Raw genomic sequence first — 288,358 nt, 5'->3', positions numbered from 1 at the left:
ATAAATGATTTTATGTATTCCCCTCCAATATGTTACTACACAAAGTTTCTTATATGTGTTTTACCATAGTTATTATTGTTTTTTTTGCATATGTTTTTAGAATTTGGCTTTATTTCATTTAACATTAGATTAGAAGTGGTTGACCTTGCTTTACAATAACCTTCATTTTTATCAGTTTTCCAAATACTACTTAACAGTTCATCACCATCGTCCATTTAGAGAACTCCAGAAGTCACTATAAAGAGGTTTTCTCTCCTGTTTCTCCCATTCTCTCCTTCTCTCTCTCTCTCCCTTTCCATCTCCCTTGCTTTCCTCTCTTTTAACTCACGTTATTGTGTAGAGAAAATGTCTGTTGTTATGAGCATCTAGGACAGCTCAATTCAAGCTCAGACTCAAGACTAAGGAGCTCTGTGATTAAAAACATAAAAACTCATCAACTTTTCAATGATGTTGGAAAAATAAATATGGACAGCTACAATATTAAATCTTTATTTTAGCCCTGATGTCACAGTGAGGTGATGGATGTTATTTATGTTCACGCACAACACTCTAAAAAAGTTGATAGTATACTTTGTAGGGACACAGAGATAATCCTCTCCATGAAGTTTATCATTATTACTTTATGATGGAAATAATATTTCTCTCCTGAGTATTTTAACTAAACTCTGCTTTTAGCTCTCACACATTCATCTTATTCCATTTAGTTCTGCCATTATCTGGGTGTAAATATTTCCTCCAAAGGTAATAATGACTGTAAGTAAAGTCATTGATTCATCCATAAAAGTACGAGTACTGACTGTACCGACTTCACATGTCTAGTAAGAGTAAGCAACTAATAAATTTTCAAATAAATTGTCACTAAACAAATGTTCATTGGTTGTCTAATATATACCAGGTACTAGAATTATATCACATTTTATTCTTTCTCAGGAAAATATAGAATTGGCTCTTGCCAAATACAAGGTAACAGATTTTAGCTTAAAAATCCAGCAGGTATATTTTACACAGTAAGAAACACCTATTTCAATGCTTTCTCTAACTTGGTATCCATGTCTAATAGAGCCAATAAATTAAGCCCTGTTCATAAGGTAAAATACATTGAGCAAAATTCAGACTGGGGAGTTAATATTAAACAGTAAGCCATAAAATAACTGTAAACCTATTTATGAACTACCTTGAAAGTCATTTCAGGATAGTAGAGAAGGAACTGATTACCGGGAACAATAACTGCCAGGATCTTTTACACCAGTTCCTTATAAATGGGAGTCACCTTAGCAATCTTCACCAGCCTCCTACTGAGAAGAAAAGTAACTTGTATTTAAAGATTTATAATATCTACTTAAAGGTGACCTGGGATGGAATTTGCTACTTTTTTAACAGCCAACTTCTCTAGGTCCATAATCACTATTAAACAGTGGCTTCTACAAGCTAATGTTACATTGCCTTACAGGCTGTATCAATAAATGGCCTTTTAGTTCTCAAGGCCAGTTCTGGTCAAAATACCATTGGCCCCTGCCCTTGACTAACAAGAGGCTTAGAGGGTTTCTAAGACACACCCCCAGGCCCTAAGGATTTAATTAACCATTTCAACGTTATGATGTAGGTGTCTCAGTTGCCTATAAGCAATGCAGTGGGCCTGATGGCTAATTAATAGTCATGCTGGCCCTCCGTATGGTAGCAGGATGGCACTCTACTCAGGTGGCTTCTCCATAAGGGTAAGCTTTCTGTCAAAGTGAGCATGAGCAGCTCCTTCTCAATCTTCCTAACTACAGGGAGGGAGGAGGGCAAAGTCCTCCAGTGTCATCCATAACCACATTTCCAAAACTTCTCCAGATGGAAAAATATCCTCCAATAGTCAGCTGGTTTACAGCCAACAGTCCTTTACAACTAATTAGCATGTTTTCTCAGGATTCAATAAGATAGAGTTTTCAATTAGACACACTATTGATTGGATTTTCTTTTTATTTCTAATCATGGTGGAAAATCAAAAATGCCTATTTTGGAAATTATCTAAGATAAATACACTATGATCATGCTGCCATAGGGAACAAAACACTGATACTGCATCACCTATTCAAACGTCTGTGTTAAGGCAGACACAGCAGTTTTCTGAGAAAGATTCTAATACCAGTCATGGGTGCTCTGAGACCCATCTTTAAACCTGTGGAATATGAGCACCCATTCAGGTGCACATTTTAGATTCTTGTTTTGGGATTTATATCTCCGCTACAGGATCTTGACTCTGTCTGCTGCCCCATTGATTGCCCAAGCACATGGAGCTGCTCTACATAGTAATCGCTGTATCCAAGGTGTTTGGCAACACTGATGACCTTGAACTCTGTTCTTCCAACCTTCCCAAAAGCTCAGAAGCCCAAAGTTATGTTTGTGAAGGATCCTAAAGCACACTTGATGTACCCAAATATTCTTAAATGTCTCCAAAGTCAATAGTTCTCTATTTCATTAAAATGCATTTCAGAGTGATATCCTAAATAACTGTACAAAAGATTGGAAAGGAAAATTGGACAGAGCCTGTCACTTCTAATTATGAACAACTAGTGACTTTGACCTCTAGGGATCACTCCAGGCTACTCTGGCATTGCACAAACCCCAACTGACAGAAATTACCCTAGTGGATAAGCTGTAAAAACAACCAAAACAACACTTCAAATTGCCCTCCCACGCCACAACTTGATTTTATGGTAGCATAACTTGTTATGTTTAACTTCTTTGAGTCTTATATTCTACATGTGTAAAATGGATATAATAAAACCTTCATTGGTTTCTGATGAGAAAGAGAATGTTGAACAAGTGTGAAACTTCTTATTCCTGTATTATGTCTAAGCCTGCCTTGACCACTAATCTCTAGATTAGATTATTACCTGTAAACAGAACACATTTTTTTCTTATTACAATTTTAATTATGTATTAATTTGTTTGTATATTTATTTATTATCTGCCATGTCCCTTAGATTTTGAGCTCTGTAAGCTTTTGAGCTCTAGTGCCTATAATGACATCAATGATACTTAAATGACTGATCAAATAACTAAATAAACAAGTAAATGAAGGAGTTAGGGTATTAACATTTATCAAAAACATAAAATAATGATAGCTGCTTTTATTATTTTAGTATTACAAAAACATGAACATTTGATATATTGTCTTATGAAAATTCTACTGGTTTTGTTACTTGCTAAAGTATTAGGCAGATCATTTGGAACATGATCAAATTCACCTGTATATTAGTCATGAATTTCAGAATTCTTCAGACTGTCTTGGACTACTGTATTATTTTGCAAATAATAAAAAATAATTTATGTTTACAAGACAAACTTAAGTGACAAAATCAGGTTAAAAAAAATAGGTAAAGTAGCTCACTGATTTCATACATATGTGTATGCAATACATACATATGATTACTAGTTATTTATATATTATGTACATATATTAGTTACTTAAAACATCATATATCTACAACAAAATATTTCCAGTATTTATGTCATATAATCTTTGGATTCCCCGCCCCCCCATTTTATTTATCTTCACTGCCTTTTATTCTGTAGCTATGGATGATTACTTATGAATTTAAATTTCTAAAATTCTAAATAAAAGGCACCTGTTAATTTAATTTTAAAATTGTTCAAATGAATACATTTCAGTATGCATTTAAAACTCATAAAATACTTCTTTGTCAGCACATCTGTCTTTTAATTTACTTGGAAAATAGGGTTAACACAATCATAGAGTCTTGGGGCCATTTACTGTATTTTCTCCATCCTGTTCTCAGTATACTCTTTAAAAAGCAAAAACATATCCACTTAAAAACATTTCATTTTGATAAAGACACGAAATACACGTGAAAAGAGTCCTATTCTCTTGGATCTCAGGAGTATAGGACTTATTTTGCATGACTTTGTTTTACACAACAACTCAAGTCAGTGGTAATCAGTGGAGCTGGGGAAGACCAGTTGGATTTTTATATGAATCGCCTGGAGGCAAAGTTCATACCAAACATGTATCTAATGAAACTAATATACTAAATGTTAACTATACTTAAAAAAGAAAAGAAAAGTTCTGCTCCAACCATATCGTTCCTCTCAAATATACTTTTATGCAAATGTAAAAGTGCTTCCTTGCTTCCCAAGGATGAATCCAGCACACTGCCTAGAGATAACCATTAACTAGTGATGTAGTAGGGACAGTATTGGCAGATAAACTTTTATTGAGCTTACCACCTGTCAGAGATGTGGAATAACTCATTCAATCTTCATAAAATCCCTGTTAGGCAGATACAACCATTATCTCTATTTACAGATGAGGCAAACTGAGGCCCAGAAAAAGAAGTGACCTACCCAAATGTTACACAGTTAGTTGTGGAGTAAGAATAAGAACCTAAGAGATTGACTCCATAACTTGCACTTTTAACTGCTAGTCTCTCTCTACTGGCTCCCAACTTTACTGAAACCAATGTCTCTAAAAACAAAATTTATAAAATTACCAAAATTTCTATTTACCACTAAAATGTTTTCTTTTGCTTAGAAATGAGTGCTTTGTGTACACTAAACATAGTTATTCTGACTGGATAATATCATGAAATCTTAATGTTTGACTGTGTCTGTCTGGATTTTTCCCTTTCTCTTTCAAGTTGGTAAGTATCCTAGTTCCCTTCAGAAACTATAAAGGGTGTGAATTTTTCAAAGAGTAAGCCCTTAAAGGAGTTGCCAGATAAAATATAGAATGTCTAAAGGTGACTTTCAGATAAATGACATAGCATTTTTAGTATGAGCACATCCCATGCAAAATTTGGAAGACATACGTATTAAAAACTACTTGTTATTTGTCTAAAATTGAGCTTTAATTGAGAATCCTCTATTTTTATTTGCTAAACCTGGCAACCCTGTCCTTGGGAAAACTTGGATAGTTTATGGAGAAAATAAAAGACAAAAAAAAAAATCACACAACAGGCAGAACATCCGAGAAAAAGCAGATGGGAAGGTATCTAGGCAGATAAAACCACAAGCAGCCTAACAAAAGACTCCAGTGTCCAAGGGTAGCAAGGAAAGAGCATAAGGCTACCAGCCCCAAGGACAATTAGGTCAGATGACCCTTGGCACATCATTTCTCACTCTCCTGTTGATAAAGGAGCCATGTTACAACTCCAAGTTATAAAACTAAGATATAACTGAGAAGCCCAATTCAGAAAGCTAGGCCAAAATAAAGGCACTGTGGATAAAAAGGAAAGCTATTATATACGAAAAATATGGATGCCCATTGGTTTTTACTAAAAAGAATTAATACTAACCTCAACTTATGAGGACTTGGATAGCTTAAGAATTCTCTTCTTCAGACATCAGAAACTGAAGCAGAATTATATCTGCAGGTAAAGGCTGTTTTCACACCAAACTCTGAGCAATAAATTTGAAATGCTAATTGAGTGTCATGTGCCTGGCCTTATACAACAAGCCAGAAAAATTAAGATGAGAAACACACAACTCCTGATTTCAGGAATTTATAGTCTGATGGACAAAAGCTACAGGTAAAGAAGCAATTTCATCACTAGACTTTTCCATGCACAATGAAAATCAGCAGAGGAGGGCAGGATTAACTGTCTAGGAGGTGACAGGGAAAATTTCATGGAAGAAATTGCTCCAGAGAGAGATCTTTAAAGAATAAGCTGTATTTACCAGGACAGTGTTGAAAATCACAGTCTCTCTGAGGTACGTTTGATATTTCTGGAACATACAATGGCCAAGAGAAGAAAGGAAGAAAGGTCGGCTGAAGCCATATCATAAAAGACCTAGGACACACACGTGCTTCCCAAACTTTATTGTACACACCAGTAATCTAGGGATCTTGTTAAATGCAGGTTCTGGTCCAACAGGTATGAAGTAGAGCCTCTGAGATTTGTATTCTAACAAGCTGCCAGATGAGGCAAATGCAGCTCGTCTGAGAATTATACTTGGAGTAGTAAGTCTGCTTGCGATGCTTTAGATCTTAAATCTTTTCCTGCATACAATAGGGAGCCATCTTGTGGCTTCTCTAGTCTGAGAGTGACTAGAATTGAAAAAAGCTAGAAGCAGGTACAAGATTATTCCTATAGTACAGGAAAGAAATGCTTAAACTAAGACACTGAAGATAAAGGGAAGAGGATGAATTTAGTAATATCAAAGAGGTAAAACCAACATGAGTTGGTATTCAATGGGAGCATAGATAATACAAAGAGACAGAAGATGATAGCTAAGCTAATTTTATTTTTCGCAATTATATTTCACAATTAAATAAGGTGTGTAACACTCATTTAGCATATGGGGTGTCCCAACATAATTAACTGTAACACCCTTTTAACCATAAGACATGACCTTAAATAAGAAGTTTTAAATGCATTTTGTGGAATCAGTCATATCACTTTAAGTTCACTCCTGATATATGTCAGGTCTTTCCAGATAGAGTGTAAATTCCTCTCAGCCAAGAACTGGCTTCATTGTGTTCCCCCAGCACTGAGCATGTGCCTGGTACATGAGGTTTCCTCTCTGATTGCAGTTCTATTGCTATGCAGACATTCTATTCCTAATCAAACACTTTGCTTCACAAACATGAAAGCATGGGAAACTTCCAAAGCACCAGTCCCCACAGAGTTTCCTCATTTATTTTCCCTCTTCTCATTTTTAAAATCTGAAATAATAAGAGATTTTAATGCCAGCACTGAAACTAAGCGCTCATTCATTTCTCAAGTTCCGGAAAAACATCCTGAGGTACAGATCCCAGTGGTCCTTCTTAATGACTGATTAGAGTTCTTTTCTTTACCTCCTACTGATGATTACTTGTTTTGATATCACAGATTGCTTAGCACGTTGACTTAGCACCTGTGCTAATTGCGTTCTCCTGTTAAAATCCGATTTTCAATGTGTTGAAATGTTAACTTACGCCAGTTGTTTTCAGCCCCAGCTACATGTTAGAACTGCCTAGGCTTTTTTTTTTTTTTTTTTTTTTTTAATGCTCAAGCTGCACCCCCAGGGATTCAAAATTAACTGGACTGAAGTGGGTCCTAGGTATCAGTAGGGTTTAAAGCCTCCCAGGTGATTCTAATGCACACTGAGGATGGGAACCACTGCCTTAAGCAAATGTAAATGAGGATTTTGTTTCCCTAGTTCAGCATCCAAGGCTGCCTCCGTACACCACAATCCAGCCAAGAAAAAACTGCTGATATTTATCGAAGTCTATCTAAAGCATTCTCACCTATCAGGAGCACTAATAAGAAAAGGAAGGAGTCCAAACCACCAAATGAAGTGGTATGAAGTCTATATAAAAATGTGCTAAAAAAGAAAGAGCCGGATTTTAAAAAAAAAAAAAAAAGGCTCTATTATTCACTGATTACCTAATTTTTTAAAAAATCGCTTTCTGCATCTCAGTTTTCTCACCTATAGGTTTGTAGAAATCTTCCTCATGTTAAGTAGATTTAATAAAGACCCGAATGTTAATACGCTTACAAAACAATTTGCTCATGTTTCAATTCCTTTTGAGATTTTTACATCACTCCAGACATGCTATTTTTCTTTTTTGCCACATTCTTGGCATTTAAGGGATTATTTTAACCAGTTAATCTAAGAGCACTGGCAACTTAATTTAATATTTCTAATATTATACTATCAAATGAGTAGCACGACATGAATGGTGTATCCCAATCTCATGTACAGATTTTAAATACTTTTTTTGGCAAACAAGGAAGCACTAACCAACAAAATAATCTGGCACATTAACATCACTGCCTAATGTTATGGGCCATTGCACACCAAGAGTCATTGGACAGTGTAATCATTTGGCAAAATGGTCTGATCCCACAGTTTTATCCCTGAGGCAGCTGACACCTACCTAGACATCCACTCACCACAATGAGACAGGGGGCTAAGTGCTTGAACTTCAGAGGCTAACCACATAGGGACAGCTGTGTAGGTACAGCCCAATGTCTAAAGGCAATGGTCAGATCCAGGTTCTCAAGATGTCCAGCAGGGTTCTAATTGGGTGAGGCATCAATAATTCCTCACCAATAACAAAGATAACTAGGTTGAGAAATAGCATGGCTTTGTGTCTCTCTATAAAATCATTAAATCCCATTCTCTCAAAATTCCGTTCAGTCCTTTCACAAGAATATGAGGTGTGCATGATTTTCACAGACACAGCTCAGATCTTCAAGTATAGAACTTTTTTCTTTCTAACTGAAGTAATTTCTGTTCCAAACACTTCATGCTTCCTGATAGAAAATTGAATCTGGTCACTTCTGTAACCACTTCAGTATTTTCTAAGTTATTTCAGTATTACACTCTGTACAGTAACAGATTTTCCCCTTTCTTTCTTCTCTTAGGGCTGAATCTAACTCAAGTGTTTGCATAATAATGTAGTATCTATGAGGAAGTGTCTCTGTGGTTGTCCAGAGCTGACACCCACTGATATATGCAACCACAATATCTGATTCTTAGTGTTGTCACCCTATGAATGGGCTTCCACTCATCTGGTCTCAGACTGAATAACCTATGCCACCACTTAGAGTTGCATCCCCTTGTCATGACCTTGAGAATTCTTTGGCTATCCGGACCTCTCTCTGCAAAAATATGCATCTTTATTCGGGACATGAGGAAGGTTCAGTTGCTATCCCATGTTACTCCAGGACAATGGGACATTTAGGACCTGTCGTCAAGCCCTTTCTACCTCTGACAGCCCATGCAGTCTTCCCTATTCCACTGCCCCCATTATGAATGGCATGAGAACCTTTGTGACATCTTTCTCTTCTAGCCATCCAGACAAGAAACAAAAACACTTATCCTACTCAGGACAGGGAAGGTTATGCTGTAGTAATAAACCCAAAACATCAACAAAATTTCATTACTTACTCATATAAAGTTCACTTCAAGTCCAGGACACTCCACAACATGTCTTTTGTGTGTTAGCTCAGTCTTCCAAACTAGTAAAAGAAGAAGCCGGCTGGAAAATTAAGCTCTAGCAATTAGATGCTTCAATAAATAAATGACCCCTGTTACTTCCATTAACAATTTATTGGCTAAGCAAGTCACAGGACCATGCCCAACTTCAAGGAAGTGGGGAGGTAACAATGTCCCAGCTACCCAGGACAGTGGGGCCCAAATATTAGTATATTGTAGCAATGTCTTCTACAGCCCTGGTTCTTTCTGTCATGACATTTAATCTAAGGGTTTTATAGACTCTGCCTGTCTCTTGGCTCATTACTTGGGACTTGGCTCAAAATGGGGACTTGACCCTAAAACCAGCGATTGTTTCTCTTTTTCAGTTTCCAACCCCCTCTCTCTTCAGTTAGGAGGATTTTTATCTAGTGAGGGTGGGAGGACAGCAGGAGATTAAAAGGAAAAATATCAAAATAATGATTAAAGACTTTTAACTTTAAAAGTCAGAAATTTGACATTTATTTCCATGTCCTCTTGACAACCTCCACTGTCCTGTGTACTCCCTGCCACACCACGTAGAACGTCAGCCTCACATGTCTTCTGACATAATGAAATGGGACAGAGACACAGGATTAAAAGTGTGTAGAGGTAAGTACCAATGAACACTTCATGTTGTCTTTCCACCAAAACCACATATTGCTCTCTCCTTTCATAGATCATCTGAGTGGGTCTATGGAGGCTGAACAGAGAAATCAAATATATTTAACCTATTAATATGCATAGATCAGAGAATAGGTCTGCAAAAATGTGTCCTTTAGTGCTGTAAAAATTTGTGAAGAGGCCAGCAGTTACACAAGCATTTTTCTGGCATTCACTGAAAATGAAAGGAGTGAAGTGGGAGTAAAAATACATTTAATGTCAGACTAAGAAGCTCCATACAAAACTTTTAAAAGTGATGCATCCTGAATAGCATAGCACTTGTATGAGGTTCTGTCTTAGCAAACCACAATGCCCCAGTCATTTCTTCTTAACCGCTGAAAGTGATTCAAGAGATAGGGTCCCCTCCAGAGGAGGTTTTTCATACTGAAGATTCTGTGCATTTAAAATATATTTAATAGCATTTAAGTTTTTACTTCCCTAGACCTCTCCTAATTACGAAACTTCAGTTTTGCCTACAATAATACTTTCACAGGGTCATAAGCTCCGAGACTACTGTTCTTGAAGGCAGGGACTTGGACAGTTATGACACTTACTGTATCTGTTTTCCACTGCTACAAATAAAGTGTACAACAAACAACCATAAAACTTGATAACTATACAACAATAAATATCTGCACTCACATTCTTGGGGGCCAGTTAGGTGGCCCTACTGATTTTGGCAGGGGAGGCTGACATATCTGGGGCCAGCTGGTTGTTGGCTGATGTAAGCTGTCCTCATTCAGGGTGACTGGAACATTCCATTCTAGTCCACGTGTCCCTCTTCCTCTTCCTGAGACCAGCTGCTAACCTGGGCATGGTCACATGGCATTAACAAAGGCACAAGAGAGCAAGCTCAGTTATAAACACAATTTTCAAGGCTCTGCTTCCATCACATCAGCTAATACCCCATGAGCCAAAGCGAATCACAATGCTAAACCTAGAGTCAGGCAAAGAATGGATGCAAGGAGAGGTGAAGAATTGGAGACAAGTCATGCTATTTATCACATCTAGGATCCTGTCCACCACAAATGCCTGGGCAGGGCTGGAGTACTCATTGACCTGGGCACTAGAAAATGCCAAATGAAACAAAGTTAGGACCAGCTCCTGAGTACTCGAGGAAAGACAGAAAAAAAAAGAAATGAGATCTGGCACTGAGGCTTATGAGCAGAGACAGGAATTTTAAAGCCTTTAATTACAGAAGTTAAAGTATTAGAATTGATCAAGAATGATCAGAGTATATAATTCTTAACTCTACTTTGGCTGAATAAACACTACCTTCTGTTTTACAGGGCGCTTCACATAGTTCATCCCAATTGTTCCTAAAAACAAGGTAACTACTGCTCCCCCACTTTTTTCCTAAATGTGGGGATGTTGAAATATTCAGAAGTAAATTGAGGTGCCCAAGGTAACAAAACTAATCAGTGATCTAGTTAAGACTTAAACCCAAATCTAGTTCTTTTTTCACACTATATAATGAAAACTTTTGGAGAAAAAAAGAAGGCTTAGTAACAGTAACATTTAAAATTTTACACTATATAAGGAAAATTTTTTTAAAAAAGAAAAGGTTTAGGAACAGTAACATTTAAAACATTTTCTCTATAATTCTCCAGCATAAAGGCCAAAGTGACAAGTGTCATATAACCTTACAAAAGAATAAGCAAATTGGTGGTTGCTATGGAGCCACTTTAGCACTTCCTCGCTGGTGAAGTTGGGGTTGACACTGAAGGCTATTAAAAGGTAAAGGGAATCATAAGCCAACGCTTACATATTTTCTAAGTAATAACAAAAAAGCATGACATGATTCACATGAAACCAGGGGAAAATGGTTCAAAATGCTACTGAAGAAGGTCAGGGAAGATTCAATAGGGAAATCAGAACCAATCAGTAGATGGAGTCCCAATAGAAAAAGATCATTTTGAAAAGTAGGGTAAAATAAAAGCTATAAACCATGAACATAGAATCAAATAACACTTGTTGTTACCAGGGAGGGAAATCAGATATGACAAAATGTAGGTAGGGGACCCAAAAGATTAAAAATAGTGCAAAGACATAGACATAGATTATTACCAAACACATAGAAGATAAGAAATCAGTCTAAAGCTTGCAGAAGAATCTAAAGCCATTGATAATTTTTCTTTCAAAACTGAAAATATGTATTGTCAAAGGGATCCATTAATGTCTCTAGATGCAGACCATACTGCAGATTTGTTGAAAAATAAACAGAAGAACTTGACTCTATCTGTCCCACACTTAATATCAGAGTTCTATTTTTCTTTAAAGTGACCTGAAGACTGGGAAAGATAAATGGAGGAGTTATTCTCATTTCCGTGACCTGATAGCAAACATGGGCTGTGTTTCTCATAAACCATTGGGGGGTTAGCAGGGAGATAAGATGTGCTTCAAAAGAGTTAAGAAGAAAACAACTCCTGATTAACTAGAAGGCCTCTGATGGAAGGGCCCTTGGAACACTAATACACTAAAAATGCTGAGAGAGAAAAATGCCACGTTGAGAGGCAAAGCCTCATATAAAGAACATGAAGAATGCACTCTCTCAGAAATCTAGAATCACAGCGGCAGCTGGTCAAGGACAGATTATCTAGCCATCGACACTCTCTGAGCAACCCGAGGAGACAATGCAAAAGAGATGCAGTTTTTGCAAACCATTTTCATAGCCATTATCCTCCCCCTGGGTCAGCCCTCATTTTCGGCAATGATTTAAAGATCAAAAGAGAATGCTGAGCATATTATTTAAAGGAATAGCAAATATATTAACAGAGGCGCAGTAATGGAAAGAAGTGGTCTCGAAACAGATAGAACTACTAAGATGAAATTCAGCAGGGTAGGTGTTCTATGCTTAAAGTAGGTCAAAGGAAACCAGTTATGTGGTCGAGTGAAGATATTTAACAGCAATATATAGAAAAATGAATTTGGCATTTGAATGGGCTATAAGCTTAATGTCATTCTACCTTTAACACAGTGATTCTTAACCTATTTGGGGTCCAGGATTCCTTTGAGAACTTGAAAAAACTTAAGTGCATTTACCTTAGCAGCAACTACATTTTGTACTTAGTTTCCAAAAGCTCATGGAAAACCCAGGGGCATCAGTGTGTAGCTGGTGTTTTAGAACATGGTGCTTGCCCTAAACCATTCTAAAATCAATCCAAGATCCAATCGTGCCTCCACCACTCATTTTCTTATGTTTTTCCACAAGTAACATAACCTTCCTCTAAGTTTCCTAGTCTGTAAAGAGGAGGTAATAACAGCAATATCTAACCCCCTCCAATGTTAACTTTAAGAGAGTTATTAGCTAAAGCACCATGTGTTTTTGTTATTTTTTTATATTTACATTTTTATTATATTTTAAAAATATTAATATATTTTGTTATATGCAAGTTATTATATGTTTATTTTATTATACATGTATATTAGGCAATTGCAATAGAAAGGGAGGCATTAGATGGAGAACTAGGCAAGGCATACATCTGGCTTGAGGGAAACAGGCTGATGAAGGTGGCACTAGAGTTGAGATATAATGGATGAAGAAGAATAGTCAGGTGTCCAGGCATAAATAATAGGTGAGAAACAGCATGGTGTGTCCAAGGAGTGCTGGGCACAAAGGACAAGACAAAGGGCAGAGGGAGAGAACTTAGATATGATTCTATAAACTGAATGGAGCCATTAAAGCAGGAAAGTGACCTGGTCAGATCTGTGCTTTAGATATAGACATATCATCACTAAAATGTTTGAGATGAGACCTGGTGGCACAGATCCTATACTCATGGGTCATTTAGTCTTGGGTATTGGCATAACACTGAAAATTAAAGACAAACTATGAGACTGAGTTAAAAATCCAAGAGATATGGAGGTCTGAATTAGGTCTGCAAAGTTGTGAAAGGGTTAGGAGGCAAAAATGATTTTCTCAAGGACCTTTCCAAAGCTCAAACTCTGTGCAATTTTGCCTTGAAACCATCACAAAATACTATGATTATATGGAACAGCGAGACCATCTCACCCAACTTTTCCATTATAGAAACCAAACTCCAAGTAGAGAAAATAAGTTTCTCACTTCCCCACAGAATGAGCTGATGAAAGTTATCAACAGACACAAAATCCTGAAAAGTGCCACCTTCCAACCTGGATCCAGTGAGTCACCTTTTATTCGACCATATCACTCATTTCATTCCATCTTTTCCACAGCAAATATACTTTATTAATTAAGCCTACAGAAACAGGGTTCCAGGACATAAGCTCTTTATCATACAGAAATCAGCATAGAATAAATGTTGTCATGCATCACAGATTCCTTATGGAACAAGAAGAGTCTCTTTTTTAAACCCTTCAGGGTGATAGAAAGAGCACAGGCTGATTGAAAGCTGAGTTCAACACTTGCCAGCAGAGTGACACTGAAAAAGTCACTTAAACTCTGGAGCTCAGTTTTCTCATCTGAAGAGATAAGTCTTATCTTACAAGTTTTAGATATATAGTGTCTTCACAGTACTTGGAGCTCAACAAATGTTAGGTAGGTACTTTCTCTTTGTGTTCCCTTTCCTTCCCTCTCCCCATCAAGAACTGTAAGAAGTTATCTACCATCTTCTCCAGACCACCAGAGACAGTAAAGTGGTTAGAATACAGCCAGTGGTGTCAGGCTGACCAAGTGATGACTCTTGGCCCTGTGTGAACTTGGATACATTCCTTAACCTCTCTGAAACTACCAATAAATCCATGATAACTTGAAAATAATTATTCCTACCTAGTAGAGTTCTTGTAAGGATTAAATGTGCTAAATACATGAAAGGTATTCAGAACAGTGCTTGACTTACGGCAAACACGCTAACAACTGCTGTGATTGTGTTGAGTTTACACGTGAAGAACCGGGTTACACTATAACTTCCTTATCTCCTTATCCTCATAGTTAATGATCTTCTCTTTCATGCACAACTTCATCTTTTCAAGAAAATAGTCATATGCATTTCTCTTCAGACATGGAAGAAACTGAAAAGCCTCCTCTCGATAGTAATTGAGGTAAACGGGATTAATGGATCTGACTGTCAGAAATAGACCAGTGGAAACCTAATATCATCAATTCAAGATATTGGACACAACCTGTTAATTTGTTCCTTTTCTTTGATTAGAAGTCAATAGCTCCTTATCCCCCATTCTACAATCTAGAGGGGCATCAAAGCACTTTGTTAAGTGAGTGGTTTGATACGCTCCTGTGAAGATAGTCATGAGAGGGCGAGAATTACCCTTTGTTTGTACATCTTCAATGCCAAGCACAATATAGGTACTCAAAACATCTGCTGAACAAATCAATCAGTGAAATTCCCTCCACTGTGCCTTGGCACTACACGATTAATTCTGGAGGCACCTCACATTATATTCCACAGCACAGGACAGCAAAGATGGCAAAATGTAGTCAATAAGAGATTGGGCTCCTAGGTGCTGCTATTTGAATTCTGGCTTCATTACCTTTGTGACTTTGGCTATGTCACTTAAACTCTCAATTTTCTTGTCTATAAAATGAGGAGCATAATTGATGTACCTAACTAGTACATCATGAGATTAAGTGAGATAATGTTTGTAAAGCATTTAATACCAATCAAGTGTTCAGTAATGATGATGATGATAAAAATGCTGATGATTTCAATATAAAAATGAGCAAGTACCATGCAATGTTGTACTGCTTTAAAATGATGATCTTGAGATTATCAATCTAAGTGAAATAGGAAAAGTTGAGAATCATATCATTTCATTCATATGTGAGTTATAAAAACTGAAAGCAACAAATGAACAAGACAAACAGAGACTCATGAATGCAGACAATGGTTTAATGGTTACCAGAGGGAAAAGGGGATGAGGGTGGTAAATGTAAAGGGGGTCAAATGTATGGCGACGGAAGGAAATTTAACTTTGGGTGCTGAGCACACAATGCAATATACAGATGATGTATTATTGAATTGTACACTTGAAACCTATATAAGTTGATTAACTAATGTCACTTCAATAAATTTAATTTAAAAATAAAACACACAAATAAGAATTGACTAAAGGGGAGACTAGTGTGGCACTAGGCAGAACATGCATCTTAGCCTGCAGGTAGATATTTCTTAGAAAAGATAGGTTCTGAGCCTGACCTTAGAGTAAGGATGGATTTACATCTGCAAAGGGCACTTCCCATGAGCAAAGAGTCCCAAAGATATGATTAATGAACATAAAGAAGACACAGGAGTAAGGTAACAGCCAAAATTTTGAGTAAGTTCCCAGGGAGAGTATAAAAGGAGACATTTCAAAGTCTACTGTGGAAGTGGCAGGCAATTACAGAAGAGACTGGCTTATGAGGTAAGTAAACACAGGCTTTAGTGGTGGAGACACCTAGCTTTAACTTCTCAGACATTACTAAGCCTCACTAGTTTCATCTTTGCCATAGGAATACCTTTACCTAACTTATAGAATTCTGAGGAGGATAAAATGAGCTATTAAAGGTAAAAAAAAAAAAAAAAGAAAAAAATTACGTTAGCGTCAGCTAGCTCTAAGTCAGCTACTATGATTATCTAGTGATATTCTAAGAGAAATAAACACTAAAAGGAATTATATAAATTCACCTGGACAAACACCTAATTGTAGGAGAATCAAGAAAAGCTCTAATTCTCTTTACTGGTTTCTGTAGGTATTTCCATACCTACAATAAATGCCAGGTATCATCATCATGGGTGAGACAGAGCTACCATTATCTCATTTAATCCTCACACAATGCTAGGACAAAGATAATTTTATTTGTCCCAGTTTATAGATAATGAAGAAGAAGAAGAAGAAGAAGAAGGAGGAGGAGGAGGAGGAGGAGGAGGAGGAGGAGGAGGAGGAGAAGAAGAAGAAGAAGAAGAAGAAGAAGAAGAAGAAGAAGAAGAAGAAGAAGAAGAAGAAGAAGAAGAAGAAGAAGAAGAAGAAGAAGAAGTAGTAGTAGTAGTAGTAGTAGTAGTAGTAGTAGTAGTTGTTGTTGTTTAGGTTTAGAGAGATTAGTCACTTGTCCAAGCTCATAGGCAGTCAATGATAGAAGAAGGATTTGAAGCAAGGCAGTTTGCTCCTAAAGATCGTGTATTTTGTGTATCTCTACAGACCTGCCAGCAGACCACTCTGAGACCTTAGAACATTTTCCTCCTGACTTGGACCTGCTATGACAGTTTGGGCCCACTACATGGATTAGAAACAGAAAAACTGTACTGCAAGGAAAAGTGGACATGATTAGGTATGTGGTTGGACAGATAGTAGGCTCTGTAAGTTTTGTTTCAATCTTTCTCTATAATTTCATTCTCATATTAATTCATAGCCAACAAATCCTTAATGTAAGGGTGCTATGGATATGGCCCCTGCTGCAGGAAAAAAAAAAAGTGCTTATTGGAGCTATAGCTCTATAATGGCAGAGAGACAAGATGACTCCAAATAACAGAATCCTTAGAAATAAGTCTGGTTGTGCCAAGTGACATTAATTGCACAACCCAGACTAGCACTATCAATTACAATCTTATCTGTAAGAAGAAGAGCTTGTCCTCTCAGGTACTACTTAGAAACTATTTGCTCCTTCTCTGGACCAAAATAATTGAAAACAAAATTCGAGAATGTTACAGAAAATCTAAAGAGGATTCAATGAAGAGGGAAAAAATATTAAAATATTAAAGTTAATTCTCAATTTTCTTTTCTTCTCAACTTTCTCCATACATTTTTCTAATGTTTCACATAACCAATCTAATTTTGTCCCTAATTTCTCAAAAGGAAGGAAGGAAGAGGGAGGGAATGAGAAAGAGATTTAAAAAGTAAAATAAAATAAAGTAAAATAAAATAAAATGAAATGAAAAGGGTGAGAGCAGAAAGGGCACAGAGGAAGAAAGAAAAAAAATGAAACAGGTAAGTAGGTGTCTACAGATTTGTGGTCTTTGTGAGATCCGAAAACAAATAGCCAGGATCAAACAAGAAAGAAGGAAATATAGAAATTTCTCAGGATTTTGTCTGAGGAGTATTCTTGTATACTGACAAGGCCCAAGAGAATGAGTAGGTTTCAAGTGGGTTGAAATGAAAGACTCCTCACCTTATGATGTAGTTACATCCCAATAAACCTGTCATAAGTCAAAAATATCATAAGTCAAAAATGCATTTAATACAACAAACCTACTAAACATTGTAGCCGAGCCTAGCCTGTTTCTACTAAATATGTATGGCTTTTGCACCGTCGTAAAGTCAAAAAGTCATAAATTGAATCGTCCTAAATCAGGGACCATTGAATTAGAAACAAAGAGGTCAAAGAAATGTAGAGATGGAATAACCCACACATCACCCACGCTGTTAGTAGCTAAACACTCACCAAGAAACATTGTTGAAACTCTCCTGCACACCAGGCATCTCATCTTCTGGGCTCTCATGGTGTTTGTAATGGCATCGGATAAGGAGAAGGCAGATTCCCAGCATAGTACTGTGAAATGTATATGTATTTAGATGCTGAACCGAGAGCCTTTGTAGCAAAAACTATAGTCTGTTTGTATATGTCTATAGTTGGTGTCCAATGATTCTGGAAAGGAGGAAAGAAAAGACAGAGGAAGGGAGAAATAGGAAGAATGACAGGCAAAGAGACATTCAACAAACAATTTATCTCATCAGCAGGAGTAAATTCATCCTTTCAAATCTAGTATATTTGCCTTGAAAATTAGGAAAGAGAAAAAAAGACAAAGCAATTTACATTGTATCTTTTCAGTAGAAAGTTTGAAAATCAGCAGTAGCCAATATTGTGAATAATTAAAATTCAAGGACAGATATTATGACTTAATAAACCATTATCTCTAAAATAATTGTTCCAAATAAGCTTTTAAAAACAATTTTATGCCTTTTACGTCCCCACCTGTCCCATGCTAAAATACACTTAGCTCTTAATGTTTTGCCTTTGAAATCTTAACTAAGACATTCAGATTAATTACTAAGAAATAGAAAATGCAGGAGTAACGATACCTTATATTTTAGACATGTTCTTTTTATCTTAGATTTCTTTACATCATCATACAAGGTTCTGAGGTTGGTAAAGCAAGTACTATTATCTCCAGCCCTTAGATGTGGAAATTGAGGAAGGGAAAAAAGCAACATATAGTAGATTCATGTCTGAGCAAAAATCAATACCTAGGACACTCTGAGCCTGAGTTTAGCTCCCACCCCGCAGTGATGCTTAGAGTAGGGTCATTCTAAAATGTTCTTTGGGTGTGCATTCTGAAGCAGAGAAAGGAGCAAAACATTTCCCGATTTTTTACATATAGGACGTGTTCTTGAATATACTAATATCTTTATTCTATAAGATAGATTTTTATTGTTCTCATGAAGCTGTGGTTTTCAAACTCCTTTTAGCAGCAGAAACTTTTTATTAAAATTTCATGCCAAAGCCCTTTATGTGAAACAGAGAAAAGTGGAGTTTCACCTCTTTTCAGCTGAGAGACCTAAAAAAGGTTCAGTGATAGGGGCCGCTGACCTTAGTCTCAATACACATGAAAAACACCAGAATGCCAGTAAACATAGACTAAAAACCATGTTACAGATCATGTCTGACTTTTGGTGGAATGAGAAGAGCAAAGACTTCACAGTGCAACCAATTCCAATTTCAAGTCTACCTCTCTTGCTCCCTGGGTACACTGAAGAAATAATCAACCTTTCTGAGCCTTAGTTTGTTCATCTGTAAAAGAAGCATCATTAACACCTGTCAGGTGAGGCTGATGTGAGGAATAACTCAAGAACCCTAAGTGAATCACAGCTGCCAGTAGGTACTCAGGCGATTTCCCTCCAGAAGGTCCTTTCCAAACCTACATGCTTTTTTTCTGATAAAACAAACACGTTCTTGTTTCCTCGGAGAGTATAAATTCCATTTGCTTTCTTAAGTCCAGCTCATGCTTTTAGCACTGAGGGCTTATACTACTCCCTCCCAACATTTAACATTTTCTATTCAGTTAGCACAGCATCAAGACTTTAAAAGCAGCTTGAGAATAAACTTGATTCCAAATATGATTTATAATGTCCCAAGCAACAGCTCATTTACCCAAGAAAACTCCATCAATTATTGACAGATGTACCCTCAGAGGAGAAATAGCATTAAGACTAGAAGAGGAAGGGAAAAGCATGCTTCAACCCCTTAAGCCAATTATCCAAGGTGATTTTGAGCATTAAATCCTTAGATATGCTTAATTTACTATATTTGCCTACAGGCACAGAAAGAAGTGTGAGGAAGGGGGAAAAATGCTAAGCAATTTAGGACTGCTTTTAAAAACAAAGAGAAAGACTAGCACAGAGGAGGAAAATATACAGGAGGCAGCATGTGGGTGTTGGACACGTGCAGGTTTATAGATTGAGCATCCCTAGACCTCACGCACCTTGCCCTCTCATTGCAGAGTCAGCTACTCACCACGTGCCTTTGTTCAGTATGGAAATAATTGTGCTTACCTGCCTCTGACTGAATAATTATAGGAGTGCCTGATTTTATTCTCAGCATGTTTATTGTGGTAACATTTCCTTGGTTTTCAGTGCAAAGGCCTTACTGAGGACGGTAGCATTATTTGCTTTAACATCAAGCTAGTGACAAGGCTAGGTAAGGTTCAGTAAAAAGCTAAGAGGCCAGTGTGAATCTAGCCCATGGGGGCTTGTAATCTGCATTTGACATGCTGATATTAGAAAACCTTGGCAAGATTACAAGGTTTACATGCGAAGGAAGAAAGGGAATGCATGAGGCCAATAAATTCGAAGAGGATAATATATTTCCCCATAGATTTCTCAAAAGGAGAAAAATAAGGGAGAAAGGGTTTTTTCCCTAAAATTCAAATTATATAGCAAAAGGCAACCAATTATGCCTAATTAGCTTTAATTTGCATGTACTAAGAAGTGTGCGTGTGTGTGAACATGCACGCATATGTGCACTGCATATATCCTGTGGATGAGTGTGGGTAGATGGAAATAAAGAAACTCAGGGTATGGAGAAGAGCTCTCAGCTATATAAAAATTTTGCATGATGAACTGAATATTTGTATATTGAGAAAATAAATCTTGCCATAGGAGACCTGAAAAATTACTACCCTGACTTAATGCAATCCATGTTTTAAAGTGCAGTAATAGAGCATTCTAAAATTACCTGCTTTTACCTCATGACCCGGCAGAATAATTATAGCCTAGATTCTTTCATCTTTTTTGTACTTTCCTTTTTATTAAGAATTAAAGAGATCCACTGTGTGGGGTTATTAAAAGACTGACTCCTTATACCACATACTTTTACCCTATTATTAAACCGGTATATAAAATATAGTAAGCTTTGACTTTTAAAGCTTTTCTTCTAAATTTCAGATTCAAAATCAACATTCAAGTGCCAATTCTTTGCCAAATACTGTTCAAGTGATTTCAAAGGCACCACTTCATTTGATCAACACCCAGATTCCTAACCAGGTCTTCTGATTCAAATCTCCTATGCATCCCACCAAATCATGACCTTCTGTCGTTGCCTGTCATCAAATCTTTGAGGGATTTTAGACAGGGGATGGAAGTAGAGGAGCAGTGGCAGACTCATGGTGACACAGAATAGCAGATCACTGGCTTACTATTAGAGGGATATGTCTTTGTTCTTTTGGGACTCTCATTTCTCTGAATGGGAAACTGAAGCAAGAATACAAAATCCTTAGTCAGCTCACAAAAAATGCTGTCAAGGACCTGAAGTACTTTGAAGGACTCCTTCCCCTTTGAGATTTCCTCTATATTCAAGGTGTGACTCTGAGCAAGACAAACTATCAATGAACGTGTATCCTTGGCCAAGAGATGAACTTTTGAGGACTAGTTATATGAACAATGTTGCAATTGCTTTGAACCTTGCGTTAGGAAAAGAGGAGCAATTCGGGGTTAGGATTCTTCTGGAATTACCATCATCTTTGGAACACATTCCGAACATCCTCAAAGATCTATTCATTAAGGGACAGGAATTTTTTATCCTTTAGAAGAATATTTGAAATGGCCGAAAGTTATTCTAAGCCATGGTAATAAATAGAGTAAGATATCAAACTGAATAATATCATTTAGTATTGATATAAAGGCATGACTATAAAGTAATGTGTTATCTTGAGCAACTTGTAAGCCATTTTTGAATACAATTGCCTAAGAGAATTACAAATATTTTCGTTAACTGTATACACCTTCATAAGATTCCTCCCTCAAAATGCTTAGCTGTTTAAAACAGAGAGCAAATTTTAAGATCACATTTCTTCCATTAAATAGATGAGTCAATTAATTTAAAAAATGATTCATTGGCCTGGACTACATGTGCCCACATATGTGTGTACGTGCACATGTGTGTGCATGCATGCATATGTGTGTATGCTACACACAAATGGGAACTGCCCTGGTTTACACATCATTCTGTAAGAGCTGTTGCTTACCTAGTATGCTCACCTGAATCTTGAGTACAGCTGTCATGCCTCCCTAGAGTAGGTTTATATCTTCATATTCTGGGAAGAATGTTATTATTCCTGATTAAAAAAAAAAAATCTAAATGAATTATGTGACAACTTCTACTTTTTAATTAGACTATATACTTCCCCAAATAGTAAAGTATGAAAACGTACTATAAACTATGGATTAAATACAATACTCCTGATCTTAGCTTCCAAACAATGCTTACTAGATGAAAAAATATAGTTTTGAAATTTTTAGGAAATGGCATGAAGAAGTTGAAGCACCCTCTAGTTTGTGTATGGGAATACTTTTTGCAAAGGTTTTTCTCCCTTGAAAAAACAGAAGCCAAAAGTCATTAATACTAATGATCACCATTCACATAGTGAGTGTGATTTAGCATGAAATGTATTAAGGATTTTATAAATTTGTGAACTACAGTTAGTAAATTTGCTTCTCACAGAAATATGGGCTAGCAATTCTGAAACCACTTTATCTTTTACTAGGGTTGGACAAAATAAATACATTGTAGATAATAAGGACCAAGTATCTCATGCTCAGGAAAGAAGTTATGAACAGGAGAGAAGGAAGAACAATGACAGTCTAGTGGCAGTGAGCGCACTTATTGCTGAGACCTCAGGTTCTAAGTCATTCTCCATTAAAAGGAACCAGAGGATTTCTTTGAAGAAGTGTTTGATTCTAAGGCAGAGGCAGGGAAAATACAAGATGAGTCTGGAGCATCTTATCATTATAAAAAGTAAAGAAGTGCTCAAGAAGAATAGGTGGATGTGGAAAGGCCACAGGAGCCAACCTGAAATGGCCAAAAGCCAAACAATTTGAGCAACAAAATAAACAATGATAGCAATGCATTACAACTCATAGGCTAAAGTAAGTTAATTTATATGAGTCTATACTGATGCAAAGAAATGAATAAATAAGTAAATGGAGAAGAGAGCTCTTTCTTCAGATGAATTCTAATTAATAAATGTAGGGGGTGGTGAGGAAATAAAGAATCACTCTTGAAACACCACAAATTGTTGCAGGCAAGACCCAGAGATGCTCACTAAAACTTCTAGATGGTAGTCTGAGGAGAAAAAAAATCATTTGCCTAGTCTCAAAGTCTCTCTCCCCAATATACTGATTAATCACAAAAGGAGAAATAATAACACTAGAGATACCTGACAGTCACCACCCTAAACAAGTAATCAAGGTTCAGACTACCAGTATTAACATACTAACATCATGTACCTTCTGTTATCTTGCACTGAGAAGGGCTCATCATTCTGTGTTATTCTTCTCAATAATGCATGACCTCACTCTAGTCATGGGAAAACATCAGATAAAACCAAATTGAGGGAAATTCTTCAAAACAACAATAGACCAGTACTTTTCAAAAGTATCAAAGTATGAAAGACAAGGAAAGACAGAACAACTGTAGCAGATTAGAGGAGACTGTGGTGATATGACAACTGCATACAATATGAGACCTTGAGGACCCTGGAACAGAAAAAGAGCATTAATGGGAAAATCGGTAAAATCAAAATAAAGTCTGTATTTTAGTTAATATTATTGTGTCAATGTTAATTTCTTAGTTTTGATGATTTTACTATGATTATATAAGATATTAATCTTAGAAAAAAAATTAGATGAAGAGTCTATGAGAAATAGCTATACTATTTTTGCAACTTTTTGGAAGTCTAAAATTAAAAATAATTTTAAACTGATCAACACTATCTACTCAGAACACTATTATGGTTTAGGATTTATTAAACTTTACTTCCCTGTGATATAAAATAATGAGCTAATTATCATTAGAGAACTCTTGGTCTTAGGGAATATAATCCAATGATGTATATCATCTTCCTGCTTCTGATTCAAAAGCCATGAGGAAGAAGAACTAGGGAAAGATGGTTTTCATCTGACAAACAGGAGCACCCTAGAAACTCTGGTCATAGCACATATGCTAATGTAATGGCATTTAAGTGATATCCTAAGAATCTACCTTACTTCTATTTTTCATAGGTGGGAAAAAATGGGGCCTGTGAATCTGATCCACCTTTATAAGAAAGGAGGGGCTGGTGGTGATAAAAATATCACTTACTAAGAGCTTACCACAAGCCACACACTGTTCCAAACTCTTTACATGTATTGACTTATCTCTCACAACAACCCTATTAAGCATTATTATCCCCATTCTATAAATAAGAAAACTGGGGTGTGGAGAGGGGAAATGAGGCATAAAAAAGTATGTTGCTGGGAAAACTACAGAGAAAATCATGGCCTAGCTCTCCCTTCTAATAATGTATTTACCAATCCTGCACCAGTGTGTTTCACCTGCGTAACCCAGATACATTGAGACTAAAGACTCTCTTCACACTGGAATTAGATCAAGTAGAGGGAAGAGTCATATATGGGGAGACATTTCCTCTCGGCTAGACTTTGGTCCCAAAGCCCAAACCACCTGTCTCCTTCATTGAAAGAACTAGCACCACCTTCCTTATTACCAGTATTTTGGCAGAAAAAGTGTTAAGAAATGATACCTCCCCTTCGGCATGCAGGAGCCCTCTCTTGCTGGACTAGTCACCCAGACTGAGACTGAGACTGAGACTCCACACTCAGAAAATGAGTAATTATTTGTTGTCAAGCTGTATATTCATTTCCTGAGAGAATGGAAGTTCCCAGGTTCCTCTATGCCTATTCCAGTTATGATAATAACTATGCTTCACATTGTATAGTGCGTTTGATTTATAAACTTCACTCACATACTGTACCTGATCTTCAAACCATTTGTGATACTAGCTCATATGTCAGTCGACAAATACATATTAAGAGTTTGCTATGCGTCAAGCCCTAGGAATGAAAAAGAGAACAAAACCAATGTGATTTTTGCCCACCCACCTACAGCTGACATTACAGTAGAGAATACAAGCCAAAAAAAAAGGGGAGAGGGGTAGGGGAGGAAACATGTACATAAAATAAGTACCAAGTATGAAGTTGTAAATAAAAATAATACTATAAAGTAAAAAAATAACCAGGCATAATATGGAGAGACCTACTTTAGGGAGGTTATTAGTCAAAGCCTTTCTGAGGAGGTGACATTTGATGAGAAGCAGGCAACAAAGTTTAGGATAGCACCTCTCATTCAGAAGAATCAGCAAGTGCAAAGGTGGTGTATGCAAGGGAGCTGGGAGGGGTGTGAAAACAGCTTGGCACATTACAGAAACTATCAGAAAGAAAATTTCCCTGGAAAATTAAGAAGGATGGGGATGGGGGCCTGAAATGAGGTCACAGAGAAAAGCGGAGAGCAGATGCTGTCTAGGGCTGGAGCTATCAGGCTATGTATGAAGGGTTTTATTCTAAATGGAAGGAAAAGAGTCGACAAGGTCACTGTCGTTTTACAGGAGAGTAAAATTAAGCTCAGGGAGGCTACATGTCTTATCAGAGTTCTTATACCTGGCAAGCTTATGGCTCCATCCCAGATCTTTCTTTTCTACAAATACATGTTAAGTGCATTCTAGATGCCAAGCACATTACTACTTGCTAGATAAGATAGTCTTAATCTCAATTAGATTAAGTCTGGAAGTGAGAAATGGCAGTGTGAAAAAATGCAATAAAATACAACAGGCACTATGTCCAGAAGTCTCTACAGAATGTAGAGGAAACTTGAAGGAGGAAGGAGTCAGCTCTAGATGGGTGGGGCAGGGACGCTCAGAGAGTTAGCATTGAGCTGAGTCTAGAAGATAAATATTTATAGAGAAAATGAGGGTTGAGGAGGATAAGCAAAGCAGATTGAGTAAAGATACAGAGAACTTAAACAGCTAGGTAGATGCTGGAAATAGCACGCTGTTTCTGACACAGGGTGAAAGTGAGGAGCTTCAGGATAGGATTGAAAACTAGAGATGGCCAAAGGCCAGATCATGAGCCCTGGGCTTGACAAAGTTAGAAGTTTGGACTTCATTTTCTAAGCAAGAGAAGCCAGTAAGTTTTCAAGTAAGGGAGCAACCTGAATGGATTTGTTTCTAGTAGCACCCATCAACAGAACTGGAGAAGTGAATTGTTGGGGTAGTACAGGGGTACAAGCATGTAAACAGGGAGACCAGGCAGAAGACAGGCAAGCTCTAGAAGAGAAAATGTAGGCCTGAGGTAAGACCACAGTGTGGGTTGGAGAGATGAGAAAAAATTGAACAGACGGTAGGTGGAGAATTCACAACACTGAGTGTTTGGGGTGAGGGAGACGGGGCATTAGGGTAAATTCTGGGTTTTTATGACTTGACTCTAAGTTCAATACTTTTTAAATTAAAAGTTTTTCCACTTTATATAAAGGAATATCTTTTATTTGTTGCAAACAGTTTAATATCTCTGACAGCTAAGAAAAACTCACCTGAGATTATCCTATTTTGTTAATTTTAAAGAGAAAATAATGTGCTTTTCTGACAAACTATTATTCAGAAGACAATGACTTTTTTTTTAACCTAAAATGATCAACATAATGACCTCTGCCCAGATAAAGAACAAATTTCCACATTGCCACTGGTAGGACTGATACCTAACCAGAAAAAAAAGTTAGGTTTTGATGAAAACATTTTTTTTTTCTTTTGCAATTTAAATTTCTAGCAAAGGAAAATACTAGTACTCTACTTAAGAAGATAATTCTCTCTCTGGGAGCCTCAGGAAATGTGAAATAATGATCCCCTTTGTTCAGAACTGTCTTGACATGCCCTACTACCATCATAAACACAGCACACCGAAGTTCAATTTCTATTCTCAGATGCTTAAAAATTAACTTCAGATTCAAATCTGAGATTTGACTTAAGATGTACTAACATATCATAGATGGTATCTAAAAAAAAAAACAAAACATTTTAGAATTATATTTAAAGGCTTTTCAAACTAATTTGGCTCCAAGGAACAGCAACATTTATACATTAATTATTCCAAGAGCTTATATAGGATAGCTTTCATATGTCCTGCCCTCGTTTCAATTTCTTTCCGCATGTCCCCTTTCTCTTACTCATGTTGTCTCCTTATTCTATTTGAAAGATATAGGAAAACTTTGACCATGCCTAGGGGGAGAAATGATCTGAGACATCTATTACCTTCATGTTTTATACAAAATGCACCGTGTGTAGAGAACTCTCAAAGAAAAAGTATTAAGACCTCAAATTGTCTTGGTGAAAGAACAACCCTTAATGGTCACATGGGAGAACTGTTCCAAGTTCTTTAAAGATTCAAGACATACACCATTATCACTATGATAAAAATGAGAAATGAAGGGTAGAGAGGCTGAGTAACTCACTCTATAACACACAGCCAGTAAGTGATGAAATTGAGATTCAAACTCAGCTCTGTGACTCTGAAGCTGAGGGAATGTGCAGATATTACTAATTGTAGTAAATCTCCCAACACTAACGATTTTGGTGGAAATATTATAAATGCTCTCTAGGTTTTTTTTTACAACTACAAATGTGGAAAATAATTTTGATTTATATGCATGTACCCTTAATTGAGCATCCTCCTTATTTATTTCAGAATGCAAAAGCTCGTTCACTTATTAAACCTCTGGGTGTTTTCACAAATTGGCAAAAGAAACAGAAATAATAGACATAACATGCTTCTTGCTATAGCCAGCAATTAATGGAAAGTGCTCTCATAGCTATAGTTAACTCAGCTGTAAACTCATATTCTTCTCATCTAACTGCAGAAGCAGATTTCTGAGTAAACAAATGAGTTAATTTGCTCTCTGATCTAAAGTGGACCAAGGAGAGGCAATTCTCCATTGACTAAGTAGCGTTGGAGTTTGTTAACGACGACCTTGAAGTAGCCTAACATTATGGTCTCATATGATGAATTTTAGTTTTCTAAATCTAAATTGCAGACTACCAAAACACCAATTGCTTAGAGGGAAAGAGACTGTCAGCAGAAAGTATGAAGGTGGAAAGGAGACAGCATATTTTTAAGATGGATCTTTATATAAATTCATCATTTTCCAGAGATACAGGTTACTTGGATCAGATGAGTGATTTCCCGAGCCATGCTTCCTACCTCTGTAGACTCATTTTTATGTCTACATAGAAGTTATAGGCTATTATAGCATGTTACAGAAATCTTGTATGTAATGGAAGTTACAGGATGCTAATGGATGTTATTATGAGTAACAGGATGGTATAGGAAGTCAAAGGATGGGCCGGGAGTTAGGAGAATTGAATTTAAATGGTGAGGAATATAAGACCAGGGAAATAGATGGAATCTGACCAGCGGAAATATCAAAGCTACATCTGGGGGTCTGTCAGAGATGATCGCTGTATTAGTTTCCTATTGAACTTAGTGGCTTAAAACAACATAAATGTATTATTGCAGTTTCTAAAGGTCGAAAGTCTTGTAGGCTGGGTTGGGTCCTCTTCTTGGAGTCTCACAATACCCAAATCGAAGTGTCAGTAGGGTTGAATTCCTTATTTGAGCAGCTGGGGAAGAATCTGCTCCCAAACTAATTTAATTTGTTGGCCAAATTCAGTTCCTTGTGGTTGTAGAACTGAGGTCCCCATTTCTTTGCTGCTGTAAGCCTGGGGGTTGGGATGGGGGGACAATTATTGCTCCTAACAGCTGCCCACAGTCTTGCTTATGTTTTCCACATAGCCCCTCCAGCAATGGCAGTAGAGTCCCTATCATGCTTTAAATTTGTCTGACTTTTTCTGCCGTGTCTCTAACTCCAGCAAGTTCTCCAAAAAATTCTCTACTTTTCAGGGCATATGTGATTAGATTAAGGCCACCTGGATAATCAAGGATAACCTCCCTACCTTAAGGCACTAACCTTCTGCAAGGTCCCTTTTGCCCTTTAAGATAACCACAGCATGCCATTAGAGGGCAAAACTCCATGAAAGCACCATGTTTCCTGGCAGGATCTGATTCACAAATACTCTTAAACAATGAAGCCACCAAAAACATCAGTCTATCGTCCAACTTTTATGAGTCCAAGAACCTTATGCAGAAATGCTTCTACCTTTAGAAGGTAACCAAATCAACTTAGTTTATTCCAAAGTGTTCTGAACTCTGAAAGACAGAGTACTTAAAAGTAGTGTACAAGTTAACAGAAAATACATCCGTCTTATTTTTAAGGCAATGTCATCAGAAAACATAGATGGAAGGTTTAGTAATAATAGCTAATAGTTATCGTTTTCTTACTTCATGCCAGATATTACATAACCAATAAAATAGATGATCATGAACATTCCCTATCAGTTCTTTGATAGAATGAGATAAAATTATTCCTTCTGGATGATGGAGAAATATATTTCAATGCCATCAGTACTGTAATGAAAATGTAATGCCAACACAATAATCCCAGCCAATATGTCCTGTGCCCATGAAAGATTTCTACATATGACTATGTAAACTGAATTTACATGTGCAAAATGTAGAATGTGATTGTGCATGGCATGGTTCATTGCTGCCAATTGTTGTCACAAATCTCAAATCTGTTTTGACATCACAGTCTGCAAATTACAGTCCATCATCAGACACAGCTCACTGGTCTCTGCTCATTCATATTCTTAGGCAATAAAATCATTTCCCAGATAGAGTACAATTGCAGGAGAGTCACTTTACAGTGAGAACCATCCAACACAGCAGTTAAAGTCCAGGGGGTTATACAAATGCAAGTAAAGTCAGAATTTTGAAAAATATTTGAGTTGTTATTTAAAGAACCAGGGTATTTAACATGTTTGGGAATCAAGTAGCAACCTGATAAGTATAGATGTTCTTTACTTCTAAGTGTATTTAACATTGATCCTAATGACAATGATTTATATTTTAGATCTAAATCAATCCTAATGATAATGATTTAAATCATTAACAAATGTATGTATTCCCCTGTGGAAATAAATTCAAAGCATACTGAATTAACAGCAGGTATAACTAAAAGAGCGCAGGTTAGTGTGGCCTAGGTTTTGTGTGGCCTAGGTTTTATATTGAAGTTACTATTTAATTTTGGTATAGACATCACCCGCAACATAGTTTTCTACTTTCCTTTTAACTAAACTACTAGAGACTAGAAAATAGTAGCCATAATAGCCCATCCTGTATCTTTCTAAGCTTTTCTATTCCTTGAGATTGATAATTGCTTTTGGAGACTAATACTCACTGAACTTTAGGATGAATTTTGAATGACTGTAATTTTTATTAATATCCTTCAGAATATTTCCCTGTGCTGCATTGTTCTTTAAAAAAATAATTGATTAGAACATTTAGGAAATCAAATATTAACAAGGTAGACGGGGTAAAAGGGGTCAAATATTTGGTGACAGAAGGAAATCTAACTCTGACTAGTGAACACACAATGCAATATACATATGATTTACTGTTAATGGTACATTTGACACTTATTTGGTTTTGTTAATCAATGTCACATTTAGAAGATCTTTGTGCTTTGGTCTTTGTAGGCTAAAGCTCAAATTTTTTATAAATTAAAAAATGTATATTCTAAAAAAATATTAATGCAGCTTTCACTGTGATTAAAATCAAGAAAAAATAGGGAGTTTGTGATTTTTAGCATGTTACACTACAGATATAAACATTAGACAGCATATAAACTTAATAAACCTAGATTTAAACAGTGAATAAATCATGTTATTTTTGTCAATCTAAAATAAAAGAAATGTTTTAATCACTTTAAACTTAATCACTTTACTATCTGAGTAAAAAATGAATTCAGTAAAAAATGCAATCAACTTTTATAGAAAATCTACAAAATGGAAGTTCTCCAATGGAAAATTGTGTGACCTTTAAAATAGTTTAACAACCTACAATAAAATCTTATTTTCATTCTCTGTTCTATATTACTTCATGCGTTATCAACCTCAGAAAATTTTCGATGACAATAATTTCTTTGAAAGTGTCTTAATGCAACCTATATTCAAATTCATTTGAATGTCATGTATCACTTGTACAGCCTCTTTCTTGACATTATTTTCTAAATATTGCTTGCATCTGATCCTTTTCTGCACATACTCAAATTCATACTACGGTTGTTATAGAAGTAGCTAATTTACATATAGATTAAAAATTATTATGAAGTCCATTTACACCCTGATGAGTTAAATACAAAGTAACTCAAAACCGATATCTGGTTTCCATTATATCTAAGTATTATCACACATTAGACTAGTCAAAATACAGGCTTCAGATCTATGGCTAGGATCTAAAATGTCAGACAGGGTTATGGCAGCTCAGCAGGCACAGAGCTAAATTTAGATATTTTCTTCAGTATTATTGCAGATCATGAGATGCTATCCCTTGACTCACCTCTTTGTTTATTCTTTACATTTTGCCCAACACACTTTAATAGTAGTTGTTTTAAGCCAAATCAGTTAGCAGGCCATTGGCAATCTAGACAATTTTAATTAGACCTGAGGAAAAAATGTGCTTTCAAAATGATTGAGATGTCTGAAGTTTGACTATTGGCCTATATTGAGAGCCCTGGCCTACTGCCCTGCCTGCTTGTCCATCTACTAGACTTCAGGGAAGCATTAGATCACTGCCTAATAAAATTGGCTTTCTACCACTTCCGGTAAGCAGAAGTCCATTCATAGTGGACATATTCAATTGGCCTGCTATATCCAACTTTCCATTAAGCACTCCTGCCCATGGTCCCTATCTATTTATGTTTTTTATTTTTTTTATTTTTATTACAGTGACGTTGGTTAACAATGGTTCTTATTTAAAGAGGAAGGGCTGGGTGGCCAGATTAGAACTCTATGACTTTGTCCCCATCGTGTCTATTGTCCTGTTACCATTGGATATTCTCTCTCTCTCTCTCTCTCTCTTTCTCTCTCTCTCTCTCTCTCTCTCTCTCTCTCTCTCTCTCTCTCTCTCTCTCTCTCTCTCTCAGATTTAAACTCCTATCCACATAGGTTATTGTCAGGAAAAGCCAAAAGGCCATGTAGAATTGAGACCAGAGTTGGTGTCAAGGAAAGCCATGTTAATAAGGACCAAAGGCTACAGATAAGCAGGTTAAACCATCCAGCAGATAAGAGAATAGAGGAGACCTGCAGAAAGGGACACAGTTGAAAGAACATATTGTACTACAGAGGCACAGTGAAGGAGAAATACAGAGAGTGAGATTAAGAAAATAGCAGAGTTGGAAACAGGGGACTCCAGAGTTCCCACTGGCTTTCCATCTCCTAGCCCAGTTCCCATGAAGCTTGACCATATTTCCTACCCTTAGTTTAGTGACAATCTTATAACTTCTCCATGTACCACTTTTTTAGTTGAAATGATTTGAGCGATTGTTCCTTTTAAGAAAATGCTTATTGGAACATGTTAAAGGATGCTTTCAAGATATAGCAATAAATTGATTGGTTTATATCTGGATTTAAGAGAAGGAAAGAAAAAAATATACATGTGATTTGTAAAAAAAGGGAATAATTTCTGGGCATCCTGAAATGGAAGGATTCTCTAAGCTAATACCCAATACGATGTACTATTAAAAAACAAACATCTTCTATCCGCTTTATTTTCATGAGAAAGTACTATGTACCTAAAACTTTTCATCTCTGAGAGGCTCTAAAGAACCCAGGGTAAACTGACATGTTAGTATTTTAAAAGATGGAAAGGTCTTGAAGATGGACAATTTTGAAGTTTGTTCTGTGCTCAGCATTTACACGTAGGTGTTTTTTTCGAGAGTTTTAAGCCTCCTTTTTTTGTGTTCATCTTACTCCTCTGGTCTAACCCCATCTTTCCACCCAATTCATATGCTGACAATTCTGTCCCTTTGTTTCTAGTTCTTGCCTTTCCAAAGTTTACCACAAAGAGTATTTCATTTTTTTCTCCCTTATAAACTAAGACAAAATTTCAGTTTCCAGAAATATAGGCAACACTACAAAAGAAATTGCAGTAGATCTGGACTACTGCCAGTCTTTAACAAGTTAAACATCAACAAAAAGAAAATTAGACAATGGCTCCTTTCTACCAGAACTTTGATCAAATGGTTGTACTACAAATGAGGAGGTATTTATTGGGAGCTAAAATAGACCAAATCGCTAAACAAATAAAACAAATATAACAGAGAAATTTTAAAGGAAAACTTTTACCCAGCAATTCCACTTTTATACATTTACCTCCCCCCAAAATAAAAACATACGCCCATACAAATATTTGCATGAGAATATTCATGAAAGCTTTATTCATAATAGCCAAAAACTACCCTTTTCACTTTTTATAGCACAAGGATTTTTTTCCTGTATTTTATGAGTATGTTATTTGTCATTATTCTCAATTAATTTGTAATGTCAATGAAATGCTTTGGGAACACAGTATAATTATTGAATGATGGTGACAGGTATGAATGATGGTGTGCCACTGCTGGCTTCTGATTGGCCAAATTCACCTGTGAGTCAGTCACTGATGAGTCCAGATGTGATAAAGGCTCTTGCAGTTAAATAACATTGACCACATTTTATAAGGTACCTGATAGTTTTGAATTGTCCTAAGTGAATATCTAACAACATCCAGTTCAATGGGTGATGCTCCTCCAATACAAAAAAAAAAAAACCTTCCCTAAATTAAATGAAAATACATTCTTCTGTGCATAAAATGAGGTTCAAATATCTCCTGCTTTAATAGGTGTACTAGTATAATTGGAATTTAGCCTTTCTCTCAAACTGTCCCATTATTATTTCTAAGGGTTTCCAAAGAAGTCCTTCAAATGTACTCCAACAAAAAACACAGATCCCAGACTCTCCTTCCTTTTCCTTATCCAGCCCCCGCTGCCCATTTGGCCTTTTAGAGTAAGCCAGGAAAACCTCATCCCTCATCAGCCATCCTGAGAACAGCAGTGACCACAGAGGATGATGACTCTAGACACTCTGAGAGTTTCCAAACTAAGGCAGCCAGTATACAGAGTGGGGAGGCTTCCTTCCTGCCTGTGGTGTGGCACACTTTACCACTGAGCCCTGTAAGGCTTATCGCTCTGAGAATTTCACAAAGTGAGGTCCTGACATTATCTCCTTCTTTCATGGTATTTCAAAACCAGTTCAGAAGACCTGGTCCTGGAAAGGTACTACATGATCCTCCTAATGCTTCCACCTACTGCCACTTAGGGTGAGGTCTGAATGGTGGTGAGGGTGAGGGCATCTGCACTAGCAACAAGCTCCATTATAGCAACAGCACTTATGTAAGTGGGCATGGAATCAAGGAAGACTCAGTCTGTTTTTCTCAGTGTGTGGTCCCCTGAAGATCTGCAAAGAATGCTTGGGGTCTTGTTCTTCTGGATTCCATTCCTCAACCACTAAATCAATAATCTGGAAAGGTGAACAGATTCTGGATTTTTTAAACAAGATCATGAGATGATTTTTACAGTTTGGGCCTGAAAACCATTACTATAGAATAGAGTGCTTCTCAATAGAATGCTGCCAAATCAGTATTACTCATATATAGCTGAAATGGGGGTCACCCAAAGGTTGTAGAAGCCAAACAGTGGAGTCCAAGAAGAACACTCTCTAAATATTCGCAATCTTCATATGGATATTTCCCACGAAAGAAGTGAAAGTGCTGGGAAGTTTTTAATGATAATGAGGAGATTGAGTATTTAATTTTTGCTTTTAAGGAGAAATATAGAAATATCAGGGAAAATTAGATATGTTTATAATCATAATTTTTTAATCACTATTGATGTAAAGACAAGTTGGTTCATTTAGGAAGATGAAGAATATGTTATGTTTAATTTGTTTTGCTTTTAGAATTATCACATTTGTATCTTAAATTTAACAATACAGTTTATATAAAGAATAATTGTCAGTTTACTCACTAAATTTACCTTTACTGAGTGAACTGAGATAAATTTACCTTTATCTCAATTAATGAATAGCAGGCAACTATCTGAGGGACAATAAAAGGGGAACTAGTATTTACCGAGTAGTTATTACACATCAGCCCTTGTCTTAAGCAGCGTATATGTCCGAGAAAAAGGTGTATTTTTTTTAAATACAGTATACAAGAAAAGTTATGTTTTCAGAACTTAGTAGCACCATGATGTCAAGAGCTACAGAAACCATCTATGTTCTGAAGAGCAAATGAGGGGCGGGCGGGGGAGGGGGGAGGGCAGGTAGAGAAATCATTGAATCCAATGGTAGCTTAATCTGTAACTCAGTGGTTCTCAAACTTAAGACTTGATAAAACAGGATTGCAGGTCCTGATCCCTGGAGTTCCTGATACTGCAGGCCTGAGGTGAGGCTAGAGAATTTGCATTTCTAAGTTCCCAAGTGATGCTGACATGAGTTACAAATTGGTGGTCTAACTAGTTTCATTTCCTCAGCCGTGGCTGATCCTCAACTTGTCCCGATGTTGCAGAAACTATATCATGGGCATAATACCAGATGCACCCTGGAAATAATACCCAAATGTCTTTCTGGTTTTGCAATTGTTTTTGTCCATTTTTGATAAGGGGAAAGAGTCTAATTTCAAAAGTATATTTTGTGCAAGTTAGAAATATTGAAGAAAAATAGAAAGTGATCTTGTAACAACTGAAAATACCATTCCGAAACTAAGTTTTAACTTTATATCCAATTTTGTAATCCAATGAAATGCAGAGCTTGCTTTTCTGACACTTCTGTGCTTGAAATTTGACTATCAAAGATCAGCAGAATCACTACGGCCATGCCACCCTGAACGTGCCCGATCTTGCCTGATCTCAGAAGCTAAACAGGGTTGGGCCTAGTTAATACTTCGATGGGAGACCACCTCGGAATACCAGGTGCAATAGGTGTTAAAAAAAAAAAAAAAAAAAAGGATTAGTGGAATCATAAAAAAGCTAAATTTGCCTCTTTTTTTCCCACTTTCTTTTTTACTTTTCACAATGATGCACCTTGAATCTCAAACGTATTTTCCCCTTGGGCTGTTTCGTTAAAAATTATCTTATTCAGCTTCAGTGTCTCTTGAAGAAATTGGCTTTATAACCCACAAGGAGTTCTGCAGGATTCATTCACAGTCCTCACGTTTCTGGATATTTAAAGATCTCCAATGACTAATTTTCTTAAAGAGTTTCATTGTTTTCTAGTAAAAAATATATTACCATTTCACAAACATAGAATTTCAATGCAAACTTCATGTCAGTGTATTGTTTCTTGCATCCTTTTCTTCTGGAAGGCAGCTGCTATAACAAAAGTACTCATTATCTTTTCTAATTTTCCTTCTCTTCTCTAGATATTTTCAAGAGTGGTTAGCATGATTTCAAGAAGCAAATCTGAAACATGAAGTGAACAACTTATTAGAGCCATGGAATAGTTGTCTATCATAATTTCTCTTGTTGCATTCATTTTATTTATACCATTAATCAACAAACACATCAGCTCCTTAATATTTCAGGGATGTTATAATAAGATTGGTAGCTATTTTCACAAAGGAAAAAAAAAGTGTTACTTTGTAAGTGTTAGAGAATTGCATAAGAGGAATAAAAGCTTGATTACAAAACAAACACATACCTGACTGGAAGTGTCAGAGTCCAAGAAAAGCAAGGAAATTAGCACAGTGGTGTGGATTAGATCGAATTGTTGAAGCACAGGGGAGTTGAGGTGGATGTCCACAGCTGCGGGGAGAAGAGGCGTGTTCGGGGGTAACGGCAGATCAGCTAGGGATGTCAGAGACTGTGTAGAATAAGGAGAGTATCCCCATGGGAGACTGTAGCAGCAGTGGGAGATTGGTTACATACAGGGCAACTGATCTAGTAATATGGGAGCCAGGTTTCTCACTGCTGGAGAAGGGAGTTACAAATATGCAAAGGGAAAAAATGAGAATAAACTTTGTGGTATTGGATTGAAATCTGAGGTATAGAGGTGAACTCATAATTTTTAATAGAGATAGATATGGAAATACAGATGTAAATGTGAGGATGGACAGACAGACAGACAGACAAAAATATTCCCTAGTTCCGTCCACTAAGAGGACCTCAGAGCAGCAGAACTCCAACACCAAAGAGAACACCTCGTCTCCAGGTCTTGGCTTCTAAATATCTTTCTCCTCTGGTCCAGGGCTTGTTGGAGTAATTTCAGCACTGGGGCAAGGAAAGTACATTAGCCTAGTGTATATCATTGCTCCAGAAAGTAAAGAAGTGCTCAAAGAATGACAGAGATATGTCAAAAGCCATTTTGACACAGAAGCTATTTGGAAGGGGTTTCCAATGGATAAATCTGGGATAATTTGAGCACTGAAATAAATAATTATAGTAATGAATGAAATAGGAAATAATAAATTTACACTGAATTCATTATATAAATTGGTTAAAAGTGTGATAAGGAATGGGATATTTATATAGTTTTAAAGTACCTCTCCAGGAAACATCTATTTATTACAAAAGGGAAAAAAGTAACTTTATACTGGAAAAGCAGTAGCAGATATTGTTTAATTCAATTGATCAAAGTAAACATAAATAATGGGGCAAACTGAAATAATGAGCCACCAGATACGATGTAATGAGAACAATTCAATATTTGTCATATTTTGGGAAAATATTCTTAACTTGACTATAATTAATAGGAAATATCAGACAAACCCAAATTGAGGAACATTCTATATAAATCCCAATTGAGGCAGACAGATCATGAGGTGAACACCAATAATTTCTGCCCCTTGGTGTTTATACCTTTGTGTAATCCTATCCTTTGAGTTAGGGCAGGACTGAAAGGATATGGCAAAGGTGATGGGATGTCACTCCTATGATTATGTTAACAATACATATAATACTCCATTTTGACAGGAAAAGTGCTAGAGTCAGCCTCACTGTCCTTGAAGAAGTAAGCTGCCATGAAGCAAGTGGTAATATTTGGAGAAACCCACATGTCAAGGAACTGCAGGAGCTAAGGGTGGTATCCAGCAAAAATCTGAAGCCTCAGTCCTACAGAGCAAGGAAATGAATTCTGCCAACAATCCAAAGGAGCTAAGAAGCACATCTTTGCCCATTCAAGCCTCTGATGAGACCACAGGGCTGGCTGACACATGCATTGCAGCCTGGTGAGACCCCGAAGCAGAGAATGCAACTAAGCCATGTTTGAACTCCTGACCTCCAGAAACTGAAGTAATAAGTTTGAGTTGCTTCAAGCTGCTAAATGTGTGATAGTATTTTATGTAGCATAGAAAAGTAATAGCATCATTAAAGTCAATGGAAGACTGAGAAACTCATCCAGACTAACAGAGACAAAAGAATATGACAACCAAATGCAATGCATGATTCTGAACTGGATCATTTTGGACATTATTGAGACAACTGGAAAAACCTGAACATAGTCTGAGAATTAGATGATAGAAAGTATATCGATGTTATTTTCCTAATTTTGATGAATGTTTTACAGTTATATATATTACCTTTGTTAGTAGGAAATACTAAATAAATAGAAAGTAAATACTTTGAACATAAATCCTTTGAATAGTAAATACTTAATAAACAATTTTAATACTTAAATATTCAAAGATGATGCAGCATCCAGTTGGCAATATACAAATAGTTTAGAAAAAAAGTTCTTCGTTTTACATTTACAACTATTTTTGTAAATTTAAGATTCTTATTAAAAAATGTTTAAAATAAACAAAAAACTGTTCCTACCCTAGTCTTCTCCACCTCAACAAATAACATCTCCATTTCCCCAGTAGCTCGGGTCAAAAACCGAGACATCATCTTTGATTCCTCTATTTCCTGACACTATTCATACAATCATCATATAATACAAGCATTGATCATCACCTCCACTCTTACCTTTAATTGAAGCCAACATTTTCTTTGCCTGTCCTATTTCAATAGACACCTAACAGGCTTCTCTGTTCACTCTTGCTCTGCAACTCTCTTTCCCCCAGTCAATTCTCTACACAGTAGCCTGTTTTCCTTTCTTTCTTTCTTTTTAATTAATTCAGTTCCTGTTCAAAATCTCCACTGGCTGCCAATGGCACTCTTTTCTGTGGACCACTAGCCCCTGCTTACCTGTAAGACTCACCTGCTATCACTCTCCTTAATCAACTCCTTTTCAGTCCTTACAAACTTCTTGCTGCTTCTTGAGCTCAAGCTTTTGCATTTTCTGTTCTCTCTGTTTAGAGTTCCTTCAGACAGCAACATGGCTTACTCCTTCCCATCTGGTTTTTACCAAATGCCATATCCTCAGAGAACTCTTATCTGATCATCATCCTAAAAATGCACCCTTCTTCCCATCATAATCACATTTATCCCTCATACCACTTTATTTTTCTTTATGGTACCCATCGCCACCTGAGGTTAAGATATTTATCTGCTTGCTTACTTGCTTATTATCTGTCTCCTATATGAGGTCGAGGTCAACTAATCTCTAAATCTCTAGGACTAGAATGCTACCTGGTGAATGAATGAACACAGCAATATCAATATTCAGATGCTGAGTAGTTAGCCAGGTTTACAGACTGGTTACATACTTTTGCCCACCAGCCTTATGGCTAAAGTTTCTGTCTCAGAAAAGTAAACTACTACCTGTGCAGGAATTCTAGGGTCCCAGAAAATTAGCAGATCCATAATCTTTAAATTACAAGAGCCCATTGAACTTCACCTTTGCCTATCCTAGGAAATGCCATCTGTTTGACACTGATGCATTTTGCAGCAGGTCTGTCTCTCTTGTTTTATGTATCCATCAACAATTATGTCAGTAGGAAGTCCTGGACAAAAAGATCTATGCAATAGGAAGAGAAAAAGGCATCATTAAGTTAATAAATTAAGAAGATGTAGAACTTGAGGATGAGTCAAACATAATGGAAAAAGAGAGAAAAAACAAGGAGAGAAAATAGGACTGTAAAATTATTTGCATTCTTTTGACTACCACAGTAAGAGTAGCCAAAAACACATAAGGAATCTGGATAATGAAAGTTAAAAATCTTTGTCAAACAGAATAGTGGATACCAGAAGGAAAGGAAGGAGGGTGGGGGAGGATGAAGAGGGAAAAAGGAGCAAATATATGGTGATGGAAGGAGGCCAGGTAGGCTTTCAGTGGTGAGCACACAATAGAGTATACAGATGTCATATTATAAAGTCATACACCTGAAATTCACATAATGTTATTAACCAATGTTACCTCTAATAAATTTAAATAAAAAATAAGCAGGAAAAATATTTGTTAAAATTCCACTGCACTCATTTCATTCCTAGTTACCCTGGCAATGACCCCCACCCCATGGAAATGACATTATAATGAAGAAAAAATGTCATGCAAATAAAGTAAACAGTAATTAAAGAGGGCCATTCTAAGTCTGTTTAACTTTGCACATTCATAAGAGGGAGGCTGTCTGGATAAAAATTTGAAATGAGTGTGAGCCGTGAAGAATGATGCCATCAAGAGAAATAATATAAAGGTCATGAAAAGACTTCTTTGAGCATGAGCATTGGAGGGAGCCTCTAGGTACTGCTGACCCCCTGCTTCTTCAATCCACTCTGTTTAAGTCAGTGATAGATAATAAATCATATATTTGCAGTTCTATGTTATCCTACCTAGTCTACTCCTTATTGTCTGCTTGGAAGGAAACTCCAGATTAGAGTCACCAGAAAAAAGACAGGATACCCAATTAAATTTGGATTTCAGGTAAATAATAATATTTTTAGTGTAAATATGCCCCATGCTATATTTGGGACATACTCATGCTAAATATCTTTATTGTTTACCTGAAATTCAAATGGAATCAGGGCTCTGTGTTTGTAATTGCTATATTTGGTAACCCAATTCCACATCAGAACCCAGGGCTGAGAAAGGGTGGACCTTGACTTTTCTGGTGCCTCAGTTAGGGGGTTCAGCGCAATTAGAAGTCCCAGGGCTTGGACATCATCATGCCAGAGGGCTGGATCCTCCCAGGATAAGGAATTACACTAAAGTCAGTATGTTTTTCTGTATTCACTTTTGCCATCTATCTCTAAGCCTGCCAGGAGCTGCTATTCATCCATTTTTCCCTTCACTGAATCTTCTCCTATTCTGACTTATTCTGATTTTAAAAGCAGTCTGCTCAGAAAAGGACCCCTGGGGCTATGAGATGCTTGTCTTACACATTTTTAAATTTCCTATTATCATGCATTTCCATTACTGACAATAGTGTTACAGAAGAATTTTTCTTGCAAATGACGGCCAATTCTCTGAATACTAGGTGACCTCTTATCTTTAAATAAAGACATGGAAGGTTTGGGACTCTTTTTTTGCCATTAAATAATAATGTAGCCACAAAAAAGAAAAAAACACTAGAAATGAAGTTCCACTATTAATAACTTTGTAAAGAGGAAAACAGTCAACAATAGAAAGTTTGAGCGATGGTAACATTTGTGTCCCAACAGATGGGCAGAGCCCAGTCAAGGGGGATTTGGAGTGATAATTCTTCAGCTGTCCAGGCAGACAAGAAAGTGGTCAGCCTTTTGGAGATCTTTTACTCTGCTAATAAACATTAAGGTTTAGGGATAGGACATTGTAGGAACCGAGGCATGTGAAGGAAACAAGAATCCAGATATCACACCTGAAATGTGTGCTACTAGAATCTCAATAGCATCTACCCAAGTCTACAGCCACATCACCCTGAACGAGCCTGATCCCGTCTGATCTTGGAAGCAAAGATGAGTTGGGCCTGGTTAGTACTTGGATGGGAAACCACCTAGGAAGACCAGGTGCTAGAGATGTAAAAAATACTCTTAAGCTGACAAGGTCCTTGCAATCTGTGAGGTCAACCAAGGGTTGCCTTGCCTAAAAAAGTAAAAATTGAAAAATTAAGAAGAAAAAATAGCATCGGCCCCACCATAACTTGACACAGAGCCTTGGTGTTAGTCTATCTCAGTTTCCAAATCTTGACATTTTGGACATTTTACATTCTACTCACTGGACACCAGTAGCACCCTCCCAGTTGTGACAACCAAATAACGTCTCCAGAAATTGCCAAATGCCCCATGGAGGGCAAAATTACCCCTAGTTGAGAACTACTGGCCTAGAATAGAAAGAAGAGTGGTATTTAACCCTGATGGAAGATTGAAAGAACCTGCGGGTCTTGAGAAAACACTAATTCCCTGGTCTCACCCCCAAAGCATCTGATTTAACTGACCTGAGGTAAAGCTTAGGCACTGATATTTTGTAAAAGCTGTACTCGTACTTCACATGCAGCTAGGGCTGAGAACCAAGGCACTAGACATTGTTAAAAAAAAAAAAAAAAAAAAAGAGGAAAAGGAAAAAAAAGAATTCTGTCTTTGAACGGATCGCTGCTCTTAGAAACTGGGGGCAGGGCCCAGGGTTGTGTCCACAGATGTGGGTCAAATGGCCTCAGCTGTTGAAGAGCCAAGGTGACCAGGCTCCGCAAAGCCTAGGCTTGGCAGTTAGCATCTACTTATCCCAGTTTAACATGTTTTAACTGCATTAAAAAAAAAAATCTTAGAGTGTTAGGCTATGGTTATATGAATGAAGTTGCAAGACAGGAAAAGGAACAGGAACACAGAACCAAGAAATTGCAGAACTCTGATTTTTAAAAAATGTCCTTTTGTTAATAAAAAGAGGGAAGTTTCCATTCGCTGGTTCCTTTTTAATTTTTTAGAAGCCTTCTACTACACTTATGTCATGAGACTGCCGGTTATTGCTCGGGAACATGAGTAGTTATTAGGAACACCTTTGTGGTGCTCTTCAAATATTTGAAGATAGTATCATGACTGCCTTTTCTAAATCCCACACAGAGTGTGCAGTAAAGAGTTAATAGCCTGCCCGCTGCCGAGCTCTGGAGTTCCAGGGCAGGCAAGCCTTTGCTTCCGCAGGGCTCTTCTGGGGAAATCGACCTTGTGGCAGTCTAGAGAAGGGGTTTCCTTCACTTACTGAGACTGATCTTCCTAGAAACATTCTGCAAGGCACCAAACATCCCTCTTACTGTACAAAGTGGACATGAGGCCAGAGTACGCAAATTTAGTGTAGAGACAGGTAGCACCAAGAGGGTTTTTAAAATAAGTGATAACTTGCTAATTATTGAGCTGCAGCCACATTGCTATTTGGCCTACGATATCTGAATAACCCTCATATTTTATTTTTACAAATCACTAAATCTTGTTGAAATAAATGCTAGATAATAAAATATGACTTTATTATGAATGAGTGGTAATATGCTCACTGGTCTGCAAGGAGCAGCATTAGTGAATACACTTTGCTTGATCATTTACACTAAAACTCTCATGCAGACTCTTGCATACGGACAATACTTTCTTTTCTCTTTGGCTATAGAAACCTTTAACATCCACTTTCGTTCCACCACTGAGAGAGAACTCTACAATGAGTTCCCTTGCTTCTCAACTCAGAGAAAAGTACAATGTAATAAGGAAGTAAATCCTGTGAGGTGTGGGCCAGCTGACAAAGTGTGGGCAGCCTAGGGCACGGGGAGAAAGCCAGACCAACAGAGATGCTGCAGAGCACTGCAAATGCATGACATGCTACCTCAGGAGAGAATACAGACAGGAGAGAGAAAATAAAGAAGGAGAGTATTATGAAATCAGGAAGAAAGAAAATTCAATAGTAAGGATTTGGAGCCAAAAGGGCAAAGCCCAAATAATGCAATACTGGAGATTATCAGTAAAGTGAGTCGTGTTCACTGGTATGAGGAAATAAATTTTATTCGACACTTCCTCTCACTCTTTCTGGAGCTCAGCACCTCTAGAACTAAAGTAATTAAATGAGGATGTTTGTAATATAACTCAACCCTGAAAGAAACGCTCCTTTAGCACAATAAGCTGGAGATTACACTTCATGATCCGAAAGATCTGATGCTGTGTTAGATGTTTCAACTGCGCCTTGAGACAAGAGGCATCACTCCTCTGTACCTTGTGCCTTACAGGGCCTGGTGTATCACGGACTTACACAAATATATTTATCAAAGAACACACAGGGGCCTCTGTCACTTGGAATCCAGTGCTCCATACCAGCACTGAACACCCACAACCATAAACATCTGCTTTCACAACTCACCTCATTCAGGCCCCAGAGAAATGCTTCTCCACGTATCTAGCTCCATGACTTCAAAAGAAAAGGCAAACACACCTAAATTCTGTGAAAATTGTGGATTGTACCAATGTTGACATCAGAGACAAACTGATTTAGGTGGGGAGTGTTTCAGTGGCAGATGCTGCTAGGTAAAAGACAAATTAACTCGTCCCATCCTCTCAGACAGTATGAATGCAACAAATACTTGCATAATGAAATATCGTTTCCCAGGAGTGCCATGCATCTATTTTCTTGCTTCTCTTCAGGTTCCAAATCACAATTCCAGAGATGCTTATGAATTAAACCAGTTTTTGAATATTAAACATAGTTTTTAAGAACATTTTGCAAAAGTGAACATTTTATATTAGCCTTAAATTTGTGTATATGTAGGCTTAGACGTAATGTGATTGAAGTTTTGGCAATTAGATGAAAGTCGAATATGAGAAGTGCAAAAATTTATTATGAAAATATTTAAGGTTTTATTAAATTTATAAAAAATTAAAATAATTCAAAACTTTAAATAATTTTTAATTTTTTTACATTTATTATAACTTGTATGTTTTCTTTTAATTGTATAAATTTAATAATAAACATTTAATGCATTTGTTATTAGGTTTTTTGAAAGATACATAAAAATAATTTTATTTACAAATTTTTACATTTCTTTTCATTTAAATTTTAGGTGAAAATGTGTCTAAATGTAATTGTTTATTTGATCATTTAGTATATGTTTTCTATTGCTACTGTAACAAATTATCACAGGTCAGTGGCTTAAACCAATACAAATTCACTATCTTATTCTATAGGCCAGAAGTCTAACATGGCTACATTCAAGGCTGCATTCCTTTCTGGAGGCTCTAGCAGAGAATACATTCCTTGCCTTATCCAGCTTTTAGTGTTGTAGCCGCCAGTCCCTGAAAGACACATGGACCACCAGAACTCAGTGAGTTATAGGAAACACACTCTTTATTCAGCCAGCTGGGTCTGCCAGGGGTACACAGACCCCAAATTAAGCAGCCCCGAAACGTAGAGGTACAGGGTTTTTAAGCCCAAAATCCCATTCTTCATTCTGTCTAAACACAAAAGTCTATTTTTCTTTTATTCACTACCTGTCAACCCACAGGTCGGTTGTGCAAGCAAGGGCACAGAAGCAGAAAGCTCATTGTTAGAATGTTATGTTCCTATGGATGTTAGCCTATGTTCCCATGGCGATAGCCATGTTCCCATGGGCGATAGCCAAGCAGTAATTTCCTGCAAGTAATAAATTTCTAGCAGTCATTTTTCAGCCACCACATTAGAGGCTGCCTATGTTCCTTGATTCAAGGTGTCCTTCCCTCTATCTTCAAAGACAGCAACAGCAGATTGACTTCTCACATCACATCTTTCTGACCCTTACTTCATGGCCTCGTCTCTCTCTGACTGCATCTGAGAAAGGTTCTCCACTTTGAAGGACTCACGGTTAGATTGTCCTCACCTGGATAACATGGCATAATCAACCTATCTGAAGGTCTTTACCTTTAGTCACATATACAGTCCCTTTTGTCATGTAAAAGGGTCTGAGGTTTAGACTTGAGAGATCTTTAGGGGGTAATTATTCAACCTACCACAATCACTGAGAATGAACACAAGTCAAGATTATAACAGCAACTAAATATATGAATATGAAGCTCAAAAAGAAAAGAAAGAAAGGTAAAGATAAAAAGAAACTGAACACCTTTAAAGAGGACAGGTTGCTTAAATGTTTAAAAACTGAAAACAATGGGAGTGAACATATTTATGTATGAGTATTTCTTTAGTATGGGTTCTCAGAAGTGCAACTGCAAAGAGGTCAAAGGGTTTTAATATTTTTATTTTGTTAAGTGTGGTTGTAATTTTATAATGTACCAAAGGGTTGTGACAGTTTCCTCACACATCAACCATGTAAGAGTGTCTTTTTTACTGCTTCTTTACTCTCACTGGTTACAGTCAATACTTTTAATTAATGCCAATCTGAGGGATGAAAGATAATATCACAGTTTATTTAAATTTACATTTTCCCAATTACTAGTGAGGTCGAACATTCATTCTTTTGTTTTATGGATCATTGGCTTTTTTTTCTGTGACTTCTCTGTTCATAGACTCCAGTTTTCTGCTCTTGGGTTGTTATCTTTTTCTTTTTTATTTATATGAGCTCTTTATTTATTCAGAGTATTAATAATTTGTTTTTCGTGTATGTGGCAAATATTTTCTCCTAGACCAATACTTTTTAGCTTTGTTTATGGTATCCTTCATCCTCTGGATAGTTTACCTTTATGTTGCTCCTCTTTAATTATGTACATCTTAATCACTCCTAAGTTACTTGACTCTCCTTAAAGCCAAGTTCTACGTATGCATATATTTCACTTGCATTCCCAACAGGTCCCTGAAAAATACATTAAACAAAAATTGCAAAACTCTGTTTTGTCCTTTTTAGGTGATAATCAATTATTGGAGAATTTCACAAAATCATTTTAAAGGAATTCTTTGGGTTAGTAACTGGCTTAAAAGTATTTATTAGGTCAGAGCACATTTGGTTAACTTATTTAGGAGCAATGGACTGGGAGGATGTAGAGCCATACGTATGGGAAGAGACTTCAGTTAGTTATATAAATAGTTCCCAAAGATCATGAAGGTAGACACCTGAAGATTAACCAGGGGAAACACTAGTTTCGAGTCATCTGAGATGAGATGACAAAGTATCAAAAGAGTTGAGCCCAATACAGTGAATGCCATGGCAGTACTGACAATACCAGAAAAGAAGGTAGACAGGTGGACTGGCAGCCACCATCGAGATGGCATGTACCCGAGAGACAGGTTCAAGGTTCCAGGTAGTCACGAGAGTAGAAAGAGCAGGAGCTATGTTCTATACCAGCATTTCTCAAATATTAATGCATTCAAATCACCTGAGAATTCTGTCAAAATGCAGATTCTGATTAAGTGGGTCTGAGGTGGGCTTAAGATTCTACATATCCCAACAAGATCTCAGACGATGCTGACACTTGCTGGTTCCTGAACTATGCTTTGAGTAACAGGGTTCTAAAAGGCTTGTCTCACTAGGCACAGGGAAGCCCCACTTTTCAGATCAGTGGCAAAATGGGATAAGAATTAGAAAGTAATGTAATGCCAACATCAGAGTATGAGGCAGCCACTGTTCCTCTGGGTTATATTCTGAATGGCTTCCTAAAATGAGGGTAGGGCTGATCCTGTCCATGCAGCTTAGTCTACAGAAATAATAGAATTGCAGAGGCTGAGAGATAGGTAGGGACTGTGACATCTGCTGCTTTTAAATATTCACATGAAGAGCAGTAAACTGCGACACAATATCTGTGTTCTCAGCATCTCGAAGCATTTTCACATGTTGCTACTTCCATTAATGGGGCCCTTCAGTTGCTATTTTTACTTTTCCCTCCAGCTATCCACATTTCGGCTTTTCACACCTTCATCAGAAGGTGACCAGAGAAAATAAAATGTACTGAAAGGAAAACATGCTCATTTGTCTACTTGCTGCCAAGACTGGACAGGGAAAAAGCTGAATGTATTTTTATGGGAAAGATATTCAAACTTTTTTTTCCTTGTGGCTCATTTAGTAAACTAAAAGACCTAAGACACACCTACAATGTGGTCTCTCACTTTTTAAAAAAGGAAGAACTCAGTGACTTTAAGAAATAAAATTTAAAAAAATAAAAAAGGCAAACATGGAAGATGGTACAATGGAGCCAAGTTTTTGTACTCTTTAGTAACACACAATTAGATGACAATTAAGTTGTTTTTAGTGACATACAGGGAAGATTAAAATCTACAGAAATTTGCATTATTTTCATATGAAAATGATCACTTCCTAGCTCATCAGGAGGAAGCCCAGGGCCCCCAGGAACCCATGGATCACATGCTCTGAGGATCACTGGTCTGAGCTAGAGGTTTCAGAACTTTGTTCTGAGAAGCCTTGGGACTCCTTGGAGGTTCCTTGTGACCTAGAGAAGTATTTCCAGCTTCCAACTCTTGTTTTAATCGAAGCCACTCCATTTTCATGAGGCTAATGTGCAACATCGGGGTTGAAGAACACGAGGTTTGAAAATCACTGACCAAAGCTAAATTTCTGTGTATTATCTTTGAATTTGACTTATTCACATTATATCACCACCCATAAATACAGATAATACAGAGTTAACTATTTAAGTTACAGAGGGGATATTCTCAAATTATTTTATGAGGCAAATGAGCTGCAAATTACTTGAATCAAAAACTAATACATAAATGCTAAGAACAGTGTAATGAGAATAATATATACACACTAATGAAGCATCTTGAAAGGCAAGAGCCTCAGGTATTCTGGAAGGTTAGGCATCAAGTGTAATGCTCTTGGCTTCGATTGTTATTTTTAAATACGATTTCATTGCAGTGCATCTATAAATCAGTGCCCAGGAGTATGAAGGGTTTCTATAGTACGAATGAGATGTTATAGATAATGAGACTAAATAAGACACTACAGGTATTGACATAGACTTTCACATCTGATGTTGTTCATGGAAAAACATCAATAATGCATGGCATAATATACTAGAGCAATGAGAATTATTGAATGTTTTCCAGTCTTACTTATCTAATCAGCCACAATATCAAACAAAGAAAGGTTCTAACTGTAAAATGATCAAAGTGCAGTAATTGCAAAGGTGAACCTTGAAAAGATTCTCTGTCTCCTCTTTTTTCTGCCATAGAACAACCTAAAGTCACTTGTAGCAGGAAGCTAGTGCGTATGAGGTTTTTCTTAAGGTATCATTTTCCAATTAAAATTTATTTCACAAAAGACCTACATCCTTACCAGCCTTCAGGTAGAACAGTTGATTCAGCCCCTGTTCCAGTAGCAACAATAAGTGAGGTTCTCACTCCCAGAATTGGCTGTTCGTGAGATTATTTTATTTTGGCTTTACTTGCTGATTATTTGATTCATGCCCATCCTCCCATCAGACTGTAAGTTTGAAGAGAACTGGATCAAATCTGTCTTCACTTTTGTACACTAATTTCCAACACAGGGCCTGGTACATGGTCACTGAATAAATATTTGTTGAGAGAATAGATGTACTTACCAAGAGAACATCTGAACTTAAGGCCAGGTTCAAGACCCTTAATTGCTTCACCTGCAAAGGATCTTTCTTCTCTTAGAATTCTATTATACATTTCCTTGGTCTGTGTTGTCTCTCCCTTCCCCCTACCCCCAATTTTGTTTGAGATCGGGGCTCTTTTTATGTGCCTGTATATGCTTTAAAATACCTAAGAAGATACTTTGTACATAATAGAGCCTCTGTAAATATCCATAAGCAAATGAAAGAGATTATAAGTTTTTCTAAGGTATTACAGCTGTTCTGAAGATATTTAATACATTATTTGATAATAAAACTAGTTAATTATGGAGTCCTGTATAGAAACAGTTGTATTTTTGTTATTCTTAATAATAATAAGCATGCATGTGTGTTATCAGTGTGTACAAGTGGTGGTATGAGTGTTTTGCTTCCCTGCACAAAGACCATGGAAATCCTGAAAAACAAACTGCCATTCCAAAGCTAGTGCCTAACACAGCCATTTTTAATCCTTGAGGTTTTTCAACAGCTAGGCAATGTTTTTTCAAATGCAATAACACTGATATGCAAACATACTTATTGTCCATTCACAAAGCCATTCCTCAATATGATTACAATATGCCTTCCTGGATGTCATTAAAAACTACAGCCTTATTTTTCTAGGGTAGTTTAGCTGAAGTTCTTCATGAGGGTAGGTAATTTAAAATGTGATTTCTCAAGCCCCCTTTAGCTTTTGATTCTGTGCTGTAACCTTGCCAGTCCACTTTCAAAGTCAACATACGCTTCTTGCAAAACCACAAAATATTTTGAGTAACTCATGTTATTCTTAATACATGTTCCCAAGAGCTTAATAAATATTATTTTTGCAACTTGTTCAATGGCAAAATAATATGTCCTTGGTGTATTCTTATCCTCTTCTTTGCTATTAGAGAAGATAGATTCAGCCTATTTTAAACAAAACTCAATTCAAGGGCAGAAAACAGTCCTAATAGCTGTTAAAATTCAAATATTTGATAACCGTATGTACAGCATGTGCATTCTAGAAGGGACTATTATTTTAAAAGGGAAATTGCACCTTATTGAGAAATTTCAAATATCTGAACATATTAATAACCAAAATGCGCCCAAGTTTACAACGAGCTCTCAATGAAATCACGACCTTGTATAAACAAATACTCATGGAGGAACAATTTTAAAATGATCTCTCTTTTTTTTAATTCTTCATGGATCTCCAACAATGCTAGTGCTTTAAAGCTGATGAATAGATAGATCATAGTGCAGCTTTCCCAGCCTTTCTTCCTTTTCATTTGTCTATATACCAAGCTTCATGGAAATGACAGATTTTATGCTTTACCTCATCATTCTCTGATTGTTTCCCTTGGTTCCTCCTTTGCCTAGTGAATCTTTGTTTTACTGGTGGAAAAAGCTACATCTTTGTACCCTGGTATTTTAATTTCACATATGTCACAGATTTTATTTCAAGTTACTATAAAGTTATCGATTATCATTTTTAACAATTACATTATAATTTATCATTTGAGTGTATCACCAATTATTTAACCATTCATCTGCTATTGGACACTGACTGGGTCATTAAAAAATTGTTCCTATTCTGAATAATGGTTTAATGAACAGTTTTATATATATAACTTTTTTTTGTTATTTCCTAGGGATACATCCCAGGAGCATAATTATTTAAAAGAGTAATTACTCAGAAGGGTAATAACGCAGAACATAATCCTAATAAGAGAAAACAATTTTAAGTGGCCAATCTTCTTAACCCAATAAAAAGTTTATATTTACATTTGGATTTACACACCATTTGGTGTCTGTATCTTTACCTAACTTTTAGAGATCCTACTTTTCATTAGCTAACTCATCTATTTTCACTGGAGTTTGTATTGGACAAGATTGGATTGTCTGTTCCAGCTCTTCAGACTTAGACACAAACCACCACACTAGAAAAGTAAATTCACCGAGGCCTATTACTGTTATGTGTGGAAGGTTAATTCCCCTTCAAGTGACCTCACGTATGCAGCGATAAGAGACCAACCTTGATTAACTGATTAAAGCACAACACATACTGTTAAGTACAATCGAAATATCAGGAGCACCTGCCTCTGGATAAGAGTATTAATGGGGAAAAAAGTTTACTGACAGCGTATTGAAATACCTAATTACCTGGTGTCTGTTCAAATACTGAATCAGCAGTCAAGATTTATAAAGGAAATGATGGCCTTGGGAGGGGGTGACCTATTAACCTCTGAATTACTGGAAACAAATGGGCTCAAGAAAGTAGTAGGATGCAGTTAAGATTCAGATTTTTGGTCTAAAGTAAATAACTCACGGGAATAATTAAGAGTAAAAATGAGGGTGTATTAAAGAGAATTAACATAAATCTGAGGAAAATTAGTATGTAAGAAGCCTTACAGGAAACTAATATATATACCCAATTCAAGGGCATCATACTATAAGGCAAAACATTCTTGTCCTGGTCTCTCCTTTTCTCCTATTTTTTAGTTTTTGGGGCCTCAGATTCAATGTTAATCTTAAAATATGAGGCACCTAAAAAAATGGAATAGTTGGAGATATTCAAAGCCTAATAAATACACTGGTGGTACTATATATCATAAAATACAACACAGAGACGAAGATTCCTACCATCCCCCAGCCAAACTTTCTTGAAGACTTTATTACAGGAGACAGAATGTAATACTGTTGATGAGCCAGGATAGAACTTCAAGGAGATTGGGGAAGATAATGTGTGAAATCATCAGGAAGATCTTTGCATAAGATACTTTGGTTCAGGTTTAAGATAAAGTGTGGCTTGCTCTGCACTGTCACCAGGCATCACAAAGTCAATAAAATCTTCAAAGATTCTTCAAGCCAGATAGACCTCTGGCATTCTTCTCTCTACTATTCTGGGATCCCAAATTCTTCCACCTTTCATACTAGTATTTTATCACATACAGTACTACACTCTTTATATTTCAAGTGTGATAGATAACTCATTTCCCAAAGATATTGCAAAATTCATTACTTCAGGTTTGGGGATTAATTTATGTGATTTAATTAGATTTTAGAGCATTAGTCTCCCTGATTTCTCTTAGAATACTGCTTGTCCTTTCATATATTAAGGAATCTTTCTCTACCTAGGACAGTAGGAGGTAGATCAGAAGAGAACTTGATGTCAAAATATCTGGAATGTCGAATATCTTCAGCAGCATGTGGCATCCCCATAGGAGGTGACCAATATATACCTATTATTTGAAGTACTGATGATATATTTCATAATATGAAATCTAATGGCTTCACTTAACCATTTACTCTTTTGTAATGGCAAATTAAGAGCAGTACACTCTTTGTAGACTCCTTATTTCTATTATTGAAATAAGCTTGTACTTGCTTAAACCATGTATCTTCAGTGGTCTTATTTCCTACTACCTCAGAGGAAATAAAACTGCTTAAAAGATTAACACAGATTATACTTTAAAATTCTGTGGCAAAGACAATTCACCAAACCATTTTTCTTCCTGGAAAATAAGGATTATTCTTATCCCTTTCAGCACCAATAACAATGCATTGAACACAAAATACACTTTACGTTCAATAAAAGCTTGTAGAATGGTAAATCTGTTAATAGATGCAGGGGCTAGCCTCAGGCAAACTAATGAGGGCAGCCATGTTTTTCGTTCAAACAATTACTGCCCTGCTTTATTCCCTCTGGTGTCCGGGGCTCTGTGTTTCCTTTTCCCTATCAAAATCTACTCTCAGGGGGGAAAAAAATTTCTTCCCTATGCACTAAGGAAAAAAATTAGTGTTTCTCAAACTATGACAAAGGACCCACTGAAGATCGGTACTTTTGCAAAATGCTGTAAGAAAGAATTATCAGAAAATGAAATTTATAAATCAAAGACATAAAATACAAGTCCTAATTTATTATTATTGTCTTTCAACGAATTAAAATTTCATTCCAACAAATAAAATCACAGCAAACACGAAATGGGGAAAAAGCAGCATCATGAACTGACCCAATCTGCAGACTACACTTTGCCAAACACTGGCATGAATTACTAAGAAGCAAAATCTATCCCCTTGGGCATTTCCATTTCAATTGACAAAATATAAGCGAAAGGAGAGCTGCTTTTGTTTTAGAATGTTAGGCATCAGCTAGCTAGTGGCAAGTACATGTTGAGACAGGGGAACTTCCCAGGCTCTTCAGAAGTCAGCATGCACATCACACGTCCAGGCCTGTGCTCAGGATCTGAGAGTTGCCAGGGATGGGCAGCATGCAAGGGCCAGGGAGAAAAATGTCAGCAGCAGAAGTTTGACAGAATTGTCATACTTCAGTCTCAGAAAACTCCCAAGCTTCTCATTTAAAGCAATGTGGGTACTGATTTGTATACCTTTGCTTCCATTGAACTGGCTGGGGCATTAAGACCCAATTTACATGTTCGCCAGCAAAATAAGTAAATGGAAAAAGACAAGAACCATATGATTTCACTCATGTGTGGGATATGAAGCAGAAAGCAACAAACAAACAAACAAAAACAATGTCATAGACATAGACAACAGTATGGTGGTTACCAGAGGGGAAAGGGATGAGGGGAGAATGCAGATGGTAAAGGGGGTCAAATATATGGTAATGAAGGGAGACTAGACTTTGGGTGGTGGGCCCACAATGCAATATACAAATGATACATTATAGAATTGTATACTTGAACCTTATATAATGTTAGTAACCAATGTCACCCAATAAATTTAATAATAAAAGACCCTGTTGTCAAAATGCTATTAACACATAAGGGTAACAGTTTTAAAATGTGGAAATTTTTTTAATGTAAAATTAAGCCAAGGTAAGCTAAGCAATTCTATTCAGTAGCAGATGAACTTGCTATCACATAGGGAAAAAGTTAACAGAGAACTAAGATTAATATTACCAATAAGAAACAGAAAAGACACTTTAAAATTAAATAAATGGGTCATTTAGGGACCAATTGAGAGATTCTTAATAAAGATTTTAAGATATGTTAAACATTAGACTGTATGAAGATAACATTTGTAACTTTAATGTGACAATTTTACATGATGAGAAAAATCATATACTTTGATTTATTGTTTATTGGCACAGTTTCAGAATTATAACTCCAGCATTCTGACTTTGAGACCTTTGCCTTGAATTGAAGAGAGCTAGAAATTGTGCACATCAGTACATTGTTCATAAAATTGTGAAATAGGTATTCTCTTCTTGCTTCCTCCACCCCTAACAGACTGGAACCCTCCTCAGTCTGTCCTGTACTTCAGGCCCCTCTTCTGTCTCTGTGCGCTCTAGAGTTTCCATCTCTTCCATACAACCTTCCCTCCCTGAAATCCTATGAGCTATTTCTATCCCCACGATTTGGTTTCAGCCTGTAAAACTCTTGTCTTTGCCATTATGTAGTCAAACTGAAGAGCCTCTGCTTCATAATTGGGTCCTGTGACCAGGAGACGCCTGTGAGTCTTTTGGCCAGCCTCTGGTAGGAAAACAAAAAGGAACAATGAAGGTTATTATTCCATTTATTTCAGCTATAAATCCTATTTTGCCTAAGTTGTCTGAATGATGAGTATTCTGTGAAAATGCTGCTCTCTAGTGCAAAAGAACTGCAAATAATGCACATCTACTTCTTAGAATCCCATCCAACATACCCCCAAAGGTTCAAATCTAACCCAACACATGTAACAGGATAATTGAATCATAATGTAAGTATGAGGAAGAGGAGGGAAATTTCCAGCATGAGGATGTTGTAGTGGGAGTAAGTAAGCTTAAGTAATATACTTAAACAGGGGTCACCAATAACAATAATATTACCAATCTATCACTAGTTAATTATTAACAGAAGACAGAAGAAATATAAAATGTGGCCTCCAATTCCAAGGAATTGTTTGCAATTTGGTCCAAGTGAAAAGATATGAAATTAGAAAGTACACGATTGAGAGCTAGAGAAAGTGGTACAGATTCTAAATCTACACCATTCAATATAGTAGTTGCTAGCTACACTGAGCACCTGAAAAGCGATTAGTTCAAAGTGAGATGTGCTATGAGAGTAAAATATAAACCAGTTTTCTAAGGTTTAGAAAAAGATGAAAATAGTCATCAATAATTTTAAATTGAGTATATGTAGAAATGAAAATATTTTTGAAATATTAGAATAAATAAAACATGTTAAAATTCATTATACCTTTTTCTAGAAAATGTAAAACTACATACATGGCTTGTATTTTATTTCTATTTGGTAACGTGGCTTTAAAAATTGTATTTCAGAGGAATGAGAGCTCAGCAGAAAATGGAGTAATTTGGATCCCCTAGAAGAAACAGAACTTGGAGAGGCAGAGAGAGTAAAAGGAAAATCGAATCTGGGAAATGTGCTGATGAAGTGAAAGTGGGGAGAGAAGGTAATAAAAGGAACAGAGGGAGCAGAAGATGCAGCTTGGGATAGATTAAAGAACAGACTGACAAGGATTGAGGAGTAAGACAGAGGGCGTGCAAGGAGGTTCAAACTTTGAAGCCAGGCAGAGGTTGGGGATTCCGCAGAAGGAAGGCAGTGCTTGAAAGAGTTTGACTGAGGGAAAGTTTGGATGAAAGCTGAAGTTAAGGAAGAAAATTCTAGTACTGAGTTATTTAAACTTCTCATCATATTAGAAAGTTCTAATACAATCATTAAATTCAGATTTCCAAATAACACCACAAAACTGTTCAGCTCAGCCACCCAATTCAGTAAGAAACAACAGCACATTCTCACATATCCAATTAACCTTGGCCTTTAGTCGAAGCTGGGTTTTTATTTTGTTTTGTTTTGTTTGTCATTTTCAAATGTTATTGTACGGAGGTGCTGTAATTTCTAATAGGAAGGGAAATAAGAGAATGGAAAATAAAGTAGAAAGGAGACTAAAAGCTTTGATGATGCTATTTCAATTAATAGTTCCCTTCGTTGTCTATATGCCTTTTCTTGAAAGTCCTTTGAAATGATGACATGCTCATTGATAAACATCAATTCCTTTTAAATCATAATGTTTACCAGTTTATCTTCCTCTGTCTCATCCTTTATGTTGGTCCAGAATGTGATTGTCACCAAGTATCTGGGTGAACAAGATTGTGAAATGTGGTCATAAAATAAGTGATTATTTCTAAACTCATCTTTGTCGCATTGTAATGCTTCACAAAGCACCTTTCCTTGGGCTACATTTCATTTTAATTGATCCCATCAGCATCATATCTATATCCTGAGTGACTTCACAATACCCTCTATTCAAGAGAAGCCAATCAGATTACGGGTTTCTTAGTAACAAAAATTACTAAACAGCAGTTTGTGTGTGATAAGAGCAATACAAATTCTAAAGAGAAGTAATAAGAAAAATAATGAGCATCCTCCTCACTTCTTGGAATTGAACAATTCCAAGCTCCCTGAAGCAACACTTAACCTATCATATTAAATGGTAATCGACAAATATTAGAAATGTTGATGTCAGCTTTTAAACTCCATTGGTATCAAAGTGTCATTTAAAACTTAAGTTCTCCCAAATATTCTTTATCAAGTCTCTTTCCACAGTATTCTTTTCCTACTAGGACAAAGCCTTACATCTCAGAATAATTTTGCTCTTGTTTTAATTGTTTATTGGTTCATCCCAGAGTATAAGCTAGAAAAAGGGGAAGTGTCATAGACAGACTTTTATGCCCCATGATTTTCCACTGTGTCACTATTGGTAGCACTTCTCATTGCCAAAACTATTTGCAGAGTCTAATAAATGAGCATTTGGCAAGCTGCCATGGAGACTTCAGCACTAACTGAAACACAGGCCTCACATAGTTCTCCTTCACCCCAGACTCCTTGGGCATGTACCTGCTGAACTTTTATGACACATCACAGAGTGAGGAAAGAAACAGAACAGCAGCTGTAATTACATGGGCAGCTCTCCTCTATTTAAACAAGAAGAATTTGTTGAACTGGAAGGTGGGTTCTTTGGGCAGAGTGAGAAAAAGGTGATAGAATTGGAAAAGCCTGAGAGGGCTTCCTTTTAGGAAACTTTTAGGAAAGAAAATAGACTTAATGAGTATGATTTACTTGAAATTTACTTGATGTGACTTTGGGTGGCGGGTTGGCAGGGAGCGGCGCTCTTTTGAGGAAGAAGTCCATATTAAACTGGAGATACCTTGCAAGATGCAGACTCTGGCAAGCTAAAAGGGCGCGGTGAAGGAGAGGCAGGAACTAAATGTTGTCAAATATGAAAGACCAGCCTTCTTCTCTCCCAGCTTGAAGCAGACAAACAGCTTACACAATCACAGCTTTGTTATCACAACCCTTCTCAGTAAAGGGATCCATGTACTACTACTGATAAAAAGGCATTTGAGCTTGTGAACTACATTTGCCACACTTGCTTAACTTTAGGCTTAAAAGTAAAAGGTCCTACCCACTGATTTATCCAATGACACTCAGAAGGGAAAAGTGGAGGGATGGAGGGGGAGGGAGAAAAAGGGAGGAAAGAGAAAGAGGGAGAGATGAAGAGGGAGAAAGAAAAAAAAAAAGAAAAGAAAGGCAAAGCTTCAAAAGAGAAGCAAAGGTAAACAAGTTGCTACACTAATGTTATAGACAGCATTCTAGAAAATAGTTGTCAGCCTCTGAGTCCCTACACATAAAATGTGCCAGGTATTTTAAGTGTTGTTTCTAATCCCTATGATAACCCTTTGTGGTGGGGACTGTCATCATTTCCCTTTTTGTTGTTGTGCTGTTGAGGAGACTGGGATTCAGAGAAGTTAAGTGATTTTTCTCAAAGCAGAGAGCTTTTAAGCAGCAGAGCTGAAATGAGAATTCTGGTTCTCTGATTCTAAATCCCAAATTCACTCTTCCAATCTATTCCCCAAAGTGGGAGATGGTTCTAAAGGTATGTATTTATTTAATATATATCTTTTATTTATGGGAAGTGATAGTGGTTTTCTATTTATAGAAGTGATATAAAATCTTCCTTTAAAATTAATTACATTTCAAAAACTAACACTGATTTTAAGGAAGTAATAGCTCAGATATTTACAAGGATATGGCAAATGACATTACATTCAATACATCCGTTTATTGGTAAGTCAAAGTGAAACGGCTTGAAATAAATGATTTTTACTGACCACTCCTTAAAGTTCATGCAAAAGAGGTAGTACTCAAATTGAGACATACAAGGTGAAGAAGTAGCTTTTTAGGCCAGCCACTGAGCTTCCTCTTCTACAGTCTGAGGAAATCCCCTCTGTGTTAATCAAGTACTCACAGGCCTTAGAGGAAGTTTTCTATTCTCTGTAAACTGAGATTTTAGTTGGGAGATTAAGATGTATCTGTCCTGCACTTCATTACCTCAAGGTCAGAATCCATGCTTCTAATAGTGACAATTATCCAACGTATACAATTAGGCCATGCAAATGAACTAAGAGAAAGCTAGAGGAGAAACCCAGGAGGCAGTTACCTTTCCCAGACATCTTATAAGAACAGTACTCAAAGACTAACTCAGTGGTGAGGTTGTTAAAGTGGTAGGAAGAAAGAGGAGATAATGAGGCAAATATCTGAAGACAAGTGGAGTTTCTGTAGAACCCCTGAAATACATGATACATAAATATCCCCATTAACTCTAAAGTAGCTTTTCCTACCTCCAGCGACCACTGATGGACAGCAATATTAATTTATGAAGTGATTTTTTTTTTTAGAGTAAATTCTATCATCATCAAACCACTTCTAGCCAATATCATCTGCTGATATCATCAGCAAATAACACGAATGTGATTCTTGAATTCTAAGATACATATTTCCGCCCCCCACCAGCACACGTCCTGCAACTGAATTTTACACCTGACTGTATATTCAATGTGGTCTTTCTTTATCCTTCGCTGCATCTCACACCTGATTTCTCCTTAGAATTGAGTAATTATAATGTTCATATGTGTTCATGGGAATTAAAGTCAAACATAATTTTAGAAGTATGTCTTCAAATACGAGCCTATCTATATATTATTGGCTTTGAAGTTATTTCTTCTTTAAACTATTAAATACTAAAACAGTTTGTTAGGGAAAATGCATTTGAACAAGAGACCAAGCTGGTAGAAAGAAAAAAAATTAAAAATAATCAAAATAATGCTACTATGTCCCAAAAGTTAGCATCATCTTACTATCAAGAGAGAAAGACTAGAGCAAGGAGAGCCAGATAATTCATAATTGAGTAGCCCAATGCTCATTTATCTTTATTTTTAATAATTCCATTTGTGTGCTTGTATTGGATCACAAGGTCATGATGTTGCTCTTCATGCTGACTTCTCATATAAATTATAAGTAAGTTTTTATGATAATGATTTATGGGGTTAGCTATTTATCTTCCCCACAGAGAGTTACATACAAAGAAACAATTATTCTACTTCTGAGATGGGATGTCATGAAAAGAATGGTTTTCAGATGCTTTGCTTTAAAAAGGATTAAAGAATATACGCAACATAAAATTCCAAAGTAGGCAAAACTAATCCTGTTAGCAGCCAAGATAGTGGCTATTTTTGGTGATAAGGGAGCAGAGAGTGATAGAGAAGGGGCTCCAAGGTCCTTCCTGGGGAGGGGTAGGCTGGCGGTGTCCTTGTTGTTGACCTGGACAGTGATTACACAGGTCAGTGTTTGATAATTTAGTGTGCTGTGCACCTATGACCTGAGCATTCTTCTGTATGTGCTCTATTCTTCAATTTAAAAATAATTTTACAAAATAAATGCAATAGATATAAGACTTCTTACAATAAATTATTTGTTGAAAAAAATGGAGGAATTTACTCTCCCTTTGGGTAAACTGTACTACCGGCTTTAATAGTACATTGGCTAATGGGCAAATGTTGACTCTAGGAACATTGATCTTGATGGTCTCCCAAGTCATTATCTGTTGTCAAGCATTATCAGAATAGAATGTATCTTTATATACATGACAATTTCTGGTCTTTCTTAAAGAATAACACTAAGCATGAAAATCAGAAATATTGATCTTGTGTTGTATAATGATGTTTCTATTGATGTGAAATAGTTTCTCTAAAATTGCAGACTTGCTGTACTAATACACATAACTGGTCCCAAAACTGCACTATTTTGTAGACACCCATAACTGGAAATGACTTCCTTCAGTAAGCAGATTCCAATAGGATAGCTTAGGGGTATGGATGCTATATTCCTTCATCTCAAGTTACCCAAATTACTGGAGCCCAGAAGATGCCCAATAAGTACTACCCTCTTTCTGCTCCAACACAGGACATGGAGGATTCAGTGAATGGGACTCTGAACAGGGGTGATGAGAAAGGATGGAACAGAAGGGGACTTATGTCCCTGGGAACCATTCAAAATGGAAGCAAAGACATGTAAGCCCTCATATCTCTTCCCACTCTCAGAGTGAATAGATTCACATCGGTGGGTAAGGGCTGGTAATCCCCAAGATGTTTTGTACTACTGGTAAATAATGCCCAACTCCCAGATATATCCATGTCCAAATCCCTGGAAATTTATGAACATTATTTGGAAAAAAAAAATAGGGGGTCTTTGCAGATGTGAATAAGGATCTTGAGACGAGATTATCTTGGACTACTCATGTGGGCCCTAAATTCAATGACAAATATCCTTATAAAAGATAAAAGAGGAGACATGCAAAAGTCAAGTGGTAGACATTGGAGAGATGTGGTCACAGAAAGGAAGCCAAGAAATGCCTACAGCATTCCAAACTTGATCTGTATCTGGGTCATACATAATTTTTCTACTTGTATTCTCCCTCTATCTACCCCCTAAAAATATAGAGAATTATCCTGATATGTCTCAAAAACATAATGTTGATATGGGAAAAAGCTACTGGCCAAAGGATGCTACCGATGTAAATTTAAACAATCTTACATCAACTTCAAGCGGAAGTGACTGGCTCCACACCTATAGACTCTGCAAAACCATGCTGTTCTCAGATTTAACTTCCTAAAACATTTGAAAGAACCTGCCTTCTTGAGGAGCAGTGTCTGTATCTTTTACTCAAGGTCTTACTTTCATTCTTTTGGCTGCTTGGTTAGGTTGCTCACTGGATGCCTCTCCCACTAGGCCTGGCTAAGACCTCTGCCCTCCTTCCAAGTGTGGCTGTTTGTTCACTGCCACAGATGCCCTTATCCTTGGCCCACTAAAGCTTAATGAGGGGCTCCAGAGACTTTGAGAATTAACAGATAATTTTGAAAATATGCAGTTTTATTTAGGCTTATGCTAAAGTATAGTTTTACGCATTATGGAAATGCATGAACAATTCAACCATCAAAGAAAGAATCAAATAACACACTGAAACAAAGACACAAAAAGTCTTTTTTTTTATGTCAACACCCTAAGGAAATTCCAATAAATACCATTCTTTGAACTTAAGTCTAAAAACTACATTATTTGTGATCTACTTCCACATAATTTCTTTTGTACTCCTTTATACTTTAAGCATAATAAAACAAGTTATCTAGTCAGTATTAATATTATTTTATTTAATAGTCACCTTCAAGTCAGCCAACATATGACTTAGATTACTCACTTATGGTGATGAAAAATTATTTCACTTTTGTATAGATTAGATCTTCAGTTTTAATGAAGTAATATCAAGTAATCTGACCCAAAAATTGAGCAGAAGGCCTAAAAGATATATAAAAGCTTAAATACTATTGCTCTTTACAGGTGCACCTAAGAAATATTGTGGATTTGGTTTTAGACCAGTACTACTATCACAAAAAGGTCACATGAATTTTTTGGTTTTCCAGTATATATAAAAGTTATACTTTTAATACACTGTAGTTTGTTAAGTGTACGATAGCATTATATATTTAAAAAAAATGTACATACCTTAATTTAAAAATACTTTAGTGCTAAAAAATGCTAACCATGTTTTTTTTCCTAGTGGAGTCACTTTTGCTGATGGAGGGTCTTACCATCAATTTGAAAAAAAAAATGCAACATCTGTGAGGCGCAATAAATCAAATAGCAATTGAACAAGGTATGCCTGTACTTGTCTGAATAAGTAAATTAATTTTTGTAAGAAAATATAGTGCCCTCTGTAAATGGGCATTTTTGTTTACAATATAACTACATGAATACAATAGCTTTGGTAAGCAGAAGCAAGGCTGATTGTGGTTTTGCATGTGTCTAACTAATTAAATATCATTTTTCTAACAGGTGTACTTATTTCCCTTGCATATATCTCAGACAATGTAGCTCACTGTCTTCTGAAAATATAAAGACCTTTGACTTTGTAACCTCTTACTGGATGCAAAACTCTGCTCTGACATATTCTAGTAATGAGATCTACGCAAATCACTTTACTTCTCTGAGGCTCAGATTCTCAGGGGTATGATGAGGTTAATAAAATCTGCCAGACATGGAACTGGGTAAATTAGAGGTAACACACGTAAAGCACCTAGTGCAATGCCAGGCATATCATAGTTATAACCAAGATTTAACAGACTCTTTTTAAAAAACAATTTCATGAAGATCAAATAGAGGTTAAGAATAACTACGAAGAATCTGTTGATTTGATTTTTGTTGGTTTTGTGCTTTATTTGTTGGTTTGTTTCTCATTTTGCCAGTTATATCACTTGTTTCTCTAAATTAACCAAATCAATCTACTCATTTAAATATTAATAAGGTCATAGCTATTTACAATCAATCCATATTTATGGATTACCACTGGGTGACTTTCTGAGAAAAAAGGATGACGTTGAATTCCCCACTTCACACTATACACCAGGATAAACTCCAAATGGATCAAAGAATTAAAATCAAACATAAAATAATTACAAGGAATATGAAGGATTTTTTAAAACCTTGGAGTAGAAAAGGCCGGTCCAATTATGACTCATAATTCAGATGTCATAAAGCAAAAAAAAATTAATCAATTCAACTACATAAAAACAATACTTAAAAAGACAAAAATTAAAAGAAATGCGAAATACTGAAAATTATTGCTCGTTGTACAGACAAAGGACTAATCTCCTTAATAGGTAGTAAGTTCCTGGAAATATTTTAAAAAAAGAGAGACCAAAGATCCAAAAGAAAAAAATGGGCAAAATATAAAATGGGAAAAAAGGAAAATGCAAATGATTCTTACTTAAACATATGAAAATATTTCAATTGTAGTCATAATATAAGCAATGCAAAAATAATATCAAACTAAGTTATAATATCTCACCTATCAAATTTGCAAATATCCAAAAGTTTTATTAAACATTTGGTTGGCAGATTCATAGAAAAATCTGGACTCTTCATGTACTCCTGGGGGAAGTGAAAATGGTACAACTATTGAGGAAAATTTGGGAATATCTTTAAAAATTATAAATACATTTATCCTAGCAATCTTATCCCAGGGGTTTATCTTAAGGATATACCTGCACACTCAGAAAATACGGTATGAATCAGGTCATTCATCACAGGACTGTTTATAACAGCAACAACCTGGAAGCAACTCACATGTTGATGTAAAGGAGACTGGTCCTACAATTTTGTTTCAGCCACAGACTGGAATATTCTGCAGCCCTTAAAAAGAATAAAAACATCTTCTATGCATTGACATATAAGGAAGACAGATGGCTGAGTGAAAAAAAAAAAAACACAAAACTGGCTGCAGAATGTGAGACTTTTCTGTCTAAGAAAAGAAAGTGACATGAATACATATTTATATTGGCTTGCAATTACATTAAGAGATACTAGAAAGGCACAAAAATTGAATAGAAGAAAGTGATTTCCTGGAAAGGTTTGAAGGTATAGAATGAATGAAGACTGGGGTGAGAGCTAGACTTCCCAATGTATTCATTTAAATATCATTTGAATTTTTTAATATGAAAATATATTATCTAGTAATAAAGATAAATTAAACTTAAGATATATTTATTTGATTATCTGCTATGTAGAAAACCCTGTGTCCCACACTACAGTAATACTTTTAAACCAGCTACAATGAGTATTTATGAGCATCTATGTGGTTGGGTGGGGGTGGGGAAGGAAGAGAATCCATGGTTTATAAAGTTATATTAAAGGTCCCAGCTTTGACTTTGTACCTCCCTCCCTCAGAACCTAACCTGAATATGATCTTAGGGGAGACAGAACACATATGGATAAAAAGATAAATTTCAATAGTGCAGAATAATGCTGAATAAATGACAAAGAAAAATGCTCTAGATCAGAAAAAGAAAACATCCAGAAAAGCTTCAGAGGAAGTAAAACTTAAAATGGGTCTTGGGTATCACATAAATTAAAACTTTTTTAGCAAAAGTTCTTCTACAGAACCTTTTCTGTAGAAAAAGATGTTTTTAGAACCTTCCTGATTATATTGATTTTCTAACGGGGGTGAGAGGGTGGGAAGGATACGCCCCATCATCCCTATTTATCAAAAAGTGAATAACCTTGCAAAATTAGTTTGTCTTGGTCATCTTAGTCTTTCCTTAAAACATGTAGTACACGGAGTAAAAGTTGGATTGAAACTCACAATTTAAAAAAGTCTCACTTCTTTATTTTATTCTTTTCTAATTTAAAACTTTATGTCATTTCAGGAAGCTTTCTCTTTGACAGCTTTCACATACAGTTTCTGTGCATGGGTTGGCCAGAATGAGGAGAGGAATTGTAAGTTTCCGTTCTTGTTCTACAGTTTCAAAGAGGTCTCACTTTGTAAATGCTTTCTGGACCCTAGTAATGAAAAGAGGGAACACACGCTTCCCCTCATTTGTCTCAATTCTCAGGACTGCAGTGGCATCTCTACTACCTGGACAGCCTCTTGGGCACATCTAGCCCAACCTTGACCACTTACCCACAGGAACTCACCACTACTGTCATCCTGATGCAGCTATAACTGACAAGAAGTTCTTGTGTTGAGATGGAAAATCTATCTTCAACCCACTGTTTCTAATGCTAACCTCAGAACCCTACAGACAACACAAATTCATCTCATAAAAGTTAAACTAGTCACTTTAGTGGAACCATTCTGCCTTATATTAGTTTGGAGTTAGGATGTGGGGATGGGATGGGGAAGGGGAGTGAATAATGTTTTCTTCTTCTTGTTATTGTTAGTATGGTTCTTAACACACCTTTATGATTTTTGCACTTAAAACAATTAGATAACAATATTTAGATTAAATGCAAAATACGGTATTACAAAATATATTAACTTTACTATTTAATCATCATCTAGTTGACGAAACTGTTGAAAAATAATATTCTCGAGAGTACTACTTAAACATTTAAAATGATACGTAGAACAATAATTGTCTTCTAGGTGCGCACTGAAGTATTTCAGTAGCCCCCATTGTTGTAAAACTGAAGTGTTCAAAGAAACAATATTTAGTAGTATAGTGATTAGATACAAGCCTAATTCTATTCCCCCAGAGTTAGAGCTTCAAACAAATAAGGTGTTTGAACACTTTTCCCAGAGGAAAAAAAATTGTTTTGAATAAAGTGCTGTCACCTAAGTTAGTAATGCCCCAGGCAAGTTTTTTGGCTCTGTAAGGAAAGAATTAGCCTACTCATTTGGGAATTTAGTGGTGTTTGGGATGCAGAAAATGACAATGAGGTTAGAAATGGACTGGCTTTGGGGCTTGTTCTGCTTTATAAATAATAATGAACCTTTCCCAAGTAAAGTAATGTGAAAAAAAAAATCTATCCCCTGACTATAAAATTACCTCATAACCTAATTTGCATTTCTCCACTCCAAGCATATTTTCTGTGAGTTCTACTTAGAGAGTGAAAGCTGCTGAATAATAATTAATTTTAACAAGCACTTGGCAGACTGAGCTGGACACTATACAAGCTGCCCAAGACCAAGTATGGATTTGAACTGTACTTTTTATGGTGTTTTTTCACAATGATGTTATTTAGGCATTTAAAGGCATCTGGCCTACAACTTTGCTTGTTCTTTCTTTTTATTCCTCATTTGGATTTTTTTTCTTTAATTCTACTTGAATATACAAGCAGTTTGTAAAAACTGTTAAGAAATGAGGAAGATAATTGGATCTTGGTATAGCAAAACTAAAAGGGTATTAGGTATTCGCTATTCATCAAAGAGACATGTTTTTCTTTTTCCCTGGTGTTCAGGAAAGAAATGTGCACATCTCCTGATTTATAATATAGAGTTCATTAGTGGAAAAAATGCTGTAGAAGTAGATCCTATGCTATTTCCCATGCAGCATTTTCATTCTTTTCTTAAAGCACTCTTTGGCAAAAGCAAGCAATCGTCCTGAGATGTGATCAGCAATGTTCAAGCACTATTTCTCTTTTATATTTCTACACATGGAATATGGGCAAGCAAATAACAAGTCATTTCTGAGCAGGAAAATAAGTTTTGAAAGAATACTATGATTTGATAGTAATAACTTACCTTTCATCTATCCATCTAGTTTATTGTTCTATACTAAATTATTTATGCACATTTCTATGTTATAACATATGAAAAATTGCAAAATCTTAATTATGGCACAAAAAAATACATTCTGTAATTTCCCAAGCAAGCTACTAAAAAGATGAATAGCTCTCTACATATTTTAAGATGAGAAATAATGACACAAGTCACCCCTTTTTGCATTTTTGAAAACAGACTTACTGCCTGTGACTCATTTGCTTGCTCTCACAAAGAATCCTAATTAACTTTCATGATAACAACTCATCAAATTCTATTACTTCTATATAGGCAATACTTTCTAATTTTTCATAATCAAATTTTAAACTGATAATTAAGGCCATGGGTACAATTAACAGGTTAAAAATAATGTGTCTGAATTTCAAATCTTTTTGGGAGTATATGAAATGTTTACTGTCTGGAAATCTTGATGCTTAAGTGGCCTATTGCTTGTGTCACCTAAAATACAATAACGTTCAAATTATGCTTTTCTTTTTTAATGTTACCTGATCGTGTGTCATATTCAGAGCTTGGTAAAATTCTGCAAAGTCAAATCTATGCACACCTTAAAGGAATTTTCTTAATTTATTCTTGTTTCTGAAGGGAACTTATTTAAGTTCACATTTCTTTGTTGGGTTAAAGAAATAGTGTGGAGAAGGAAGCTGGGAAAGATGACACCTCAATGACAACAAAGAGATGAACTCCCCCAAAGCGACTCACCTACTCTAAATCAGAGTGACCCTGATCTTTAAACAGAGTGACCGAGCTCTTAAATAGAGACAAGAATGATTTTCAAAAGAATAAGTTGTACCACAGAAGCCTGTCCTAAGAATAATAATTCTTAGTAGTCAGAGTGAAGTTTCAACCAGCCACCTGGCATTTGCCAATGGTTTGATATGTGCTAAAAACATAGGAGTCATAAGATGAAATTATAAGCACACTATCTTGGGTCTCAAATAGCCTGTGACAAAATTGGGAGGCAGAAGTCACACATGAAATAATGAAAAAATCTATTTACAAAGCATCATACAAATATAAATGCAAAAAACTACTGAGAGTTAAAAGTTAGAAGGGTAACCATAGGCAGATGTGCTCAGGGAGATATTCTAAGGTGGATCTGGAATATGAAACCAAAACTAATATCTCTGGGCTAATCTCAGGTCACTAAGTTTTAAAATGTTTTGACACCTGGGAGGTTTTGATATCTACCCTTTTTCTTCAAAATTTTCTTGACAAACTTGGCCTTTTCTCTTTTATGTGAAAAATGGAGTGACTGGCCTGTAAAATGACCTTTGTGAGTTATTCTGAGGTATATGCCTTGGAGAGTCACTGTCATGGAGAGCACTGCCACTCTTCTGCCATTGGTCCATCATGACTCAGGCATATAGAAGAGCAGCACCAAAACCATCGAGGTGCACTGCTGACTGCATCTAAATTCTGTCAAATCATGACCAACTTATCGAGGCACAAGTTCAAAAATCTGTCTTCCTCTGTGAGAAATTAGCTAATTATCCTGTTAAGGTTTAAGAAAATGGTAGGTTGTCTACTTCTTGTTCTCTTTCTTGTTTTATGAAGCTCTAAGAGCTAGGAATTTCTTCCCCTGGGGACTCTTTATTTTGGGCCTTAGATCACTCACAACTGTAGCTTTCAAGGTGCAGGACACCAACATGGAAGGAACACAGATTAATACCTGATGGGGGACAATTCCTCTCTTTGAGAAGTATATTGGCTTACGTTTTATACAATCATACATCCCAGGAGGACATAAAAGAAAATACATATTGTATTCTAATGATGTTCTCTTGCAGGATCATTGCCTACACTGTGCATCATTAAAACTATAGACTGTTAGTGTCAGGCATTGGCCCACTAGAGCTTTCTAAACCATTTATTCACACTAGCTCACAGAACTAACTTTATATATCAGGAACCAAGATTCCAACTGGAAATATGAGTTGGGTGTTGGCTCATCTATATTTCAACCAAAAAGCAATGTACCATAAAGTGCATATTAATAAATCTGCAATGATTAAGACAACATAAAATCTCATTACTTAAAAGAAAGTAAACTCACTGTGGTTTATATAGTAATATTTCTCATCCATGTCTGACATCAACTGTTCACATGCCAGTCACAGTTAAATATAATTTTCCATAATTTTGGTAAATGGGAGGTAATCAAGAAGTCCTCAGGTCTAGCTCCAAAGCAGCACGTAATACATTTCTGACTTTAATAAAGAGAAGATGGGGGAAAGGCCTCCTGACAATAACTGCCACTTGCAATGCAGCAAGGTTCCCTGAGTTCTGATATTATATTGATTGGAATTATACATAGGTACATAGTTTAAGAGGTTCTTAAGTCATTTGCTATTACTTCTGCTGTCCCTGCAGTTACTAAAATTGTGATTAGAGCTACTATTTCTTGAATGAGCTCTTCTAAATTCTTAGCTTGTTTGATCTCGGGTGAGCCTCACTACAACCCTATGAGAAATTATCCTGCTTGCCATTTTGCAGATGAGGAAACTTACACAAGGGGAAGTTAAGTACCGCACAGTCTTACAGACAGAGACAATACTTAACCAGTTTTGATTCCAGAGCCCAAGCTCTTAACCATTGCCTCGTCTGCTTTCCTAGTTGTAGAGCCTTTTTGTATGATTGATCATTAGTTTTATGTGGGTAGGTGGATAGCTCAAAAATTTCTAAATAAGATCTTAGTGGAATCATTCTAGTTGAAAATAGGGGACTAGGGCTCTCACTTGAAGAGATATTTCAATAGCAAAACCAATTTTAACTTAGATGCTACAGTTATTTGGGATGGTTTATTTGGGCTAATTAATAGTTTGCAGGGAAGAAGGGTTAAAGCAGTCCAAGCCATCCTTTGGTACCACTAATATGAATCACATTACTACATAATGTCATTTTCTCTTTGGTCCCCTTTAGAAGGGATGTGTGCTAGGATTTATCCTCCTTTTACATCTTCAAGCTTATCTGTACTATGGACCACGGTAATAAATTATAATTACCTTTTCCTTTCTGATTTTTTAAAATCCAATCCACTGAAAAGACACACAAGCTACTGTCACACAATGCCTAGATAATTGTTCAATTAGATGTGGGGGAAAATATTCACATTCATTAGCTACAAAGCATCATGCATACAGAGCCACTTTATCTTTTTTCTCCTAGTCATACATAATTTAGACCTTGGTGTTCCGTTATTTCTCTCTTAGGAAGTATAGTTGTTCTGGGTTGATGTTGAAAGGAAAACAGAAACCTATTGAAGACAAAAGAATATTTTGCCTCTAGGTAAAATTTTGAAGCAGGAAAAACTGTTCTTAGTGTTGTAGTCCGCTCCAAAGCAATTCATTTGAGTCCCAATCTTACTCTGAACTACAAGGTATTAGTATTATTCCTCACATGTGCTATCTGAGAAAGGCCGTTATCAACTCAGTACCAGCCTAGTGTCTTCAGGACTCAGTGGACTCTGGAACAGTACAAAACTAGCCTGAATCAGACAGCTAGGTATTCGTGGGTAAATAGTCTCTCTGGACCTCAGTTATAGCCTCCGTAAAATAGGGATGACAATAAGTATATCCTAAATGTCAGGAAGATTAAGCATATTCTTTACATAGACTGAGGAGCACAGTACCGAATACAGTAGGAAACAGATAAATAGTAGCTATTTGGTGTTATAAACATAGAGCCGTGGGAAAAGCATACAGGTTTGAAGGAGTCATTTGTGTAGTTATTCCTCCCTTCCTCTGTGAGTGATAAAGATGTGAATGGTTTTTAAAAATAAAACATAAAAAAATGTTAAGTGCCATTCATCTGTAGTGAATAACCTGAATATACACTCGCAGACCAAAGACGGATTTAACTTGTTTTAAGTCTTATAGCACATCAAACAGAATGGTAAAATACCTTTCCAAAAATGAGAAACAAACAAACAAACAACTCGTTTTGGTCAAGTAACAAAAACTGACATTTAAAGGTGTGAAAATCATGGCTGAGAAAATGTTTATATGAAATTAAAGAAGACAAAACTGTGGCAATTACGTATTGTGGCAAAAGGAAATTACTTAACCAAACTTCAGGTGAAGTGACAGTGTATTTAATTGTCATAAGTAAAAATGTAAGTACATTAATTAATTCATCATATATTCGTTGAATGCCCACTGCTTGCCAAGCACAAACAAAACCATTCACAACCACTAACTCTCGGAACCCAGCAGCCTTCCCCAGAAGGAATAGCACTATCTCCGATAACACCTCGTGCCAATTTTGCCTCCGAGTGCTTCACTTAGCTAAAGGAGTAAGTCGGCCACGCCCTCTTTCATAGGCCTCGTGCGTTCACGTCACCGCAAATAGAAAACGCCAAGACGTTACTTACGGTGTCCCACGAGGAAATGGGAGCCGTTTCAAGCATCCACTTGTTCCGCCCATGTAAAAGATGGCGCTTAACGCGTCAGCCACTCCTGCTGCCCGGTTCCTTCTCTTCAGGGGCGGGGTCTAGAGAGAGCAGGAGGTGTGTGTTTCTTTGGTGTGATTTTGTTTTTCCCGCCCTTTTTCTCCTTTCTTTGCTCTCACTTTATCTGCCGAGAGCGAACGAGGAAAGGGTCGACAAAACTTTAACCAGAAGAACACAAAGCAGGAAACAGGCAAATCGTGAAGCGGATTCCGGGCGGGAGTGCGACCGACGGCCCCGGCAGGGCCTGGGGGCGTGGCCGGGGGCGGGGCGGGGCTGCGGTTGCGGTTCCTGCGCCTGCGGCGGCGACCGACGCGCAGCCGGTGGCGAGTGGGTGAGTGAGAAGCCAGCCTGCTCGCGACTGTTTAGGGTCGGGGTACCTGGACGGCGCGGGGGCGGCGGCGGGCGCTCTCCCCTTGGTTCTCGTTCTCTGTTTTCTTTTCCGTGGCCGAAACCGGGCATCGGGTTTCGCAGACTGGCGACTAGTGGCGGTGCCTGTATCCGGGCCCCGGGCTTCCCAGCCGCGACGGCACAGAGACAAGGCGATTGGGATCGAGTCTCTTATCCGCTTTCCCTCCCGCAGTCTCCGAGCCGGCTCTTTCCCGAGCACCCGAAGTGAGACCCAGAGGGACCCGTCGGATCCGCTGTGCCGCGGGCTCCGTGGCATAGAGCCTTGGGCACCGCGGCATAGAGCCTTGAGCACCGAGAGGCCTGGCTCAGGGAAGGCCAGAGGGCGAGCGGCGAGCGGCGCGCGGCTGCCCCTGACCAAGTTAGGGTCAGAGAAGAGATAATGCGGGTTGGGGTGGTGGTGTGGACGTACGTCTGCAGAATTGTAATTTCTGAGGACTGGTGATGCCTTATAAATTTGGTCAGCAAGTCTAGACTGGGTTGTGCGCCCGTTTTATGGAACATGACCTACTTACTTCACAGCTCCGTGGTTACACGGACTTAACCCAAAGGAAGTGACCATTGTGACTTGGGCATAACTTGACTGATGCTATCAGTTGCAGAAGTGCACTGATTACCGGTCTGCCATTCCCACACGGGTTCTGACTGGCTCCAGTTAGCTCTTGCAAGCACTGTATTTAGAAGACAGAGGGAGGTCATGCACTTGCCAGAGAGATGGCCCTTTCAGAAACAATGTAAATTGTTAGGCTTTAGCAAAGTAGCAGACTGGTTGTGGTCAGTGGATAAATTCCGTTTCAAACTGTTTCCATCTCTCACCTATAATGCAAAGCAAGAGGACACAATATGTCTGGCATTACTTTGTACAAAAGGGACTGTTAGACATGACCTTTCACAGACTTTAGAAAACTTTTAACATAATGAGAACATTACAGAAGCAAAAATATAATTTATGGGAGGTTAATATAGAGTCAGAATACTTGAAATATGATGCTATTATTTGACATACATACCTTTACTAGAACCACAGCCAAACTCAGCTACTCTCTAGGAAAGGAAATCAGTTGGGTCCACTTCATGATGACTGCTGTTTAAACTTGTGAAACAAAAATGAGGGCCATTATAGACTACATTACAGATTGTGCAGTAAGCTAGCACTAACATGCTTCAGGAAACATAGGAGCTAAAGATCTTTTTTTTTGTTTTTTTGTTTTTTGTTTTGTAAAGTTTGTCTCTATTAGCAGCCCAAAAATGTCCTTTCTGAGAAAGTAGAAAACCTATATTGACTTCCAATCTTTGAAGCCTGCCCTTGGGCTCTGTGTTAAGTAGTTCAAAGGAGTGGTAGTTTATAGCCTGCCTATTTGAGAAATTTGAAGCTATGAGAGATAGCCTGATAGTGATATCTTGAACATCTCCTGACTCTTGCCTGATAAAAATTTTGAAAGTGTTGCAAACTGTCTGGTGTTACAAACGGTTCACTGTCAGTAAAGTTGGTCTGAGGACGTGATTCCATAGTGTAGTGGTTAGCCCGTCTGCTTTACATGGGTTCATGCCCCAGTAGAGTCATGGTCTACCCTGAACAAGCCCTATATCTGATCTTGTGAAGCTAAGAAGGGTCAGGCCTGGTTAGTACTTGGATGGGAGACCACCAGGAAGACCAGGCGCTATAGGCATAAATAATTAAAAAAAAAAAAAAAAAAAAAGTTGGTCTGGGGAGTCTCTGATAAGTAAGATGTGGGCTTATTTAGGACCCTGCTTCTCTTAGGGCTGGGAGAAAATAAACAGCATGACTACAAAAATTGTGGGCTTTAATGATAGTTGACTTCCGATACAGAACAGCAGTGTACCAACTCACTTTTAAATGCCAGTTGGTGGCTGATTTTTAGCAAACGGTTAAAAGGCAAAGCTTCAGACCTGCTAGTCTAACAGTTTTAACAGGTAATAATAAATATAATCTGCATATGTTGGATTACTTTCAGGACATATGTTGGGTACATCTTATGAACTCTATTCTTTGTTTACAGGAGTGACAAGCCACTGTGTCACCCAATTTGGATCCTGGCTTCCCTCAAAAGACTCTTAAGGCAAATGTTTGATGACCCTCTGGAGAAGCCAACACTACATGTAAATAAGATATATAGACTTAAAAAAAAATACTGCTAGTTTTGAACAGATTTTTTTTCAGCCACATTTGTATATATTATATGGATTTTCCTCACCAAAATGATGACTTTAAGTGTTAGTAAAATCATTTTTTACATCTCTACTAATTGTAATTCTCTCTGACATTTCATTTCTCAAATTACTACTTTTAGCAAGATTTAAAACTAAACAATTCAACATGATCCTTGTCCTTCATTTTCTGTCTAATAATATTAGCAGTGAGACAATGTAATTAGTGGTCTAAAATGGTTTAGTTTTCATTATCATGTAAAAAGTTTTTTCATAATCCAAATTTTGCTCTAGCGCTGAATTTAGTTTTAGGAAATTCTCTTTATTTTCAATGTAATGATAAAATACTTGAGTTGCAATATTGCCTTTATAATTCACCTTTTTCATCCAAATATATATATATATATATTATAATATATGGCTGTGTGTTTACTTAATTCATTTCTTTGGCCTCCAGTTTGCTGCTGTTAGTGGTCACAATAGCATCATTACAGTTTCAATTCAAATAATATTTCTATCATTGTAAACTGTTTAAATTGTATCCAAAACAGTGGATATTTTAAAGAAGCTATATACAGCTTATATCCATTTGTAATGTAATATGACACATTAAAAAATAAACTTCTCCTAAATGAATTGCTGAAATAAAAAATACACACATAAGCACTGTCTTTGTGTTAAACCATTTCTGCACATACTTACTGTAAAGCATTTTGCCAAGCTGTGTGTCCTTGTTCTTGACATCGTGTTAAAAGTGTGCATCTAATATTCTAACAACAGAAGTTACTGCTTCTCCTCAGTCTCAACTCTCTTGACAAGATATAATAATCCCTTAATTAAAATGGTTTACTTTGACATGAATTTTTAGATCAAATGTGTTTTTCCAAAGCAATCATACAGGCAAAGATAGGAATGCCATATTTCAGCTAATAACTGCTATCCTTTACAATTTCGATGATGATTAGATTCCTCAATTTCAGACTTGCTGAAATGAAATTATCATTTTTTTTCATTTTTAGTCTTTAAATACAAATATTTGATTTTAATATTGAGCAAAAATGATTCACTTTACATTAATATCACATAGACTGTGCAACCTCAGAGTGATATATTCGAGTAAGTTAAGGTGTATGAGAGCAGTTTGTTAATTTCTGTCTTGAATAGCATACCAAATGTTTTATCTCTATCTTGGTGTTTGTGTCATTTTAAACACAGTAATGGGCTTTAGTACCCTGATAGCCAGAAAGTTCATTGAGAATAACAGGAGTGTTTGCTCATGTTTTGTTATTGTTCCACATTATTGAATTTTTGCAGTTTTTTTGTCCCCCTTCCCAACTTTTAGCAGCTTTTAAGGTATTTTTATCGTCAACTGTTTCCTAGGACTACCATAACAAAGTGTCACAGCACAAACTGAGTGATGTAAAACAGCAAAAATTTATTCAAAGTTCTGGAAGCTAGAATCTGAAATAAAGTGTCAGCAGGGACATGCTCCTCTAAAGGCTTGAGGGAAGAATTCTTTCTTACCTCTTCTTAGCTTCTTATGGTTACTAGCAATCCTTGGCATTCCTTGGTTTGTAGCTGGATCACTTTAATTTCTGCTTCCACCTTTGTATGGCCCCATTCCCTCTGTGTCTATATCTCTAGGTCTTTACTTATAAGGACACCAGACATTGGATTAGGACTCACCCTCATCTAGGATGACCCCATTTTAACTTGATAACCTATTTCCTAGTAAGGTCACATTCACAGATACCAGGGGTAAGGGCATGAACATATCTTTGGGGAGACACGGTTAAACCCACAACCTTTGAGCCCTCACCTTTCTTATGTATCCCTCTTTAGTTGAGATGGCTTAGGAACCAAATATTCAATTATATTAGAATTGCACATAGACTGGATATTGGGAACTGAGGATCTATTCTATGAGCTTTAGTTTGTAATAATTCATATGAATGTTCAGAAGCCTTTTTTTTCTAGTTTATTATTTGTGTTTCTAAGTAAATTTCTGAATATAAATGATAAGTTACTATATATTGCAAAATTAGAGCAGCAAATGGTTAATGTGCACCTGCCATACTAGTTAAATGTCTCTGTTCTGAAGGGAGGCATGCTTCCAAATCTTTTTTGCCTCAAGGAGAAAGCCACATATGCCTAAATTATTTGGGGTTTTGATGGATGACTTTAAAATTGTTTAACCTAATCATTGATTTTATGTGTCCTTGTTTAGCTATCCTTGGAGCATGTGGATAATGTAACAGTTGGGATGCAGTGATGTCGACTCTGTGTCCACCACCATCTCCAGCTGTTGCCAAGACAGAGATCGCTTTAAGTGGTGAATCACCTTTATTAGCAGCTACCTTTGCTTACTGGGACAATATTCTTGGTCCTAGAGTAAGACACATTTGGGCTCCAAAGACAGAACAGGTACTTCTCAGCGATGGAGAAATAACTTTCCTTGCCAACCACACCCTAAATGGAGAAATCCTTCGAAATGCAGAGAGTGGAGCTATAGATGTAAAGTTTTTTGTGTTGTCTGAAAAGGGAGTAATTATTGTTTCATTAATCTTTGATGGAAACTGGAATGGGGATAGGAGCACATATGGACTATCAATTATACTTCCACAGACTGAACTTAGCTTCTACCTCCCACTTCACAGAGTGTGTGTTGATAGATTAACACACATTATCCGGAAAGGAAGGATATGGATGCATAAGGTAAGTGGTCTTTGAGCTTATTAATCATGCTAACTTAACCACTGAAAGCTTATCTTCTGATACATTTATACCTAATTTTTAGAAATGATATGCAATTAACTTGAAACAGCTATTATTCCCATCTATCTTATTAGATACAGGTAGATGCAGTCTGATATCCATGATATTCATAATAACGCTGAAAGATAGGAGATGGTAGCTCCACATTACAAATAAAAAGCTAAACTTAGAGTAATTTGGAGAAATAATAAGTTTTATAGTCTAATTATCTTGAGATCCTTTGACTCTAAAGCTTTTTCTTTTTTTTTGGTGGAGGGAGGATTGTATGACTATTTCAGTTACTACGGTGTGTGGGTATAAGCATTTCAAAACGTTTGTTTCCTAAGCAGTTGGCCATGGAGCCTTTGCTCCTTTTAACTTCTTTGCCAAGTTCCCATATTTGTAAAATGAGGAGATTAGGTCACATGGTTTCTAGGAGAGAGTTTCATTTTCATATCAAGTGATATTTCTATTAATTTTGTTCCTTTTGCAGATTGAGCTAGAGGAAAATATTGTTATCCCCTAAGTCCTATAGCTTACTCTATAGTAATGTTTATATTTTTATATACTTTTAGCAGATCTGAATAACAATTTAATTCTCCTTTCTACTTTGCAGTTTGATGCTAACATGAAAATCCATTAAAGCATTGGTTTTATGAGGCTTTTACCAGATAGTGAGGAAAAGTAGTATCTTTTAAAAGAATAGCTTCTTACTATGTTTGCAGGCTTGCTCCTTATTTTTCACATGTATATGAAAATCATTTAATATCAGGAAACTATATTCTCCAGATTCAGCTTGATTTTATTTAATTTGAAAAGTACAGATCATTACCTTTGTGAAACTATGAAGATGTTACATTGACATATCTGCTAAATTTTCTCTTTTTAACTGCAACAAAGTGGTTTTATTTTGTTTTATTTTGTATTTTCTAGGAGAGCATGGATTTGTTTAGAAACTTTTCAACCCCCTCTTTTCTGCCCTAAAGTGAAAAGTATTTTCCCCATGAACTAAATTACACAAAAATATGTCTGCTACTTAACTGTATTATAAAAAAACAAACACAAAAACATCAAACATCAAAATGTTATTTTTAAAATTATTTTAATGAATTTTTTCTTGCTCAGGAAAGGCAAGAAAATGTCCAGAAGATAGTCTTAGAAGGCACAGAGAGAATGGAAGATCAGGTAAAATACATACTGCATACTCAAATACCACTATGCACATGGAATATGTCTGTATAAGGATGAGGACTACTTTGTTTAGGCTTTGAAGCTATATTAGTTTAACAGTGAGCCTGAAAGTGAACAGAGCCTTCCTTTATGGAGATGTATGGCATAAACTGGATAAAAACGTCCATATGTTAGACCTGAATAATTCAGTGTAAAGGATAATAGTATTGGCATCTACAAATTAATATTTTATTTTAATTAGTATGCACAGAGTAAGCTTTGAATAATTCAATTTATAGTCAAAATTAAAAATCTTATATGAGATTTTATTTAAGATATTGTTTCTCAGACATTTTCTCAGATGTAGTTGTAACAGGTGGAAAGTGAGTACTCCTAAGGTATCTGTGGGTGTAGGCATAGCTCTAAGCATATTTCTTTGAAGTTCTATCTTTAAAACTATGTAATTTACATTTTATTCTATGACCTATCTATATTTATTTTGATATTGAAGTTTGTCAGAGATACTCCTCACCTTCATACTGATCAGGCTTCTAGTGATATCAGGTCTCTACCATGTTTATCCCATGATTTTGAATACTCGTAGAGAGCAGGCACCAGAGTTTGAAGAGCATGATTGCAGAGATGTGGCTTCTCCTGTGGAAATGAAATGCAAACCAGGGCAGAGTTCTTCTGAAGGCGACTCTTGGATGGAGAAAGGCTTTTTTTGCTTTTACTCCTGTTACCTGTGGCCACTCTTATTTCTCCTTCTGTTGAAATTCTAGTATAAACGTCATAGATGGATTGCCTTTTCTCTGGTTCTCCTTAGTACTCCTGACACAGAATGATACTTTAAACAAAAACTTTTCTAAAAACTTGTGAAAATATAGGGATAAGAAAATATAAAACCCTATAAAATGATCTCCTTTATAAAATTGCTATGTCTGTACTTATGTAAATAACTTTCCAGTCCAAAGGAGATAATTCTGGAGAATTGTCTTAGACTTATAAGAAAATGTTTCCTTTTACCCAGAGAAGCCCAGCCTTTGCTTGCCAATCAGTAAACAGAGTCTCAAGGAATGGGGTAACATTTACCAATCTCTAGTTATGGAGTAATTAGTAGAGTTATCTCAAGATAAGGAAATTTAAGACCCAGTAAAATTCTGCTTTTACTGGGACTTTTTATCAAACCAGAAGCCTGTACTTACAAAATTAACTACTGTTAATAAATTCTCTTTTAATGGCTCTTCTTGAAGATATTATCCTACCCCTTCTATGTCCAGAGGAAAGTACACTTGGGACAAAGGAGATTTTTAAGGTGAAACATTCTCCTGCTTAGAAGTTCAAGTTAGAGAAGTTGAAAGAGGAAAAGAAGCTTGAGAGATTTTTTTTAGAGCCTCCCTGCGTATAGCCCTGTAGGATTTCTTTTTGTTAAGCTTCAGTGAGGATATCTATTTGTTTATGATGATAGATGTCAGATACTGCGCATATGAACTACTGCATATACCTAGATAAAGGAAGGTGTTTTCCCACAATTATCCTTTCTGAAAAAGAGTTGCCTGGTAATTGAGTCCTTGCAAACCTCACATGATGTGCTTTCAATGACTTTAACAGTTAATACTATTTGGGGATGACACATTAGTGTGAAACAACTTTAGTCATTGCTAGTTCTGGATGCTTACAGCTGTCATCTGATAAAAATCACTTTACAAGGAAGTAAATTTAACAACAGCTTCAGTTATTGTTGATTTGCAATGTTATTGATTGTTTAATTGTATAAAAGCACTTAAAATATTAAAGCAGAAACAATAAGTGATTATGTTGAGGTTACTACAGGATGCATTTTTTTAATTAATAAAACCTTCCTTGATACAAGGGAATTTATGGCTTAGAATAAAATTTCCAGAGACAGCATCACACTTAAATTCTCAAGCAATTTACATGATAGGGGACTCTAAAAAACTGGATTAGGTCACTCAAAAATGATTCTAGGGATGACAGAGGTTCTAATTTAAAGATGCATGTGAAGAGTTTGAATAAAATTGTTTCATGAAATATGAATGAGGAAAAATCTTGTTAGATTGATCTTAAATATGTGCTTTTTAAAAACATGTTCAGCTAAAAATTGATAGATATATGACAATTTTACCTACTTCTCTAAAAGTTTGTATATTCAGGATGGTCAAAACTTTAGGGAGAGTGGTGATGGTAGTGCATAAGTGAGAGAGCACCCAAATTTGAGACACTTTACATTTGTGATGTTCTATATTATTTTCATTCAGTTTCAGTCTAGAAATTTCAAAGTTATATTTTTGAGGAGTAAGAAGTAGCATTATCTTGAAATAACTCTAAAGGAAACATTTTATTGATTATTAAAATATACACATATGATGATTTTGATTTGTATTCAGGTATATTATGCCTTACTATGAATATAAAGTTTCAATATTGATTGAGGCTTTACAACTGAGTTATTTACTGAGGATTTCAATGTCTTTTTATCCTTGGCTTTCCTCATTTTTTAGACATAAACTACATTGATGACCTTTAACAAGAGTTTTTATATCTCACATTTCAAAGGAGATACTTTCTAAATTGTCATGGTGATTTAATTATGCATGTAATAGTAAATGATAAACCAATGATTCTATTCTGACTAAAGAAAATTATTTCCAGAAGAATGAAGATGAGTTTCAAATGGCATGTAAATCCTTCAGCAGTGTTTTGGAGTGGTAGATTTGTTTGTAGCTGTGTTCGAACAGGTCATCTATTATTATTATCAAAGAGCATTATTCTTTGCTTTCAGTGTTTAATTTTTTATTGTCCAGCTTAAACTTTATTGTGTGATTTTCTTTACTTCATTTCACTTCTTTGTGCAGGGTCAGAGTATTATTCCAATGCTTACTGGAGAAGTGATTCCTGTAATGGAACTGCTTTCATCTATGAAATCACACAGTGTTCCCGAAGAAATAGATGTAAGTTTTTATTAATTTTATTAAATAGGAGCAATGGTATCTTTTATCAATTTCCTTGAGTTACGTTACTATTATGTACATTAGTAATGTGCTAATTTTAGTAGTATTCATTTTTACCATACATACTATTCATACAAAGTATTAGCCACTTAATCGGACCTAAAATTCTGAAGTTTTTTTGCCAAACAGAGGCTTTTTTGTCAGTGATAGTTAAAACATGAAATTTATTTATGTGACCACTTTTGTATTTCCCAGAAGTGGGGAAATTTTAGACCTTATAGAAGCAATCAGTATTTAAGGCAGTACTTTTGGTAACAAAACAGTATACAAATCAGTGGCCCTTAATGGAAGATTACTCACATTCACTAATCTAGTTTCCTTAATCATTCGTTGAGGACATTTTGAATCATACGCTATACATATATAAGGAAGTTTTTAGGAAACTGTTCTTGTTGCTTTCTGACATTTTTGTCATTAAGATTTGTCTCCTGATTCTGATAGCTCAGAAGAGGAGAAGGTTCCTGTAAAAATTGTTGCTAAACCTGCCTGACCAGCTTTTGCATTTGTTCTTCTGAACAAGTTTGTGGTAGTATACAGAGATTGTTTTATGGGGAGTCTTGATTTTAAGGAATGAGGGCAATGTATTATGTTGAACCTAGACTTCAGGAAACCTGTATTAAAAGTTATTTCAGCAGTAGATTATACGAGAATAATTTTTTTTTTTTTGGTACATTTTAGATAACTGATACAGTTCTCAATGATGATGATATTGGTGACAGCTGTCATGAAGGCTTTCTTCTCAAGTAAGAATTCAGTTTCTTTTTATAAAAGCTGAATGAAGCAGATATAAATCTTATGTTCAATTATGACAGGATTTGGAAGGAAGTAAATAACAGCATGTCTACCTGGGGTTATTCTAGGGACAACATTGTATATTTAACCTATTGCTTATCTTTGTGTTATTTTTGTCATTTATTACATGTCTGTAATATATTTGATGTTACTCTTCTTAATATTTAAAAAACTGAGTTTTCATAGTATCTGGACAAGAAATCTTAGTCCCTTGTTTGGTTCTGGTTTCTTGTTTTAGTTCTCATTAAAACTGAAACTAAGAACCCTTTCAAAGTAAGTTGCATTGTGGATAACTTGAGTTATTTGGTCTTAGAAAATAAAATTATTTACATTTTTATTCACCCTTTCTATCTTACAGTGGGTTCTAAAATGAGATTTCCTAGGTTCCTACTGTGTAACCCTGGGAAAACTACCTGAACTCTCTGTGCCTTCATTTCTTCATTTGTAAAATGGGAATAATAATAGTACCTACTTCATGAGATGATTGTAAGCATTGAGTGAGATAAATCATATTAAGCATTTAAAACAGTGCCTGGAACATAAAAACACATAATAATGGCTAACATTTTTTTACTTATATTTCTTCTAAGAAAAAATGATAGTAATAGTAGCCAGTGTTTATTGGGTGCGTACATATTATTCCCTATACTAAGTGCTTTCTCTATATGTGTAATCTCATTCTTCCACTTTAGTGTTTCTTTACAACCGCAGATTATCATGAAATTGTATTTTTTTAAATGGAATCTTAAAGGCTTGAGCGTGTTTAACCTAAAAGCCTTAAATGGCTTGAATCAGAAGTGCATTAGTGCTGATTCTGCAGTGTCATTCATTCATTACATTATTTTTAATTCCATTTGACTTTAAATAAATCATTTAATCTCTCTACACATCAATTTCTTCCACTGTAAAATGGTGATATTTTACTTTGTTGTTATAAGGTTCAAATGGGAGAATCTCTGTGAAAGGCATATGGAAAATGTAAAGTACTATAAAAATAAATACAGCTTTTATACTTGTAGTTTTGGAGTTCCTCATGTAAAGCTATTCTAAGTTTTTTGAAGCTCATGTGCCTTTATTTGTTTTTAGTTCGTGAAATTGGTTTACAGCCAGTGTTTTTAATTTTTTTTTCTTGAATTTATAGTGCCATTAGCTCACACTTGCAAACCTGTGGTTGTTCTGTCGTAGTAGGAAGCAGTGCAGAGAAAGTAAACAAGGTAATTTATTTTATAATACAGTAAATAATCTGTCTTTTAAATACCACTAACGTATTATGGATTGTAATTTAAAGGTCAGGTAACAGTCAAGATGATCTAATAGTAGAACAAGGCAATATAATCTGACCAAATTACTGTGACACCCTATGGGAAAAATAAGTGTAAAGTAAACTGTTTGAATAAGAAGTCATTAGTTTCATTTTTGATAACAAATACTGATCTCAGTACAAATTGTATAATGGTTTCGATATTCTTTTAAAATCAGATATTTAAAAAAATTTGTCTTCCATTTGCTGATGTTATCTTTACTATGAAGATAGCCATATACTTTTGGTACTAATTCCAAAGAAATGTTGTCTGATCACCTTGATTTTATTTTCTTGCTTTTCTCCCTAAATATATCCATTTTAGGTACCATTTGGTATTAAGTGGATGATAGAGGTTATACTTTATTTAGTAATGTTCGTGACCACTTTATCGCTACATGAGCTACCAAAGAATTAATGAACAATTACCTTTCCAAGCATTAGACCCAAACTAAGAGATTTCACACTTTTCTTCACTGATCATTAATTAGAGAGAGATTAAGTATACATATCTATCGATTTAAGGAAACCTATTTTTTTTCAAGTTTTATACATGAAATATTCTAGAAGTGATTATTTGCTTAACAAATATATTTCTAATTTCTGTATTAAGCTACCCTGTATATTTACATGACCCTTAATTTACCAAAATTTTATTTCTCATACAACCATTTATGAGAGATACGTTTACCTCAATTATTTTACTGCATTTAGTGACTAGTGATATTATTTCTGTTACCCTAAGAAAGTATCTTTCTATCTGTGTCCCCCAAAGTCTTTGAGTTCCATGGAGGGACTTCCCAGTCACTTCTTGGAGGGAGAAAGGCCGTTTAGGACTACGTCTTTTTTAAACATGTTTTCTTATTACACATTGTGTTCTGCCTTAATAGCTTCCCTTTATCTTTTTAATTTGAGAGAAAGGTTCCCAATGCTCTCTAGATTGCAAACCACTGCTTTAATATAAAAACTCTGAATGCAGTCTGAATTCCAGCATAGTTACATGGTATAGAGAAGGAAAAATAAATTTCTCTTCACCCTTCTAGGTTCCTGGCTGAGACCCCTTTGTAATAAGACAGATTGACAGGAGAAAAAACAAACAGAAGCTTAATAACATATATACCTCCTGTATACATGGGAGATGTGCAGAAAAACTGAGTAACTCCCCAAATGGCGCAAGCCTTCACCTTAAATACTATCTTCAGCCAATGACAAAAGATGTTTGGAGCTAGGGATGTGGGAAGGCCTGTTGATAGATTACCAGGAAAAGCACAGTAATAAGGGTAAGGTTATGCAGTTCCAAGTTCTTGCTTTCTCCACTGTTAAGAGATTCTAAAGATTTAATCATCCTTCTCTTCCTGGTAGAGAGAGGGTTACACCTTTACAAATGGAGATTTCCCTTATAAATTTAAGTGTCTCTTAGAAAAGGATAATTCTCAGGGTTTCTACTGTGTCTACTATTTCTTAAAAATAATCAGCCTAAAATAATCCTTTTGCCAAAAAGGTATATTTGGGGGTGGTAAATTCTGCTCCCTTTCAATGGCTTTTTACTTGCCCTTATGAATTTATAGATCAAATCCTTTAGAATCATAGGTTTCTAAACCCCAACCAAAGGCTTGCTTATTTTAAATTAAATTTGATAGAATTAGTTCTCGTTCTATTGAGGGATTTGGACACTCTTTCATATTCATTATAATGAGATTTCACTTGTAGAACTGTTAAACAAAAGCCAATTCTGACTAATTTAACAGCATTTAGTTTTTCTTGTCCAAAATTGTATCCTTATTTGAAAAGCACTTGGCGCTGGGTGAAGATACAGTCAATCATTATACTAAGTCATTACTTCTTACTGAAATAAGGGTTCCAGGGTCAAATAAGTTTGAGAAAGTCTGCATATGATATCAGTCACCTGGATAATTAACAATATGTATTCAAATGTCAAAAGTTTTGCATTATCATACAGTAAATTTACTAGCATTTCCCAAAATTATTTGATCACAGAATGGCTGTTTTAAGCAACTGATATACCTCATGGACTATTCTGGGTAACTAAAGGATACTTATTTCTCAAGATGTATTTTATTGGTGAAAACAATTTTAGTTTCTTTCATAAGCAAGCCAGTGGTGGTATTTTTGTGTGTGTGTGTCACATTTTAATGCTAAAATATTTTCTTTTACAGATAGTAAGAACATTATGCCTTTTTCTGACTCCAGCAGAGAGAAAATGTTCCAGATTATGTGAAGCAGAATCATCATTTAAATATGAGTCAGGGCTTTTTGTCCAAGGCCTGCTAAAGGTATAGTTTCCACATGTCACAAGTGAAACCAATTTTGAGTCTCCATAAGTGTATTTTGAATGTTAGCATTGAATGCATCTCATGTTTATTTGCACAGGTCTGAACACAGGTCTGAACATAGGTATATGTCTTATGAATTTACACAGGTCTGAACATAGGTATATGTCTTATGAATTTATAGTTAATATCAGTGAAACATCACAGAATATCTTTGTGTTTCTCTTTGGTTTCTTTTAGCTGCCTGTCTAGCCTTAGGATTTTTTTTTGTATATGCTTGAATAAGGTTACATATCTAAATAGGAACATTCTTTTTTGCTGAACAGACTTTAATTTTGTGTTATCATTTTGTGCTTATGGATCATATTCATCTAGTGAAAATAAATTTAAAGCTACTTCCTATCTCGAAAAGTGTTTAAGATTTAACAATTCCTATGTGCATGTACATATATATACATATATATATATAAATTATTTTACATTTTTTTTATTTGCCGAGTCTGCTTTTCAAGGAGCAAAACAAATAAATGTAAATGAACCATTTTCACTAATTACAGGGAAGACAGTTACTCACTTTATTGAATCCAATATTGATATTCAAGTATAATCAAGTGTGAGGAAGTAGATTTCCTAATGGTTATGCAGTTTTCTCATAGTGGATGCTTTCTTGAGGATGTAGATATAACAAAATGAAAGAAAAATTATTAAAAATTGTTGCAAATAAAAGTTACATTCAGCTTTTGTATTTTCAATAATGTCCATTCCATGCACTCAAAGTAATAGTATTTAAGTACAGAAACTGTTTAAGGAAAACTCATTTCCAATTTGAATTGTACAAATCTGAAAATTAGAATTTCTTATCAAAGGCAGAAGGTACTTAGTACTTTTATTTTCTTAGATCTCTCTCATTTAATTATATAATTTTATTCCTGAAAGGATCCTATACCAGATTCATAGAAGAAGACTTGAAACTATAATTTAATGAAAAAATATTTGTTAAGAATTTTCCATGCAACTACAAATTGTATAGCCTTTCAGAAAATGCTTTGACATTATATATTAAGAGCCTTACAAATGTTTAAAAACTTAACCTACTATTTCTACCTCTGGTAATATATCCTAAGGAAGCAATTATGTATGGAGGAAGATTTACTTATAAAGGTGATTTATCACAGCATTATAAAAGTGAAAAATTGAAAATAGCCTTTGTCTTCTGTTTTCTTTATAGCACATAGTACAGTGCCTCATATACAGTATGTACTTGTTTCATGGCAACCCTAAACTATAAATGGAAAGTATATTTTTTACTTTTAAATCTGAACATATATTGTTGAGATTTAGAAGAGCATAGGAATAGTCAAGAACAAAAGGTTACTTGTAATCTCACAATTCAATGAATATCCACGCTGATGTTCAGCAGATATATTTCTGGTCTTTTTTCTTCTATATATTTTTTTTCACATATCTCCCCCCACTAAAAAAAAATTGGATTATACGCCACATGTTCTAACCTGCTTTTTTCACAATATGGTGTGAATATTCTTCAGTATCAACACAAACTTTCAGCTTAATTTAATCATTTCTCTTTTCGGATGCTTAGGTTGTTTCTGTCACTATAATTTTGCATGTAATCGTGATTAATATCTGGGTATAAGTTTCTAGAGATGGATTTGCTAAATCAAAGCCAGATTTTTTTTTAATTGAAAAAATAATTATTCATATCTTTTGGCCTTATAAGACAGTACATTTTCCATTCATTACGACAGGATTCAACTGGAAGCTTTGTGCTACCCTTCCGGCAAGTTATGTATGCTCCCTACCCCACCACCCACATAGATGTGGATGTCAATACTGTCAAGCAGATGCCACCCTGTCATGAACATATTTATAATCAGCGTAGATACATGAGATCAGAGCTGACAGCATTCTGGAGAGCCACCTCAGAGGAAGACATGGCTCAAGATACGATCATCTACACGGACGAAAGCTTCACTCCTGATTTGTATGTACTGCCCTGCTTTTTGGTATTGTCATTAAGCAATATTATGAAATTATATCTTTTATGAGTCTTTAAAATTAAAGAAATATTACTAGGAGAATTATGCTCAGAGATCTATTTGGTTAATCAAGCATTTTTTTCTTAAATATCTGTTTTTCTAAATATAATCATGTTTTCCATAAGATAGATTAGACATTAAAATAAATATTTAAATATTAATTTAACAAATATATATTGAGCCCCTAGGCATAGTACTAGGTGCTAAGATTAATATCTTCCATTCAACCCCAGCTCTAATGTTGCTTACAGTCTAATGTATAAGAATCATTAGAAAGCTTATTAACTAAAACAAAGCAATAAAATGTCAAAATATTAATAGAGCATTCTTTTACTTTGCATTTTATATCATGATACTCGTTTCTTGCCGTAAAGTCTGATCAATAAATTAAAAAGATAAAAATGATAATGATAATAAAATATTGAATGTGGACTCAATTAGGAAAAAACGTTGATAAATCTGAATTGTAAAACCCCAAGAATATACTTAAATGATGTTTTGAAATAAAGAAAAGAATTGCAGTATAGTATTATGGTTTTCTTTAATCAATTTAAAGTGTCTGGCACCTAGAATGTGCTCAATAAATATCAACTAGAATGATACAGGTTTGAGTATATAAGGGAGCAGTAAAATTGGAGTCAGCAACCTTGTAAAAAAAATTTTGCTTCTAAAAAAAATTTTGAGCTGAGGCAACAGACAAGTGGAACATCAGTAGTCACGCAGGAGCTGAGGTGTTGACCAAAATCATAAAAAAAGAAGACCATATCCAAGGGAGCCACAGCTTCATTTGTCAATAGCTGCAGAAAGATGACTTTATTAGGACCCATCTTTTCCTGGCTCTCCAGGGTTTTTGTTGCGTTCCTTATAAAGTTTTAAGGGAAGTGGTGTAGAAAATAACTTCGTCAAAATTGGAATCCAGGTCACTAAGTTTTCACATATGGTATTGTTAATTTTGATACCCATGTAGAAATTCTCAGAATTAATTTGTTCCTTTAAGCATTTTTTTCTTCCCTAAAGTGTTTAGTGTTTTTTCTCTTTTCTGATTGTTTGCTTCAAAGCTCTTTGGTGGGGAGAGGGGGGGAATTTGGTGAACTTTAGAATGGGTTTACAACCATCTAGTATCTTTTTTAAGAGAACACATATGTATACTTTAACATTTCTTACTCATTTTAACCTGTTATGTTTACTTTGCTGATTTGACAAACTATGATCATAACAAAATAATGTCATGAATTTTAAAATTTCTTTCCAGCTCTAAGTAAATTTTCCGAACATAAAATTGTCCAAAAATATTTTCAACAACTAGATTGTGTATTGTTAAATTTTACATATTTTAGACAAATTTTGCTTTTTAGTTTATTTTAAATAATATTGCAAATTTTTAAAGATACTTTTAATTTTAACATTTAAAAGTTATTTCAGTCACTGCCAGTACATGAAAAATCAGTCATCAAAAATGTTTTTTAACACTCTGCTTCATTTAATTCACTATATGACCAAAACATTCATTCATTGAAACAGGCATATTCAGAACATTAGACCCAAATGGTCTATTCTCTCTCCAAAGCCAAAGAGGGTTGCTGTCAGTTTCCACATTGGGCACAAAATGGACAACTAGTAGTTGTGAAATGATAATTTTTTTTCCTTTCTTCTAGGTTTCTTCTGTTGTTTGGTACACCCATCTCCTAAAACTAGGAAATTTTAGGTTCTTTTCTCTTTATCTCTGCACACATACCTCTTTTCCTGCCACTCCTATCAGTTATATGATGATCTCTACTATTTTCCGTCTTTTCAGTTAAAAATCATTTACCTTATTATTATGTTACCCCTTTGACTTGTGTATAACCTAGCATCTCAGTAAATTATTTAAGGAAGTAGAAAGCAAGTAGAGGGAAGGAGAAAAGAAAAAATTAAAGGGAGTCCGGGCCTGGGAAGGGAACAATTTTTTTTTTTAAGCACCTGCTATATCCTAGGTGTTATGTTAGGTACACCTCTCAAGTGTGCATTACATCTTAACATCTTACTCTGGTCATTGCCAGGGTAGGTAATACTTTCTTAGAACACTAGTTGGTTCATGTTACTTCCTAGATAATGAGGCTCGTTGATGCAAACTCAGTGGTCCTGATGTTGTAGATAGTTTTCTAGGTGTGTTCCTTAATCCCACTCAAATGATTCTTAGCATTCATCCTTTTACTTTTTTTCATCCTAAAATGTTTATTAGAAGTTATTAGTATATAAAATTAATGCTTTGTTTTTGTTTTTGGTGGGAGTGGTGTATGTTTATTATTACTGTTGAGATGGCAAAAATTGGTAATTATATTTACCAATTACTTAAGTCTCTCAACATTTCTTTATAAGGTGACGATACTATATAAGGTGGTATGTATTACATCCTGCTTGGGACTGTTTATATCTTTAAGAGAAAAATAATTACATACTGGTCTGACAAACCCAGTAATATACAAATGTATCTTTGAGCTAAAATAAATGTATGTTATATATTTTCAAATACAACTAATTTTTATAAATATGTTTATATATAATATCCCGTATCTAAGAATTTAATTTATTGGCTAGAGCATAGGATTATGGAAGGTAGTGTTGTACAGCCATTTCAGCATTTGAACTGTTTTCTTCATAGGAATATTTTTCAAGATGTCTTACACAGAGACACGCTAGTAAAAGCTTTCCTGGATCAGGTAAGTGTTAAACGTAAGATTGTCATAGTGAATGATGTAACACATTTCTCTTCTAATATATCCTACAATGCCTGTACTCTCTATATAACATCATAGAATTAAGTCATTATCTTTTCGTGGTATCTGTAGTCTTAAAGTATCTAAGTGATTTTTTGAATTATGAATAGCAGCTCGAATATTAATAATTAAAGATGCAGCATTCCCCAGTTCATATAGTGTTTTTAATTCTAAACACTAACCTATAACTCATGGTATTTTCTTTTTGAGGATGGAGGGAGAGAGTACATAAATGTTTTTTATTTGCCTTGATCTAAAAATGTCTTTAAAACTTAGTATACTTCCGTTTAAATGATAGCATCTTTATTGTTTCATTCTTTTGAAAAAATTTTGCTTAAATATACATTTGAAGAAAATTATACTTTTTATAGGACTTATTTCCTAATATAACAGAGCTTTGTTATAATATCATTCTGGGGATCAGTCCAGGAAACATTGTCATAAATGTAACTTTGAAATAATGAGATCCTTACGTTAACTAGAAATTTTGGATCCAAATATGTGGTCTATGACATATTTCAGAGTTCATGGATAATTTGTAGTCATGTAATTCCATGTTTCTCAAGGAGACATAAAATCCTACTATACCTATACCCTCCTGCCCAACAAGAGTACTAGAGGATTATGAATATCTCAAAATCATAGTCCAAGAATGGCTCAACTTCTGGGAACTTCCATTTTATTTGAAAATGTGGGCAGAAAAAGTCAATTAACACAGTTGGAAGTAACTTGCAATGTGATTTTTAATAGTAAAGTAAATATGCACATATTCTGAGGTAGAATACAAAATTTGAGTCTTTTTGAGTCAGATTGCTTCCAGACTCAGTACTTCCACCATGCTCCTTCCTGTGAAGGGACTGCTCTAATGTGTGTGACCTACCAGGTGCTATTAATGTTATGATAGAAACATGCTGTGTAAGAAGAATGAGAACAAAATATGTATTAAAATGCTTCATTTTCCTGTAGGTCTTTCATTTGAAACCTGGTTTATCTCTCAGAAGTACTTTCCTTGCACAGTTTCTACTTGTCCTTCACAGAAAAGCCTTGACGCTAATAAAATATATAGAAGATGATACGTAAGTAAAACTATATGGAAGAAGAACCTTTATGCATTGTTTTTGTTTTGTTTCTCTTGGACATTTTCAATATTACATATACATTCTTTTCGTTATTTGTAGGCAGAAGGGGAAAAAACCCTTTAAATCTCTTCGGAACCTGAAGATAGACCTTGATTTAACAGCAGAGGGCGATCTTAACATAATAATGGCTCTAGCTGAGAAAAGTAAACCAGGCCTACACTCGTTTATTTTTGGAAGACCTTTCTATACTAGTGTACAAGAACGAGATGTTCTAATGACTTTTTAAATGTGTAACTTGTTAAGTATATTTTATCACAGTCATGATTGCTGCTAAAATAGCTCAGTGATATGTATGGGATACATCAGTCCCTCAGGTCATACCCCAGAATCCTACTCAGCAATGGCAGTTAAGCTTAGTTACACTACAGTCATCACAAGAAGTCTGCAAGGTGATGTCAGGTGCGTTGTTAACGATGAGTACATCTTTTCCTTAGATGTGCTTTCTTGGGATACAGACTTATGTTTACAATTATAATAAATATTATTACTGTCTTTTAAAGACATAGGGATAGCATATAAACTTGACCACAACTACTGTTTTTTGAAATTTAGGATTCATGGTTTACATGTATCAAAGTGAAATCTAAGTTAGCTTTCACAGATATAATACTAGTTGACTTTCCATCTTTTGGTGTTTCTTGGTATATGGGATTACTGTAATACTGTTGCAATCAGCTGAAAATTAGAGCATCTGAAATAGTTCCATAGACAGGAAGTTAACTTAAACCTAGCATAAGCTTTAGAAAAAAATATTGGTCAAGCAGATGTTTAATTGAAATTCATTTTTAGATCCTACTTGTAGACTTAGTCCTTCAAATTCAGTCTGTGTAGATATGTCAAGCAATGTATATAGTCCCAATTATGATAAACTACAGTTAGGGTGGTTTTAGTTTGTTAAGCTCTGTCAGAAAATATAATAATTGAATTTTATGTTTTAGTAGATGTTGCCAACTTTTTAAATTAATTTTCATTATTTTGAGCCAAATGGAAATGTGTACCTCCTGTGCCTTTTTTTTCCCTTGGAAAATATAATTGCTTAGAAGAAGTTCATATTTCACTAGTCAGTCATTTTCATCTTGTTTTCCTTTTGTATAGTCTTACCTTGATTTGGCAATCATTGTAACTTCGAGATTATTAAATACAATAGAGAATGTACTAGCTAGTAATATGTTATTTCAGAAATAGAAACTAGTATCTTGTCTTCTTCTTGCTTATATTTCTGTGCATATTTTTGAAGTTGTTGCCATGTTCTCTGCCTATATTACATGAGGAATAGCAAGAGAAACTTTACTGACGTGCTATTATATACTAGGTGCTACTTTAGCAGAACTAAGTGGTCTATTTCTTTTGTTTCCTTAATGTGTTTAGACCATTTTGTTAGCTGTGAAATAACTTATTAACATAATTCTGTGCTGGAATAGTGTTGACATAGTAATATATATAAGCATAAAAAGTGTTTTTATTTAAAACTGTGGAAGTAACACAAAAGGGACAAATATTTATAAGAAAGGGATAAAAGTAATAGAGCGCCTCTGCCCTTACCCACCAGATTTAACCAAAAATATGTTCTGTTGTGAAAGGTCTTCATAGCCTTTAATGTCACTAATAAGAAGGTTGTGCAGTTTGATTTTTAGACACATACACTGAACTTGAACTACTCTCTAGCTCAGTCATGAAAAACTGTACAAATACTGTGTTGTACCCCTTACTCAATGTGTTTTTATATATAGATTATTTAAGCGCTGACTAATTTTTTTTCTGATTTATTGTATTGTTACACAGAGCACAAGTTGTATAGTGAAATAAGTTATTAAAGCATGTGTAAACACTGCTACATATATTTTCTCCTAGAAGGAGAATTTTGAATAAAATATCTTTGAAATTTTGTCTCTTACAGTTATTTGTTCAGAAAAGCCTTACTATGATATTGAAAGACTGTTTTTTTTTTTCAGCTAATTGTCATGTTGAACCTAAACTAATTTTTTTTAGTTTTTCTTTTGAAAGAAAATACATTTAAAGATTCTGTATGATTCTGGTGAGGGGGGACCAAAGTTTGCCACCCCAAAATAGGCCTTTTGGGATATCGATTATTATAAGCTGGTTATTTTTTAGAAACAAAAAACTCAAAAAGAACCTTCGATTTTCTCCCTAACTGCCCAAAGATATTTAGATAGAGGACCTGTTCTAGGAAAGGAGATACCATAGATAACTATAGTTAATATGAAACATGAACTAAGTATGATAAGCAGGGAGGAACATAGCAAGGGAGGCCCTTTTGATTAAAGTCTATGTCCCATAGTTAAAGATGGCTCAGCAAATATTTACCAAACATTTGCTTTTCCGTCTCAGTTGCTTTCCTTCTATTCAAGGTCTCAAGCCACAAACCCCTCCCCCTTTCTCCTTAGCTTGAAATGGCATATAAGCCTTAACTGCTTGATATGTCCTGGTGTCTCATTTTCTTAAGGAGCCCCCATATGTACATACAAAATAAATTTGGTCATTCTCTCCCATTATTCTGTCTCATGTTAATTTGGTAATTATTCCAGCCACAAGAACTTAGAAGGTAGAAGGAAAATTACTTTTTCCACCCCCACACTGGAATCTTATGTTGTTTTTATTGTTTAAAAATGCATTCTGCTTAACTCCCAGGGTTACATTTTGATTTTTTTAATTTACATATATTTAATATTTCAAATGTAAGATAATGGGGTAAATTCTCTTTTAAAAATTCCTGTTATAATAACATTAGCAAAACCTAAGCTGGTTATTCCTGCTAGTTAATCAGTACAGGTGTCCAAAATGAAAGTGGAAGCATTCTATGCCCTTTAATCTGAAAAGAAAAAGATTTGACATTTTTCCACAGAAAGAAAGTTAATTCATTCATAAATATAACAGTCGAATTAAAAGATTTCTTTAAAAGACCAGTTAATTACATTGCTAAGATTCTCAAAGAAGAAACCAAAACTTTTTATGATTCTATTTTGTCTCCTTTGTTGGCTCATTAGCTATAGAGCTCTGTTTTATTATTTTAGTGATTGCTTTAGGATTACAGCAAGTGATACTACCATTTAACATACAATATAAGTATGTGGTTTAAAAACTTTGTAATAATATACTTTCATTTCTCTTTTCTCACCTTTGTGCTATTGTTGCCTTACATTTTATTTCTGCATCTATTATAAATGTCACACTTTATTGCTGTTATTTTTTCTTAAATAGTCAATTATCATTTAAAAGAATTTATAAATATCCTAAACATCCTTATTTAAAGTCAGAGATTGTCAGATTGGGTAAAAAATACAATACCCAACTATATGTTGCAAATAAACTAATAAAAATAAAAGACAAACCTTAAAAATAAAAGAATAGAAAAAGGTATACTATTGCTAATCAAAAGAAAGCTGGCATAGCTATATTATTAATATCAGAAAATGTAGATTTCAGAGCAAATATTACCAGGGATAAAGATAATTTTGTAGTATTTAGAGGGATTAATTCAGCAAGAAGACATAATAGTCCTAAGTGCTTGTTCAATTAATAATAGCTTCAAAAACACACAAAGCAAAAACTGGTAGAACTATAAAGTGAAACAGACAAATCTACAGTTGTAGTCAGAGATTTGAGTACCCTTCTGTCAATGCTCGATGGAACAAGAAAACAATCAGAATATAGAAGAACAAGACTATGAATCAATTTGATGCAAGCAACATAGAACACAGCAATACCCAACAACAGATGACACATTATTTTCAGGAGCACTGGAACATATTCCAAGATAGACCACATTATGAGCCATAAAACAAGTCTCAATAAACATAAAAGGATTCAGGTCATACAGATTGTAATCTCCAATCACATGGAATTAGTTAGAAACCAATAACAGGTATCTAGGAAAACCTCAAATAGTTGGAAACTAACACTTTTAAAAGGTAATTTCTAAATTGTGTGTGTTCGGGGAATAAGAGGAAATGGATTGAAGAGTAGAAACAGAGGGAGATGTCAGGATTGCAGAATGATTTATATGAAGAGTGGAATTCATCCTGCCTTAGATATCTCCCTCCCCCATACAACTCATTCTTCACGTGGATAACAACATAAGTCATTCTAAAATTAAATCCGATGATCACTTCTGTTTAATGGCTCTTTGTATCATTACAAAATTAAATCAAAACCTTTGCATCATAGTTTCTTTTCAACCCTCTAACCTCACTGTCTCACTTTCTCACTTTTCACTTCCTAGTACATTTCTTTGGTTCCATCTGTTACACTATTCTTTTACTTCTCTGTCTCTACTAGGCTAGAGAACAAGATCCATGTCTTTTTCATTTTTGTATTTCAGTGTCTAGCATGATGCTAGGCATGAGGCAACAGCTGAATGAATATGATGAGTAAGTATGTTGAACTTTATTTTCTTTGTCCTCTCCAAAAAGAATCAGTTCCTGCAAATTAAAGAACGTTTTTTCCCTTCAAAGTCCTTCATTGAAACTGAGCCAATGTACAACCTAGCTCTAAAATTTCAAAGACCCTAAGGCAGTGATTTTCAACCTTTTCCAAGTTGTAATACCCTACCATTTTCTGTTCCTGCATTTGTGCCTCACTACTCCATCTCTTGCTGAAATGTTCTCTTTAAATTAATAGCTGGATAAATTGCTAAGCAGTTTTCATCACACCAATTAGGACAGTGGTAAGTATCCATCTGTGGAGTGTGGACATTTAAGAAATCTGATCCCATATTTAGAAAATCATTCCTGAGCTCAGAGTTGACTCAAACTGGCACCTTCTGGCACTTTCTTGTGGGTGGGGAATGTGGAATGCTTTGAAAGCTGAATGGATTTGTCAAGTTGTAAAATACTCTTATGGCCGAAGGAAAACAACATTCATTGTTTAAAAACACCATTGTTTGTTTTTTTTCTGCTTTTCTATTCTTGGTAGCCTGAATCTGCGAAAACATTCACACCCAGCATTTGACTTCATTACCTCTCCTAATACATTTCTGGAGACTGAGTTGGAGATGTGAGTGGCGTGTAATTGATCAGAATATTCAGAACCAATTAAAAATGTTCATTTTAATGCTTATGCTGATTTCTATGGAGAAGGAGCATATTTCTGACAGTATAGGCAGATAGTACAGTTAATAGGATTATGGGTCCTGAAGTCAGACTTCCAAAGTTCAAATCCCTGTTTTTCACTTCTCAGCTGTGTGACCTTGGATAAGGTTTTTGACCTCTCTGTGCTACCTCAATATCTTCATCCATTAACTAGGAATAAGAATAGAGTGTCATTGGGTTGTGTGAAGAATAAGTGTGTTTGTTAATACATGCAGAATGCTTGGAAGTGTAACTCACAGAGTAAGTGAACCATAAAATTTAGTTACCACCATTATTTTATCATTGTCATTATCATTATGGAGCAGCTGAATGTAGAGTTCCCATTTCTGATTATTAAACCATGACAATTTTACAGTCATGATTCTAGTTGATACCACCTCAGTAGCAAGATTATTTTATTAGCTTGAACCCATTCCTACTTTGTTGCACCTAGCAGAAAGGAGAAAGTCGTTCTAGGGTATGAGAGAGAGTGCTCGTGAGGTACTATCCAAAGGCCAATCCTGGTTTTCAAATTTGTCCACTTCATTCCATCTCCACTGACACTATTAGCACCTCGTCATTTCTCATCCAGATTAATTCAACAGCTTTATGTCTTCTGGCCTCCATAATTTTACCCATTAACCATCCTCATTCCTCCTGCCCAATCCACTTTCTCCACAGAAGGTAGAGTGATCTTTCTAATATTATCTCATCTTTGATCTCCTTACTCACTTGATTTAAAAAACTGTCAATGACAACATTTGACACAATATAAAGCTTGCGATCCATGGTGACAGCAGGGCTTTAGAGATTTGCCCCAGCAAACCTCTCCACCCCTTTCTCTCACCACTCCCCCTCATTGAGTTCTGCACCTTATTCTCATCACTGGCCTATGCACATGCTTTTCCCACTGCCTGAAATACTTACCTCCTTCACCTGCATGAACTTATACTTGTCAATCAAGATTCACCTTAGGTTGATGTCAAGTTCTCCCAGGCCCCTCCCTCAACTTCGGATTTAAAGCATTCCAGACTTTAAGCCATGAGGCAAGGACCATGTCCGTGCACTAGCTTCATCTCATTGCCTGATACAATATATGTTTATTAAACTGATATTGAATTAATTACTCTCTATTCAGGGCTCTTGCAGATTTCTGTGCTTGTAGCCCTAGCATACTATTTAACTCATTCTGAAAGAATTAGTATCTGCATACCATCAACTTTACTCAGGTTTAAAGTTCCCCCAAATTCTGAAGCAAGTGGATTTATGGAAACTCCTTGGCAGTTATTGGTTAGTAGTATCCACATTGACACCATTGACGATTTAAGCAAAAGCTTGCATGCACATTTTTCTGGATGATGGGTTCATAGCTACTTTCGGATTCTCGAAAAGGTTTCTGATTTTCCCAAAGGTAAGAATCTATGTCCTAAAGAGTTATTTTTTAAAAACAGTTGTGAAGTAAAATGTTTGCAAGGTAATGTGAGAGTCAGCCCATTTGACCTGGATGAAGAAATAGATTTTCATCTCTACAGCCTGACTACTTCCAGGAGTCTCACTGCTGCTGGACTGGCGATTACAATTGGCCGCAGTGGGTGTTTTTCCTGGACAAATATCTATTTGTGATGCCTTCTCCTACACATACCTGTAGGAGCAGTGAAAGACTCTGCATGGTCTTCCTGGTTCTAGAAGCATCAAGAATTTCAGCCCCTGGGAATGGCACCACACGGTATTTTAGTCCAGCGTTCAGGGAGTTAGAGGCTTTTCTGTTCCAATGAGAGCCTTCTTTGATCCACTTTGGCTAGACATTGTCTTTGGCTTCCATCAATAGACTTGGCATTTTATTTTTTTCTTTTTTGGCCTAGAACCACACAAACGAGGAGACTAGAGCTTCTCTAAGAAGCTAAGAAAAACATTTTAAAAATAACTTGAGCAAATGAATTCATTCTGGCAAAAGCAATCTAGCTATGTAAAATAAACTTTTTTAGAGTTTCGCAATAGCAGGTCCTGAACACGTAAACAACCGCAAGGTCCACATGAGCTGAGCCACTTGGCTGAACAGAAGGAATCCCTGGCCCAAATTCTGCCAGGATAAGGAATATCATAAAACTAAGGAGTCAATCATGTGAGAACAAGATGGAGGGGAACAGGGCAACCCAACCCAAGGACAATGAGAAAGTCCCATGACTAGTTACTCGAAATGCTGGCTTTCCAAACCGAAAGCTAGGATAGTGAGGGTGGGGGCTACAACCTATATCTTCGGCCCTGCTCACACCCTACCAGGCCCCCACTGTACCCAGGAAAAGTCGCAATCTACTCAAGTTTGAGGAATCTTCTGCAGGTTTTGCCACGACAAGGTAATGGTTCCATTGAAACTGTAATAACATACTTGGCCAAAGGACCCACACTATTATAATAACTTCATGTCCAGCCCTTGTTTTTTGAGTGTAATAATAGTAATGTGATGTTCTTTCTTATGAGGTCCATGCTGTTCTAATGAACTTATGCTGAGTTTATCTGTGTACTAGAATAAAACCTGATCTAAGTAAGAAACACCATGACCATCATTTTATCTTTGCATAACTCTCTTTTGAAACAAATACTTGTTCATTTCTTAGTAGTAGTCAGGTCCCTTCTATGTGGGGAGCGTTGTGCTAGAATCCATATCTTAGAATGGACAGAACTTGGAGATATTCAGAGAAAGGGCACAGGAACCACTTTCTAAAACTAAGAAATGCAATTCGTGGAAACAGGCTACAAAACTTGCTATTATTTATCCCAGAGATGTGGGAAATATTGGGCTAAACTTTTACATTTGAGGTATACAAAGGGTCATAGTCAAATTAGCTGTGTTTTAGTAATGGCTATGTGCCAGGAGCTTTATAAGCAATTTTCTCCCAACAACTTCATAAAGTGAATATCCCCTGGTACACAAAGCAGACACTGAAACAGGTTCAGTGATTGTCCAGATATGATGTACATTTTCCACAAATACTCTGCTTTATATTTTTCCTTTTTGTTTCTTTTCTCACCTGGAAGTTGGATTGCACTTCCCCTTTCAGTGAAACTCAGGCAATAATGTACAACTTTTCTTCGGACAATGAAATTTGAGCAAGTGGCAATTGTCGCTTTCAAAATGAAGGTTAGAGAGCTGGTTTGAGCTCTGGCTCCTTGTCACTCTGCCACGGCGGCGATCAACATTCAGACAGCTGCTGTTCCACAGCCTTGGCGCTGCGATGGGAGCCACAGGAGCAGAGCCCCTCTCCCCAACCGCCCTCCCCTCCCCCATCAACTTAAGAGGAGCATGTTGCATGAACAAGACATTAACCTTTGTTTTAAATTTTAATCTTTGAGGTTAAGTTTTAAACTTCCCTTTTAAGCCACTAAATTTGGGGAATTGTTTCTGCAGCAAAACCTGACTGAGACCAAGTCTGTGAGCTGACTGGAACTTTACCTGCCTCTATCGCCCACAACTTACTCTTGATTAACAAGCTGTGCTGCCTTCCAGGTGGAGAATGATGGCTAAGTGTCTTCTACCTAGTTTGAGGAGCCAGGTTAAAAAGGTATCTCCAGAGACAGGAATTGAGATTCCTCAGGGGGCAGTCAAGACCGATGGATAAAGAAAAGGAAGATCATAGGAATGTTGGTTGAAGATTTACTCAGAAGAACACACAGTTAATGTTTTGATGTATTTTCTTCTAGGCATGTTTGTTTACTGAACACTTTGCATAAATTTCCTCAAGGAGAGTTCTACTTAAGGGAAAATTTCTTAATAGAGTTCCTGGCTCGGAATTGTTTTCTCTGTTTCAAGATTTTTCTCTGGTTTAGTCTGAGCTTATTTTCTTACAGACCTCACAACAATAACCTTCTTCCCTACCAGTGAGCACACAAGATGGCTTTATTTCCAGTCTACCAGGAACCCAAGTATCTTGGTTTGGAGTCCCCCCAAATCAGACCCTGAGACAAGAACAGTCTGACTTGAACAATGAGGAAGAAAAGGCAACATAAGGATGAACTGACAACTGGCCACTTCAGGCTTGGATCTGTAAGACATGTCAAAAATGCTTCCTGTAATTGTCCACCTGAAGGACAGAAGGACAGAGCATTTATTTACTGACTCTCATTCCCTTTGGTTGTTCCTAGGGGCTTTGACTGGTCCTTCCTTCTTACAGTACAGACACTGCGCTCACTCTTAGGCTGAGCAGGCTCCTGCAGCTGTGGAAACAGTCTTGAAGCAGACCCTGAAATGATGTCTTGTGTATTCTTGAGATCTGGGAATCAGAGATGTGCCCAGAGATGTGCCCAGGAATATCAGGATGTTTATCACACCAAACTGTATCTCTAAACTCTAATCTCAGATTTTATAGGGCCGATGGATGCAGGGTAATGCAAAGTTGGGACTGAGAGCACCAAAGAAGGCCTGTGTGAACCCTGGGCAAGTTTTCTGATCTCTCAAATGGGGGTAATTATACCTACCATCAATCATCATTTTGAGGATTAGATGAGCTAATACCCAGCACAGCTCCTAGCACATAATAGACAATAAATGTGTCCCCTGCCCTCAACCTCCTGTAAATGTTCTGGAGCTCTTCTAGACGTGAGGCAAATGATCTCGCAGGATCTTCCAGCTCTTCACCTGTGCTCTCCTTTTGGCTTCTGGTGCTGACTGCCCACAATTTGAGCAGTAATAAGAAGCGACTTCAAATGAAAATCTGATTCAACATGTGGTGAGAAAAACAGAAAAGAACACAGGAAAGCAGAAGGTCAAGGAGAATGAATGAAAGTGTAATTCAAGTTTATAATTCAAAAAAGAATTGTTCTACTGGGGCATTAGGTAGAAATCCTATGAGTACATAGCTCTCATAAACCCTCTTTGGGACAAAGTAACAAAGGAAGGAAGGGAAAAGAGGAAGGGAAGAGGGAGGAATAATGAGAGGGCGGAAGGAGAGAATAAATAAAAGAAGGAAGGAAGGAAGGAAATGATCCATTTATTTCTACAGAGACACTACTGAACATTAGGCAGTAAGACGTAGGGAAATTTTTAACTGCAACTTTTTAAAAAGCCTTCAGGGAGATATTTTTTCTCAGAAAAGCACCGTCAGAGCTGTTCAATAACCGAGGCAGGTTTCTTTCATATTGCTGGACATGAAACACTATCACATTTGAGCCTGGCCAGAGGCCATTTAGAAATTCAGTAATTATTCCAACTAAGGGGCTTTCCAAATGGTGGACATTAATATTGAGCAGTGTATCAAATCTATTTGGAATCTCGTGGGGATGGGTCTGCGTAGGTAAAACGACTGGAGGCTAAAGTAGGTTGAGATGAGTGATACCCTCGCTTTTGTGTCTTGTCTTAATTATGATCTGAAAAGGAAAGTTGTGTTTATTCTTTATGGCCGAACAGCAGGAGTTGGTTTGGAGAGATCCCCCACTCATCAATAGCCACCTTTGGTCTGACAGTAGAAAAGTTTCTTTTTTTCATTTCTTTCCACAGACATTCAAAGATTGCTGAGGAGGCACAAAAGGCTTTTCTTGGTGTGCATACAAAGTGGTTGGGAGTTAATGAATGACTTATTGGCCTGGGTAGTGGGCATTGATCACAAAGGTGGTAAAGCTGTGTTTTTGCCCCCTTCAGGAGAAAATCCATTTGAAATCATCATTATTTTTCTACTTGGAAGAGAGAGGGAGCTGGCATCCAGTTGGAAGTATCCATGAACACCATCCTCATATCTATCTTCCTCTACCTTCCATATATAATTACTTTGAGAGTGCAATTTTTCAAACCCATTGAACACACAGTGGGCTGATTTTCCCATTTGAGAAAGGTACTGAAGTCTCACGCTTAAACTGATTTGGGAGATCCAGGCTACGATGCCTTTAGATGATACTACCTTAGACTGTCATTCTCCTGGCAACTAATCCTCCTGGGATCATATCTAAGATGACTTGTTTATGGTGAGTCAGTTCCTCTCCATTATTCAAAGTACTGAGGCTGACCACAAGTGTACCGTCTCTGGTTTATGTCAGGCCAGAGCAAAAACATTAGGTTCATCCCCTGAGAAGAGTCACTCATTAAAGAATCAAACAATTAAAAACAATAGCCCCCCATGATCTGGTAGGAAGATCTAAAGGGACCTTGGGTCACTATGAAATATACAAACAGATCCTAAGAGTAGGAGGAAAGATCACAGTCTTATTTCAATAAAATTAACTAAAAATGTATTGGGGAAGAACATGTACTCTATTCCTATAGAATTGAAATAGATAAATGCCCATTAGGATTCCCAACAGCACCATCTTTTTTGGCTGCACTGGTGCAACTTGGAAAGTGTCGTGGGTTCTTCCCAGCCCTCAAACTCTGTCTCTTTCCTATACTTCTGTGAACTTCCTCAAATAGGGTTGATGTAATGTGGATTTCAGAGGAAATGACTATAGGCATCTAGTGTCATTATAAGTGTTAAGAATTATGCTAGCAGAAAACATGCTTTAACCTAGCATGGATTCTTATGCTTAAAATGGCTTAAAAAGTTTATATATATATTATATATATATATTATATATATATATAAACTTTATATATATATTATATATATATATTATATATATATATATATAACTACAAAATATATATAGGTATATATAAAGATATATGCATACTTTTTATTTTATATATCTGTACTTTATATATCTATCTAGTAGATACATATATATAGTTTGTTTGAATTGCCATTATTTCAGTGCTTAGGGGAGCCATGCACATTTATTTCCAGGATACAGAGGTGTCCCATAAAGCATTGAGACAAACCTCTCCAGCCTTCTGACTAATCAGGGTTTAAAAACAAAATCAAAGTAAAGAGGAAGTGGGAAGTGTGTCTTACTGTTGAAGATTCGTTAGGTGGACACTTAGATTTTTGAACTCTCATTACTTGGGAAGAAAGGAGGGGCTCTGAGAATGTCTGCTGTTTGTTAGTAAGTTGCTCTTAACAATTAGAGTTAGTGTATGAGGATATTGGGTAATCAGACTCAGTCAAAATAAATAGGAATATTCTTTCACCAAATCTGATTTGAGAAACCCTTGAACTCTGAGCACTACTCTCCAGAGCAATATAATTGTGGGTCTATTTGTCAATGACTATGCAAACATGCTTTTTCACTTTTACTCTATTGCAATCTGTTATGTTGCTATGGTGACACCCTTCTGATATCTCTTTGCTCTTTGGTACCCTCTCAGGGAAAGCTGTAATGAGGTGGTTTGGCAATAAAGTCTTTCTGGGATTTTTCTTGTACATTGTTGAGGACCAGCATGACTTTCCTTTTACAGGAAATGTATAAACTGTGAATTGAAATTGATGAAAAGTAATTTGCACTGACGTAGGCAAAGAATGTAAATGTTATTCATTCTATATCAAACTATCCAGAAATGTTCTTTTCGGTCCAAATTCCAGGAAATGACATCCTAAGGGGCATTGAGGCTTCTGGATTCAATGTGGGATGTAACATGTGCTGGGTGCTAGGGTTTCTTACCTTCATGGAGGTGTGGCTATATGAGGGTGGTGTGAGAATGACGAACTGCAAAGAAAAAGAGGTGGTGTTTCCTAAGCACTTACCACAAGACGGACACTGTGCTAAGCAACTTACATGCACATTGTAGGTGCATAATAAATGTTGAGTATGTACAATACCTATGGTGAAGTCTCTTCATTAATTATCCAATAAATATTTACTGAGTGCTTATTAGTCTGCACAGGCTGTTCTTTAAAAAATACCATAAACTGGATGGCTTAAACAATGAACGTTTAGTTATTAGTTTTGGAGGTGGGAAAGTCTAAGATTGTGGTGGCTGCCAGTTTGGTTTCTGATGAGGATTCTCTTCTTGGTTTGTCGATGGCCACCTTCTTACTCTGTTCTCATGTGGAAGAGAGAGAATGCTCTTTCTTTTCTTGTTTACTCTTATAAACCCACTAATCTCATTATGAGGGCCCCATCTTCAAATACCAACTCATTGAGCATTAGGGCTTCAACATATGTATAGGTCCATAGCAAGGACCTATACATTTATTAAGATAGTCTAGGGAGAGAGCAATAAGCCCGGCAGGGAGAAATACCTGTCTCATGGAACTTATATTCCAATGGAAAGAGTAAGGCAGTAAGAGTAAGGTAGATGGAATAAGGGCCCCAAAAGAGGTCCATAGCCTTATCTTCATGACTTGTGAATATGTTACTTTATGTGGCAAAGGGGAATTATGTTGTAGGTGAAATTAAGGTTGCTAATCAGCTAACCTTAACATAAGTAGATAATCTTGGACTGGTTTAATGGCCTTGATGTAACACAAGGTCCCTTTTAAGTAGAAGAGGAAAGCCAAAAGGCCAGAGTAATACAATATGAGAAGGACTCAACCTGCTGTTGTTGGTTTTGAAGACAGAGAAAGGGGACCATGAGCCAAGGAATGCAGGTGACCTCAGAAGCTGATAAAAAGAAGAAAACTGATGCTCCTTTATAGACTTCAAAAGAAATGCAGCCCTGCTGACACCTTGATTTTGAGAACCGAGACTTAACCTTCAGATAATGGATACGATAATGAATATGAATTGTTTAAGCCACTAAATTTATGGTAATTTTTTTACAGCAGCCACAGAAAGACAGGCAGTATGTATAGTGGATATCAGATGGCAATAAATTCTATGGAGAAAATTGGAGCAGGGAATGTGGGGTGGTAATTGTAATTTTAAAAAGAGTTGAAACAGGAGGCCTCTGGTGACTTTTGAGCAAAGAACTGAAGGAAGTAAGCTAGTAAGTCATGAAGTATCTAAGGAAAGAGTGTTCCTAGCAGAAAGACAGCAAGTATAAAGGCCCTACAATAGGAGTTTAACTGCATTTCTGGAAACCACAGAGGGCAGTGTGGATGCAGTGATTTTGTTATGAGCAAAGTGGTAGGAAATGAGGTCAGAGATAAAGGGATGTATGTTTGTGTTAGTTTTACTCTAAGATGGGAAGCCCAAGAAGGATTTTGATTAGCAGGGTGACATAATGTAGCATACATTTTAACAGAATTGTACTAGCTGCTGTATTGAGAATAGAACATATGGGGGTGAGGAGTGGGGTGCAGCAGGGAGGAAAGCAGGGGAACCAGTTAGGAGGCTATAGCAATAATCTAGGCTGCGGATATTTGTGGCTTGGACCGGGGTGGTAACTATGGAGGTGGTGGAAAGAGGCCTGGTTTTGGATATATTTTGAAGGTAAGCCCAACAAGATTTGCCCACAGATAGTAAGTAGACTAGAAAAGGAGAAAAGTTAAAGACAATGCCATGATTTGGGGCCTTAGGTAACTGAAAGTTTGGAGCGGCCATTCACTGAAGGCAGCAGCTGAAACAAGTTTGAAGTAGAGGATCATTTCAGTTTTGGTGAACTTTTGTACCCGAATCCTCCCCTTTCCTCATTCTTTCCATTCAGATTGCTTTTCCACAGAAGCAAAGAAGCATACACATAAGGAATAATAGCTATTGGGAAACAGTATCTTATTGAATTCATGACGGAGCCAGTTTGCTATACAATATCCATGCAAAGCTCTGATGAAAACTGGATTTGAGAATGAGATGTAGCCCAGGGTGCTATAGATTGAATGTTTGTGTCCTCCTCAAATTAAATTCATAAGTTGAATCCCAATCACCAAGGTGGTGGTATTTGGAGACAGGGCCTTTGGGAGGTCATGAGGGCAGAGGCCTTATAAATAGAATTAATGCCTGTATAAATGAGCCTGAGAAAGCTTTCTTGCCCCTTCCTGTTAGATGAGAACACAGCAAAAAGGTGTCTATGAAGAGACGGGCCCCCATCAAACATTGAATCTGCTGGTGCCTTGATCTTGGACTTCTCAGCATCCAAAAACATGAGAAATAAATTATTGTGGTTCATTAGCCACCCAGGAAGACCAAGGAGGGGGTGCATCTTAAATGCCAGCTCTTCAGAGCAGATTCTGAAGGTGAGCCATCCTCCTCTGTCATCAGTCACAGGTAGAGAAGCTGGACAAAAGGTGGATGAGAGCTGGGGCAACATTCTTCACTGACCCACTCCCTGGTAAAAGTTATCCAGAAAATACCCAAAGAAGTCCCTATCATTTGCCAGATTTACCATTCTTCCCCAGGGAAGGAGCCATTAACGACGTGGAAGTAGGATGAAATTTCTCTTTTTTTCCCTACAGTTGAGGCTGAAACTGAAAGAGAGAGGCTGAGACAGCTCCATTGTTTATTGATTAGAATCAACTGCCCTCTTTACCCTGTGCAAGCCCAGCTCATCTGCACCCTGGAGGGTGAGCCCTATCTCCAAGGCAGAAGTTGGATCTCAATGTTCTGCCTTAGTTTCTGAGACAAGTAACCTTATTTTTCCTTTCTTCTTGACAGAACAGAAAAGATCATCTAATGAGGTTTCTTGGGCAGCAACAACCTCTTCCCAACTGAGGACTAGTGAGGGAGAGAGATGGATTCTTAAAGGTAAATTGAGCAATTAGGAGACACTTCCATCCTAATTTTTCTAGATGATGAACTCTCTGATTGCCATGAGGCTAAAAGATCAAAAAGAGCTTTAAAAGCAGTGACTGGAATTTAAGGCAGTTTGGAAATGAGACTGCCTTATTCAGTCATGAACAGAGGCATTGCTTAATAGCTGGATTTTTGTACCTGTTTCCTGCCTCCGTCCATGTTTAGATTTTATATTCATGATCTCCAGACTGTTCATTACTCTTTGCATTGCCTAAGTGATACAGAATTGCACGGAATCATTTAATCCAGGATTGATTGATATCTTTACATCATGACCATTTATTAAATGTTTCCTGTAATATCAGAAGTAACTGTATATTACAAAAGATGTATGCATGTGGTTTTAGAGGTCCTCATTTACTAGTCATGGAAAACACTTTTGGAAATCACCATATATCCTAATTTCTACTTAATATATTTCCATACCTCTTTAAATGTGTAATAAGAAGTATAAAATGAAATACTTAGTCATTTGGTACTCTTCAATCGATATACATTAAGATGCAATCTTATGGGGAATAAAAAGAGGTGGAAGATTCATTTTCTTCTTCAGGAAGCTTCATATTTAATGACTCCTACTGTGAACTGCGAATACTATGTTTAGTTTACCTCTTACAACCAATCCTTCAAGTTAGATTTTGCTCTCCTCAATTTAAGAGAACACTGAGGCTTATCGGTCATAGATCAAGATCACTCAAATAGAAAGTGGCAGACTGTGGTTTGGGCTTCAAAACCCATGCTCATTTCACTACTTCCAGCTCTTTCTAATAAATCTGGAAAAAACTCAAAGTATTTCCCAATGATTAATGCTTCCTCTCAGGCAGTCGATGGCATTTTTCAACAAGTGAGAAAAATCTTGGAAAAGATAAGGGATCGCCCGCTCTCTAGCTCCCTTGGTGCTTTGGATGTGACCCTTCTGGACCCAGAATGCATCCTTTCTGATCCGGTATCTTCCTCGCCGCCCTGGCCAGAGGGTCAATGTCTTTTCCTTAAGGCTTGGAGCCCGGTAGGCTATCCATTCCCCACCTCTTTCCCGAGGGAAGATGACCCGAAGGCGACCCGACTTCTCTTCCCCAAGGAGCTGCCATTCCGCGAGCAGCCGCCAGGAGGACCCGGCTCGGCGCCCCCGCGCGGCTGCGGCGCTTTGAGTGCCTGCGGGGGCTACTTTGGAGCGGCAGCAGCTGCAGCTGGAACCCCGCGCTCGCTCGCCCGCGCGCTCACTGGCCCTGGCGCCCCTCTCCGCAAGAGTCAAGAGTCACTCCTGCCCCGAGCTCACCTTCTTCCTCTCGCGCCAGCTGCAGCTGACCTGGCGTAGGAAGCCGACAGGGCCCCGGGCTTAAGGTAAAACCCCACAGTGAGTGAGAATTCGCTTCAAGCGAGGGAGGTGGCGCAGCCAGGCAGTTGCTTGCTCCGGGCGCGCCCAGGCGGGCAGAGATGTGGAGAGCCCCTGGGGGCGGGTGCACAGCGGCACAGGAGGTGGTGAACCCGGCTTCTCTGCCCGCCCTCTGCGCGCTTCCGGGGCTGAAATCCGCTTCAGACCCCTGCCCCGCGTCTTGGCTTTGACCGGCTCCTCCCGCGCCCTTCCCGGGCAGGATCGAGAGTCCGGTCCCCACTTCGGGCTCTGGGGCCTTGATTTTAAAATATATATACATAAAACCTATCTTCCTTTGGGGTACGAGTCTGTCCCCAAACCCATCCCGAATCGCAGATGACTGCAGGGTGCGCGTTGGGCTGTGGGTGGCGGGAAAACAAACTTTTACAAAAGTGAGACTGGGAAAGGGGACAACGTTTAGGGCGGCTCGATCTTGAAGGAGGAGGTTCGGCGTGGGGCTGCGACGGGGAACTCCGCTCCATCGGCAAAGTCACCCCCAAACTGTTAATGCTTAGAGGAGGAACAGGGTGTGTAAAGGATGTATAAATCCCGCCGGACCCTGGGGCCAACAACTGTCAAACATTGCAGCCCCTCCCTTTCCCTCTACGGAAGAAGGTCAAAATCCTTTAACTTTCCTTTAATTGCTCCTCTGTGCCTTTGGACCCCTCTCTGGAGGGTAAAGGGCTGACCCTGGCGCCAGGCAAGTAACTATCAGAGACTCCAAACTTATCAGGATCCCCCCTTCACCCACCTTTCTGACCCCCCTCCCAGATGTCCTCCTCGCAGGGACCACGCAACAGAGCCGATTGAGATCGTAGCGAATGCTTTTTGTTTCTCCGCGTTTTCCCTATTGTGTGTGCCTTTCCAACATCTGGTGGCGCTCGGGGAGAGAAGGAAGCCCCTAAGCGTCCTCCTCCCCAGCCCCCCGCCCCAACTCCAGCCACCCGGCCCGCTCCCGCCCGGGACCCGGACCCCGGCGAGGCCGCCCCACCCGGGTCTTGCGGTTAGAGGGCGGGAGGAAAGTAGTTCCTTCTCCGCCTGCTCGGCTGCCTGTGGCCCAGGGCGCATTTCTCAGATCTTATCCCACACGCGCCGCAAAGGGCGCAGATGCGAGAGGGGCGCCGCTTTCTAGAAAGTGGAAGCAAGGTTCCGCCTCATTACAGGGTGTCCTTCGGTGGGTTCCAGCGGATTTCATTTTCCGCCTAAAGGCGTGTGGCAGGGCTGCTGCCAGGGCAGCGGGACAGAATCAGGGCACTCTGGCAGGCAGAAAGCTGTTCTGAGGTCTGCGAGTTGCCAAGGGCTGAAGGACAGGCCAGTCGCCTTAAAGAGAACGGTGATGGAAATAACCTAGGAAGCCTCAAGTCATTGTCTAGATATAATGGTGAGGTGGCTACAACCAGAATGAACGTGGAGTTCTGATTTCGCGTAGGGACCCAACTTTAAATCCGACGTTCTTTCTCCTCATTTAGAAAAGGCTGACCCGGAGGACACAGCTCAGAGGCCTCCAAGGCCGTGTCCACACTTCCAAGCCCCTAAGATCTGGTGGCTTGGGACTGGCCCCGAGTTCTGTTCCCCAGTGGGTGCGCCTGTGAGATTATGTCAGTCGCCCTACTGCCCTCCGTTTCCTCATAAGATAGATGCTTACACATCGTGCTCATTCTTAGTAAGTGTGCATTATTAATTAAGAAATTAGGGCTAAAGCGAAGTAGACTCTTGGAAGACAGGGTCCCGAATGGTGTCCGCGCCAGACTTGCTTTGTCATGAGAGAAGGCCCAGTCTGAGCACCTGTTGGAACCTTTATCTTCTATCCTTACATGTACCGGTGTTGCCAGCTTTTTCCTGTGGGGCGCCCAATGAGCCCCTCTTCCAAGGAGACTCAATTACACTCTTTTTACCTCCCACTTCTCGGTCTCTTCCCCAAGCCAGGGAAGGGAGGAAGGTTCCATTCAGACACTTGTGACCTATGTACCCAGTCAGGCATTTTAAGTGAAAACCATACATTTAGTTCTGAACAGTTCTAGTTTTCCCTTTACCTGACTTAACAGAACTTTTGCACTTCCATTTGGTAAAGAGAAAAGGAGACTGCTAAGTCAGGAGGGTGGATGCATAGAGCACTTTTTTCCCACAGCGATTTCTGGATATTACCAGTGGTACCAACAAAAGAAAATAAAATCTTTGAAGCACCTGAAGGCACTTTACAAACACTTCATTATGAAAATGATTCCCAAAGAAGGATTCCTTTGAAATTTAGCAGCAGCAACAGGAGAGAAAGTAACCAGGAAGACCTGGTTTTCCCAAAAAGCGCCCAAAGTGAAAGGGCAGTGCTCATCCCAGCTACGCCAGTAAGGAAAACAGGCTCATCCCTGGGGAAGATAAGTTTCTACAGTCTCTTTAATTTTGGAATTACTTCCTCCCCCATAACACACACATACACACACCACCACCACCACCACCACCACCACCACCACCACCACCACCACCACCAATTACTGTAGAAAATACAGAGAGGTAAAAATGAGAACAAAGAGAGGAGTAATATAAACAAGCTTCCAGTGAACAATCTTATCCAATCTTATTATTTCTTTGGAATACATTTCTGGAGATAAGATAGTTAGGTTAAAGGTGTTGATGATCTTTTTAGGATATTTAAGATTGCCATATTGTCCTGAAGGAAACTCGTGCCAGTTTACCCTCTCCCCAGCAATAGACAAGAGGATTTTTTTCTATACCCTACACCTCAATACATACTCTATATTATCATTCCTTTTCAATTCCTTTTCATCTCTACTGGACTCATGGGGCGGAGAGAAGTATCTTACTGTCTTCCTTTGCATTTCCTTAATTATAAATGAAATGAAACACATATCGTCTGTCAGTATTTCTTCCTTAGGGATGATGCCAGTTTGAGTCATTTTTCAGTGGGCTTGTTTTCCTTTTTCTGACTAGAGATGATCTTAGTAAAAGCATACTGTTATGACTTCTGCCCTTGCTTGTGCAATCAGACAATCTTTATTGACTTGAAGTGCCAATTCTCTTTCCTCTTGTACAGCAAACATTTGACAAGACTACAACCATAAAGTACTAAAGTAACTGACATGATCCCAGTAGAGTTATTAAGGAGTCCACACAAAGGCATGATTAGAGAATTCTTGGAAAATACCAAGTATATACTTTCTGTTTAGTAGCTTGCATGCCCCAACTCCTTTATAGTTTGTAGCACTGTTTATTGTTTGTTCTTCTTTTCCTTTGAGAATGACTCTATTTGTAGGTTGTTTTTACTAAATGGATGATAGTAATTCACTTTATGGTCTGATCCTTTCACTGATAACCAACCAACATACCATGATCCATAATTCGTTCTTGTTCTTTAAACATTTATTCTAACTCTGACTGAAATTTGCCTCAGTTTTATCATAATACTTTCTCTGTTTGGTGATACCATTTGAGACCTATGCTTGGATGAATCTTGAATTTAAATTGTTTAGTGCACAGTGTTAAAACAATAGCAGGAGCGATTTCTCAAGGACTGAACCAGGTACGTTTGCACCCTTTTGTGCATTGTGTAGCCACAATCTTGGCGTTAGTTCTTGCTTGAAAGTAGATGATTCTGAAATGGGGTGGAGAAGAAGAAGGAAAAGGAAATTTATCTCAGCTAGATGATGAATTAACACAGATGAAGAAACACATGAGAAAACTTAAGTGAATAATCTGGCAATCTAGGTACAAAATAACTTTTAAAAATATAAAAAATATTAAAGTGTCAGGTAGCATTAAAATGACTAATTTACTTACGCAGAAAGTGGTCTTCTAAATGGAAAAATCTAATGTGAAATTCTTTTTTAGTATGATTGTACACAAAACAGTGAAGGCAGATACTACACTTTTCTGTAGCATTTTTCATGCTTTAAATATAGAAATCAAATAACATGCCTTAGGAATGAATGGTGCTCTCTGCCTTAGAATCCTAGGCTCTCAGAGGTTGAACAAGGGCTTAATGGTAATGGAATTCAACTATTCAATATCAGAGAATGGATCTTCACTCTCTTAAAATAATAAAATACAATCCTACAAACTTTGTATCATTCCAAACAAACCAACGTGAGAAACAAATGAGCCAGGAATTTCAACTCTCCCCATCTTTTTTTGGAGAGAATTTTAACTCTATTAAAGTTTGTATCAGCTCTTTTAAGGTGATGAACTTTCATAGAATAAACAACCTTTGCAAGGAGAGGATTAAGTCACGGAGGTGTTACATTTTGCAACACACTCTGATCCATATCCTCAAGCCGTTGGCTTCTTGAAGTTCAAAGGTGATATAGGAAAGCAAGTACAAAATAGCAAACGGAAAGAGGAACAGAGAGTAGAAGATGCAGAAGGGAATCTTATTCCTTTAAAACTGTTTTTGGGACTTTCTAACAAAGACTCTTGGTCACTCGGGGGATGATTGGCCAAACTTTAAGAGACAGTAAACATTACATAAACCACCACCAATCTAGCCGAGGGCTGACCTAAGACTAGTATGATGATTCTTAAAAAGATGAAGGAGAAGCGGATTTGGAGAGAAATGGAATTCTTGTTTTAAAAAATATACCTTATTTTTTCCTGAGTAGTGCTGTGAAGTAGTAGAAACATCTTCTGATTTCTACTCGGACGATCTCCCAGGCACAGTGACTGTATTTCTTGTCTTTCAGGAAACTGCTCATCCTGTGGAAATATCTCCTCAGCTCTAGGTTGGTCAGCTGGGAGACCATAGATCCTGGGTATTTACTCTCATCCTCTTCCATCTCTTTCATGTCTTCATTTTCCTGCTCCTCTCCTTCTAAGCATTGTTCCAGGTACTGCAATTGCTGATCAAGTCCAATTTGGATTTGTTTGAGGTATTTCTTTTCCCAAGTGGATCGGAAGGTGTATTGACTGAAGATGTTGAAGGCCTGTAGGGATATTTCATAGAAGGCCTCTTTGATGTCTCTTTTTAGAGGCTGTGTGGAATACAGGATCTCTTGGGGCATCTCAAAAGCTTTATTTTCTTTTAGACACTTCATGGGAAATGAATTCCTCATACGGCTCAGAAGTTTCAGATTTTGCCGGGTGACTCTATTCAGCAAGTTACAGTCCAAAGAGAGGATGCCGGTGATGAGCAGACCCATGAGGCATGCAGGCCACAAACACTTTCTAATCATTTGAGGCTTGGTGCTCATTTTTTTTTTCCCTCAAGCTAAAAAATCCACCAGACTCAAGGCTGACAGTGATGTTCTAGATCTTAAGTATGTCTTTGTGTGCCTTTTATACACCTGAATGTCTTCGGCAGGGAGGAGTTTATTCATTCGTCATTTTATGTTTCTCAGGGTTTCGGCCCCTTTCCTTTGCCTCTGAGGCTTTTTTTTTTTTTCTTTTTGAGAAAAGTGAGCAAAGCATTACCGTTGTGTTATCATAGATGCCTGGATGATCCATCCCAGTACTATAGAATCATCATAACAAGACTGATGCAGAGTATTTTGGAAAGAACTGAGTGACTCTACATACTCACTCACCCAACACTATTACATAAGAGAAAGTGATCCTCCAAGAAATTTTTTTTTTTTTTTGTACTGGCCCTATAGCCAAACATCTCGTCTCACTGAGTTAATCATAGACATTGACCAAATGACTATAATTATTTGATTATAAGGCCAACATTGTTAAATTAAGCTTCTTGATTTGGATATTTCCTCTTTTTATTTGATTTTTCTAGGTCTCAAAAAAGATGAAAAACAGAGTTGGTCAATTGAGCATACCACTTATCAAATAGAAGAGTAAACCGTCTTGGTTTTCTGTTGCCATTAGAAAATGTTGATACTCTCCAGCTCTCCTTTCCTTTAGTTAAACCAAACCAGCACTTCCCATCCCGCCTAGCATTTCACAGGCTCTGATATTGTTCATCAAAGTCCTCAAGGGGGTAGTATATTGAGAAATGTTTTTCTGCTTTATTAACTTCTATCTTATAGTATCATGCATTTGCTGTGCCTTTAGATATGGTTTAGTATTTTCAAACTTTTGCTTGGCTATCTTTTCTCCTTTGGAGGTTCTAGACGCTGTAATGGTTTTTGTTTGTTCCTGTTTTGTTTTTATTGAGGAGGTGTATGAATAGGTGATAACCCATTTTAGTCAGACTGCTTTACACCTGGACCAATGTTACTGTGGTAATGATGGCTATTTACCATTTGTGGTTTTCACTTTGTTTGACCAAATAACCTTCTTCTGGTTATGGTCAAGACAAATGGATTCCTTTCTCCAGGAGCGTGAAGTAGGATGTCATTAAATAAGGCTAGCTTAATTATCTGCATAAAAAAGAAACACATTAATTTTCGATAAAGTCATTTTAGAATGGTAAACAACTACAGTTCCACAATATGGTGACTTTAATTGAAAATCTGGCTTAAAATGTTCTTGTCTAAATCAATTGACAGCACCTAAGGCTAATTGTGGAAAAGTGAGATTTCTTAAAATTTTTCTTTTTGGACTGGTTTCCTATAAAAAGAAACCTTACTACATATATTATTCTATATATATATGTATATATGTATATATATATATGCATGTAAACATATACATATCTGATTTCACAGATTTTTGTGGGGTGACTAACTTGGAAAAATAATTGGGAAAATGGGACCTTTTATGTAAGTTGATACAACCTTTGTAAAGAGCAAGATGATGATATGTATCAAAAGCCTTAATGTACATAATCTTTGACTTAATAGTTCTCCCTCCAGGAATTTATGCTCAAGAAATAATAGTGAATGTCTTTAAAGACTTAGCTGTTAGAAAAGTTTATCATCACAAAAAACTGAAAGCAATTTAAATATTTAGCAACAGGTATTGGTTAAGTAATTCATCAGCTAAAATTTCTGTACAAGCAGTACAAGTTATTATGTGGGAATATATTTATTTGGTCACTTGAATAGATTCACTTTGTACCTGAAAAAGAAGCTTACATGGTAGTATATAGACTCCGGTACCATATTCGCTATAACAAATATGCATGTAATTGCAGAAAAAAATCTAAAAGTATATATGGAAAAATAATGAGTGATTTTTATTTTTGTATTTTTATTTACCTAGGTTTTTAACATTTTTATGTAGTTAGCAAGTAGTTCTTATTTAATAACACAAACTATTTTTTAAAATAAGATACATTAAGAAACAAAAATTATTATACATCTTCATTGGGACCAATACTACTTTACTTACTTAAACATTTCCATGCTAGAGTACTTCAAAAGGAAATGTGAATTTTCTCTCAGACTCAGTTCCATTACAGCTGATATGAATAACATAGAATATGTGAGAGTTCGATGAACTATTCTTGCAAGTTTTCATTTAAAATACATATGTTTATATAAATGTACACATAGACTTATGATTACACACACACACACACACACACACACACACATGCGCACACACACAGAATCTATAAAGTGCAAAGTCCCTCTGAGGGTTCTGCTCATAGGTGATGGAGGTGGTTGGAGATTTGGCTCTTGTCAATCATCTTGAAGTTACCTGTATTTTCTACCATGTACAGAAATTCCCCTCACCCAAAATTTCCTCCTTTTATAGTCATCTTTTATCATGTTCTCATTTATTCAGAACTGTCTTCAGCATCTAGCACATCCCAATTACTGGGATAGATCTTAAAGAACGAAGAATAAGGTGTAGTTCAGGATCTCAAGGAGGCCATGACTGAAGAAGCAGGCATGTTCTGAGTGTTTTCAGGTAGCAGGAATCATTCATAGGTCTTCCCTATAGCATGGACCTCATTTCCCATGTCCTCTAAATGTTAATTGATACTGATGTTGACAATATTCATGACAAAGAAGGAAAGATGATTGACATACATGTCTTCCCTGCTTCCACCAGAAGGACTGTCTGATTTAGCGAATAAAAATACAGAACACCCATGCAATATTTGGGATGTACCTATAAAAATCATTTATTGTTTATTCAAAATTTAAATTTAACTGGATATTCCATATTTTATCTGGCAATCTATTCACCATGCAAGCTCTCATTGACTTTTTAGAGCAGAACTCAGACGCGAAGCTCTCTACAGGAAGCTTTTCCTCTATTAACTTCATACCCATGTGCAGAGATGTATTCACTTGCTTTTCTCTGTGCTGGCTTTACTTGTACACATATGCCTTGTACACTCCAAAGAGGGCACCTGCCATATTAAAACAAAATAGTACACACACACATACACGCATGCGTATATAATTGCTCTGATCAGAAGCATTATTGGATAATAAGTTAATGGTCATGCCTCTGTTCTGTTAAAGCCATATCATCTGAATATATCTCAAAATATAACCAGAAAATTGAAAGGAATGACAGTGTAAAGAGACATTTTTGTCTCAAAATTTGTCTGTCACAACTGCCCCATCTGTCATTTAGTGGTCTGTGTGTGGACATGGCTAACATTTCCATGATATTGGTTCTTATTTCTTTAGCTTGTCTTGAGATCTTTTCCATGTGCAGGGAAAGCTGATTAGTAGAGATTTCCCTGTTGTCAATGGATCTGTGGGAAGTCCAGAAGGATTACAAGGTTTACGGTAATGAGCAAGACACAATTTGTTTAATAAAATAGAGATGAGACATTTTAGTCTAGACAAGATAGCTATGGGGCATTTGGCATCTTCTGGTAAGATTTATCGCTCTTCATAGAAAGGCAAGTTTCAAACCGGTGTTTGGGAGTAACATGTTGATAATCCATGTTACTCAGTACATGAAAGTAATCCATTACATTTGTGGGGTCAGAAGGTGATTGAGCCCAGTGGAGAGCTCAGGGATGGAAAGCCTTGAGTCCATGTCTGACTGTGCTTCCCACAAGACATGGACGCAACAGTCACCACAAAGTTGTATGCAGTTATAGTAGATCCAGACCAACCCTGAAGCTTTGACAACTTGACTTTTCACTCATTCTCATTGCTCCCACATTAGGATCAGCTTCTGCCATATCCTTTAGTTCCCTCTTGGCTATTCTTCTCTTGATGGTGTATCTGATGTAAAAATGTATAATGTTTACACAAGCAATACATAGATATATCCATGTTGTAAAAATTCAAGCACTTCAGATGAAGCAAAAGTTTTGCTTGCCAGCTCAGGTTCACGTCATGCCACTGTCCTCTCATGCAGTAACTAGTTATCAGTTTGGTATGTGTCTTTATTTTATCTGTCTCCACACTAACACTAAATTCTATGAGTGCAAGCACAACAACTGTCTTGTTTGCTGCTCCCTCTTGAATACTCAGCAGAACCCAAAGAGATCAAAAGAGACCTGGATCATTGCCATGGGTGATATGCAGCTTGGGAGTTGGGGGACTTGCATGTGTGTGTGTGTGGGGGGGGGGGGGGTGTGGGTGTGTATTATATTGCCGAAACAGGATTCTAAAAATTGTGATATGCTTAATCCTGTAAGTGTATCTTCTGTGACTGTATATATGATATCATTTGGAAATAATATTTAAAAATCTATATTATAAACCATTCCTGAATATGAGGCCCAGGATAAATGGGTCGGTCACTAGACCTGAATCAGAAGAATCCAGGTACTTATCTTGGCACCTGGCACACAGTAGGTACTCAATAATTGTTTGTTGGATGACTGAAAGAAAATAAAGAAGCCATGTGCCAATAACAGGGAAGTTATTTTGTGCCTTAGTTATTTTGGCTTAGAGATATGGGGAGGACATGTCAGGGGCTGGGGATAGTTGAAGAGTTCATAGTTTGGTAGATGGCACCTCTGGCGTCCATTCAGCGTCCTCTCCTACTTCCATTGCTTTACTTTGGGATTCCCTGAGGCTGGTTAGGTCATGAGCACTGTCATATTTCCACTCTACTGGCAACACACAGTTTCATTTTGTTTTGTTGACTCATATATCCTTCTCTCTAGATAAGAAATGTGTCTTATTCAGTTTTGTTTCCATGGCATCTCTTACATAAGGGCACTAAATGCTTGTTGAATAAAAGGCTGCATGTGATTTCTTATGTTTCTCAAATTTGGGTATTAACCTATGAGCCAAAACTGCCGAGAGTTTTCAAGACCATGCCTCCCCTGCTATTTCCCGACATTGCCACTTCTTTGTATTAGATGTTCCGGTAGCTGTCATTTTATCATAGCACCCTCAGGAAGGCTCTCAGGAAAAACTTACTCTTTGTTCTCTTTTATAGCCCAGTTTCAGGTTATACACATAGTAACTTCCTAAACAGTAATAATTTGAGCTCTTAGAAAATGATCCGTAATAAAAAAACAAAATTAACATAGTGGAATATGTATTTAAATAAATAAATAAGCACTATCATTAAAACCTACCCTCAGTTTTGGGATTCCTAGAACAGCTTCCGTCCGTCTGCTTGTTCCACTGTTGTTTCTCTTGGCCCATTTGAAACTTAATGGGATTTTCACCTCTGAGATTATACTAAATGTTTCAGATGGTGGCAGTGAAAGATGTCACCTGCCAGCACACTCCCCTTTACTCACTGAGTAGATGTGGATTTCTTTCCAGACCACATCTTGGAGTGTCTGTAGTCTAGGAAGAAATGACAAGAGTGGAGCGAGTGATGGACAGAAATATCTTCTTGTCTAGGATAAATATTTTAAAAAGAGTTGCCATTGCATAGATGAGGATACAGTTTCCTTTTAATTACTATCAGCTTGTCAGTGGTCATAAGGTTTCATGACATTTATAAAGAGCAAAGAAAGGCATTATTATGGAAAAATTTAAGTGAGCTGTTTTTAGACTAACAGAAGATTCACATGCGCCAAATTTTAGGATTTTTTTTTTTTTTTTTTAGTGTTTGAGCAATGCCTGTGTTTGGGGTAGTGTCTGGGAAAAGGAGTCTGGGGTGATTGTATTAGTTTCCTAGAACTGCTGTAATAAATTTCCACAAACTGGATGGCTTTAAACAACAGAAATTTGTTCTCTCATAGTTCTGGAGTCTAGAAGTCTGAAATCAAAGTCTGAAATCAAAGCTATGTGTCCTCCAAACCTTCTAAGGAAGAATCTTTCCTCTTCTAGCTTCTGGTGGTTGCTGGCAATCCTTGGTGTTCCTTGACTTGTAGATACTTCACTCCAACTCTCCATCCATAGTCACATGACATTCTTCTCTATGTGTCTGTGACCCTGTATCTTCCAGACATCACCTTTAGATAGTCTTTGCTAACAGTCTACATAGTTGTTAATAATAATAGAGAATACTATTTTCCTAGTAGTTACTAAGTACCAACTCTCTCGATAAATTATCTTTGATTCTCACAGCTACTATACAATGTCAATGTCTTTATCCTCAATTTGAAAAGGAGAAAATGGAAGCTCGTGAATATTAAGTGGCTTGCCCTGGGTCACATAACTGGAATCCACAGAATTGGAATTCAAACCCAGTTCTGTCTGAGGCCACATTGTATTTTTACAGGTTCTAGGGCTGTTAAAGATTTGGCGTAAAATTCCTTGTGTATATCTATGCAGTAATAGCCTAGTTCATTCCTAAAAGAATTTGAAGCCACTTATAAAATATATGCAATACAAAGGAATAAAAAACAGTAAAAGCACAGTTGAGGGAAAACAAATATAAGAAAATAAAATAAAGTCAGTTAGAACATCTGAATGCATGTCATAATATTGCAGAGGGTTGCCAATCTGTCCCTGGGATTTCTAGGAACAAAGAGGAAATATGATCTGTCAAAATAACAACAGTATCCAAAAGGTAAAACAAACCAACAACAAGGCTAAATCCTCAACAAAAGCAAAGCTTTCCTTGCTACAGAGTCCTGGGAGGAATTTTGCCTGTGAGCCTTCAAGAAGAGAGCAGTATGGGATTTCCTGGGCAAAGACCCCAGCAACATCCTGACAGTGGCAACCACTGCCACATGTGTGGCAGGATTGCATCTTGTAAACATCCTCCATGTAGGCGGATGTCCCCTTGCCAGTGTGCAGTTCCTTGGCAGGCATTCTGCAGGGGCTTGTTGAATTTTCTCTTGTTGCACTACAGAATGGAGTTCATCAGTTCAGTTGGATTGGGACAGCATTTCTCTGTCATGGCTCAAAGTGAGGAAAAGTGTGGTCACACTAGCTGGCATTCTCAAGGGTGTTCAGCGTTGAGAGACTGCCCTGACATTTCCAGAGGTTCTGCCCAGATCCAGTCCTGTATTTCCTATGATTTGTACAGAGGAACTTTTGGGAAAACTATTTGTAGGCATGGCTCTCTTCCATTTAGTCAGAACTGAGGAAACTTGCTATTCTGTCAGATTGACCCAGTGCCATAAACAAATGTGAAATGTGTCCTGGACTTCTGCAGAGTTGTTGGTTTGATTTGCTGTCCTTCTTCAAAGGGCTATGGTTTTAGATATGGAAACCCAAGGAAACAGACTGTGGGTTTACTCTACTTTGAAATAACTTTCTCTTTTTCCTGAAAGAGCTTTGTCATAAGTTGAATAGCTTAAAATTCAAAGCCAGAATAACATTGTGTCCCCAAATATAATAGATTATGAAATATTAAGAAATGTCCTCTTTAGATTATAAGTTTTGCTAACTTGGCCATTTTTCCTTTAAGATTAAAACTCACTGTATGTAAAGGGCCATATGGGTAGCCTCAGAGTTAAAACTTCTTTGTATTTCTAGAAGAGATGAGTTAAGAGAACAGAAATTAAGATTGCCCTATAATCATCCCCATAAGGACAGGGCAGTAGCACTCCTTGTCAAATGTGATAATACAGTTTTTTTTATGGATGATTCGTGGGACAAAAAATACGGAAATTATCTACTACCTACACATTTCATCCATCCATCCATCCATAGGTCTCTGAGGATATGATGCCTAAAACAGGGTAGTAAAAAGAGAAAAAAAATAAAAAGGTTTATGTTCCCATGGAGTATACAGATTTTCAGACAATAAAGGATAAAATTACAGAATGTTGTAAGTGCCGTGTAAGAAATACACAGAGCAAGAGGGTAACTGGGAAAGGGCATGACTGAATTGAGACTTACTTGAAGGATGAAGAAAAGCCAACCATATAGAGAGCTGGAGGGAGAGTACTTCAGGCAGAGAGAACTGGAAGTCCCAAAGCCCTGATGGCAAAGAATTTAGGATATTCAAGTAACATAAAAGAGATTAGTTGGGTTGCAGTGAAGGGAATGGGAGGATTGGTATCAGGGTAGGTTGGATTGGGGTAAGGCATGACAGGCCATGATGGAGTTCCAACTTTATTCTAAGACTAATGCAGACACATGAAAGAATTTGAAGCAAGACAGTGGTATAATGTGGCATGTGCTTAGAGAGATCACTCTGGAGATCTCTTGTGAGGGAACAATTTGGAGAAGGGGCAAGAATGGAAGCAAGGAGCCCAGGAGGAGAACAAATATTTTGTAGGCCAGGTGAGCTGTGGTGGCAGAGATGAAGGTGGGAGCAATAGAGATGGAGAGAATAGATTGATTTGAGAGATGTTTTTAGTAAGGAACTTATAATCCATTTGGGTCTAGGTTCACATCTGTGATGACCTAAGGCAGTTTTCCAAAAGTTCCACTGATAAGCCATTTGATTATGAGGTCTTTACTGTATCAACACCATCATTTTTTGATAACTAGTAAATAATTTCATTTGGCATTACATCTCTAACTGTATGGCTTTAAACTATGTTAGGTCTCTTATACTTTGGACAACAAAATAAATAATTTACTTAATTGGACTTAGGTTGGGGTTGAGGCTTGAATTTCTCAGGGTTAGCCTGAGGGTTAACTTTTTGAGAATGTGCCCTGATGTATTTCCTGTGTGTACACTGAACAAACGCATATTTCTATACATTTGAACAATTAAATAAAACAATGTATTTTATGATCTATTTAAAACACAAATTACTCTCTGTAGTCATCTCATAATGGAATATAATACAATTGTGAAGTTAAGAATGTGATCTTAATCTGTTTACTAACTATAGACAAGAACTTATAGCTAAAACTCCAGTTCTCTCCAATTTGATCTTTTTTAAAACAACCTCTCAAAAATGTCTACTTGTCAGAAATGTCTATCTGTACTAATGCTGTGGCACAAATTACACTCCCATGAAACACTGGTGTTTAATAGGCTGAATCAAGATGTTCTTGTCACTAAGTCAAGCAATAGTAGATTTTTCTTGTGTCATAGAACAATTAAATGAAATGAAGATTCTATATTTCAAGGTTTTAAGAACATTTTATCTTAAACCTCTGATAGCTTACTTATGTAGAAACTAGTCTTCTTGGTTCTAGATTATTTGCTTATTTTATGAGCTAGTGTCTGATTTGGCACGCAATAATTAGATTCATTATTTTATAAATAATCTATTGGTACTTCACAATTTTGTGAAAAGACTAGAACTTCCAGATGCTTCAGGTACAAACTACTCTAACAAACATGTCCAAAAAATTAGAATGGCTCAAAAATGATGAAAGAATGTAAAGTTTGGAACAGAGGTGCTTGAGCTGCAGTTGGCTTTCTTCCAAGCAGTGATCAGGAACATAGATGCCTTCCATCTTGTAGCTCTGCCGTCTTCCATGTGGCTTCCGAGGTTTCAGGGATTATCTTCATCAAACTAGGGCAGAATGGTAAAAGCTGGAGGAGTGTACATGGGAGTGTTATCTAGGCATGGAGGGACATGCATCACTTCCAGTCATATCCCACTGTTGGTGGGAACTAGTCACATAGTCACAGCTAAGTGCAAGGGATGCCAGGAAATTTTTTCCAGCCATGTGCCCAAGAAAAAGAGGGAATAATTTGATGAACAACTAGCCCATCTCTGCCGTGCTTCTGATATATTTGGGAAAAGTCCAGCAATCAAAATGTGTTGCACTGGTATGAGTTGGCTTGGGTTTGGGCTGGCATGACAGGACACAGTGTAGATACCCAAGAAAAATTTTTAAAAATCTATTTGAGGAGAATTGGAATTATTAGCCATAGATAGGTTCCATTGGGAGTCTTTTCTTTCTTTCTTTCTTTTTTAAATTATATTTTTCTCAAACTGTAGAAGAAGAGGTACTGCTGAAAAGAAGGGTTTTCAATTTCTTTTCAAGGCTGTACAAATAAGAAGAGAAATGATTAATTTGACATCTTTAAGAAAAAGCATGCTTTCCTTACAAGAAATCTATTTTGGTAGAAAGATACTGTCATTTGCTTTCTTTGAAAAACAGAACCCATGGAATTTATTTCCCATGGGGACCAACATGTAGAAGAAAATTGAACAGTATCACCTGGAGCTAATACTACGCTGGGCATTAGCCATGCATCAAGCACAGCTAAGTTTGCATACACTACTCTACCTTATCGCCAAAAGAATCCTGCAAAATCCCATATTACAGTTTTGAGGAGCTGAAGCTGCAAAAAGTTACATAACTTGGCAAAGGCCACACAAAACTAAGTTCTGCCTGATTTTCTGTTAAACTGTTACTGAAGTGTAAAATAAGTGTCTTCAGTATGTCGTGTTTTTCTTTTTAATAAAGAAAAAGTTTGTTACCTAATAACATCACTACCATAACCTTGCAAAAATAGCTTTTGTGAGAAAAACTTTTAAAGACCCTGGCTTCTGATAAAATACATTAAATACACTCAGGTTCCTTTTTCTGCCTATAGAGAGCAAGACCCTTTTCCCGTTCCACTGCTCTCAGGTTAGATGCTGCAAACTGTTTATGAGTCCCTGCAGCTTGACCAGATATAGAAGACCAGGCAAATAAGATTCCAGGGTGTGGCTGGAATTCATTTCTGGCTTCTGTGGCAGTTGGAGGAAAAAGCACTGCTGCCCCTGGGCCTGCCAAGGTCTCTGCACAGCAGCAGACTGTGAGCATCCCAGGGGCTGCACAAGTGGACTTGCATTCTAGTTCAAGCCATCTTGGGGGATTCTGCCACAGAGACAGCCTGTGGGGAGGACCAGAGCATCATGAAGTAAGAAGAATGTTTAGAGCAATTTAAACACAGCATCTCCAGGTGCAGAAGTACTCAAATAGTTTCTCCAGAGTTGGTTCCAATGAAACACTAAACCTCTTTCTATCATCAAATGAGTCACCTGAAATTATAATGTTTATGTTTTTCAGATGTGTTAAAATCCCATCGAAGGGAAAATAAAGATATTTGTAAAGTGCATATTGTTACTTAAAGATGTTTTATATTAAAATCCCATTGAAGGGAAAATAAAGGTGTTTGTAAAGTGCATATTGTCACTTAAAGATGTTTTATAAATTTACTGGGCTGATAATTTTATTTGATGTTTTTTAAATTTGGGGAACTTGAAGTTTATTCTTACCCTCCTCCCTCCCTCCCTTCCTTCCTTCCTTCCTCTTTTTCCTCTTTCCTTCTTTTCTTCCTTTCTTCCTTCTTTCTTTCCTTCCTACAGCAAATGTACGTTGATACTAAGGCTTGGCATTAGAACTACAAAACTCAGTATCTCTTAACGTGTGTATATAATTATGTATTTTTTTACAGTATGAGTAAATATATCTGTTATGTGAATAATGAACATTAAGAAAACTAAAAACATTGTATGAGTCACTGCAATTTTGATAGTGTAGACTTAGATAGTATGGCACAGTGTACTGAGGAGATGCAGTTAAGTACTACATGTGCCATCACTCTTATCATAATGCCATGGCAGACATCTCTAACTGACCACAGCACTCATACTGCTAAGTCCAGGCCTGACTTTCTCCACATAATAGACAGGCAGCCACTACAGAGCAACCCGAACTGGAACCATTTGCTTCCCTGGAGTAGTTTCCAGATTTAGAATTTTAGGAGACCTTGGGAAATGGCTCTGGTGGGAAAATTTTCATTTCTTCATATATTTAAACCAGGTGATATACTATATTAAGCATCCACATTAATTTTGTTACTCTGTCTACAAAGAACTGACTTGGTGACAGATTTAATTAAATTCAGCACAGTTTTCAACCTGCCCAGCTGAAAGCTGTTTCCTCTTTGCATTTACTAGGAGTATTAGATACCTTATCTCTCTCCTTATTTTCTCTATAGGTCTATGTTTTAATATACCTTTATGTATTTTATTTATTTATATTTGGAAAAATGGCATTCAAGATGAAAGAATAAAAGTTTTAATTTCCTACACCTGGTGATGCAGTCCCCTTGAAAAAATTTAATTTAGTTTTCTAAGTGTACCTAGGCCATCGGGCGATCTACCCCTTCATTCTGCTCCCCACCCCCAATCCACCAGTCCTGCCAGGGCGTCCTGGGAAGTCCCTGCATGTGGATTCTTTAGCCCCTGGAGAGGCCCCCAGTGGCTTAATGAATGAAAAGACTCTGAATGAGTCTTCTGTTTTTTAATATGATACTTCAAAAAAAAATCTTTCAGTTCAGATCTTGTTTTGATCATTGTAGAACATCAGCATTTGGTATTGAGAGTTCAAGAGATTCAGTAGAAAGATGGTATGCTTTAGCTGAAAGGTATTTATTATGATGTAGGTGAAATAGTTTCTTCACAAATTGTTCACAGGTTTCAAATGTCCCAGGTGCATATTACAAAGAGAGTCATATTTCCCAAATGTATTCCTTTGTTCCCCCCAAATGGTGTGGGGCTCTTCGTTGGAACTGCTTCACAGTTCTCTATTGATATTCTCTTCTTAAACTCCCAATGAGTAACTTTGAATTTTTCTTTCAAGAAGAAAAACAAAACAAAACAAAACAAAAAAACAAAATTCATCACCTTGCCAAATCCATCCCAAAAGAAATAAATACCATTATTTATCATTATCGGCTATGACTACTTGAAGAACTTAAAGCTACTCCTAGATGAATTACATGTAAGAATTACTTTAGAAGTATAGGAGAGTATAATTTCTAAATGCAAACTATCTAGGACATGGCTTTGTTTGTAATTGGTCATTATTTAAAATATATTTATTGAGCACCAACTATATTCCAGGCTGTTGGAGATTTGACTCTGACTCAGAGATTCTTCCAATCTTTGCCTTGCCAATAGATCTGAGAGGATTCAATCTAACAGTCACTCAGTCCCATGGTAGCTACTAAAACAAGCATCAAGGACAAACTATTTATTTTAATCTCCTGTACTAAATGTCATTGTGTAGCTGTTTCCTGAAACAGACAAGAAATCAACTGAGATCAATAGCATGTTTTCTTGCTAGTCTTGGTTACTATAAGATTTGTTCTAAGCCAGTTCATGTTTATATAGTGTGTGTTATGAGCAGCATGCTAAGGGGTGCAAAGTAGCATAGGAGATGCTCAGTAAGGAGGAATTAAGAACTATGTAGAATATGACAAGTAACAAGAGTGGAATGATGAACAAATACTCTGTGAATTCAGAGATACATAGAGGACCCCTCTGGGTAGAAAGACAACAGAGAGAAGGAAGAAGTGACAGATGAGTAGAAGATTCTCATGAGTTTGGGTCCCAGTCCTGCATCTTACTACCTTTGTAACAGCAGGTGAATTTCTTACCATGCCTCAAGTTTCTTCATGTGCTAAAGAGGAACCATAACATCTAATCATAGATGCGATGATAAAAATGTAAAGTGCTTAGCGTTTTAGTATCTGAAATGGGGAAAATACTCAGTAAATAATATCAGTAAATAATCAGTAACTACAATAAAACACTCAGTAAATAGTTTTGTGTGTTAGTTTGTATAAAGAAGCAATATTACATCATAGGGCTGTGGTCAAGGTGAAATAAGACAATTAAAAGGCCTGGCACAGTGTCTACCATATGGTAGGCATGTGATAGTATTTGCTATTGTTATTATAAAAAATGTAGTAGATGAGAGAAGGCATTTCAGACACAGAGAGGAGGCTCATAGCCTGGCCTGGGCTTGGCAAGTTACCCGGACCTCTTGTTCAATTGAGTAGTAATTGAGAGGTAGATGCGGTTGTGAAATGTGAGAAACATACATGAAGAGCCTCTTAATCAGGGATATTGATGGAAGATTTTAGGGTTACAGAAGAAAATCAAATGAGCAATCTCTAAGTTTCTTTCTGACTCTGAGATTTTGTAGTTCCTCCACAACTTTCAGTGATTCCTGAGAAAGACTACAGTGAATTAAATATTGCATAGAATACAGCTTTTATGCTGTGCCTGGAACACACCAACAATAAGGCAAATGAATGCACTCTTCTCTGTTTTGAAACTAGCAGCCCATTTGCTGGAAAGAGAAAATGTTTTAGTTTTTACGTGGCAATCTGCCCAAATATTTGATTTGACAGGTATGAGAGGAAAGCAAAGCCCATGGGTGTATTTGGTGACACGTTATTTCCTGCTCATTTTTTCCCCATTAGTTTGAAAGCCAGAGTCAAGGGAAGGGAAAAGAAAATCACCAGCTCTCCAGGAAATGAGTCTCCAGGCAGGACTAAGGCACCTGAAGAATACGTCACTTCATATATTTTGTACATGTGAGTCAATAGGCAGTTTCTGGGTTTGGCGAAGTGCACCCGAGGGCTGGTGCAAGAGAAGAACCAGTCCCTCAAAGCAGGCCACTTCAGCTTCACCTTTAGGCTCTTAGGAGGAGCCTGACAGGTGCGGGGACGTCCTGCAGAACTGTTTCCATAGCACTGACCAGAGTTGGAGGACAATCTAGTGCAGCATTTCCACAGTGTCCCATGAAATGTTATGTGAAAGATAAATCGCTAGAACTCATGTTTAAATAAGTTAAAGAGGTTTCTTTACTCCAGGACTTGTCAGGACCCCTATATGCTAGTATACACTGTGAGTATCTGGTGAAGGAGACCCTGAATGCCTTGTTTCCCGAGCTTACTTGTCCTTTCCGATGTGAAATGTATCTAGAGATGAGAGGCTTGAGCAGCCATTTGGGCAAAGCTAACTCAGGGTCAGGGACACCAGTTGAAAGCATTTCTTTGTTTTGTCCTCTCTCAGAGGGTCCAGATACAGACACCGATGTTTTCCGGCAGCTTCGCCTTTCCAGCAGCCAAATGGGGGTCACTGTTTAGGAGAGTACCATCATTTGGAAAAACCCAGTGGGGTATAATAGGCAAAATAAAGGACCCTCAAAGATGTCAAAATTCTAACTCCTAGAATCTGTGAATATATTGCCTTTCATATCAGCAGAGATGCTGCACATGTGATTAAGTTAAAGATATTGAGTTGGGCAATTATTCCTGGATTATCAGGGTGAGCCCAGTGTGGTCACAGGGGCTTTATGAGAAGGAAGCAGGTGGGCAGGAGTCTGAGGAGCTGCAAGGACAGAAGCAGAGGTCAGAATGGTGAGGAGCCCTGAGTCAGGGACTGGGGGCAGCCTCTAGAAGTAGAAAAGGCAAGCAAGTAAATTTTCCTCTAGAGCCTCCAGAAGGAACACAGCCCTGCCACCCATTTGAGACTTCTGACATGCAAACTGTTAAGATAATAAATTCATATCGTTTTAAGCTACTAAGTTTGTGTAATTTATTACAACAGCCCTAGGAAACTAATACATAGGTTTGTTATTGGTCCCACCTTTCTGATGCTTGAAGGTGGATGGATTAACGTACCTAGAACCCTTCTGAGAGCCCGGACCCCTTCAAGACACTTACACTTGAGGGAGAGGCCTGCCGGTAACTACAATTCGGCCAACTGGGTTCTGCTTTCTGGCTGCCCTTCCTCTACCTCCCCAACCCCCAGGGCCCAGACATCACTGCTGCTCTGCTTATTTATACACTCGGATGTTCAGTGACTGATCAACAACAGGCTTTGAAAAAGGCGATGCGACTGGTCACTGGCCGTGATGCACACCTGTTATTTACATAGTGATTTGTGGACTGAAGAGCTATCTTCATGCAATTACTAATATAATATACCGTGGTAACTGAAATCTGAACCAGGCTATTGTGGGACTGGTGTTATTTAACTAAATCATGGTCAGTGAAATGCATGCATGTCAGAACCAAGCAAAAATGGGGGAGGACTACATGTATTAAAATTATGGCACAAATTTTGCAGTATAGTTGTTATAACTGGACTGGTGGGCAGCCCGTCCAAGCCTTCATGCACCCACTGGATACCAGAGTCTGAATGTGGCTGGCTCAGAGGTTAGGGATGTCAGTAAACAATGTATGATTTAAAGTGCAGCACCCAACGTCAAACCTCCTTCTGTCACCATATATTTGGGTGGTGAACACACAATACAATATATAGATGATGTATTATTGAACTGTACACTTGAAACCTATATGATTTTATTGACCAATGTCACCCTAATAAAATTAATTTAAAAAATAAAGCATAGTATGCCCAAAATTTTTTTTTTTAATGAATAATGTGCAGCAAAGGATAGTGAAGCACTGTTTACACTTTGTTTCTGATGATGCCAGTCAATTCTCCAGGAAACAGATTCTGAGATGCTGAAATTTGCATGTAGGAGATTTATTGGGGACAACAATGCCTGGCAGGGACATGAAAGCAGCAGAATTGGGCAGAGGGAGAAATTAACTGTAATGCTGAGAGGCAGGGGAGGGGGGATGGGCTGAGAACTGGGATGGCACTAAGGCAAGGGACTGGGCCTTTATGTTCCTCCCATCAGCCAGGCATTGGATGTGAGCTGTCCAAACCCCAGCAGATAACGCCCTCCAGCCAGGTGGCTCTCTCAGTGTAATTCTTGGCGCGGCATTCAGCCATGAACTGGCAGCCTCCAACACTCCCAGCAACTGCGGGAATAAATGCTCCAGTCCTAAAGAAATCGGGGCAACGCCTTACAGGTCCACTACCCTGATGATTCTATAATTCAGGTGCCACAGCTGAACTTTAGAGGGGCCTGGTCACTATTTCTAGAAAGGGTCAAGTCAGAATTGGGCAAAGTCGGCAGGAAGAAGAGACTGAGTTGCAGAGCTGACAGGCTGCAGAGCCCAGGTCCACTGATGGAGCGAGAAGGCAGTGTCACCTTCCAGGCCAACTGCCCCTTCTCCGAATAAAGAACAGTAGCCTGCTGGGCCTGCATTGCCTCTACTTTGATTTTCGCTTACTATAACTTGTTAATTTGAGAGAAGTTGAAGGTGTTACTTAGTCTTGTCTTGGTCTCTGAATTGGAGCAGATGGAGAAAGTGCCAGAGACTTGAGATAAAGAGTTGCTAGGTTTGACATTTGTGGTCGATTTTTCCTTGAATGAATTACAGGTATCTTGTAAAGGAGAGATTAAATTTTTTCAAATCCCTGTTCTCCTTGCCCCCTTTGTTCCTTTTGATCCTCCACACATACACCAGTTTTGCAATCCAGTGTAGTCAGCCCAAGCTCTTAATTCATAAAGAATTAGACAGCTAGAATCAGTCTTCCACTGCCTTGAATTGGGAAACAATAGGATGAGCATCTCTCATTCTCTGAAGTAACTGATCAGCTCACACTTATGGCTTTGAGAACTTTCCCTAACTCCTCCCCGGAAAAAAATGAAAAAGAGACCGCAGATCTCTGAGGGAGGTAGCTAAGAAATTAGCAGAGAGATGAACAAGACAATAGAGAACTTTGTCACAAAGGGCTGACAGCTTGTTTTAGAATTGCTGATCTCCATGCTTGGTTTAAATACTAGACAAAAAAAAAAAAAATTGTGCCTACTTTCTTGTGATAGTCTTTCAAAAAACCATAGATGCTCTCTACCTATAAGATTTTAGTTTTAGCATCCTGGTGATTGAAGGTTTAGAGACCACCTGACAAAGGCTTTCCAGCTGGAGAGCCAAGTCTGACCCATCATCGGCAGTGCCTGCCTGGAGAGGATCCGTTAAGTAAGATTCTGAAGGTAGGAATAGCCTCTGCCTGGGTGACTGATGGCTGCTCTGCCTGCGTACCTGGGGAGGAGTGAGACACCCACTGTATATTTGGCCCTTTCTGTACTAAAGTTTTCACTGACAGTCCTCATTTGGCTGAAGGGTGCTTTTGGTGTTTGTTTGTTTGTTTTGTTTTGTTTTGTTTTGTTTTGTTTTGTTGTTCTTTTAAAACATATCCAGTGCTTACCCTTAATTCAGTGTGGGATATATTGTAGTTTTTGTGTTACTCATAGGTAAAGTGCTGAATGTAGAATGGTGAGTTAAATGGTGAGTTAAATTGTCTGATCTCCCAGACTTGAGGGAGAAGGTGAAGAGTAATTCAATCCCCGAATGAGCATTTAAATGGGGGAAGAGATGAAATTAAAGTGTATTAGTATTATTCGGTTTTGATATTATGTAAGAAACACAGAGCAGTGACTCCACCAAGATAGTTTTAGGTACTATGTGGCTAGACCTCCTGATTTAAAGGTTGTTTTGGGTTTGAAGCGAGTATTCTCTGATTATCTCATTTAATCTGATAGCAGGCAGTGAAGCCTGAAAGTAGAACTTGCAGTACCATGACTAGCAAATCACAATTGGAAACGAGATCTACCAAATTGGTAGGAAGAGGAATGGTGTGTGTTTGGAAGAAATAAGAACATTGAACTAGTGGCAGAAGAGTATAGAAAAACAGGGTTTGATTTGACTCTTTGTCCTTTTGGTCGAGGGGGTGCTTCCCCTGAAAGAGCATCAAAGACTATGGGCAAAACTTGAACTGTAATTTTAAAATTTCCTTCTAGCCAGCAACTTCTCTCTCTCTCTCTCTCTCTCTCGCTCTCTTTCTTTCTTTCTTTTTTTTTTTTTTTAAGCAAAAACACAAAAGCCTACTATATCAATTCTCTGACGCTTTCCCTTCCTGGAAGTATATTACTTAGCTCAAAATTTTTTCTTGCCTCAAAAAGAGCACTTTTTTTAAAGGTCCTATTGAAGTGACTGGAGTTTTTAATGAGGACTCTTTTTCATCTGTTAAGTGAGGACATCTGATTGAACTTTCTGTAATTTGGATTGCATGATAAGGCAGCTTTGCAAAGAAACTTTGCATTCCTCACAAGATATCTCATAGGTAGAAAGTCACAGTTTTGTTCCAATTCAGGGAATTGGAGACATAAAAAGGAAGAAACTAAAGGAAGGTGAACCAGACTCAGTTAAAGGAAACGTGGTGCCTCAGTCCTGGATTTCTGGTATACCCACTTTAATGGTGATTTTTCAACCATTTTTAGGAGTTCTCAATAGTCCTGAAGTCTGGTCAAGTATGCCACAGCATTTAAGAACAAGATACAGTTAGGTTAGTTGTAAAACACAGAGATTTAACTTGAGGCTGTCTTTGCAGAAGACTAATTGAAAGATTTTAAATGAAAAAAAATCACAAACATTGAGTGAAATTTCTATATTAGAAATAGTTTCAACATAAAACTTAATGGCAAAATTATCATTTTACCCAATATAAAATGGTTCTGAACGTTTTACAGACAATATTCAGAAAAAAATGATGCCCCAAAGTTGAGATCCTTCAGTAATAGAATACATTGTTTTCCTGTACACACACACACACACACACACACACACACACACACACAGAGAGAGAGAGAGACACACACACACACACAGCCATTTATTTCCTGCTTTAACTTGTCCCTCAGAAGGTGGGATAGTGTGGCACAGTATGACTCATTTCCCTCATAAGCCGGATATTGCCATTCTAATAAGAATCGGCATGTGTGGAAAGCAAATTAGTAAATATCAGAAACTGAGAATGCTTATTAAATTGGACAGTTCTGTTGAATGTTCGAGTTACTCATCTTAAAATGTATATTGGATTAGATATGATTAATATCCCAGTTATTAAAGACAGGTAGATATGTTTTAAGCTGACATTTCCTTTCCTTGTGTTTTAAATGAGAACCTGAGTTGTCTGGCTGGAACTATTAGAATAATAATTTGTTTACGTGAGGACTTGCTTCATGAGCCTGAAGTTTGTTTTCTTAGTCATTCTTTAGAGAAGGTTCTTATGATTGCTGAATCATAAGGAGACAGGACTCTGGGCTTCCAGCCCCAACCTCTGGCTTCTGTGTGATTTTTTTTTCTCCTCAGTTTTTTTCATATATAAAAGAAATCATTAGCAGTATCTCTGAGGTATAAAATTAATGCATTTGATCTTTTAATTCTGAGGGTAAAATATTTAAATTGTAAAACCCTAGTATATGATTCCTATTTTAATAAAAGGAAGAAAACAGACCCAAAGTAAATTTAGAAACTTGCCTAGGGTAAATGGGTCAGGAAGTTTAGAATTTAAATCCATGATTCTTTTCTAGTCCATGTATTGGATGGTAATTTATGTATATATAGATAAATTTGGTAACATGCACTTTGAAAATCCTATGTGAAAATCTTGTTCCTTTGAATCGGAGGTTGCAAACTGGCGGTCTATGGGCCTATTTTGGCCGTCAGAGATATTTTGTTTGCTCATAGAAAGCACTAAGTTTCCTTTTTGGTTGTCAACCTGTAAAAACACACAGATTTCACATAAAAATCTGGATTCCCAGTTACTCTAAAAAAATCAGAAGATTCAGCAATCTGGGTCTTTATTGCTACATTAGCAACTGCTGCTGGTGCTGAGCGAATGACTGCTCCCTTCAAATGGTACATGTGCCCAGCGCTGTTTGTCTCTTTTTCTGCTGACATCTATAAAAGCATTTGAGTGTGAGACCCTGATATCACAAATCAGGGCTCTTTCCCTGTTGGTCTCGATGAGAAAATTCTGGCATCGAGAATAAATCAGTTAAGCATTATTAAGTGGTATTTGTATTCAGAGAGATTAGGTACCTGAACAAAAACTTAGGGTACTGCTGTTTTGGACTTTGTTTTAGTAAGAAGTGAGTTCTTCTGATTTTCTTCTACTTTCTCTTAAGTTTGTCTCAAGGGGCATTTGCAAATGGTTTACCATGACCATGGCATAACTAGCCTTCCTCTCCCTGACACACACATCACACACTTAATTCCCACAACTCCTCTAATTAATGGTCTAGCACAGCTCAGAAGATTCCCAAAGCCAATTAAACAATGTTCACCCTTGTACCTCCCAGTACGGTTGGGGAGTAGCTTGGCAAATGCTGTGATTGATATGAAAAGGAGCAACGTGTTCTTAAGCAGTTTGAACCCTGTGGTTATTCTATGAGACACAGCTTTCAACACAGTGGCCTTTTATCCTCTATGTTTTTGGTGTGTGAGAACACCACGAAGGCCACATGCACCGCAGCGTTCCTGTGGGCTGAGAATCAAGGCTGGGAAAGAGGAGGGGCAGTTGGGGAGAGGGAGCTGGCAGCTGTCATCTGAATAGCATTTCCCTCTTCCATTATCCTGTTGTTCACAAGCTCCATCCATTCATATTAATGGTTTCCACCTCTCCGTATACTGCCAAGGCCAGCTTCCTCTGCACACTTTATTTCCTTCTCTTGGCTTTTCTTTTGGATTTACTAAGGATCGCTGGGCTTCTTCACGAAAAGGATCAGCTAGTAGAAATTAGAGTTAGTTGGTAGAGAGTCTATCAGGGGGAGGAATTTATTTAAATATAAGAAATAAATGCTGAATCTACATGGTAAGTTAATTTTATGTTTACCACTCTTTTTTTAATTTCCTACTAATTGATAAATTAATTAGTTCTACATATATAAAGACTACATGCTGATAAGAGAAAAAATTAGGAAGAAATTTTATATTCTAATTATAAAAGTAATACATATTTAGTGCAGCAAATATAAAACTACAGAAATTCAGGAAAGTACAAAACAATATATTTCAAATCGCTCTCTCCTACCATCTAGAGGTAATTACTCTTCGAGATCATTTCTTTTTAAATATATCTACTTGTTTATGTGTGATACTGAATCATAAATATTTCACATCTTTAAATGTTGTATTAAAACTTTAGAAATGTCTCTATAGAATCACATTATATGAATACTCCATAATTGATCTATTTTTGGAAAGATAGGCTTTCCAAATTTGAATAATAAACAATGTCGTAATACAGACATGCATAAGCTTTCACATCCAAGCTTGTGCACATCTATGATTTTTCATTTGAAAAAATTCCCAGAAGTGACCTGTGAATCAAAGAGTATAGTTGGGGACTTTCAGAAAGGTTGTAGGAATTGACCCTCCTATTTAGGAGAGCCCTAAATAGGGAGCTTTTTAAAGAATGTCTTTCTGGGAAGCTGCTGAATATTCTTCGACTGCTTTCAACTAGATATTTTTACCCCACGAGGACAACTAACCAATTTGTTTCTTGGCTTATAGGAAGAGGAAAGTGGAGTACTGCCAACTATGAAAATGTTTGGAAAAAGTCTGGGCCATCTTAATCATCATCCTAATTAACATTTGTTTTATATCATGAATGGAAAATCAACTCTTGTGTAAGAAAACATAAATGTCTGTTGGAGAACATGTATTTGCTTTGAGAACCTTTAGGACTAAGAAAATAAAATGCTTAATAACTATAGCATAATGAGGCCACAGGGGTGCTGAAAATATTAATTAAAGAATGATTTTAAAGTTCTTCAGAAGCCTAGGGAGAGTGTATGCTCTCCAGCAGAAGGATTCAGCTCAGAAAATATAGATTCCTTTACCGACTAAGGTTAATATGTCTGACTACCTGGGTTGACTTGATTAAATCAAAGCTAATTTTTTTTTTTAAAGCACAGCTAATTACAGTTTCCCCTATTTTAAATGTAAAGTACCATATTTATCGAAGTCCTATAATTTCATCGAGATGACCAAGCAAACCACATCCATATTTTTGAACATTCAGCCTGCAGAACTAACATTTTAAACACATCTAGAGAAGTTTAAAAATAGATACTGTACTGACCATATGCGGTGTCCAAGTTTGCAACAAAAGAACCATACAAAGACAGGCCCTGACCTGACCGATTGAATTAGAACTTGAGACTCTGATGAAAAAAAAAATCATGTTATGTAAATAGATCAAAATCGAACAAGTGCTTCACAGTATTCTCTAATGAAGCTTAGATTTTCAAAGGTCCTTCTGAGTGTGACATGGTTTCTAACTCCTAGTAATAAAACCTGATTTTGCTTTTGTAGTTTACTTGGCAAATGTAATTCAGTTTATCCATGGAGTAAGATAAACTATGTAAAAATCACATGACTTGATCATACAAGCTGATGCTGATATGAAGCCCCAGTTGGAAAACTTGATATATTTTGTCATAAAACCAATGAAAGTTTTTTTTTTTTTTCAAGTGACCCTGAATTACTTAGGAAACTTATAAACTAGAGTAGCATCAAGGGATAAAGCTGTTATATGCCTGAGAAGAGAATCTATGCTAATTATAATAACATGTTGCCAACATGATTGTTTTGTAAGAGACATTGTCCCTTTGAGGTTTTGAGAGCTATAGTTACTGTTCCTTGAGGACAGGAGACTGCACTTGAGAGAAGGGAGTTCTGAATCTTTCTTTTTCATGTTAGAGTAAAGGGAACTCTTGAACTTTATATTTCTAGAGTGAATGCCCAGGATTAATCTTTCCTAATGGTTCTTTTGTCTCATTATCAAGCATAGGAAAGTATTTAATCCAAACAACACTTATAATATGTGAAGTGAACTCAATAACTAAGAAATATGTTTATTTAGCTTTTATACATTAACCAACAGCAGTTTCCCTGAATTTCATTCATTCACCACCTTCATGGATCAATTTCTTCATTCACTTCTTGACTCATAGCTGAGCTGAGTGCAGCAGACACTTGGTGTTATAAAGGTAGGCTCCTTATCCTCAAGCTGCTCACAGCCCAGTGGAGCAGACAGGAGGGATAAGTACTACAGAGGAAGTGCACCTGATGTGTGTGGGCACATGGATGGAGTAGCTACCTCTGCCTCAAAGTCTGTTCCATCTCCCTCAGCCTTGCTGCTTCAATTGAGACACAAAGGCCAGCAGCATACATATCAGTGTGTTAGAAATGCTGCATCTCAGACCCCATCAGACCTATTGAATCATAATTTGCCTTTAAACAAGATCCCCAGGATCCCAATTTTGTCGCATGATTAAAACTCCTAATATGTGGATGGGGAAGGGGCACCATTACAAATGTATGTTCTTAAAGGGTGAACAGAGAGGGTCTACTCTTTTTTTTTTAAAAAAAATTATTTTTAATTTATTTTTATTTTTTAGGTGAGGCAACCCTTGGTTGATCTCACAGATTGCAAGGACCTTGTTGGCTTACAATCCGTTATTTTTTTTATTTTTTTACACCTGTAGCACCTGGTCTTCCTAGGTGGTCTCCCATACAAGTACTAACCAGGCCTGACCCTGCTTAGCTTCCGATATCAAACAGGATCCGGCTTGTTCAGGGTAGCATGACCACAGATGAGAGGGCACACTCTTAATCGATGAGTGTTGGAATGATTTAGTAATAAATAGCCCCCTTTCTTGCATGTCTATTGCTTGCCAGTGTGGCTGCTAAGTGACTTAAATATATAATCTTACTCATTTCTCTCTACCACCTGTAAGAAAGGAATACATATCCCCATTTTGCACATTAGAAAACAGAAGCTCACTGAGATTGAGGGATATGTCCAAGGCCATGCAGCAAGTAATAGCTGAGCCAGAATTTAAACCCCTGACTGCTTGGTTCCAAAGCCCTGCTCTTTCCACACAGACCCCCAATACCGGGACACATCCTTGAAAGTGTGCTTTACATTTAGTTTCCTTTATTTGTCACTTTCATGTTAGAAATTTAATCCACTAAACCTGAACAGTCTAAAACTAGAATTAATTATCTTCTGCTCCAGATAAAATTAAGAATTGTTCTAAGCTTGTTAGCATGATGCCGGGTGGCTGCCAGTTCCAAATATAGTTTTGGTCAATGGTTGAATGCCATTTGTCTGCTTATTTACAGTGCTAGATATTAGATGAATTACTTTTCTGAAAATCTTCAGATATCTCCACCTTAGGGATTATTTGGACAGCATTTGGATGGCAGCCTACCTGTCAGGTTCCTGGGCCTTAAGACACCATTTCTTTGCTGTGGGGTATATTTTACTCAGGGAATGCTTATTGAACAACTTCTTAAAGTTCTTTTTTCTTTTTTTTTTAACTCATAGGATCTATTTTTCTTTTCAATTTTTTTTTTCTATTCAATTAAGGGAAAAGTGTGACATTATCTGATCCTTGTAACATGTGTGAGCATTATGAAGATATATGAGAAAAAGTTAACAATCTCTCCCCTAATTTTCCTTCTCACTTCCTTCCTCCCATTTCCTCCACAGACTGGCTTCTATTGTTCCACACCTTTCTCTTTCCTCGTGCAAACATACACAAATAGATATGTGCATATACTGAGTTTTCAGTTTTACAAAGAATACTTTACAATTTGCTTTTAATATGTCTTGGACTTACTTTCAAATCTCATTTGTAAAATTTTTCTTCTTCACCTCAAGGGCTTTCAGTGGGGACAAAATGAGAAGACTGTTTTCAATTTAGCTATCTCAGACAAGTTTGAAATATGCCTCTAAAGGTGGTAATACCAAATAAAAGGTGTTCAGAAAATATTAAAGTATATATATTGATCTATGAGGAATTATCTATCAAATCTAGAGTATAGAAAAATAATGGTTGATTCTGATATGTCTCTTTTCCCCCACTCTCCAAAACTAAGCAGTTTAATTGACAGTGACTATTTTGGGAAAGAAAATAAGCCGTATTCTGGCAAAATTATTCTGGGGTTTAAAATACCCTAAAGGTGTGCTTCATTCTTCTCCATGTGTGTTGCTATGTTCTCTTGCATAATTTCCAAGCCCCTACACCCCTCCCCCAATAGTTGAAAGCAAAACATTTTTTTTCCCCTTAATAAACAGCATGAATACACTTCTCTTCTCATTTTCTAACCTTCTGGTTTAAGTGGAATTGGCGCCAAATCCCTCAGCATGAAGGCATCTGTTTTATATTTTGACAGCAGTGATAGCCTCAAATGAATAGTTATAAGTAATATATCCTGTTCTTTTTAGTTACAGACTGCATATTAATTTTGTCCATATTTAGAATTATCTTATTTCTGTGATGAAATAACATTTATATGAGGATTTTAAAAGAATAAAGTACTAGGAACATTTGTTGCAATTATTATCACCATTATTATCATTTTCCTCTGCCCTTACATACTTTATTTTCTAAATTAAAAAAAAATGGCTGTATGATGTATTATTTGGGGCTTTCATAAATAATCTTTTTTGTTCAGGTTGTTTTCATCGTTGTTATAATCCATCTTGTCATTCACTTTTCTGTGCTTCCATCTGGTGTCCCCTTGAGCTTCTCATTGCCCACAGCATCTGATGACATTTATTTAAAATGATTGTAGTGTCACATGGCTACATCTCAATGGGAATAAAGGCACTGCAGTCCAGTGAAAGAGCACTGGAAGGAGAGTCCAGAAACCTGGTTAGGTGGGCCTTGGAGCTATTTCACTTAGGAACATTAGGGCAAGTCAGGTACCCTCTGTAGACCTCCTTTCCCACCCCTCACTCTCATTCCTGAGCTGCAGCAGCTTCTTCCCCGATAGATCAAGTGCTTTCACACCACATGCCTTTGCATATACAATTCCTTCTGCCCCGAATGCCCTCTCTTGTCTCCCTATAGACTCCTACTCATCTTTAAATGATCAAGTTCGAATCTCATCTCCTACAGGAAACTTTTCCTGAGTTCCTCTCTTAAACACTGTTAGTTGCTTCTTCCTCTTTAAGCGAATTCGTAATTCCTCAAACACTCAAGACAATATTTTTAATGTTATTGTGGTAGTGTGTGTGTGCATGTTTGTGTGTATGTGTGTCTAAACCTCCCTCACTAAACCATGAGCACCTTTGGGGCAGGAACTGTGTCTCATTCATCTTTGTCTCCTTAGGACCTAGAACTTCCCCTGATGCAAAGTAGGTCTTCTATACCTGTTTGCTCACTGAAGGCATGGGCCTCAGTTTCCAAAAAAGGAAGTAGATTCTTTCCTCATCTAGTGTGATGCCCGTTCCCTCCCTAGGGGTCTGTTCCCAGCCAGAGAAATGAGTGCTTTTACTTGCAGCTCCGGCACCTTGCAAACTACCCCCTAACTTTCACCCATCCACGCCCCCAACCAAGTATGGGTTCATCACCTGATTAGGGAATGCGTGCCTCACCACCTCCAATTTAAGCCACCCTTTATACTGGCAACATACTCATTCTCTCTTCCCATGGCAAAAGAAGTGAGCTTAGTGTTTTTGGAAAATGTCAAGGCAAGAGTGGCTTGAGTTCAAGATGAGAGAGTTAATCCCCACCGTACTTGTTTTTGATCTAAGACCATTTTACTGCTTTTAAGAGTAGGAGCCCAGGATTAGCAGCTGCTGGGTATAGGTCTAAGGTCTGGACGAAGCCTTTGCAGAGGCACCTGCTGCTTTCAGAACTGCCTGGGAGCAAGGGAATCCCCCACACAAAAGGCTTCTGTTGGTTTCCGTGCATAGCTGAAAACGTTTAAATGACAAGGGAAGAAAACCACAAGGGAAAGAGGACTGACCAGGAGAAGTTAAAAGGGACACTTTTGACAAAAGGCTGTGCTAAGGCAAAGAGGTATGTATGAGTATGAAACAGAGAGAAAAGCTGGAAAACAAGCCCAAAAGGGCCGGATAGAAAACCTGGTGGCAACAATGAAATTTTCCAAAACGAGGGTGGGAACCACGATTATCTAAAATCTCCACGGGACATCATCATTTGAAATAGCATGTCTGGCTTTTTTAGTCTCTGTAAGTTACCAGTCCTTTCAGAATAAGTAGGAACTATTCTGGGCTTCTGCCGCCGGATGGTGATAACCCTATTCCAGTCCTTCTTTCAGCCCTAGCACGCGATAAGTGGGGATGCAGGCTGGAAATGCACATTGTGTAAGCAAGCCTCACTTCCCCCATGTGCTCACCACAATGTTATGGTGTTTTGTTGGTATGCAAAGGAGTCTCCTGCGTAACTGAGTCAGTACTACTCAATGGGTGTATCATGAACCCGCTATAGATGAGATGCCAATCTTGAATCTCTGGGTAAAAAATTATGTTTGTGGTTCACCATGATATCTGCCTTTCTGAATGTTGAGCTGAGTTAGATAATATGGTGAAAGTTCTGAATCACCCAGTCTTGCTGCTACTACAGCAGCTGGCCCACTGGAGGAGCTAAATGCAGGAAGATATGGTGCTCTCCCTCCTCTGCCTCCCTGGTTACAACATTATAGGAAACCCATTGGTAAGGGAGCCTGGGAAATTGTTTGTAGACCTCCAGCCCCAGGGGGGTATTACAGAGCAGAATCTAGGAGGGGAGGTATGGGGCTGAGAGACAGAGGATAGTTCTGCGGATAAATATGGCATACTTCTTAGGACCTGAGATGATGGTGTAAAAAAGGATCTGAAAAAGCTACAGTGATGATGAAGGAAAGCCTAGAAACTACAAGCTTCCTCAGTGTTGTGAGGGATTCCAGAAGTATTCAGTGTGCCCATCTCAGGCCTTCTCACTTGCCAGTCCTCATGCACTGAAAGCTCCTTTCACTCTGACAAGCTGTGCTGGATGCCTCTGGTCTCTGCCCAGGGGTCTTCCTCAGAGAAGCATTCCTGGGCCACCACCTTAAGTAGCCCTCACCTGCTCTTTTCATTCTTAGCACAAAGCACAATTTGTTACTGCATATTGTGTGTGTGTGTGTGTGTGTGTGTGTGTTTATGTGTGTGTAATGGTTTCTCCACCAGCAGACTCTAAGCTCATTAAGATGAGAATCATGTCTGTCTTGTTCACAAGAGCAAACCCAGCCTGAGGTAACAGGTGATCAAGGAATACTGAGTAGACAAATTAAATGTAGATTTTGACTCTTTTATTGTAAAGAGGCTCACGTATTAGCTCAGTGAGTTTGCACTTATATGATTGGCAATAGCTAATAGCAATGATTTAGTGATGTATAGAACTATTTGCTAAGACTCTTATTGTTATTAATATTTTATCAATGCGTGGACTGGATGCTAATAAGACATCATTTACTGAAACTGTTCACCTGGCAATGAAATATGCTGGTCTAGAGCTTAGATAAATGGTCTGTTTAAAAATAAAGGTGGCAAGGCCAGTTTTCCAGGGTGGTTCATGTGTAGTTGGAGTTAAAGGTTAGGAGTCAAGTTTTTGTTAACTGAGGTGTAATGATCACTGTCATGTCTCAGGGTCCTAGGCTAACCCATCTAAGGTGGCTACCTGGACCTGGGTGTGTAGATATAATGTACTGGCTGGTACCCTGGTCAGCCTGATGCCTGGAAATGAGTGCCTACAGAAAAAGCCTCAGGATGCATGGGATCCTGAGAGAGAGAGAGAGAGAGAGAGAGAGAGAGAGAGAGAGAGAGAGAGAGAGAGAGAGAGAGAGAGAGAGAGAAAGTGTGCACACTGCAGGGCAGGCGCATGGTTGAGGAGGTGGGCAGACCTGAAATGCATCAGGAACAATGTGGAACAAACATAGTGGTATCATCCTGGGACTGCTGCCCATGGAGCTCTGATGGTAGCCCTTTAACCTGGATGGCTTAGAGTGACTCCAAAGTTGAGGATAACAGCAAATATTTCTCAGGTTCTTTATGCTTTTTATTTAAAGTAGAAATAAGTCAAAGTAATGGACTTATGTCTGCTCTCTGCTTATTGCTTCCCACCCATGAGCTTTGCTCACTTCCTATGGTTTCCTGCCCCGCCTGGGTTTTTGTTTTGTTTCATTTTGTTTTTAATATTGGCCCATTATAACTAGAAGCACAGAGACTACCTTCTCGGCCCCCACCTGGTATGCAGAAGGCTGCCATGGCAACCCTGGGAGACTTTGTTGGATCAAGATCTCTGTACAGCATTTGATTAGCCCTTCCCCCTTCTCCGAATGGATGTGAATCTCTAGAGGAAAGCCCTTACAAAGGACCTCGATCACTTCTCTTTTCAGCCCATCCTTCACCCCAGACAATCTTGATAGGTTGTGCATTTCAGAAGAACATACGTCGTGAAATACAGGTAACATCTCTCACCTGGAGCATCTTTCTTTGCTCCTCAAAGACTTAGGTAGAACTTAGACTGAACCCCAGTTCCTGGCTCTGAGTTTCGCTTGGCCCTTCACCCCTGCGCTGGCCCTCATTTTATTCTCTGCCCCACTCGTCCCTGCTTTGGCCCCCATTTTGCTTTTCTGTCCCTGCTCCTGAATTGTGCAGCCTCCTTACTTCCATTCACCCAATCTGGACTCCAAGCCTTATCTTTTTTCCATTTCTACGAGAAATACAGTGGAAATCAGCATTTTCCTGGGTCTGTAGTTTCATTAATGATTTCATGAGAGGTAGGAGCAGAGGAGGGACCACCTCAGCAGTGACCAACCCTCTGCCATGTCACCCTCATTGTTTTCTATTCTACTAGCTCTCCTTGTCCCTCCAGCTGCACGCAGGACCAGTCTTTATGACTTTCCAAGGCCCTAGGTCCCCTTCTGCCTACACACATACCGAACATGTCAATGTGCACCCACACCCAATGAGAAATGTAAGTTTTTTGCTGAAAGAAATGGAAAGCATTTTTATAATTTGGCATTTGAAATCGACTATAAGTAACTCGCTTAGTTTTGATTGGCTCTGATTCCTCAGGAGTTATACTGTCATGTGTTCTTAAAAAATGAGAAAATTTAAACTACCAATGGTTTTTATATAGAATAAAATATCTTTGAATATGATTTAACAATTAAGAAGTAAACATCATGTATGTATAGATATTTGCTTAAACACTTGTTATTTTTTATTTTTCTTTTTGTATTCTTGAGACAATAATCTTTCTCAAGACTTCAAATATATACGTAAACCCCATAAAGAGATTAGATCATGGGCACTGTAGCTGTGCTTTCCAGTGGATGAGACAGCTTCAGCAGGAGCTGCCCACAGACAAGACCCTCTAGGAAAGAGTCCAGTTTCCACCATGGCTGTATTCCTTGCCGGGAGCAGCCCCATCAGGCCAACACATTTACCCCTCATGCCTTCTGGAATTATGAGAAACACAATTTTCTTTGTCTCTTTACATGTATTTTTGCAGAGCTCAACTAAGTTTAAAAATAGCCATCTGGTGCATTCTTCATACAGGGATTTCATCAGGAACCTCAGGCAACCTTAGAGAACGCTTCACTGGGGAGTGGATTTGGTTTGAAGTGCAGAGGGGAAGACCAAGGCATCCTGGCAGGAGCACAAGCCTGGGCAAAGGTGTGGAGGCAGGGGCTGGGCTGGGCCAGGTCTGAAAGACCTTGGAAGCCATGCTGAATGTGTGGGACATTACCTCATAGGCCACGGGGAAGAACTGACATTCCAGGACTGGCTCAAATAACAGACTCAGAGTAACAGGAGGTGAATATCGTTAATTCTTCTTTTATCTTCTCTGCTTTCTCTTCTCTCTCCTTTCAGGCTTTTTAAACATCACTATTTTTATTAACAGCTACATAAATTCAAGTGCCCAGTAAGCCCCAGAGGAGACTTCGTGTAAGCAAAACTGATGAAACAAACATCCAGACATTATTTGGAGTTTTGAGTGACCAGTGATGCTCCATGTACTTTATGTCTGGATTATTCAGTGTTTTTCCCATCCTTTAATGTTAGGTCTCTTCAGCCAAATGATAAGGTTGAACAGGGTGGAAATTACAGGGTATGGAACACTCTGGGATTTTAATATAAGCCATCCCTTCCATTCATGTTGCAAGGGTTGTGATTTTTGTTTGTTTGTTTGTTTTATGTTTAAAAATCAGATTTCTCACAAAGCAGATTTTTTCCCCCAAAATCAGATTTTCTCTCCCCAAATCATGCTTTCCAGCTTTGTTGACATACGTCACATCGGTTTGTATCCCCACAATCTGTGAGAGCTACACCTTCTTCAGACAGACATTCTTACCAGTTTGTCCCAGGCACTACTATATTCTTTTGTCTCCCTGACCCTGAGAAAACACCAGTTACCATTCATTTGAGCCATTGCTTTCCTATACCTGCTGTTTATGCATTTATGTGACCTAACCTGCCTAGGAGGCATTTGAGTTTGTTACTGTCTTTTAATTGGAACATTTGGTGGATTTACATGTTATCGTTACTGATATATTTTAATTCATGTCTGCCAGAGTCTTTGTGCTTCCTATTTGTCCCACAGTTTCTATTTCTTTTCTTTTTACTTGTCTTGGGTATTTTTTGTCTCCCTCCACTTTTTCTTCTGTACCACTCCAAAAAGTATACTGTTTTTATTCTTTTAGTGGTTAACCTAGTAGTTACAGTATGTATCTTTCACTTACCCAATTCTAAAGTAATCAACATCTTTCACCTTCCTCTGAACAACACCCTTCCCACTGTGTCCGCCACCCCCAAATTCTAAGCTATCTTTTTCTGTATTTTAAGTCTATGTATTTTTTTCTTTTAAAACTCCCACAGGGCATTATTTATTTTATTTTATTTTTATTTTATTTATTCTTTTATTTTTATAGAGTCGACACTTATATCGATTTACCTATTTGTTCACCACTTTCTGTCCTCTGAATTCTTTCTTATATTTCAGAATCTTATGTTTTATAACTTTGCAATTCCTTCTTATATCTCCTCTTATATGTTTTACATCTGTGATCATTTACTTTTTCTTGAACTATATTCTTTAGTATTTCCTTCACTGAGGATCTGCTGGTGTCAAGTCCTTTCCAAGTTTATTTGTCTTTGCATGTCTTATTTGAGGGTTCATTTTTTTCCTTTTCCTCCTCTATTACTACTTTAGAAGTTATACACTTCATTTCTTCTTCACTCTAAAATTACAATACATGTGCTTAGCTTTAAATTTTAAAAAAATTATTTAGAAGAGCTATTCTCCTACTGAACACAAAGACCTTCAAGTATTAGAAGTAATTGTCCTTCTATATTATTGCTATTCAATAGTTTAGTTAATTCCAAGTTGTTCATAACTCCTCCCTCCATTAATCTTAAAACTGTTGTTTAAACAGTAGGGTGTTTATAAATTTTCTATCATGTTTATTATTTTCTTTGCCCATCATTATTTATCTTACTTTTTTGTTAGTTTAATTTACTTCCTATTGAAATATTATTGTTCAATTTTGGGGAGGGGAGTGTTTTGTGAATTGCATACTCTCTCTTTTTTGGTTCAAATATGTCTATTTCACATGCAGTTTTTGAGCAGAATATTAGTTTGATAGTTATTTTCTTTTACCACTTTTTTTTAATCCCATTATCTTCTGGCCTCTATGTCTTGAATGAAAAGTCTGCTGCTAATCTGATTGCCATTATGAGATTGGTAAACTTTTTCTCTCTAGTTGCTTTCGTATTTTCTCTTTGGCTCTGGTTTTCTGCAAGTTTACTACAATGTGCCCAAGTGTACGTGTGTGTGTGTGCGTGTGTGTGTGCATATGTGTATGAGCATATATTTCTTTTGCTTGATATTTGTATGTTTCAAATGAAAAACACAGGTATTACTTTAATTCTGTTAAATTCTCAGCCATTATCATTTCTCTATTGCCTCTTTCACAATCTCCTGCTTCTACTGAGCTTTCTCTGGTCCTAGGAACATTTTTATGGTGATTTATCAGTTCGAGATTCTTTTACAATCTAAACAATGTAAATTTGGGCAACACCTTTCACTAGATGTTCCTTTCACTATATGCATGTTTTCCATCCTGAGCGTGGGGCAGAATACAGACTTACTTGCCTCCTCCCTGAGCTACTGGAGAACAGTGTAGTTTTTCTAGTATATTTTCAAGAATTTCAAGAGGTTTTCAAGAATTCTAACTGTATGTAGTAATGTCATTTCCAGTCTCCTACCTTGCATGGGCCCACGGCCATATTACCTGTCCTCATCTGGTTATTAAAATCCCGGTGCTAGGCTTCTAACAGCTGTCTCCAGATGCAGCTCCCTCTGGTGATGCAGCTTTTGCTCTCATGCCTACTGCTTTGGCTTTGGGTTCTCTATTCATTTCCAGTCTATATTATTAAAATGTTATATTTAATAGGTCTGTGAAGTACATTTTCAAGCTGGTCAGACTGGATTATATTTTATATATGTTTGAAACTGAAGGAGAATATGGGCAAGTTTAGTATGACATTTATTTCGAACAAATTAATTTATTCACAAAGGATTTATTGGCTACCTATCATGTGCCCAGCTTTGCTATAGGTGCTGAGGTTTAAAAATAAACAAAACAAAGTCTTTGTATAGTTAATTTTCTGAAGGGGAGGACAATACAAACAATAAATTAAAATATACAGTAAAATCATTGGGAGCTATGAAGACCATTAAAGCAGGATGATAGGAGCAAGAGATAGAAAGAGACTGGGTTGCAGGGGACGTGTGTGCTTTATTTAAGATGGCAAAGGAAGCTTCTCTGAGGAGGTGACCAGAGGCTTACATGATGTGGTGAAGAGTCATATTGATATCTGGGGTAAGTGTGGGTGCTCCAAGAAGCAAACACTAAGACAGAATTAGTGATGCAAGAGATGTATTGAGGCAACCCCTGTCAGCAAGACCTGTGTCCAGTACAAAAGGAAAATGTGGGTCCCTTTGTTCAAAAATAACATACTAAGAATTTTAAGATGGCCAAGGTGTTCAACCAAGCATGGGGCCCTTTTGAGTGCTGTGCTCTGACTACTGGAAAAAATGGGGAGGAGCCGGTGGGAGCCTGGGAGAGCCATCAGATTGTGATGTGAGTCTGACTTTAGGTGAAGAAAAGAGGCGAGGAAGGAAGGTTTAGTGGAAGCATCCTAGAGTGCTGTGCTGTTCTAAGAGAATTTCATAGGTCTCTAGGAAAGTCCTTGAGCTAAAGATACCTGTCAGATAATTCTTTTATCTCCCAGGAACGGACTTGTCTTGGCATCTCTGTCATTCTCAGTCACTGACCAGGAGTAGGTTGAGGATAGCATGGCTTCAGCACAAATGCAGAGATGGATTTCGGAGCACAACAGTTGTGACTCCTGGTCAGTTATGTGCCTTGGAAGTTGGATGACTGCAAGGCATATCATTATGGCAACCATTCTGAGTAAGGAGCTTTCAGGGAAGAGGAAACAGCAATTGTTACAGGCTGAAGTATATCCCCCCTGAAATTCACATATATAAGACCTAAGCACAAGTACTCAGAATGGGACCTAATTTAGAAATAGGGTCATTGCAGTTATAATTAGTTAAGATGAGATCCCATGGCAATAGGGTAGAACCCTAATCCATGCAGACTAATATCCTCATAAAAAGAGGAAGTTTTGAGACAGATATGCACATGATGAGAACACCATCTTTGGGTGATATGTCTGCCAGCCAAGGAACACCGAAGATTGCTAGCAAACCACCAGAAGCAAGGAGAGAGGCATGGGACAGATATTTTCCCAGCTCCAATTGCCGTGCCAACACCTTGATTTCAGATTCTTACCCTCCAAAACCATGAGACAATAAATTTCTATTATTTAAGCCACCTAGCTTGTGGCACTTTGCTATGGCATCTCTAGCAAGCTAATAGACCCCTCAAATGATAGTGAACTTGGTGTGTTATAAAACATCAAGGAAGCCAATGAGGATAGAGCAGATAAGTGAGAGGGAGAATTATAGAGAAAGGTGTCCAGGGGACAGATCTGTAGATCATGGCTTTGTGAATCAGCATAGCAACTTTGATTTTTTATTCTAACTATAATGGGAAGACTTCACAGGGTTTGGCGAGGGGACCAGCCTGATTTCATTTATATTTTTTAAGTACCACTCTGGCTAGCATCTAGAAATAGATGGTAGAGGAGTAGAAGTGGAAGCAGGGTAACGAGTCAAGCCTATTGCAGCTGCCCAAGACAGACAGGATGGTGGCTTGGATGAAAGGAGTAACTGTGGAAGTGGTGAGAAGTATGGGCTATGGTGGCAATTTGAAGGTAGACTGTATAATTTACTGAAAGCTTAGATGAGCAGTTTGAGGAAAAAGAAGAGAGTCAAGAATGATCTCTCTTTCTCTTCTTTCTATTTTGTTCTTGTTTGTTTGCCTGTAGCAACTGGATACCTACAGGTGTTATTTTCTGAAATGGAACCTGGGTAAGGAGCTTGTCTCAAATTTACAGGAATGGAAATCTAGATATCTGCCATGTTTTAGAAGTCTCACATTGTTCTGCAACATTTCCATTTTCATAGACTTCTTCCCATGTCAGTACAGCTATACTGGCCTCCTTGTATTTTGAGGGCTGTATGATATTTCTCGTATGGATGTGTCACCCTTGATTGAAGTAGCATCCTCTGAATGGACTTTCAGGTTTTTCCCTTTTTTGTGTGTGATTATAAACAATGATATTTAAAAGCCATATCATTTATGTCTTGCTGAATAACAAAATACTCCCAAACTTAGTGGCTTAAAAACAACGACATGGTTGTTTCGCTGGGTGAGAAATCACAGTTTCTCACAGTTTCTCTGGGTGAGAAATCAGAGCACAGCTTAGCTGGGTTCTCCTGTTTAGGGTCCTACACAATGCCATAATGGAGGTATAGGCAGGGGCTGCAGTCATCTCAAGGATCAACTGGGGAAGGATCTGAGCTTACTTGGAGGCAGTTAGCAGTAGTCAGTTCCTAGTGGCCTATTGGGCCGATGGTCTTTATTCCTCACTGGCTATTGATTGGAAGCCATTTTCAGTTCCTTGCCATGTGAGCCTTTCCGTAGGAGAGCTCACACTTGGCAGCTGGCTGCATCAAAGTGAGCAAGCAGAGAGAGTGTAAAAGAGTATGTGAACAAGAAAGAAGTCAGTCTTTTATAACCTAATCCCTTTTGCTGTATTCTTTCACCGTAAGTCATTCGGTCCAGCCCTCACTCAGATGGACAGGATTATTCAAGGACCATATATACCAGGAGGTAGAGATCACTGGGGTCCATCTTGAAGTCAATCAGATAATAATTTGCATTTCCTTCAGCCATATCCTAGTAAACGTAAGAGGCAACATTTAAGTACAAGGTGCTTTCTGACTATACACTATAGTTCACTCTAATTGTCTTTTGCTAGGTCCTTAAAGGTAGGTTTGCTGAGGGAAAAGGTATGCATATTTTTTTACAATATCAGAACACTAAATTTCTTTTCAAAAGCTTCACTCCAGATTTCAAAGTTCATTTTGAAGGGATTATTTGCTATTGTCTTAGAGGAAGAGTTGTGGTTCCTAAAAGAGCCTCTGCCAGGTTTTGTCACGAATATCTCTTCCCTTCCTCTGTTCCTTTTCCTTGCCCCTCCAAAATTTCCCAGAACAGGAAATAGTTGTGTGTCTCATAACAAATGATAGGAAGATTCTAATCAGCAGGCTCATGCCCTACCTGTCATGGCAACTAGTCTAGGGTATGCTAACTCGTCACTGCCTTCGCTTGTTTGCTGGCTTGGGTGAGGTGTATTCAGCCAGCCTTCATGAGAGGGATGAAAAAATGGGGAGAGGTAGGTTGGGCCAATAAGGATTAAGGAAACTCCGCTTGGATCATTTCTTCGAAATCCTAAATCCTCAGGAGTTTCTCATAGGCCGTGGAATAAAGAGGTGTGCATTTATTTCGTTATTAGTCAGAAAGCACCTTGTACTTAAATGTTGCCTCTTACGTTTACTAGGATGTGGCTGGAGGAAATGCAAATTATTATCTGATTTACTTTGTCTCCTTCCCACACAATTTGAGGTGGCTTTATAAATTTAAATACATCTTAAACCTAGACTGTTATAAAAAAAAAAAAAAATCAAACAATTGGTGCTTCAAGTGTCTGTGGCTGTTCTCAGGTCAGGTGCCCCAGGTGAAAGCTTAGACTACCTGGGCAGCCCCCTCAGTGGAAAAGGGATTGGAATTCCACCACACTCTGCCCCTACTTTCCAACTTTAGGCCCTTGTGTCGCTTCCAGAAGTCACAGAAGTCACAAGGCCCGCCTTGATTTGGGCCAGTTTAGGGACCTAACTCTCCAGGCAGCAGATCCATCTCTGCTTGTGATGCCAGCTTGGAAAGCTCCTCTTACTGGACATCTTGAAGGCCAAGGCCCTGCCTCCTTCCTGTCCGGGCCCTTCTGCTAGCCGGGTGCCTCGGGAACAACGTGGAGCTACTCTGTGTCCCAGCACGACCCCGTCCTCCCCCTTCGTCTCTCTCCCAGACGCCTGCGCAGGTTGAGCTCTGAGTTCATGAGATCGCTCTGCTAGATGAGAAAAACGTGTACTTGATTTAGGACCATGAGCCCAGTCGTGTGGATTGCATTCCCGACAGAAATGAGAATCCTTGTGTAGTGGCCTTTCAAAGCTGAAATAAATCAGGGCTTCTTGGATAGAATGCCCTGGTCTGTCAGGTTTTGTCTTTTTTGAGAAGCCACGCTGGCTTAGAGCAAATCAGGGGAGACAAAATTAGGACCAGCTCATTGTGTAATTATTCTCAATTTCTACAGTCTGGGAACAGCCATCTTGTGATTTAAAATATAAATATTTGCAAATGGTTTTTATCTTGATCAGTTATATAAAGATCTGCATTTGAAATGTGCTAAAGTGGATTTTTTTTTTTAATATGACAGTCTTTGTGGAATTCCATTTTTCCGTCTTCAACTATAGTAAGCCTTTGAACTTTTTTTAATTGACTAAAGTTGGAAGAAATGTTCGTGGTTATACGCTTATCGGTGTTTTATAGATTTCTACACTTCTAAGAGGAATTTGAGTCATCTGGCACTTATATAAAATCAAACACTAAAGTTGGGGAGCTGCTTGCGTTTTTTGTGGTTTCTTTTGGGGAGGGGAATAAAGTGCAAATTAAAGAGAGAGTAGGAGGTAGCAAACACCTATTTTGGTCAGTTGCTGGGCAGGTGTTGTTTTCTTAGGAATGCTGAGTCCTTATTTCTGTTTTTCCTCTTCTTTCTTAGAACAAATAGAGGAAATCTCTAATGGAGACTTTTTCAACAAGGCATACTGATGAATGTAGAATCTCAAATGAAAAAGAAGTCGGTAGATGTGGCTTCCTGGACTCTATGGTTGGACCAAAAATAAAGCAAGTCCTCACCGCAGGGGTTTGGCTCAACTGGGCACCAGCAGAGGCAGTCAGTTTTCCACACTTTGCTTGAGTGTACACTTCCCCAGGCCAATTCCCCAGGCCTTTGGAGGCTTGTAAGAGCTTTTTCTCCCCCCTGTAGTTTTTATTGTTTTTAAGAAGAGTAGCGTCACCCTCACTTGTCATTAAAGAATAGTGTGGGAAAAATAAATAAAACTAACTAAAGAATAAAACAGGAAAAACAAAAACCACTCCCCTAAATGAATGAAAAAATTGACACCCATTATGCTTTTGTGGGGTGACTGTTTCCATGTAAGTTGGTTTAGAAACTATAAAAAGATGTTCTCTTTGATTTCTTTGATTGTCTTCTATTTTTAACATTTTTGGCAAGTCTACACGTTGTGGTTACATAAGAAAATCAAAATTAAAGTATTTGATATTAAAAAAGCACCACGACTCAGGATGAGTTTTTCTGGCACTGCGGTGAGAGAGCTCGAATTTTCATCATAAAATAATCGGCATAACTGTCCAATCAACACAGGCTCTCTGGCCAGCTGCTCCGTGTGGTCCCTGGAGAAACCTCCTAAACCTGGCTCCCGTCCTCCTGAAAGGCTCCTCTGCCTGGTGGCCGGAGGGAGGTGGCAGCACGTTAGACCTGGTGAGGGGAAACTCCTGCTGTTCCTAGAGCTCAGGGCAAAGGTCAGCCCCTTCAGTACTCACCGAAAATTACTGAGCGCCTACAGTGTGCCAGACCCACTACTGACTTCTTTTCACCAACTAGCTTTTTTATAATTAATTAATTTTCCAATTAGAGTTGACATACAATATTATATTAGTTTCAGATATACAACATAGTGATTAGACATTTATATAACTTGCAAAGTGATCCATCCCCCTGATAAGTCTGGTACCCATCTGACACCACACATAGTCATTACAATATTATTGACTATATTCCCTATGCTGTACTTTACATCCCTGTGACTCTTTTTATAACTAGCGTTTTATACTTCTTAATTCCTTTCACCCTTTTCACCCATCCCCCAACCCCCTTCCTATCTGGTGACCATCAATTTGTTCTCTGTATCTGTGAGTTGGTTTCTGTTTTGTTTGTTTGTTTACCTACTATCTTATTCTATCACTGCCACAATCCTGTGAGGTATAATCTACTAACATTATTTTTATAAGGGAGGAAAAGTAGAAAGCCTGTGGAGTTCTTTGTCCAGAAGTGGGGGACACACATATAAATAAGAAAGCATTATGTTAATGATAAGAATGAAAGCTAATACTTATTACAAACTTACCATGGGCCTGGTGCCTTGCCAAATGCTTGATTTGGATAATGTCATTTAATTCTCACAACAACACTGTAAGAGAGATCATTTTATTTTCTCCATTTTATAGAAGAGGAAGCTAAAATTTTTAGCAGTGTTACATAATAAGCTCAAGAGACTGAAGCTCTGAAAATGATAGACCTGGGAGTCAAACCCAGGCAGTCTGATTTCAGACTCCCTTACTTACCCACCAGTCTGAACAGTACGGGGGCCCATAGACTCAGTAGGCAGCAGGTGGTTAATTGAATCAGGCTGCCCAACCGTGGTATAGCTGGTAGACCAGTCAGGGGAAAGACCACTCTCCAATCCCCCAGTGTGATTCAGATTAGTCCTCTTTCTCCCTAAGGACTTTCTCTGTCATTCTGCTGGAAATTCAGCTCTTTGGATGACTAAGTTTCTGTCTGCCCATCCTCCCCCAGAAACGACTGTTGGCCATAGACTTCTGGATATGCTAGTCTTGGTATGTGAAATACCCCAACTCAGGGAGTTCTTAAACACTGGAATGTGTCAGAGTCAATCGCATACCTCCAAAGGTGAGGAGTGGGACCCTAAGGGTCAGCATTTTAAACAAGCACCTCGGCAATCTTGGTTTTCCTGTCATTTCTGAGGCAGGTCCAGGGGGAGTGTGATAGTCTGTTCAGGATGGCAGAGTGGGTGAAGAGGCTGTATTTTTTTCTTCAGCAGTCACTCACCTCTAGCAGAGTCTCCAGAACCCAAAAATGAGGACAAAAATGAAAGAATAAAAGTACGAATGGGAGGCAGCGCTGGGGGAAGAGTGCAGAAGTCAAGAAGGGCAAGTCAAATCCTGTCGGTGAGTTTGTTCAGAAGCAAGAGTTCAAAATGAGCACAATAAGAAAGAGTAGAAACAAAGCCAGATTAGGGAAGTCAGGAAAGAAAGTGAAAGGGTGGGCTGAACCTTTAACTGAATGACAGTTCATGTTTAAAGCTTGCTTTGATGGACCCACGGGGGCCACCAGGTGGGTGGGTGGGCTCTCACATATGGACTGCAAGATGGGACGAGGGGCAGGCAAGAGAATAACAAATGATTCAGACGGTTTGGGTACAAAGGAAGGGTTACAAATTCAGAGAATTTGAGCGAAGGAGAGACGAGAGTTTTTAGCAGTGTGGTCAAGAGAGGCTACCTTGACATTGAAGGTTGAAGGATGATTGCAGGCAGGTGGGCCGAGGAAAGGAAGGGGCTGGGGCAGAGATGTAGTCACTGGCAAGAGCAATGGGCATTGGGAACCCAGTGAATTGTCTGATTGATAGAGCCATACCTGAAGGTTCATAGAAGGGTCACAGTTTGGGGAGGGGCAGACTAAATGTGCGGGTCCTTCTCCCTGCTTTAACCATGGGAGAGAGAATTTTTATCCATTTTTATATAGTTGGGGTCTTTAGAAGATTTCATTTGGGAAAAAAAAGCTATGTTGCTTAGAAAAAAAAAAAAAGGAAGATAAAACCACCCAGAGTATTAAAAAAAAAACTATATATGGTATGTATTAAAGTATTGAAAGAGATAGTTAAGTTGGGGGCAGTTTTGAAGCGCAGATAGGCGTCAGGTTTGTTTAAGAATTTGATATTCACGGCTTAGTAGAAGGGACACTGGCACCGAGGTCGAAGCTTTGCTACCAGCTCCAGTCTGTCCTGTGGGCCTTGCCTCGCTTTTCTGGGCATTAGGTGTGGCCGTGTCTATTTTCGTATTTAATACATTGAGGTTGAATTCAATTAAGTAATTTTTGAGGGTTGTCTCTGCTATAAAATGCTATCAGCAATGATTTTGCTCTAGGCTTTCCTCATAAACAGGATCATGGTTTGAGGAAAATGAATTTTATGGTATTGTACAGGATAACTGAGGGACACCGGTTAGGGGCCAGGACACCTGCTACCTTGGTTTGGTGTGAAGGGGCACAAAGGGGAGGATGGTGGATACAGCAGGGACAAAAGCTTAGGGATGGGCACAAAAGTCACAGACGCAGAGATTGCACTAAAGGAAGTGATATAAGTTTTCTTCTATTAGAGAAAAAAAATCCCTAAGCCGATTGACTTTTCTAACCCATTATTTTTCCTTTGAGGTATATTTTTAAAACCTAGTCTTTAAAAAAAAACATGCAAGTAGAGGTCTTTGCCATACCACCCGACATCATTTCAAAGCTCTACCATGAATTTTTAAACATTCCTTTAAAGCTGGGCATGCTTCTAAAGGAGCCGACTTTTCAGTGAATGCTGGAAAATGAAAACGTATGAGCTGTTTAGATTGGCTTGGTGAACCACATGTCAGTGGCCGCTGTTGATCTTTGCATGAAGTATCGCTGTTTTCTAAAAAGCTTTCTTTTGTTGATCATGATTCCGGGAGCATGGCCTTCTCAGTTGGAGAAGAAACTGTTTATCTGTGCAGTATTTGATTAGCAATAAGTTAGATACACAGTTTGACCACAAAACTTATGAGTTCCCATTCGTGGCACTCCCTGGGTTAGGTATCAGTGCTACAGTGTAGTTTAGGGTGCGATCCAGCCCTCACAGACTGATGGGCCAGATGTGAGAGTACAGAAATGCAGCATTGTGCGAGGTCATGGTGTAAGCATAAGAGAGAGGTGCATAGGAAATGCAGACGTCACTGGACAGGGATGCTCAGCCAGCCCTTCCTTCTTCCTCTCTTCTTTCTCTTCCTCTTTCCTCTGACTTTATGAGAGTTTTGAAGTTAAACCAGAGAGAAGTTTGAGGAAATGTGGCTGGGCGAGGGAGAGGCCTTATCTGTGTGGAACTGTTTAGATCCTTCATGGAGAACTCTGGCCCTGGGCTGCAGCCACCTACAGGGCACAGGGCCCTTAAACCTAAGGTGCTGTGATCACTGTGGCATGTTTGGGAATGCCTCGTGGTTGAGAGAGTGCTCTGTTCTGAGTGCTCTCGCTCTGTGCCTCCGCTGGGCAGTTCCCTGGTGTGGCTCTCTTGTCTGAGAAAACTCTTGAGAAGACTTCATGTGCCTGATAGATAGACAAGACCTTCTTTCTGCAGATGAGTAAGTTATGTCTTCAACTGATGCTATAGTGAAGCTCTTCTAAAAAAACAACTAATTTTGCATAGGCTAGACAGTCTACACAACATAATGGTGGGGTCTCTAAGAGGGCCTCCAATAAACAAATAACACCACTCTTCTCTACATGGCTTCTAAAGTTGTTGATTGAAACAACAGAAACAGGTCAACCTGTCTACAGCCATGCTACCCTGAACAAGCCTGATCCCGTTTGATCTCTGAAGCTAAGCAGGGTCGGGCCTAGTTAGTACTTGGATGGGAGCCCACCTAGGAAGACTAGGTGCTGTAGGTGTAAAAATAAAAAAAATCAGGGATCGTAAGCTGCCAAGGTCCTTGCAGTCTATGAGGTCAACCAAAAGTTGCCTCGTCTAAAAAGGAAAAAAGGGAAGGAAGGAAGGAACGAACGAAGGAAGGAACGAAGGAACGAAGGAAGGAAGACAGGTCAGCCTTACTGTTTATAGAGGCCAGGCTGGAGGACCTAGCTCTAGGTCTGTTAGCCAAATGAATTGGCTAAATCTAAACCCTAGATTTGCCCACTTTTTCCATGTAGTATTGGAGAGAACAGCTTCTTCCCTTCAGAAAGTTGAGGGAACAGCAAATAGCACACTCCCTGAGGGCAGGCACCTCCTAGGAGGTGAGGCTGAGCCAGCTGAGTGTGCCCAGTTGGTTTTCCTCAAATTTACCAATTAAATGAATTAGTCCCTCTACTTCCCCTGAGGAAAAGGTAGTAAAAGGACAGAGAAAGGCCTGTTGTGTACTTAAGGAAAATTCTTCCTCATAAAAACCAGGAGTGAGGGAATGGAGCTCTCCTTTAAATGTTCCAAGATTATATACATTTTGAGGGTCAATTACTCATGTCTTGAAGGAAAGAAGTCAAACACACCAAGTTACAATTGGGATCCCTATTAATCATAGAGCCAGTTAATATGAGAAACAATCTGATAATAGGAGAAATCTGGATTAATAAATATAGCATTTGACATTTGCTCATCTTTATTTACATTATCTCACTTATCCCAAACATGCTGTGATAGTGGTACCCTCATTTAACCAAAGAAGAAAGTGAAGCACAAAGAGATCATTTTTAGCCCAGGAGGGTAACTAGTTAAAGGGTAGAGTCTGGGCTCAAGCCCAAATCTTTCTGACTCTAAAGGTAGGGCTCTCTTCAGTACTCAAAGTGGCCATATCATTTACAGTTACTGTTTGAGTCTGTTTTATTTCAAACGTTTTTTTAGTTGTTGTGGACATGTTCAGGAGTGTTGAGAGGATAGCATCATTAATTATTTGTCTCAATTTTATCTCAACATTGTCTTCTTTGTCCATCTGTTTTCACCTCAGCAAACTGTAAAGCTCCCAGATAGATGATTGTCTCTTCTCTTTTGAGATCTTATGAGGATGCGGCCTTAATCCTCCAGTCAGGTAGCTCACCAGGAAAGTTAATCTTCTTATCAGACCACAGAGATCACAGCTGAGTTATAACCTAATGTATTGTATTAAATGTAAAGTGTTTTAAAATTGAAAATGAAAAACTCTATACTTTATTCTAAAAAGTGTTGTAGGGATTAATGGGAGGTCAGAGGCAATATAATCTGTCCTGGCATATCAATTCATAAAATAATATTGCAAAAGATTTTATTACATGCAAGATTTTATTACATGAAACTCCCTCACAATATAAAGCGAAGTGGGTTATAGATGTTTGGGAATATTGACTCATTATCAAATTACTTAGGTTAATATATCTTTTTGTGTGAGAATTTGAAGTCCATCTAAATTAAACAAGGAGGCATTTGATTTTTTTCTTTCCTCCTATGCACGGCTCCATTGTCAATCTCTTGCTTATAAACACACATTTGTATTGAACTGAATTGTTTCTCATTACTCATTTCTTGGTGTTATGTCAAAAATTATAGTCATTTTATTACTATCATCATGTCAGTAACTACATAATGGTTTTTCATTTATGAAGTGCTTTGACAGCGGTATCTCTAATTTTCACAATAACCTTGAAAATTAAGTACCATTATCTTTAAAGAGGTCAAAATTGAGGATCATAAATAGTTTCTTACCCAAAGACATAGCCAGTTAGAGTCATTGCCAGGACCTGGATCCAGGTCATCTGACTCTAGACCACAAAGGTTCAAGAAATATATGTCTTTGGGAATGGCATATGACTGTGTACATAGGGCTAGGGCTATGTTTCTCTCATCCTCTTCCCCAACTCCCTTAGACATACCCTAGAAGTTCCCTTGATTTTTTTTTTTTTCCAAACTACCCTACTGTCTAAAGAGGTAGTCTTAATTGGGGTTAAGAGTTTTGGAGTCAGCTTGGCTACTTACTGGTTCTATGACCTGGGACAAAGTTTTAATCTCACTGTGTCTCAGGTTCCCTAAATGTAAAATGGGGGAATGAGAATATCTAACTCATAGGGTTGTTATGAAAATTAATATAAATAGCAAAAAAAAATGTTATTGTCATGGCTATATAGGTTGAATAGAATTTTAAGTATTCTAAGATAGATTCTAGAGTGATTGGTCTCTCAATAATCTGATTATTAAAACTTTCATCATAATATAATTGTAATGATGGTGAGGATGATAGCAATATCTACTATATTCTAAACATTTTACGCATACCCTTTTGAATTTTCACAGCAACCTTTCAGACACTGCGCTATTAGCTACTTGACTATGCTACCTCTAAATTTGCCTGCGATTCGTGTCAATTTTACCCATGCTTAAAACAGTACCTTTTTGAAAATTAGAACTGTATTTTCTAATTTCCAGTCTTCTAGCCCATATAGTGCTCTCTAACCCCCTTAATAGATCTCTTGCAGTGGTTCCAGATGTCATACATAAGTTTCCATAGTGCCAGAGATAAAAATTTTCCAGACCCTGAGACTCAAATTCACTTAAAGTGGCTAAGATTAAAAAACCTGTTGACAGTTACAGAAACCAACTTCCTTGAATTCGAACATTTTTTTCTTTAAAGCAAGACTTTTCCAAGAAAGAATTGGCATACTCTGTCTCAAAGAAAAAAAAGGAAATGGTAATTGACAGTGACCTTTATCTCAATATCTGATGGAGATTCTGAGTGACATACATTAGCTGGTATATACTTGCGCTTTAAAAAACAAAAATAAAAAAATGTATAAAAATTTTAAAAAAGCAAAAATGCATTTTTATCTGCCTTTTTCCAGCTGTTATATTAGCTCTATCCGTAGTTCCTTACCCATCCTCCATTCTCCTACCCCACCTGCCTTAGATATTGTGTTCTCAAATCACATATATATACATGTGTGTATATATTTAAACCGCAAAATTATATTCTAGCTAATCCAAAATCTAGAAATAATAGAGCAAGTGGTAACTTTTTTAAAATTATTAAAATAATTAGTATGTCTTTCATAAATTATAAGTAGGTCAACAGATTTATCTTATAATAATTTTACTTTCACCATTTATTTTTAAAACTGTGGTGAGATAGGATCAATCCTATCCAAGCATGGACCAAAAATTTGCCATCTTCCTCATTATTGAGAATCCAAGCCTGTCTTTACTGACCTCAGGAAGACCTTTATTTAAGAGAACTTTATTCTCTTTAAGAAAATATTGTTTTTAAGTCTGTCTTTTCTTCAGCCGAACATGAGTATGTAGTGAATTAAATCACACCAAATACATCCCACCCATTACTATCATTCTACTTTCTGTCACCACTGAGTGTCCTCTTCTGAATGGCGATGTTTCTGAGCCTATGAAATGGAAAATCATTATGGGTCTCTGCTATAATATTGTGCATTGATCAGTTATTCTTATTGCTGCTGCTGCAGTGCAAAAGATGACGTGCGATGTCTTCATCTTTGGAATATTTAATCCTATTTTTAATGCTAGAATGTCCTACTAAATAAATATGCAAATGAAACAGTGAGAATGCAAGTCGAATGGACATTAAAGAGCTGGAAAATAATGGGGAGTGAGGGTCATGTGATTAGCTTCTATAGTGCTGCACTTATCTGTACTGACTTCAACTGTGTTCAGAAATAACATGGGCATTTTAAAGTTCTGAAATCATGCATGTCTTTGAAGTGTAAAATGAAGCAGCAATGTTTTTCTCAACTAATCTAAAATGCAACAATATGGCGGCTCAAAGTTGAGGAGAGAGATCAGTAGGAAAAAAAAAAAAAAAAGGAAGTCTGCTTCCCAGGCAGAAATCTCTCCAATTTTGGGATTGTCTTGTGAGTAAAGATAGCACCTAATAAGTAGGAGGAATTAAACAGTATATAAAGGTTAATAAAATCACATATTTAGATATATCCTTTACTGGAGCCTGGAAGGTCAGACGATGTTTGTTTTACTCACACACATGCTCCTTTAAAATAAAAACCTAATCTATTTTTATCTAATATTTGGGGTGTGAGGGGATGGTTCCATGGACTATTGCAGCCATGAAGAGAAAAATATAGTAGGAAGATGGAAATCAGACTAGTCATCCTTAAATTCTGAACAGCTGGAATTTTAGATAACAGGGGAAAGAAACAGCACATTTGAGAAAGAAGTGGGACAGATGTCTAGACCTTTCAGGAAGGAACATTTCTGAGCAGCCCAGCATCTGGAAATATCTGACCTCGGTGAGTTGCTAGTGAGCTTACAGGTTGAGATAGTTACTGAAGAACTAAAGACAGGAGGTCCCATTTAGTTTCACTCTTGTGGTTTCACTTTAATGCAAACAATTCTTCATTCATTATCATTTATTCATTCAGCAAGCAAGCATCCAGTGAAGCTGAGCTCTGTGCCAAGAGCCATCCTAGTTTCTGGGGCCCCAGCAGTGATGATGACATGGTACCTCCCTCATGTGGGGTTCTTCTGGGGCATTTCTCTTAGGCCTTCCTGTAGTGAATTGTCTTGCCTGCTAGTCCTTCTAGGAAGAGTCTTCCATCCCACAGATGATATATTGAACTTCTTTTCCCCAAGTTAATATCAACTTTAGTCTCTCTCCTTTCTGTCTTACCCACCCCTCTGTACCATCAAAGTCTCTTTAGAGGTAGTCATGGCTAGAGAAGATGGACCTCTCTGGAGTGAATGGAAGATTTGTTTTTATTCTTCCTTACCCCTGGCAAGGACTCTGATTTTTTAACTAATAAGGCAGAAGACATCAATAGGAAAAGAAAAATAAGAATTTTCCTTGCCAGCATTGCTTAGTTACCTTGTCAACATTCCCTTGCAGTCCAGCAGAATTCTCTCTGCATATTTTTATAGTGTACATCATGTTTTATTGCTATAATTGATCTATTAAGCAGAAAATATGGAGAACACATGGAGCTCCTGTCAATTTTATGCTGTTTATTTGGATTTCCATTTTTCTCTTTCCACAAGACCTCATTCTTTATTGTCATTTTTCATTCCTAACCTGAATAAAACTGTAAAGGAATCACATCACTATTTATATTGGTTCATATAACTTTGTAGCTTAAAAAGTAAAAGCCAATAAACTCACCTCAATACTAGATAGCAAATATTGAACTTTTCAAAGGCAAGGACTAAGTTTTTAGTAGCTCTGTGTCCTTGGTGCCTAGCCCCATGCCTGGCACATAAAAGCCCTTTAGTAAATGTTGATTGGTTAAGTGAGGAATTGGTTTCAAATATTTATTGAAGACCATCATTGTCATGGGTGCCATTCATAACACAGAATTTGCTTATAGTTTCTACCCAGGGAGCAAAACTTATGACTTATTCTTTTCTTTCTTGAGACTGAACAAGGACAGAGAATAATGACTGTGTTGTTGCTAGTGCTACATTTTATTTAGCCAAAGAAGCTTTTCTGCCTCAGGCCTCAGCAACAATATCAGCAGCTACATTCCAGCTGGCACTTATGAGAAGGTATTCTCTGGGACTCTCCAAGGTTCTGAGTGCTGTGCTATCCAAATCAATCCAGATCAAAAGACTCATCGTCATTGTCACTATCTTCCAGGGCCATTGTATTCACAACAGTGAGTCCATCAGCATTCTTTTTCTCAAACACACATGCACACTCCACTGGAAACTGTGTTTATGATCCCAATTGTCCAACAAAATAACAAATGGAAGTTAATTTAATCATCCATTTACCCAGCCAGTTGGGCAGCCCTCCAACCCAGTGTTCCTCAAAGCATATACTTCTGAGATTTTATTGGAGTGCAGACTTAGATGTAGTGGATGTGTGTGTGTGTTGCAGGGTGGGGAGAGGGGGATGTGCAGAGTCTGCATCTCTAATAAGATCTCATAGATCTGACCTGGATGCTGAAAGTGCCTTCTACAGACCAACATATTTGGTACCGCCAGGGAGCACGTTAGAAATGCAGATACTCAGGTGCCATCCTAAACCAACTAAGATTAGAACCTAGATTTTAGCAAGATCTCACATTGTAAAGTACAACATAGGGAATATAGTCAATAATGTGTAGTGTCAGATAGATGCTAGACTTAACGGGGTGATCCCTTCATAAGTTACATAAATGTCTAATCACTATATTTTACACTTGAAAATAATAAAATGCTGTATGCCAACTCTAATCGAAAAATTAAAAAAATAAAAATAAAAAATAAAAATCCAAGATCCCACATTAACATTGAGATGCACTGTTCTAAGCATTTAATAAGCTGACAGTATAAATTATAGGCAGGAGTCCTGATGGGGCTCTAGGTTGGAAAGTAAGGCTGAGTGGATTTTCTTTTTTCTTTTTTTTTTCCAAGTGGATTTTCTATTCCCTTTTTTATCTCAAGACTCTTTCAGGTACCTGTCTCAGTATAGCATCTGACACTCGGATAAAGACCTAGATGCCTCTTTTTTTGTCAATCAGTGGTATGATGAATTTGTTATTATCCATCCTTGCTTACCATTGACCATCCCATCTAGACAAAGAATTTGACATGCTCATGTCTGAGTATGTTAGAATGATAATACACTTGGAACAAGCACTATGAGAACAGTTTGTTTCCTCATCTGTAAAATGGGGATAATACCACCTGTTTTAGCTTCCTTTATAGTCTTGTGAGGAGCTTGGAAATCTACACATGGAGGAGTTTTGAAAACATATAGATGCTCATGAGATTTTAAAACTTCTTTAGAGAGAAAAAAATGATAGTGCCAGAGAGGTCTGGATTCAAAATTTGATTTTCTCATCTACTAATTTTGTGATTTCTGCCAATTTATTTCATCTAGTCTCAGTTTCTTTTTATGTAAAAAGGTCATAAAAACATCCATCATGTATGGTTGTAGTGAGGATTAAAATGTTAATAATATGTGTAAATCATCTGGTACATAGTAGAGTTTAATAAGAGCAGCACATTAGGAGGCTTCATTGAGAAATAATCTTCCAAAGATGACTTTTCCCTCAGGTAGGCCTGTTGTGTTGGTGCGAAAAGAAAGTAACTTTAAAGCTGGTTAAAGTTTTGGATGAACCCCCGTCCAGTTCAAGAGACCGATATCTTGAAGTTGATTATCTAAGTCAGTGGTCCCCAACCTTTTTGGCACCAACGATTCTCCTATGAGAATCTAACGCCTGATGATCTGAGGTGGAGCTGAGGCAGTGATGCTAGCGCTGGGGAGCGGCTGCAAATACAGGTGAAACTGCGCTCACTTGCCTGCCACTCACCTTCTGCCGTGCAGCCCAGATCCAAATAAGCCACGGACTGGTGGTACTGGCCCACAGCCCAGGGGTTGAAGACTCTCTAATCTAAGTATCTCAGGAAGAAAAGTCTCCAAACCTCAAACAAGGTTGTAATATTTATTTAAATATTTGTGAGGAGCAGCCACTGAGGGGCTCTGCGGTGTGGAGAATTTGCTAATTGTTCTGTCGCATTCACACTCTCGGGTACCAGAGGGACTTGCTGAGAACCTGGCTCTGGTGTGGAGGGCGGTTTCCACTCTAGTGTCCATGCAAGCAGACACACCTGACCATGGAGAAACAGAGCAGTTAATGGCATCAAGGGTCATGTAAGGCAGTGAGTGGGAGAAGACTTCTTTGAGGGCCCTGGCAATTAATGGTACCCTCATTATCAGATTAACAAAACAACACATGTTTTTTGCTAAAGACAGGAGGGGGTGACTGTTGGGGTGTTGCTACTTTACTGTTAGCAATTAAGCAATTGTTATAGAGAGAGACTATTGTCTCTTTTAAAAGAAATAAAACAGACAAACAAAAACAAGTAGTCACCATCCTTTATCTTCCCAACCTCTAACTCATATTTTTATTTTGGAAATGCTCTTTTAAGGCTCTCAATTTTCTTAAGCCTCTTTTCAGGTAGGCTAAGCCTTTGGGAAGGTATTGTTTTGAAGAAGAGATTGTTATTTCTTTTTCTAGAGTTTCAGAGTTTGTGCGGTAATACCCTTCTTGGTGACATACAGAAGTACCCAGGAATGTGATTTCACAGTCTCAGGCAGAGAGTGTCACATGACCTGCTTTTCCACAAAGGTCTCTTTGTGGGGCATGTGTATGCTCAATGCTGTATGAGAAGGAAAAAAAAAAAAAAAACACCTCAGCATATGGAATTTCAATGAAAATCTAATAGGAAGAGGGTGGGGATAAGAGGGAGGAAGTGAGTATACAGAGCTGTAAGCAGTGTCCAGAAGAGGCATTTGGCTAAATGGTCAGGAGTTCTGAGCACAAGGACAGTCTGTGAGAGGGAATCAAAATGTCGCAGGTGTGGTTTGTTTGTTTTTTTGGTTTTGTTTTGCTTGAATAACTAAGGTTGAAGACAATACCAAGTCATGTTTGAGTATAGAATGACAAAAACCCTTCTAGTTTGGGAACGAGCACTTCCGTTCATTTTAACTTATTTAATTCAGTTCCAGATTCCATGATGGGTCCTTCTGAATCTGGCCACAACTCTTGGCTCATTTGGCTAAGGACTGACCAGTGAGTGAATAAGTTTGTCTCCTCTCTGTTTCCAGGACACAGGACACAGTCTTTATTTTATTTTAATTAATTAATTAATCTTTTAAAATTAAGTTTATTGGCGTAACACTGATTAATACGATTTATAATTTTCAGGTGTACATTATAATTTGAGATCTATATATTCTATTGTGTGATTACTACCCAAAGTCCAGTTTCCTTCAGCTATTATATATTTGATCCCCTTTACCCACTTCATCTTCCTCCCATCCCCCTATATTTGACCCCCTTTACCCTGTCTACCTCCCCATTCCTCCCCGTCCCCTACCCTCTGGTTACCACTAGTCCATTGTCCATGTCCCTGAGTCTCTGTTTGTCCTGTTCATTTGTTGCTTTTAGGTTTATATCCCACATATAAGAGATATCATGTGATTTTCTACTTTTTCAGTCTGGCTTATGTCGTTTAGCATGATTATCTCAAGATCCATCCTTGTTGTCACAAATGGCAGTGTTTCATCTCTTCTTATGGCTGAGTAATATTCTATTGTATATATGTACCACAACTTCTTTAGCCAATCGTCTATCATAGAACACTTCAATTGCTTTCATGCCCTGGCCACTGTGAATAATGCTGCTATGAACATCGGTGTGCAAATATCTTTTCAGATATGGGTTTTCAAGTCTTTGGGGCAAATACCCAGTAGTGGGATTGGTGGATCATATGGTAGATCAATTCTTAGTTTTTTGAGGAGCTTCCATACTGTTTTCCATAGTGGCTGTACCAATTTGCAGTCCCACCAGCAGTGTATGAAGGTTCCTTTTTCTCTGCATCCTCTCCAACATTTGTTATTACTTGTCCTGTTGATTATAGCTATTCTAACAGATGTGAGATGGTATCACATTGTGGTTTTGATTTGCATATCCCTAATAGCTAGAGATGTTGAGCATCTTTTCATATGTTTGTTGGCCATTTATATGTCCCCTAGGAAGAAGTGTCTGTTCAGGTCCTCTGCCCATTTTTTGATTGAATCATTTGGCTTTTTGTTGTTATCGAGTCATATGAGTTCTTTGTATATTTTGGATAGTAGGCCCTTATCGGAGGCATCGCTTGCAAATATATTCTCCCATTGAGATGGTTGTCTCTTTACCTTGTCGATGATTTCTTTTGCTGAGCAGAAACTTTTTAGTTTGATATAGTTCCATTAATTTATTTTTGCTTTTACTTCCCTTGCCTTTGAGATCAAATTCATAAAATCTTCTTGAAGTCCAAGGTTCCTTGAGTTTCATTCCTATGTTTTCTTCTATGCATTTTATTGTTTCAGGTGTTATAGTCAAAAGACACAGTCTTTACCTCCAGCCAATCTATACTTGTGATCTTTGGGGAGCATGTAGATGGAAGGTCTGGGTAAAAGGTTTAAGGGCATCTTTTTTTTTTAGAATATAAGGCCACATGGAAAGAACATTTGCTAGGAGACAAGAAACTGGATTTCAATCCCGACCTTACAGCCTACTAGCTTTAGAGCGTTGTTAGGCAAGTAATTTTATCTCTTGGAGACCCGGGGATAATGATACCTACTACGAATCTACTGTGCCTACTATAAATCTGCTATAAACCTCGCCAAGATTTTCTAAGGGTCAAATGAGAAGAGAGCATTAAAGACTGCAAAGTCATACTGTCCAATATGATAACCACTAGCCACAGGTAGCTATTTCTATTTAAATTCATTAAAATTAACTAAAAGGAAAAATTCAGTTCCTCAGTCACACTAGTTACATTTCAAGTGCTTAATAATCACGTGTGACTTATGGATACCATATAGGACAACAAAGATGTGGAAAATTTGGATTATCACAGAAAGGTTTATTGGATAGCTCTGCCTCGAAGTTCTGTCTAGGGTGTGATATTAAGGACATGAAGGATGAGCAGTTATAGGAGTGATAAGTGCTGTCACGATTAAGGACTCTTAAAAAAACAGAACCTACTCAAGTCAGCCAAAGTAAAACAAGGAATTTGATTAATTCAGGAAAAACATATGGATCCCAAGGGCTTGGAATCGCAGCGAGGCCTTAAAAGGAATTGGTATCAGTTCCTAGAAGATTTTCAGGAACTAAGGAAGCTACTCTCTCTTCACTGTCTCTTTTTCTTTCTTCTTCTTATGTGGCCACTTGTGCTCTTGTCTTTGTTTCTATGTGTGTAGGTGGCTTCTCCCATCTCCTTTTCCTTCTTCTTCTCTCTTCCTTTCTCTCCTCCTTCTCCTCTCTGCAGACCAGCTTTCTGGGCTGCACTGTACATGGTCCAAATAGGGCTCAGCTAGACCCAGTTCTCATCACTTCTCAAAGATAGTGCCTAACATATACTGGAGCCTGATTCCAAATTCCCAGGAGAAATATTCTTATTAGCTAGCTTGGTGTGATAGCCACCCTTGCTCCAATCAGCTGTATCCAGGAGGATGGGGATAGTGGTCCTATGCTTATTCAATAAGGGCAAGGTGTGTGTGTGTGTGGGGGGGGGTGTAACAGGTGCTCTCAAAAGGAGCATATGTGGGATGGGATGGGTCATGTCTACCATATTCATCCTTATGACCTTCGAGAGGTCCTTTGAGCCTATAATCACACAGGGAAGAGTCACCAGAGATTTGACCAAGGCCATGAGGAAAAGGAGTAATATGCCTTTACTTATTTGGTGATTTGCATGGTTTGAATCACCAATGCAGATTCCCAGGGATTTGGCTTAATCTCTTCCTCATCCACATACCTGGAAGTGGGCACAGCCAAATGCAAGGTGGAAATCTGGTCTGAGCCTTTGTCAGTTCTTAAATGCAAACTGGGTACTTATGAGACCCTTTTCTTTCCTGCCTATAGGAAGAAACATGAGGTTCCCCTGGAGATTACTCAAGAGGAAGATGGAAAGGACCATCTAAAATAGCTTAAAACTACAAGACGCAAGACTGGGGCCAGAGGGCTGGAAAACACTGCTGGGTTGTGATCTCTCCCTGAAAATTTCCAGGTGCCTTTTCGCTTCCTGCAAAACAAAGGAAGGAAAGGAGAAGACCATGTCCATAGCCTTGAAGCAGGTATTCAACAAGGACAAGACCTTCCGGCCCAAGAGGAAATTTGAACCTGGCACACAGAGGTTTGAGCTCCACAAACGGGCTCAGGCATCCCTCAACTCCGGTGTGGACCTGAAGGCGGCCGTGCAGCTGCCCAGTGGCGAAGACCAGAACGACTGGGTGGCAGTGCACGTGGTGGACTTCTTCAATCGGATCAACCTCATCTATGGCACCATCTGTGAGTTCTGCACCGAACGGACCTGTCCTGTGATGTCAGGGGGCCCCAAATATGAGTATCGGTGGCAGGATGACCTCAAATACAAGAAGCCTACTGCGCTGCCAGCTCCCCAGTACATGAACCTTCTCATGGATTGGATTGAGGTCCAGATCAACAATGAGGACATATTTCCAACCTGTGTGGGTGAGTCCATGATGTTTCTTGGTTACTTTGTCACATCCTACCCAAGCTGAGAAAGTTTTTGGAGGCTTCTTCCAGGACTGACTTTGAATGCTGGATAGCACCCATTACCAATGTTTCCCCAAATTCCATCACTCACATACCTGCAGTTTCTCTTTCCATAGCTAAGAACTCATTGAAATTTTGAAAAAATAGCATTTTTGGATCACTTGCAATCATTTCATGGACCTCAGTCATGAAATTACACATCATACCACATACTAGGAACATTGACTTGGTAAAATGTTAGATTTGATCATGCTGGCTTCCTTAGGACTAGACTCCAAACCCACTCAGTTATTCTGGTAAGGTTCTTATTATTTAGCTAATTAACTAGTTAAAGTTACAGTAACTCTGGCGCAGTTATTGGTATTCATCTCTCAGGCTAAGAAATCCCAGTGTGAGACTCCATGGATTTGTGTGGGGATCAAATGAACAAGTAGATGGCATTCTGGGAAAATTAAGATCCTGCCATTCTATCCTTCCCTCTCCCAATTTTAGGTTATTAATTCCAGGCTGTACTGTTAAGTCAGACCTTTGTGTGGTTGCTAGATTCACCAGGACACTTGAAATGCAAATGCTTTTGTTTCCCTTGTGTTCTGAGTCATAAAACTTTTCAAGGAGAAGGACCAAAGCTTTTCTACCTCTTGTATTTCTTTATGCTGCTGATGATTAGATTTTCCATGCACTGGCAGGCTGAATATAAAATACATTTATTTTTAGGCCCTAGGTTCATTGGCAAAGAGGAATCTTCTTATATTCACTGTTGTATCTCCAGTATCTAGCACGGTGCCCTGGAACCCTTGTAGGCAGTCAGGAAATATTTGTGGAATGATTGAAAAAAATACTTGTGCTGTTGGAAAGTATTATTAAAAAGCTCTGGAAAAAAAAAAAAAGAGCTCTGAGATGGTTGGAGTATAAAAGAAGTATTTGAAACACATTGTTGAACTCACCTCTAGTTGGGTTGTGTGTCCCCACGTGGCATATGGAAAGTTGAGGTGGGGCGTATGGAAGTAATTAAGTCAATACCAGAAAAAAAGTCTATAAATTGATTAGGGCAGTATGTACATCTTGAAATATTCAGCACAAAACCAATTTGCTCAGAATTCTAGTTGTTGCCTTGACTTGTCCAGTTCCCTCATGTTCCTTCCCTCTGCTGTCCCCCATTAAGAAAGGAGGTGGGGGTAGGATAAACCCTTCATTCACCAACATGGGAGGAAGAAGACAGATTTCAACCCCCTCACCCCCAGCCATGTAATAGGCACCTCCAAGGGGCGGTAATTTCTTGGGTTCACGTCTTTTTGCACTTTCTTTGACTGTCAGAGGATTCTTTTGTTGCTAGGAGGAATGTTTCTTTCCAAAAGCACTGTAAGCAACTGCCAGTGCTCTGTGCAGAACATATGATAGCAATAAAGATAAACGTGGGCAAGGAGACTTCTTTGTCCTTCCCCTTCTGTTTCTGCTCCTTGATGCTTTGAACTCTGGGTGCCTCTATTCTCTCTGGCAGCTGCGATTACCATATGGAGTTGGTGACCAGAAATAATATCACAGAGCCATGGTATGTTACTTCAGAGTGAGAAGCTTCTTGTGGTCAGCTTGGAATATAGGACATCATATGTGGTTTTAGACTTTGCTTGTAGGAAATTAGTGGATGCCACCATGTCCTCCAGAGTAATCGACTTTGCTATCTTTTTCTAGGCATTTCTTTAGCCATTCAGTGGGTTTAGGGAACATACTCACCTGATCAGAATCATCTGTTTCAGCTCTTCTCAATCATGTACACCGGTGTTCTAAGAGATTTTATTTTTTTCCCCTCATTTTTAGAGCAACTTTATTTTTATTTTTTTAACAGTAAGGCATATTTATATAATTTACACTGTGTGTTCACCTCCCATAGTTAGATTTCTTTCTGTCATCACATTTCTGAGAGATTTTAATAGGTGTACCATAATTCCACCCCTACCTCCATGGAAAAATAAGTTGGGGAAATGCTGAGTAAAATTGATTTCTTTACTGCAGGACTTTTAACATGCTAACACGCATTATAAATCTCTAAGAAAGGAATAATATTTTAGTATGTGGTGTTTCCAATTTGAACCTGCTAGCTTTTTTTTTTTTTCTTTAATGGAATGTCATTAGCATCTTTTGGGAAATGTGAATCTATATAAGTTAGAGTTGTCAAACTTTTGTTTGGGCATTCTGTTTAAAATGCAAATTCCTTGGTCCTCCCTCTTAACAACTAAATCAGAATCTCCTAGGTAAGACCTAAGAATTTCCACTTTTAATTTCTACTCACTCCTCTATTTATTATAACCGCTCAGAATACTTTTCATCCCCCAGAAACTGTCTGTTTCTTACCTCTCTGGTTTTATCCATGTTATTCTCTCCTTCTGGAATCACCATCGTCTTTATTTAGTGAATGCGCATGCATTCTTTATATCATATCCTCTCACTCATTAGAAAAATAAACCACTTAACGTTATGGAATATGCCCTATTCTTTTGAAAATCCCAGTACGAGATCCAGTCTTTGTGCCTTATAAGTTATAGGATGGATGGGTGGACGGACGAATGGGTGGACGGATGGATGGATGGATGGATGGGTGGGAGGATGGATGGAAAAATAATCTCTATAAAGTCCCAATGTGTCTATGGTACTGGTGATCAAAGTGAAGTTAAACACATATCTCTAAATCCCTTTATCACCATCCTGAGTATTTTCTGTACCTTGCCTCCACGGAGTTCAATTTTTTCTATTTAACTTTCCTAAGGTGAAATGTTAGAGGTCAGTGAAAACCACCATTATCTACCACCACCCTGAGGGTCTTCTTCAGCATTCTGCTCACTTCTGTTATTGGCCTTTGGATGATATTGTTGCTAGCTTTTCAAATAACTTATTTTTAGGAGCCACTTTCTTTGTTAGAATCCATTTCCTCCTCTTACTTCTCCCCCTTATTTCAGCCTACTTTTTTTCTTTTTGATCTTTGTGCTGCCATGAGTCATTACCATGAAAATGATCAAGATGTCTGTCAGGATAAAGTAAAAGAATTCTCAGCAAACAGCAGACCCTGGGTGGATGAGAAATGGGGATATCTGCTTAGCATTACAGCTTTGAATCCTAGGCATGTTTCTGTGTTCTTGCCTGGGAATTGGGAGGAGTTCAAACTTCACCTCCTCCCCACTATGATTTAAGGAAATATAGCCGAAAAATACTGACAGATGTGAAGGCTTCACCCTTAGTTAGGTATTAGAGGATATAAACAGCTGTTGATCTCCACCATTGAAACATGGAGGACAAAAAAGCTTTTATCTCTTCCTTGAGTCTAGTTTAACCAGTATACCCATGCTGTTTCAGAAGTTGAGCTTTCTCACTTGGGAGAATACCAAACAGATGTGGCTCCCTCATGAACCATAGTCTCCTGCACTTGCCCTTGACCCTCTCCAGTTTCCTTTGTTAAAAAGCCAGCAGATGTCCCCGTTAAAGCTCCTGAGACAGCAGTTAACTTCAGAAGCAAAGACCACCTTTTCTTCCATTATATCTCTTTAACCACTTTTAGCAATAACAACAGAAAAATAAGCCTAGGAAGTCAAAGCCTTTTATTTTTTTATTGCCTGTTGAATTACAGTAATTTTTATGTTCTAGCCATCAGCTTCCCTGTTTTTCTGTTATATAATAGGATTTAATATCTTAGATCTGACACTCAAAGAAAAAAAAGGAGTAGAAAACTTAGAGCTCCTCCAACTCATGTTTTTAGAAAGTGTTTGAACAGCAGGGATAAGAACACTTAAAAAATAATTACATGATCTCACCTACCTCTATAGTTTTAGGATAAATGGGTGTCAAGCAAGGAAAGAGCAGGGAAAGGAAGGGAGAGAAATGGGGAGGGAACTCACATTTATTGAGCCTGCTAAGTGCCAGGCACTATTAATCTTTCTTAATTCTTACAATAACTCAATGAATTAAATATTTCATTTTACCAGTGAGGAAGCTGACATTAAAACAAGCTAAGGAGCTATATAACCTTTAAAAAGGTTATATAACTCATAAGTCATTTAGAAGTCAGGGTTTTAGCTCAAGAGTGTGTGGCCAAAAATCTATGCCTCTGTCACCCACCATCATTCACAGCATGTAGCAATTATTTTGAAAACTTTCTTTCATATGTCTAGAGACTTCTCAATCAATGGTTTTAGGAGGTGGTCTAGGATGGAGAAAATTTCAGAAAACCCAATTTTTGCTATAACTTGTAAAGAAATGATTTTTGTTGTCGTTTTGTTTTGTTTTCATTTGTTTCTATTTAAAACATCACCTTTGGAATGCCTGAAGAGTATACTGGCACTATAACTATTCCTGGATTCCATTCCAAGATTGGGGAAAGAGGATGCCTTACCCTCATGAAAACACTTTGTGAGCCCACGACTACCCGTTACTACCATTCAGTCATTTGTTCATTCAATAAATGCCTGTCAAGCACCTTCTTGGTAGTAGGCCCTATTTTAGGCACCAAGAGAGAGCAAAGCAGACGGTTGTATCCTTAAGCAGTTTTCATAGTGTCCAGAATATCTAGTTGCTCCAAATTGCTTTGCACGTTTTTCTAAAATGAGTAGTTTGTTCAGTGGTCAAGTGAATTGTGAAAATAGTTGCATCCCTTTGGCAACCGCTCACATGAGACTACAGCTGAGTTTCATCCTCTCTCAAAATATCATGGCAGGAAACACAGGCTATAAAAATGTCCATAGGGGTGAGTTTTTCAGTCATAAGGTGTAGGAGTACCAAGGTTATATTTAGCCTTTAAATCTTAACTTCTAATTTTCTATTGTAGGTTTCCCTCATTTTTTTTTTTATTTTGATATAAATCTAAACACTGGTAAAACAGTATATATCAACAAAACACATTTACAGTGTGGTAAAATCAGCATTGGAGTTGCATACAGAGACTTGGATTCAGTCAGCTAGCTCTGCCATGACTAGGTGCTCTGTGACATTGGCAAACACATAACCTCTGAGCCAAAGTTTCTTTCTTTCTAAATGAAAGATTATAATTCTGATCTCACAGGGCTGTTGTAAGGATTAAATGAGGCAGTATGAGTGAAAACACCCAGCCAGGAGCCGTAAGCACCCAGAAGAGGTGCTGAAAAACAAATGCGTTAGTCATCTCTCTGCATACATTTATATGTGACTATCAATCAAAACTCATGGACACCACTAGACAGTTTCTGAACTGTATCCCCAGAAAATTGAAATGCATTGTTACAAACTCAATAAAGATTTTTTTTTTTTTTTTTTTTAAATTAGCAGTCTTCATTGCTGGGTCACTCTGTGAGGTGGGTTATAAGTACTTCAGGCTGTCATCTGTCAAAGACTTTGGGAAATTTGGTTGTTACTTTAGGAGCTAGAACAACTTTTGGTTTCAGGGATGAGCACCTAACTCTTTAGAGAGAAAGCCACTGGGCTGAGTCTTCTCACCTGGTTTTCAGAAGACTGAATATTAAACCTGCCCATATGTCCGGTGTCAAACCAGCAAGTTAGCTGGAGGAATGGGGAGATAGCCTATTAGTCACACCTGAGACAAACCACTCATTCTAATCAGAGTTGGTCAAGGTTCCCTGGATTTGATCTCTCAAGAGGATGGGAAAATGTTTCTCAGACAACTCAGTGCTGTGAATGAAGCCCCACGATAGCCCTGTGAACTAGTTTTTCCAAGGCTCTGGAAATGTGATTTGTCTTAGGGGTGTGATAAACTGTTTGACTCCCTATGAATTTACTAGTTGGGAGGGCATAATAATAAAACTGTCATTTTCTGAATGCATACTCCCTAAATACTTTAGCTGTGTTATGTCATTTAATCAGTCAAACAACAGTGTAAAGGCAAGTACTATGATCTCCATTTCACAGAAGAAAAAGATTAAGTAACTTGTCCAGGGTCACATAGGCAGAGCTAGAAATTAGACCCAAGGTGCCCCAGCTCCACAGCCCATCTCAGGTCTGTTCTTACCCCAGAATCGGCAGAATTCTTATTCTTGATTTACCCCTGCCTATTGCATCCAATGTTAAATTGACCTCAGGGAATGTTCTAAGACAAACCCAACAGCCACTGCAAGGGACATGAAAACAGGCCTTGCATATGGTGCAAAATGTACTGGGTCCTTCCTGGTGGGAACTCTAAGCTTCTGCTCCTTTTAGATCTTGTCTCCTTAGATTCTGGTGCTATTCAAATTTGTTCAGTTGTCTATTCATAGAAAATATGCAGAGACAGCTGAATCCACTTTTCCCTACGCCCACTGTCCCTGGAGAATTGATGGCCTATTGTGATGGTCACAATTCCCTGCCCCCACCTTGTTAACCCAATACTGCTGTGACTTGGTGGCTGAGTTAATAAGGACAGTGTTAAATAACCATCCCACTCAACAAATCCCAGGAGATACCTCCAAGAAATGGTGAGGACCTCCATGTGCTAAGCATAGAGAAGGGAGTGGAGATAGGCAGCCCAGAGAAGCGCCGTAAATTAAGGTTAATTACCTGCTGTCCCCACTTGCACTGAGTTCTCCATTACCTGTGCCATGTAATTTTAATGGACCATATCTCAGGTAACAAGTTATTGCATTTCAGCATCAGCTAGGAAGGGAAATGGGATATGTGATATTCAGTGGAAAGCAGAGATGAAAAGCAAAGGCTTATTGGGATGGGGGTGGGAGCATCTGCTGTTTTTACTGGGTTAGTGGTTGTAGAGGTGTCACCCTTCCTTAGCCAAAGGAGGGTGCATTGTGAGGGCCAGTGGTTTGTGGAGAGGGAGGCCAGGCTGTAAGGGATGTAGAAATATATCAGGAAGTGCAATGGGATGAAGAAAAATGGCTTAACCAGAACTGTTGCCTATACCAGAATATGGAGCTGGAAGGAACAATTGTATAAGCCACTTGAAGTGAGGATGAGATCCCCAAGGGCATACTATAATTATCACTGAGGTCCCAACTGACTTCTAAAGACAGCACAGGTTTTTGTTTATTTGAGCAGTGCGTATCAGCGGGGCCCTGACACCAGAGCCTTCTCTCTGCCCTCTCTACCTCTCTAGATAGAGGGTTTATGGATACTTAAATATTGTCATTTTGAAGGGAGGCCAAACAAATTAGCCTACCCTAGATCCTTTAAAATATTTTTATGGGTCTAGGGACATGGATTGTCTGTAAGGTATCTGTAGACAAGACCTTTCTTGGTGTTCTAGCTTTAAAAATTTGTGTTAAATTCATATTCTAAATGATAATTCTATCCCTGTTTTTTGTCACATAATCATTTTTTCTCTCAAGTCTTCTAGTAAAATGGATGCTTGGGAAGATGAGCAGTGGTAAGAGGAACAGAAGCATTAGTCCGTCAGACCAGAGTTCGAATCCCAGTTATTAACTTTTGCTAGTGAATTTTCAATCTCTCTAAACCTGTTTCCTCGTCTGTAAAATGCGTGTAAAAGTACTTACTTCGTAGTATTAATGAGAGTATAAAATAACATGTTACATTTTAAACACTTAGCACAATGTTGGGTATATTTTAAATGTTCATTGCCTCAGTATCACACAATGTCAGTGTGATGAAATAGACTCATCAGGTGAATTCAAGTGAGAAAGGAAAGAACCTAGGATGAAAATGGATAATTATATTAAATATTTGGCTGCGGAATTGATAATCCATGTTCCTTTCATCTTTTGCTATATCTTAGGGAATCAGTGGAGTTTAACTGCATGGCCTTGACTGCCAGAACCAGGAATAGGTCCTCAAAAGAACTTTAGAAGAGGTTTCACACTCATAGGCCACATGGCCTGCATGAAGCCAATTCTACCTTCATGTTTCTGCTATGGGATATAGCTCCTAGCATAACACTCTGCAGTAAGTGGACACATGGTGAACAAATTACTACCATGCATCTGTAAATTGTTTGATTGATGCCATATAGTTTATGCTGTGGAACAGATGTATTCCTAAAAATTGTCAGGTAGTTGAATTTTTTTTTGTCACTTAGCTATTACTTCCATTTGTCAGAGAGAGTTCAGTATTTAGAGAGAAGTTGGCAAAGAATCCTTTCATGTGTGATATCTCCTTAGTGATGTGTCTGATTATTAGGGCATGCCTTTGGAAGTTAAAATGTTTATCTTTGTGGCGTACAAGCTGAAGTGGTTTCTTCTCTCTCAGGAAAAGAAAAAACCTTTCTTCAAAGGAAGCAATAGGTTTTTGGTGTTTCTACATCGTCTAGCCCCAGATCCCAGGACTGGAGAGCATTGATCATGTAAGGGAGAAACTCCAGCCAGTAGTTAGGTGTTCATTTTGTTGCTCACCCCCTGACATACTCTCTAGGAATCTGCCAGCAATGGCAGGCTCCTGCCTGGCTTCCAGAACAGCTGAAGGGAGGGAGCCCCACTGCCTGTTGTGGCAACACAGTGGAACTTTGGCATCTGGGGACCACCAGGAATTCCTTGTGGATGACTACCTTCAACATCACCTTGATTCCCTGACCCAGCCAGGGAATCCTCCCATTGCCACCAGGAGCAGAGGGAAGAAAGTAATCGAATATTGGAAATTTACCTCCTATAGCCCTGAGATAAACCATTTGTATTTGCTCATCCTAAAGTGGGGGGGAAAGCCTGCTGTTGAGGGCATCTGTTTTTCTGTGTCATTGAAGAAAAATAAGAGCAAGTATATTAATTATAGGTACCAAGTCTCCTAGAAAACAATCTGTAAGCAGGAACTATCAAAATCACATGGGATGTGGTTTGATGTCTTTATTTTTGTTTTACAAAAGTAGATTACAGATAAGAGCTCATCTTCAGTCCAGGTTCAAATCTGTTTCTCTCCTTATGAGCTATGTGATCTTGGCAAGCCCTGAACCTCTCTCAGCCCATCTCCTCATTTGGAAAGTGGAGGTAATGATAATAATACCTACTTTGCAAGGTTATAAGAATTAAGTGTCATAATGCATATAGATAAAGCTTTTAGCAAGTTCCCAGTAGAGAATTAAGTACTGCATACATTTGAGCTTTATTTCCTTTCACGATGATATAAAAAGGGAAGACCTTTGATTTATTATGGTTTGTAATGCTTGATTACACAGGAGGATTTCTCCTGTAGTGTTCTCTGCACATTTCTTTTCCAACCGAAGTAAAAATTGAGAAAAGCTATTGATCATATCATAATTACAGTAGTTATCTTGGAAAAATAATTTCTACATCCATTAGAATCTCAGTTAATAACCGAAACTTTAACAACAGCTGAAAGAAACAGATTCTATTTTTTATGTAAGGCAGTAATTTCAAAGTTTAAAATACACTAACAATAATATTAACTAACATTTTTTCACCAGTTCTGAGCCAAGCAGTATGCTAGGTCCTTTATGTATTTTTTTTTTCTAATTCTCACAGCACCCCTGATTGACCATTATTATTAGCCCTATTTTCAAATGAGGAAGCCAAGATAAGTTTCTTCCACCAAAGTGTGAGGAGAGCTGACAAGTCAAACTGGGAAAGTGAAGCAACAGGTAGTAATAACAAGAACCGCAAGCCACTGCACCCTAAGATTAGACAAACAAAGTGAGAAGAGGGAATACTAGAGTCTGAGCTGCTCCACAGGCCGTGGGAGCACAGAGGAAGGAAAGGCTCATTAAGAGGAACTGGAACCCAGGAGAAGAGGCAGTACCGCTGGAGGCCGAAAGAGAATGAAGGCTCTGCTCTCCTCCTGTATCCTCCTGACAGTGCGTCCCATTGTCTTTGGCAAAGGATCCTGGGAAGTGTATGTTGCAGAGAGAGGGTAGGGAATGGATCTGAGAGCAGATAGACAAATGACTGGCATATGGAGAAAACAAATAAAAATATATAATTATTATTACATATGTAATGTTTAATGTTTGATAGTGACAAATTCTGTGAATACAGTTAAAATTTGGAAAGGGAACTGGGATGCTGTAAGATAAATGCAATAGTTGTAAAACAGTGGTTCTCAATTCTTTTTGTCAAAACTCCTTCATACTCTTAAAAATGATTGAAAATCTTGATGCTCTATTGTTTATGTGGGTTATATATATCAACAGTTACCATATTAGAAATTAAAACTGGAATATTTTTTAAATATTTATAAATTCATTGAAAAAATAACAAACCCATCACAAAGTAACATAAGTATTTTTTTATGAACAATAACTATATCTCCCAAAACAAAAAAAGAATTAGTAAGAAGGGTGATATCATTTTAGTTTTTGCAAATCTTTATAATATCTAGTTTAATAGAAAACAACTGGACTCTCATCTGCTTCTGAATTTCAGTCTATTGTGATGTGTTCTCAGTTCAAGTTCGGGTTCATATAGGTTTATAGCTGTAAAGGGGAGGACTTGTATACCCCTGAAAGGAACCCCAGGGATCCCTGCAGTACTTTGAGAACCACTACTGTAGATAAAGCAATGGAGAGGCCAGTCCTTTGCACCTAGTAGGCACTTGATGATTTTGGTCGAATGAACACAAATTAAGATTGCATTGAGAGTTTCACAGTGTCCCTTGTGATAAATGGTGACATCGGTGACATTGTGGTAGTTTAAACCAGTTAGACAGCACTGTTCTTAGGGCCCCATTGATTAGTTGGACACATGCTTTGTGCTATTTACCAGCTATCTCCCTATCACAGTTTTGTAGGACTACTGAAAGAAAGATGCAGATTAGTCTCTGAAAAAAATTCACCCTCTAATTTTCTTAGCAATGAACTAATGAGCTAGTTCAGACTAAATATTTAACTGGTGGTACTTGATGTGCATACGGGAAGTATTTTAATATTTGAATGGAATTGCCGTGATATAATTATTGCACCATACAATAGAGAGTGGCAGACCACCGCTAGTTGTTCTCCTTGCAAATTTTTTGCAGTAGTGTTTAAGTTCAGGGTAGCTTCCTATCTGGGTCAGAAAGGTTGTGTTTCTTCTCATCATCAATTGATAACATATTCGTACAGAATGCCATAGCCAAGATCTAATTTTTTACTGTAAGGTAGCTATTATGGAAAGAAATCTAATGAATGATTTAGACATTATTTGCTATTTTAGGTTATCGCAGCCCTACTCTTTATATCAGCATATGCTGAGCCCATGAACTGAGCCCTGTGACAAGGTATACTGTAATGGAAATGACCATCGGTCAGCTTTAAAAGGACATTACTTCAGCCTGCAAATGGGCAGATATAAGTTACCCTCTGTGGACAGACTAACTTTTGAATAGGGGTTATAAAACATCTTATGCCAAATGAAATGTATTTTACCATTGGTTTCAGAGGCAAATCTCACACCTACCTTTCGAAGTGGATTATGTCACACCTAGCTTTGATTTTATGCAGTTGTGTGAAGAAAATGATGTCTACCATTTATTGAGTGCTTAGATGCTTTACAGAGCTCACTTACTTTTCACAACCTTTTTAGAAACCGTGTTAGAAAGATGATTTTTGCCTCTTTTCCAAATGAAGAAACTGAGTCTTAGAGAGGCACAGGTCACCCAGCTTGTAAAGGCCTATATCTTTCTGACACCATTGTGTTTTTCACTATGCCAGAGACCTCTGTGATACACACATTCTAGACACATGCATGCATACTTTTGCATAAACACGCAGACAAATAGATTCAAAGACTGAGCAAGAGAGAAAAAATCCAAAGGATAATTTGAAGAAGCAAAAAGTTTGGCTTCTCTCTGACACCAAAGCATGAGGCCTTTGCAGAAGAAATCCTATGTGGATGAAATAAGATTTTTTCAAGTCATGGCTTTGTTACTTTCTCATTTTGCCTTCAATACAGTACTTAGATTTTGACTCATAGTCTGCTGAAACTAGCAATACTGATGCCAGTGGGACAGACCTCACATTAATACATTAATAAGGTGAGATGTGGCTTGCATAATTTTCATGTGTGTGGTGAGGGCTTATTGTGTGTGTGTGTGTCTGTGTGTCTGTGTGTGTGTGTGTCTTTTAAAGATAAAAATCTCACTGGTTAGGAAGAACAAGTGGACAAAAATAAAAGAATATGAAGTTATATGAACTAGCTACCTATAGTGCTCTGTGGTTTCGCATTGAACAAATGAACAGATCAATGTAATTCAGTCTTCACTTAAAACTTTCGGTCGAGTGTACATTGTTCTTGTGACTCTGTCCATCTTCCCTTCTTACTCCCTGGTCTGTTAACCCTATTTCTTCTGCTGTAACACCAGGAAATCTGGGTCGTAAGGTTGTTGTAAGGTCTTAATAGGATGGGACACTGGGCTTGATATGCATAATATCATTGATACTGTATCTTTGCAAATTAGGTGCTATATTTTCTCCCATATGAGAAGCAGCACATACCTAAATGATTGAGATTCCTAAGAATAAAGACCCTGGAGGCCCTAAGCCCCTTGTTAGGCAGGGTCAGAGGCAGGTTTCTGGACTTCCTCCAGCGGTGGGCTTTTTAGCCGGTGTTTTTCAGTCAACCTTCAGACAGTTGACACTTTGGGGCCCATTAAATTTTTTAGTTCTGAAGCATGTTGACTCTTAAAATAGGCATAGACTCTCGCTGCCCTTATCAGTCTCCAATAACTCACCATGGGGCTGACTGGACTCAATGTTGTTTCAGGTGCCACAGGTGTACATTTTACCTCCTGCAGCTCCTTGGCCTCCTGTAGTGCTAGAGAGCAGCTGGCCTTTGAGAAAGGTCCATGGGGCAGGGGTCTCTGTCAGTTCACAAGAAATACGACTGAAAATGGGGCTCAAGTTTTTCAGATAAATTAATGTAGCCTTTTCCTGGATGATTTGAAAGAGGTGTGTCATCAAAGTGAATCTTTTCAATTGCCTAATAAATGGATCCATAAGGGTTAGTTTCTTGAGGAAGCCGAGTTTCAAAACTAAGTTCAGAGTTATTAATTCAACAACTATTTATTAAACAATTCTGAGTACTATAATAGGCAATGGAATACAAAAACTGGTCTGCATGGTCCTTGTGCCTGCCCCTTGGGGCTCCTCCACACCCCTGACAGCTCTCTGTATCCCTGTCCGTAGGCTCTGACCCACCAGAGGTTCTGACCTTCTTCCCAGGTTTTAGTAACAGAATGGACTCTCCTAGAACTATGCAATGGGTCAACCTCCTAGCCCAAATTCCAAGACCAAGAAGTAGATTCTTGTCTGGGACTCTACCTGGTACCCTTAAGATTGATATCCCACATTGTCACACATTGTCTTCCCATTGTGTCATATTGGAGTATACTTCTGGTGTTCAGCCTGATGACAGGTCCCTACTACTTGATGCCAGCCACTCCATGCTGAGCACTGGCCAGTCCCTAGTTTCTCTGCCCATCCCCCTTTCGCTTTCCCAGCACCGTGCCATCTGCCAGGGCTCCCTTGGTTGTCTCCTACTGAGTTTGCCTCAGCACTGCTTCATCTTCATGGGCTTACCAGGCTCCTAAATGTCCCATTATTGAAGAGGGCCTCCTACCCCCAACTCAGCATCAGAAGTTGTGAAGCCAGCCATAACCTCAGGCTGGGCACAGTGCTTTCAGTAGGGAGCAGGTGGGGGCTCCCAGACTCAGCAGGAGTGGGGCTCTGACTCAAGTTCTCATCTAGGTGCTAATGCCCTGAATTTGCTGCTCAAGCTTTTTCTAAGGTTAATGTTCTGCTCCTTTGCCCAGGCTGAAATGGTAATAAAAGGCTGAATGAATCACTGAGTGCATACGGCCCCTTCCTTAAAAGAATTCTCAGTGTTCTTGACTATACAGTTACTGCAACTTCTGTCTGTGAATGTGGCTTCTGAAAGGTAAACTGGCTTGCATCACAATGTCTTAATGATGTTGTAGCTAAATAAGCAAAGAAAAAAATGCATCTGTCATATTCTATGGGCAGGCCTTATGGAGAGACCCCTATTCATCTGGTCCAGGGGCCATCTTCTTAATTTAAGAGATAGCAGTATAGCTTCTGCTCTTCCATAGCTTCTAGATGTGTTTTTGCTTTCAGTAGGATTTAGCAAAATTGTTATCTCATGCTTTCAGAAGAAGCCTCCAGACTAAAAATACCTCAATACAGTTTTTTTAAATAACATAACGAAAAACTGAAGACTTCTCTTTTCTTTGGAAATAAGCGGTTCCTGATATAAGACAGGCTGATGTGCCCATAAGGGTGACTCTCGCTTTCATTGCACAGCTCGCTGCTCATAAATAATGAGTTTGACAAATGCAAGATGCACTAGTGAATTTCAAAAGGAAGGGCTCTGGTGACAATGTTATGCACTTTGCAGCTGTTTTAGTGACTTTTTTTTTTTATGTCCAAAATAAATAGATCTGATATAAATAAATAAATGTGATCACAGAGCCATAGCCTCTCAATGGACTAATGACCAATAAAATGGAGTATTTGTCCCATTGCTGTCAGTGAGGACTCAAAACTATCAAAAAGGACCCAAGGCAACAAATACCTTTATAATTGTATAATAGCCCCAAATGAAGTCAGATTTTTAAACATCAAAACAATTTTATCTTTTCATACAGCAGTTTTTGATATTCAGAGAAGTTCTTGGTGCCAGGATGGACTTAAGTCTTTTGCCCATTCTTCACAGAGGAGATAGTCAGTTTTTAAAAATTATAAATCAGATCATGTTCATGTTCTGCTTTAAAAACCCCACTATCTTCCCACTACAACCAGAAAAATGCCCCAAATCCTTCCCTCGGCCTGCTGTTCTCTTTATGAGCTACTTCTCCCACCTGCTCTTGCACCATTTCCCCTGCCCACTGGAGTCTAGCCATCCTAGCCTTCTTTATGGTTCTAACAGTCCCCTGCCCCCACTCTGCTAGTCCTTCCTCCCATTCCCCACCTCCAAGCCTTTGAACTTTCTGTTCCTTCTGTCTGGAATCCTCCATCCTGCATTTTTTTTGCACAGCTATCTCCTTCTTGTTATCAGGTCACAGCTCAAATTTCCCCTCCTGGGAGAGGGCTTTTCTAACTGTTCGATATAATGTGACATAGATCCCTCCGGTTTATCTCTATTAGACCATGCTGTCCAATTTTCTTAATATTAGTTTCATTCTGAAGTTGTTTGTATTGTTCATGTATTCATTTATGTTAGTTAACAGGGATAACAGAACCAATAATTCCTAAGTAAAAGTCAAACAACAAAATGAAAAGCATCATAATAAATCTGAAATAATACCTTTTTCTATGGACATAATTGCCTGAAAGACATTGTCTAATTCAATATGTATTTACTTACTATGTGTCCAGTATAGTAGTAACTTCAGGAGGCAAATCAGACAGTCAGCAAATGTTTACTGAATGTTTCACATGTGCCAGGCAGTGTGCCAGTGTGCTCAACACTGGTATACAGTGGTAAACAAAACAAGTATGACCTTCTCCTCCTCATGGAACTTAAAACAAAATAGTAGAGTAAGGTGTTACAAAGGATAGAAACTCCCTGAGGGCAGGACCTCTCCCATCTGACGCTGCAACCCCAGTGCCTAAGGTTGCACACAAGCAGGTGCTTTGTGCAAGTTGATGAATGAAGTGAAACAAATAATTATAAGTGAAAAATGTTTATCAAAGAAAAATGCAGTGTGCCAAATATACAAAATACAAACATGTGCATAAATACTTCCACACACACACACACACACACACACACACACACACACGCACGCATGTGTAACAGCGGGAACTCAGAAATGATATTTAAGGTGAGACCTGAAGGGTGATTGGAATTCCGCGAGTTGGAAAGGGTAGGGTAGAAGGTTGTCTGGAGAAGAGAGAACAACTTGTGCAAAGGTTTTGAGGTGAGAAGAGTGTGGCATCTCTGAAGGACTGAAAGAAGGCAAATGCTAGTGTTGTAGGCAAGTGCTGCATAGTGAGTGAGGCAGGAGTCACACATGAGTTCACGGAAGTAGCAGGGCCTTGGAGACCATGCCAAAGAACGTGGAGGTCCTGAGATGAACTTTAGACATTATTCTGCAGTCATAGGGAGCCTCTCTCTGAAAGCAGATGAGTGGCATGGTAAGACTTGAAGGTTAGAAGGATTGCTCTGGCCACAGATTGGAGAAGAGCAAGGATGGATGCATAGAGACTGGCTAGGAACCCATTGCAGTGGTCAGAGAAAAGAGATTGAGAGTTTACGCTCAAGTGTGGAGAAAATTAGGTAAATTAGAAATGCTTAGGAAGAAGACTTGGTGATGAAACACATGCGGGATAGAAAGAGCAGGGAACAGGAGAAGTAAAGGGAAACTCTTAGGTTTCCATCCTGAGCAACTTAGAACCTTGGAGGTGGACTTTGGGGGGTAGAAGTTTGGGTGAGTTGATTTTGAGGTGCCTCTGAGACATCCAAATAGGAATGTGGACTGAGCAAATAGGAATGTGGACTGATTATTTAAAGGTCTGGGATTCAGAAAAGAGGAAGATAATATAAAAAGGCATTGAAGCTACAGGCGTGGCTGACATAGCTTAAAGAGGGAGTTTAAAGTACAGAGGGTGAATGAATGCTATGGGTCTTGACTTTTCAGTGCCATTTTCATTCACTACATTTCCTGCTCTTGTTTTCTTCCAGCAAATTGCCTACTTTAGCTTATGTTCACTTAAATCCTTTTTCCCTTTTGTTCAACCCAAAGTGCCTGGGGTAAGCCAAAACCCTTTGACTGGCAGAGGAAAGGTCGCTTGACCTTTGCAGGCTCTGTTAGAGGTCACCCTTGGCAGTGATTCAGTAGCTTAGCAGGTTTATTGCTATAGCCTGTAACTCCTAAACCATAAATTAAGAATCCCATGCACCTTCAACATGCATGGAAAGCCTTCCTTATCTACAAATCACAGGAATTCTAAAGGCCTTGACAGTGTATAGTGCAACCTCCCTTAGTTGTTCCACTTCCAGGAATTTATTCAGACCTGATTAACTGGAAGGGCGGAGATGGGGCTTTACAGGCTCGTTTTTGGTATCCTTGGCTGTACAAACCAGTGAGAGAAATACTTCTCTTTTTAAGGCAAAAGGCATGAGATTAGTTTATCTAAGAGACTTTTTGCACCTCTGATTTCTGTGACAGGAAGTGAGGTTTGCACCCCCATTTTCACTGAATATATCTGACAGCAATTTCACCTCTGCGTGGCTTAACTCATGGCTGCCTCTCAGATGCCTCATGCTGATCAAGATGGATAAAGGGAACATCATCTGTAGCATGGGACAGACATGGGTGGAAATGCGTTTGGAGCTGGAAAAGAGGGGAGATGTGGACTGGCACTATTTTTTATTTAAAATTTGGGGGATGCCTAGTTGAAAATCAGCAAATATGCTTTAGAAAAAAGTTTCCTTAAAGGAAAATGATTTTTATTAAAGGAAAGATAATAGTCTCAGAAAAGAGAAAAAGGCAGTCCCTGAACTGATACTCTAGCATCATTCTCATTCAAATGAATGAGAATTCAGTATATTTGGGAAATATTTTTCTATTTTTAGCAAAAGTTAGAAAACATTCTTCTCTTCCTACTTCACCTCATCCTGAAGTGTTACATTGATATCCACTATTCCTGCACTAGAGGGTATGAAATTGAGAGGGCAGAGGTAGAATATCCTCTAGAGACACTGGTTCATGCATAGTTTAGAATTGAACCTCATCCTTATTTAAAAATTGGAAACTCTGTATCTCCAATATTGAATTTGGAAAGGAAAGGATGAAATTAGAAGTCTTCCAGCGTCCTCTCAAGTGCAAACATCAATGAAAAGAATTGACAATGACAGTGTAGTTGGCCTTCTGTGTCTCTGGGTTTCACATCCACATATGCAACCAACCATGGATCAAAAATAGTTGAAAAAAATGTTACATCGTTGTTCACATGTACTATGTAGTTAGGCCTATGATGGTTGTGGCTGTACTGAACATGTACAGACTTTTTTTCCTTGCCATTATTCCCTAAACAATACAATATAACCACTATTTACATAGCACTTACATTATATTAAGTCATCTAGAGATTATTTAAAGTAGATGGGAGGACGTATGTTGGTTATATACCAATACTATGCTATTTTATATAAGGGAATTGAGCATCCTTGAATTTTGGTATCTGTAGGGGGATCCCAGAAGTAATCCTCCATGGTGACCCAAGGACAACTAGAGCTGCTCTGAGGGTATGACAGGGTCAGGGGTAGGCGACCATGGCTGGTATTCAGTTTGATTCAAAAGAGACCTATTGCATGCCTACCATGTGCTGAGCATGGGGTAAGTCATTGCGGGGCATAGCAAGAATAAGAAACGGTGCTCCCTGTCCTTGGGCTTACCACTTCAAAGGGAAAAAAGGCCAATAAAAATAAAAGAAACACTAAATAGAGTTCTTTAGTATGCAGATTATTCTAACATATCATGTGGCAGTAATTGTGTGATAGAGTTATTATTGTCTCTACTATGCAGGGGAAGAAATTCAGTTCACAGAAATAAAGAAACCTCACAGAATTTCAAAAAGATGGAGAGTTCCTATCTGGCTGGGTGATCAAAATAAGTTTTATAAAAATGACTGGGAGAAAACTGTGGATCCACTGCTCTTTACTATGACCATTGTAATGACAGGCTACCCTCCTCCCTCTACTTAATTTCTCTCTTAGCTGTGCAAGTCTCTACATTACTTTTCTGAAAATGGTAGCGGATTGCTTGATGTCGTTTGCTTTGGTGCAGCACATCGCCTAATGGGTGTTGGACTATATCTAGTGTTGCCTTATTTTTCCAGGCTGGTGCTCATTTATTCGAACACTAAAAAGTTTACTTAGCTCTGCTCTAAACTGCTCTGCATTGTGATGCCTGAAAAAATACATTTTTCGCTTTCATCTGTTCTGTGCGATACATCAGCCTGGTACCCTAGAGAGTTTGGGGGAATTTTTCGCATGTTTTGGATCTCGGTACATGGAGCTGTGTTTATCCCTAATGTTGATCGGTTGTGTACAGTTTTTAATGGGAAAAGCATGACTTTACTGACCTTTTCTGAGTAAATAAATTTACTTAAGCCTGCTTGGTGTCATTTGGAAAAGAATGTTCTTTCTCTTCTTCTGGAGCTGCCTCGAGAGTTTTCCATTTCAAAATTATTACATTCCCAACTTCATACCTCCCCAACCCCAACTCCACAATTTTAAAAGCAGACAGGAAAGGGACCTGAAATAAGATGAGTGTGGGGAGTGCAGACGTAGGAGTTGTGTGGCTGTCAGTCATCCGTGTTATACCTCGGTTGGCAAGGAAGGTTTACATTAATCGTCCTCATGTCCTTTTAATAGCAGTTAGTTCCTCTTGCCGCTTGAGGTCAAGCTCTCTTTCCCAAGAGAAGTCTTGTCTTTCTAGAAGGTGCTTGAGGCTCTCCTCTCTGTGGGGTTGAACTCCCTCTGAATTCTATGAACACTGGGAACAGAACAGCCAAGATGATTAATCTGTCCCCTTCCCTGTCTCTATTTAATTCCTTGGATCTCCTTTCATATATGGTTATTAAATCACTTAGCTCTCAAGGAGATTAGGAGTTAGAATTAACAACTAAAATAAAACCACACATCTTCAGTTAAGTGAGGAAAATGTTATTTGTTTAACTTTTGATTCTTTGGATGTGATGCATGGGATTTGTTTGTTTTTATTTTTAATTGTAGAGTGATCTAGCATCTCCTCCGTGGGGAATATAGAGAATGTCCTTAACAGCGTGGAAAAATCATTTTAAAAAATGAAAACTTCTTCTTAAAAAATATTGAATTTTTCTCTGATCACAGATGCCAGTTAAAAAAAAAAAAAAAAAAAAAAAAAAAAGCTATGCACAAACTCCCAGTAATTTATAAGTGGAGGAACCTGTTTAAGGAATGGCTAAATTAGCAGGGGCCAAATTCCTTGAGCTTAAGAGTCTCAGTGAAATCTGATCTTTGACTAGATTTTTTTTTCCCCCTGGTTAAGCAGGATGGCAGTTTAACAAACTGTGAAACGGAATCTGTGTGGTTGATGCTCTGAAGGGAAGGAAGGGTTAACAAGGTTAACATTATCATGTTAAGAACCAGGAGTTGTTGTGCCTGTTTTCATAGCAAATATTTAAAAACCGACTACCGCAAAAACCACCACTTAATAGGCCAAAAAAGTTGGCCTGGTGAGTTTTGTGTTTCGTGATGACTTCTTTTAGGAATTTTCCATCTCCTTTGAATTCCACCTGGATATACTCTGCTATTATCTTGGCTTCATCCCTTTAGTGGTTTTTAACTATGAAGATATATGGTGTGATGTTATTGATACAGATATACCATTTTACTGGTTTTAAGCCTTTTTATATTGTTCAAACAAACAAAGCCATAGAACCTCAAATAAAATGAGTAAAATTAGATCAGTGTTGGCTGCAGGGATGGGTGAAAGGTTCAAGAGCCCTACCCCCACTCCTCCAAGGCAAAATGCTTCCTTCATCCATGAAGTGGATTCCTGAAGCTTCAAGGAACGCAGTTTGAAAACCATAGCTCCATAAGCATTTGTCACTTATAATTTCCCTTGGGAATCTGCCTTCCTTCTTGTTGCTGGTGGTCAGGAAGGAGTCACAGACCAACAGAGGCTGCTTAAGAAGGAAGGAAAAGGTTGGGAGCTCAGGTGCCTGCTCCTCGTGGTCTCAGCAATTCCTCCAAGCTTCCCTATCTACCCTGAGAAGGTGTGCCTGGCCAAAGGTATGGATAGTGAAAGTAACCTGTCAGGGAGCAAGATGTTTCCTGAAATCCAGAAAGGTTGATCAGGCAGAGTAGTTTAAAGAATCATTCTGGGAAGATCTTATAAGGCAGTTAACACCGTCGAGGCTCATCGGGGAGCTCTTTGAACAAAGGGGCTCCAAAGAGCTTTTTTTGCATTCACTTCTGAGCTATAAAACACTGATCTTGCTGCCCGAGACACTCAGATTCTCTTATCCTCAACCAATCCCTCTTCTCCCTGATACCTGGTTTCACAGTAATCATGAGAGATATCATTTGTGTCTTGACGTGGCGATCGTGCTTATTCCTTAAATGGTAACCTTGAAACTCATGGTTATGAAACTTCTGACTTAGGACCTTGAATGGTAACCCTGAAATTGAGTAACCGTCCACCATTTGGTTGGCTGGCTCAAGTTTCCCATCCACACATCAGCCACAGCATCCGTCTGTATACTCCTCTTCCCTGATTTCTAACTCTCCAATGCTCAGCCCAGCTTCCCCCTTCCATTAACAGACTGCCACAGCAAATAAGAAAATGAATCATGTTCTAGCTCCCATTAATATTTCATCTGTTTATTTTAATGGTTTTAAAATACATTTTGTTTTTAAATGTTTCCCATTCTCTGAGAAATTAATCTGAATGAGATTAAAATATTTTTAGGAGAGCTTTTCTCCTTCATTCTCTTTTCTTATGACTTAAGAAATCAGGTTTCAGGTGACATCTACTGTGAGATACTGTTGCTCATTCTGCATGTTCCATCTCCTCCTTTGGTATTTCCAAACATTACACATTTCGTTGCTGGGCCATTCAGTTCCCTGGTGTATTGCCTGCTGTAACTAATTGGACTTCCCAAGTGGTTCATCTTACAACATTATTCTGAAGTCATTAACTCAACCAAAACCTATCAGTTGAAGTGAGTGTGACAAAAATGTTCCTAAGGTTGGTAAGAAATACTCAAACTATTACTCTGTGCCTTGCCCTTTTTTTCCTGGCATCAATATTGTGGGCCAAAACCCAAGTGTCTCCTTATGTCACTTACGGATTAAACCATTTCGAATTCCTTAAGATTCTGATGTGTGTATAAATCAAGAACACAAACCTGAGTGTGAGTGGAATGCCATGTTTATTCTCCTTAATTTTTAACTCATGCCTGAGTACAGTCCCCTTTCCACCAGGTGGTGGGAAACGCAGCCTCAGACATTGCTGAGGCTTTTTATCCTTCCTTGGAGTTTGATGAAGCTTCCAGGACCTGAGTCAGTGCCAAATCCGTCCCAGCTAGTCCTTTATCTACACTAGTCACCACTGAGATGCCCATTGTCCCAGTGAGCATTCTGCATTTATGCCACCCTGGGGGCACAAGAATCTTTGACAATGCTGGGGACCCTGATGCCTGCCATCAAACCATTTTAGGCATATCCTAAAGCTATCGCCTTTGATATGCTGCCATCTCCCCTAGCTATGTCATCAATAAAAGAGGCACTTCCTTATATTCAGGCTTCGGGACTAAGTAAATAGAAATTCAACATTTTAACTTTATTTTACCTTTGCTTCTGCAGCTCTTCATTTCCCCATACAGACCAAACAATCTATTTCTGGTCAACCCATACTCTGGGTCTCAACTGCAATATCACTGACCAAGTTAGAGGTACCCATGTTGGCACCCCTTCTACTTGTCCATCCAGTTTCCTACTACCTTGTATTTCAAGTATGATTTACATTGGGATCACGTGGGAAATTGTTAAAATGCAGAATCTCAGGCCCCAACTGAGATTAGATTAATGGGAGAGAATCTTCCTTTTAATAATATTCCCAGGTGGCCCATACATGCATCAAAAGGTTAGAAGCACAGACCTACGAGATCAGGAGCACTCTGATCACAAGAACATTTCCACCACGTCCCCTTTCATGGTGTCCGCTCCAGAGCAGCCCCTCAATAAATAGCTGCTGGATACGTGATCACCTCTAATAATGATAAAGACCAAACATTCAGTTTGGAGTGGCTGTTATTAGAGGAGGGATTGTGATCTGGGAGCTATTAAACTGGACCAAGCTGGAGATTGGAAGTGGGTTGAGACGTCACTTGGTGGAGTCAGATATGATGGGCTGGGCTTAGGTTAGGTAGCCAGGCAGGCCTACAGGTGTAATAACCAACTTGATAGTCATGGTGGGGGCAGGTGGACTTGGTTGGAGAACCTACTGGAGAGCCCAACCCAGGAGGGTGAGGAGCAAAGACTGAACCAAAGAAATGGAAGAGTGAGTAAGGCAGCCTCTGTGAGAGTTCCTGAAGGAGATGACAGGAAATAACTTTGGATAGGTAGACTGAAATTGCAGTGGCATTCTTTCTTACCCAATGTTGAAACATAGATTCCAACTAGATCAAAGAAAAGACCAAAAATATAAACATAATCTTTATTGTTCTGTGCATTCCTTTTATGCATTTGAACTTGGGGGTGGGAAGAGAAGAGCCAAAAATTGGATTAAATCCATCTCTCAGGTTAGCTAGGAAACCTGAGATTTCAGTGGCTTTTACACACCTACTTATCAAAACAACGTGGCCACCTGGACTGACATTAAGGCACTGGGGCAGACAGGCTGCAGGCTAAGAAAAGATTGCGCTTGTCTATGCAGACATTTCTCTTTGAACTGGTCACTCTGAAGGGATGTCTGACACTGGCTACGTGGGAATTGTCTGGCAGGTGAAGTGGTTTGCTCTTACTGACATTTCCTTTTCCATAAGAGATCACCAGATGCTCTTTTGGAATGCTTGCACATTAGCACCATATCAGTTGTTGAAATTTTTCCTTCTGTAGAACGTAAACTCTATGGATTGTACCAAGGAGGCTTAGCACTGGGTCTAGGGTAGGGGAAAAAAAATGGAACCAGCACTGTCTTAGGGCCACAACAAGGGGCCCCGGACTCCACTGCAGATCGGCATGAAGTCAAGCCTGGGAGGCTTTCTCCACTCTCTGCCCTGGAATGCCCAGATCTGCTTTTAGGGGAGTATGCAACACTCGCTCTGCCTCTTCTTGTGCTAAACTTGGATGCCCTATGCTAAAGCTGGCACCTAGGATAATCCCATGTGTGCTTGCCTACACATGCATGGGGTTCTGCAAGAAAAATCAAGTGTCTTTGCCCATTCCATTCCCTTCCACCTCTCTGTGCTTGTAATGAACTCTGCAAGTTTGCTTCTAAAGCACTCATGGGGGAGGGGAGTCCACTCTGATTGAAGCCAGGCCTCCCTGTCTAGGCAGTAGGAGGCTGCAGAAAGGAAATGGTGCAAGCTGGGGAAATGAGTCCTAGGGAATCCGGAGCAGCTCATTTTTGCCATGAATTCTGAGTTAGGAGTAGAGAAGTGTCATGTATTATTCTGAGATCAGAATTCAGCTGAGCCTGGACTTCTTTTGAAGCAGCAGCAGCTGCTGCCTAGACATGAACTAGAGCTCCGTGACAAGCATGGCATTGCTGTTCTCAAGTCATCTTCACAAATCCCCATAGCAGTGAGATTATGTACCCAAATGAGAGATTCTCTTCACAGCAGCCTGGTCTTCTGCCTGGACCTCTGCGTACACAAGCTCTGCCAGTATATGTGCTATCTGAACTGAAAAGGGCTTGAAAAACTGTATTTCTCCTCAAGATTCTTCCCCGCCTCTCAACACACGCACCCCTCCTGTCCTATTCATGTCAAGCAAAACAAAAACAACAGCAACAACACATATGGCTTTTTTCTTTTTTCTTCCTAAGCGATGCTTGTAACTGAGTTAATTGGGTTTGAATACCACTCAATGGAGTTGACTTTATTTATACCAAGTTAAACAGATTGAGTGTGGGCTCTGGTATCGCCACAGTCTGCTTTCGAATCCCAATCTTGCCACTTACTGGCAAGCTGCTTAACCTTATTGAGTCTCCTTGTGTTCAGATAAAATGGAGATAATTATTTCATCTACGAGAGGACAGAGTGAGGTCTTATAAAGGTTTAGCACAGTCCTTTGCTATAGTTAGTACTGCGTAAAATATTGGATTTTTAAAATTCTTTTCACAGAGAAGCAGATCATCTTCCTTCTTCCGCTCAGTGAATCAGTGCTATTGTCTAACGGACAAGTCAGTTTCCAGTTAGACTTCCTTACTTATTCTTTGCCTTTTCTAGTCCCATATTTTGAGCTCTCTGTGGTTTGATTGATGAACAGATGGTAAAATGTATGCTTGAAATACCTTAAGTTTGGAAATGCCTTGGGGAGGGGGCGCTAGGAAAAGAGAAATGAAGTGAGGGCTGATGAAAGGGCCGGCAGGCTTTCTGAGGGACACACTGAACCTTGTCTTCCACTCCACCGCGACCACATCCAGGCCAGGTTTGTAAAGCCCACTGTATCGGGCTTCAGGTTATAAATATGGGTCTAAAATCCATCATCAGCCATTCTGGAGTCCAGAAGAGGTCTGAAAACCGCAAGTGTTTTCCTCTGACATGAGGCCATTCGCATTATTTAATTATTTAACTTAGGACAACTATTCTTATATTTCGCTACAAAGATATTAACGTATTTTATTCCAAGTTGTTCTCACTGGCCCTGCTGGGGGTGTGATGTAAGGGGCAGTATGTGTACCATATTACCATTCTTCTTTCTGAAAAATCTCAAATTCTAGAACTGAATCTGTCTCCAATGACTTTGAATAGGATTTTGTTTGTTTGTTTGTTTGTTTGTTTGTTTGTAACAAAAACGATGCCGAAGTAGTTTAAAAAAACAAACATTAAATTGGAGGTGGTAGGGGAGAAATTTATTTCAGGGATTATAGGCAGATCTCACAGAACCCCAGGGCAGAAATGCGGCTGTCTTGAGAAATGGATGGAAGCGGGCCCGGGAGATCTAGCACACCCTGTCTAACATTCTGGTTCTTCTGGGTACGAATATGTGTGGCGGCCATTGATGCACAGTTATAACCCTAGAGACCTGATCTATAGCAAACAGTAGGGACCTAATATATACATTGGCTTTCTGGTCTCATATATTCCTTGCTTGATGGCCAATATAAATTGCACTTTCCTGTTTAGTCCATCATCAGAACTGGCCTTTGCAGAGACTCTTTATGATGGCCTTCTGAGGCTCTGCAGAGCTCCCAGGCTTCTGAGCAGTGGTCCTCTTAACTGAACAGTTGTGAGTCCCCAGGCAGGCTGTGACCGGCTCCCCCATGATGCCTTCACTGGGTTTGGCAATAGCAGGGATCCCTGCGAGTTGTTCCTCCTTGCAGTTGAGGGATTTGATTCACATGAAGCTAGATGAGAAATGAAGTAAAATGAGAGAAAGGTAGAAAATAATAATTGATGTGAAACAAGGTAACCTAGCCTGTTCCTCAGAATTTCTTTGGACCTTCAGTTTGAGCCCCAACCACATCAACTCTCTTTTCCAGGCCAGCAAGCCTTGGGACCTGGCTTCACTTGGTCATGACCATTTGGGCTGTTTGAGATGAACCTCTAAATCAGCCTAATCATTCTTTCTCTAAGTACATTGTCTCTACTCTTAGTGTCTTTAAGAAGCCACAGAAACCTCTCTAAATGTCCTGTTTCCATTTTTCGCCTTCTGTCTAACAGCGTCATACTTAGGCATAGGAATGACTAAGTATGCCAGAGGCAACATCGATTTGGTTAAAGATCAACTGTCAGGAAGCTGGAGCTTTGAGACACGTGCACACATACATCAGCATTCACCCTATGTTAGTGCAGTGATGAAAGGATATAGACTCTGGAGCCAGCCTTCTAGTCACGTCTTAATTCTACTGCATATTAGCTATATAACCTTTAGAAAGTTACTTAATCTCTCTGTGAGGTTAACGTGTTATTCATGCATTTTTTTTTTCACCTGAAAAGTGGGCATATTGACACATGCTTCATATAGTTTTTGTGAGAATTAAATGAATTAATGTATGTGAAAGCACTTAGACAGTACCTGGCATATCATAAGTTCTGGATAAATATTTGATATTTCCTCTTAAAAGCATAGAGGCTGAGTTAGGCTCTTATTCATTCATGAAACAAATATTTATTTTGTATATTTTGTGTTTACTATGTGAAGGCACTGTAGGTGTACAATTCAGGTATCTTCTAGTCTCATGCTGAAAGTAGATATTGAACAAGTTATTACACATGTGATGAGTACTATAACAAGCATTATGCTTCCTACAGAGATTAGCAGAAATCAGATTATTAAAAATCTGACTTTATTGTCTTTTCTCTTTAAATACTCCATACATTCTCTAGGGATCAGGGTGTAAGTAGAGGTGAGGGTATCTGAGAACATCAGTAATATCAATAGCTTCTTGCTCGGGATAAGGAGTGATATAAATCTTGGATAAGTTTTTAAAGAGTTATCGTCCTATCTTATGTTTGGAGGCCAAAGATATCTACAGAAAAGGTGAAATTGTTGTATTTACTTGCAATAACAGCAACGACAACAACAACAATAACAACAACCAGAAGACTTATAATGCTTCACAGTTCATTCTTTACCCTTGATTGTCATAAACAATGATGTAAAGTTAACAAGGCAGGATTTATGCCCAATTTATAGACAAAAACTAAAGCCCAAAGTAGGAAAATGACTGACCCTGTCATAGGCAAGGTGAATGCCTGACACAGAATCAGCACCAGTAGCGTTTGCTGATTGAATGGCATCCATGCATCCTGACTCCCCATGAAGTGTTCTTTCTGGTTGTCAATGAAACAAATCCTCCACCCTGCAGTAGTTTTAGAGTTCATGGTTATTTAGTATCATTAGGTTGATTGATACTACTTCTTTGTAGGTAACAATTGAATAGTACTTTTTTTCCTGACCCTATCAAGACCCAACAGCTCTGTGTGTCCCCATCTTTTTCTGTCTATAGGTTCAGGACATAGAAAACTAATTTTCAAGGCACGTCTCTTAAAATTTTATAAGTACATTTAATAATTTTTAAAAACCACAATACACTGTTTCCTGACAGATCATTTCTGTAAATGCAATTTACAGGCCAACAAGAGCGAGTGGTGGTATACATGCTTCAACTGGTCCTAGGATTATCTCTTCCAGATCCAATCTTTTCACAGCCATTAGTATTCATCAGAGGTTGATCTCACAAGGATTGTCATACAAAAAACTTACGAAATGCATCACCCCTTTTGGTAAGATATAAAACTACATATTGCCAAGGTGTGAAAACAGAAAGATAAAATCTGTCTTCAGCTGTCTTGATTATTGTTAACTTCTACAAGGGGCCTAATTTTAACTCAGGTCGGACTACATCAGCAGAATTAGAGAAGTGACACCAGAATAGGTGTTCAGCATATTTCACATTCACCAAATGCCTCTGCTGCGAAAGTCTCTTCTGAAAGTAAGTGGCAAAATCAGACTCAATTTGTGCATGAAATGGTGGGTGCTTGATTTTTTCTTTTTTAATGTAGGAAAGATGACATGAACTCAGGAAATGTTGGGAAATGAAAGCTCAAGTGTAAATTGCTCAGCCAGCCATCTTTTGAAAGCAGGATCCGCACTAGGTTTGGAAGCTGAATTGAATTTTGAATCCTCACCATTTTCCATTTGTAATTTATTGCCCAGAGGAGAGGTAGCATTTATTCACTTATTTCTGCATTTATTCATTCACTCACTAGGCAAATATTTACTGAGCTCCTACCAGGTTCCAGGCACTAATTTGACTTTTATAGGGGACACGGCAGAGAATAATAAAGACTCTGTCCTCGCTGTCATTGAACTTATATCTCGGTGGAGTGGGGAGGCAGACTAAAATTAAATACATAATATACCAGGTGGTGGTAAGTGCTATGAAGAAAAGTAGCTAGAGAATGGCAGAGTCCTCTTTTATATGATCAGGGCAGAAAAGCCACCCTGAGATGATGATAATGGAGCAACACCTGAATGGCACGAAGGAGAACGTCCTGAGATATCTGAGAAAGCACGCTCCAGGCAGGAGGAAGAGCAGGGCCTTGAGGTGGGCCATGTTTGGAGTGGTCACATGGAATGTTTGAGGAACAGCGAGGAGGCCAGTGCAGCCGGAGTGGGGAAATGGGGAGAATTAAAGGAAGTCAAATTATGTAAGGCCACATTTTTATTCTGAGATAGATGGGATGTCAGTGAAGGGTTTTGAGCAGAAATATAAAGTGATCTCCCTTAATTTTTAAAAGAACCACTCTGGCTGCTGGGTAGAGAACAGCATGGTTTGAGAGGAGCACTAGGGGTGAGCAAAAGATCCGCATTGATTTCTGCTACTCTCAATAGTTCTTTGACTGCAAGTCTCAACTCCTTATCTATAAAATATGGAAGCAAGAATACCTCTTTTTCCTGTGAAGGGAAGTTGGGCGCAAAGTTACCCCTCATGTAAGGAGAAAGCCTCACAGTACAGATAAGATTATTATTATTATTGTCAGCGATATATAGTCAACCTTCCTATCTTTTCACCCCAGAGAGTTAGTATAAGAATCACAAGATCATATAAATAAAGTGCCTTGCAGGAGCTCAGTAAACATGTTTAATAAAAAACATCCCTTTTTTAGTAAAGGCCAAAGCACTGGCTTCTTTATTCTTCCCTGGGGACACTGAACAGGAATTTGTAGCCTTAGAGGGTGTTTTGTAAAATCCCAGGGAAGAGAACTATTGAATTCTGGCTGGGGGCTATGAGCAGAGGAGTACAAACCTAACTTTATCATTTCATTTAAACAACAGGGTCTCTCTCTTTCTCTCTCTTTCTCTCTCTCTCTCTCTCCGCCCCACCCCCTCCCCTTCTCTCTCCTCCCCTTCCACTTTCCCTCTCCCTGTTTCTCATCCATTTCTGGCTTTTGTGTTTCAAAAGAAGCACCTCTTGGTACTAATAATTTAAGCAACACCAAGAGTCTCAAGTCTCAATAAAATTTTCTTTTACACCTCAATCCACCCCAATTCCAAACTCCAGATAAAAATTTAGTATGTATCATTAGTTTTCCTTTGCTTAGCAAATAGTCATAAACACATTTACGGATTATGGTGGTGTTTATCTTTTGTTTTATTTTTTAAAAAATAAAGAAAAAATTCTAAGTGTTTCACACAGCCCTCCAAATTATATATTTAAAGTAGAGTATAAGAATGACTTTTATAGGTGGAATATCTATTGCTTTATCAGATTGTCAAAAGAGTCTAGCATCCTGAAATTAAGTACCAGTCATTTTAAACTTCCTAAAATCCCAAAACATGCAGATTAGACCAGTTATTCTCTGAGGTTTCTCTACTATTGCCATTTCACCAAATTTGCTCATTTCAAGTTCAAGAAAGCTGTTTTTTCTCTGATATGCTACTTACTGGAGTTCTTTTATTAACTGATCCTTAAGCTCATTTCTAATAAAATCTCAAGGTCCTTCAAAGTCTCGAAGAAAAATCTTAATGCTTAATAGAAATACTCGATTTTTTTACCATGAGCATAGTTTATTAAATTATAATTATTCATAATTCAATATTTGTATATGCTACATAATAGTTGTATCAATCATAATAGTGCATTAACCCCCAATACATTTTGTCTTTTAATGAGGATAAAAACATATTGTGAGAGGATAAAAGCATATTGGATCTAAATATCCAAAAAGTTTAAATACTATAGATAACTCAGAGGTAACAGCATCTGAAAAGCAAATCTAATTCCATGTCTGCGTGAGTTAGCCAAATAAATAAGTGCATAAAATCCCACATTAAAACCTATATAAGTGAATTCACTCATCATGCAATTTAGAACTAAATGTGATGAAATTGTGTTTTCCTCAGCAAGGCAGCGTTTCAGTAGATACACATCTGTTTGGTTGTCTCCGCATGATGCAGTGTTTTCAGATCTAAAGCCAAATCCATTTGAATCAGCCAGTACTTTTCCATCTGAAAATGAAAAATGAGGATCTTTCTCACACAGCTAGCTGATGGCGCTCTGCTAGCATGTAGGGTCAATTACTGCAAAGTTTAGACTGATATAAATGAAAGTGCCCTCTCATTTATTTTTTAATGATCCCATCCAAAATGGATTTTATCTATCTATGTTTATATCTATATCTGTAACTATATCTATATCTATCATCTATCTATCTATCTATCTATCTATCTATCTATCTATCTATCTACCTATCTATCTATCTATCTATCTATCTATCTATCTATCCAATTAGTGGGAAAGAACACTTTTAGAAAGAGGAGTCATGGGTAGGAAAATTTAGAGACCCAAGAAATAAGTCCTAATTTTTAAAATTTTATTTTATAATTTGACATAATTTTAGACTTACAGTTAAGTTACAAGAATAGTACATAGAGTTCCTATATGCCATTTACCAGGCTTCTCTTCGTATTAACATATTATATAACCTTAGAGCAATTTTCAAGCCCAGGAAATTGACATTAAGTCATATTTTTAAATAATTTTTCTGAAAACAAAGAGTAAAATTTAGCTTATGTTTGAGAAAAAATTGGAATTTTGTGTTTACAGATTGTACATACACATAAAAACATTCTTATAAAAATTCCTTTCTTCCAAAAGATTTTAGAGCACAGTTCAGCCCAACTCTCTTGCAGAATTTCTTCTTTATTGTGGTTAAGAATTTTGAAGATCTGACCAGCAATTCCTACAAACAGCTGCTTGAAAGTGACTTATTGGGGAGGAAAAAAACCTTGTGACCGAGTCATCTCGTATTTATGTTGCTGATTTAAGTAGTGAGGCAGCACTTTGAAAATTACACCATGTGTAACCGGTTCTTTATCACCAAATCCAGGGCCATAGGGAGTAAAACCTCAGTAGCAGGAGCCAAGACAAACTGCCTTTCGTTCAAGACTCTGACATTTTAAACCTAATCCCTGTATTAGCTTTGCTGAGGCAAGAGGTAGGGAATCCTCGGGGCCATCCCACTGCCGGCCCTGGTTAAATAGAGGCCTTGAGTTTCGGAATGGGCTCTCAGCAGCTGCAAACGTCTGTAACAATCTAGTGTCAAGATGAATGAGCCCCACGGGTTCCGGGGCTTCATAACTGCTTGCATCCACCCGGGCCTTGTGGCTTTAGACAGATGTTTCTGCTCTGAATACTGGGAAATGAATGCGTAGTTTCACTGCCTGTTGCCAAGGATGATGGTTACTCACAGTCATGCCCTGAGGTCTTCTGAAGCCATTAAGTGGTACCTGTACGAGCTGGCATCTGTTGACAAGAGGAGGCAAACATTTGAAGAGCATAGCCTTCCTATGGGAAGCAGCAGCAAGAGAGATCAGATGTATTCCTCCATCAGAATCCACTCTAGATTTATAGAGCTAGACATGGTGCGGAGATCTCACAGGATACTTTGTTGCTCCCAAGCTAACTGAAAGCTTGACTCCAGCCAACACATATGTCAGTTTTTAAAATACATCTCAGATTCCAGCATTTGCGTTCTGTTCATTGACATACCTCAAAGAAACCAAAGCTCTTTACAAGGCTGTTTTGAAATAGCTTCAGCAACTTCCTAAGGCTTGCATCTGTTATCAAACCTTCTCCCTCCCCATGCCATACCTGCTTCTCCTGCAGGGCTCTCCAGCTCACAATTCTGCCAAGATTGTCCACCCAGTTGCTCAGGTTAGAAACCTAGAAAAATCCTTGATATCATTCTTTCCTTTGCCTCAATTTTCAATCTCTATCCTCTAATCCTATTGTTCATACCTTCTAATGCATGTTGGATTGCCCCCATCTTTCTGTATTGCCTCTCAACTGGAATATCAGAACAACCTCTGATTTTGAGTCGCCCGACTTCATTCTTGCTCTCTCTGCAATCCATTCTTTTCAAAGTAGCCAAAAGTAAGCTTTTAAAACAAAGCTAGCCATGTACATAACTGGTTCGTTAGTGGGCATAACTGGGGTCGCAACCAAAATATAACTTTCTTCTTTGTCTCCTACTTTTTCTTCATAAAATCTATTCAAGGTGGTAGTCCTTTTATTCTCAGACAAAATTCTTATAGGCCATGGCTTTTCTCAGTTACTCTCAGGTAATAACAATCTTACATCACTTTCAATCACACCAAAATAAGTCCGAATTAAGTAGTGAGAATTAGCCCATGCTTTCTACCCTGAAGGCCCTCAATAATTGGCTGACATCTTACTGTTGGGCTGATTTCCTTTGTGATCAAACAAAACAAAAATCTATTTTCTTTTATTGTGGTAAGATATACATAACATAAAATGCATTATTTTTACTATTTTTAAGCTTATAATTCACTGCCTTAAATATGTTGTACATTGATTATATTGTTCAACCATCACCATTATCCATTTTGAGAACTTTTTTCATCTCCCCAAAGATAAACTCTATACCCATTTAAACACTAACTCCCCATTCCCCCCCTTCCTCCCAGCCCCTAGTAACTTGTATTTTACTTTCTGTCTCTATGAATTTGCCTATTCTAGGTAGCTTATATAAGTGGAATCATATAACATTTGTTCCTTTCTGCCTAGCTCCATGACAGCTGTACCATTTTACATTTCCACCGCAATACACAAGCATTCCAATTTCTCCACATCCTCACCAACACTTATTTTCCATTTTTTTGATACTAGCCAGCCTATGGATGTCAAGTGGTAGGTCATTGTGGTTATGATCAAACATCTTAAAGCAAATCTTTCTCTGTGGTTGTAACAACCTCTGAAGTATGTATAGCGTGACATATAATTCAACCATTGTTTGACTCCAGATCTGGGGTCAAGCAGGTTGGAGTTTAAACTGCAGTAAGAAATCGGCTCCATGAGGGAAGGAATTTGGGGCTGTTTTGCTCATTAATGTATCCCCAATCCCTAGAATAGAAACTTGCACATAATAAGAGCTTGATAATATCTGTTTAATGGATGACTTCTAGCTCCCTCACTTACTAGCAATGTAACCTGACTTAAGTTAATAACTGAAGTCTCTGTTTCCTCAACCATAATACAGGAAGAAAGGTAGGGCTCTCTACGAGGGTTGTGTGAGGATTAAATGCCACAACACCCACTGAGTGCTTTCACACTGCTTGGCACCTAGGGAGCACTCCGTAAATGGTAGTTGGTATGCTAGTTATGACTTAACAGGGGGCTTCCTACGTAGGCCAGTGCTGAGCCCCGGTCTGCAGCATAGTGATGAGTTTCCAGAGGCAGGCAGGGTGCCATGGGATCAGGGATCTGGGCAGCTTTCATGCTAAGCCAGAGCTTTATAGCAGGAAGGAAGGGGAAGTGCTACAAAATCCATTAAGCCCAGAGCTCCCCAGAGCAAAGGCACTCCCCAGTAATGGTACTGGGGGGCCAGAGGCAGAGGGAAGAGGACCAGAAGGTATGCTCTTGATGCACCCAGCGAACAGGACCTTAAGCCAGAACTGGCACAGTGAGATCTCAGAAGGAGGAATACTCAGTGGGGATTAATGGCTAGTGATTGATGGTGGATCTTGTAGGTACAGCTACCACATTCTTTCAAGATGAATAATAATGTCTGGGAAAATGTAGCTTCTCGTAACCAAATGTTAATGGAATGCTAATGTCCCAAGTCCAGGAGGAGGTAGATTGAAGGAGGGGAACAAACACTAGAGATTTCCCCCTTTGCTCAGGTGTTGATTGAAGATGCATCTCCATCTGGGTGCAGAAAAGGGAATTCAGGTAAGCTGGAGACTAAGTCCTAGTTTGGTTTGTTACAGGTCCAGTGAATGGATGCTGGAAAGTGGCAAGCAGATTTCTCTTAGGAGGAGGATAATTTTTACTCTCACTGCCCCCCAATGTGGTTTGTCTGCCTTATCAACTAGCAGAGCCTTCCAGTCATTTTCAGAAGTGGCACATGCATTATTCTAGGAGCCAAGTCACCTATATATTAATCTGTGCAGCTTTCATGAGGCAGGAGGTCAACAGATCCTATCCTGCACTTACCACATTCTTTCAATGCCCAGAAACAGCCTCTAGAGATGGAGAGGCCTTGTGAAGATTTGGTGAGGACAGGTAGGACCAGGGCTTGGGTCCCTGGAGTTAGTAGTGTGATGGGTTGTCAAAAAATGTGGAGTCCAAGTTTCAAGATCAGGGCCAAAAATGGGAGAAAAACCAAGCAAAGAAGTTGAGAGGAAGCAATATTGGGAGCAAAAAAGCACTCCAGGAATCTCTGTCTTGCCAGAAGCTGCTCCCGGGATCTTTTCCGACATTCCCATTGTTAAAACAGCCTCCCCTCCATGCATCCGGGCACTTCTGCTTTCATGATGAGAATGGCCAGCTTTCATGGAAGAGAAGGAAGGTGCCACAGGTGGCACAGCAGGCTGAGTGGGAGTGCAGGACTTCCTTGCCTCTTCCACCTCCAGTGCCTCTCCACCTCTCAGAGAAGAGGGGAAGGTTGGGCAGAACACTGGGCCCTCCTGCCCACCATGAGCTCAGGACTCTCCATGCCTCCTGGGCTCATGCACTGGCCTGAATCCAAACAGCCGGCTGGAATCCCAGCAAGCTGTGAGTGTGAGATTCACTCCACACCTCTGAGGGAGTTGTTTCCGCCTCCTTTGATGGAGGATTCAGACCCTCTTTATAACTAAACAAAACCCATAATTATAATCCTGTGGTAACGCTTCTGTAAACAGTAGCTGGAGTTGAAAAGAGCAGTTCTGAATCATGGGAAACAGCAGTAGTCCTCAGCCTCCTCTGGTTCCCTAATGTTCTGCTCCAAGCTTTTTTTCTAAACTCAGATGGTAAAATGCAGGGCAGGGCGCTTCAGTCTTTCCCAGACCTGCCTGATAAGTCAAAGAGAGGAGCCGGCAGCAAGCAGTGATCAGGGTCCTTGGAAAGAGCATCAGGGTGTTGATCTTCCTGGCCCTCAGACACTCTTTCCTTCTTCCCGTCTCCCTGCGCACTCGTTTGTGGTTTCCTGAAGGTTAAATTATTGAAAGTGACTGACTTTCTTCTAACTGTAACTACATTTTACCTTTCATACTTTGCTCCTCCTTTATTTGTTGTCAAAACTAGAAAGAACATTCCCCTCCTCCAAAAGTGACTTCATACTAAAATCCAAAAACATAAACTGGCCATTATGTGAAATTTTAAAGACATGCATGGCTGGATGAAGTCTTCCTTTTTCACTGTAGCTTTTCTTTTCTTCCTCCCTCCCTCCGTCTCTCTCTCTCTCTCTTTCTTTCTTTTTCTTCTTTCTTTCTTTCCTTTCTTTCTTTCTTCCTGTCTTCTAGATCAATCTAGACCTTCTCCCGCTCTCCTGGTCATTATTGGAGCCAGATACCAGATCCCTGTCCCTTCCCAACTTTTTTTTTTTTTAGGACTGTTCTTCTAACTTGTTTTCCTCTTTGGAAGATTGACTGTTTGATGAGAGATGCAGGGAATCAATAAAGCAAGCTCTTGGACAAAAACTGTGTTAAGTAGCATGAGTCACACACAGTGCTTGAGGATGGCCTTCCTCTACACAAAGGCTTATCACACAATTGCAAGCTGTTGGCTGTTTCTGGGTGACCAAGAGCAAGCAGCAGGCTTCTGGAAGCTACACTCAACAATCCTAAACTTCCCTGGCTTGTTGGGATGGAGTTCAGCACTTTGCTTCTCTCACGTCTCTGGGAGGCCCATGGGGCCCTGTGAATGACGATAGTATCCACACAGCACCAAAGAGCCTGCCGGAAAAGTGAAAATGAAGGCAAGCCACTCAATGTTTTGTAATGACAGTGACCGAAATCCAGCTTCATAGCAGTTTTTATTGATTTGATAGTCTCTTTGGACTTCCTATATATAGGCTTGAAATTCATTTACTTTTTCACTCATTCATTCCTTTAATAGAGATTTATTCTGTCCCTATTAGATGCCAGGTAATGTAATAAAAAGCTGTATTGTCTATATTGTCCCAGATATAGGCAGTCCATAAGAGGTGGCTTCATCATCATCACCATCACCATCGACATTCATTCATTTGAAAAATATGGGTGAAGCACCTACTATCTGCCAAGTGCTGTGCCAGGCCTCGATAGGCAGAGCCTACACTCTCATGGAGCTCATAATTTAATGGTGAAAACATACAAATGCACACTAATAAAGTGTTAAGTCCTCCAATAGGGGAGGCATATAATATTAGTCTGGCATACCAAAATGTCAAGTTCACATGATTCGACCTAAAATGATTTATTGACTGTTTCCTATATGCTAGGCATAGGAATATGTGCTTTATATGTATTGTGATTAACAGTCACAAGAATCCTGCAAAATAGATTTTAGTATTTTTACTTTATAGATGAGGAAACTGACATAAAGAGGTTAGATGAAATTCTCTTGATCCCAAGTGCTTAGTGGCAAAACTCTCTGTGTGACTCCAGCTTCTGTGCTCTAGTCTCTATGCTGCAGAAATATCTTCACATTGTGTGCCAGTCCCCATTTGGGAGATGACGGGAGCAGAGGAAATTGGTAGAGTATAATGGCTACCTGTTGTGTGGAATAATGGATGAAATAAAGTTTGACTCCCAGAATTGTTGTAGCCGCCATGTTTTGAAAATCTGCAATCAGATAGCAGATAGATTGCTAACTTCACCATATGTTCTAACTTCTGCCTTACCTGTATGTTTTCCTAGCTTGGATGTTCCTTTAATGGTTTTAATCCTTAACTACTGTATTAAGAGGATTTAACTTTGGTGTCTACATGTGTTCTGTTCAGCACTGTTGGTGCTGGTAGAGCTGCAGGCTAACAAGGCCGGCAGTGATGAAGCACGAGGCAGAAAGGTGCAGGGAAAGTTTCCTTCCCAGGGGGATGAGGGAGAATATACTTTTGGTGGCTGTACTGCCTGTGACCCTTTCAGATCATCCATCCTCGCTCACAGCCCCAGATGAGACCCCATGTGATCCCAACCCAACTTCACACAGGTGACTGGACCAGGTTGGACACTTGACCTGAGCCAGGCCCACCAATAAGTTGGCCTGTGCCATGTAATTTGTGTGCCACCTGGAAGGCTAACTGGAGCTCCTCTCTCATGGCCTTGTACCGTTAAAAAATAAACTGAGGTATTTTAAAAATTGTAAGAGTTTATTTGAGCAAAAATCTATTCTAATCTGGCAGTGCCAAACTGGAAGTGGTTAGAAGCGCTCCCCTGACAAGAGCCTGGGGAAGGAGAAGAGGCCAAGGCAAAGAAAGGAAGTAATCTCATTGGCTATATCTTGAGTAGTTGCCTCATTTGGGAAAGCCTAGTTGGCTATTTGTGATTGGTTGCCCTTTGGTTTTGATTTCTAAACCTTGAGGCATTTCAGCGTAGGTTCTGGTTTGTTTACCCAGGCTGCTAAGGCACTAAGACCACCTCAGTCTAATGGCCTCCTTTTTAATTAATTTAAAAGCACTTAAGCCGAAAGAGAAGTTGCTAATCGCAGCCCTTGAGCAGAAAAGTCATGGGAGCCGAGCTGAAGCTGCCATTTGGGGCTCCCATGCATGCCAAATGAAGAGAAAATAAAGTCTCACAGGAGACTGAAAAGAAAAGCAAGGCCTCCACAACCAGAGTGAGGCAGAGAAGTGAAACCACATGGCCCTTGAGAGAAAAAGAGCACCCAGTCCCCGCTCTTCGGTTCCCTGGCCCAGTTCCATCACTGTACTTCATTGCCACCCTTTGGGTGCTGTGCTATAACACAATAAGTATCTTACTTACTTAAATAGCTTGAATAGCATTCTGTTCCTTATAACGAATAGATCAAAATACAAGTTTGCAAAGTGGGTGAAGTAATCTGTACCACAGCTAAAGGGAACGGAGGAACCTTAAGAGAGCCTACTCCTATGTCTCAGATCCTTCTGCCCTCTCCAAGGAAGGCTCAGCTAAATGTTTCATGTTACTGTCTCCTTAAAGTAACACTAAAAGAAGGAATAGAAAGTGTATGTGAAAAACTGACCCCTTTAAGTAATTATCTTTATACATTTAATGTAACTCTAGAAGAACCATCATTACATTTAGGCCACTGGCCTTTCACCTACCAATACACAGACCTTCTCTAATTTGGGCTCTATTCTAGATGCTGGGTGATGAAACTGAGTGACAAAGCACCTGTTCTTGAGATGTTCACGGTGTAACATGGCGAGAACGACAGACAAATAAATCACCATAAAATATGGGGACTGCTATAGCAGAGGTATAAAAATGTTTCTTTGAGAAGGGAAATGACCTGAGGATTTAGGAGGTTTCACCTAGGAGGTAATTTGAGCTAAGTCTTGAAAGGTGAGTAACCATTTGCCTGGCAGTTCAGAAAAAAGGTAGGAGGGAGGCAGGTATTACAGGCAAAGGGAACAGAATGTGCAAAGGCAGGAAGTTGTGAAATGGCCTGTTGAGTTCATGGAACTAGGAGAAAGTCAGTGTGGTTGGAGAAGTGGGCATTTTGGATGAGCAGCAAGCAAAAGGATAGGCTGAGAGCAGATTTTAAAGAACTGTGTAGTCTATGACCATGCCACCTTGAACATGCTCGATCCTGTCTTGTCTCGGAAGCTAAGCAGGCTTGAGCCTGGTTAATATGTGGATGGGAGACCACCTAGGAATACCAGGTGATGCAGGCATTAAAAAAATAAAAAGATAATAAATAAAGACTGTGTATACAATTAACAATGCCATTAATAGTGATAGTAAGTATTATTCATTATTCTTTACCAGAGACAAAGTAAGCCATTTATATGTATTATTCTCATTTAGTTAAATGCCATGCGAATGTGTTGTAAACAGTGTTCGACCAAAAGCAAGGTTTTAAAGCTCTTTTGTGGGAATGAGGACCTGGGGGCAATTTCTAGGAGAGACTGGTGTGAAAGAAGACAAGAGAGAAGAGCGGGGAGCACAGGCTGTAGGCAGCTATAGTTGTCCAAGCGAGAAATAAGTACCCGATCCAAGGCAGTGGCTGTGGGATCAAGAGGAGTAGCTGAACCTGAGACACGCTTCTAAGGCAAAATTATTTAAATGTGTGGAGAACATGAAAAGAACCTCAAGGCAGCTTTGAAGGATTGAGCTTTTAGAGGTAAAGTCCATAGTGATAGCACTAACTGAGGTAGATGCTACAGGAACAGGAGTGGGCAAGAGGACATGATTTCATTTAGGAATATATTAGTTTGGAGGTCCTAATAAGAGATCAAGGTGGAGCTCTGCTGGCCATCAGATACGGGAGTCTGAGATTTGGGAAAGGGTTAGGATTGAATGTATGAATTTAAGAGTTTGTATCACTCTGTCCTTCTGACTGATGGAAGAGTCCAGAGAGGTGTAAAGACAGTTTTCAAGATTCATGTTAATGGAAGGGTGTCCAGACCACATCAGTCAAGGTACAGTTGGTGCACGAAATACTCAAAAACAGCCATCCACTGACTTATCTCTCTCAGCCAAGTCCCTGGGGCTATCTTTCCTGCTCTTAGTGCTTTCTGCGTCCCTTGCAGGTGAACTTGGTAAGAGTGCGCTGGAGGGCGGAATGCTCACTAATCACAAATCTGTAAAGGCTCCAACTGCATTTTCATCTATTTTGTGCACTGTGGTCTCTTCCCATGTCCAGCCCCAGTGTGGCATACATATACGATCGCTTTATTTAGCAATTTTATTAGCAGTTTTACATGAGTTATCCCTTCTCCCTGTGATTAATTCAGAGCCTTGCTGGAATGCAGAGTCCAGCACCTGCCTTTTCTGTTGGAGGGTCTTTTGGGAGCTCTGTAAATTAGCATCTTGAATTTATGAAAGAAATATGGAGAATAGAATTTTCACCCATAATAATAGTGTATCTTCTGGGGCGTGGCTTCCTCAGAATTTTCCACACATAACTAAGAATAATTTATTTGACTTCACTGATAACCTAACATTTTAGATATTTGAAAGAGTCTGTTTTTCCCCACAAAATGTACATTGACCCTTTGGCAGCAAAAGGTGGGGATTGTGAAGTGAAAAGAAGAAATTTTTAGTACTTTCAAGTAATTTGTACAATAGTCACAGATGTCTCTTTTTATTAATTCAGATCACATATGACTTTAAAAAGGCATCACAGTATTTAATTATATGTAATTATTTATTTGAAGAAAGATATGGCAATGTTGCACAGTGATATTTCTGCTTCCAAAATGTTTTCTGCCCCTCTGACATGCTGAGCTTCCTTGTTCATCCAGATCTGTGGTGGGTGGTACACCTGCTGCTTGCTTTTCCACATGACTCTGCTGGTCTCTAACATGACTTCCAAAGCAGACCATTCGGTGGCCCTGGTTTGAGATTCCCTGTGAAGTGGTAATGACGGACCTAATATTTGTTACACACACCTCATATATACTAGACTCTGTGCTAAATGCTTTATATGCATTGTTTTCTCCAATTCTGAGTAGCAAACTCTTAAGGCAGGAGTTATTATCTTTGCTTTTATGAATTTGAAAACTGAGGCTCGAAGAGATTAGATAACTTATCCAAAATTACCTAGAAGATGGTTGTTGGCTAGTTTTTGCTCTGAGCTATAGAAGTCTCCAGTGCAGTTTATCTCCCCAAGGAAAGAAGGCAATAGGTACGGTGATGATCTTGCTACCCTGATTCGGGCATGGGGGCTGAAGACGGGATGTATTTCAAGAGACACAGCGTATGCCTGTCTCATTGTGTGATATTGGATTCTGTTTTTCAACAATAAATCAATGATAACATATGAACTTCTCCCAGGGGTACTGTATGATTAAAGGTAAAATTACTTTAATGTCTATTCAGATAACCCAGAAAGGTGATCTTTTCAAAAGGGAGGAGATATGCCATTCGGTTTATCTTGGATCATCTATCAGAAGAAGGGAGTGGGTAGTAGAGAATATATGAATGGCCAAAAGCAGGGGTTCTCAACTGGGAGTGATTCTGCTCCCCAAAGGACATTTGGCAATGTCTAGAGACATTTTTTGGTTGTCACATCTGGGGGGGTGCTCCTGGCATACAGCACGTAGATGCTACTAAACACCCTACAGTGCATAAGACAGCCTCTTACTATGATTATCCAGCCCCAAATGTGAATGGTGCCGAGGCTGAGAAACACTGGTCTAAAGTACATTTACTAGGAAAATGGTTGAGCTACTCTAAAAGAGCAAGTTAATTTCATGAACTATCAAGTATCTAGGAAGCACTTATTTGCACATAAAAAAATTACTATAACTGAAATTAACAAAATATCTACTCGAGAACAATTTTCAGGAGGGAGCTTCTATTATTATTATTAGATTCTTCTGAAGATTCTATAAACTTTTTTAAAAGAATATTTTAACAAAGAAAAAGGTATAGTCAAGTTTCACAGACTTAAACTCATCAGAACAAAAGGAGGAAGTAATGAAAACTTAAAAATACTGAGACATTGATTTATTCCCTTATCATGTATTGTTCTACATAATAATCAATGGAGACCCTATTGATTTGCATTTATTTGGGTATTGCTTTCTAATGTATGCATTAATTCTTATTGTGCTTCAGTGGGAGAAAAGCCTTGAATTAAATAAGACTGTAAGTATATAAGTCTTGGCCCTTTGGAGAGGGACACTTCTATCAGTCTCATAGTCATAGTGTGTCATCCTAGGCCTCTTATCTGAGGTTTATTTCCATTTTGGGGAAGATATGAAATTGAAGAGATCAGGGCCTATGTCTTGAGCAGAGGAAAAGAAATCTAATTTCGAGTTGGAATATATATGAAAAAAAAATACTCCTACCCTCTTTTACTTGATGATATTTTTATTCAGTTATAGGAGTGGAGTTGAGTGGAAAGTTACGGAAAGTGCTAGTGTAGATAATTGAATTGTATGGGGATCCTCAGGGCCCAGCTATATAATCTTGAGAGCCAGAGGAAATGAATAGCCTAGGTATTCTAGAGCTGTTTGCAACTGATATATGTGGTTCTTCATTATGAATTTACTAAGTTCATAAATAATGAACTTACTAAATATCAGAGCTATGGGAATTCTAGCTATTGAATAAACATTCATGAGGACCAAAGTAGTTTAATAGAGAAATGGTAAGTGGGTTTTTTTTGTATTTACATGTTGGCTATGGCTGTTTGCTATACTGTGTTGCGAACGAAGATCCTGAGACCATTTGGCCTAAGTGGAAAAGAATGCTGTAATCAGTTGGTGATATTTGCTTTGGACGTGTGTAGGAAGCCTAGCGACACATAAGCCATGTATTTGACAACTCTGGGTTATGTAGTTAACAGTTAAGTATTATCCAAAGCCCTTCATTTAAAAGTTCTCTGAGTTAGATACTGTAAAAAATAAAACATCAGAAATCTGTATCTGTCCTACCTTTTATCAGTTGCAACTGCCTTTTAATTTTAATTTTGTGGTTAAAGTCATGTGTGCAGATCTAATTTCATTCATTTTTAAAGTTAATGTAATATGCTAGTTGCTATGCCAACCAACACCTCTGTCCAGAAAATACCTGCAAAAAAAGCGAATTTTTAGATCAGAGAAATTTAAAGGTATGTATCACTGCCATGTGCCTTTGGCGTTCATACTTGGGGATCACAACATTTCTATAGTGTTATCTAAATTGGTAAACTGTGCATGCATTATGCATTTCTAACACCTGTGTATCTCCCTTCCATTTCCTTTATTCAATCACTCAAGTAGTTTTAAGAGACTATGATTTTTTATTCTTTGGGGATAAAAGAAAGTGAAATATTTTAAAACATTATTTTAAACTAAGGAACTCTTATTGGTTCATTGATTTAGGTCAATTATCCAATACATTTGATAGGCTGGGGCGGGGGCAGGAAGGAAGGTGCAACAAACCCTCAAATTTAAACCAGCTAGCCACACATAAGAGTTAAACACTCCTTGGCTGGCAAATGACTTTGAAGAACTCCTTTGGAGGACCCCTGCACCTCCCTGTAGAAGAAATAATGGCAGACGTTTTTCTTAAATACCTCTGTCCCTTCCTTCTTGATTCCTTTCTTCCCTAGCTTCCTTTTAATGTAAACAGTTCTCAGATGTCTGTATTACGAGACTGTCTTGTAGATGTTACTGTTCTATGACAAAGGCTTTTACTAGTTAACAAAGAAAATGTGCTTGGATTTTGTCCAAAATAGTATTTTCTCATAAGTTGCTCAATAAGATGACGATAGCGCCTCACCAAATATCAGGAGATTGCAATCTAATTTGTCCTCTATCTGGGAGTTTGGCCTTACACAAATCATTAAAAGTCTCTCCTCCTTTTTCCACATTGTAAAATGAATAGAGTTAAAGCAGATGGTAGCTACTTCTCCTCATGCATTACCATTTTAAGATTGTGATAGTTAAGTCTCAGGGCACTTAGGATGCTAGCATTAACATTTTACTCAGCAAAAAATCAGGTTGCTTTGACAGTAACTGAATTGCATGGAGCCACTGTGCTAGTTAAGAGGAGGGCTGTACTTATTAGAAGAGAGGTGATGTCATCCTTATTCACAAAATGGAATAAATTCTTCCATGTTCAGTGAGGAAGGAAATTAAATTTGGTGGCAGAAGGTCCAGGACGTAGAAAAGAAACATGACTAGAGAGGAAGGAGAAACAAGATGGGTATATTAGAGTTCTATGTTTGCAAGCAACAGAAACTGACTCAGACTAACCTGAGTGGGATAAAGGATTTATTAGAAAGTAGGTAACTTCAGGTCAAATGATGATTCTGAGTATATGTGAATTGGGTTGGGTAGGAATGGAGTGGGAAGAGGGGGATAACAGATTGACAAACTCACCAGAACCCCAATAACTGAGGGAGAAGACGTTCTCCCAGGGCAGAAAGCTTTGAAAAGAGGAAGGAGATAAAGAATGCTGAATGTCAAAAATAATACAAGAAAGTTATATATATCTAGAATGAGTAAAAAAATAAGAAGTTACTTGGACAGCCTCAACCTGCTGTTGATCCTGCATCTATCTGAAGCAAGAGAAAATATAGTTTACTATTTTGGAGAAAGAAAAATAAAATAGGGAGAATGTACCAGGAAAGGAGAGTGAAGTCATCAAACCAAATTAATTTACTCATCAGCATATTTAGAGTCCCCTCTGCTTTGGGTGTCCAGGCACCTTGTTCTGGGGTCTGCAAAAAGAGACATGACCCCTGTTTCTCAGGGAGGTCCCAGTCCATCAACACAGTGTTGTGAATTCCTCATTTATTGAGTGCCCATTAGTTGCCAAGCTTCTTGCTGAAAGCTTTAAAAGCATATCTCATTTCATCCTTCAAGTGTCCTCTGGGGCTAGTCCTCTTGTTATCTCCATTGTGTAGATGTCACTGAGAGGAGCAAGAAGTAGCCTAAAGTTAGGAAGCAGGCAAAGCACAGCAGGGGCTCAGTTCTGCTCCATTTGGCTCCAAGGGCTAGGTTCTTATAACTCACTGCTCTAGGTTGCCTGTCTTAGCAAATAGAAGAGAAGAAAGGAAACAGAGTGAGACTAATGGGATGGAGCAGTGCAGGTCAGTAGTATCTGGTTATTGACTAGTTCACCGAGCATTGTAATGTTTAGGGAAGTGAATCACATCCAGTCCCTATCAAAGCATACAATAAATCATTAGGGACAACTATGCATAATCTATGCACTAGAGCAGACCAACAACCTCTCCAAAGCAGGACAGAACTTGCCATTCTCCATCTGGGACATGCTATCCTATCAATGGTCTTTTCACACTGAGCTTCTACAAGATGACATTCTGGTTTACTGACTCCATGGATGAACTTTTTGTCCCAAGAGTTACGATTTCCAGCCTAAAATTTTTATCCAAAGCCAGGATTAAAATGTATTGTCTCTTCTGGGCCTGGACCTGCCTATCAGCAGTGAATGGGAATCTCAATGATTATTAATATTTCCAGTCTAGTAGAACCACTGGCTCTCAGTCACTTATCTTGTGATATCCCAAATATCAAAGCATGCATGGCTCCCAAAACATGTACCTGTTTTCCCAATTTTTAAGGTGAATGATTATTTCTCCTTTTTTAACGTTTTACTACTGTTTATTTTAAAGCATGCTTACTTTTATAATAGAAAAAAAGTCATGCATTGAGAAAAATGCCTGATGTGCTATAGTTAACCTAAGGTTAATCACTTCTCTGCCACCTACACCATTGTTTATAAAGGAAGCTATTGCGAGTGTGATTGCTAGATGCCCCACACACTAAAATTAAATAACTAAGAGAAAGGAAGTATCCTCATGTGAGATCAAGCCTGGGATGTCCTGCTTTCCTTCCTTGCCACCATCCCCACAGCCCTTCTGTGGCTTTTGGACCTTTTCTTTAAGACATTCTCTAGGCAGAGCTTCTTCAACAGCTGGAGTGTCAGCCTTTACAGCCCATTTGAGGCCACCGCTTTTGGAACTCTGGGCCTCTGCCTCTGTTTTCTTTTCCTTTAAAAAGTCATTGAAGTCCGGAGTGTTGGCAGTGACCTTTGAAAATGTTTTTACAGCTTACAGAGACTTCCTGACATGTTTTATTAGCTCTTGGTGGTAGCTAATAAAGTGAGCCTTAGCAGAGCAGCCTAAGATGACAGATGAGACCCACTTCCAAAAGAACCACTCCCCAGCATTGCCTTGAAGGAGGCTTGATGACAGGATACTTGGCCATCACTTTTGGTCCAGTTCAGCAGGGCATGAGTGATTAGTTCTGGAAGAAAGGGAGGTCATCCTTTTAGGAAATACAGTGACCAGCTTTCTCTGAGAGAGCCTCGACTACGAGAGCTGCTGGCCCAGGAAGACAGAGACATCATTGCCCCAGAGATTGTGAGTTATTCCAAAGGGCTCTTCTTTTCTACCTTCACAAATGGAAATGCAAGTCAAAGTTGGTTAACTGCCTTTTAAGAGGAAGGAAAGAAGAAAAAGCAACCCTCCTTTCAAGCTCATAAACATTAAACAAGGTCTCTGTTCATTTTTTTTTTTTTCCTACTTGGAGGAGTGGTTTAGCGAAGTGGTCTGGAGTTTAGGCTCTGGATTTCACAGACCTGGATTCACATTCTGCCTCTGCCATTGACCAGCTGAGTGATCTTGAGCAAGTGGCCACTTAAGATTTGGTTTCCTCACAAAGAAAATGGGGATAATAATCATAGGGTTATTGTGAGGATAAAGTGTCATGATGCATGTCACGTGCTTAGCATAATGCTTGACACATAAACACTCAAAATGTTAGCTATGAAATTATTTCATTAAATTCTTTGGAGGGTTGTGTGAGGGCTCTGTTTGTGGAACATTTATCTGTGTGCCTCCCTCTACCCAGGTCCATCACTTAACACAATTCCTTGAGACACGATTAACAGTGAGACGATTAACAGTGAGACGTCATTCACATAGAATACAGTGCGTATGGTGCCCTGGGGTTGTGCAACACAATAGCCTTCCTCCTCCTCACCCTCCGCTATTCATTTATTAATTCATTCATTCTCCCTTTCATTCTCTCTCTCTCTCTCTCTCTCTCTCTCTCTTTCTCTCTCACCCCTCTGCACTATTTACAAATAATCACCTGGCCTATATTTACTTCGAGGAAATAATTTACTCATAAACAATCATAACAGAAAAATGAAAGGCATTTTAAATTTGTGTGGTAGGAATTTACTTGTACCCCTTGTGTTTTTGTGACTAGATTGCCAAAAACTCTGCCTAGTTTGGCAGAGAACTGCTACTTCAGAGAGTCAGTAACAGTCAAGTACCAAAGATCTGTCTAATGTAACACTCCATCAGAACCTAAAGCAAAAGAATCTTAAACTAAAAAACTGGGAACAGTGAGTTAAATACCCCCTTTTCCCTCCTTTTTATCTCGTCTTTTTATCTCATGGTCAACAAGATTCTTAGTACATTGCAAAGCCTTGAGAAAAGAAACCAGGGAAAGAGGATACCTTTTGAGTCCCCTCTGTGTAACGTTTGATCAATCCATGTTAGGTCATTAATGGTCACAATGACGATTATCTTTATTTTATAGATAAACAAACCAGGATGAACCAGTCATGTAAGTGATGCTCAAATCATACAGCTCTCAAGGGGCAGAGCTTAGAATTAATTTTTGTCTCTATGAATCTCTGCTGTATATATCTGAGAGCTTCTCAAATGCCAGTGCCAGAACTGGTGCTCCCTGTAACAAAATGAGGAAAATAAGGATGCGGTATGAAATGCCTCATGTTGACCCCTAAATTTATTCTGTGTAAAAGACTGCCCTTTATTCCGAGATTATTTTTTACCTGCTTATTTCTTTTTTAGGGTTTAAAATGCCCTTTAACAAGAAATGATAGTGAGAGTCGATGAGGAATTTTTAATTGCCCTTGACAGCAAAATAAAGGAGACAATTTATGTTGATCCTCTTGCCCAATTTTTTAAAATTTTGCTGGATTTTGAAACCCAGAAGTCCAGTACTACTGTGTTACACTGTTTTGCTTCCCTCAGAATACACACAAATGTCTTAAGTGCCTCTGTTTGCACTCTATGATATTCCTCAGAGCATGTGGGCCTGTTATGTGATCACGGCCTCTATTTCTCATTAAGATGTAATGGTGTTCAAAAATTACCTGCTCCTGATATGACAAATGAATGTTTCCTAATTTCTTTGTTCAGAGTCTACCAAAAATGATTCCAGTTAAGAAGTCCCTGGAAACATTAAAATTTCAGATTCCAGAGCCTGCCTCAGAGTTGATTCAGTAGTTTTGGGTGGGACCCAAATTTGAGTTTTTAAGACCCATTTGAGAGGATGCTGATGCTGCTCATCTGGGAATAATATGTTCAGAAATTCTCATATAAAGGCCTTGGCTCTCATATTAAATGATCTCTTCTTTGCATTGAGAATTCTTTGTTCTTTCCATAGAGTCATGGCATCATGTCAAGCTCAATATTGTGAATTATATGAAACTTCTACATCCATTTCTGGTTAAAATATTGGAAGGAACCATCTGATTTTCTTTAATAGCTTCCTTCCAAAATCAATTTAAGTAAAATTAACCTTAAAAAAAAAAAAAGCATTTCCTAAATTTGAAATCACATTTAGCTTAACTAAACATATGATACCTCCAAGCTAAATCCTGGGCCCATCCCGGAAAGTCTCCATCCTGTACGTGACATCAGTTAGTTGCCATGGCAGTGCTGTGCTATAAATTCCACCTCCATGCACATTTCCCTTTAGCACGAATCAACTGATAATTTTTTTTGATCATACTCAGAGAGGATATTTAGTGTAAATACTTACTTTTATTAAAATACTTTAATAATTTATGGTTTCCAAATATTTTCTACCATCACATTTTTTCACAAGAACAGCATACTTCCAGCAATATCATATCTCATTATGTGAAAGGATTATTGGCCTAGGAGAGATAAATCAGATTAGCTGAGTGTAAGTGTAACTCGAATAGCCCTAGTTCTTTCTCGTGAGACCTTTGAAGCACTGCCCACCACACCCCAGCATTCATTTATACAAGGAATCTTTACAGAGATCAGATATGCTGCCAATATTCAAAAAGAAAGAATTTACTGAGGTGAGAGGCAGGCAGCAGCATCACCTCTGAATAGAATATGTTCAGCCAAACATCATTGTATGAATTGAGCACATTTTACCAAAGTTCTCCTCTTCCCAACCTCTTTTAAAAACAGAATAGGTAGATGTGAATAAAGAGTTCATGCCTTGACTTCTCCATTTTTTTGTTTTCTGTACCTTCGACCCACTCATGCCTCAGAACCTCTCTAGGATTCTCTATAACACCTTAACCGGGGTAAAGGTCTCTCACGGATGACCTACATCATGTATTATTCCAACTGCAGTGAAGGATTCAGCAGTGAGCTCAAGTGCTGCAATCAGACCGTTCTGGCTTTAGAGCCTTCCTTTGCCATTTACTGTGGCAACATGGACAGATGATATCATCTTATAATTCATTTTCTGTTTATTTATAAGTGGGAACAATAATTGCATCTTTCACGTATGACTGTTAAATAAGACAATGCCTGTGAAATGTTAGCACAGTTTCTGGCACATAAATAACATTAGCAATTAAATTATGATTAAAATATTATTTAGAAAATTCATTTATTTGTCTCTTCCACTTCCATTGCAAGTAACAACCTTTTTTTTTTTTTTAATGGATGCTTAGAATAAAGTGTTAGGATAAATTCTGAGACCATATGTAGGCATAAGGGGGAAACACTGGAGATCAAGTAGCTATGTCCGCCTCATTCAAATGGAGAAGATGCGTTAGTGCCCCACATATTTCTCTTTCTGGATTCTACAGGAAATACTTCAAGGGTATTAATGTATTCATGCAGTTAATGTATTGATCATCTCTGTACCAGGCACTGTAATACCTGCTGTATATATGTTTACTGCCTATGTTTTCTTCCAGGAGTTTTATAGTTTTTTATAGTCTTATATTTAAGTCTTTCATTCTTTTTGAGTTTATTATTGTATATGGTGTAAGAAGATGGTCCAGTTTCATTTCTTTGCATGTATCTGTTCAGTTTTCCCAACATCATTTACTGAATAGACTGTCAGTACCCCCTTGTATATCCTTACCTCCTATGTCATAGATTAAATGACCATATAGGCGTGGATTTATTTTTGGTCTTTCTCTTCTGTTCCATTGATCTATGTGTCTGTTTTTGTGCCAGTACCATGTTTTGATTACTATAGCCTTGTAGTATAATTTGATATCAAGTAGCGTGATACCTCCAAATTTGTTCTTCTGTCTCAAGATTGCCATGGCTATTCAGAGTCTTTTATTCTAGTTCTGTGAAAAACCATTAGTATTTTGATAGAGATTGTATTGAATCTATAAAATGCTTTGAGTAGTATTGACATTTTAATGATGTTAATTCTTTCTGTCCATGAGCACAGTATATACTTTCATTTATTTGTATTTTCTTCAATTTTTTCAATGACTTATAATTTTCTGAGAACAGATCTTTTACCTCCTTGGTTAAATTTATTCCTAGGTATTTTACTGATTTTGATGCAGTTCTAAATGGGATTGTTTTCTTAATTTGTCCTTTGTTGTAGAAAGAGCCTTCTGCTGAGAAGGCAGAGTGGGGCTGATTGCCTACCCATGAATATGCCTTCAGCAATTCATGAGTTGGATGGGGCCGGATTCCAATGAGTCACCAGGGTGGAGCAAGCAGGTCTCATCAGGCCAATGCAGAATCAGAATTGACCATTTTGGGGGAGGGCTCAACACAGGAAAGATGGCACCCGCCTGTAGACTGCACAGGAGGAGGGCTCAAAATGGGGATAATGGCAGTTGTCCCTCCAGCCCTCACCTTGAAGCCGCACAACTCGTTCTTTCCCTATATGTCTCTGGAGCCTCCCTAGCTGCTGTCCTTCCACCAGACCTCAGGGTGAGTACCTACGAGTGAGTCTGTGTACGGGCTCTTGAAGGGGACATCTGGGTTTCCACCAGGTGATTGGAATCCCCACTGATTTTTATAGCCAGATTTTGAAGGGAATCCTCTTCTCAGCACTGAAACCCTGGGACAGGGAGCCTGGTATGGTGCCGGAACCCCTCTCTCCTTCGGAGGGACCTCCGCAACCGAGATATCCCTCCTGATTCTCAACCACCATACAGAGGTGTGGGGCCGGCCCATTTCATTTCTCTGACCCTCCTACCAGTCTTGATGTGGACTCTTCTTTATATCCTTAGTTATAGGAGTTATGTTCAGTTAATCTTAACTCCAGAACAACCAGGTCTCCAGGTTAATTGTTCTATAATTTAGTTGTAATTTTAATATGGTCATGGGCAGAGGCAAATGCAGCATTTACCTACTCTACCATCTTGACTAGACTGGGGAGAAATTTTTTTGATGCCCACTGCAATGGAACAAAATTAGGAGGACCTATGATTTTGTAGCATCTCAGTTTGGGGAAACAGTAAAAGAATTGTATCCGGATATAATTTATTTGATGAATTTTGTATTCTAGAAGTATTTGTCAAGGAAAATTACTCTGAATGGAAGCTTATGCATGAGGAGTGAGGAGCAGGAGACCTGAAGCACAGGGCTCTGGTGAGGGCCTATGCCGCTCAGTGTTCACTGTCAGCATTTCCCAGCAGCCATCTGAGTCTCCTGCTACCAGCCCTGAGTGTGGCTTGGCCCCCTCCTATCCCCTCTGGTTGTCCTTTGCTGGTGCTTCCCTTCTTTCCATGCTGGTTATTGTAGAGAGCTGTGGCCCCTCTCCAAGCCCGCCTTCCACCTGCGTGTGCACCCACACGCCTCCCCCAGAAATGTTTTCTCTTTTAATATACCTGTTTTTAGTCCCAGCCTCTCCCTGTCTTTCAAGCTGCCTTTCAGTCTGAAATGTTAATACAGGTCAGTGGTTATGGAGGTGCTATAGTGATCTTCTGGAGAGGACATCCCCTTAAAATGTTCCTGTTAATGTTGCCGATGTAGGGAGCTTTAGGGTAGTTTCTCCTGTAGGAGGAAGAATAGGAGAATCTGATAACAATCATAAATAATAATAATAATAATAATAATAAAGTAATTATAGCAGCTGCTAACATTCATATAGACATGTACCAGTCATAAACAAATCTAAGTATTTCAAAAATATTAACTCATTTAATCCCCACAGTAACACTATGATGTTGGTAGCATTATCATCCCCATTTTACAGATGAGGAAATTGATAGTTACCCAAGATCACACAGATAGTTAAGTAAGAGCTGGGTTCAGACCCCGACAATTCGCTCCCCACACCCCAGTTCATCCTCATAACTTTACTGTGTTTTCAAAGGAGGGGGACATCTGATAGGAGAAAATATAGGGTCAGGTGGGTATAAAATGATCTGCCTCGTAAGATGCATTGCCTTTAATCCTTAACCGCACTTTTTAATTTACAATATCTCTTCAGTAGAAAATTTCCATACTCAGAAGTATTTTAGAAATTCTGATTCCCACTGATAATAAATATTTTATGTAAATAATCATTCATTTATTCATCCACTTCCCCCTTTCCTTCTGTTTGAAGGAGGTGTCTAACTTCACTTTTTTCAGAGAACACGCATTTAGGTCACAGATTTTTTTAAGTCACAGGGATTTGTTTTCACAGGCTTGTAACTTTATTTTTGGTACCCAGAAGCAACTCTGCCACATTTTGCTGCCATTTCCAGATGGCATGTAGAAGCCAATACAAACATTTACATGATTGTGGCAACTGCAGGCAGCTGTGAAATTACAGGTGTGCTGAGTTTACGTGATTTAGTAGGGATGAGTGCTCACACTCTTTCCCTAGCCCGCCCTTCCCCTAAGAGCAAATAGATTGCAGAGGGAAATGTGTTGGGATGAAGGCTATAACCAGAGTCATGAGCTGATTCTTTGATTGCTGCCTTGGCCCCCGGAAAGATAAGCTTCTGACATTTTCCTTCAAAACATGTTCCGAAATCCAATTCCTATAGCTAATAAAATTTGAGTGGAACTCAGGCTAACTGAGCCTTAAGGGCCATAAAGAATGTGATGACAACTGATAGAGGGCCACACCTGACCCTGTTAGTGCTACATTTATAGACTTTGAAATTCCTCTGATAGAATTCTCTAAGGAGAGAAGTTTCTTGCATTTATGCATTCTAGTATCTTAAAACAAAAAAATTCTTCATGATGTTCTTGAGAAGGTAGAAAACTGTCATCAACACAGCAGTTCCTTCATTCTGCTTTAGTTTTTCATTTTGGCAAGCCTTACTTCCAGATCCAGACCATCAAATGGGTTATTGCCCTGATGGGACATTTCCTTGGGCTTTGTTGAGTCGTTCCTCTCAAATGTGTGAGTGATAATGATAATAATTGTAAAAATGGCTAAGATATATACCAGGTTCTTACCTAATATGCTTATCACTTTACATAGATAATTTAACCCCTTCGTCTTATGAGGTAGGAACAATCACTGCCCCCTGGTTTACAGATGAGAAAATATAGACTTAAAGAGAGGAGTGGCCTGCCCCAGGTCACAAGTGCAGCAGCAGTAGGGCCAGGATTGGACCATCACACACATTCTTGGGTCCCCAATGTCTTCTACATGCTGCCTCCTGCCGATAAACACCCTACGCCTAAGGAAAAGAAGCAGCAGGATGGGCCGTCCATGTGCTTCTTGTGCATGTTTGTGTAACAATCCAGGTGTCCAGAGCTTGTGAGGTATAAACCTCCCTAGACATGTCTGCAGAGAAAGTGTCTGAGAATCTTCTTGGTTCCAGTATATGAGGCCCAGAGGCACCCATCATCGTAATGGTTGGCACTTGAAGCATCCAGTCCTCAGGTGCTCTAGGGCTTGTCCCAGCAGCTGCCACAGCAAACTATCAAAAGGAGAATGTAGGTACTTGGGACTGTGCCAGGTCTGGCCAGCACTTTAGTGTGCTCAGAAGCTCTCAGCAAACAACTAAGTGTGTTTCTTCTGCCAGAATCTATTAGGGCAATCAATATTGGCATCTGTCTTTGCATGCTTAGTAGGAGTCATGTTCCTGGACAAGTCCTGCAGAAAGTACCTTCAGATGTTCTCAAGGAAATGATAAACATCAAGAAACGAAACCTCCCAACAGCTCTCAATGTAAGGAAACAAAACAGATCAAAGTAGAGCTGCTTAAGCTGGGGGAGAGAGGGTAAAGGAGAGAGGGCAGGAGAGCTAGAGAGTACCCTACGCCCTCAGCCTCTTACCACCACATGCCCATCACTACCCCTAGGCACCTTTGTAACACCTGCAGAATACAGTTTCGAAACCATTGCTCAGTCTCGTCCCACCTTCTTTATCATGGTGGCATTGTCTCACAGTGCCTAGCACAGGGCCTGATACTCTAAAAGTGCTAAATACATATTTAATTGAGTTGACATGACTGGGGAAAAATAGTCACTTTTTTTGTATGCCCTGCTTTGTCTTAAAACATGTTATAGTTTATGAATTCAGGGGAGAATGTCAATCCCACAGAGGAAACTCAGCTAGAAAAATACCTTCAAGGAAACACATTGTACACACTATTTTTTTTCTCCCTTCTCCTCCTCTTGCTGTCCTGCTTCCTGCCCTGTGGCAGGACTATGCAACAGTAAATGGTTTTGACTTGACACTAATTTCGAGGGCAAGATGCCTATTTCTGTCCCTTAGTGGTGTCCAGATGCTCATCTAGCTTCCAGTGACAGGAACTGCCTGACTAACCTATGGGTCTTGTGAGACACGATCTTGATTCCTGGAAGGTGGGGCTGGTGGCTGGGAGCTGCTGGCCAAAGACCAGGCTCAGCTCTCCCACCCTTCCTGGGTACAGGCTGGTACACGTGGCCAGAAGGACTAGTCCACTTACTGGCAGAACGTGTGAGGGGTGGGCTGATGAGGGGTGCTGTGCCAGGAGGCATTTGGCAGGCCTCGGGGTTGCTTCTGTCCCACACTCATATGTGCCAGGGAAGTGCTGGAGGGCGGTGCTGATGGAGAGTGCGTTGCCGTGGACGTGTTCCAATCCTAACGCCTGTCCGCCTCCATGGCCGTTTCCTGTGGCAGAGCAAGCGCTGCTGCAGAACCATTGCTTTACTGAGAGCAATTTTACTTGCCAAGTGACCAGAAATTTTTTCATTAGTCCAATGAGATGTGTGCCAGCCAGTTGTCAAGATGACTGGAACCAACACTAAATGCTGTCAAAGGTCAGCCACTAACCAGTTGCTTAGCTCAGGCAGGTGTGCATTCAAACCATTCATGACGAATGATGGTAGCTGATTTCTACGTTTAAAGAGTTTTAAAAGTTAGTGGACTTAGGCCTAGTCCCTTTTCCACTCCAAACCAGCTCCGTGATTTTGGCCAAGTCACTTAATTCTACTAACATTTAGTTTTACTTGTACATTTTAAAAATGAAAAGCAAAAGACTTAATTCCTGGGATGGTGATTTTCATAGTGCAGTGTTTGGGAAATGCAAGTATTCTTATCTCGGAAGCAGAGACCTGGGCTTCTAGCATGGACTTCACCACCTAGTAGATGAGCTTCAATTTCCTCACCTGGAAAGTGGGAATAAATATTCCTCACCCGTAGGGAAATCAAAATTTATCAGAAAGTTTCAATACTCCCCAAAATTCCTATTACAGACGGATCTTGTTTTATTGTGCTTCCCTTTACTGTACTTCACAGGTGTTGTGTTTTCTCTAAACTAAAGGCGAGACCCTCTGCCATCAAAAAGGTTATGACTCACTTTATTGTGGTGGTCTGGAACCGAACCCGCAATATCTTGAGGTGTGCATGTATGCAAGAGTTTCTGTGGCCAAATAGGTTTAGGAAACACTGCATTAAAAGTAAGCAGTTTTCTTTACTGTAGAATTCCTCAGAGCCTTTACATTATACACACTAGGAAATTTTTTGGAAAGGGCTAGAATAAACAGCATTTCATTTAACTCTGATACCCTTTATTTTTTATTTCTATTTAAATTTTTTTTAAAGGACCATCTAGCCATGTGAGAGCAAACTTTGGGGAATGCTAGACAATACATGTAAATTTAACCTCATGCCAACATATAGTAGTAAGAGTGATAGCAGCCATTTATTAGATACTCACTATGTTTTGGGTAGAGTACAATACAAATAACAGTGCGATCACCTGGCACCTTAGCAGGAACTCTATATATGTTCATATTTCCCAGATGCTCTTTAAAGGTACTGGCTTACTAGATTTACAGAGTTGCTCTGTCCTGATTTAAAAAGAAAATAATCTGCTCCCATGGATAAGTATCCTTCTACACTCTTATCCACATATAAACAATCTGCTCACCCTTCTAGACTTAATTCGGGAGCCACCCCACAGCCCCTTTTGGCAACTCCTTTGACAGGTTATCTGGCCCTCTTTCATGTAACCTTCACAAATCCATGTTATTTGTCTAATTGACTTGGGATTATTTGAGCCTGAGTTTGAATTCCCAAACTTCCGCTCACAAGCTTATGATCCTAGATGCATTATTTGTGTCTTGGTTTCTTCAACTGTAAAACTTGGACCCTCCCCACCTCATAAAGATAAAAATGAGGTGGAGAAATTAAATGAGAAAACTTATCAGTAATAGTAAATTCTTATGTAGTGCTTCCTATGCACCAGGCTCTGCTGTGAGAGCACCAACATATATGAATTCATTTCATCCTCAGAGTTCTGTGGGTGAGGTTCTGTTACTACCTTGGAGACACAGAGAAGTTATGTAACTTGTCCAAGTGACTGTGTGTCAGGATATGAATGCAGACAGTCTGGGTTCCAGATCCATCCTTTACCACCTCCCCTTCCCCACTTTCCTATAAAGTACCTACCTGAATATTGCCTTGTGCATTTGTATATGGATGAAAATTTTCTTCTCTCTCTACATCTGTTACCTCTGTTCAACTGTTACCTCTTGTTGTTTTATTAATCAATGTATTCTCCCCTCCCTTAATAACTTCTTGCTTAGTACAATTTTGTTTGCTTGTATATTTAACACAAAGACCACATAGCACCAAGTCCTGGAAGTTCATGACATTGTTGTGGGGCTTTTGAATGAGATGGGGGAGGGGAAGAGGGGAGGCCGGGACCCTGGCAATTTTACCTCCCTAGAAGGAATTTGCAGGAAGTACCCTGTTTCTGCCAGCTCTGTTCTGTAGTGAGTAACACTGTGATTAGCCCCTGACAATCCCATCATCTCTCGTGGCACACTGAAGAATGAGCTGTCATCACTACAAGTTCACATTTGTCAGGTTTTTATTATGTCCTGGGAGGGCACAGTCCAGAGAATTCTTAGTCTTGTCTTTTCTCAGCCCAGGTGGGAGGCGAAGAGCTTTTCGTATGAGTCAGCATGAAGGAACTCATAATGTGCCTTGATTTATTAGGTGGTTTTCCCTGCCCTAAGGCATAAGATGAGGGTGGGAGACTTGAGGGATGGTTGTCCTTGATCTTCTAAACAGTACGCATACTTTCCAGCTTCTGGGTGCAGAGAGTAAGTCAAGGCATGAGAATAGCTGGGAGCACGTGAATCCGCTCAGTGTGTTTTGGGGAACCTGAGACTTTAGGCAGAGAAGCCCTCTTAGAAAGATAATCGGTTTGATATCTAAAGCAATGGGTATCTGTACAGCTGTATTTTGAGGCCTTTAACTTTTTTGGCTTCTTTTATTACTCATCACATTTTAAGGCAGTTTAGGTGTTGATCTAGTATAAAGTGCCAGCAATAATAATAACATTTACAGTGCCAGACACTATGCTAAGCTGTCAACACGCGCAATGTTACTTCATCTTCCATTTGACCTATGAAAAAGCTGAGGTTCAGAAAAATAAAATAACGTGTTCAAGGCCACATAGCAAGAATGAAGGGGGTGTCAGAATTATCAATCCAGGGCTTTCTGACCCCAAGGCTTCAGACTAGAGAATACCCACTCATATCAGGTTATGACCACCCCTCACCAATTTCATGTTACCTTCACATGGACTTGGAAATTTGGGGCAATACCTGAAAAGAAAACATCTTTAGTTCCATCACAAAACAGGCAGTGCCATGAGGTGCCTTGGGTCGTGACACCTGAAGTGGCCATTCTACCCAAACCCCTGCTGTCTGCATCTGGCTAGGTTTTCATAGGCATGTGATGGAGTTCCAAGGACACCGAGGGTCCTGTCTGACCCCAGATGTGCAGAATGCAGAGGCTGCTTCTCAATCATGGCAGAGACAGACTGGTAGCCCTGAGGTCTCTAATCCATTAGCAGTCCTCAAGTCGGTATGGGTGGGGAGGCAACGCCAAGACAAGGCAACACCAAGACACGATAGCCATCTATTTTTGTGGGAAATAAAATCTCCAAACCATAGAATGTTAGTTCTGGAAGGGACCTCAGAAATCACCTAGGCCAGGAGTTTTTAAGCTTTAATTTTGTCAAATGAAATCTCATTTAGAATGCAAATATCGACATGGAGAGATGGAAGAGATCCCTGTTCCTCCTGCCAGCTCGGCAGCACCTCAGCGCCCACAATAAAGAGTTTGAAACGCACTGAGCTCAGCCACGCCACTTGTTTGTCAGCTGAGGAGCCTGAAACCTAGAAAGACTTAAATTAATCAAGTTCCTCCAAAGTTCACCTGGTTTGTTATCTTGGCGAGAGGTTGTGAACTGGTATTCTCCAGGTGATTTCTGGATCTAAGAAGGTGATATTGGCTCTGCCTCTTCTCTCTTTAGGTTAAATTGAGCTTCCTTAGGCAGCATGAAAAACCCTAGATAGATATCTCTGGTTGATCCCATCCAGGCTGTTCCAACTCTCTCTTGTTTTAACCATTTCACAAGGGGTTAGCAAATTTGAGATAGAGAACCATTAAATAGCAAGAATAGCTTGAGAGCCCTGGGCTGGAAGCAAGAACATGGGTGGTTTGCAATGCTATGGGGAGGGTGGGTGGCAGTGAGAAGATGGACCACCTCTGCTCCTCCTACCCTTTTGCCCAGAGCCAACATTAATGAGAGGGGGTTAGTTTAGCATGGAAAGTCCCCAGTGATTTCAGCACTCACAGTGTAGAGGTCTCATCTTTTTTCTGCACGTGAGATCAGCCCAGAGAAAGGGAAAAAAAGAATATATTTGGTTGAGAAGGGCTCTGTGCTAACGTTGCACTCCTGGTAGTAGCCTCTAGACCACATGATGCGTGAGGATTTGAACGCACCTTGCAAGGTACAGGGGTGACCTAGCTTTTCCTAGAAAGGCATGGGTGGCTTCTATTGTTGAATTAGCATATCAGGAGTTTCACTGGGGTTAATGTTTTAACCGTTGTGTCAATATGCTCAATACCATTTTGTCTGAACATTCCATGACAGAATGAAACCATTTTTAACAAGCAAGTTTTGTTTTTAAATGAAGGAATGGCAGTCGGAATTACCTAGGTGTCGTTTGTGCTAAGTTGAAAAGTTAAAAATTTTAAAAACCAAATATATTAAATTACGTTTGGGCCCAAGAAATGTCTAGACTTCATGCCTTGAGAGCTTTGCAACTTTTCAGTGCTTATGGTCATTTCAAGGTCAAAGAGTCTGTTTCCCTTTCTTGGTGCTTCCTGTATGTGCAGTTATTGTAACTGGGAGATTAACTGCTGGCAGATTTTATTCGGAACCTGCCTGGGATCAGGTCTCATTTGGTGCCTTCTCCTCTGGTTAGGAGTGAAGCTCTAGAGCCAGCCTGCTTGGGCTTGCTCAAGCCTGGCTCTTCTAACTCTTGTGGTGTGACCTGGGGCAGGGAACTTAACCTTCCTCGGTCTGATTTGTGGAATGGGAATGACAGTAGCACCTGCCCCGTGGGGTTGTTGTGAAAACTTAGTGAAATAATGTACCAGTCAGTCCCAGCTCAGAGTAAACACTCAACGGTTACCTAGTATTGTCACTGTTCACACCAGCACTGAGACGCCACAGCTGGCCCTCTCTTACACTAGAGCGTTACAGTCATAGAGACCTTAATGATTCCCAAAGGCTTCATTAGAATCCCTAAAGGTGCTTTTAAAAATTAGCCATTCCCGAGCTGCACTTGAGACCTGGGGAATCAAAACAAGGGCCTGGGAATGTCCTGTTAACAAGCAACGCAGGTGATTGTAATGTGCAGCCAAGGACGGAAACCACTTTGTCTTACCTGCATATCCTCTTCAACGACATAACAAGTGGCCTCATTTTGAACACCTCCTTGTAAGAGAAGCTCACCACCACCTGAGGCAATCCTTCGCTTTTGGAAAATATAAAATTTGTCCTTGCATTGACCTAAAGAAGAAAGGGGCTGCCCCCAGCCATAAGGAGGCAGAAAAGAGAAGAAGAATGAAAACAAACTCAAGTTGGAAAGAAATGGGCTTGAATTTCATTGCAGAGCTTGTTAGATTTTGGCTCCAGGCAATGTCTTGCTATTTTCTTCCCCCTTTCATCCTCTACATGACAGTCTTTCAGTATTTGAACCTTATCTTTTCTGTATTCTCCTAGCCTCCCTTCATAATAAGACCTCAGTTTCCTTTATCACTTTAGTCAGTTGCTCAGGCTCTGCCCCTGTCCTGTCTTATAATATAAAAATGCATATGGCTTTCCAGGTAGGGTTCTGGGTCAGGGAATGAATCAAGACTGGCAGGGCCTGGGAGAATGGATCAGAAAGCCGAAGAGTGAGCCAGCAGGGTAAGAGGGGAACAGACCCCGGTACATCAGATCCTCCAGTCCTCATTGCTCTGGTCATTCAGTGAAGCCAGCCTCTGGTTCTGGGAATAAACCTTGGCCATGTCCCTTTGGACCTGGGACTGGGGGTAGATGTCATCATCCTAGCCACGGCCTTGAGGGTAGTGAGCAAAGAACTAGATGGGGTCAGGACCAACTCTCCCTCCTGTTCAGTTCATTGAGAAGCTGAGACCAGAGTTTGCTGGAGGGCAGGAAAGGAAAGAAGGAATATGGACTATGCCCTTTTACCCACACCCGGATGCTGAGTCCATCCCCATTACCTCAGTCCCACCCCTGCCCAGATGGAGGGTGTCCTGACACCAACAATGCCTGCTGCGTACCCAACTGTGCACATGGTATTTTCAGAACTAAGGACTCTTCTACCTGTTACATTGATCAGGAAGAGAAATGTAAATGTTTCATGATCTGATTTCTGAAGGTCCTTATTGCCACATGTCTCCAGAAAATTTAACCTTTCTGAGCTTCAGTTCCTTCATCTGTAAAACTGGGATAGAAGTACAGTAAGTCCTCACTTAATGTAGTCAATACGTTTTTGGAAACTGCAAGTTTAACCAATTTTACCATAGGCTAATCGGCAGAAACAAGAGTTAAGTTCCCATGGCATATTACTGTTTAACAATCAGCCTATGGGAAAACTGGTTTCTTTATATGTTTTGCTTAATTTGCAGTTTCCAAGAACCTATTGATGTTAAGTGAGGACTTACTGTAACACCTACTGATAAGATTGTAAGAAGGAGGATATGACACCATGCATACAAGCAGTATCAACTAAGGGATTGACGTGCGGCTAAGGGATTGATGTGCGTTGGCTTCTTGGGAGGAGGAGGTGCAACTGGAAATGATTGATTTGATTCTCAACCCACCATCGCCGTCTGTGAGAATAGAACAAGGGCTGCCCATCGCCCCATCTCTCTGATCCCCCTCACAGGACCTGGGGCTGAAATGAAAATGTGGCCATCGGCACATTGATGAAGTTGGCCTGTCCTGTTCTAAGACAAATGTGGAATTTGAATCTTACAGAGAAAACGTGAAAGTCTTGGAGGACATTACTTTCATTCTTAAACTTTTATTGGTCATAGTTCAGCGTTGCCTTTCAGTTTCATGAAGTTTCAGTTTAGCTTAGAAAGTGTAGTCTGACCAGCTGCACGATCATCACCTGGGAACTTATTAGAAGTGCAGAACCTTGGTCCCCACCCTAAACATGCTGAAACTCTGGGGTGCAGCCCAGCAATCTGTGTTTTAATGTGCTCTGGGGCTTCTTATGGCTCCTGTTTGAGAGCATTGGTCTATGTGACAGCTGGATAGCTCTCCTTGATCCCTCTCCTCCTCCTCCTGGCAGATTTCAGATCCAGATGACTAAGCTCCAACTCTAACCAAATATTTTCAGCAGTTCCACAGTCTGAAGACAGTTCCTCAGAGAATAATTTACTATCTCATCTTGGGAGGCTCCTTCGTTCATGCCAACAGCAGGTGGAATCTGAATCCAAGCCTGCACTAGAGAAAAGTCAAGGAACAAACACCTGTTTTGGATGTTCAGACCGCCAGATCAGTTGGCTTCTTCAACCTCCAGAGCTTCTTTCCTGTTCTCCTTACCACTAATAATGGTATCTCTGATGGGTAATGGTAATAGAAAATATTTACCAAGCTCTGCCTATGTTGGGAAATACTTTCATTATTTTTTTTTTCATTTAATCTTCATAATAACCCAATGAAGTAGGTACTATTAATGTCACCCCCACATCCTGCTGATGAAAAACTGAGCCACAGGGAGGCTAATTCGCTTGCCCAGGATCTCATGGCTAGTAAGTGCCTGACAAGAGACTTGAACTCATTTCTGCCTGATACCAGATTCTGTTCATCTTTAACAAGCCTCCCTGCTTGGTTAAGCAGGCTAATCCCTGGGCCAAGAATATGCACAAAGGAACATTTTAAACCAGTGGTCTTTAAACTTTGTCATGGATCAGGATTATCTGGAGGGCGTTTTAGAACACAGGCTGCTGGGCCCTTGTCCCAAAGAATCAGATTCAGTGTCCCTAGGATGTGGTCTGGGAATTTGCATTTCTAACAAGTTTTCAGATATTGTTGGTGCTGCTGCTCCAGAAACCACACTTTAAGAATCACTGACCTAGGCTTGTGTTTCTCAGCCAGGGCTACATGTTAGAATTATCTGGAGACTTTCAGATTCAATTGCTCTAGTGTGGGAAAATGCCTTTATTTTTTTTTTTTTTAATGCTCCCCAGGTAATTCTAATATGCAACCAGGGTTGAGAGCCACTGCTATATCCAAAAGAAGACTACTACTTGCTGTTTACAGCTTTAGTTGTTGAGTCCAGGGTCGGTGCTTTTCCAACTGAAGCATTCACACACCTGGGGGACTCAATGGTGTGCCAGGGGGTACCACCACAACAAGATAAATAGTGCCCATTCATTTTATTTCAAGGTTTAAGGGAAATATCCTTTGTAAAACAACTTTCTGCTATGGAGTAAAGTACAAAATGTGCATAACTATTAATATAACCTGTAGGATTCAACTCATTTTTAAGAATCTGAGGAAAACTGTCAGAAATTAACTGCCAAAGATTTGCACAAGGAAAGTCATCCAAACATTATTTCGTCTTGATAATTTTTAGATCTGTGTAATGGGTATATGCAATTTATTGTTCAAGGACTATTTAATACTCATGGTATTATGTTAAGTGAAAAGAGGAGGATACAAACTTAATGTATAATATGATTCTAATCTTACTTTAAAAAACCTGTACTATATATGTGCAAAGCAAGAAGACTGGAAGGTAACACACTAAAATATTATCAGTGGTTGTTTCTTGGAGAGGTTATGGGTAATAATGATATTTATACCTAACAGTATTTTCTAATTTTTTAACATTACTTTTATAATTAGACCAAAATTATTTAGACATTTCCCTGCCTTTATAAATATGTGTTCCCAAATACCTGTCTGAAATACAAACCATAGGTTTATAAGTCAGAAGTTTTTTCAGAGTACTAGAAAACATTTTTAAAATGCTAATTAGCATCTCAAAGTGTGATAATGCTTTCGGGCCCAGAAAACATGAGACCCTTTGTAGGAACGTAGGAGAGGTTCTGAGCAAGGGACACTTGCTCTGCCATGTTGTCCTCCTGGAGATCCTAGGGATTTCTCAGGATCCACAGAGCGGGGTAGCAGTGGGCCTTTTGTTCTCTTCTCCAGTGAGTACAGCTGGCTGACTGTGCTTCTGTGTGACATCACTAAAGCATCACTGTAGTTAATGTAGCATAGACTAAATGTGCCACACTAAAGGGGTTTAGCAATGCCCGTGTATACTGTGCAAATATACAGGCAGTAAGAAAGACAAGCCAACGTAACTTGATATTAACAAAGAAAAAACACAGGGAGAAAACTCCTGTGTTGCAAAACACCAAGCTCATTTGCCTTCATCACCCACTGGCATCTGTCTGTCAAAGCTCCCCTTGGGATGGCCTTCAGAAAACAAGCAAATAGAGGTTTCTGCACATTTGTGTCAAATGGAGCACCAGAAAGAGGACTGTCCCACTAAAGTGCTCAGAGGGGCCTTGAAGGAAGGAGGAGTCTGAAAGTATTACATAATCAGGGAGAATGTTACTCGGGTAATGGTTTTCCAATATAGCCAATAGACATTTTCTATTCAACCAAGCTTCACCTGGTCTTACAAAACCGCCTGTTTCCACAACAGCTGGGACCGATGGCCTAATCTAGAGGAGCAGGTGTCAGGCCAGTGGGTAGAATTCTGGAGTGGCCTCTTCTCCCTAAAGGGTAAAGCCCTGTCCCAAGGAAGGGCACCTAGCCAGAGGTGTCTACCATTTACTGCAATCAAAATTGTTACCTCTTGCAACATTTTCTTTAAAAAGTTCAGACTGGCAAAATAAATGAATGAAGCAAATAGGGCTGCCCAGGTGAATATAGCATCTCCCATTCATAGGGAACAGACATCACTTAGCTATTGCCATGAGGGAATTTCAGTCCATTTGTGCCAGGTCTTCTGAGTTTTTCCAAGAGAAGCCAGAATTCTTGATCTTTGAATTATAGTTTCCAATTTCTAAATGCTGGCAGCATTTCAAAAGTACTATGTAGTCCAAAGAAAACATTCCTGCTGGCTGCTGTTGGCCTGCAGCCCTCAGTTTCTCACTTTAGAATCTCAAGTCCTAGAGAGACAATTACTTTAGTCACCTGTGTCTTCCCACTCCTCTTCCCACCCACCTCTATCAAATTCCAAAAGACAAATTTTCTAAACTCTCAGACTCTTCTTAAAAGTCATGTTTCATTAAGAACCTTAAAATTGGCTAATGGGCTCACAGTAATTTATTTCAGTTGAAGATTTTAAAACTAACTAAAGGGATATCTCTTTTTATTGCACTTTGCTTTATTGTGCTTCACAGGTATTGTGTTTCTTATAAACTAAAGGCAAGACCCCCCACCAGAAAAAGATTATGGCTCGCTCTATTGTGATTCTCGCTTTATTACAATACTCGCTCACTTTATTATGGTGGTCTGGAACCAAACCCACAATATCTCTGAGATATCCCTGTACTGAGAGGTACTTTCTTGAAGATAAGGTTAATTTAAAAAATAATTTTAAAGGAACCATGTTGGTTTTTGAGGAGTATTATTTGGGAGAATGTATGCTTTGGAATGGGATGGGTGGTGAAATTCCAGCTCACCAACCTATCACCTGTATCGCTTGGGCAAGTGACTCAGCCTCTTTTAGCTTCCCATTTTCTCATCTGTGAAGTGGGGGAAACAACTCCTGGGTTTGTTGGGTTCAGATAATTAACATATGTTAATATTGGGTGCTATTAAGTGCTCGGTAAATGTTTCTCTTAAGAGCCAATGTAATTGAAACTTATTTCCAAATGTTATAAAATGGCCACCTCATAAAGTTTTTATACATTTAATATTAGAATTTTAAAAATCCACTTTCTTCAGAAGTCCCATTGTAATAAACAGTGTTGCAGTTGAGACTGGAAGAAAGGGGAAAATAGAGCCAGGGGATGAACCTCGGGATGTGTGTACCTAGGTGGGGATGAGGTCTCGGGGTCAACTTTCAGTGCCTGAGTTCACTTATATATAAGGTAACCTCGTGATTTATCAGTCCAATAAACTGATTTGCTTATTGCTGAATCTCTAGTATCTAGCACATCTTCAAACGGACAAACATTTGTTAGTTATGTACATTAGTTGATGAACAAATAAAGCGTGTGTGGTGGGAGTTGTACCTAGCAAGGATGACACCTAGCTTGACAGCTCTGGTCAGACTATGCTGATCAGACTATCTCGGGAATCAGAGAATGCCAGCTTCCCAGCTGTGGAACCAGTAGGATCACACAGACTTCCCCTCAGAAGAGCCCCGTGCTTGGTTTAATCCTCTCCTGTCACCATCTTGAAATCCTTAATAATTTTTTTTTAACAAAGGGGCTCTGCAAATCATGAAGCCAGTCCTGATCAGAGAGTTTCATCACTCAACATAGAAATGCCGGCGCATAAACCAGAGGGTACAAACTCATGGCCCCTGGACCTGATCAAATATTTTTGGCCCACAAAGTGGTTATTTTTAATAATAATAAACTTTTTATTTAGAATAGTTTTAGATTTATCCAAAAGTTGAAAAGATAATACAGAGAGTTCTCATACACCCCTCACCCAATTTCCCATGTTGGTAACACCTTACATTACATTTATACTTATGTTTGTAATCCATTCGCCATAGCTAAGGAACTAACATCAGTACATTACTACTAAATGAACACACAGTGTTCAGATTTTACCACTTTTTCTCAAATTCCCTTTTTCTGTTCTTGGATCCATTCAAGATACCACATTATATTTAGTTGTGATATCTCCTTAGGCTCCTCTGGGCTATGCTGTTTTCTCAAACTTTTCTTATTTTTGATAACTTTGACAATTTTAAGGATTACTTGTCAATAGTTTGTAGACTCTCCCTTGGTTTGGATTTATCTAATGTTTTTCTCATGGTTCGAGTAGGATTATGGGTTTCCAAGAAGACCACAGAGGTGAAGTACCATTTTCATCACATTATACCAAAGGCCTTTGCCATGAATATAACTTCAAAATTATTGACCATAAAGTTATTCTTCCTACCTCTGTTTGCATAATGTACTCTTTGAAAGCACGTTACCTAGCATACCCCACAGGCAAGGGTCGGGAAGAGAGATCCACCTCCTTCAGAGGAGTATTTAACAAATTATTTGGGATTCTGCTGCATTGGAGGTTTGTCTATTTCCCTAGATTTTTTTATTCAATTATTTATATCAGTCTGAATTCAGGGATATTTATTTGGGTTATAGTTATAATCCACTACAACTCCATTTATTTCATGGCTTATGTTCCAGCTTGGCCATTCAGGACTCTCCCGGGTTGGGCCCAGTGTCCCTTGGACAGGCTCCCATTGTTGTGCTTGTGCTTTGATCGAGGACTTCCTTTCTTTCTGGCATTGCAAGGTGTGTTCCATGCCATCTGTTTATTTCTTGCCCCAGCCCTAGAATCAGCCATTCTCCAAGGAGCCCTGATTCCCTTTATTGAAGAATGGTATTAGAAACTAAGAGCTGGATGTCACATTTATGTGCTCATTGCTACCAGTGTTTTTTTTGCTTTTTTTTTTAATTTAAAAAAATTTTGGTGTAAATTTTTTAAATTAAACTGTCGTTGTATGGAGAGTCAACTTTTCCAGGCTGTTTACTGTTTATAAACTAGGTATGTTCATAAATAAAACATCTAGAAGTTTTTTCTTAATGCTTTTGAATTACCAGCATTTAACTATGAAGAGATTTCACAGTAGAATCTAGACTTCTGCACTAACTTGAAAGACCAGAAGTTCTAGCAATCTTGGTGCCACATATTCCTGCTCACAAAAACTAAAGCCGAGAGTATCTTTTCCTTCCCTGCAAGAAGCACTCTCCAGGTTGCCACAGCCCACACCGCTCCTTACTGCATGACCTTCAGCTTACTTTACTCTTTTATGTTCCTTTCTGACCCCTGAAGGCATCTGAATATGTGACTCCCGGTTCAGACTGTATTCGAGTTGGTGATTTACAGATACAGGGGTCCCCTTCTTGGTGGTTTCCCTTTCCACAGTTTCAGTTACCCATTGTTTCAGTTACCTGCAGCAGTTACCTGCAGTCAACTGAGGACTGAAAATGTTAAATGGAAAATCCCAGAAATAAATAATACATGAGTTTTAAATTGTGTGCCATGCTGAGTTGTGTGATAAAATCTCATGTTTTCTACTCTGTCCCACTGGGACATGAATCATATCTTCGTCTAGCAAATCTACTCCATCTCAGTTATCAGATCAGTTGTCAGAGAGAAAGAGAGAGAGAGAGAGAAATAACATTTACATAACTTTTAATACAGTATATTCTCCTATTTTATTATTGGTTATTGCTGCTAACCTCTTGCTTTGCCTTATTTAGAAATTAAACTTTATCATTAATGGTTGCGTATGTATAGGAGAAAACATAGTATATATAAGGTTTGGAACTACGCACAGTTCCAGGCATCTACTAGAGACCTTAGAACATATCCCCATGGATGAGAGGGGATGATTATACACAGCTTAGTCTGTGAATTTAGTTCTACTTTGACTCAGAAGTGAGCCAGCGAGAGGATCTTAGCTCTAGAGGGCTGGAGTAGTATATGCAAGTTGAAGAGATACACATGTATGAAATCATAGACGGTCTTCCCTGCCACGTTAAATAGCTCTGATTTTACCTTGAAGCCGTAGGAAGCTGCTTTAGAGTCTCAGGTAGAAAGACAGATATCATAGTTAGATTTACATATTAGGAAGATCCCCTACCTGCCAAGTGGAGAGGGGAAAACTCTGAGAGTAGAGAGAGGGCACCCAGTTGAGGGGGAGCTACAGCAAACCAGGTGGGAGGTGATGGTAGCTTGACCTAGGGAAGTGGCAGTGGGTTTGGAGAGAAGTTGATAGATTAGAAACTATTCAGATAAAACTTGGTATTAACTGCCTTTCAAATAATAGAAGAAAGATTCTGTTTTTAAATAAAGAAAAGATTTATTTGTGAAGGTACAATATATCTTCCATGACAAGGAGGCCGAGTCATTTTCAAACTTTGGGGTTTTCTTGATCTACTTCCACCTCCATGCCCTGATGGCAGAGGGGGAAGGCAGCCATCCCGGATAAGGGATGCAGATAAGGAACATTCTCTGGTAGCAGGGAAGTGGCCCTGGGGAAGAAGAGGAAAGTGTGTGTGACAAGCAGGCACACTGTATTTACAGTCACTCCTTTGGGTGGCTCAGAACAGCACTTCCCCTGAAAGAATTAACCATCTGTTTAAAACATGTCATCACGTGCTAGTCTATTTTTCTTTCTTTGGTCCAACCACCATGATAATAGGTTGAAGGGTAACGCAGGAGGCGCTAGGGAAGGGCAGAGGGAGTTGGAGAATAGAGTAGTAGTCAGTTTATTTCTAACCATTTGCAGCTGTCAGCTTGTTTGGGGACTTTTTTTTTTTAGGCAGAGAACAAAGTCTTGCTACATGGGGTTGTTTTCCTTGGCATGATGAACAGACACTTTCTTGAGCGCTCTGAGATAACACAAAACATCTGCTTAGAGGAATCGGCAAGAGCATGAGGCTTCTTTAGATAAACATACGTTTTGCAGGACCCGGGAGAATGTGGATGGAATGGGCAGGACTTGGTAAACTAAGGAGGAGGACGTGGATTTTTAAGAAACAGATATGTGTTATTAGTTGCCCCCCCACCCCCAACCCCTTGTGATCCCATTGCATTTTGTTTTGCAAGTCATTTGGAAATGGTATGTTCTCAGCCACGCTGCCAGAGGAGGTCTGTTTTCTTTTCCCATGTGGGTGGGATGTTGTTTTTATTCATGAGCTCTTGAGAATGAGAGATTTTTATGACTTGTAGAAGGATTTTCACACGTGCACTACTATCATTGGACTCCAAAGACAAAAAGGAGAGCACAAACGCTCTCTGACATGAGTAACAGTTTTAAGGAGAGATGTGGGCATTTCTGGTTGTTATAACCGACATGTCATCAGGGGTCCCCCAAGGATTGGCAAGGGCCTTAGGTTTCATCTTGTGTCATGTGGAAACTCCTTGGACAGCTCACAGGATGTTCCCATATATTACATTTGCTTCAAATCCACTTTCCAGAAAAGTTTGCCCTTTGGAGAAAAGGTAGCTTCACCTGTCCTGTTTCACTTGGCCTCACCTCCACTCTTGGCTTTGATGAGGAAGAGTCATCTTTGGAATCACAGTAACACCAGCTCCTTGTTACTGAAGGCTTTCGTGCAGTGTTTCCTGATTATTCCTCACAATGTCCCAGAGAACGAGGTAATATTATCCCCTTTCCTCAGATAAGAAAACCGAGCCCTTTAGAAGGGAGCAAACTTCCTCAAGGGTGAGCAGCACAGAACTTCCATAGCTGGAATGAGAACCCATGGATGATTGGTGCCAAAGCCAGACGCTTAACCACTGATCTCAACCCCAGTGACCCAGGTGCTTGGAGAAGTAACCAAACCACCTTTTTCCACCTTCAGCTTTTAATGAATTTTGCTTCCGCAAAGCTACCAATTAGAATGAAGTGAGACGAAAGGAGTTGTGAGAGCCCCATCGGGTTTCCTGGCAGAGTGGAAAGAACAAAGGCTATAGGATCAGACTGACTTGAATTCAGATCCCTTTTCACCACAAACTAGCTCTGTAAATCCTGAGCCAGGCAGCCCCTTTCCCTTCTGAGCTGTGATTTCAGGGTAAGTAGATGACACAAGAGCTCTACTCAATCCAGCAGTTTGCACGTGTTTATTACATAGCCACCTTGCTCCAAGGTCTGTGCTAGGCACTAAGGATCCATCTGTGCAGAGCCAGGACACACCCCCCGACCCCTGGAGTGTGTAGTCCCGAGGGAGTGGCTGACCCCAGTTCCACAGATAAGGGTGGAATTACCATCTGTGATTCCTGCTCAGGAAAGTTTCAGGAGCTGATAGCAGACACCAGGGAAGCTGAGTCGGGGATGAGGGATGCCTTTGAGCTGAGCTCTTAAGAAAAATAGGGGCATTAACTAGGTAAATGATGGGCGGAATATCTGCCAGCTGCTTGTGGCACCTGGGCTGTTTGGAGGCAGTTCTCTGGTATCCCTGCAGACAGCCTTTTTGCCCTTACTCTCCACACCTGCACTGCCAGGTTCAGCCTAGCACGATCACACACCAGAGTCTCATCCCCAAGCATTTGGCTTTCTCCTCAGAAGAGAGAAAATGAGGAAAACAGAATGAGCAGCAGCTAGCTCAGAAACCGCCACCTGGGTCTTATATGACTTTGGGACCCACGTCTCCAGTCTGCGGCCCTCTCATCCAGAGCATTTCTGCGTCCTCTGAAGAGCTCTTTCCCTTGTGGCCTCTATAACAGGATAAAAGAAAACATACAAGCCATTTAAACAACTTAACTTTCTTTCAGGGGCACCCAACAAGGAAGGATTACATTGGGCATCTGAGGGATTCAGGGAAGGGAGAGGAGGGGAGAGAAAGAGGCAGGAAGAAAATGGATTGAAGCTCAGAAATTACTGGAATTTTTATTAAATTTTGTTTGGGAAAAAGGAGATTTACTAAGTCAGAGATGAAAGGCAAATTGGCGTGGGGCCCCAGAAAAATGATTATATTCCGTGCTCCATTTAGCTCTCACACTGAATGTGGCTTGCAGATCAGAAAGTTGTGGTCAGATACATTTGTAAACTGTGGGCTATGTCAGACACTACTCCCTGGCCAAGCACCAAATCTTCATGAACAGCAGAGGGAGAGCTGTGGGACTGCCTCGTCAGACCTTGCACAGAGACTCCAGGCCCTGCAGGCTCACCGCACCTGCCAGCTTCACCCCAACTGTCTAGTCTTCCTCCTCCCTTGGCCCCAACACCTGGCAAATGCTAGCCCTGCCTGGAGTCTCGCGGTTGAGCAAATTCCTGTGAGAAGCACATATGAGTGATTGGTTTGGGATTCTGACCTCTGCCCAGGCTTGCCTTGGCTCACTCTGGAATCTGGGCTCAGCCAGGCCCTGTTTTAGGTTCACTAACTCCAATCCAGTACTGACCTATTTGCAGAGAACAAGCCCTGTCATATGACCTAAGGTCATCCAGGTCCAAGGTTATCTTTGATATCTGTCACTTTGATGTCTGTCACTTCTTTGTGCCACACTCATCTGAACACATTTTCCCATTCTGAGCCAACTTCTTGGAATCCGAAATTTTCCTTCCTCAGTTCAAGAGTCATAGGATATGGCCCGGGGTGGACTAGAAGAAGGGGTGCCCTGAGATTAGTTCATGCTTACAAATTGTTTAGAGACCTTCTGGTCAAAGTTGTTTTTTAAATTTTTATTATTTTTGAAACTTTTTTAAAAAAGATATTATCAATACCTATCTGGGATTATTTCTTGATGGTTTGTCTGGGTCATTATAAGACTAGTCAAAGTTTAACCCCAAATTCTTCAAACATGCAACTTATTAAGTTAAGACTGCTGGTTAATATTGTCTGGCATTAACTTTCTAATTGAGTACAGTGACTGAAAATTAACTATCACCATCTGAAAAATACATTGAAAGGAGAAGGGAAGTTTAAATGATAAAAAGAGATGAATTCCAAATTCTTTCTTCCTACCTCCTAAGCTGGATCAAAGTGTTCTAATCACAGAGCTCACCTCCCTTCTCACTGAAAGCCGTGTGCAACGTTCCATGCCAGGACCACATCAGGACTCTGGCAAAAAGCTATTGTTTCTGCTCTAGGCTCTTTCCCTTCCCCCAAATAGGAGATGATGGATTCACATCTTGACTAAATAAGATCACTGTTCTTTTATGATTCAATTTTGATTGATGAGTGTTTCCTACCTAGCCCTGTGCCAAGTGTTTTTCAAGGTAGAATCAAAGTATAAACCATCTCTGTGTTCAGGGAACTTAAGATATAAATATGAGAAACGTGTAGAAAATAATACAAGGCAGAATATAACCCAGTGCTTAATTGAGTACCTATCACTCTAAGTTCAGGAGGAATTTAATCCCAAAGTATGTCACAAAGAACATTTGGCCCACGGAATACTAAAACAATTGACAAGAGAATGCTTACTATATGCAAGGCATTAGCAAAGCCTTTCGCATGTATGTACGTAATCCTCAACAACTGTCTAGGCTACAGATAACACTAACATCCCTGTTTCTTTCCAGATGAGGAAACTGAGGCTTAGAGACACTAAGCCATTTGCATATGACTTCATTGTTAATAGGTGGTAGAGCCAGAAATGAAACCTGAGAAATGTGATTACAGATTCTATATGTTTTAAATCAATAAATATCACGAGGGAAAGAAAGTTCCAGAGTTAAATAGGACTTTTTGCTACAGGAATTCTCAGACCATTTACTAGGCTTAGGTATGTTATAACCCTCTATGAAAGTAGCATTTTTTTGCACATATATTTGACCTCATGACCCTCTTTTTATAGCCAAGGATCTCAAGATTAGTGACTTTTAAAACATACCTTGGGATATACTAAAGTGGAGAGTCCACAGTATCTTATATACTTGAGAAAAGCAGAAGAGACAAAGGGAAGGTTTGGGACATGGTCCTGAGCCGGGTCAGTGGTGCTGTGTGGACCACATAGACTACCCTTTGTCCAGACCCAGCCAGTGCACAGCCCCCTCAGGTTCAGCTCGCCATTGTAACTAGCCCAGTGTTCATTTTTGATGAGTCATTAGCCTTCCATTCTTCCCACTGCTACACTGTGTTCATTTAAAACAGACAAGCAGACATTTTGGAGCCTTCTCTACAAGCCAGGTACTGAGCTAAGTGCAGGGTAAAAAATGACCACCTCAGCAGTGAGGGTCCCTGCCACCATGGATTCTATAGTAACAGACATGGAAGGAAGAGCCTGAGTTTTAGAGCCAAATCTCTGCTCTACCTCTTTTTAGGTGTAGGGCCAGGGGCAAATTCATTAACTGAACTAAGCCTCAGTTACATTTTTTTTAAACACTGAAATGATAATACCACTGCTCAGGTGTCATTGGGACTAAACAACCTCATACATGCACATATCAGGCTTCACTCAGGGTTTACTTTTCTGTGGCTATTTAATGGGGATTGGATACTTCTTAGCACCATAAAGACAATCCCCTCATATGAATCAGTTTCTGTGATCTGGTCCCTCTGGAACCAGTCTGGGAAGGTAGTGGATCAACAGGGTAAGTCTTGCCCTGTCTTGCTGCCATGAGGCCAGTTATACAGGGCGAGAGTTCTCGGGTCCACCAAAAAGGCGACCATCCAGTTCTCTATGTCCAGAGGGGCGATCTCTTCTACTTCCCACCTTCTGGAGAAGGTTTATTGAAAACACACACACACACATACACACACACACATACACACACACACACACACACACACACACACACACACACACACAAATATGAATACCTGGAAAGCAGAAGAGAAAGGAGCAAAGGGTTAAGACAGTATACAAACTATATAATTAGCCCCTGAACCATAAAAAAATATTGAATGAATTTCCCAAATGCCATGTAGCTTTCTTATTTTTAACCCCATAGTCTGTGAGCTGGGATTTTATCTGTGGCTTAGCAGAGAACCCTAGAATCCCTAAGATCCCCAGCCTAGGACATCTCAGTTCCAGAGCTGGCCTGGAATGACCGGTGCACGCAGAGCATGTCCTGACTTGAACTGCCTGCAGCATTCACATTTGAAGAATGAACTACATGTAAGGGAGGAAATGGTGGAAGGGTCAGGCCCAAGTTGGTAGCCAGAGCCAAGAGATTCTGAGCCTGAGGTCCCAGCTACCCGGAAGTTCAGGTGAGAAATAACGAAAGTAGAACTTAGTGCCAAAGTTCCCATTAAGTGCCAGGCACAGTACAGATGCTATTAAAGGAACACTGTAGAGTAAACATGTTTCTCTGTTTTATGATGAAATAGAGTGATGAGTAATTTGTCTAGATAGTGACGAGAATTTCAAACTTGGTCTTCCAGATGCCCAAACCAACTCCTCTCAACTACTCTTACCATAGCCCAATGGGGAGTCGCAAGAGCGAACCAAGGTCATAGCCAAAGGCCAGGGCAGAGACTAGGTGTGGAATGGAGGACAGAGCTAAGAGCTCAGAGCCAATCAGAGGCGGGGATGTACACAGTCCCCAGTATATGCAGTCCCTGGTGTTGGCTTTTACTCTGAGTTGCAGGTCCATGGTCTTAAGGCATGGACATAAAAGATACATCTCTCTTTAAAGGCAGCAGACTGTATTAGTGGACCTCTGTCACCTCGGATCTGCAGTTCCAAGGGTATGGACTTTTTTCACCCTTCTCTCCCTTTTCTTTTTTTAAATTGTATTTCTGTGTCACTGAAGAGTAACCTGTAGACACGTCACTGTGCTTAGCGATCGAGCTGTGCCTCTACCCTTGGCAGAGAGAGAGTCATACTCCAAACACAACCACATCTTTTGGATTTCAGAGTCAGGCTGACTTGGTCCAAATTCCAGCCCTGCCACTGTTTAGCTAAGTGGCCTGGAGCAAGTTAATCCATGCTCTAGAGCCTGAATGCTATTCATCTGTGACATAGGGATGGTAAAGCCTACTTCACAGATAGGCTGCAAAGGTAGCATATGTCAACCCCTGGCACTGTCACTGTGTGGTTACAGGAATCCCCTCCTGAGGATGGGAACACACTTGTCTTAGAGGGGATGCCATCACCTCTGGGATTCGAGCTTCTTCTAAGCCTCCAGACCCTCTTTCAGCCCGACAGCTGGCCTCCCTTCAGCCGAGGAAATACCCTGTAAGCTCTTTGAGGGGCTGCCTTCCACCTCCTCCCAGCTTTGCCTCCCGTCTCCCCCAAATCCCTGCATCTGTTGTCCAGTCTCTGCAAAGCTGTGCCCCAGTATCTCCCTAGGTTCATTTGATATGTTGCCACTTTGTTTTTGAAGAAAAGTTGGTATTAATGCCGGGCTCTAGGGAGGCAGATCCTGCCTCTGCCAACTGGCAGCCGTGTGCTGTCTCCCTCATCTTGTCCCGAGAGGCCCAGGTGATCCTGTTACAGAGTGTCTCTCACCAAACAGCTGCCACTGGGATCCTGTGGAGGCACAGACAGCAAAGCTCCAGGCTTTCTGGGACCAGGGGCTTGCCTGAGCACAGTTCTGCAGTCCTGTTCAAAGGACAGTCGGTGGTCACATCTACATTTCTGGATAAGGATAATTATTTTTTTTTTATAAAGACAGCTAAATGTTCCAGACCTTACCTTGCAGAGGGAAGGAGTGTCATTCCCACTCAGTGAGCTCTTACTCCATTTTGGGTGCTATAGGAGGATGTTGCTCATGTTTACACCCTCCTTTCCATCATGCAAGGAAGGCCTGTCATGACCGAGAAACCAAACTGCACAGGTACCACTTCTAATCCTCACAACTGTTGACATTTATATCTTTATCCTACACATGAAAAAAGCTGAAGCTCACAGAGGTTAAATAACTTGCTCATGATCAAACAGCTGGAAAAAGGAGGAGAGTATGAATTCAGTCTGTTTATCTTAGGAATCCAGAATAACACTACTTAAGGACAGTGTAAATAACAAGAGCTTCAGCAGTGTTTGAGAGGAAGAAAGGAAGTAGGCTGGGAATCTGTTATTTGCTGCTTAACCAAGCTGGGAACAGCAGTTGGCAACGGGTTTCAGTTGGGAGATCTGGGTGCCCTGTCTGACCACTCACCCTGTCTGTCTTATGAAAAACAGTCCCAGCTCTTAACCTTCTTCAAGGTGATGGAGTGGTAATGAGTGTAATGCGAAATATCCATGAAGTCTGTTGCATTTGCCCACCTCAGAAATAGTGTATCTCAGGAAAAATTTGGATCAGAATTTGCATACTGGTAACCTCCAGGCCAAATCAAACCTAGAAATGTATTTTGTTTGACCCATGGCATTTTTGAAATTTTCAGATTAATTGCTAATGTTAAAAAAAAAAAAAAAATGCTGCAAGTTCACATAGACTCCAGATTTCTAAATTATCTCGAAGCAACAGAAGTTCTAACAGCCCTTGGCCTTCATCTCCTCATGGCCACCTCTGGCTGGAGTTGTGTGGCAGCTGCTCCCCTTGATGAGAGGGTACATTCCAACTTGCTACTGTCTCACTCCCCACGACTCTGGGACAGGGAGTTCCCGTCTCTCTGTGGCATTACCCTCCTGCTACCAGATTTCTTATATTAGATGGAGGGAGAAAATGAACTTTCATATCTTCTATAATATGGGGAACAAATTAAAAGATTAGAAGGAAGAATTCATGTTTCTATGTAAAAATAAATATTTCTGCATATTTATGTCCACCAAAAAAAGATCTAATCAAAGGAACAAACCTGACCCTCTTCCCTCATTTCTTGGGTCTATTCCTGGTTGTTGTTGGCATTGGAATTTAATGCCATTTTAGCTACTTTTTCAGGTGGTGTCTGACGTAGCTGCCTTCGTAGAGCTGGGCATCTGCACGCTACCCTGGGAGCCCAGGGCCAGAACTGTGTCTCGGCCTCCTGCATGTGCCCCAGGGCCTGCCCGAGCTTTCCATTCATGATTATGATCTCTCTCTCTCTCTCTCTCTGTCTTCCTTTTTTTTTTTTTTATTTATTTATTTATTTATTTATTTATTTATTTATTTATTTTTGTCTTCTCTAGGTGTTCCCTTCCCAAAGAACTTCCTTCAGATCTGCAAGAAAATCCTGTGCCGCCTTTTCCGGGTCTTTGTCCACGTCTACATCCACCACTTCGACCGGGTCATTGTGATGGGTGCAGAGGCCCATGTCAACACCTGCTACAAACATTTCTATTACTTCGTCACAGAGATGAACCTCATAGACCGCAAGGAGCTTGAGCCCTTGGTAAGTGTCAGTGTGCAGTGATAACACCCAAGTCACCCCCAGGAGCTCAGCCATTTGTCACAGTACACTTCTAGACCCATGTGAAATACTCACTAATGGCTAGTTGTTAGCCAAAGCATTGCAGAATTAGACAGGCTTTAGAGGTCAATTAAAGGTCAAAAGATGCCAGGATGTCCATGGCCAATAAATAAGGGTCTTAAAATTCTCACCAAGAGGTGATACAGTGCAATGAGATTGTAATGGTTTGGGCCAAAGGGAGCAGCTTTAATTCTCAGCTCCAAAACCTACTAACTTAATCCCTTAAATGGGCATCTTTGATCTCTTATTTCATCTCTTACGCTGTTATTGAAAGATGGTCAGAAACATTTTTTAGGTCAGTAAATAAATATTTAGCACCTACTGTGTGGCAGCTGCTAGACAATGTCAAGTAAAACTGCCGTTGATGAGTTTTTACTCCAGAGATAAAGACAGAAGTAAGCCTGGACAAGAATACATCACAGGAGCTTCGCTTTTCATCCTGTATCTCTTGTTACACAATTTTAATAAAATATATTAGAATCCAGAACATTTAAAATAAAACTTTACTATTATCGTTTAGGTGAATGGAGACTACATTCACTTTCTTCATGAAAATGAAGTTATTTTTATAGATGGACTCAATCTGTACTCTAGAAGTCAAAGATCCCTAAAAACCCCATCATCTTTTATAATGTGGTAACTTAATGTGGATGCTCCCATCACAGCTATTTCTAGTCAGACTGTTGAGTACTTCCTTAGTCAGTATAATTCAGTGCTTTATAGTAAAAGCATGCTTTTTTTTTCTCAAAAAAGTTAAAGTGGCAGTCTTGCTAAATTTAACTGATAGAGCAATTACATTTCATCCAAGTCCATCTGAATAATGACCAGAATGTAAGGGCCACACTGTCATCTTTTGCTATCCTGCCTTTCTTTCTCTTTATGTACATGCTTTTATTATTATTTATGTATAGTGGGGCCGACAGATCAGGAGATGACTGCCATTGGAAGGGTAGTTTGTTATACTCACTCATCTCAAGACAAAGGTTTACGCCATGTCATCAGGGCCACATAAGGAAGCAGCCAGGTTGGTCAGAGGCAGAGGGAGCAGGGACAATATAGACAAGAGCCTTTATTGTGGTTTCCCTGGGAAGGAGTGGACAAGGCAGGTAAGCAGGTTTAAGATGGACTATTTTGAATAATTTTAGTGGGCTCTGGGGCCTGGGGGCTGCCCAGGTTGCCTGGTACCTGGATGTGGGGTGATTAGGACAGGGGAATAGGTAGCCCTAAGAGTGACAGCTGATAGAGGAGGCGATTGGGGTGGGGGCTCTGGATTTGTTGGTTTATATTGGTTGGTGAGTAAAGTGCTTGGGAATGAGTTGTTCACTGTCCTAGAAATTGGCTAGCCCTGGGAAGGGAAGTCCCTCCAGGGTCAGCAAGGCCCCAGATGTTAAAGAATCAAAATACAAAAATAAAAGACATGTACATAGACAGTATAGTACCTCTATCTGGCAAAGAAGATGTCGGTGAATTTTATTTATCACCTTTAGATTTTCTGAACTTGAATCTGTTATTGTGCTAAGTGGCAGAAAAATTTTTCTTTGCATCACTCAAGAGTCCTGGAACAAAGCAAAACTTTCTGGGTATCACTGAGGTATATCATTGACTAAAGAAGTGCCAATTTTCTTGATTTTCTTTCACAACAGCTTTCTGAAAGGGGCAGGAGCTAAGTTGTCTCTGAATTTGGTTGAACAACTAGTATGGAAAGAAGCTGAAATACATTATGATTGAGTTTTGCTAGTTTGTCCTATAAATACTTCAAGGGAGTTAAAATTTTGGCAAGAGCGATAAAGCTAATTTCAAAAAATACCAAGGGCAGAGTAGAGAGTGGATAGGGGTTATGTAAATGAAGAGTAGAGGAACCACTTTGACCTCAGGGAGAACATGGTTCTGCTTTGGGGGAGGTTAGTTTCGTTCTCTTCAGGTGACACGTTCAGGTGGAGGAGAAGATAATACCTTCCCCAAAGGTTTGACAGAAGGAAAAGGCTCTCCTAAGCACTTATAGTTTTGGTTTCACTGATCTAAAGGAGCAGAAACATCAGATGGACAGATCTGAAAGTCAGTTTCTTCTTAACATACAGAAATATAAAGGCCATTGTAGGACGAAGCTGAATATAAGTCAGCAGGCAAAAAAAGCCTTCCTTTGGCATAAGACAACTCTGTTATTTTCTGAAGAAGGGCTGCAAGGATTCTAACACCTGGCAGTGCCAAGAGCTGACTGAAGTCTCAAAGTCACAGAAGGGTCCCCCAAAATCCTATATTCTAGATAAGAGCCTCTTTGGGGAAAAAGACTACAATTGGATTAACCAGGAATTATTAACAGTAGAAGTGAGTATAAAGGAGGTATCAGGTTTTTCCCCAGAGGTTTATACTTATTTGAAACAGTGTCCTTCCTACTTTTATGTTTTGTTCATTACCATTACAGGGAGATTCATTTTAATGTTTTTATATATTAATAACAAGTGTTTAAAATAATTACCTGAAATTTTATATTCATTTTAGACAAACTAAAGTCTATAATGTAATAGAAAAAGGTATTGAGAATGTTTCTAAGGACAATGATAATATAGTGTCAGGCCCTTAGCATAGTCCAGTGTCCACTAAGAATACTGTATGTGTGTATTGTTATTACTGAAATGAGCACTTTTGCTTGCTGATAGTGCTGGAATACCTAACTTTTAAGTTCTAGTGTTGCAATGCACATATTAAAATCAGCCATATCCTATCAAATCACATTTTCAGTTGATTCATGTGCATCAAGTACCCTATACATGCAAAGCAAGTTGCTCAGATGTTCTAAGACCATAAGAAAGATATGCTTTTGAGAATTTACAAATGCACTCTATAAATAATGCCTGTTCATCTTTGGCCCTTGAAGTACTTTATGGATGGAGCACCTCCATTCAAAGGGATGATAAAAAAAAAAAAAATCCAGCATTTAGCTTCACATTATAGTTGTCCATTCTTTAGACTCTAATACAGCTAAGGGCCAGAGGGCAGCATTTGTCCAGCCTGCTTTCCTTAGAACATCAGCATTCCCAGAGTTCCTGTACCTCCAGTGGGACATTTCTGGTGTCATGCCTTCGGATTCCACAGTATAGAATTAGAAGCCCCACCATATGTTTTTCTCTGCCATGCTTTTGTCGTGCACAGCCACAATTCTCTGCTTCTACAGCCCACCTGCTCCTTTTATCTGATATTGACTGACTGTCCAGCACACTGGTTGTGATGTGGGTTCAGGCCCCACAAGGGGAGAGATTCAGTTTCGGACAGTGCTGGAGACAAGGCTCAGCTCTCTGGGTTCAAACCCTGGACGCTTCCTTTACTAACTTGCAATCTTGAGTAAGATAGTCGACTTTTCATAGCTGCATTTTCCTCATTCATAGAATGAGTAAAATAATAGAATTTTTGTAAAACTTAAATGGGCTATTCTCATGGTAAGTGCTTAAGAAATGTTAGCTGTTAAGTGAGATCTGAACGTAAGGTAGCAGCATGGAGTAAGCAGAGGTACCCCGTTGCTCCTGTCCCTAGACTGTATGATCTTTTGCCTTTTTAGTGACCTCGCAGGTAGCCTTGTAGCAGATATAGTTCATGGTATCAGTGTCTCCCTCTTCGAGGGTTGGGAGTATACGAGATGTAAGGTGCATTGCCCGTATTGCCTAGTACATAATAAGCGCCAGCTGTGCTTTTGAATTAAGAGGCGTACTCTGTGGATGACGCACCTCCATTCAAAGGGATTGCACACCAAGTGTTCCTTCCTTGGTGCCTCCCTCATCTCAGAACATGCCTGCAGACCTCCATTTATCCATTGTTGGAAGTAATGCCTCACCCTATTGGATGAGCAATTGAGATTAAAAGTGAGATAAGGTGCAGGGCAGTGAAGAGATGCATCGTTTAGTCTTAGGCCTGACAGAGAAAGATGAGACCCTGATTCTCAGACATATTTCAACTAAATTACTCAGGGAATGTTAAGTGCTCTCACATTGCCTGTGTCCTGGTGTGTCAGACACAAAATGGCTGACCTTCCCAAGAGTTAGCACTAAAAATCTCATGTCCTGGGAAAACTCTTAGTTCCTGGTAAGCTGGGACAGTTGGTCACCTATCAAGCCTCTAAGTGGGAATATGATTTGGAATTCAGAAGCTGGGAAGAGGTCACCCGGGCCAGCACACTGAGGAAGGCCAGCATGGCCTTCCGCCTACAGGGCTAGACTCATGGATCCCATTGGGACCTACTGGTCATCAACAGCCTGGGAACCCAGGGAAACACATGCAATTTCATTTGGTCTCCAACAGGGAGGGGAGGCTGCAGGACTGACACACAGATGTGACAAAGGATCCATTTCTCATGTAAGTGCAACAGCTGAAGATGGACTTGAACTCAAGCAAGTCTATAGTTAGAGGAAAGGAGTCCAAATGATGCCGGTAATTAGAAAATGGGGCAAGCCCTGATTGAATAAGCAGACTGCTGTCAGCCCTTGGCACTTGGCAGCCTGAGTCAGCTGACAGAATTGATCTAATCAGAATTATTGTTAGCAAGCACAAGCAGCCAGCAGTGTTTTGTTGGCCTTTCACTAAAAACAAAAGCGGACTCAGAGAGGACTATTAGCAATGCAGCAGCTAGTGAATAAAGGGCTGACTAGGGAGGAGGAAGAGAGATATTGGAGGGGTGGGAAGGAAAGAAAGGAAGGTGCTTGTTTACCCTGATACACCTGCTGACCCTTGGATGACCTTGGTCTAGGGCTTTCACCTTCTTTCTCCAGGGCTTCATTTCCTTATTTCTAACAATGAAGGTGATTATACCATCAAATACTTTGTAGAGGTGCTGCTGCAAAACCAAATGTTTTCATAGGGCTGATCTGTTACCTACCTTATAGCAGGGCACTTGGGCCACAGGATCTCTTTAAGTCAGCGTTTCTCAATGGAAGTCTTCATTACTAGCTGCATTCGAATCTGCTCGAGGTGGCATTTTAAAATGTGCACACCTGGGCCTCATTGCACATACACCAAAATTAAAATTATTATGGTTAGTGTGTAGTCCCAAGCACCCTCAGTCTGCATCTCAAACTTGAATGCGCCCATGAATCACCTGAGCATCTTGCCAAAATTCAATGCACCTGGGTTTGGGATGGGACTTGAGCAGGTACATTTTGCTCCCGGGCGATGATAATGTTGCTGGTTCCCAGACCATATCCTAAGGGGTAAGATTATATATCAGCGGTCTCCAACATTTTTGGCACGAGGGACCAGTGCTCCTGTGAGAATCTAATGCCTGATGATCTCAGGTGGAGCTGAGGCGGTTGTGCTAGCTCTGGGAACTGCTGCAAAAACAGATGAAGCTTGGCTCGCTCCCCTGCTGCTTCCCTCCTGCTGTGCGGCCCAGTTCCGAACAGGCCACCGACCTGTATGGTCTGTGGCCCAGGGGTTGAGGACCCCTGCTCTAGATGACAATTACTCTCAAATTTGAGTATTACTATTTTTAGCACATCATCTCCTCTCCTCTTCTAGGATTGGAAGTTGTTAGCTCAATTAGGTGGGAAGATAAAACAAAGAAAAATTTAAGACTCAGTATTGGCTAAGAGTATTCCTCAGAATACCAGTCCCAAGTAACGCTCAGTGTAAACAGGCTTCTTTTCCTTGGTCAAATGAGTTTACAAAAGGCTACATTACCTCTACCCTGGAAGACTCACAATGTACAATCACGGATTGAAGGCCTTGAGAAGTAAATCATCAGTGAATAAACTGGTTCAATTTTGTGTAGCCCACCTAATTTAATAGCATTTGGCTCCCAAAATCTTTTTTTTCTATTTTTATCACTCATTACCATCTTATAGAGAACAGGATGATCCATGGATGTGATCCACAGTTTGGGCAACACTGTTTATCTTTGTGATGTGTCTCTAGATTCTGAGCTTTACCTCCCTGCCTCTACCCTGGCTCCAACTACACATCCACCGCTGCTGCACAGGATGAAGTAAAGAGCTGACTAAGAAGGGAGATGGAAGTGAAACTCCTCATATGTGAGGTGTTCACAAAGAAAGGGAAGCCCAGCCCTGTTCATTCTCACTCCTCAGTCCTCCCACACCATTGTATGGCACCTCATCATAGAGTTCTTACCAGGTGCAAGGCATATAAACATTTTCAAGAAATAAACACTGACTCTGTTTCCTGAGTTTCAGGTGTTCTGTTAAGCCCTTTACAACATATTATTTCATCTGTTCCTCACACTTGTTACCTTTACTTTGAATAAGTGTGGTGGGCAATTTCTCCATCCCTCATGACTCTCATTACTGCCATTTTGTCACACCAGATCTTCCCTTCCTCGGTTTGTAGGCAGTGCCTCTTGGCTCATATACCAAATGATTTTAAGCTTCAGCATCAAAGTCACGATTTTAAAAACAGGTACTTTAGGACCAAATGGAAGAAAAACAGTTTGAAGGCCAAAGATTTGGAAAACCTTGTCTCATAAGGGCTCAGTACAGCCCATCTAGATCCGAGCATATGCTGACCTTGTGTTCCCCCTAGGGGTGACCAGGTCCCACTTGAATTTCCCTTGGAGATGTTTGGGTGAGTACAGTAGCCAAGGTTGGCCTGTAATGGCAATATCAGGTCAGGACTGAAAAGAAGCAGAGCCTCTCACGTCAGCCAGAGCTGCTCTCCAAAATAGCCAGCAACGAAGAGCCATTGTGGGCTTTTGAAAGGACCTTTTCTTTTTAAACATCATCTGTGCAAAGGCCTCTGGGCTGCTTCTTGTCAGGCGGGTTCCTTGACATCTGGCCAGATGGCTCAGACATGGACACAGGCATTGAAGAAGAAGGAACTTCAGCCTATGGGCCTGGCAGTTTGGCCTTTACAGTGACATTTTCACTATTATGTTACCTCATAAGTTGTCCGACCCTGAACAAGGCATGTAATATCTCTGGGCCTCAGTTTCCCCATCTATGAAAGAGAACGTATGTAGAGCCCCCCCCCCCGCAGTTTGCCTTACTGAGATTATGATCTTTAACGGCCTTATTGTTCATTCAAGGTGACCTTCTCTCTTTGCTTAGAGAGGGTTTCATGAATTAAACCCACCATGGAAGCAGAAGGGCTGTATCTGGCATGGAGAGTAGCTGGAGATTGTATTCATGGGACTTTGTCCATTCAGAGGATGATGAAGATGGTTGTGTGTGTGTGTGTGTGTGTGTGTGTGTGTGTGTGTGTCCAGTGTGGCATCAGCTGGTGGTGGTTGTTCAGGGCAACCCAAATTTCCAGAGATGAGTGGGAGAGCCTGCCAGAGACCATTTTAGGAGATTTGGCAAACATATTCTAAAGTGTCAATTTGAAAAATAGCAAAGAAATGTGGTATTGTTTTCAATGGACGGCATTGTGCTGGGTTATTGGAATGTGGCAAGATCAGCCACATGCCTTTGTCAGTTCTGTTTATTTGCCCTTTGCTGATAGCCAGAGAGCTTTTGCTTCTGGTTTGTAGGATGGTAGGTAAGTGGTTTTTGTTTGTTTGTTTGTCTAATTTTAATTGGGTTAGGGTGAAATGTGGTCTGATTTATCTCAGGGCCTAAAATATAATTAATCAGAGTTGAAGATACCCATAAGGAAATTGTCAGCACATAATATTAAGTAATAAAAACAAGATTCAAAACTGTATTAGAAAAGCACTCAAATCATATATCTATTAGTATTGTCTGTTAGAATCATCTAATCATAGAGAAGAAAGGAAATATGGCAGAAAGTGTCGAGCGATTCTCTCTTGGGATTATAGATAATGCTTCTTTTTGACATATACCTATTTGGGCTTTTCAAGTTTTCTCTTAAACATGTATCACTTTTATAATAGTGAGAAAAATCAATCTATTTGCTTTAAAAGGTCTTAATAACGTAGACCGAAGCTGAACGTGACAGGTAGCCTGTGTGCCCAGGACCAAGGGCTCTGAGTGCTCTCTCTCCTATCCCTGGCCATGTCCCCTGCTCCCCCTTCACAGAGCTGCAGTGACGGGGATGCCTAAAGGAGCAAGCCAGTGGTGGTGCAGACCCCTCTGCAACTGTAGTTGGAGGCGGATGTGCACGATCACCTTGGACTAAACAATTACACTTGCCCTGGGTATGAAGAGGTCCCTCCTAGAGTGAGAAGTTGAACGTCTTTATAAACATTGAGGTGTTATCTTTATAGTATGTACACATTTTTCATTTTGAAGTTCCTGTTTTAAGTGGACAGATCTCAGTGTTTCTAAAGCACACAATGAAGTCTGGGCGTCATCCGCGTGTAACATGTCCAGCCCTGCAGGGAGAGGCTTTGTTTCAGGTGCCTCACTGCAAAGTCACCACAATCTTGACTGAAGGTTTTGTTTGGGGGTATTCCCCATTCAGATTCCTTTTCCTAATTGGATCTGAAGAGTTTCTTCTTCTTTTCAAACTTCAAGTTTTAAAAGAGAACAAAAGAAATTTGTTAAAAAGAGATTATTTCACACCATCAAAAGGTCTATGTACAAATAACTACAAATAATTTTTAGCTGAAACTGCAGTGTGGATCTAAAGTTAATTCCCATTTCTTATTACTAAGATATTAGCAAAAGCCAAGATTGGAAGTAACTAAGGACTATGTCTCTGCCCTAGTCTCAATCCTGTTCTTGTTATATCATTTTTTTTTCTCTCAAAGAGGACTGTTCTCTTCTCTTATCCTCAGGCACCCATGTCCTATCCTGATTTACACCACTCCATGTCTCCGGACTAGTGATTCCTTTGTATAGGGGCTGATAGTATTATCGTAATGAATTCTCAGTGTTTAGCTGCTTGGTTTAAATTTTAAATTACAGAATCTTATAAAACTATTAACATATTTCCATAACTCATTATTTCTGTTCCAGTTTGCTATTGTCTATCTCTGTATAATTCTTATATGTCAGATTATCTTCTAGTTAGGCAGGTATGCCTACTAAAGCAGCCCGAGAATACCTAGGCTTGAGTCACACACTTCCTCTCTCTTTACCTTTGCTGACTGGGAATGGTTTATAGCCCGCCTCTGATTTTGACTAGAAGAGAATCATTTCTAGATCATTCAGTAAACATTAATTACTTGCTGACCATATGCTAAAAATCGGGTCTCTCCTTTCAAGGAATCATTGGAGGTTTTTCTCTTATCCTGTTATTACTGCAGTATCTTCCATAGTATTTTTCCCAGAATCTACTAGTTCTAAAAGATGTCAAAAGGTATTATGTGAAAGGAGACTTCATAGTCAGATAACTATGGGAAACAGTGAAGTAATAAAGGTATTCCAGTTTCTTTAATACCCTCACAGGCATCCTAACTCTCCAAGCAAGGCATAGAGCTTACAGATATATTTGCTCAGGGAATCCTTTCTCTCCAGAGTATTTCATGGGTCTAAGGCTTTGAAATAACCTTTGGAAGATATTAACTACACAATCTTATACATTCTACCTTCTGCATTATAAAGTCAGTCCTATTTTGGCTGCTGAGGGTCTGTTAGGCATTTATTGAAAACCTACTATATGCAAAATATTGTGCTGTGTGCCAGAGTGACTTGTCAAATAAGATATACCTCCATTCCTTAAGAAGCTCACAGTTTTAAAGACTCATGCCCTTCAACTCATTACTCAGACAGAGCTGCACTATCCAATACAGTAGCCACTAGCTGCTTGTGACTACTTAAGCTTAAATTAATTAAAATTAAATAAAAATTAATTTCTTAATCTCACTAGCCACATTTCAAGTGTCCAAAAGCCACATAGATCTAGCTGCTATTGCATCGGCTAGAGCAGATAGTGAACATTTCTATCATCATGGAACATCCTCTGGACACCACTACATTAGAGGCTCTATCCTGAAGAGTTACTTTCTAAAATATACAATGAATACCTTCTTTCACCATGAATGGCTGCCAGATGTGTCCAAAATTGTCCCCATGATGCCTCGATGAAGCATTGTCACTTTAGGCTCCTGGGATTGTCTGCTTGTCTTTGCTAGGCTACTTCTCTCCCAGTTTACAAATGAAGAACAGATAAGGCTCAAAATCATCTGTTCAATGTTTCTCCCCAGGTCTCGTGTCAGAATCCTCATTTCAGGAAGGAGCTCAATACCTCAGGCACACTGTTGGTCTCTGGGGGGTCCAAATCATAATCACACTTGACAGTGTCAGCATTATTGGAAATGGCTGCAGATTGACAGTCACAGCAGGAATTAATTTATCTTCATGAGCATTTACACAAAAATATGAATTGTCGATATGGCTTAATGCCCATATATTTTAAATAAGCCTGTCAAATTTTGCTGCTATGTGTAGTCTAGACTAGTTCATATTTCCCGGCCAGATAAGAGTAGATTCTTTGGCTCCAAAAGATGTCAGATGAGTATTAATTGTGGACTTGAATGTGGGAATGTTTTACTTATTGAAATATGACAGTATATCTTCTCTCGCCATCCACCTGTCCCACCACAATAAAAACATGAGAATAAGATTATAGGCAGTCCCTAACCTAAGGACTGGTGTGGTCACTTATGTGGTCCCGAGAACACTACTTCCCATTAAATAATTTTATTTATAAAGGTCAGATATACAAGCCACCAACAAAACCAGTTAAACCATGATGTTGTACTAGAACTCCATATTAATCAACATTAGTTCTAGGACATTAATGCTAATAGATTCCTATTACATTGTGAACCTGAGTGTAACTGGGCCAATAAATAAAAATAAAGGCATACAGGTAGGTCTGGATGAAGAAAGTGAAATTTAGACTTCTCCAAAGGGAACTTCGTCAAGTTCCTTTAATGAGCCATGTCTTCTCACCTCCAGGCTGTAGCATGTGCCAGTCTCCCTGCTTCTATGTTCTCCTAAGCCTGAAAGTCACTTTCTCTTGTCTTTTCAGGGATGACACCCCTTCACGCTATACCATGTTAGGTGCCTCTGACTGCTCCCGGGGCTCCCTGATCCCAAAGAGGGCAGTCAAGATGGAAGCCGCAATATCTTTAAAGAATAATGTCAGAACTGATAAACCATCACTTCCTCTGTTTTCTATCCATTAGAAGTGAGTCGCTAAATCCAGCCACGCTTAAGGGGAGGGGAATTAAGCTCTATCTCTTGAAGAGGGAACTATCAAAGAATTTTTGGACATATTTTTAAACCACCACACAGACAAAAGTTTTTAAACTGGTGATGCTTATCTTTGGCCCCTGCATTTTCCTTTCTTCTCTCACTTTCCATTCTACAGCTCAGGTCAGCCATGTCTCCAAAGTGGTCGTTGCTCCAAAAATCACCTCCTTTGTGAAAATCCCCGTTACCTCAGTGTGGTCACCTCCCCCTCTCCTTCCTAGCCAATTGTCTAGATTTCTTACTTCCTTTTCAATTCACAGTAATCTGTCCTCAGGTTGCTCTGGAAACCTGTGCACTTTCTTTTGAAACAGAGAAGGAACAATGAAAAATATAATTCACTAACAATTTGTGTTATGGGTAAATCTTAAAAACATTGTGCAGAGCAAAAGAAACCAGACACCCATTTATATCAAATTCTAGAACCATCTAATTAACAATGTCAGAAAGCAGATCAGTGGTTGCCTGGGGCCACGGGTCGGGACAGGGGATTGACTGCAGAGGGTCAAGAGGGAATTTTCAGAGGTGATAGAAATGTTCCATTTCTTAATTGTGATGGTTTCATAGGAGCATACATCTGTAGAAACTCATCAAACAGTGCATTTGAAGACAAAATACACCTCAATGAACTTTATTTTTAAAAGATGCCTGGTAAATGCATCTGACATATTTTACAAATGACCTCAGTAGTCGCAAGAATAATATTTTGACAGGTCTTTATGGAAAACTTTGGTCTTCCTGCTGCCTGGGTGGTTCAGTGAACAAACTGAAAAGAAAAGTAGCAACTTATCTCTAAGGGCCAATTAGAATATCTTCATTTTCAGTAGGTTACAATGACAAAAGTAACTCATGCCACAGAGACAGGTGGCTCGCCCTCCCCCAGTTGTAGATCATTCTGTTGCACATCACCTGGGGAGGTTTCAGAAATCATCTCAGTTCTCAGGCCTCATCCCAGACCTGTTAAATCAGAATCTCCAAGGGTGTGGTCTGAGCAACGTGACAACATGGGAGAGCCTCAGTGAGACTGAGTATGGTGCTTCTCAAACTTTTTCCTACATGAGAACATCTGGGGAGCTTATGAAGGATGTAAATGCATGGGTTCTACTACTGGAAATTCTGATGCAGTAGGTCTGGAATGGTATCATGAATCTGCATTTTTAATAAGCTCCCAGATACTTCTGATGCAGGTGGTTCAAGCATCACATTTTTAAACTAATATCAGCTATTCCCAAATTTCTAGGAAGAATTAGAGTTCTTCCTAGATTGAAGAATGACTCTTTCATCTTGATTTTTTGATGGAATCTAGCCCCACTAATTTTGTTTGCTTAAGCCCAGGCTTACTTCCCCCCAACCAGCCCTTCCCCAAAATTGACCCTATACCCAGTATTCTGTCTAGACCATCATGGTGTCTTTGTTACCCCCTACAGGCAGCTGTCATCACTGTACTCTAGAAGCCTATCCCCTCAGATCTCACCTCTTCAGCCTGATGCCTCTCTCACCTGTGTTAGAGCCCCCATCACACCAACATTAGTGCTCGAGGTGCTTGGCTAGGTGCTGGGGATACAGTGACCTACCAGTACGGGTCTTGGCATCAGCCTTCTTATCAATGCAGAGGTATGAAGGGTTTTAATTCTCCCGCTGGTAAATGAGAGGACAAAGTCAAGATTAGTGGTCCTTAACAACAGGTTCTGTGAATGTGCTCGGCGAAGTAGGAGCCCAGTTCTGGGACCTCACGTTCCCTTCAAGCAGAGCTGCCACATTTCTCTTACTGATGGCTTCCGTGTAAGATTACATTAGAAGAAATGGTTTCTGTCTCTAAAGTAAGTTGTAAATCCACTGGATAGGGAAGGTTTAGATTCTTCCTCAGTTCTGACTCATTATGGACCCAAAATGACGTATAGATGTCACTACTTTTCCTTTTACTTCATTTATTTCTAATTATTTTAGAACAGAGATTGGTGGTAGAGATTTATATCTTATGTCTTATTTAAGTATTTCAGCATAGAAGAACTTTTAGTAGTCCGTAATAGCTACATGCTTTTTAAATTTGATATGTCCAGCTTGCAAGGATATAATAGGGAAAGTTTCTGAGTAAGGCTATGGACTACCACTGGTCCATCATCTATAGGTGCTGTAGGAAATGAGTTTCTGTGTTACCTCATTTAATCTGCACACAGTTCTATGAGATAAATACTGAATTTACCTTTATTTTAGAGAAGAGGAAAATTAGATAAGGAGATGAAGTAACTTCTCCAAGGTCACACAGCCTTGAGGGGACAGGAGTCAAACACGTGCAGTCTAACTCCAAAACTCAATCTGACCTGGCCTCTGCCAAGGACATTCATTTGAGATGGAACTTTGCTCAAGGACACACTAATTCAGATGGGTCCTGATGACCTACAGCAGCTAGCTGATCCTCAAGTTTCTGTTCCTCTCCCAGCTGCTTCTGGTTGTGTAGTTGTGGTCAAGTCACACCAGCTGTTTGAGCCCATGGAACATGCATTGTTGAATGACTCAAACAAGCTGACAGTGTGTAAGAGCTCTTGCCAAGTGCTGGGGCAACTAAAAACACGTGACCCTTGCCTCAATAAGTTTAATATCCATAGATCAGAAAAGCCAAACTCAAAGCCTGCAGAGTCCAGGATGGTAACTAATATGAGTTAGCAAGCAGGTAGTAAGAAAGAGGAAGCTGTGGGAGCAGTTACCATGCAAGTCCAGCTAATGCTTTCAGTGGGGCCATAGAGACCTGGGGTTTCCAAATCCAAAGAAATTGGAGCTCTAATATTTTGAGTGAAATCCCCAGAATGTTAAATAATAGCAACTGATTAGAGCAGTTATTTTATTTTATTTTTAGATCTACAAGCCTAACAAACTTTTTCTAGGTGGGCAGTTTGTCTAAAGGCCATCATTTTGCTCTTCTGCCTTAGAGCCTATGGTGGGCAGGAGATGCTCTGACCCATTATAACTTGGTAACACATTCGCAGCGTCTGCACTTAAGGTGTTATTTTTAGAGTTTTTCTTCATTTTGAAAGCCTAGAATGTCCAAGCATAGGAAGTGAAGCATGGGGTGTGTATGTGTGTGTGTGCGTGTGTGTGTGCCCACATGCACTTGCATGCACTGGGGGTGTACAGGGCTCGTGTGAAGCAGACAAGACAGTGGCCATTTGATTGAGTTGATGTCAGCTTCACACCATGCTACTCAGTGCTCTGTCACCACTGCTGGCCTGCAGTGACTGTGTTGCTGCAGGCACCAAGAGACACAGAGCACATCTGTTCTTTTGTCACTGGTTTCACTCGACATGACCAGTGTCGTCGCCAGTTGGCGCTTAGATTGTTGACCCTGTCGCTGCCAGGCCTGGGCCATAAGCAGCTGTTGTTGTTGCGTGTGCTTACTCCACACATGGAGCCTTCAGACACCCTGCCATGCACCACCTCTGCTCTGGGGAACTGGCAGAAAGTACCAGAGTACTCACAATACACAAGGGATTGCATCTTGTAAATCTTTGAAAAGCATTGGCAAATGGACAGAAGGCATATAAGATGTTTGCCCACATCCAGCATATGCTGGTTTTAGTTTTGCAATCTAATGTTTGAAGAGGAAGACTTTTCATTGAGATTGCCACTCATACTGATCTCTAAATTCCATTTTTAATAAAAGGTTTCTATTCTATTATGTTTTCCTCTTTTTTTGGAACTCATTACTACCCTGGTGGTGACAGCAGCCTTTGCACGTACCCTACAGAGGAATCTTAATAGGTGCCCACTGGGTATGGTGTTGTCCTTGGTGTCACTGGTGTAAGAGGTTGGAGTTAATAAGAGGCTCTCAGACTAGTTACTCTTAATTTTGATTTTTGTTGCTGCTGCAAGGGCGCTTGGTATTTTGTATTAACAGAGATTATTCTAAATGGAAGACTTCTTGTAAATTTTTTCATTTCCAATATTGATAGTAAAAACAGAGGGAATTTAATTAATTGGATGTGAAAGTTTTCTTGAAAGCACATCCACATGCTTAAGTACACTCATGCACATGTGCATAAGCACATACATTAATGCTCGTTTTTTCCTGATAAAGAGTCAAATCTTTCAAAACCCCTTCTTTGAAGATTTCCCCCCCCCCCATTTTGTTAGTGGAATAGTATCTAAAAATCTTCCTGAAAGTTTTGAAATTGTTTTTTGTTTTTCTAAATTGATACTGTGGGAACTTTTTGTTGTTGTTTAGTTTTACTTTAAATTTTGGTAAAATATACATACCATGAAATTTACCATCTTAACTATCTTTAAGTGTACGGTTCAGTGGCATTAAGTAGACCCAGCTGTTGTGCAACTATTCACCACTCCTCTCCAGAATTCTTCATCTTGATAAGTATGGTTTTTATTTTTTAATTTTTCTCACATGTGAGCCAGGTCTTTGAGGTGCACAGCTGAGACTAGAAAGGGGAACAAAAAGTATGCAAATGAAAAGGATATCTGCTCTTATTTCTCTTCAACTGAAGCAGTGATGCTATCAACTTTCAATACATGGACGATTTCTTATATTGAGAGCAAAACACATTGTGACAACAATAGCACATAATGACCTCTATTGCTAAAACGTCTACAATTGCAGCTTCAAAATAGAGCAACAAAGAACAAGTCAGGAAGGGGCCCTACAGATAAAAATTGCTTTAGCCCTATGAAGCACATTCCGTTTATGTAAAATTCATACTGTTTACATGATGTATTAATTGGGAATCTGAGAATAAGAAAAAAGGGCTTGCCTTCACCTGTGCTCTGAAAACCATCGAAGTTTAGTTTTGAGGGATGCAGATGGAGTTCACCGCTTTCTTGTTTTACATGTGTTTTCTTGCTGGTGTGGCATCACCGCCTTCCCAACACAGGAGAAATATTGGACTATTTATAGCCAAGTCAATTTTGGAAAGGCAGCTTGAGGACCCATGTGTAACTACATGGCTTGAAAACTATACAGTTACACTGCTCATGGTATCCCCAGGGTGAAGAGCAGGCTTAGCAAACTTTTTCTGAGAAGGTCCAGGCACTGAATATTTTTACTTATGAGCAGTTAATGGCCTCTGTCACAACTACTCAGCTCTACCATAGAAATGGGAAGGTGGCTGTAGATAATACACAAACGAATGGGTGGGACTGTGTTCCAATACAACTTCCTTTACGTAGCTTGAAATTTGAATGTCATATAATGTTCATGTGTCATCAAATATTCTACTTTCAATTTTTTTCCAACTATTTAAATGTGAAAATCATTCTTAGTTCACAGGCCATACAAAACAGACGTGGACTGGATTTTGGCCCTCGGGCTATAGTTTCTATTTCTAGTGCCCTGATGTGGAGGAGAAACAGGATTCCAGTGCCCACTGAAAAGGTCTGAATGACAGATCTTGGTTCAGATTCTCTCTCTGCCAAGTATTGACCATGTAACCTTGGGCGAGTCACTAACCTTTCCAAGTTTCAGTTTCTTTACAGGGGAAGTATAATGGCCACCCCATAGAGATGACAGTCAGGTACAAAGTGGGACACTAAAAGGTAATCGGTCCACAAAGCTCTGAGGAGACTAAATATCCCTCCATGGGAACCTGAGAATACGTTTCGATCAGTGGTAGTCAGACTCCTAGCGATAGGTCTTACTTTATTAAATGAAAATTCAGTTTGTTTCATGCCTGTTTACTCCATCAGCATCATACCTTGTTCCTATCAAAGGAGTGAGACTGCTAGGAAACTGCAAACTTTCTAAATTATGGGCTCGCTGAGGAGGAAAAGTCCCTGTATATCTTCATCACATCCACACTAGAGGTCTAATTAAGTGACGGAAAGCTCTGTCTGGTGGTGAATTCAGTGAAACTGAACAGTCTCTATGGAATTCTGGTTTCCCAGGGAGGTAAATTCTTCCTCCAGGGACCTATGCCCTGAAAGTTCAGGGCACCCCCGAAATAACAAATCATGTTTCTTCAGGGTTTCTTGAATGTCACTAAGAGTTGGACCCATTAAGCTTCCCTCAGGATAAATAAAAGTCTGTGCCCGCAGCCTAACTAGAGTGGAACTCAACTTCACTAGCCAGTTGCCACCATGAAAAGGCCAAGTGACAAAAGCAAATGGAGAATTCCTTATCCTGCCTTCCCATATTCAGTATTAAAAGAGCTGGGCAACCCGACAGGTAGGCACCGGGCCATGTTGAAATCTGTTACATCTCCCCAAGGGAGTGGGTGCACTCAGTCACCCCAAACAAAAGCCATAAGGAACATCTGCCAGAAACCAATTCAGTTGTGCTGACAAATGCAGGGTATGGGGAGGCGTCAGACCCCATATAGATGTATGGACTTCAAGCCAGGCAGTGGAGGAGAAGGGCAAGCAGAGATATGAAAGAGGAGGGAGGAGAGGCTGATGGCCAGCGGGGGCTGAAACTGCACCTCCTTGGGTTGTAGGTACATTGCTTTGAACAGAAATCAGGTTGGATCTATACACTGTCATGGGCATGAGCTGACAGTGCACCAGTGAGAAGGACAGGATGGGGGATGGCATTGTAGGGCGATCTGCAGAGTAAGTCAGGATGTTAAAAAGTACCAAGTGGCAGAACGGGGGACTATAGGCTTTGATGAGGAGATCTTGAGAAATGCAGTGATGATGCAACATTTGATTTCGGCTTTTGCTTTCAGGATGCATGGCGAGGGAGCCGGCCATGTGTTCATAACCCATCTCCTGTGGTTAAATGAGAGAGCTTCAAAAATGTGCAGATCTGCCTTTATAAGAAACAATGTAAATCAAGAGACTGACTTTGTTTACGTAAAGTGACTTATTTTTAACGTTTGCAGGATATGGGGAAAGAAGAGCGGTGTGATTATATCATATGAATAAAGATTCTCTGTGGGTGGCAGGTCTGTGTGTTTATCTATCCATACATATGTATACATGTACTCGGGGCATGCAGATATGTGCACATGTTCACACACACACCCCTCCGTTGTGGAATGCCCTCCGTATCAGTAGTGTGGGCTGCTGTTTCAGAACAGAATTAATCAAATAAATATTGTTCTTTCCTGTGGAGGGAGGTCTGGCCTGCCATGTTTCTATTTTTATTCCTTTGGGCTTATTTGCCACCCACATTCCCCAAAGAAACTGGAAAGGACCTTTTTAATTTCTGTTTGCTGGTTGGCTCTTTTATGTACTTTAAGTTGGGAGGATTTAAAATTTTTACTTATTTTTTTGTAATTTGGCGGCCCTGCCTGCCTTATAAGAATTCAGACTTTGCGATGTTGGCAAGGAAAGACAGCAGCCTCAGCTGTGGGCCGTCTATGAATGGTTCCACCAGCCAAGTCCCTATTCCCACGGCCAGTGCTGGTCTGTATAACCAGTGACTCAAAGAGATTCAGCTGGAAGCACATGCAGATACGAATGAAGATCTAGTCGGCACGATCCCTGGGATATAGTGGGTGAGTTAGGAAGACAGCTTTTCAAGTTTCAACCTTGACTACCCTAATTACTAGCTATGTGACTTTGGCTAACGTACTTAACCTTAGTTTTCTCACCTGTGGAATGAAGATTATACCACTGACTCCATAGGACTTCTGGAAAGACTGAATGAAATAATGAATGTAAAGCATTGAGTACCTGGCACATGGAAAAAGTACAGGAAGTAATAGATATTACTCTGTTGGGGACACAGCACACTTTTGTTGATTAATTAAGACTCCTATACCACAGCCACCTCTTATTCACTCCCTTTTGTGAGTTGATACTAATTCATTCATTCATTCACTCGTTCATTTATCCAGTTATTTCTATGTGTAAAGCCTTGTTCCAAAAATCATTTAAGGTGGCTGGTGTCAGTCTCCTACTGGGACTTGTTCTCCCAATTCCCATTAAACAGATGCAACTACATTAAGAAAAATAGTTTTTTAAAAAAAGTTTAGTCCCTGCGCTTGATCCCTGCCCAGGTCACCTGCTCTTTAGTCCCTGGTCAGTCTGCCATGTGAACAGAAGCTTCCAGCCCAGAAGTCCCATATACGGGACCACAGGGCCAGGGCGTGGGGTGGGGGAGGGGGGGAGGAGATGCATCCTCCTGGCTTCATATTCAGCCATGACAGGAATGAAGCACTCTGAGCCCCGGGGGTAAGTGAGACACAGAGCATCTCCAAGGATGGCTCACAGAACTCCTGACTTTTTGCAGGATCTGGGAACCAGCACAGAAAGGTCCAGTTCCTGGAGGAGATTAGCTGGGTTCATGCTCCTGGAGAACATACCGAGTGGCCCTGCTACAGGCGAAGGCAGAATCATCCTTCTCCTTGGGTCTTGCACTGTGGGTGGAACTGAAGGCTCCTTGGAAAGTCTTGCCCCGTGAGGCCCCACCTATGGAATTACCTGCCTAACCAGGGAGCTGGAGTGGGAGGGGCCCTTTCCCGGAATTGTCAAGGCTTTTGAGAAAAGACCAGTGTACTTCCTCTGTTCAGTGTAGCTATTCAGATTCTAGAAAACAGGAGAAACACCACAGTGAAGGGAAACCTGGCCTCATGTGGCCAGTTGTGGTCCTGGGACCACAACAGAGCCTCCCTGTGTCCCAAGGGCAGGTGGGAGCTGACCCCCTATTATTTCTGCCTTCAACAGTTCTAGTTTCCCCACAGGCAATTGGGCTGGGGAGCAGTTGGGGATGTTTTATATTTGCTTGTTTGTTTTTTCTTCTATCTTGATCGGGATTTCCCTGCAGTAAGCAGCCTGCCGTTTCTCCTGGGCTCTCTTGAAGTGAGACACTGCCTTTCAGAGCAGAACTGCACCACTGTGGCTGCCAGGCCACTTTCCAAGCCGCTCTCGGCACTGAGTCTGCTTCCCTTTCTCTGAAGCGCTCTGTCTCCCATCTTGGCAACTTATAACCCTCACAGACATGTAAGCAGGACATGAAAGGATGGACAGGAGTGTTCTGGGAAGGTGAAGGGAATGGGACTTTCTGTGCAGAAGAAGCAAGTGTGCGAGATACAGAAACAGTCGTGAAGTGTGTGCAAGGCTGGAGAGAGGGAGGCAGATCTGAAATGCTTGCAGTCACTTTAACTTGCTGGGACTTTATCTGGTGGGAGATGGAGATGAATGGAAATAAGTTTTATGTCTTCTGGATTTTCAGCAGCACCATTCCACCCTGTGCAGTTGACACCAGCAGGAATCAGAGGATGTAGACCTTCTACACTAGAATCACGGGAAATTCTGAGTCCTTCAAACTGAAGGATTCTGAGCAACAGCTCTAATTTTGATTCTAAATATCAAATGCCTTAGCACAATACCACTTCCTCTTCTGAATTGACAGCCCCTAAAGCCACACTTGCCTAGTCCTGGAATTCTCTTGACACTAGTATGTTATGCTACTCATAGTGTCATGATGCGAGGAGAAACCTCATTGGGTGCTTGTCCCTGTCTACCGTCAGAAATGACCTTAAACTGACCCATGCAGTTTGTCTATCACGCCATGCCTTGCTCATGCCAACTCACATTTCTTTTTGTTCTCATTGTAAGGGGAGAAGAAACTTTACCATCAAGTTTCTTTCAGCTGATCTAATAATCAGATAGACATGAGACAGATTCTCAAGAGAAAATGGCCAAATTTAATTACATATCATATGTACAGGAACTCCACATACAGGAAAGAGTCAGAGACCCCACCTATACAAAGGTTCAAAGACGGAAAGGGAAAGTGGACATATGAGACATTCTGAGTTAGGGATGAGGTAAAGGCCCTTGGGGCTTCAGAAGGTCATTGCAGGTTGATGAGAAGAGCAGATGTTTAGTAAATAGAAGTTTTCCCTCCCCTATAGATAGGTCAAAAGAGCTTATTCTTAAATTAGTTTAGTAATCTATTACTAAACTAATTTAAGTTCTTCTGGGTACTTAAGGGAGGGGCAGAAGTTTCTCTTGAGCCTGAAGCTAAACTGGCCTTTAGCTCAAAACAATGCACATACCACAGAGACATATCTGGTTGACTTCTTTTCAACCCCCTCTTCATCCTCCAGGAAAACTCCTGGTTCCAAAGACACTTGCTTTTCCTACCAGTGGGTTAGATCTCATGATAAGGAAATAGCAAAATATCTACTTGATCTCCAGTGTAGACACATGGCCTCATGGGAATGGATGTTGGCAGGGGCCAAGGCCCTTGGGGGCCCCGTGAATTGGGAAAGTTCTGATAAAATCTTGGGGAGACATCACCAGCACAATTGTTTGGAATGGAGGCTGGGAGGGGGAAAGGCCCATGAGCAAAATGGAATTTTCATGACGGTCAACATTTTCAATTCACACAATTGCAAAAACATAGCCAATAACAAAAGAAACAAATGGAGAACATGGATGTAACTTAGCGGTTTTAAAGTCTCTAAGAAATGGAATTTGTAGGATGAAAAGTACCACAGAAAGCCATCCTCCTGTCCTGGTTACCACCCCAAAGGGCCTAACCTTGCCATGGGAATGAGAGTGTGCTCGATCACAGGGCTTTGGCGATAACCCACATCCCTGTCCCCAGCGCCCCCCAGCAGTGTCCCCGTGCTTCATGTTGCAGCTCAAACCCACGTTCCTAAGTCTGTCTCTATCTGAGCAGAAACCGGGGGCTGATGCCAGGTGAGACATGGCCATGCTCTAACTGGGGGAGGGGACTGGTAAGGGGAAACTGAGGCTGGGGAAGGGGCTGGGGGTGGTAAAGGGAAGGAGTGGGGGGTGGTGAAAGGTGGGCTTTTAAGGGGGCCCTGAGGCCGTGCTGCTGGTTGGTGGGCAAGGAAGCACTTTATAAAAGACCACCACCCCCTGACTGCCTTTTCTGGTAGACTCACTGTTTTTCTGTTATTTTGTTGTTGTTTTTGTTTTTGTTTTTTGAGATCTTTTTGGCAACCATCACCTTAACATAATGCCTTTAAAATGTGTTGACAAAGCTCTGTTATTGGAGAAAGCAAGCGTGTGTGTGTGTGAGTGTGCATGCATGCTATGTTAGCTGAAAGGCAATTTACTTACCTCTTATGGTCAAATCTAATATATTGCATACGCCAAACTACCCAGTTTTAAGCCATTAGGTTTCTAATAGTGGCTGGTGGGGGAGGGGTATCACTTACATAAAGGTCATTTTCACAAAGTTTTCTTCACAGTGTTCTCATTCTCTTTACCACACTGCTGCACCTTCTACACCCACCTTCCTTTTATCTCTTTGTGTCCCATCCTTCCTTGATCATTTACTTCCAACATTTCTTCCCCTCCTTTTCTCCTTCTTGTTTCTCAGAATTAGCAGAAAGTTAGTGAATTAAAAAAAGAAAAAGAAATAGGCTTTAAAAGGCTGTCATAGCAGCTCTAGTCCTAATATATGTTAAAACGCTGGAAAAACGAAGGGCTCGACTCCTTTTCTTTTATTCCTACCCCCCAGGAGAGTAATGGAAACTGTACGTTTTTTGTTTGCTTACTTGTTTTTGTTCTCGTGTCAACAAAATACGTGTTCAAGTCCTTATTCTTTCACTTGCCAGCTATGTGAAGTTGGGAAATTCTCAGTTACTTCAATTCTCTGAGCCTCTGTGTCCTCATCTGTAAATTAGAAAAAGCAATGCCTAGTCCACAGAGATTTGAGAAACAAGTACACAAATAAATGTAAGTGCCTCCACTATAGAAGATACTTAATGCATATTTCCCTCTATCTCTCATTTTACTGGGTCTATAGACCTACTAATTGTTCTTCATTCGATTTTAGTCTAATTATTTTTTTTTAATAATTATATTTTTTAAGCACCTGGTATATGCCAGATCTTTCGCAATAGGGTCCGAATAGAAACAAGATACGGTTCATCTCCTCAAGAGCAATCTTGCATGCTGGAACCAGGAAGTAATTACTATCACAGAATGATGTGAGGGGTGTGACCAGCGCTAAGCAAAGCCAGAAGAGAAGCACCTAAGACTTTTGGGGAACAGGGTGGGAAGGTAGGAGGTGTCCCTGAGGAAGCGATTCTGACCAAGAGCCATGAAGGATGTTGGAGTTGGGAGAAAGGTATTCTGAGAAGAGAAGAGCAAATGCATATGTATGGGATTGCTGTGAGTTTGACAGGAGAGAAGGAGTGTTGGGGAGAGTCGGGATACAAGATTGCGTAGTTGAAAAGAGTCTAGATCAAGGAGAGTGTTGTATGCCAGGGCCAGGACCTGGTTTGAGAGCTGCGGAGAGCCATTAAAGGGGTTCAGGTTAAGGAGAGCCACTAATTCAAGAAGGGTTTTACCTGAAGCACACTGAGCCAACTCTAAGAAATTCTTGTTTATACAAATCGCCTCTCAAATCAGCATGAAGTGCAGAGAGTTCACAGGGCAGGAGTCTTATCTCTGCTATTAATGAGTTGTGCCACCTTAGCCAAGTCACTTACACTCTCATAGTCTGAGTTTTCATATCTCTGAAATGATGGTGTTGAACTAGAAAATATCTAAGTATCCTCTCATCTTTAGCAGTAGTCTGTGATTCCATGATTTTGTCATTAATTTTTGGAGCTTGTTCTGTAATTCCTAATGTTAATTTGCTAAGATTGCTATACTAGTGCGATGACTGACACTTAGTAGACATCAAATTTTTATCTATTTCATGTAAAAATTAGAATACTAAAATGTGTGATGAAACAGTGTAGTAAACTAAGAGTTAGTTGGTTTCTTTGTAGTGTTGGCTGGGTCAGAAATCATTTATGTGACTTAGAATAAGTCATTTTACCTCTCTGGATCACCTATTTTCCCTGCCCTCCATGACCAGTTCTAAAAATGGGTAAACTGAGAAATAAGAATGATTTGATTCTAAGCATTCACATATGTTTATTCTACTTCTTGGGATGACTAGCAAATATCTCTATTTCAGTTTAAAAGTGTTTAGATCAGAACAGAAGAGATTGAATATCTTATGTAAAATATATGCTGATTTCATCTACCAGGACAATTTCCCACAAAAGCTAGGCAAAAGTCACTTTAATTTCATTTTTAAAACTACATACGATTTCAATTTGGAGATTTGGTCTACTTCCCTTTTTGTTTTTTAAATTACTGGAGCTTATTAGAAAAAATATACATGTATTAAAAATGTCTAAAAATTCAAAGAATATCCAAAGGGCAAGAAAATCTGAAATAGAAAACATGTTTCATCCATATAGAGAAACTCATCATGTTACACTCACATTTCGTTTATACTTTGTCCCAAAATTATTGGATCAAACTATATATATTGCTGTGTGACTTCACCAAAATATCCCTTATCATACATTAACATACAATGAAGTTTTAAAGGTCTTCTCAGATTCAGGCGGAAATGAAATGATGAAGTCCATTGCTGGTAGAAAGTGATATGATATGAGTGAGTGTGCGTAGTGATGGGGAACCCAAGAAGGCAGCTAATGGACCCATCCTGGCAGCTGACAGTTGAATCTTGAAGGATGTCAAAGTTTGCCAAGCTTAGAAGAGCAAAAAGCATTTTCCCAGATAGAAGAAGCAGCCTATGAGGAACTACTGGAAACCTTAACAGGTCATGGCCTATTGAAGACCAAGGGAGGAGGAGTCTAGCTGAGTCTAGCCTGGTGGGCATGGTGAGTGGGTGGGGTTCAACTGGAGGTGAAGTGTAGGAAGAGGTCCCTGTTCTGAACAGCTTTGTTGGCCAGGCTATGGGTATGGAATTTCTCCCATTGATAGTGGGGAATAAGGGACTTAATATTAAAGCAAATGTTACTGAATGAAGACAACCAAAACCCAGCTTTACTCTTTTCTCAAGGATAGACTTTTTAAATTTGGTGCTTAAAAAAATCTTTCTATACAAGCCAAATACAATCCTTATATACATTTCTCAGAAAATTCTCATCACCTCTACAGAAGCCCATTAAGCACCTTTTGGAGTTCTTTACTAGTATGCCTTTATATGTACTGCATTCAGGTGACTTGCAATGACAAACTCATCCTTAAAGAGCAACCTGGGTAAAAGTTGTTTAGGCCAGTCTCCTCCATAGGAGGGAATGTGTTTGGCTCTGCTAGGGCCTGCGGAGGGCTTTTATGAGGAGGAAAACTATGGAACCTGGTATTGGCGGGTTTGGGGTTTATGGTTGGGGTTTTTATCCCTTGGAACAAGTTGTTTCTTAACCAGCTCATTTGCACCACCTAGTGGTAAAATGCTAGAATACAGCTTTGAAGGCTTTTGAAGGTGGATCCAACTGAGAAGTCTTTCCTCAAATTTCTGATCTGCTATTTCAATGATTCTTTCCCTATAAGAATGTTATGAGACATCCAGTAAACAGTTTTTCTTCTGAATTTTGAGCCTGCATGGTGTGGTGAGGAAAGTACTGGTCCTGGCTTTTCACGGACTAACTCAGTGGCTTTACATAAGTCCCATATTCTCTCTTGAACTGTTTCCTCTTCTGCTTTATTATTACTTTTTTTACTTTTCCATACTTCTAGTACCTAGTCTTTTAGTGACATATTTGTTTTAGCATTTACCGATTGCACTCGTAATTCAAAGTGGCATCATTCTGAGTAATGGAAAAATATCTCTGGCATTTTGAAAACTCAGGAATTACTGTTAACCATCTGTAATTAATACAGCCACAAAATCAATATCATCTGAATGCATATTCATAAGAATGTCCCAGATGCTTTACATCACAATCACATGGTGAAGAGGAACGCGCTGGCCTTGGCACTTAGACCTGAGTTTAAATCCCACTCCGGCTACTTGAGTGTTTACTTTGATAAATTACTCTTCGCCTCTGAGCCTGTTTCCACATCAGTCCAATAAGGAGGGCAAATGTTACTTCACAGGGCTAGGATAAGGGTTATATGATGTAATATCTGTAGGGCAGCACCAGACACTGAAACTGAGGGATGGCAGAGTTTTGTTTGATAGAAACGAAAGTTACTATTTAAGCTCTGCGGCTACCTCTTCACCTGGAGCCGACTACTGCTCTGAGGCCCAGATTCCTGTTTGAAGTCTAAGTTCTTTCTCTCAGAGTTTTAGAGATGTGATGATGGAACACCCTCGCCACCCTCAAGCACCTGGCATCTCATAGATGCTTAACAGATGTGAGGTCCTTTGTTTCCAAAAGTATTGACCCATTGCAAATAATTACAGAATTAGCTATAAAGCCAAAATTGTGTTCATTCCATTATTTCTTCCTCATTCTCTCTCTCTCTCTCTCTCTCCCTCTCTTTCTCTCTCTCTCCCCCCCCCAAACATATACACACACATGTACATGTACTCTTTGCATTCCCATCTTATCTTTTTTTGTTGTTTTTAGTCACCTCTCTCATCAAAAGGTAACCAAAATACAAGAACTCGTGGAAGATTAACAAAAAAACAGCAAATTTATTTTAAGATTGTCATATGTTTTCATTCCTCACACCAGCCGCATGGGTCCTTATTTGAACAATTATACATTTACGTGTCTCCCCGCCCCTGCTGTCGCCATCCCACACCGGTCCCTGGCAGGCTCTACCTCAGCCACTCTTCCTTTCGGCCATAGCCTCTATTCTCCAGTCCCCCCTTCTCCCACCCTCACCTGGCAGATTCCGTCTTCTCAAAATTTGGAGTTCTTCTCAGTGGGTACGTTATGGAGAAGTGCTCTCACGCCTCTGAACCCCCAGCACAAAGTAACTGCTGCCATGTCTGTGCTTCTGAAGAGATCAGAAAAGGGGATTTGTGTGTATTGAGTCCAGGCATATGTTAATATGTTTACCTTTTCCGATCACCTTTTCAGGTAGTTGTCACTGTTCCATTTTACAGATGAGGAGACTGAGGGCCCACTTTTTGTTTGACTAAACAAATATTTATTGAATTCAATTACCAGGAACTGATAATACAGCAGCAAACAGCAGACACAGCCTCTTCCTTTGTGGCTCTTACAGGATCTGACATGGAATGAATTTGGGAATCAGGAATGAAACAAATAGTAGACTATTCCAGTTGTGAATGTAGAAGATGGAGTTATGCTCAATCATGGAGGTTAGGGAAGGCATCTCTAAGAAGGGGCATTCCAGCCAATACCTGAAGGCCTGGAGAGGTCACACAGGGGTAGTGAGGGCAGAAGGGGATCAAAATGCTAAGTGAATTTGGTTCTACCATGCCTCATGGCCTCCCCTCCTCTAGATATTTGCATTTATGTCATCATATTTTATCTTATGAGCTACATCTCTTTCTCCCAAATAGATTGTAGTTTCATGTGAATGGCAACCTCCTCTCACAGGCACCTGGTCTATAGTGCAATAAGCCTAAGCTGATGCTCATTTAATTTTTTAATATAGGTATCTGTATGCCCTTGCCTGTATTTAATAATATTATTGGGGTGCAAAAGCACCTAGATTGTGCCATGTATGTTCTTTAACCAACACATTTGTATGTTTTCTAAGACTCTCTGAGCCCCCGAGCACTCCCATGCTCAAGCTCCTTTTACTCAGATGTTTCCTATTTTGTATGCTGGATTGATCCAGGGTCAGAGGGAAAGGGATGTAGCAGCTGGAACTTGGACGCAGCTCATTCATCTAATTGAAATGACATTAAATATGTCCTCCAGAACGCTGCTTGGCACAGGGCTCCTTACCAGCCTGCTCTCCAGGTCATTCCTGATGATAAAAGAGGAACCACCGAGGAACTACCGTGCAAGGCACTGGGCTAAGGGTGGGAGGTTACAAGATAAAAGCATATGTAGTGATCGAATGAGTGTCCTGACACTTAGTAGCTCACAGTGGAGTAAGACTAACAGACATGCCTACAGTCCCTGCCCGCACACAGATGTACAAACCAGCTCACTGCATGTAAGACTCCAGGTAGACATAAGTGGAGGGAGCAGCTAACTGCACAGTGGGTGGGATGGGAGTGTCGGAAGGTCTGCCAGAGAGGTGAAAGTCCTCTTGCCTGAGTTGGGAAAATCATTGCCAATTAGCCAAGGAAAGAGGGCAGGATATGGTAGGAGCAGGCCACAGACAAGAGTCTCAGCCTGTGCAGAGGCCCAGAGAAAGATAATAGGGGGCACATTTAAAATCCATAAATACCCACAAGAGCCAGGCAGGTGGAAGATGGTTGAAAGGCAGGGTGATTGCATGGCAGAGCCTTTGGTATATTCTTCCATTAAGCAACGTCGTCTCTCTTGCTCTTGACTTATACCCACTTAGGGCATCCTTCGTTTGTCTATCTTTAATGGAAACATAGGTATAAAGAAATTGTTTTCTAAGAAAAACAGCTGTCTAAATCCAATGGCATTCAACCCGTAAGTGGTATTTGATTGTTGTTGGAGAGGCAGCCGGGAGTGGCAGGGACTGGAGCAAACTCGACAGCATATTCTCCATCTGAAGAGGACAGTTGTTCTTCCACTCTAGTTGCCCAGTGGCTCCAGATCTTGCAATATTTCAGAAAAGCAAGCAACCTGGATTGTTGGCAAGTAAGCCATATTTTTAAACATTGCTTTGATTTAAAAAAAAAAAAAAAACTGAATACTTTTGCACACTAAGCCTTATTCGTGGGCCATGCTTGCAATCCACTGTTGGCTCCAGAGGCCCTGGGGATATTGTCAGAATCTTTCAGCCAGTCATTGGTCTGCTTTTAGTTTCTCCTAACCATCCTTCTCTTCCTGTTTTCCAGAAAGAGATGACAAGCAGGATGTGTCACTGACACCCCATCTCACCCTTTGGAAGAAATAAGAAAGCTGTTTGCTCCTGGAGTCCCAGCAGGCAGCAGGGAGACCTCCCTGGCCGAAATGGCAAACCTCCTTCCAGGAGCAGGCGAGGTGGGGACAAGTGGTGACTCCTGAGAGATGTTCCCCTCTCGCTTCGTGTGCTTTTAACCCTGAGTGCTGCTAGCCATGACCCGTGGACCTGGCTGGCCACAGCGTGAGAGAAGGACTACTCGTTGACCCTCCTGTCTCTGGAGAAAGCCTCCTAAGTGTGTCGCAGTTCTGCCTGGGACCTGCTGCCCAAGCTTTACTGTAATTCAGGTTTTGAGACTGAGATACTCTTTGTACTATTCCACTTATCTGTCTTGTCAGCTGGCCAACTTCTCTGTAACGTGTTTTCTAAGAACCAAGTGCATTTGGTGACTCTGGATGCACAGCAAAATTTTCCAGAAGCCTTCCTTTCAGGTCCCTGGAAACTCCCGCTCTGATCCTGTGGCCTAACTTCGTGCAGGGCTGTGGAGCTATAGGGACCTGAGGCCCCACCTGCAGCATCAGCGCCATTTCCCTAATAGGCAGTTTTGTCAGGGACACTCCGTGGGGTGGCTGGTCTCTGCCCCCAACAGGGTCTGCACACTTTATCTACAGGGAAGAGACTGGCTGCCAGTTCACCCTGAACTGAGTGTGTTTTTTGTAACCACAACATTCCTTGTCCCTTCCAGAAACTCAAGATATTTTTTTTTTCTGTTTCCTAAAATCAAATGATCAGCAGAAGCCCCGAGCCAGATTAGTGCAGTGTTTGTTCTTTATTAAGGGGTAGGGAGTCATGGCTGTCTATGCATAATACTAAAATTTCAGGAAAAAACAACAAAAATACGATTGGCGATTAGTGCTTGTAGCTCAAACTCCCAGCATATTGACTTGTAACCTTCCCAACTGGCCTTCTGAGCTTCTAAATCCAGCCAATGTTTTCTTCCTCTTCCTCCACACTCTTCCTCCCTCTGCCAGATTATATTATGGGATAAAAATTAATTTCTGCCCCAATGATTGTGCCACAGTTGCCAAGGTAACCATGGAACTACGGCTAACTTCCTTTTTCCATCCCTCCCAAGTTTTCTATTTCCAGTAGACAGACTAGTGCATTCTGTGCTACATCCTGCCTTTTGAATCCTAAGTGAGTTTTGGTTTAGGAAATGTTGCCTTCTCTGATTTATTCACAAAACTGTGGTGGCCCTGAAAGCCTGTGACTAGACGGTAATGATATTTCCAGTGATCATTTGAATTTGACAAAGTAGCAGTTGGTGGAGGGAAGTAGATAAGAATGGATTTGCGCATTTTAATGTAATGCTAATTAAAGAGTAACTAAATAACTCTGATTTCATTTCATCATATGTAATGCATTAAATCCATTTGTGGCTGCCACAAGAGCCTAGAAAGCATGAAATCTTTCTTTGTCCAAACTTAGAAAGGGCTGACTGTCTGGGCACGGCGGCATTCTGAATTAACCTGACCCAGCAAGACAACCCTTGCTTTGTATCTCGTCCAAGTTGTCTCATGGAATCCAGATGCTGCTACCTCTCTCCGTGTTGCTGTGCTCTGGTCAACAGCAAACCTCACCCCACCCCTCCCCACCTTTTTTTTTGAGAGGACAAGATAGGCAAATATTTTTCTCAGCATCCCTTTTGGCTGATAGAATATCCGAGTATCCTAAGGATCCAGAGAACAGAGAAACAAGAGCCCCTGCAACACACAGTAAATGCCACATGGAATGGCGAGCAGTGGGACAAAGAAGGACCACACGGAGCCTGTGCCCAAGAAGGAACTTGGAAGTGCTGCACGATGGAAAACCACAGGAGTTTCACATTAAAAATTGACTATGTTCCTGCATTTCAGTAATGCCTAATCGAGTAGGATACCGGACTCAAGACATTTGTTATTAATTCTTTTATAAGATTATTTTCTATTAACTGTTTGTGCATATGAAATTTTCACTCAATTTAAAAATCCAAATATTTTTTAAACTGCTTGGAACGATTTCTTCCTGGTTATATTGCTAATTGCACTAATCAACTCTCCTTGGATAAGTTCTGGCACACTATTCTTATTTTTTAATTACAGAGTATTTCTATTCTCATAGAACTTTGTTTGGCAAATTCTAAAGAAAATCAGAAAATCATCATGGGTGGGTTTTTTTTTTTTTTAATCTCTTTTGACTCCTACGCCATAAATACATCTCACTGCAAGTGGAGGATCTGAGGTCCGGGCAGCTCCTCAGGCATCTCTGTTTCTCTGGGTCTGAGACTGATACCTTGCCTCTTCCTCTTAACCTGGCTGGCTCCTCTTCATTTCCCCCTATTTTTTTTTTTTTTATTTTTAGTTACGTTATACATGTATCCACTATTATTTTTTTAAAAATTTTTCAAAATGGAAATTTCAAAAAAGAAAGATTACAGTGAATACCTATGCACCCTTCAGTTTTTAACATTTTTTTAATTAACATCTCCATGTTTTCTTTGTCTTGTAAATATGCATCCTTATTGCTGAACCATTTCAAAATATGTTACAGACATCATAAAACTTCAAAATACTTTATCAATTGCCCCCAAAATGTTTATAAAATCCAGGATCCAATTAAGAATCACTTATTGCATTTAGTTGTCATTCTCTTCAGTTAATGGATTAGAGTTCTCTATGTGGATGAGTGTGTGTGTGCACGTGTGTGTGTGTGCATGTGTGTGTGTGTGTGTGTGTGTGTGTGTGTGTGTGTTTCTTTCATGACCCTGTCATTCAAAAGTTCAGACTGGTTTGTTTATAAGATGTCCCACAATCTGAAATGTTTTTCCTATTCTAATTCCAACTCATTAGATTCAGCTTAAATATTTTTTAGTAAGAATACTACATAAGTGATAAGTGATGTTGTTTCTTTTCTACTGCCTCACATCGGGAAGCATATATTGTCTAGTTGTCTTTTTATGATATTAATCTTAATCAGAGGGTTCAGGTGTTATCTGCCCAATCCATTCATTACAAAGTTCCATAATTCATTATGAAGCTCTGAAACTAGGTACCACCTGCATTTTACAGAGTGTGAGACTGTGCATATATGCATGCCTTAATAGTCTCACAGAGGACTAGGGTCTCCCAAAGATTACAACCATTGCAGTTAGAAGGCATAGCAGTGCCAAGGAATTCATCTCTTTTAAGAGGGAAGGGGCATCCAAAAGTTTCCCTGCACAGGCAATACGAGGATGCTGGCTGATGAGAATTGGTATGGTCGTTGTAGCCAGAACCGAAATATATATAACTTGTTTTATTCTCCCATTCCCAGTGACCTCCCATTTAGGCCCATGGTCTATTTTAGAAAGTGTTCATTTTCATTGAAGGTGGTCACCCAAGAGCACAAAAATTGATTGAGGGTTGGGGGGACCTGAGGTATTACAATGAGTATGGCCCTCCAAAGAGACACAGTACATGCACAGATATGAACAATATACATATAGTATTAAAACTTCACGGGGTTAGGGTGATGATTGGGAATAAGAAGTCTGAAAAGGCTCCTTAGGAGGATGACAATTAAAAGAAAATTGGTTGAGGAGTATTCAGCTAGAGTCAGCTTCTGCTTCTACAGTTGTTAATTTTATTTTTCTGGGATGTTTTCTCATTTCTGAGGCCCAGGATAGATGCAAGCAACTTTGAGAGCTTTCTTAATCGATTCCTTCTACCCTCCCAAACTATATCAGTAACATTCCAGGTGAAAAACTGATTCTCCTCTCAAAGAACTTCAGGCATAGAAATTTGATAGGGTCCTTTGGTATAACCAACTTTATAACATCTGAAATCCTTCCATTCAACTCGAGCCAAAATATTATCTTTGAGCTTCAGCTCACCTTTTTTGAGAGTCTCACCTTCATAAAGATCCAGAGTCTATACAGGAAAAGTAAAAACATAATGATTGCTTCATTTGCATACCCATTAAACATATGAAGACCCTTATCGATTGTCTTTCAGCCTTTTCCCCTTAGTGTCTTTCAACTGGGAAAATTCTCTTGGAAGTCTTGTTGCCCCATTGCTAACATTTCTGTAGCTCAACTTGAAATCTTTCTAAAGTTCTCCATGTCATTGTGAATTATGGATGTAACTTGCAGTGAACATGTAAGAAATTATTGCATGTTTTCTCCAAAATGTGTCTTTGCTAAGTCCTGACTTGATTTTTATATATTTATAAATTCTTTTCTATTATATTCACCTATACTAAATTCTTATCATTATATATTCAACCATTTTGATTTATCTTCTTGAGTTTCTTTCCTTAACATTTCTCATAATACTATACTGTTTTGTTTTGTTTTAAATACCTCTTTAATTGGGAAAACATTAAAGGACTTAGAGTTCCGCTAATCTTTGTGTGGTGATTTATGCCAATCCATCATTCTGGTCCTTGGTGAAAGCACATCACTTCCTGTGGTCTCTAACCTTACATCACATCCACACCCCTTGGGTATCACACTGTGATAAAAACAACCATAGGAAAAGTATGCCCATGTCATGAATGTGCACAAAGGTAAAATCGCTAGGAGTTGGATGTGTCTCCTGGATAATACTGTTGTCATCTAATCTTGTATCATTTTGGTCCTTGGTGAAATAGGTGATTCTCTCTTAGAATTAGCCAAACAAAGCATGTTTTGGAAATAATTGTGTGGTTTTTTTTATCTTCCTACTTTAAAAAATATAACACCAAAAAGCTTTTATAACAGGCTGTTTACCTCTGGACAGTTATTAAATCTAGATAAGAAGTTTTCAATGAATAAATAAAAACTTTTATAACCTAGAGGAAAGAGTCCAGTTCTAATCTGACAATTAAGCTGTTTTCCTAGCTTTTAGGCTTGTAATTTCAAAGTTTTCCATTATCTCTTCTAATTGCATCAGAAAAACATGATTACCATTTTGTTTTTTAGTTCTGTTTGTGATTAAGTTAAGGGTTTGACTGTAAGAACAGACTAACACCATTAAATCAATTAGAAAAGCAAGATAAAACTAAAGGATATTTATGAAATCAATTATTTGTGAGGTTAGGAATTCAAATGTCACAAATAAAAGACACATAACCATCATCTATTCTGACTTTTTGTGTGTTCGTCTCGATTTATTTCTTTAACAGATATGTTCTTTGTCTTGCAGTGGTCTGGAACAGCAAAATTGACTACCATAAGAAACTTACTTCCCATAAAAGTTAAGCTGATCATTAAATCTATCCACTCTTTCAATTATCCTAAATCCTCAGCTCTGCTTCCAAGCAAACTTCATTGCCACATTGACAAAAATAATAAAGAAATGTCATTGACAAGCAATGGTAGTGTCATTAACTATAAAAATAATATATTTTATTTGACTTTTCTTCTTCATTGTGAAATAGATTTAGTAGAATACATTATTGGAACTGAAACTTCTCATTATTTTAACAGCATTCATCATTTGATTTTCATGATGACAAAAACCAAGCAAAAATTTCTAATAATTAATTACTAAGGAAATCCAATTCAATCTAACTAAACCTTGATTGAGTTTATAATTGTATTACTATGCAAAGAATGAGTAAGCATTTTTAAGAAATATGTAGAACATGGAAAAGTTATCAACAGTATTCTATATTAACTCAGAGACATTATTACAAATAACTATTTTCCGTGACCGTGCATATATATGTCTCTGTAAGGTCGTAATTGGGATTGCTAAAAACCACATGCACACTGACTTCCAACAGATGCAGTAGCATTTAGAAAATTTGTAAATCATGACTTGTTTATTTGTCCAGAGGCTTAATTATTTAACTCAGGAATGGTCTTGATCAGAAGTATAATTACATGGAGGTACAACAGGGACATTTGGCCCACCTGACACTGTGGTTAAGGCAAAACCTTGGTAAAGATGCTGAGGCTTCTTAACATTGGCTGGAAATGAGGAACTGTGCTACCCACCCCTGCCCTATCTGTGGATGAGAACGCAGCCCCATCTCTGTGCAAAACCCTGAAACGCTACCCGTTACACTCAGATTAAAAGCCTGAGCTCCCCCTTGATCCCTCCATTCCAGCCCCAACCCCTGGTCTCCTTGCTGACTTCAAACACACTAGGCACACTCACGTTTACGGCCTTTGCAGTGGGTGCTCTTCCCTCAGATAGCCTCATGGATAACTCTTCCTCTTTAAAGTCTGCTCAAATATCACGTTTTCAATGAAGTCTGCAGATTGTACTTGCCCACGAGAACTTGCAATCCCCCTTTCTCTGCTCAAATTTTCTTTTCCCCTAGTATTTATATAATATATTTATTTACTAGGCTTATTATTTACTTATTAGGCTTATTGTCTGTCTCTCCCCACTAGAAATATAAACCTCATGACCACAGGGATCTCTATTTGTTTATAAATGTATCCTAAGCATCTGTAGGAGAGTGTCTGACACATAGTAGATTGCTCAATAAACCTTTGATGAATGAATGAATAAATCCACATGGCAAGTATGTACCTAATTAATGTCCACTCTCAGAGATTAATTAAAAGCAATATATAATATATGTCAATTTGATGATACACCAAAAGCATACATGTATTGAGTACATACTACGGATTAAGTACACTAAGCATTTTACATGGATAATCTCATCTAATGCTCATGACAATCCCATGAGGTTGGTTTCCATGTTTATCCCCATTTTATAGTTAAGGTTACTTACGTAATTTGCCCAAGGTCACCAGCAAGAAAGTGATGGAGCCAGAATTAAACACCATGCAAGCGGACCCTGAACCCCACACTCTTAACTGTGGGGATCACCTTAACCCACTTGGCACTGGGCCCTCTTTCCAATCTCTTCCATTTCTACAGACACAGGCTCCATATGGTGTAGCAAGCCAACTTTCAGTTTCTTTTCTTGTTATTTGTTAATGTGGTTGCATTAGTGCTTCTATGATCAGTCCATCTGAGATCATAAAGTATTTCTATTCACAAGGTGTGCACTCACAAATACAAAGTGGACCCTGGGCCAGAGATTGGGTGGGACAACGGAGCTAAGCGGGGACACCAAGAAGGTCAGCATGATTAGTGTTGAGTGGTGTTGAGTGGTGTGAGGGTGATTCCAGGGGTCCAAGAGGGGTCTCTGAGTGGGCAGGCAACAGGAAGACAATCTGAAAGTCCAGGAAGATTCACCGGAGGTGGGAGGGGAGTATTTTTATGAGCAACTGGAAGAATACATAAGGAATTTCTAGGTCTTGTTCCTTACTGGGAAATGGGAAAAAAACACAGATTTTATTCATCCTTATAGGAAAACAGGCAGACTTTTAAGAATTAATATACAGAAACACCCAAAGCAAAGGATCTTAGCTTTGTCAATAATAATTTTACAGAACTATCAAGTTAGTATTTTGCTAATGTTCCTTCTCTACTGAAGAAATAAACTGGCATTAATTCTTCAGTCATAATATAAAATATGTAGGTACATGAGCAATTAGAAATATGCAACCGAGAGGCTAGAGCAACGTGCTGCTGTAGGATTTATTAATGCATATATTCTGTACATTAAATTTAGAAGTGAATAGGACTCACATTACATTTTAAAAGCAACATCCATTTCATCAACTTGACTCTTGCGGATTCCTTTCAGGTCACCAGGAGTTATGCAGACCATAAATGTTGCCAGTTCCTGGTTCCATCGGGAGATCATGAGTTATGTCTGGACACAGTGCCAGTCTCTGTTTTAAGGTGGGGTGAAATAAATGTGTTATGATTAAACGAATGACTTTTACCTTCCCATTCTTAGGACTCCCTGGATATTGTCCACAAAATGATTCAACTACAGAATACGGAAGGAGCCGGCGTTTGTTAAAGCAGGAGCAGGTAGCGGTGTTTTTTTAAAAATAGTAAATCATTAGACTCAAAGCCATGGAAGTTAAAGAAAATTCATTCAAAAAGCAAGCCCCATTTCACACTCCCAAGAACGTTTTAGCACATTTTCAACCTTAACACAAGCTTCCTGAGGTTGTACGGATAACATAAGGTGGAATTTTAGTATTAAATACTGGCAGAGCATTTTCTGGGCACTGATTTCAGAAAAGCCCTGTGAACGCAGGGGTCTGAAATAAAAGGAATAAAAAATGGCAAGCAGAAAGTCCCTAATTGCTGCAAGCTGTCTCCACCTTGTCTCGTTTCATTCAGAAGAAAGACTGTGCTGCCCTTGGGCTCATTATATTTAATCAAAATTACCATATCTCTCCTAAGTGACTGAAAAACAAATCTGGGTGGCTTGGATAGAGGAATGTGAAAGAAAGGTACTCAAGTTTCTGTCTATTGACAAGAGGAAGGGAAAATAAACAAGGTAATTTTTTAAAATGAGCATCCCCTGCTGCTCCTAGCTTCACGAGTTACCATATTAGAAAGAACTAGAAGCAGAACAGAAGGGTATGCGAGTGCTTCAGTGGGAATTAGGAAGGCATTTAAGGGGAAAAAAGGGCTGGTAATTTATTTACTGAGGATCTATTTTGTGCCGGGCACTGTGCTTGGTACGTGACAAATAGTCTCCCAGCTCATTCTCACAACTGTTCATTGAGGAAAGTGTTCATGACAGTAACTGTTCCCTAACCTGTTGCAGATGTGGAGACTGGGTGCCAATTGCATGCTGGGGAGCAGTGGTGAACTCCCCCAGAGAAAGTCCTTGCTCTCATTTAGTCCTAGGCATCATGCCTAGTGTTTTACTCAGGTTATCTGAATTAATCTTCACCACAATCTTATGAGGTAAATACTATTGTTATTACTCCCATTTTACAAATGAGGAAATTTAGTCATAAGACTCTTATTCGAGGTCATGCAGCTGGTTAGTGGTGGAGCTGCAATTTGAACCCAGGCAATCTGTTATGTCTCCTCCTACACACACACTTTGTTTATTAAAAAACTATTCCTCCTATAAATTGTTCCCCTGCTACCCAGGTTGCAAAGTTCCTTTCATCATGAAGATCATAAAATTAGTTGCCCCTGAAAAGGCTACAAGAATCTTGCGAAACAACAATGAGGAAGTTACAAGAAGAAATAGATTCTTCCTTCACAGTATAGAAAGGGTGAGTCTGATGAAAATGTCACTGAAAGCTAAGATCCTCAAATTGATGGGTCAAAGGGGTGGAAACATGTGAACTCAGCTCCTGCTACAGACGTTGGTAACCGAGCCACTGCCTGGGAAAGACAGATTGACTACGGAAGCCCAGTTTCCTCTAGCTTGACAAGAGCAGTCAGAGGTACAGCAGAGCTCGCGCCCCTCACATCCAGAGGGGTTCACACCTTCCAATGATCTAATAAGACGATTTTGTTCCTAACCAGACTGAGTCTTCCAGGGAAGATTAATACAGTAGTTCCCTCACTTTACCTGCGGGGGCTATTTTTTAAGACTTCCAGTGGATGCTTGAAACTGTGGATAGCACCGAACTTTATACATACTATGATTTTCCTATACTTACATACCTATGCTAAGTTTTAATTTATAAATTAGGAACAGTAAGACATTAACAACAGTAACTAATAAAATAGAACAACTAAAACAATATATTATATTGAAAGTTATGTGAATGCTTTTGAGGGCATTATTGAGTAAAATAAGAGTTCCTTGAATACGAGCATTGCAATACCGTGACAGTCGATCTGATAACTGAGATGGCTACTAAGTGACTAAAGTATGGGTAGTGCATGCAGTGTGGATATGCTGGACAAAAGGATAATTCATATCCCTGGTGGGGCAGAGTGGGAAGTTGCAAGATTTCATCACGCTTCTCAAAACAGCATGCAATTGAAAAACTTATGAATTGTTTATTTCTGAAGTTCTCCATTTAATATTTTCAGACTGTAGTTGACCATGGGGATCTGAAACTGCAGAAAGTGACACCGTGGATAAGGGGGACTATCGTACCTCCTGGTATTGGCCTTTTCATGGTACCAATGAGAAGGGATATGGCAGCTTGTGAGTAACTGGATGCTTATTTTGAGCTGCTGGAAATGAGCCAGGATAAGGTAAAGATCAGCTAGGCTTTCCTGGGCATAGCTGGCGTAACTACTCTGCAGTATTGATCTAGATGGGCATTTCTTACATTGGGAGAAGAGAATGCACAGAGTTTAGTTATAGGAATTTATAAAGTGAGTTAATTCAGAGGCATGAGGCATGGAGCAAAAGAACGGAAAACTATAGAACACTGACTTATTTGCAACCACACAAGTGAGGAAATCCAAGGGCAAAGCAAGAGTCTGCGGTCTCAGTAGAGTCTGAACTGAGCAAGCACACCCCTTGGTTGTCCTGACAATTGGACCTCATCCTATGTTTTGAATGATAGTATCACATAGAAAAACACATATATACAAAGTAAACAGTAAGTTAGTGCAGAGCAAAACTGTCAGGGAGGAGCTTGGAAGGGGTTTGCATAATAGATAAAGGATCAGACCATAAGAGAAAGAATCACAGTTGTGTATTAAAAAGGTGGTGTTCTCAGGACTTCTTGGATTCTGCAGAGCTGTTGTGTAAGGTGATGTCACTGTCCAAAACAAACTATATGTCTGTGGTTTTATGTTCTTCACTTCTCCTACCCGATGCCCTCACTGTATGGAAGGAAGGACAACCCTAAGAAGAAGAGTGAGCAGATCTACAAGAGCCATGTCCAAGTGTCCATTTCCAGCCTCTCTTTGATCCATTGATGGAACAGGGACAGAATGACATAATTCTACCAGATCCATAGCACATTCCCCTGTGAGTTTTTAATAGGATGGCCTTTTGCCAATACCCCTAACTTAGTCCCTAAATTGCTTAGGCCTTCAGTTTATAAGATGGGTTATTATAAGAAACAGTAAATGATATTCATTAATGAGACTCTCGCAATTTCTTTTCAGCATTTATTTTAGTATCTACTATGTGCTGTGGTCTAGAGATACAGCAGTAAACAAGAATCTCACAGATTCTCACAGAGCTTATATTCTAGCAAGGAAGCAAAAAAAAAAAAAAAAAAAAAAAAAAAAAAAACCAGGCAAAAAAATTTGTATGATCAGGATGAATTCTCTAAGGCAGCGGTCCCCAACATTTTTGGCACCAGGGACTGGTGCTCCTGTAAGAATCTAATGCCTGATGATCTGAGGTGGAGCTGAGGCAGTGATGCTAGCACTAGGGAGTGGATGCAAATACAGATGAAGCTTGGCTCATTTGCCCACCACTCACCTCCTGCTGTGTGGCCAGGTTCCTAACAGGCCACAGACAGGTACTGGTTCATGGCCCAAAGATTGGGGAATCCTGCTAAGCTCAAGGCATAATAAGAAGAACAGGAGGCCCTGACATAGTCTCGGGCCTGAAAAGAGTTCCCTGGGCTAGTAAACATTTAGGCTGAAGTCTTCAGGTTTTTCTGGAGTTAGCCAAGCAAATAGAAGAAAAAGAGCCCTCCAAGCTGAGGCAGCATGAAGAAAGACCCTTGGGCAAGAACAGGCATAGCACATGAGTGTGGCTGGGGCCCCAAGGCAGGTGGCATGTTGCACAGATGCAGCTGAAGAGTTAAGCAGGGGCCAGATTACACAGAAAATGAGCCTGACTGAGTCCAATGCAAGAATAAGTGTCGGTCCTGTGAGAAAGAGTTCCTTATTTTCCTCAACACGATGGGTCATATAAGTGACAAGATTCTCCCTTTTGTATTGTTTGCTATGAAGGATAGACCCAATTCTATGCCAGCCTCAAACATGGTCATGTGACTCTGCAGTTGCATTTTTAAGCTGATTCCTTGTTAACTAGATCCCTGCATTTGCTTTCTTACCCTCCTCTTCCATATTTTATTTATACTATCCAGTTATTTCCTGTAAACTTCCTAAAATCCTTTCTGGGATAAGATGGGCTAAAGGTTAAATAAAATAAATCTAAATATTTATGATAACTTGTTTATTCAGTCAGACTTGGTTACTGCCAAATTCTCAGTTGCGTTTGAAGGTGACCTTCACATTCCCACTTTTCTGGAGGGCAAATCATTTAACTTCAATACATATTTAGAGGTCTTTAAGTTTGATGGAAAGACTGATGTCTTTCGTCTTTTGACTGTGCAGATTTCTCTTTAGAAGATGTGAACTTGGATCATCGCTCCAAGGTGAAACGAGAAGTTATAAGACAGGGGAGAAAGAAATTAGAACAGGATCTGTGGCAAGGGTGATCAGTGAAAAAAAAGAAAGAGAAAATAATGTTCAGAAGTTCTGAATGTTTCTGAGTTCACTAAATCTCAAACTAACTACATTGTCACTTTTCCCTTCTTTGTCTTGAAAATTCCCATCCCAAAGACTTTGGTAAGGTCAAACACAGGAGACATCTGTGCCAGGGTGGGGCAAAGGGAGCTATGGGGGCCCAGAGTGGGGTGTCAGAACTCAAGCAGCATGAGGAGAGCATCTGAGAAGGAGGAAGGATGTTTGTGGAATAGTGGAACCAAACCAGGGTCAGGAGGAAATCTTCCAATATATATCAAAAACCATGGGTTCAAATAGTTACCCTTAATTTCAGGGTCTGAGAGTTTAACATTTCAAAGCTGGAACAGTGCAGCGTGATAATGATGTCCAAGTATATGGCTTCAGATTTTTGCTAAATTATATTAGAAGGGAAGAGAGTTGGCATTGGGGAGTCAAGTAAAGTGAGAGAACAAGCAGTTGGATACACTGTCTATAAGGCCAATGAAGTTCTCTGGGAGATGGAACACTTGGAAATAAGAGGAATAGTGGGAAACTGGTGCCAAAGTCTTTAGTGAATTAGGACAGGTTTAGAGAATGACAAAAGATGATAGTGATAGGTAGGGTGGTAGAGAGTGGTATGACTACATGGCATAAACCGTGAAGGACAGATAGTATTTGAGAGCAGAAAAGTCAAGATCTTGAAGCGCTAAGAATGCCAACCCCAGCTCAAGGCACTAATATAAACTGTGGTGCATGAGATATAAGAGAAGAGGTTCTAGAAGGCTGCAGTGAAGGACCAGGTCTCGGCTAGAAGCTATACTCATACTGGACCTAGATGTTGCATTTATACTTTAACATGATAAGATAGGCATTCTCATAACTTAATTTTAATATCTATATATAACATCCAATTTAGTGAATATCCATAACATTTTTGGTCAGTTGTTATTTAGGTTGTTCCAAATTTCCTTATTTTAAACAATGAAGTAATAAGCATATTTTTGACTAAAAATTTTTTTCAGCATTCATGATTATTCCATTTAGATAGTTTCCTAGAAGTGGAATTTCTACCTTATAACATAGAAAGATTTTTTTAGACTCTCGATACTCATTATCCTATACTCATCTTGGATTCTCTCTGCCCCAAACCTGGAACCAATGATTTCTCCAAGAATTCCTGGGTCCTTTTAGTGGAGAATAGTATTCACATGCAAGAACTGGGCACTAGATGTGTTTATTAAATTGGAACATGACCATTGCCAGGTCCTCTCAGTGGACAAAGGTAGAGAATATATTGTATGCATGAGTGTATGTAAAAATGCATACATGTGAATACACACATTTACATCTATATTTAATTCTGTATCTGTC

The 288,358-nt window shown here is 39.0% G+C and overlaps 3 protein-coding genes and 3 pseudogenes across 9 annotated transcripts; 4 read left to right on the top strand and 2 right to left on the bottom strand.

Annotated features, from left to right (window-relative positions):
- Positions 1 to 41,579: 41,579 nt before the first annotated feature.
- LOC118600910 lies at positions 41,580 to 41,698 on the top strand (annotated as a pseudogene).
- Positions 41,699 to 71,247: 29,549 nt separating this feature from the next.
- On the top strand, positions 71,248 to 92,759 carry C9orf72 (C9orf72-SMCR8 complex subunit). 6 transcript variants are annotated; one of them, XM_016156269.2, is made up of 12 exons: positions 71,248 to 71,325; positions 73,421 to 73,520; positions 75,796 to 76,283; positions 77,448 to 77,507; positions 80,369 to 80,464; positions 81,203 to 81,267; positions 82,458 to 82,530; positions 84,794 to 84,910; positions 86,674 to 86,909; positions 89,606 to 89,663; positions 90,687 to 90,796; positions 90,899 to 92,759. In XM_016156269.2, the coding sequence occupies exons 3-12, from the start codon at positions 75,840 to 75,842 to the stop codon at positions 91,083 to 91,085; spliced, it is 1,446 nt and encodes a 481-aa protein (XP_016011755.1). In that variant the 5' UTR covers positions 71,248 to 71,325; positions 73,421 to 73,520; positions 75,796 to 75,839; the 3' UTR covers positions 91,086 to 92,759. The 6 variants fall into 6 exon arrangements, with proteins under 6 accessions (XP_016011755.1, XP_036095388.1, XP_036095386.1 ...); XM_036239493.1 differs by lacking the exon at positions 71,248 to 71,325 and adding an exon at positions 71,669 to 71,766; XM_016156270.2 differs by lacking the exon at positions 71,248 to 71,325 and adding an exon at positions 71,791 to 73,334.
- Positions 92,760 to 107,201: 14,442 nt separating this feature from the next.
- MOB3B (MOB kinase activator 3B) lies at positions 107,202 to 279,904 on the top strand. 2 transcript variants are annotated; one of them, XM_036239496.1, is made up of 4 exons: positions 107,202 to 107,817; positions 167,766 to 168,374; positions 245,792 to 245,994; positions 250,363 to 252,730. In XM_036239496.1, exons 2-4 carry the CDS (start codon positions 167,957 to 167,959, stop codon positions 250,465 to 250,467), a joined length of 726 nt encoding a protein of 241 aa, XP_036095389.1. In that variant the 5' UTR covers positions 107,202 to 107,817; positions 167,766 to 167,956; the 3' UTR covers positions 250,468 to 252,730. The 2 variants fall into 2 exon arrangements, with proteins under 2 accessions (XP_036095389.1, XP_016011758.1); XM_016156272.2 differs by lacking the exon at positions 250,363 to 252,730 and adding an exon at positions 274,756 to 279,904 and having other exon boundaries at positions 107,206 to 107,817.
- Positions 112,441 to 113,046, bottom strand: IFNK (interferon kappa). The gene has a single exon (XM_016156273.2). The coding sequence runs from the start codon at positions 113,044 to 113,046 to the stop codon at positions 112,441 to 112,443; it is 606 nt and encodes a 201-aa protein (XP_016011759.1).
- On the bottom strand, positions 136,921 to 137,039 carry LOC118601356 (annotated as a pseudogene).
- LOC118600934 lies at positions 156,205 to 156,323 on the top strand (annotated as a pseudogene).
- Positions 279,905 to 288,358: the final 8,454 nt, after the last annotated feature.

This window comes from Rousettus aegyptiacus, unplaced genomic scaffold, assembly GCF_014176215.1.
Source record: "Rousettus aegyptiacus isolate mRouAeg1 unplaced genomic scaffold, mRouAeg1.p scaffold_m13_p_3, whole genome shotgun sequence".
NCBI classification, from domain to species: Eukaryota; Metazoa; Chordata; class Mammalia; order Chiroptera; family Pteropodidae; genus Rousettus; species Rousettus aegyptiacus.
The sequence above is the reverse complement of the archived record's forward strand: the minus strand, read 5'-3'. Positions and strand labels throughout refer to the sequence as shown.

Excerpts from the sequence above, each read along its gene's own strand:
- C9orf72 (XM_016156269.2), top strand. The coding sequence starts at position 75,840 with ATGTCGACTCTGTGTCCACCACCATCTCCAGCTGTTGCCAAGACAGAG. Across the intron at positions 77,508-80,368 it reads CAGAGAGAATGGAAGATCAG|GGTCAGAGTATTATTCCAAT; the intron begins GTAAAATACATA and ends TTCTTTGTGCAG. Across the intron at positions 80,465-81,202 it reads GTGTTCCCGAAGAAATAGAT|ATAACTGATACAGTTCTCAA; the intron begins GTAAGTTTTTAT and ends GGTACATTTTAG.
- IFNK (XM_016156273.2), bottom strand. The coding sequence starts at position 113,046 with ATGAGCACCAAGCCTCAAATGATTAGAAAGTGTTTGTGGCCTGCATGC.
- MOB3B (XM_036239496.1), top strand. The coding sequence starts at position 167,957 with ATGTCCATAGCCTTGAAGCAGGTATTCAACAAGGACAAGACCTTCCGG. Across the intron at positions 168,375-245,791 it reads CATATTTCCAACCTGTGTGG|GTGTTCCCTTCCCAAAGAAC; the intron begins GTGAGTCCATGA and ends TGTCTTCTCTAG. Across the intron at positions 245,995-250,362 it reads GCAAGGAGCTTGAGCCCTTG|GGAGGGGAGGCTGCAGGACT; the intron begins GTAAGTGTCAGT and ends GGTCTCCAACAG.